This window comes from Chanodichthys erythropterus, chromosome 9, assembly GCF_024489055.1.
Source record: "Chanodichthys erythropterus isolate Z2021 chromosome 9, ASM2448905v1, whole genome shotgun sequence".
Lineage (NCBI taxonomy): Eukaryota > Metazoa > Chordata > Actinopteri > Cypriniformes > Xenocyprididae > Chanodichthys > Chanodichthys erythropterus.
In genome coordinates, this window is record NC_090229.1 from 31,780,970 (window position 1) to 32,007,010 (window position 226,041).

General features: G+C 39.3%; 2 protein-coding genes across 13 annotated transcripts; both read right to left on the bottom strand.

The window, feature by feature from the left end:
• Positions 1-33,053: 33,053 nt before the first annotated feature.
• acot7 (acyl-CoA thioesterase 7) lies at positions 33,054-198,307 on the bottom strand. Of its 12 annotated transcripts, XM_067395329.1 has the most exons (11): positions 196,987-197,223; positions 196,801-196,899; positions 188,825-188,942; positions 187,947-188,103; positions 169,082-169,173; positions 160,897-161,011; positions 160,430-160,444; positions 160,168-160,254; positions 94,526-94,642; positions 75,620-75,804; positions 72,555-73,103 (listed from the first exon to the last, which is right to left on the bottom strand). In XM_067395329.1, exons 2-11 carry the CDS (start codon positions 196,806-196,808, stop codon positions 72,843-72,845), a joined length of 1,155 nt encoding a protein of 384 aa, XP_067251430.1. In that variant the 5' UTR covers positions 196,809-196,899; positions 196,987-197,223; the 3' UTR covers positions 72,555-72,842. The 12 variants fall into 12 exon arrangements, with proteins under 12 accessions (XP_067251434.1, XP_067251432.1, XP_067251433.1 ...); XM_067395333.1 differs by lacking the exons at positions 72,555-73,103; positions 196,801-196,899; positions 196,987-197,223 and adding exons at positions 33,054-34,020; positions 197,854-198,289; XM_067395331.1 differs by lacking the exons at positions 72,555-73,103; positions 196,801-196,899 and adding an exon at positions 33,056-34,020.
• A 795-nt stretch (positions 198,308-199,102) lies between these two features.
• hes2.2 (hes family bHLH transcription factor 2, tandem duplicate 2) lies at positions 199,103-199,995 on the bottom strand. Its single transcript, XM_067394010.1, has 3 exons — positions 199,813-199,995; positions 199,614-199,701; positions 199,103-199,510 (listed from the first exon to the last, which is right to left on the bottom strand). Exons 1-3 carry the CDS (start codon positions 199,993-199,995, stop codon positions 199,191-199,193), a joined length of 591 nt encoding a protein of 196 aa, XP_067250111.1. The 3' UTR covers positions 199,103-199,190.
• Positions 199,996-226,041: the final 26,046 nt, after the last annotated feature.

Here is a 226,041-nt window from a genome sequence, read left to right on the forward strand (position 1 = left end):
TGTATTTCTCTATTAGTGTTATTAGATCTCAGTGCTGCTTTTGACACTATCGATCATAACATTCTTTTAAAAAGACTTGAAAACTATATTGGCATTAGTGGAATTGCTTTGGCATGGTTCAAATCATACTTATCTGACCGTTATCAGTCTGTGGTAGTTAATGAAGAGATGTCGTATCGATCACAGGTTAAATATGGGGTACCACAAGGCTCAGTATTAGGACCGTTGCTTTTCACTCTGTACATGCTGCCCTTAGGAGAGATAATTAGGAAGCATGGTGTTAGTTTTCACTGCTACGCTGACGATACTCAGCTCTATATTTCCTCGCGCCCTGACGAAACCTACAAATTCACAAAACTAACAGAATGCATAGCTGACATTAAAAACTGGATGACAAGAAATTTCTTATTATTAAATTCAGAAAAAACTGATTTCCTAATCTTTGGACCAAAAACTTCCTCACGAAAAAACCTTGAATACTCTCTAACACTTGACGGGTGCTCCATTAAACCTTCGTCCTCAGTTAGGAACCTGGGTGTGCTCTTTGATACCAATCTTTCATTTGAAAGTCATGTTTCTAGTATCTGTAAAACCGCCTTCTTCCATCTAAAAAATATATCTAAATTACGACATATGCTCTCAATGACAAATGCGGAACAGTTGGTTCATGCATTCATGACCTCAAGACTAGATTATTGTAACGCTCTACTGGGTGGTTGTTCTGCTCGGCTTTTAAACAAACTACAGTTGGTTCAAAATGCGGCAGCTAGAGTTCTTACTAGAACCAGAAAGTATGACCATATTAGCCCAGTTCTGTCAACATTATATTGGCTCCCTATTAAACATTGTATAGATTTTAAAATCTTGCTACTTACTTATAAAGCTCTAAATGGTTTAGCTCCCCAGTACCTAAGTGAGCTCTTAATGCATTATAGTCCTTCACGTTTATTGCGATCTCAGAATTTAGGCCAGTTGATAATACCCAGAATATCAAAATCAACTGAAGGCGGCAGATCATTTTCCTATTTAGCACCTAAACTCTGGAACAATCTTCCTAGCATTGTTCGGGAAGCAGACACACTCTGTCAGTTTAAATCTAGACTAAAAACACATCTCTTTGCTCTTGCATACACATAACACATTATCAATACATTAACATTTTTCAAATCCGTTAAAGGATTGTTACGCTGCAATAATTAGGTCAGCCGGAACCGAGAACATTTCCTATAACACTAGATATACCTGTACATCAGAACAAGAATGGCATCTACGCTAATATCTGTCTCTCTGCTTATCCGGAGGTTTGCCGGGTGCTGGATCCAGGCCGTATCCAGGTCAGATGGAGAACCTGCGTCTGGACCTGACTACAACGTAGCCCAGGATCCCTGTATCCGCTTACATATATTTATATATAATCGATTTTTAATCTCTATAATAAAAATGTACAATTCAGATTTTGATCTCCATATACATTTACATATATATATATATCTTCCAAGGGGTTTTTTCCCTCCTAGGACTTTTTTCCCAGTGCTAGCACGCTGGGTTTTTCTCCTAGGGGGTTTTTTCCACCCCTGGAAGTCAGCCGACATTGGCTTAATGTAGCACCATCTTGTATATGTTACATATTACCACGCTTGTTTGTACAGTTTTAACCACTTCCCTTTTTTTCTGTGCTTCTAATATGTAAAGCTGCTTTGAAACAATTACCAATTGTAAAAGCGCTATATAAATAAATTTGACTTGACTTGACTTGACTTGACTTGACACTCTGACGAAACTTACCAATTCGCTAAATTAACAGAATGTATAGCTGATATAAAAAACTGGATGACCAGTAATTTCCTACTACTAAATTCAGAAAAAACAGAGATTCTAATTTTTGGACCAAAAACTACTTCACACATAACCTAGAATACTGTCTAACACTTGATGGCTGCTCTGTTAAGTCTTCGTCGTCAGTTAGGAACCTGGATGCGCTCTTTGATACCAATCTTTCATTTGAAGGCCATGTTACTAGCATCTGCAAAACCGCATTCTTCCATCTTAAAAATATATCTAAACTACGACATATGCTCTCAATGAAAAATGCAGAACAGTTAGTTCATGCGTTCATGACCTCAAGGCTAGATTACTGTAATGCTCTACTGGGTGGTTGTTCCTCCCGCTTGATAAATAAACTACAGCTCATACAAAATGCAGCAGCTAGAGTTCTTCGTATAGATTTTCTAATCTTGCTAATTACTTACAAAGCACTAAATGGTTTAGCTCCCCAGTACCTGAGCGAGCTCTTAAATCATTATAATCCTTCACGTTTATTGCGATCTCAGAATTCAGGCCAGCTGATAATACCTAGAATATCAAAATCAACCGCAGGCGGTAGATCCTTCTCCTATTTGGCACCCAAACTCTGGAACAATCTTCCTAGCATTGTTCGGGATGCAGACACACTCTGTCAGTTTAAATCTAGACTAAAAACACATCTCTTTAACCTGGCATACACATAACACATTATCAATTTATATTTTCAAATCCGTTAAAGGATTATTAGGCTGCATAAATTAGGTCAGCCGGAACCGGGAACACTTCACCAGATGTACTCGTTACATCAGAGAATGGCATCTACGCTAATACTAGTCTTTCTGTTTATCCCGAGGTTTACCGTAGACAACCGGATCCAGGCCGTATCCAGCTGAGACCAAGGACCTGCGCCTTGACATGACCACAACACAGCCCTGAAGTATCAGCAGAGATCAAGTCGACTAGATTATCCATTGTGAAGACATCATCAACACGACAGCCAGTGCCACAGTTCCTCAACAAACCGACCATACCGGCGTGATGAATACGATCCTCAATTGGACACGACCACAACGCAGCCCTGAAGTATCAGCAGAGATCGAGTTGTCTAGATCATCCTTTGTGAAGACATCATCAACACGACAGCCAGTAGCACAGTTCCTCAACAAACCGTCCATACCGGTGTGATGAATACGATCCTCAACTTGATGGAACTGAAATAAATACTTTGATTGTTGCGGTCCTATCAGACTTATGATAGCAACCTGATTCGTAACAAAGCACTGTTCGCCAGAGGAGAACTGGCCCCCCGACTAAGCCTGGTTTCTCCCAAGGTTTTTTTTCTCCATTTTAACACCTATTTGCCACTTGTTTGCCACCTGATGTCACCTGTTGGAGGTTGGGTTACTTGCCGCTGTCGCCTTTGGCTTGCTTAGTTGGGGACACTTGACATTTGACTTGACATTTGATATTCAACAGTATTCTTGACATTTATTCAACAGTGCTTTGATCTGCCTGCATTGACACTATTCTTGAAGAGCTGCTGTGCAGCAAAAATTATGTACCAGTTATCAATGTAAAGCTGCTTTGACACAATCTGCATTGTAAAAAGCGCTATATAAATAAAGGTGACTTGACTTGACTTGACTATGGTGGCAGTGCGGATGTTGTATATTTGTTGGTGCTCTGTGTTCAACTGTGGTAGGTGTCTTTAGTGATCATCAGATCACTTAATTTCTCAGTCATACTAAGCTCAGCCATGCCTCCATCCTTCAGTTCTTCTAATTCTTTTTTAAATAGATAATTACTAGGGAAGATTACAAAAGACAGGCGTGTTGTGTTTCTCAAATCCTCTTAAGAAATTCTTAAGAATTCTTAAGAGTTAAGGGGTTAAAATAAAGAACATTTCAAACCACTGGCAATCTATCCAGGCTCACCAAATTCTGCCCAGGAGCACAGACATAAAGATGTTGTAACACAACTCTAAGAAGCCAGGATATAAACAAGACTTTCATGCACATATTGCCTCAGTCAATGTCAAAGTACATGAATTAAATATCCAAAAGAGACCATACATCTTTGCCCTACATGTTGGATTATTATGGAAGAATCCATTGCTGTCAAAGCAGAATAAAATACAGATGCAAAGATGGAGACTACTAGAAAAATGTTCTATGTAGTGACTGGATAAAAGTAAAGCACTACAGGAAAGAAAAATCACAAATGAGTTGAAATAAATTTATTGTTTTGTTTTATTTCTCTGCACTCTTACTGTACATCATTTATTTTTTATTGAAAAGAAATTGTTGTAATTGTTTAAACTAAAAGCAAGTTTTCCTGGAATGCTGAACTCTATAATTAAATAATGCCGATAGTATATCAAGGGTGTGATCTAGTGGCTCCAAAATTGCACTTTGTGCTCAAGTGGGTGGCATGACTTTGAAAATCATTTGTTTATACTGCATTCCCACCTTCTCCCATACTTTCATGTCTTTTACTATTCCTATAAGTTAATGTGGATGCAAATAATACAGAAGAAAAATATAATTTATAATTTAGAAAAATATAATTTATAAAAAATATTTATAAAAAATATAATTTCCTAAAAGCATCTTTAGCCAACTACGGTCACAAGTTTCGCTGAACTCTGTTGGTAACGACGGAACTTGCGACCATAGTTGCTTTTGGGAAATGCACCCAGACCGACTTGGCTACAAATTATTTCTTAAATTATTTATCAAAGGTCAATGCACCTTGAACTGAGAACAGGAGCTTGACCAATATTAGCATTTGCAGTTATTGTCAATACTTCATGCTAGCATTTGACAGTGTATTTAGGGAAAACATATTACAGCTCTTTACTGATTAATGCTGGATACACAACAACCTAAGGCTAAAAGATTTTTAAAATCTTATAAGATTTTCAAAATGTGAGAGACCACAAACATGAAGACAAAAAATCCTAGATTTAACCGTTTTGCTCCTATAGTGTGTGGTGTGCCATGATGTGATAAACACAGCACACCACACACGAACAGATTTTCAACCAGAGTCCTGACTGCGAACACAGGAAATCTCACAAAATCTCCCGAGACTACAGAATAAACATGCCGGACGATAGGCAGGAAGAAATTGTGATGATAGTGTTTGGAATGATTTTGGTATGTTTTACAGGACACGTTGTATAAACACTTGTGCTTTTGCCACAATTCGACAAGCTGATCCTCCATCTCTGCTGTCCAAATCCATTTAACTTTGTGCTGCACCATGTCTGCATTTGTTATGCTTCCGTCTTCTGTCAGCTTGCTTTCTGATTGGATATTGTTTCGTTTCACGTGATAATCTCCAGAGTGCGCGCACGTTTGTCCTCGGGGTTTTGGTCCAACCTCAAGCTCCGTTATTAGCTCCAGGAATTCACTCTCTGTTCGGACCCACCCAGTGGCTCCACCATATGAAGGATACCAATGCGTGGATCGCCCGGCTGGTATCTAGTTATACAGCCTTTTAAGTTCAAGGTGGTCCAAAGGCTTGGGCGCAGATGGCTGTAGCTGACTTCCTCTCTAGAAATGGGGGTGGGGGTTGGGCTGCAGGCCGGATGGTTCTCCAGCCATTGTGCTAGGGCGCATTATCCTGCTGAAAGAGGCCTGCAACAATGCTAGGTGGTAGGTGGTATGTGTCAAAGTAACATCCACATGGATGGCAGGACCCAAGGTTTAGTCACCGCGCCTTCAAATTAGTCCAAGCCTAATGCCTTTGGCTTGTTCACTGTGGAATTTCAGACATTAAAGCTGTAGGATTTGAGGGTGAACCAGACAAAAGAATCTTCCAGATGATTCCAGATAATTTCACGCAAAAACTCAAAACTTCAGATCCCAAATCAACAATCTAGGACCATAAATGAAGTGGGCTCCAGCCCGTCTGAGCTAACTAATGAACCCTCCCAGCTAAGTACTTTATGGCCTTGCAAGCTTGTAAAAGATAAGCCTAGCTAAGGAAGAAGATATCAAACTTAAGCAGTTTGTAAAAGACAGATTGGTTTGAAGAGGGCAGAGCTCGAGCCCCACCAAGATAATGCCAGAGGTTGTTTGATCCCCGAAACATAGATACAAAACAGATCTTCTTCTTCTGAGTGACCTCTGAGTGACACGGAGTTGAAATCCACAGGAAAACCAACAGAGATTGTTTTTTACATATAAACTGCATAAAATCTTCCCAAAAAAATTCTAAATGGAAATCAAACATTGTTCAACTGCATGATTCTATAACATGTCTACAACATATGTTACCATTATTCTTAGATCACTCACATTTCATGTAATTGTTATAACTATGGAATGGTTGATTGAAAGTGTGCCTTGTTTGGTATGAGTTTAAATCTCTGTTCATAACTCAAATTTTGGCTTGAATGAAATCTGTGTAAAACGTATCATATTATTTTTTAGAGAAATCATGTCTAAACTGTGTCATGTCTAAACTCTCTGTACCCTCTGCTAAGAGCAGGAAAGTTAAGAGACCAGGTGATAACATGTAATTTATGGTGAGAGGAGGAGAAAACCACCTCTGAAACAAAGACGATACCTAATTGGTCAGAACTCCTTGGACAGAGATTGGACATATACCTCGGTTTAAAAATTAAGGACATGAACAAAGAATCAGACGAAGACCAGACGATGAAGAGCAGATGACCTGATCAAGGCAGATCAAGATCAGATGAAAATAAAAACAAACAACTTCATTCAAGCCATCTAGTTTGAATCAGTATATGAAATGACAGACATCCAGTGTTAACAATTGTAACTGAAATGTCATTTAGAAAACAAATCCTGTCTGAGTAGTGCCGTAATCTTGATCCTTACAGTGACATTTATTGGCACTTCTGAGATTTTTTACTGAAAATTTTAACATGCTGCCCACATTTACCAGTTTAGATCAAGAATCAATAGCATTAGAGTCATATTCTAACATTTGACTTAAATAGCAGTTTCAGTGTGTTTAGCAAGCAAAATTAACTGAGGTACTCTTGTCAGACAACATGAAAGCATTAATCCTGACAGAACAACTGAAATGAAGACTGTATGGGTGTTGTGTAAGAGGGTGGAATTAGATTAGATGTCCTCCCACTCCCTATGCATGAGTAATGCACTGTGTTGCAGATCTACATTCAAAACATAATTCTTTGGCTGAACCTAATTCAATTGTGGACAGTGGTTGCACACATTGGATGCATAAAATATAAAGAAATGACCTTGTGAAGTGTATGGTATTGGCTGGAAGACTGGTTGGCTCTTTAACTAAAGCAAAATATAGAACAATCTTCACTTACATCAGCCTTGAAGACAGTCCTAATCACAAAACACAAGATTGACTCTACAACACAATGATAACCAATAAAACTCCAACAGAACAAGTCACCCCCTTTCCCATTTTGCATAAAAGCATTAAAAAACAAAACAAAACAAAACAAAAACATTAAATTCAGTTTAAACTCCCCATCTAGTCCCTAACAATGCATGATAGAAAATGGACATTCTCCGCTAAATAACAAAAAACAAAAACAAAAAAAAAAAAAAAAACAGATCAACATATAACTAAACATCTGTTTTACAATGTTAAATTATTTGCATGCAATGAAAATATGCTGATAAAAATTCAATGATTGTATTGCATAAGGTTATTAAATTGAGCAAGCAGCCAAAATTATTATTGAGTATATTATCAAGTAAAACACACCTGCACCTCTAGGAACTCCAAACAACAGCATTTGGTTACTTCCCAGGAAGCATTTGTATATTCTAATTTTGCTGTTCTAATACTTTTTTCAGAATATATATAAAAAAAATAATAACCCATATAAATTAATATTTAACAGTAACTGTAATTTTTTTATTTTTTACTACTTTTTTTTAGAATAATGTGTTTATATGTTTTTGTGAATAGAGATGTGATGCTGAACAACATCTACACTGAGCTAAGTAATATTACTGATAAGCAGGATGTTTATATTTTTCCAGAAAGCACAGCTCCCTAAGATCATGACACATTTGTGCACATGTTAGTACTTGTGTCTATTACTATTCCAGTTCCAATGAATACTTTAAAAGGAATACTAAATACTAAATGTAAAACTGACACTCATCACTGAAACACAAAATGAGATGTTAAACAGAAAGTTTTTTTTCCATACAAGTAAAGTGAATGGTTATTCAAACTGCCAAGCTCCAAAATGGACTAAAAAGGACCAAACCAGCATAATGACTTGTAAACTAAATTCTAAGTCTCCTGAAACCTAATGATGTCAGGAAGAAATCTGTTTTTCATTTACTGTACTGTAACCCACAACTCTCATTTTCCAGCTGCATATATACACACAAGAATGCCATTTGCCATTAACATTAAACCCGACACATCAAATGCATTTTTGATGTGGTGGCATACTTAAACTAAACACAAGCATGAATGAGATTGTAGAGCTGCAATGGAAAGGAAGATTATCAGTCAATAACATCATATGGAAAAGAGTAGCATCTCCTTTTGTGTAAAAATATGGGATTTGAATGACATACAGTAAGAAGTCCAAGTGAGGTGAGAAATTTTTTTATATTGGGGTGAACCATTACTTGAAATTGTGTCTGACTGTTCAAAGCTCTATGTTTGTATAGTAGCTCTAACTTTATTATGAGCTCAGTAAATTAGGAGACAATATGCCGACATTGGCATGTCATACTGGTCTTATTGTAAAGGAGCAACAGAACATGTCTGCTGGAGTGTAAAAGATCTACAGTGGAAACACTTCACACATAATTGCTGTGTTGAGTAAGTTTCCAAAACATAATTAAAGAGAGAATGTCTGACAATGAGCAGGCCTGCGAGCAGAGCTAAGGGTACACCAGGCATCACCTGATTCGCTGTATAACAGAAATTTTGAGATTTTTGTAAATTAATTAGCAAAATTCTAGCAAGATACTATTTAGCACAGCCTTAAGTGTTTATACTATTGTTTGAACACTCTTACAGTGACCTTTCTATTTCATGTTTTGCTGTAGGCATTAATTTAGAGGAACACAGCACTGCTTATAATGTTATGGCAGTTTAATGTTGAATTACTGGCAAGTAAGGGAGTTCAGTGAAATGCTTCTTGCTAAACTGCAAAGACACATAAAGTGGCAAGAATAAGTTTAGGAACCCATAGAAAATATCAGAATTTTTGCATTTCTTACTTATAAAATGTGGTCTGATCTTCTTTAAAGTCACAATTATAGAAAACACAATCAACTAATAACACAAACAATTGCACTTTTCACATTTTTTTTTGCCATTCTTTAGTTAATTTACTTGCATTTGGTCATTGTTGTCACCCAACCTCTCTAAAGCTTAAAGTCATGAACTGCCGTCCTGACATTCTTCTGTAAAAAGTCTTGATACACTTTTGAATGGTTCCTTCAATGAATGCAAAGTATCCAGGCCATGATGCTTCTTTCACTTCCACAGCTGAGTTGGTGTGCAGTGCCCTTTTTCCTTTAAACTTGTGGTTGCCAACCCGTTAATCACGATCTACAGGTAGAACTTTGAGACTGTTCCTGTAGCTCCCAAAATAATATAAAAATTAATACACAAATAGCTTACATTATGCTTGGCTGTATTTGTTTCAGCGTCTCAGAGTGGCTTGGTTCATTTACAAGGCATCTAGCTTCTCTAAGATGCTGAAACACTGTATCATGACTTGCACACATGTAAATACCTTGCTTCACTCTGAAACCGTTAGGGCACATATTTATTTGCCAGCAAACCACCAAAATAAAAGCTGGATTGTTTAATGTATGAAAATGAAGAAATTAAGGTGTAAATATTAGTTCTGCATAAGGAGAATAAATGTTGAAATTAAGTGTTATTTTGTGTGTTTTTCCACAAGATTAATTTACACTGTAAAAAAAAATCCCAGTAAAATTTACGGTAAAAAAACGGCAGCTGTGGTTGCCAGAACTTTACCGTAAGAAATACAGTAGCAACGTAAAAAAAATCTGTTACATTTACGGTAAAATAACCTATTTCATTAACTGATATAATGTTAATGTAATACCAACCTAATGAAGTACTAATATCTGTTTTGTACCTTTATAATACACTGACAGTCACCAAACACAGTGGTGATAAGAGTCACATGATGAATCAAAGTTCATCATAAGCAGATATTCCACAAGCTGAGAAGGACAACACTAACATATAGAAGGTGCACACAGTGTCATTCACACACACACTAAACACCATCATGGTAACATGCATGAAATTTTAAAAATGCAATAAACATTAATTTAACAACATTAGATTAGATTTAACATTAGATTTAACATAAAACCCTAATGTACATAACCGATTAGAAAAAAAAAATGAGAAAAACTAAGAAACAGAGTTATTTCAACGAAAATATATCAAATGTGAAGTGTCACGCAGGGAATTGTGGGAATGTCAATTTACGGTTTTTCACTGTAAATTTTACAATGAATTGTTATTTTTCACTTCCAAAAACTGTGAATTTAACGGTATTTTACTGTAAAATTACATTAAATGTACCATTAGACCTATTACAGTTGTTCACCGTATATAGTACGGAAACTTTCTGTAAACCAATTGACAGTTTTTCACCGCAGCATTTTTACAGTCTTTTACTGTTAAAATCACGGTCATTTTTTACAGTGTAGAGTGAGATGTGCTGGTGGCGAAGGGGGCGTGGAAAAGTGAAGTTTGCAGTGGGAGAACGGGTATGGATACAAGTGGTGATAAGTAGGTCAAGTGATTGATGATTAACACCTGTCTCTAATTCCCGTAATTGGCAGAGAGATGGGATATAAGCAGCCCGCAGACATGGGACAGAGAGAGAGACTTTTCCATCAGGAGAAGTATTTGTGTGTGTGCGCGCTGTTTGTGCATGGCAGAGAGCCCCACAGGATTTATTTTCTGTTTATTTTTGGTCATTAATAAAAGCCTTGAACTTTTCACCACCCTGACTTCTTCCTTTTATTGGAACTGTTCACAGTGCTATTGTTTAATCTTCCATTATGTTAGGATTTTTTAGGGGTTTCTGTAATGTTGGTTTTGCAGGGGTTACCATTGTTGTGAATAGTAGAGCCTGTGGTTAGGTCGTGGATGGACTGCAAAATTCAAAAAGTAATGCTGAATACAGAATGGCATAGTATGAGTTTCTACTCTTGATTATTTCTGACATAGAAAGATATGTTAAAAATAATAAGATTAATACATGCAAATGTATGGTAACAGTGTCTTTACTAGATTTATTAGCATATGCAAGTGTGCTACTGCTAAATTTCAATTAAATTGCAATTAACAGGTGATGGAGAAACCCAAGGTGGAGCAGGAGGGAGTCAGCTGTGGGTGGAGCCGAGGAGCTGAGTGGCACCGGCAGGGCAGGCGAGTCCAGAGACATGAGCAGAGCTAGCAGAGAGAAAGGGTCCAGGAAGTTACCAGGGACTGGTTGAGGCAAAGAGAGTTCGGGAGTGGAGTACTGGGTGCATGGGGACTGGCTCCGTGGTCCCCAAGTGAATGAGCCATTCTGGCTCTGGGTTGGATTGCTTTGATGGTGCTGATTCCTGGGTCGACCTGGTGGTAAGCTCTGGCCTTGGAATGGATGTGGTGTCTGCAGTGGTGCAAAGTATTTGAGTAAGTGTAATTAGTTACAATGCTTAAATGTCTTGTTGGCAACTTTGTAGTTTTACTGAGTATCATTGTATCAAAGATATTAGCAACTTTTATTTTCTACTTGACTACATTTTTGAAAAAGAAAATATACTTTTTCTCCAATACATTTGTGATGCGTAATGCAGTTACACATTAAATTTAGCATGGCACCTAACTGTTTCTGCAGCAGTTATCACAGCAAATTTTGCCATCTTAAAGCATTGAAGGTACTATATCTTGTGCATTTACTCACCCAATGTGCATGTGCCTTTACTCACCCAAACTTGTCAACAAGGCAACTTTACGTGAATGTGACTGCATTAGCAGGTAGTTGCTTATTTGCAGGTGTTTGACATAGAAGATGAGGTCATGACTGCAGCGGGTGCTGAGGCCAAAACCAGCAAGTCCAGTGCAAGTACACTTTAACTATTTAATTTTACTTAACATTATTTTATGTATTCGCTATATTGACAAGACCCTTTTGAAGGATATTGGTTTACTTATGGCCTTTTTGTGCACTTGAGTTTAACTGAGATTTGAGAGTTTGTAGATGTTTAAAAGGCTGTTGTGTCAACCTTGATTTATTGCAATTTTGAAGTGTTCAGTTTTATTTTGATTTTAGAAAATAAACATGATTTCTCATCTTAGAAATCAACTGTTTCTTATTTTCACTGGCATGTCTCTCAGGTGTCGAGGACTAGTGCATCTCTGAGCCTACATTAAGTATGAGTAAAATGCTTACAGTAAGTACTGTTAAAATCAGATACTCTAAGAATTTTACTCAAGTCGTATTTGAATTGGTGACTTGTCACTTGTAATGGAGTAATTTTCACTGTAAGGTATCTGTACTTTTTCTCAAGTATGATTTTCAGGTACTCTTTACACCTCTGAGTGTCCGGCTATGGCTCTGGGATGAACGCGATAGCTGTCTCCATGGTTGGAGGGGGCACTAGCTCATGATCAGTGGCAGGTGGATGCTCGGGGTCTGGTTCCGTGGCGGGCGTGTGCATCATTACTGGGTCCATGGCGGAAGATCTTTCCGCCGTTCTGAGACACTCAGGGCTGAATAAAGATTCCTGTCTGGAGGGGGCACAGAGATGGCAGCTGGAGATAGTACTGGTTCTGGGGAGTCAGAGCTGATGGTGTCTTCCTTGAGGACCCCCACGGTAAAGGACTACCCACATACCCACAAGGCATAATCGATGAACTCAACGAGGGGACGGTGATCCTTCCTCAACAGCAGCATTTGGCCTTGGACGTCACCCATCCCGCTCTAGTACGATGTACGACGTGTCTCATCATCCCAGCACACCTGGTATATTTAGAGAAATTCCTCCTCGTATTCCTTCAATGTGCGTTCATCTTGTCGCAAGCAGTCAATGTCCTTTTTTTGTTTTAAGGTTGGTTCTTCTGTCACAATGGTATGTGGTAAGCAACATGCACAAACAGAAGATCCTTTAAACAGTCTTTAAACCACAACTCAAGATTCATATGAGATCACTATATATACATAGGACCATGACACTTTGCGCAAATTATTGGAATAACTTCTGTTAAACTGTAAACAGTCAGCGAAAGGTTAGCTCTATGAATGCAATAATAAGCATTTTCAAAAACGGGGTACAATAAGATGACATTATTCTACTTGCCTTTCAACAAAGGACATTTAAAAGCATGAACAAATTACTACCACAGACCCTTGAATAACCCCTGATTATTTCCGCAGCAATATTACGGACATATGTTAAAGCATAACTAAGTAACTTTTTTTACCTTCATAAATAGTTTTCTAAGTCCTTACGATGGTTAATTTACTTGTAGTGGTGTGTTAGAAGCGTGCACTAACCCCCTCTGGCACGTCTACGCCAGAATACAGCACTTGCAAGTTGAGCTGCATCGACCCGAAACAATCTCGCCTCATGTTCATGTTCACGCAAGAGTGACAAAATGCTTTACGGTAATTCGAAAACAATGTATATATTATGACTTTATAAGATAATTTCGAAAATTACCCACCTCCATCGAGTGTACTGTATTTGCAAATTACCCACCTCCTCTTTCTTGTACTGTATTTGCAAAACTACTGCGCTGGTGAGCATTGTAGTCATTGTAGTCCAGAGCTGCGCTTGAAGTATTTACGACGTGATTCACTGAAGGAAACTGTAGGGGGAGCTTCGCAAATCTTACTGAGTTCCGCTTTAAATATTACTGTAGTAATATATGTCTTTTATATGTATATATATATATATATATATATATATATATATATATATATATATATATATAAATGAAAGTGATGGATTTGGGTAGAAAACGAGAGATTCTTAGTGCAGTCCAGTGTATTCATGGGAAATATAGTAAATATTAAATTGGGCGAGCAGATCACAAATGCGAAGTATATGTTGTCCTTTTGTATACTGTTACAGCAGAATCAGAATTAGGAGAAAAATAATACAGTGAATGAAAAGAGCACTTGCCATAAATATTCTTGTCATAGCAAGCCACATTAAAATACCAAGTGTTACATTATTCTCTGGAAGTCTGAACATGAGAACATGAAAGAAATTTTACAGCTCATTTAGTAAAATCATCCGATAAGGATTATTTGTAGCGCAACCTCATGATTTGAAGTGATTTGTTTCAGCCTTTTTGTGTGGAACTTCCCCAAACCCAAAGGGAAACACAGGAAACAGGAAAGCACAAAATGAAAAGTAACAAATGCAAAACCAAACTGAACATAATCCTGACACCAAATCAGTTCCGTATCATTATTGCTGTAAACTTTATTACATTGCCCTTAACGGAGAGTCTATTTACACTAAATGCAAATAGCGTCCCTTTTTGGGGGGATCTTGCAGACCTGGCTTTTAACGTGATTGACGTGGGTTCGAATACGCCTTTTGCCAAGCTCACATTTTTTTTAATAAAAATGAAATAATGTTCTAAAAGTGGAAATAAACTGTGAACGAGTTTTTAATAATATTAAAAGTGTTTATTGGGTATGGAGGGTTTTTATTCTCCTAATAAGGCAGCAGCCATTTAATAATTTTAATAAATGTAATCATTTACACTCTATGATGTTATTGCATCCTGTTAATGCACAAAAACACTGAGATGTGAATAGTATCTGCCAATATAAAGTATAGATAGCATCTAATTGCTATTTACTCTTATTGCAAAGAACTGATACTTTTACATGGTGTAAACAGAATCTATCGCTATTTTCACCTAATGTAAATAGCATATCACTAAGAAAATGCTGCTATTGTCACTTAGTGTAAATAGATATTGCGATTTTCACTTAGTGTAAATAGCAGCTACAGCTATTTGCACTCAGTGTAAATAGCATCCATTGTAAGTGCAAATAGCCGCTGCCCATTATTAAACACTCGTTCGCAGTTTATTTCCACTTTTAGAACATTATTATCATTTTTATTGAAAATAAATGCGAGCTTGGCAAAAGGTGGATTTGAACTTGTGTCGATCACGTTAAAAGCCAGGTCTGCGAGCTTTACTTGCTACTGCTATGCCACTGAAAACGCTGAATGGTCTTTTGTAGAAGATTTCAAGTCAAGATGAAATCGAAATTGAACCTGTTTACATTTCTTTCATAATAATATGATTCAGAATAAGCAACTGGATATTTACTCACTGTTTTAGATTGCATATCTAGTCACTGTTTTAGGCTGCTGTTGTGTAGTTCTAAAACGTTGCCATTTGTTAACAAAATGATGACTTGAAATCTTCTACAAAAGACTAAGACTATACTTTTGTATCATTCAAAATAACATAATTCCATCAGAAACAGAATTCCTTCTTTGCTCTGCTTAATCAAGCCTTTTCTTGGAACAATTTTACAAAAATGGCCAAAAATGAATGACAAACAAGTTTAAAGGTCCAGATTTGAATTAAACCCCCAAGATGGGGGTAAAAATATTTTAGCCACATGCCCTCTGTACAAAATTCTGCTCTCCAAAGAAATGTCAGTCAGCCAGTTGTCAGCCAATATGATGCAGACACTGAACTGCTCAACAACATGTATTAATTAAAGCAGTCCTACACCTGTATAACTACAGTAGTAATTACATTTTCAAAAAGTAGTTACTTTAATTAAGCCTTTTGCATTCATCATGGCAACATCTTCAATAGTCATCAATATAAAATTAACAGAACTACATTTACTTGGTAGTAATAAAGCTATATTAGTACACATTCTTACCTTTAGCTGTCAATGAAAGGTATTGAAAGCTAAACACATTACTCTGTCTGTTAAAATGAAGTACCTGGGAACATTGGCTGAGAACATTGTTTCCTCATTGATCACTTTGATAACTGTTACACGCATTGTGTCAGTAAACTGAGTTGAATGTTCTACTTCCACTACTTCCTAAATTCATCTGAGCTTGCATCCATGACATTACATGACAGTTTCTGGACTAGCTTGTCTCATTGTCAGAAATCCTGTGCCCTGTTGCCTTATGGGAAAAGTACAAATAACAGTATCATCTTAAATTCAGTAGCCTACCCTTGTAACAAAAGAAGTACCACTTTAGCATAGCCTACTTATTATCGAAATAATAATACTTAATGAATATTTGAATGAATACTTAAGTTACACTGAATGTAGTGTTAACTGCGACTAAATGAAAATGTATTATAGTTTAAATTTATTTTAAATGCAAGTAGCTGAAATTTAGAATGCTTTTTTGACCAACTTAAGTATGACATAAGTACATTTTCATATGTACATTCATTATTGCTTCTGTTGTCTTTGAAATATGATTAGAGTGCACTTCAAAATGTACTGATAAGCATTTGGTAAACTAAAATATACTTTGTCATTACTATTTAAACTTGTATGTCATATTTAAATATATTTGTAATTACATATTTGATTACATGTGAAGTTGCAATTTAGTATGATTAAAAAATATTAACTTTAAATGTAATATTGAATAACACTAGAATTATAATCAAGTATTTCACATTTGCTTCACATCAAATTAAGTGTACTTTAAAGCAAGACAAACATTATGATTAAAACTGTGCTTTCTTTTATTTTAATTTGACATTATTCCTTTTATTTTTGTTTCAATTATATTATCTGCAGTTTTTTTTTAGTATACCACAAGTGCACATTCAATAAAATTCAACAATTCTTTTTCACAAAGGTAGGTAGCACTTAATGGTCACCATGCTGTACTGTTGCTTATAAATAAATCCTTATTTTACACAACATATACTGCTAATTGTTAGTTCATGTTAGCAAATGCATTAGCTAAATTTAAAGCATGAGACCTTATTGTAAAGTGTTACTGTTAATGTTTACATTCTTTTATTAGCAAGTCACTTTAGCAAACATGCTTTAAGATCAGAATAATAATGTTAATCTCCTTAAAGCTTCACAAATTCAGCTGTATGTCCAGCAGAGAAAAGATGTTTATAGTGCCTCTTTTACATAAATTAGTTCCTCTTTGGTAAAGTTGTATTTTAACATCTCTTATCTTTGCTGAAAATGCTGAAAATGACACTTTGGATCATGGTCTTGTCATCTTATGTGGATAAATACAATATTTAGGCCTACTCAAATAACATTATTAATGACCACAATGCCAAATAAATTAAGTAAATAGATAAGACTGCATACGATTTACATTGCTTGTAATACTACTGACAATGTAAAGCATTTTGTGTTGAAATGCTGAAATGTGCAAAAACTCCCCTTGCCTATACTGATTGTCAGGCAGATGATGGCAGATGATGGCAAAACGCATCCATTTAGAATCAGCTGAAGGAAGGAGCTGATGACGATATGTTTACTTATAATCTTAGTGCTATTTTGAGACATATTAATTGTGAACTGTTAATTATTATGGTGACACATCATTTGTGTTTTTGTACACTGTAGTAGAAATAAGAGACTGTCACCGATCGTTAAAATGCAAATGAAGCAGTTCAATAAACGACATTTGCAGTAATGAATAGTTGACTGCAGTCGTGTAGGTGTTCAGTATAGCCTATGATGTTGTTCTGTAATGTGAGCTCTGTGGGCGATATGTCACATGTGATAATGTTGAACTGTGTTAAATCAAGCCACAATATTTTCTCTTCAACTCACATCTGAACCTATCCACTTCCTGTATCGAAAGAACAATTAAATGTTAAATCCCATGAAATGCTTTTTGTTAAACCCATCCTTTAAAAAAAACCTTGTGCATTTAATTAAATGTGCAAACATTGTTCCACTAAAATATGTTCAACAATAAAATCACTGACATTTCTACAAGACTGTAGTATTAGCCTATAAGTGGTTTGGGAAAGGAAACGTAACCCACCTTTTGTAGATATCCGTCAAAATCTCCAGATTTTAATGTATCGTTGCTTCAGTGTTAACCTTTATTTCCTCAGTTTCGATGTGTGCTCTATTTTATTCCAAACACGCGAACAGTATGAACTGCACTTCAGAAACGGAAACAATATGGCTAAATGTGGCGGTAACCGTGGAAGAAACACCACCATTTACACATCCAAAGGGGAACAACAGAAGATGAATTAATGGAGGAGAGCGATGAAACAACAATGGTTGTCCGTTATCGCGGCGTTTTCATTGAGGTCTTGCTGGAGGAGGAGGATGAATGAGCTTCAGATGATGGGAGGTTGGGATCAGATTCCCCCCCTCCTCCCTCCTCCCTCCCTCCCTCTCTCTCTCTCTCTCTCTCTCTCTCTCTCTCTCTCTCTCTGTTTATAACCAGATGATATTCGAACACAGCGGATTTCTGAACGATCAGTGTCAACCTTTTATTCTTTTTTATTTAAGAAGTTAGTTGGGTGAAATGTATCACATTTTATCACCTTTTATCACATTTTTAGGCATAAAACATAATGGTAATACTGTCTTTATATTTCATTTAAAATAAAATAGCAAAAATAAAATAGGAGCGAGCCCATCTAATCTTCCAATCAACAGCCAGAGTATATAAGCAGCTGCTTACCTCTCTTCAGTCTCAGCTGTTCCAGCATTCTCCACCTCCCCAAACTTCAACTTCCTCTCAGGTACCTCGCCCCATGTAATCATCCTATATTTATTCACTGTGTGGGTATATCAGAGCTTGAGTTGAAGCTGCTTCATCAAGCCCCTCCTCAGTGGACAGCAAGCCAAATAAGTTAATCTAATACCTAAAACCTAATAAGACTATATGGGCAAACTAACTTGTTAAATGTAAATATATTTTGTGGACTGCTGTTTTTCACTGGCCATTGATTTGTGTGTGTGACTGAAAAATAAGCTAAATGCCAACATAATCACACATGCCAGGTACTCAATTGAATGACTACTTAGCAAACAAAAAATAGACATTAATTTGTGCAGAACTTATTTTATTATGTGAAAAGAATTGTCTGGTACTAGCTTACAGTTATAGCTTAATTATGCAAAAATATCTGACACTGCTTCTTGGAATCCTGCTGCCAATCACAAAAACAAGTAGAGCTGTAAAATTATGAACTTTAAGCTATAATTCATGTCTAATGTGAGAACAGCGAACAGTGACCATCCTGTTGTTTTTCGTATTTCATTGACATTATCACACCATTACATAACATGCTTGGGGAAGATTTCCTTCTTCATGATTTGCTTAATGTATGAATAGACCTTCCCTTGAGGATACTTTAGCGCCCAGTAAAAATAAGAAATCCAATTCAATGAACCAACCAGGGACAAATAATAAATAAATATTTTCTTTTCCTGTTTCACAATTTATGGAAATAAATCCAAATACATTATCTTATAATCATCAGAAAGAACATTCTTGTCCAATGATCGGGGGATGCTAGAGCCAACAGGGAAACACCATGGACAGATCCCCAGTCCATCACATAGTCAAAAATACTCCACGTGTCTCTTATGTTCTGAAAAATGTCAACAGTCTTTATGGATATGTGGATTTTACTATCGCAAAAATCACATTGAGATAAAGGGCCCTATTTTAACGATCTGAAACGCAAGTGTCAAAGCGCGAAGCGCAAGTAACTTTGTGGGCGGGTCTCGGCGCTGTTGCTATTTTCCCGGCGGGATAAATGGCTCTTGCGCCCGGCGCATATCTAAAATGGGTTGGTCTGAAGTAGCTTCATTATTTATAGGTGTGGTTTGGGCGTAACGTGAAATAAACCAATCAGAGCGTCATCCAACATTCCCTTTAAAAGCAGGTGCGCAAGTTCCATTATGGATTGCTATTATTATGGCGTATTTGGCGCACGCCAGGAGCGGTTCACAGCCGAGGAGACTGATGTTCTTGTAAGAGCAGTGAAAGACAGAGAAGTTGTGTTGTATGGGGATGGGAGAAACCCACCCAAAATAGCGTCGGTTAAACAGGTTTTTTCACATCTTCGTGGCACACCACAATGATTTCCGTCATCTCATGTGTTAATATTTTTTTAGTGTAACAATTTATGATTTGCAAAAATAACTGTTGCATCTGTGTAGATTACATGAGCAAAGTGTATGCGCGTTGTGCACGCTATACATTATGGTCAAGCATGCGCCCTTAAAATAGCATAATGAACAACGCGCAACGCGCCACTGACTTTAGACTACGTTTTTTCTGGTCAGTGGCGCAATTGTTTAATGGAACAGCAAAATAGCACCAGGGATTGTTTGCGCCGGAACACGCCTCCTTTTTTGCGCTGAACCGCCCAGGGAGCGCAAGTTCATTCACTAGTTTAGCGACGTGCTTCTGTGGAGGGAAAAGCGCGCTTTGCGCGGGTGCAAAATAGGAATGACACATGCGTCGGTGTACAAAGTCAATTGCGCTGGGTGCAAGATAGGGCCCAAAGTCCACCTTGCCTTAAGGTGCTTTGTCCATCTGTGGCAATTCTTGTGACACTCTTTCTTTCATCTATCATATTGCTTTTATTAAGGATTTGATTAAAAATGAGTTTGATTCCAACCTATTGTAAATATCTTTAGTTATAATGTTCATATTATATTTAATTTAATATATATTTATATTTAATATACAATATTTAAACAGCAATAATGAAGATTAAGAAGTATATTGGGATGAGGGTTTAGATGACTTTGTCTGACTGTTGACCTATGTGTAAGAATGGAATGCTATACTATGGAATAAAACATCTCTTGAAGCCTGAATGCACATTCATTACATAATAATGTTCTCCCCCAGGAATCACATGGAGGAAATAATTTTATGAAGATACGTTTCTATAAACACACTGTAGTATGAGTGCTGAGTGCTTATACATATCAGTGCCAGTCTCTACCTGCTTTCCTTATAATGGTTCTGCAGGGCATATATCAGCTGATAAATCAGCACTGGATTGCATAAACATTACATGTAATTGCAATGCACATTTACATACATAGATATTACATTGTATAAATTTGAATTTAGTATTGCTCTTTTGGACATTTTAATGCATTTTTAAGTTACTTGTATAACTATGCAGTCTATTCCATTAATGAGTGAACTAACCTGTTTTTGCTATCAAGAATAATTTGCAGTTTACTTAAGCTGTGTTAGACTGGCTTCTGTTTGAGCACATTAGTATTTTCTACACAGCTAGCCCATGCTGCAAGGCTTTTATATAAAGAGGTTGTTTCTTACCACACATGAAATATTCATTTGATTCCAGTGAAATAAAAGGCAGGAGCCTGACATTCCACTGAATATCAATAACGAGAGAAGCAGAGATATGAGATAGAAACAGGAAATTATTACAGTGCCTCCCCTTTTTCTGCATGGAGCCAGATGACCTGGAAGTAAAATATGACAGCAAACATCCCAGCCTACTCATTCACCCTGGCCTTAGGCACAGCCGCTCCTCTTCTGCTCTGCTTCATGGAGCTCTGGGGACAACTCCAGAACTTCAACATCAGAGCAGATAGCAGTGCTCCTACCTGCTTATCTACATACAGAGAAATTAAGCTTGATTCCTTGCCCTCACTAATGTTGGCACAGACTACTATCACAAGAAGAACAGATAGAAATGATCCCTAGACTGAATAGATGTAGAACAAATAGATGTGGCCTCTTTTTGCTAAACTAAAATGTTGTCTGTGATCAAAAAGTGTTAAATGTCTTTTTCAGACATGACATTTCATTTATCCCAGTAACCACCTAGCAAGATGCTAAAGTAGTAACATACACTAGCAAAATATAAAGTAGGCTACTACATAGCAACACCCTGGCATATTGCTGGAAATGTTTGCAATAGAAAGTATCACTCACATGTTATTCAGAATATATAAGCATTATTGATTTTAGTTAACTACAATCATTTTTATTTTGTGTATAAAAGAGGTTTACATTTGTAACAACAGCAAAACTGCACACTAACAAGAACAGAGGGATTCTTTAATCAAACAAATAATTGAATAACATTAAGAATCTATTAAACTATACATTAGTAGTACCCCCATGCTATTGTCTTAAAATAATACACATGGTATAATATCATATTTAGAGCTATTTTATATCACAAACTAAGATAACACAATTGGTTTTGCTATAGAATCAACCAACTTAAATGATGTCACTCACTACAATGTCACATGGTGCATTTTCCCAGCTAAAATAAATTCCTTGTTCATCCCTATGTCTTTCCATCTACTCCCATGAGAACAGAGTTCATCCCGGAATAAATACAGCCACTTTCCCTACTTTAGACTAAATTTGGCATGACTAGTAAGAATTATGATAACAAGCTTAAATAATTTTTTATATGAATATGTCCTAGCTGTTTACTTTGGGTTCCTTGGAAAACAATGAAGTATATTCCATTAATGACTGAAGAAACCCACTCCACATTTTGTAAAACTGTAAATCATTGGCTTAATCTAGATAAAAATAATGACAACAAGCATAAATTCAGATCACTCCCATACGGAAATGCAGTATTTGACATATATTTGTTACAATCTGCTGGTCAGCAATCACGATGGAGAAGTAAATATTCAGTCTTTAATATCAAATACAAAATAACACACATGAGAATACAGGAACAAGAATGATAAAGCATGAAACATACAACGTTAACGCAAGACAAAACACTGAGTTGAACTAAGGGCTTAAATACACAAGTAGAGGTAATGAGGAATCTAAATGTACCACAGATGAATGCAATCAGCATCCAAGGGAACAAACTGGCACACACTAGGAAACTAGTGGTAACTATTTGGTAATGTATGTTAAAAGATTTCCAGGTAAAAAAAAAAAGTATACTTGAATGCATTAAAAAAATATTTAGATACAAGCAAGTATTTGTAGTACATTATTATTTTTTTGTGCTAAATAAAATTGTAAAAGGTATACACTATAAATACACTAATTAAAAGTATATTTCTACTTTAGTGGACTTAAAAAAGTATACTAAATACTGTTAATATGAACTGCTTTAAAAATGAGTTCTATCTTAATAGACATTTATATAGTAATCCTAAATTTAAATTAAATAGATTTTATTAAAAATATATTACTAATGTACTAGTTATAAGTACATATTCCCAGCTGTGGTACTTATACTTAATATAAATGCACTAATTAGCACTAACACTTAAATGGATTTTAAGTATAGTGAGATAAAGTAAACAAAAATATAGATAAGTGTTTTATAAGTGCATTACTTAAAAGTGTGCTATGAATGCCTTTGTAGTGGACTGTTATACATATATATATTGCCACTTAGTTCTATTTTAATGGATTTTCATGAAAAATAAAACATGCAGGTTAAATGTGTTCTAGAATTAACAATACATATAAGTATACTTTTAGCATAAAGTACTAAAAGTTCTATATTTTATATATTTTAATGTGGGAAAAAAGTGCAACTAATGACTCACTAATAGTGTACTTGATTGTACTTGATTGTACTTGTCACGGTTCGCAGGTTCACTGGTTTACTCAAGCTGCGTCTCATTTCGGAGGCTGCATTTGAAGGCTACATACAAACCCGATTCCAAAAAAGTTGGGACACTGTACAAATTGTGAATAAAAACAGAATGCAATGATGTGGAAGTTTCAAATTTCAATATTTTATTCAGAATACAACATAGATGACATATCAAATGTTTAAACTGAGAAAATGTATAATTTTAAGGGAAAAATAAGTTGATTTTAAATTTCATGGCATCAACACATCTCAAAAAAGTTGGGACAAGGCCATGTTTACCACTGTGTGACATCCCCTCTTCTTTTTATAACAGTCTGTAAACATCTGGGGACTGAGGAGACAAGTTGCTCAAGTTTAGGAATAGGAATGTTGTCCCATTCTTGTCTAATACAGGCTTCTAGTTGCTCAACTGTCTTAGGTCTTCTTTGTCGCATCTTCCTCTTTATGATGCGCCAAATGTTTTCTATGGGTGAAAGATCTGGACTGCAGGCTGGCCATTTCAGTACCCGGATCCTTCTTCTATGCAGCCATGATGTTGTAATTGATGCAGTATGTGGTCTAGCATTGTCATATTGGAAAATGCAAGGTCTTCCCTGAAAGAGACGACATCTGGATGGGAGCATATGTTGTTCTAGAACTTGGATATACTTTTCAGCATTGATGGTGCCTTTCCAGATGTGTAAGCTGCCCATGCCACACGCACTCATGCAACACCATACCATCAGAGATGCAGGCTTCTGAACTGAGCACTGATAACAACTTGGGTTGTCCTTGTCCTCTTTAGTCCGGATGACATGGCGTCCCAGTTTTCCAAAAAGAACTTCAAATTTTGATTTGTCTGACCACAGAACAGTTTTCCACTTTGCCACAGTCCATTTTAAATGAGCCTTGGCCCAGAGAAAACGCCTGCGTTTCTGGATCATGTTTAGATATGGCTTCTTTTTTGACCTATAGAGTTTTAGCCGGCAACGGTGAATGGCACGGTGGATTGTGTTCACCGACAATGTTTTCTGGAAGTATTCCTGAGCCCATGTTGTGATTTCCATTACAGTAGCATTCCTGTATGTGATGCAGTGCCGTCTAAGGGCCCGAAGATCACGGGCATCCAGTATGGTTTTCTGGCCTTGACCCTTACGCACAGAGATTGTTCCAGATTCTCTGAATCTTTGGATGATATTATGCACTGTAGATGATGATAACTTCAAAACCTTTGCAATTTTTCTCTGAGAAACTCCTTTCTGATATCGCTCCACTATTTTTCGCCGCAGCATTGGGGGAATTGGTGATCCTCTGCCCATCTTGACTTCTGAGAGACAATGCCACTCTGAGAGGCTCTTTTTATACCCAATCATGTTGCCAATTGACCTAATAATTTGCAAACTGTTCCTTATATGTACATTTAACTTTTCCGGCCTCTTATTGCTACCTGTCCCAACTTTTTTGGAATGTGTAGCACTCATGAAATCCAAAATGAGCCAATATTTGGCATGACATTTCAAAATGTCTCACTTTCAACATTTGATGTGTTATCTATATGCTATTGTGAATAAAATATAAGTTTATGAGATTTGTAAATTAGTGCATTCCTTTTTTATTCAAAATTTGTACAGTGTCCCAACTTTTTTGGAATCGGGTTTGTACATCATTAAAGGATGTCTTATTTAAGAAAAGTAACCTTAATTAATTTACTGCTATTCCTTACTGTTTTCATACTTTGCAATCTGACAGTTACTTTTCTTAATTGAGACCGCATTGATGACGTATGCAGCCTTCAAATGCAACCTCCGGAGGACGCAAACTTCGAAATGAGACACAGCTTCTGTCTCTCTGTGAGTGTGTGTTGCTGCTGATGAGCTGATCAGCATCAGCTGTTTAATGTCTATTTAATGTCTGTGTATTTTGCCCTGTGTTGTCAGATTGTTGGTGTGTTCATGCAGTGTTAGTCCTGACTGATTTTGAGTCTCTCATTCCTCGTTCCTGTTCTGGATATTCCCCGTCGAGACAGTTTTGGATTACCTGTTGGACTCTTGTCGGAGGACTGGTTTGCCGATTGCAGTCTCTGCGCTACCAAGAAATACTTTGCCATCTGCACCCACGACATCTGACCCTTGCTATCTTTCCTGCTGCTATTTTTCTTAATAAACTGATATTTGCTGCATTCACTATTGAATACTCCTTATTTCATGTGACAATACTATTTAAAGACACCATTTACATGTAGTAAAGTATATCATATAAAGGGAATAATAACATAGTTACAATACATTTGTTATTTAATGTATAAAATATGTGGGCAAAACATTATAAATACATTTTATATATGTTTATCATATATTATTCTTATATTTTAAATAATTTATAAGTGTATTTTCTATGTCTGATAAGTATATTTAAAAGTGTATAAAATATGGGTTCAAGTGTACTACAAGTGGTAACTTAATACATATTTTAAATACAGTGATAGTATGTTAAAAGCACATTTTATTTCAAATTTATGGTGTCTCAAAATAGCACAGTTGAGTACACTTAGATGTTCTTAAGATTATTTTAAGAAGTACTAAAGAAGAATTTTTAGTGCATTAAGTACAATATTAGTGCACGAAAATAGAGCACTTTAAGTACATTATGGAAGTGTACTAAGTGTACTGAAATAAAGTGTATTTTAGTGCATTTTTTTTTCACCTGGGTTAGTTCACTCAAAAATGAAATTTCTGTCATTAATTACTCACCCTCATGTCGTTCCAAACCAGTAAGACCTTTGTTCATCTTCGGAACACAAATTAAGATATTTTTGATGAATTCCAAAAGGTTTTTTATCCCCCATAGAAAGCAACACAAGTACCACATTCAAGGTCCAGAAAGTGTCACGGTTCACAGATGCATTGTTTCCTTCCTGTCGCGTGTTCTGTGTTGTGACAGCAGTGTGTGTGTGTGTGTGTGTGTGTGTCCAGGCCACGTGGCTCATCAGTGGAACCAGCTGCAAGTCATCACCTCACCAGCTGCTGCTCATTCTCTCACCCTTTATAAGCTCACCTCATTCTCTTCTTCCCCGTCAGATCGTTGTTTGGTGTACTGTGCTGTGTTGTTCCGTCCTGTTCCTGCCCGGAGTTCTAGTCGTGTCTTCACCTGTTCCAGTTCGGTGTTCTTCGTGTTCTCGTTCTATGTCTGGACCTTGGATTACTTCACACCAGCACTTCTCATCACAGCCACGCATCACCAGCCAACCATCTCAATCCCTGCGTCACCAGAGGCCCGCCTATTCAGTGACTGTGTGCTATTCTGTCCTCTTTATAAATAAACCAGTTAACTTGCATTTGCTTCCTGTGATCAATCATGACAGAACGATCTGACCAAGGGATGGAAGCAGCGAGTAACCCGCAGACAGCGTTGGAGGAGTTTATCAACCGCAGTATTCGCAGAATGGATTCCCAAGAGCAGAATTTGAACGAGACCGGGCGGGCGGTTCAAGCTTTGGTGACGCAGGTGTCCGAGCTCACCCAGCAGTTCCAGCTTCTTCGGAGTCCCGCTGCGCCGCCTACACCGGCCGTCCTCCCCCCGACATCTGAGAACGCCGCCAGTCCCGAACCTCGTCTTCCGGTGCCAGAATCCTACTCAGGTGAACCGAACTTTTGCAGAGCTTTTCTAACTCGATGTGCTATGCATTTTGCATTACAGCCTCGAACTTTCAATTCGGAGCAAAGCAAGGTGGCGTTCGTGCTCACCCTACTCACCGGGAAGGCTTCTCTTTGGGGGACGGCGGTGTGGGAGAACCAAGATCCATGCTGCGCCTCGTTCCAGGCACTCTCCGCAGAGATGAAGCGTGTTTTCGACCGGTCGGTCGCTGGGAGAGAAGCCGCCAGGTTACTGGCGGAACTACGTCAAGGAGAGAAGTCGGTGTCTGATTTTTCCATCGAATTTCGCACGTTAGCGGCTGAGTGTCACTGGAACGAGGAGGACATGTTCAGGGACATGTTCCTGAATGGGCTGACCGCGCTGGATCTTCCGACTACACTCAATGGACTCATTGATTTAGCGCTAAGAGTTGATGCTCGACTGACCAGGGTCGAGAGGAGGATTCCGATCCACAGATCGCTTGGCGGAATGGAAGGTCCGCGATCCAGCGGCGGGGACACGGTCAGCCCGATTCAAGATCACGAGCCCATGCAGGTGGGTCGAGCTCGGCTTTCCCGGGAGGAGAGGGAGAGGCGGAGGTCCCAGGGACTTTGTTTATATTGTGGCGGAGCTGGCCATTTCGCGTACAACTGCCCGTTAAAAGGGCAAGCCCGACAGTAAATATGGGGCTACTGTCGGGTGGGATCTCCGCCGAGAAGACCTCATCTACATCTACGCTCCTCCCGGTGAGATTGAGATGGTCGAATCACACGCACGACTGCAAAGCACTGTTGGATTCTGGGGCCGAAGGTAACTTTCTGGACAGATCTTTTGCCATTAAACCATTCAACCCTCTTACCAACAGAATTGCGGTGCACGCCCTCAACGGACAGAGTCTTCCCACCATCTCATACAGCACCGAGAACATCACACTCATCACCTCCGGAAACCACACTGAACTCACATCTTTCCTGATTTTTGATTCCCCCCTCACACCCATCGTCCTAGGTCACCCCTGGCTCACCAAACACAACCACCGAGTAGACTGGACCCAGAATTCCATTGTGGCCTGGAGCAAGGAGTGTCATGAGTCTTGTCTTGTCTCTGCATGTTCGTCTGTCTCTGGTTCTGTTTTGCAGGAGGAAGCAGTGGATCTGTCTACCGTGCCCGCTGAGTACCATGACCTGAAGGAGGTGTTCAGTAAGTCTAGGGCTGCTTCTCTCCCTCCGCATCGTCCCTATGACTGTGCCATAGATTTACTGCCAGGTAAATCTCCGCCTAAAGGCAAGTTATATTCACTTTCTGTTCCAGAAAGGGAGGCTATGGAGAAATATATTTCTGATTCACTGGCAACGGGGTTCATCCGCCCTTCCTCTTCTCCAACGGGGGCGGGATTCTTTTTTGTGGGTAAGAAGGATGGATCTCTGCGACCTTGTATTGATTACCGGGGGCTGAACAACATAACGGTAAAGAATACCTATCCTTTGCCGTTAATGTCTTCAGCCTTCGAGAGGTTGCAGGGAGCATCTATTTTCACAAAATTGGATTTAAGGAATGCTTATCATTTGGTCCGCATCAGGGAGGGGGATGAATGGAAGACCGCTTTTAACACCCCTAGGGGGCACTTTGAATATTTGGTTATGCCGTTCGGGCTTTCCAACTCCCCCGCGGTCTTCCAGGCACTCGTCAACGACGTGCTGCGAGATATGGTCGATCAATTCATATATGTCTACCTGGACGACATATTGATCTTTTCCTCATCTCTCCAGGAGCACGTGCAGCATGTTCGACGAGTGCTTCACAGGTTGCTAGTGAATGGGCTTTTTGTCAAGGCGGAGAAATGCGTTTTTCATGCACAGTCTGTTCCTTTCCTAGGGTACATCGTGTCGACTGAGGGAGTACGCATGGATCCTGAGAAGGTTAAGGCTGTGGTGGATTGGCCAAGTCCAGATTCCCGTAAGGCCCTACAGAGGTTTCTGGGGTTCGCCAATTTCTACCGGCGTTTTATTCGCAATTTCAGCCAACTAGCCTCACCTCTGATTGCCTTGACCTCCCCCAGAACTACGTTCAGGTGGTCAGACACAGCTGAGGCTGTGTTTGCCAAACTGAAGGATTGCTTCATTTCAGCCCCCATTCTCGTTGCCCCTGATCCATCACGGCAGTTTGTGGTGGAGGTCGACGCGTCGGAGGTGGGGGTAGGTGCAGTGTTATCCCAGCGTTCTCCCGCAGATGATAAGATGCACCCGTGCGCGTTTTTTTCCCATCGTTTATCTCCTGCCGAACGTAACTACGACATTGGTAACCGGGAGTTGCTGTCAGTCAAGTTGGCTTTGGAAGAATGGCGCGATTGAACTCCAGGCAGGCTCGGTGGGCACTTTTTTTCGGACGTTTTGACTTTACTCTCTCGTATCGCCCGGGTTCTAAAAACATCAAACCTGATTCTTTATCACGCATTTTTGATTGTTCCGAACGCCCGTCTACTCCCGAGTGCATTTTACCGGAGACAGTAGTGGTCTCCACACTCACATGGGAGGTCGAATCGAGGGTCAAGACGGCCTTAGAAGGGGTAACGCCTCCGCCCGGGTGTCCACCGAACCGCTTATTTGTGCCGGAGGGATTACGGTCCATGGTCATCCAGTGGGGTCATTGTTCCAATGTAGCGTGTCATCCAGGGGTTAAACGCACTAAATTTCTAGTCCAGCAACGATTCTGGTGGCCTCCTATGGCTCGGGACGCCCGCGATTTTGTGTTGGCTTGCTCAGTTTGTGCCATTGGTAAGACTTCCAATCGTTCCCCGGATGGGTTGCTCCAACCGCTGCCAGTCCCTTCGAGACCCTGGTCCCACATCTCGCTAGATTTTATCACCTCCCTCCCACCCTCCCAGGGGTACACGGTTGTTTTGACCGTAGTGGACCGGTTCTCGAAGGCGGCTCATTTTATCCCCTTGCCCAAATTACCATCAGCCAAGGAGACAGCGGTTATTGTCGTGGACCACGTCTTTCGGCTTCATGGCCTCCCGATGGACGTGGTTTCCGACAGGGGTCCCCAATTTGTGTCAAAATTTTGGCAAGAGTTTTGTAGATTGCTGGGGGCGACTGTCAGTTTATCCTCAGGGTTTCATCCCCAGAGCAATGGTCAAACTGAGAGAGCCAATCAAGATTTGGAGCGAACGTTGCGATGTTTAGTCTCCAAGAATCCTTCCTCCTGGAGCCAGCAACTTTCAATGGTGGAGTACGCCCACAATACGTTACCAGTGTCGTCCACGGGCCTGTCACCGTTTGAGTGTAGTGTAGGTTACCAGCCATCTATTTTTCCTAGTCTGGAATCCGAGGTCGCGGTCCCCTCTGCCCACGCCTTTGTCCAGAGGTGTCACCGCACTTGGACGAGAGCCCGTGAGACTCTTCTCCAAGTGAGGGAGCGCACCAAGGCCAAGGCCGATCGCCACCGGTCAAAGCCTCCCGTATACGTTGTGGGTCAAAAAGTGTGGCTTTCTACCAAGAATATTCCTCTCCGATCCGTCTCTAACAAGCTTGCTCCCAAATTTATTGGTCCATTTACTGTCACCAAAATCATTAGTCCGGTGGCAGTCCGCCTTAAACTTCCTCCGGCGTACAGGAGGATTCATCCCGCCTTCCATGTCTCTAAAATTAAGCCCGTGTTTCATTCCAACATTAATCCGCCAGCCCCGGTTCCCCCACCGCCGCGACTCGTAGACGGGGAACCATCCTATTCGGTCAACCGTATTCTGGACTCTAGGCGGAGGGGACGCGGATTTCAGTACTTGGTGGACTGGGAAGGTTACGGTCCGGAGGAGAGGAGTTGGGTACCTGCCAGAGACATTCTGGATCACACCCTTATCGATGATTACAATCGACAGGTAAGGGAGTCGGGGAACGCCAGGAGGCGTTCCTAGGAGGAGGGGTACTGTCACGGTTCACAGATGCATTGTTTCCTTCCTGTCGCGTGTTCTGTGTTGTGACAGCAGTGGGCGTGTATGTGTGTGTGTGTGTGTGTGTGTGTGTCCAGGCCACGTGGCTCATCAGTGGAACCAGCTGCAAGTCATCACCTCACCAGCTGCTGCTCATTCTCTCACCCTTTATAAGCTCACCTCATTCTCTTCTTCCCCGTCAGATCGTTGTTTGGTGTACTGTGCTGTGTTGTTCCGTCCTGTTCCTGCCCGGAGTTCTAGTCGTGTCTTCACCTGTTCCAGTTCGGTGTTCTTCGTGTTCTCGTTCTATGTCTGGACCTTGGATTACTTCACACCAGCACTTCTCATCACAGCCACGCATCACCAGCCGACCATCTCAATCCCTGCGTCACCAGAGGCCCGCCTATTCAGTGACTGTGTGCTATTCTGTCCTCTTTATAAATAAACCAGTTAACTCGCATTTGCTTCCTGTGATCAATCATGACAGAAAGGTAGTAGCCTTATAGTAAAATAGTCAATTTGACAATGGTTCAACCTTAATGTTATGAAGCGACGAGAATACTTTTTGTGCGCAAAAACAAAACAAAAATAATGACTTTATTCAACAATTTCTTGTCTCCCCTTACGTTCAGCGCTTCCAGGTTCTACGTCAGAACGGTGGCTCGTTATTGGCTGGCTCCTGCGTCAGCAGCACACGCATACATCGTGCTGCTCACGTGAACAGCGTCAGACAATACTGAGTTGCCGTTTTGTCGTAGAACCTGGAAGCAATGAACATTCCTTTTTACTGCAAAGCAAAATTTTAGCATAATGAACATCTTTAAAGGGATAAGTTCACCCAAAAATGAAAATTATTCCATGATTTACTCACCCTCAAACTATCCTAGGTGTATATGACTATCTTCTTTCAGACTAACACAATCTGAGACATATTTAAAAAAAATTATAGTGATGTTTGGCGTTCGCCATTGCGTCATAGCGTTGGGTCAAAGGTTGCTCTTCCGCCCAAATCTACTTGTGCAGTATGCATATGGTCATTCACCATAAGCTAGTTATTTGAATTTATGAAGTTTAAAAATACATATATATATATAGCATTATATAGCATTTCTGAGTTATAGCCACCATGCCATCAAATTTGTTGACACTTTATTCAAGAACAGTTTGGTCAATCAAAAAGCTTTTAATAACTTTTTGCCGGCATGGTCTGAAGAAGATCTGAGCCAATTTTGCCAATTCAACATGGTTAACACACAAAATAGCCAATATGGGAAATTGGGTATCATTCAACTCGGCATGCTGCACTGAATCAAAAGATACCAGTTTTATGATTTTGGGAAAAACTGTTCAGAAGTTTTAAGAAAAAATAGAATACCATTATCGTCTCTGTGTAAACTACAAATAGATAAATAAATAAATAAAATTTGTGAAAACGTGCACATGGGTATTATGTGTTCAGCCTGTAGGCACCTAGTGTTTCTAAAAAAAAATGAATTTGCCAACTATTTGCTTGGGGTGTATTCCAGAAAGGAGGTTCAACAAACTATGAGTTAAAATTTTACTCTGAGTTTTCGGTTTTAGAACAGCTAAATTGAGTCAGTTCAGTCAACTCTAAGCAGGTTGACTCTGAGTTAAGCGCATACACCACGACTATGAAAAGCCATGATCAATGGAGCTCCGATATTACGATTCACCATGGCAACAGCACCCTACAAAAAGATGTCTGCATACTTCAATACAAGTTAAATTCTAAACTTGCAGAACGGTAGGTTATTGAACTAATATTCATTTTCATGGTATTCCATGGGCAAAAAAAAAACAAAAAAAAAAACAAAAAAAACAAAAAAAAACAAAAACAGGATGCAATAATAACAGTGTGTAAATTATTATTACAATTATAAAGACTTTTATCATTATTAAACACTCGTTAGGTGCTTTACTTCCACTTTTAGAACATTTTCTTAAGTTTTATTGAAAATAAATTCCTTTCTGATGTGATATGTGATGGGAAGAGTGAGCTCTGCAAAGGTTGGATTCAAACCAGGGTCAATGGCGTCACAAGTCAGTTCTATGCACCTTACGCACTACTGCCAACACTACTGAAACCTTGTGTAACATTGCACTTAGTAATAGGCACTCCGAATAATCTTGTTTTCCATTTGCATTAAGATTATTTTTATTACTACACTGGTAAATAATTTTACTTAATTAAAATTCACTTAAAATGCACCATTTCTTGGGATTAACAAACTCTGAGTTTCCAGTGGATTCGCAGATCCATGTGAATGGAATAGCTTTGACAACATTCGTCTGTATGCAAAAAAACACAAAGGAAAACTTTTCCAATTTTTAGAACACTGTCATCGTGTAAATGGCCTCTTAAATGCATTCCTTTTGTTTTACCATGTTTCCTGTCACCCTTGTTTCCCTGTGTCTTTGTGAGTCTGACTGATCTCCTGTAAACAAACTATTACACTCAATTTAAGTTCCGATCATTGCATTCAATTCATTGTTTATTGTTTTCACCTGTTCAATTCTCTAAAACTGCAATAAAACTCCCGCTCCTGGGTTTATCTGCATATTTGTGACTGTGTGCTCTTGACATCCAGAGAAATTAAAAGAAAAAAAAAACCTAAAAGCAGTTTGATCATATAAATCTGTCTATCTAGCATTATGGTACAATTAACAGATATTTAACAGCAAATCAGTTGCTACATTAGTAGGCTTTTATTTGTGCATAATACAGTTCTGCAGATTTCACAAATAACTTGTTACAATAAAACATTTAAATTTTTTGTTTCTTGAGATAAATATACACACAAAGTGCTTTGGTAAATGCAGACAATAGTCAATTAAACCTATATTTTTCTTTCTATTGGGTGAGCTACATTTAGAATAAAAGAGGTTCTTAATATAGTATGTTGTACGTTGATGCTCTATTATTCCAGAACTTTCTTCTACAACACAATATGGTGTTGTTAAAGTCATTGTTGACGCTCCTTATCTGCGAGTCTCTTTGCTTTGTTCTGCAGGTAGCGTGCTTTCCCTTCTTCAAACCGCTTCTGCTCCTCTTCACCTTCCAACTGCAAGAAAATAAATGACATATTTTACACACATACACAGTGAAGTTGAATACTGTGATCTGCTGGAAATGCTTCAATTTTGAAGGTCATACACAAATCGTGGAAAACCACTAAAATGTGCAGAACATTATCATAATATTTTTACACAAACACACACACTTCCTCAATTTCTGCTTCCTCACTTGAGCATGGAATATCTGTCAACTGCAGTGAATGTTTGTAGATGTGAGTTATTGTTAAGTACATAAGCTACACACAATTACACAATGGATTATGCAAATTAAAGCACAAGAGAACTTTACTAGTGGAAACATGTCAAAGATCGTCTTCACAGCACTGATAGCCTGCTGGAATGTAGCATTGCCTAACTGTGACTGAGTTTAAGGAAACTGTTAAAACATCACTATAAAATGTCTTTTACATGCTTACCCTCAATGCGGGCTCTAAATCACTCGCATATGCGACCAAATTTCAGGAGGCAACCAAAACATTTATTTAATTAGCCAATGGCTAGTAAACTGTACAATTACAGTCTCCTGTAATTGAGTTAGAGGCTAAAAATACTTTTAGCGCAGATATAATTTCATTGCCTTCTCAGCTTTACACACTGTCGCTTGGCTGAGAGCGCCCTCTGTCACTTTTTCTTACACACGCGCACTCACCGTGAGAGAAAGAGAGAGCACATGCTAGGCTCGTTGACAGAACTGTTACTGTCCTGATCGGACCAGTCCAGCGTCGACATGAAAGTTTATCATTTGCATGTATTTTTAAGCATCTGACGGCATGTGAATACTGAATTGAGCTCTCCTTCACAACTTCTTGAACTTCTTGAACATTGATAGTTTCACACAAAATTAAGCCAGGTGCACACTGTACGATTTTGGCCATGATTTGGTCGTATGAGACAAATTTTGAAAATCCTAAAAGATTCCTCTGATCCTAGGCTAAAATCTGTAGTTTGACATTCACTGACAGCCAATTAACGACCGTTGCGATAAAATTTTACCTCTGACAAAATTCTGGCAGTGTGACGACGACGACCGTCAAATTGACTTGTTTTTCCAAGACATGATGAAAATTAATGCTAGAGATTTCTTTGTTAGCCAGCATTTCAGTCCCGTGTGTAATGCAGTTCACAATCACCGAACGTGTATGGGTTGATGATGTAAATCTGCAGACAATTTATGCCGCGTCCGTTTTTAACGCATCTTGCCTGTCGTATAGTTTGACATAAATGACTGCTGAAATCCCACAGTGTGACATGAGGATCAATGGGTAATAGTATCAATGTGTAATATTATCAGTATATTGGATCAGTGCATTAGCTCTTAAAGTGACAGCAGCCTAATACTCCTGCTACTGTCTTTGTTTTTAATGTTAATAAAAAAAAAAAAAAAAAATTAAAAAAAAAAATCACTCAATGCTCTTGACTGAATAACTTTTGTAATTTTATATTTCATATATATATATATATATATATATATATATATATATATATATATATATATATATATATATATATAATATTTATATTTCATGTTTATATTCGCTATTGCTTGTAGTTTGATTATTCATTCTTATTTTATTACAGACTGTTCACTTGACATTAATGTTAATTAATAATTAAATGTTTGAAATTTATGATTTATATTTTATATTTATCTAGATTTTTTCATTTGCATTGTTCTTGCATTCCATGTAAAAAGTACAGTTATATTTGTAATTATAAAGTAGTTATATTTGCTCCATCAAATAGCTTGCATAATTGTTCTTAATGTGATGAAAGTGGACTGAAATGTAATCAGAATATAACTAACTGTTGGCAATTATTGTCAATTGCTTTTAAAAATGAATATTATGATGAATCAAATTTCTACTGTGCATTAGTTAACATGAACTACTAGCAATGAGCAATACTACAGAATTTGTTAATCTTACTGTTAATTTAAACATTTATTACATTTTTAAATTAAAAAAATTATTAGTTAACGCACTGTGAACTAACATAAACAATGAACAATTGTATTTATATTAATACTGCAGTAAAAACATGCTTATTTTGAGTTTCTTTTGAGTGCTAGCTACATTATCTAATGTTAACAAATAAGGCCTATCTTTTTTTAAGATAAAAGAGTGCAAAGAGGCTTTTATTATTTACAATCTGCAGCAATGTATTGGTCCTGTTTCTCATTTCACAAGAGAAGAGGGTGTTTACATAGAATTCCTGAAAGCAAAAAAGCCAGTTTAAAGGGTCTGTGAGAGGGTGTAAATAGTCATGGAGAAACAAAATCACCACAGTTTTTGGCACAAAAAAACAAAACAAAAAACAAACTCACTAGCATTATAGGTGGCTCTAAAAAATATTGTAACCCTTTAAGACCACTGTGCTGAAATACTCTGTGGTCACACTAGACTTTGGCCCCTATTTTAACGATCTAAGTGCACGGTCTAAAGCGCACGGCGCAAGTGCACTTAGGGCGTGTCTGAATCCACTTTTGCTCAGTAGTGACTACAGAGTGAATACAACTCATGAGACTGCAAATGCAAAACTTTCACATTCTTATGTCTATGAAGGGTAAAGTTTGGCGAATTCTTACCTGCGAATTAACATACGAAAAGATGTTTGACTAATAGAGGGTTTAAGCACCACAGACTGAATTGAAAGAACATAGATGTAAAATCTTCAGAATTGCAGTGTATATTATTACAAATATATTTTCACATTCTAATTCTTTTGTTGATACTTTTTAACCTTAACCATTTTGTGGAAAAATGTGTCCATTCAAGCCCCATGTATGGGTCATGAGCAAATTCGTCAGTTGTATAAAATTTCTTGTAGATCTAAAATGAGACAAAAGATGTTTGTTTTTGGACCACAGCTTCATCACGGACAAACAACAATACTGTGAGAGAGAGCAGGATGTCAGTTGATGTTAGGCTTCATCTTGCAGCTGCACACTACACCATGGCTATTCTTATCATTGGCTATAGGTCACCAGCTAGTCATGCGCGGCAGTGGCAGATGGCGGCCAACCTTAGGGAACAAACTGTGCAGTGACAACTGAAGCAGTCTGGCTGATGAGGGCATGTGCACAAATGAGGATCACAGATATAGAGTGAATATCCACAGCAATGTTATATAAGCACAAGCACATACACAATATTTCGCAGGGGTGCTGATGTTGAGGCTCAGAAACGTTCATTTTATGGTGACCCAGTTTAATCGAGAACATGTAAATTATTGCTTTATTTTTATGTGGCATGCAATTGATCAATTAAAGCAGTAAGACACTTGAGGCTGTGCCTTACAGTGATTTTACCATGACTAAAGGGTGTTATGCCAGACAAAGAACAGGGTAAAAAGGATTAATTATTATTAACGGTAATTGTAATAGTGAGGATGTTTTCAGTTGCCAAGCCACATGCCACTCACTGCATTCATACAGAATGCGTGATCATAAAAGTGTATTTATCACCATTTTACAACAGCTTTAAACAAGGCTCATACAAATAGAAAACTTAAATTCATCAGTGAAGATGTAAAAAACAAAAAAATTGGAAATCATGGGTTAAATGGGTAAAGATCAATGGTTAAATGGGTAAATAAATGTGACTACATTTGTTTTGTTTGCCAAATTGCTTCTCAGCCAATAAGGCTCTCTATATGCATAATATGTAGTTAATGTAGAGTCAGAAGATGCTAAATAATCCCCAACAGGTTGATCAGGACCCCAATGCAAAGCTACTTAACAAAACGATTTTGTTAGTTTACTTGTACATTATGTAGACAAATGATGTTCCAAAGATTAGATGCCTGGGACAGTGGTCAATTATTCAGTTTTAGCAGTCATTACAGAAATATACTGTTATTTGACTGTTGATTGGCTGACAAGAATCAAATATTTCATAAAGTTGTGTATATATGTAATGAAATGGTATAATTTTATATCAAATGGTATAATTAATGAAACTTGCCTCTTGCAACGAAAGCAAAACAAAAAAGCTCTCCCTCTTATTTCTGTCTGAAAACAACATCATGTGACCTTGAAGGAAGTCCTGGCTGGGTCAGTGACTGTCCTGTTGCTCAGGGCTTGTGATGAGGCCAGGAAGAGACACTGGGCCATGGCAGCAGTGCTTGTCTTGAACAAATTAAATTAAGCTGGAGGGAAGCTCAGTGCTGAAGTCACAAAGAGAGAGAGAGAGTGACTGGCAGAAGACCAGAGTGATTGCTTCAGCAGAAACCAATAGAGTGTGAAACATTTTACAATTTAGTGTTAAAGAAAAAAACACTAGTAGTTAAATGGAAACTGCAAATGGAAATAGCCCTATATGTGTAAGAGACTGGAACTGTCATCAAGTATAGGCCTCTACACAAATAGATGAATGCAGTTTCTAGATATAAAAGCTTGAGTTCACATACCACTGCCTTCTATGTGTCAGAGAATATACAGCAACGCAGGTCATGTAATGTCATGGTGTTTGTTTGTTTTTTTACCCCTAAGGATGTTAATTAAGCCTTTGAAATGATTACAGCTAGCTACCTAACAGAAGGTATCACTATTGACCTCCTTAAAGGTGCCATCGAATTGAAAATTTAATTTACCTCGGCATAGTTGAATAACAAGAGTTCAGTACATGGAAATGACATACAGTGAGTCTCAAACTCCATTGTTTCCTCCTTCTTATATAAATCTCAAAGACCTCAGAAGAACAGGCGAATCTCAACATAACACCGACTGTTACGTAACAGTTGGGATCATTAATATGTACGCCCCCAATATTTGCATATGCCAGCCCATGATCGAGGCATTACCCAAGGGCAGCCAGTATTAACGTCTGGATGTGCACAGCTGAATCATCAGAATAGGTAAGCAAGCAAGGACAACAGTGAAAAATGGCAGATGGAGCGATAATAACTGACATGATCCATGATAACATGATATTTTTAGTGATATTTGTAAATTGTCTTTATAAATATGTTTCGTTAGCTTGTTGCTAATGTACTGTTAAATGTGGTTAAAGTTACCATCGTTTCTTACTGTATTCACGGAGACAAGAGAGCCGTCGCTATTTTCATTTTTAAACACTTGCAGTCTGTATAATTCATAAACACAACTTCATTCTTTATAAATCTCTCCAACAGTGTAGCATTAGCCGTTAGCCACGGAGCACTATCAAACTCATTCAGAATCAAATGTAAACATCCAAATAAATACCATGCTTACGCGATTAGACATGCTGCATGACGAACACTTTGTAAAGATCCATTTTGAGGTTTATATTAGCTGTGTGAACTTTGTTTAAGCAGTGATAGAGTCGAGCGCTCGGGAGGGGGCCGCAGCATGAATCGGCGCATTTCTAACTATTCCTCAAAATAGGCAGTTAAAAAAATTAATTAAAAAAAAAAAAATCTATAGGGTATTTTGAGCTGCAACTTCACAGACACATTCAGGGGACACCTTAGACTTATATTATATCTTGTAAAAAAACGTTCGATGGCACCTTTAAGAACTGGGCTTTCTTCTGCCACAGTGTCAGAAGAAAACAATATTATATATGTAGAACGGGACCACATTTGCAATGGTATTAGAAAGTTAGTAATATTCGTCTGGTCATGTGATCTCAACATGTCTGCTTCCACGAGGCAAATGACTTCCTTGCCATTGTCGCCTTTAGCTTGCTTAGTTGCGGACAATTGATATTTAGTACTATTATTGATCTGACTCCACTGTCACTATTGGAAGCAAAACTTGAACTGAATAGTGCTGGACAATGACCCCAGTTTTCTGCAGAGCTGATTTATAGTTGATTCAACTTTGTTTCATAATTGACTATTTTTGCAACTTCGACACTGTCACTGAAATGAACTGAATCAACATTGAACTGACTCAAAGTGAACAATGCCAAATGCCAACAATGACTCAAAGTGAACAACATATTATCTTCAGTAGAGCAAATTATAGGTGAATTTAACTCATTTCTAAGTAAAATTTAGTTATTAAAAGGTACAATATGTAATAATTTTGTCCACTAGAGGTCACTAGAAGCCTATTGAAAACAAAGGCGTAGTTTGATGACGCCAAGTTTTAGAGCGGAATCTTGGGACATGTGGTCTCCATCGCAACGGACAGTGCTAAAGAATAGGGATTGGAGTCGGGAAGAACTCATGTTCATGGATGAGATTATTAACGTTACTGTAGTATGAAGCAGAGCAGGGCCGAGTGTTGTGGGAGCTGAACGAGGAGCTGAAGCGATTGCATAACACACGCCTCACGAGCAGCGGAACTTTTATTATGTCACAGTCGCCGGCACCGCTTCCGCTTTTCCGGTCATGAGTATGAGGTAACGCAGCTGTTACTCATATTAGATACATTTGAGTGTGTTGAAAATGTTATAACATTACTCTGTGTGTTTGCTCGGTGGCTGCTGTGAGACACTTGTTTGAGAGACACTGCAGTAAGATAGATCGATTTTAGAATATCGTATTAAATACTGGATGGCTTGTGTTGATAAATGGCATGCAATTAATTTTAAAACATTGTATGATTGTCACAGACACGTCAGGTTCCAACGTCACCCAATCACAGCGCGCACCTTCTCCAGAGTACTGATCACCGCCACCTGCACCTCATCACTCTCCTCATCAACAGCACTATAAAGCACTCACGCACACAGCACTCCACGTCCGGTCTCGATTGCATACCCTTCATGTTTATGCTTACCTCAAGGATTCCTCTTCGCATACCTACCTGTCTCCATCGTGTCTTTACCCATTGTGTGCTTCGTCTGCTCCGTGAGTGTGTTCCCGTCAGCTCCCAAGTGCTCCAACGATCTCCAGTCTCCAGCGTCTATCTCCCTGCAAGGAAAAGGACAGTAACTATCCCACGTATTATCTGCTCAAGTCAAACTACTTCCAGTTCTCTTACCTGTTTCATTCTCCCTGCTCTCCTGTGGTCAAATAAAACTACTGTGTTACGTTACATCTGTGTCTGTCCTCAGTCTACTGTAACAGAAGACCGGACCAACACCGCTGACCCAGGATGAGCCAACCCGACCCCTTTCAGGATTTGGTGGATGCGCTCCGGCGCACACTGACCATCCATCCATCGGCACCATCTCCAGTTCCTCAACCTTCACCTGCACCAGCACCAGCTAACCCCACAGAGCACGTCAACACTCCTCCTTCACTGCCGCCGTACGCCAGTCCCATGGCCAAACCGGCGCCCTACTCAGGATCGGCGGAGGATTGCAGCGGGTTCCTGCTGCAATGCACACTGGTCCTTGAGATGCAGTCGCACCTGTACCCGAGTGACACCTCCAAAATAGCGTTCATCATCTCTCAGCTCAGCGGCAAAGCATTGAAGTGGGCCGATTCCATCTGGTCCCAGCAGGGCGCTGTAACCCAATCCTACTCGTCGTTTATTTCCCACTTCCGGGAGGTGTTCGGGAAACCCATCATAGACTCTTCAGCTGGTGAGAAACTGTATAATTTGAGACAAGGATCCATGTCCATTTATGATTATGCTTTGCAATACAGAACGCTTGCAGCACTCAGCGGATGGAACGAACAAGCCCTGATAACGAACTACCGGCAAGGATTGGAACCTCAGGTGCGGCTGCAACTCGCTGCATGCGAGGACACCAACGGCCTAGAAAAGTTCATCCAGCTCTCCATCCGCTGCACCACTCGCATGCAGGCGTGCCTCCAAGAGCACCAGGACCAGTTCTTCTCCACCGTGCCACTCTGCCGATCCAAACCCGTCAGCACTCCAGAACCAGCTCAAGAACCCATGGATGTGGAAAACTCTTGTCTATCCTATGAAGAACGCCGCCGCCGTCTTACCCTTCGTCTCTGTCTCTACTGTGGTGAACCGGGGCATGTGATTGCAGCATGCCCCACACGACCGCCACGACCCCTGCTACTCGCAAAATGAAACCACTCACTACTGCCGTCAATCTTACTGCCGCCAATGTCTCCCTTACAGTGGTCGCGCTCATCGACTCGGGGTCCGCCGGCAACTTCATCTCTGGTGCCCTCTGTCACCAACTACGTATCAAGACCTCTCCGACTCCGACCATCTACAAGATCTGCTCCATAACCGGCCGACCCCTGAGCCGTAAGCGCGTCCGCACCATGGCAGGTCCAGTTAACATCCAAGTTGGACTTCTACATCAAGAAGAGGCGCATCTGCTGGTTCTGGAGGACTCCACTGCTGACGTGGTTCTGGGGCGCCCCTGGTTGGAGCAGCACAATCCCACCATCTCCTGGAAGACGGGCGAAGTCCTGAAGTGGGGCGACACTTGCTTCAAGCACTGTTTGACAGATCTGCCAGTTCCACCAACCTCCTCACCTGATCTCTCTCTTTGCGCCACGTCCATCGAAAGTCCTGTTGAACAACGTTCTGTTGCGATCCCCGAGTGTTACGCCCCCTTCAGCGACGTATTTTGCCCTCAGCGGGCTTCCAAGCTGCCTCCACACCGGCCATGGGATTGTGCCATCGACCTGCTGCCGGGTGAACCAGTGCCTAAGGGAAAGATCTACCCTCTTTCCATCCCGGAGGAGAAGGCCATGGAGGATTACATCAAGGAAGCCCTCGCCCAAGGTTACATCAGGCCGTCTACTTCCCCTGCTGCTTCCAGTTTCTTCTTTGTGGCTAAAAAGGACGGAGGCTTGCGGCCCTGTATTGACTACCATGCACTCAACAAGATAACTGTTAAATTCCGTTATCCCCTTCCTCTCGTCCCAGCGGCCCTAGAACATCTCCGTGGTGCCACTGTGTTCACGAAGTTGGACCTCCGCAGCGTGTACAACCTCATCCGGATACGTGAGGGGGACGAGTGGAAGACCGCCTTCATCACCCCTACTGGCCACTACGAGTACTTGGTCATGCCGTATGGACTAGTCAACGCCCCCTCCGTATTCCAGGACTTCATTCATGAGGTGCTCTGGGGTTTCTCCACCGGTTTGTCCTGGTCTACATTGACGACATTCTCATCTACTCCCGGAGCCAGGCCGAACATCGCCAACACGTTGCGGAGGTCCTCACCCGCCTTCGACAATACCATCTGTTCCTCAAGGCCGAAAAGTGCACTTTCCATCAACCTTCCGTTTCATTCCTGGGATATAACATCGACCACAGTGGCATCCGGATGGACGAGAGGAAGGTGGAATCCATAACCAACTGGCCAGAACCCACCACCATAAAAGAACTCCAGCGTTTCCTCGTTTTCTCAAATTTCTATAGACGTTTCATCAAAGGTTACAGCTCTATCGCCCATCCACTCACCAGTTTACTCCGCAACCAGCCCAAGTCTCTGTCCTGGACCCCGGCAGCCACCAACGCCTTCAACCAGCTCAAAGAAGCCTTTACCACCGCTCCCTTACTCATACATCCTGACCCAGAGAAGCAATTCATCGTCGAAGTGGACGCGTCTACCACTGGAGTGGGAGTGGTGTTATCGCAGCAGCAGGGGACCCCAAGTAGACTCCATCCATGCGCCTTCTTCTCCCGCAAGCTCAGCCCGGCGGAAGTCAACTATTCCATCGGAGACAGGGAACTTCTAGCGGTCAAGCTTGCCTTGGAAGAGAGGAGGCATTGGCCGGAGGGAGCCAAACATGCTTTTCTAGTACTAACGGACCACAAAAACTTGGAGTACCTTCGCTCTGCAAAAAGATTGAACCCTAGACAAGCTCGCTGGGCCATGTTTTTCTCCCGCTTTAACTACACGATCTCCTTCCGCCCTGGTACGAAGAATGTAAAAGTGGATGCTCTCTCCCGTCTACATGCCCCTGAGGAAAAGACAGAGGAACCAGAACCCATCATTCCTAGCTCCCTTATCGTGAGTCCCATAACATGGTCAGAAGAGACCATTCCCTCCTCCAATGCCTCCACTAACCCTCCGCCGGGCTGTACACCAGGCTTGCTCTATCTTCCACGGACACTACGCACTCCCACCATTCACTCAGCCCACACGTCACTTGGCACTGGTCACCCGGGGGCCAATGAGACCCTCTCGTTGCTGAAAGAACGCTTCTGGTGGCCAGGGATGGCTGCCGATGTCAGAAGGTACGTGCAGGGCTGTAGGGAGCGTGCCATCTCCAAGTCTCCTCGTCATCTGCCAGCTGGGAAACTCCTTCCGCTGCCCGTTCCAGATCGCCCCTGGTCACACCTAGGAGTGGACTTCATATCTGATCTCCCTGTCTCAGACGGATACACCACCATCCTAGTTGTTGTGGACCGGTTCTCAAAGTCATGTCGTTTAATTCCACTTCCTGGATTACCTACTGCAATGGAGACCGCCGAAATACTCTTCAACCAAGTCTTCAGATACTTCGGAATCCCAGAGGATATCGTCTCCGACCGAGGGCCTCAATTCATATCCCGAGTATGGAAGTCCTTCTACTCACTCCTAGGTGTGGCCGTCAGCCTGACATCTGGATACCACCCCCAGTCGAACGGGCAGACGCCTGGTCAGATGGTCTGGCTATCCACCCGTGACATCAGACTGCGTCTGCCCTGCAGAAAGCTGAGTCCCAGGTTACTGTCACAGACACGTCAGGTTCCAACGTCACCCAATCACAGCGCGCACCTTCTCCAGAGTACTGATCACCGCCACCTGCACCTCATCACTCTCCTCATCAACAGCACTATAAAGCACTCACGCACACAGCACTCCACGTCCGGTCTCGTTTGCATACCCTTCATGTTTATGCTTACCTCAAGGATTCCTCTTCGCATACCTACCTGTCTCCATCGTGTCTTTACCCATTGTGTGATTCGTCTGCTCCGTGAGTGTGTTCCCGTCAGCTCCCAAGTGCTCCAACGATCTCCAGTCTCCAGCGTCTATCTCCCTGCAAGGAAAAGGACAGTAACTATCCCACGTATTATCTGCTCAAGTCAAACTACTTCCAGTTCTCTTACCTGTTTCATTCTCCCTGCTCTCCTGTGGTCAAATAAAACTACTGTGTTACGTTACATCTGTGTCTGTCCTCAGTCTACTGTAACAATGATGGAGAAAATTATGTATTACTGTTAATAAAAATAAAGCTGCATCTGATTATGCTATGTTAGCTATTTGACAAAATAGTGTTTTTCTCTGAGGCATGGTAAAGCATGGTACTCTCAAAAAATCAAGAAAATTGATTTAAACAATAAGACTAAACGTGTTGAGCTATATAACAACAATTTTTTTTCTTTCTATAAGTATATCAAAACAGTTGTTCCCTTGTCTATTAAAAAATTTCATATTTTAAAGCGTCTTTGGTGTTTCCATGGTTTCTACAAAATAAAACCGGAAACTGGGGGTAACGCGGGTATGACGCAACTGACAGGCGACTCCTCACATGTCCCGGAGCCTTGGTTAAAATTGCAATTTTCTCATGATTTACAAATAGTTGGAAACATTTGGGATATTGTAAGTACTCAAGTGAACAAAATATATAACACTGGCCTAGTGGTTTTTAGATATTTTACTTCAAAAACATTACATATTGCACCTTTAAACTGAACTGAATCAACACTGACCTGACTTCAGCTGAATAATGACACTATTGTCTTTTTTAGAGCAGCTTTACATCATAAATTTTGTTTGCATCACTGATCATTAAATTCCTGTTCATTACTGTAAAGCTGCTTTAAAACAATCTGTCTTGTATAAAGCACTGAAATAAAGGTGACTTAAATTAAGCTTTTTGGAAATATTTGATTTGCAGTGGCCCCACAAATTCAGACTATTACATCAGATCTGCCTTTCTATGTTAAAAATGTTAAAAAAAAAAAATAATAAAATGAATACATTATGAACATTACACTAGATAATGAGCTCATTTCAAAACCCAAAGCTTCTTCAGCGATGCACATAAGAGCTTATTCCTTAATGTTTTAGACAAGCAAGAATTGCCTGACCTTAACTGTTGAAATTGAAAATGTTACTACCTGACAGTTATTTCTTACTGGTCTGACCCGAAATATTCTTCACTTGATGCAACTTAATGTGTTCATGGTGAACCAGTCATAAAAATAATATTATGACGTGAATAAATCCAGTTAATTGAGATATTACTGTACCACATCAATCACATTTTGTATAGCTCAAAAATGCCAAATCTTTCCCTCCACTAAACCTTTGACATGTCATTTGCATTTGAATTCAGGTTAAAAAAAATGTGTGTTGTATGGAAAAGAGCTAATTTTTCCATGAAACATAAGTGGAGTTTAAAAGATCCCTTTAAGACCCTTAAAAGGATAGTTCACCCAAAAATGAAAATTCTGTCATTAATTACTTACACTCATGTCATTCAAAACCCTTAAGACTTTTGTTCATCTTCAGAACAAAAAAGATCTTTTTGATGAAATCTGAGAGCTTTCTGTCCCTCCATTGACAGCTACGCAACTACCACTTTGATGCTTCAAAAAGTTCATAAAGAGATTAACTAATCCAGATGAATTAAACGGTTTAGTCCAAATTTTATGAAGAGACTCAATCGCTTTATATGATGATAAGATTTAATTTATTCACAAATAAGTGAACTAGTAAACATAAACAGAAGCTCAACCGAACCTGCTTAATGCTTGAGAAAAAACCTCAGTGGTTCTTGCCGAAGCTCAAACATGCTGCGTAAAACACAAGAACGTCATTGGTTCTTGCATGTCAAGTGAACATGCTTGAGCTTCCGTTTACCACTGATGTGAGTTGATGAATGTTTATATGTGAATAAAAGCCTAAATTCAATCTGTTCATCATATAAAGCGAGCATATAAAGGTCTCTTCAGAAAATTTGAACTAAAGTGCTCAATTTTGTGGGGCAGTCATGGCCTAATAGTTAGGAGTCAGACTTGTAACCCAAAGGTTGCGGGTTCGAGTCTCAGTACCAGCAGGAATTGTCGGTGGGGGGAGTGAATGTACAGCTCTCTCTTCCACCCTCAATACCACGACTGAGGTGAGACCCTTGAGCAAGGCACCTGCTCCGGGTGTGTGTTCATGGTGTGTGTATGTTTGTTCACTGCGCACTGCTGTGTGCATGCACTTGGATGGGATAAATGCAGAGCACAAATTCAGAGTATGGGACACCATACTTGGCTACGCCACATCACTTCACTCGACTCATACGGATTAGTTTTACAATCTCTTTAAGAACTTTATGAAGCTTCAAAGTGGTAGTGCCAACGGAGGGACAGAAAGCTCGCAGATTTCATCAAAAACAAATCTTACGGGTTTGGAAGGACATGAGGGTGAGTAATTAATGACAGATTTTTTTTGGGGTGAACTAAGCCTTAAATGGTTCCACTTGTATTTCATGGAAAAATAACAGCATTATGGGTTTGGAAAGATATGGGGGTTAATTAATGATAGAAATTTTTGTTTTGGGGAGTTTTCCTTTAACAATGTCTACCAAAAACACACAAGCTGTAGAAGACTGTGAAGGCTAGCTATTAATTAGGGAAATGAATGTGGTCTGGCACAGGGACTCTTTTGAAGCAGTCCCTGAGCCCTTTTCACTTCTTAATTACACAAATTTAAAGCATATTGGCTAAAACAACTGAAGCAAAGTGGCATCTTCATGCAATTAAGAAGGCAATTAACTGCCTGGTAATGTAGTGGCTTTATATGCAGATGATATTGTATCATATTTGAGCTATTTTGTCAGCAAGCAACTGTGACATTTAAAAGTACATTATTGGCCATTAAGATAAGTGATAAAAAGTGATCAAATGACTCCATCATATGTGTTTTATTTAAAATTGTAATTTAATTTGTAATTTGCTAAGTAATTTAATGTAGATTATGAGACAGAATCTTGGGAAATCACAGAATAAAATTAACTTTTTGTGAAGCCTACTGTTTTAGTTTCCCTACAAAAAAATCTTCCTTCTAAAGTTTAAATCCATGCATAGAACCTCTGAGGTATCCTAAGGGGCCATTCACACAAAATGTGTGAATTTTGCAAGCAGTAGAATGTGAGCCAGTCTAGAGACATGTTTTCTAAAAGTTTAGCATATTTTACCTTGAGAGCCGCTTTTTTAGAACACTGTGTCATGTGCAAGACAATGGTCAAAAACATATGTATAGTGCATGTTGTAATGACTGAGACAAATCAGACACAATTATTTGTTAGTTCACCAATAGTTTTAAGCTCACTCTGGGATTTGACTGTCCCCATTCCCCCGAGAAGTTATCAGTTAAAAGTTTATTGCACCGAGGAATGTGCTGCCGCATGATGAGCAGAGAAGAGACACACAAAACGTGCATCTCTCCTGCATTATCCAAACATAACACAGACTCTCTTGCATTAATGTACAGACAGACTGTTTTATAAATAAACATTAACAATCCCAGGAGATTAAATATTATCCATTATTACCATTGCTGCATTACAATCATTGTATTCACGTATGTATGTGGTTTTATGATACATTTAAAGTAACTTCAATTATGACATGTTTAGTGTCTATGGGTTCCCAGCGGGAAGATTTGAATGCTCGCATGTGCGGTATGTCCATACCTGCACAACACATAAGTATTACAAGAATCTTTAATAGTCCTTCTTCAAAGCTCAGCCAGTTTAATCTTGCTCAGTCATAAAAGCCCCAACAAGGGGGAGTGTTGTCAACCGGAAACACAACACCTTCATTGGCTGCATCAATTTTAAGAGGTTGGACTTTGACCAGAGGTTAAAAGCTAGAGAACAAGGCCACTCCCTCTCTTCTTCCTTGCTTCTGGACTACCGAACCGGTCTCCTTGCGGCCGGCCTCTCTAGGCCCGGCCCGCAAGGCTTGTAGGCCCCCAGCCTACAACACCCAGCCATGTGCTCATCACCCAACAGACTGGCAACAACTTCAGACGATAACCTCAAGATTTATCCTCAACCTGCAGATCCGACGCTCCTCAGCCTAAGGGCACATTGCAAGTATCGTACATTTTAATGCTAAACAGCGATTTAGTATTGATTTGTAAAACTTACCTTTGCTATTGCTAAAAGAAACTGATGAGTCCTTTCCAGAGTGTCTTCGACTTTCCTATAGCTCTAGTAACAGTACCTCTTCCGGTTCAACTCTATCATTACTCATTCTGACCTACATTTGTGTATGTTATGTTATGTTATGTGTTTGTTAGTTTAGTTATGTGTTTGGGAGTTAGTTATTAAAGATTGTGCACAATACATGTTTGGTTCTGACTCCATCTGCTAATGAATTGCCTCTTAAGTGATATAGACCCGAACCTATGCTCTAAGTAGCACGGTGCGATAAGAATGTTATTTTTCCATAACCTGGAAATGAACATTTCTTAGAATTATTAAACAACACTAAGTGTTCCCTGGACAACATGTTATTTGATGGTAATATTAAGATTAATGTAGCTATATCCAGTAAATCTGATTAACCGATTTACATATTCATAATTAATCATAATTAATAAATCATATTGAGTTATTAATAATTATTAATATTTCCCCTTTGAGTTAATTCGCTACAATGTTTACTTGGAAAAACTATTGAAAAGTAGTGCAGTGGAATGCAAAAATGCCCCTAATTCATCAGAAGTCACACTAATATGATAAAATTCTAAACATTTTTAAAAAATACATAGCATGCATTTCTAATGCATACATTAATGGGACTTTACAGAAAAGTACCAAGTACCAGTACCAGTACCAGATTTTTTTTTTTCTCAGACATTCATAAAAACACACATTTAACTACCCACCTAATACCAAATACCAATACCAAAAAAACCCACAGAAACTTAATTTGGAATATATTTCAATTATATTATGCAATTCATAATGCATATTATTCCAAAGCCAATTTACAAAGACTAGGAAGAAAAATAGGAAGGAACAAAAACTCAACTGGAGACATCAACTGGTCCGTGAATGGTCCGTTGAGGCTTGTGAATGCTGTGAGATCTTGTGTGTAGGATTTTTATCCACAAGCAAGCTACAGCTAGCTTCTTTTCATGAAGAGGACATTTCTCCTCACAGTACACCAATTGCAAAGACAGCAGCCTGGGGCTAAGGGGACAATAGTGGCAGGTGCTCTCAGTAATTCTTCATTTGACAGGTTGCTGATACCTTGAATTGAACCTGTGACATTTTCAGTGCACATTTACTGTTGGTCTATTTACATAAGTACTACCCAGGAAGCTCCAATAGACCGGGAGAACACTATCAGTTAGCATTCATCTCAATGGCAGTTGCTTGGCTGGCTCCAAGTACCACCTGAAGACTGCTGTGTTTGCTTTTGAGCCAATCAGCCATTAGCGCCACCAACATAACATTTTGGAACCATGGGAAATTCTGTTTAACGGGAACTAAGGGGCATCATTTTTCTTAAAAGTCTCATAAATTGACATATAAAATTATCCTTGATCTTTTCACATATAAGAGGTCATTGTGCTAAAAAAACATACTGTACATTTCAGAACTCAAATCTCCAAAGCCCAAAAACAGCTTTTATTGAAAGCAAGCTGCAAAACAACTTTGTACTTCTGGGTTTTATTATGTAATAAAGTTAGTTCATGTTAATTTCAACATTTAGTAATATATCATTAAAATGAAAAGTTTTATCTGTTAATATCATTTAATGGAACTGAGCTAACATGGACTAACAATTAACCGTTGTATTTTTATTAACTAACATAAACAAAGATTAATAAATACTGTAACAAATGCATTGTTCAGTATTAGTTAATACTAGTTAATGCATTAAAGGTATAGTTCACCCAAAAATTGTTAACTCTCTGAACTGATTGTTAACTCTCTTTTCAAGATGGCTGCCTGACTCTGAGTGTGTGTTGCAGATCCAGGATTTTCTGATATAAACTGGCTACTAACCATTGATATTCTGCATATCTGATCGGTCTGTGAAATAACTAAACAACAAAGCTCCTTAATGAAGTAATTTTGAGACAACCATATTGAGAATACTCCACACCACGCCAGCAAACAATGGAGCAAGCCGCGGATATCACACTCAAGCATATTTGGGATGCAATTCTTCAGACTCTGTGTCAACAATAAGTGACCAGATAAATATGCTGGAACAAAGAGTGAGCTCCAACGAGGACAATGTGGAGGATCTCACCAAACGCGTGAAGCTACTTGAAAAGGAAAACATTTACCTCAGAGCCAAAGTTGACGATGCTGAAAACAGGAGCCGTGCTTGTAATCTATGGTTCATAAATATTCCTGAAAAGTCTGAAGGCAGGGACACCATTGCATTTATGAACCAGTTAATTCCACAGCTCCTGGGCAATGAAAGTTTTTCGACTTCGGCTCCTATTGAGAAGGAGCATCGCACTCCAACTTTCCTGCCTGGGAACAAAACCGACAGACCACGGCCGATTCTGGTGAAGTTTCTCAGCTTCCAGGATAAGGTTCACATCCTACGTCTGGCTAAAGAAAAAAAGGAACTGCTTTTCCAGGGATCGCGAGTCCATATTTTCCCGGATTTTAGCGCTGATCTGACGAAAAGACGCCGCGAGTTCGATGCTGTTAAAAAGAAATTCCGGGAAATGGATATCAAGTATTCAATGATATTGTTACGTGTGGCTGTAGTTGAAGAGACACGGCAAACACAGACTTCCACAGGAACGAGATTTTAATCAATAACGCAGGAGATAGCTTACACACATGTAGACAACAACGAGAACGGACAAGGAGTGAAGGAGAACACAGGGTATATATACACGAGACTGACAAAGGAACTAAACAAGGTGATGGGATGATTAACGAGACACAGGTGGATCAAATGAACTAATCAACAGTACGGGGAAACTAGGTCACTGGGGAAGACGGAAACATGAGGTTCTGTAACAGTTCGCCCCCTCCCGGATAGGCGCGTCCTCGCGCCGTAAGAGTCCAACAGAGGAGGGAGGGAGGGGGTTCAGGAGGAGGGCGGAGAAAAAACAAACGAACAAAAGAAAAGAGTCCATGGAAAATAATGACAGTCCAAGGGGGAGTGGAGGGTGGGAGGAGCCAAGGGAAAGCCAGGAGCAGGAGGAGCCAGATGTTACCCCAGAAGCCAGCCAGGACGAGGCCCCAGGGTAGAGTCGCAGGTGGGAGGAGCCATGGTGTAGTCAGCTTGGGGGCAGACGACACCCTGGGGATGACCAACGGAGATTCAGCTGGAGACCCAGATGGAACTGAAGAGCCGACGAGCCCACGCGCAGTCGATGGTCCTGGAGACTGAGGAGGAGCCATGGTGACGAGCGTCTGAGGAGGAGGCGGACGTCCAGAGGGCAGAGGCTGAGCCGGAGGGACCGAGGATGTAGGCGGAGCTGGAGGGAAGGAGGAGCCAGACGGAGCCGTAGGTGCAGGCAGGTGGACGACTGACCAAGGCAGAGCCGGAAAGAAGAGGGAGCCCGGAGAAGCCGTATGGCCGATGGTGTCCGGTGGAGCCGAGGGAGGGAGGAGCCAGGGTGACACCGAAGTGTCAACGGGCCGAGGTGGAGCAGAGGGCATGGAGGCTGGAAGTGGAGGCAGGGGATCTTCTTGAATGGATGGAGTGGAGGGCCTGAAGATGCTTGACATCCCCACCTGGCATGTGGGAGATGTCAAGCGGCTGAAAGGCAGAAATGATGGTGGGGCTGAGGAACTGGCTGTGAGACTGGGTGACGGAGGAGGCGGGAGAGGGAGGCTGGGTGGGCAGACAGGGAACTCAGAAGACGGAGAACTGGAGAACACTGGAGATTGGTCCTCTGGAGGCTCAGGAGATTCGTTAAAAACAGGAGAATCAGGGGAATGGGAAGTCACCTCTCCGAAAAAATCTATTAAATCATCCATAAAAATGTCTTTCAGTTCCTCAAAATATTTACCAGTGTCAGTCATTTTTCCCATCGTGGTGGCGTTGTGGGCGGAGCTTTCCTTCCAGCCCTCGAGCTCCACAAGCACTCCCTTGACGTCAGATGATGTAACCGGCTCGCGCACCTGGTCAGACCCTTGATGTGAGGTTGGCTCCGGGGCGATGGTACCGTCCGATCCCTTCCTCGGTCCAGGCTCATCCATCGTGGCAGGCTGGCCTCCTCGGTCTGCAGTGGGCACGTGAAACATCTCCGTTGTGACGTTCGTCGATGGTGGCTGACTGGCTTCTGGCAGTGGAGTGGGACCGGTGGCGAAGTCATCCTCCGCGGGGCCGATGGTGAAGGGTGAGTCGTTACTCACCAGCACCCACTCCACGAGTGCGGCAAAGTCCTTCCGAGGACCGCTCCCTGGGAGGCGTGCCCGGGACCGCTCGCTAAGGCTGGAGATGTAGAACACGCAGAGCCAGCGGTCAGGATAGTGTGTGAGGCACGCCAACTCCAAAAAATCCAAGGTGTGCGATTCCAGGGAGTGGTCCCTCTGCACCAGGCATAAAAGGGCAACAGCAGGGTCCATGGTGACGGAAAAAGGGGAAAAAAGTAACAAAAAGAAAATCGCCGCAAAAAACTGTTTCGGTCCGTTCTTCTGTTACGTGTGGCTGTAGTTTAAGAGACACGGTAAACACAGACTTCCACAGGAATGGGATTTTAATCAATAACGCAGGAGATAGCATACACACATGTAGACAACAACGAGAACGGACAAGGAGTGAAGGAGAACACAGGGTATATATACACGAGACTGACAAAGGAACTAAACAAGGTGATGGGATGATTAACGAGACACAGGTGGATCAAATGAACTAATCAACAGAACGGGGAAACTAGGTCACTGGGGAAGATGGAAACATGAGGTTCTGTAACGGATATATCCATGTACTTTGCGGAAACTTGAGGACGGAAAAACCAGAAGCTTCCGCTGTCCAGCCGACGCAGAGAACTATATTCGCCGGGACGAGTCTCTTTCATCTATGGAGTAGTGAGTACTAAGTGGCCTTATCAATTAAAATGTGACACTAAACTTGTTTGGATATAGACTGAGAACACTGGAAATATTTGCTTCCATTAGAAAACAGTTATGATGACTTCTACTTGAAGACTTGGCAAAGCTTTTGATAAACTGCATAACTGAGCAGGAGACATTGCTATCTACTGTAAAGTGCATACACGCTATAACGTGATGATGTAATAATTGTTGTAAAATTGGAATGCAGACTTCTCATAGGCCCTTGCTTTTGGTTATGGCTGATATTGGCAAAATAGAAAGATGAAATAGTAATTTAATTTTATATGTTGTGCCTACCATTTATTCAAACTAGGGTTTTCTTTGTTTTTTTGTCTTCTTTATAAGCCATTATTTCCATTTTTCCTTCATTGATACCTGGATCTGCTGAAACATGCAAGAATACAAAATATGTCTCACGCAAGTCTTTGTTTGTCTTCATCTCTAGATGTCTATGTTTGTGACAGAATGTATGTCTATGTATATGTCTGGTATGTGTGTGTATGTTTGTCTAGGTTGCCCTGCTCACCATCGCCTAACTCCTATCTCAGTGAAATCCCACTTTTAAGAATATATTAAATTAGATAATATAATAGAACTAGTAAAAGGCTTAAAATAATTCATTTAAATATAAGGAGTTTACCCTCGAAAATTAACCTTCTACGGGCCTGGGTCACTCTCTACAAAGCAAATATCATAACAATTTCTGAAACTTGGCTACATTCTAATATTGCAGATACTGAAATTATAAATGAAGGATTTACAATGTATAGAGCTGACAGAGGTATGAGAGGAGGTGGGGTAGTGATCTATGTGGACATGAGTTTCAATTCCAAATGTATTGTATCTTCAATTGAGCTAATTAATTTTGAAAGTATTTTTGTTAAAATAACATTTCATGCCAATAAGTCACTAATTGTGGGTAGTATTTATAGGCCCCCCTCTGCTCCAACTGACTCATTGTTAAATATCCTAAATACAATTGGCTCATTAGACAAAAGCAACACAAAAGAATTAATAATTATAGGTGACTTCAATAGAAATTGGCTTGACCATTCTTCTACTAAGGACAAGAACTTAATTAAAAGTGTAAATTTAACTCAGCTAATTAATGAGCCTACCAGGGTTAACGGCCAATCATCATCACTTCTGAATTGGATTTTGGTCACCAACCCAGAATGAATAATTACTTTGGGGGTAATGTCGGATTGTATGAGTGACCATTCCATTGTATACTGTGTATGGAAAATTAAAGTACCAAAATTACTACCTAAATTTATAAAATTTAGGCAATGTAAAAAATTTAATCTAGACCACTTTAGAAATGACTTACTCAATATACAATGAGATCGTATGTCATTAATCCCTTCAATTGATGATGCCTGGGAATTTTTTTATTCTGAAGTAATGAATGTGATTGATAAACATGCCCCATATAAAATTCAAAAGGTTAAGGGAAGGACTCTGCCATGGTTGAGCTCTGATTTACTGAGCCTTTATAAACTAAGAGATAAAGCATGGGATAAATATCATAACAGTAAACACTCTGATGACTGGGAGGTTTACAGGCGCCTACGCAATGACTGCAAAACTAGGACTAGAAATGCTCAATCCAATTATTATAAAAATAGCCTGTCCCAAGAAACCAATAACCCAAGGCAATTTTGGAAAAAGCTAAATGCAGTTCTTAATCGCAACAACAAAAATCTGATTAAACAGATCTGTGTAAATGATGGTTTTATCTCTAAGCTAGAAGAAATATCCCATTTTTTTAATGAACATTTCTCAAATATTAGCCAGTCATGACCAACACGTATTGGAATACAGCTTACCAAAATGAAACTCCCTCACATCTTTTTTGTTTTAAAATGACTTCACCACAGGAAGTGCTTAAAGTTATACGTAAAATGAAAACCAATACGAGTGCTGGGCCTGACGGCATTGAAGCAAAATTTATAAAATATGCTGACTATATTCTTATGTATCCCTTGGCAGAGCTTTTTAACTTGTCTTTTATAACCAATTCACTGCCATCTATCTGGAAATGTGCCAGAGTAACACCAGTGTTCAAAGGGGGGGGATTCTACAGATATCAACAATTACAGACCTATCTCAATTATATGTGCTGTCCAAAAGATATTTGAAAAACTAATCTTTAATCAACTATCATCATATGTCAACAACAATAATATTTTATCTCCCTGTCAATCAGGGTTTAGATATAACTACTCAACAACAACAGCTTTACTTAATCTCATATAGGTTTTGATACGCAAGTGTCTACCGGTGCAATTTTTATAGATTTCACCAAAGCTTTTGACACTGTTGACCACTATCTTTTGCTGGACAAGCTTTATTCAATTGGTGCCTCCAGAGAGGTACTGCTCTGGTTCAATTCGTATCTACATTGTCGAAAACAATTTGTCATGGTACAGGGTAAATCTTCAGAGACTAACATAATTACTAAAGGTGTTCCACAAGGCTCATCTCTGGGGCCCCTACTATTTTCAATCTACATAAATGATATATCTAAAATAATTGAAAAATGTAAAATCCATCTATATGCTGACGACACCGTTATCTATAGCTCAAACAAAAATGTACATAATATACAAGAGTCACTTCAGTTTGATTTTAATCACATACAATCTTGGCTCACTCAGCATAATCTCATTTTAAATAATACAAAATCTTGTATGCTTTTTTCAAAGTGCCCGGGTCTAAATCTGCAGAGCATGACCATATATTTATCAGATGGAAAACAACTCGAAAGTACAAACTCTTTTAAATATCTGGGGGTGTGGGTTGACCCAGAACTTACCTTTAAACCACACATTGATTATATAACTAAAAAAGTCCATGCATGTCTTGGTCAGCTCTACAGATCAATCAATAGCTTTACACAAACGATTAGGAAAAGAATAGTACAGCAACTTATTCTGCCAATAATTGATTATGGGGATGTAATCTATCAAAATGCAACAGAACATTCCATTGGTTAATCTTAATCTTTAAGTGCATTTATTATGATTTTCCTTATTATCTGAAACAATACCTGGTACCATTTAGGTCCTCACATGCTCTTAGAAATTTAACATCTCCTTTCTTTCGAGTTCCTTCAGTTAAAAGAGAAACTGGAAAGAAGGCCTTTTGCTTTAAAGCTCCGTCAGATTGGAATAACTTGCCAGCTGCTCTTCATTGTATAACGACACTACAACTGTATAAATCTTCATTATACTTCTATTTAAATACGCCTTGCACTTGCTATTGATGTGCCATATTATAAATGTTATTAATATCATTATTCCCATGTTTGGTATTCCTACTACAGATGAATGTCTATCTTGTATATGTATCAGAAGTATTTATATGTTATATTAATTTATACCAAATAACTTGTATGAATTATGTGAAATCTTACAAAGGACAGTGACTTAATGTTTATCTAATGTAAAAGAGATTATGTCACCATTAAAAGGTGAGGATTCTGAGGGAACAGGGTTGGGGACATGTTAAGCAGGACAATTGTTAATCATTTATTGGGTATGTGTTTTTGTTATGTGTTTGTTGTATAATGTGGGATGTATTGTGATGTTGTACATGTAACAGCTATCCTTGTGCTTTAGAACCCCCTCGAAAAAGAGATGGATCATCTCAAGGGGCTATCCATAAATAAATAAATAAATAAAATAAATGAAAATTCTATAATCATTTACTCACCCTCAAGTTGTTCCAACTGTTTGGTTACCAACATTCTTTAAAATATAATCTTTTGTGATCAGCAGAAGAAAGAAACTCATACAGGTTTGAAACAAGTTGAGGGTGAGTAAATGATGACAGAATTTTAATTTTTGTGAGAACTATCCTTTTAATTAATGTTAACTTATTGTAAAGTGGATTTTGTTACATGTATATTTTGTGTCATTTGTATTGTATTACATGACCTTAGCTAGTTTATGAGTGGTATGTATGTGTAACGAAGCGGGAGTCATGGTAAGATCCAAATGCAAGCTTTATTAAGAATGTCGTACAGGCAGGGTCAATCAGGAGCAGACGAGAACAGCAAGGGACAGGCAGGATCGTAATCAGGGTGCAGGCAATGGTCAGGACAGGCAGATATCATTCACAGAACAGTATAACAGGCAAGGGTCAGGGCAGGCAGCTCAGAATTGTCACAAGGAATCAAGACTTCGCAAACTGGTGGTGTGAGTGTGAGTCCTTTATAGTCCTGTTAATGTACTGCAGCTGGGTGTGGTGATTAGTGAGGAGTGTGTGCATGGCTGTATGTGGCGACAGGTGATTGGTGTGGAGTGACCATGTGACTGGCAGGGAGGATTGTGGGTAATGTAGTCCGGGAACTGACAGGAACAGACGGTGATCGTGACATAATGTCCCCCTCCCGGAAGGCGCGTCCTTGTGCCGTAGATGGCACAACTGGGGAGGGGGGGTGGGTGCCCTGGAGACCTACAGGCAGGAGATACTGGATGTGCAGGCGGGTATGGAGGTCTCCAGGGCAGGTCCAGGAACTCAAGCAGCCACGGCGGGCCAGGATCCTCGGGCGGCCACGGTGGGTCAGGAGCCTCGGGCGGCCACGGCGGGTCAGGAAGCCATGGCGGGTCAGATGGCCTGGGCAGCCACGGTAGGTCGGGTGGTTCAGGCAACCACAGCAGGTCAGGTGGCTTGGGCGGCCACGGTAGATCAGGTGGCTCGGGCGGCCACGGCAGGTCAGGTGACCTGGGTAACCACGGCAGGTCAGGTGGCTTGGGCAACCACGGCAGGTCAGGTGGCTTGAGCAACCGCAGCAATGAGTCCATAAATGGCCCTGACAGCAGTGGCTGGGCAGGGTCCCCACCCACCAGCTCCCCACCCCTAGGTATACTGCCCCCCCACAAAAAGTTCTTGGGGATTTCAGCGGAGCCCGTCGCAGGTTCGTGTGCAAGGAGTTCGGGTGGCGCTGGCAGGGCCAGGCGTGTGGGTGAAGCCGGCAGGGCAAGACGCCTGAATGGCGCTGGCAGCGCAAGGAGTTTGAGCGGTGCCGGCAGGGCTGGAAGCTCGGGTGGCGCCGGCAGGGCTGGAAGCTCGGGTGGCGCCGGCAGGGCTGGAAGCTCGGGTGGCGCCGGCAGGGCTGGAAGCTCGGGTGGCGCCGGCAGGGCTGGAAGCTCGGGTGGCGCCGGCAGGGCTGGAAGCTCGGGTGGCGCCGGCAGGGCGAGGAGCACAGGTGGCGCCGGCAGGGCGAGGAGCTCAGTAGGCGCCGGCAGGGCGAGGAGCTCAGTAGGCGCCGGCAGGGCAAGACGCTTAGGCGGTGCTGGTAGAGCATGACGCTTGGGCAGAGCAGGAGAGACCTCTGGAGTGGTCTCCAGGCCCACAGCGACCTCTTGAATGGCGTCAGCGTCTTGAGGAGAGGAGGACGCCTTCCTCCTCCTCCTCCTCCTCCGAGAGTGAGGCGATGGTTCACCGACTGGAGCGGTCTCTGGAGCAAACTCACTGGCTGAAGGGGGTTCTGGAGCGGACTCAATGGCTGGAACGCCCCCTACTTCCGTGAGCACCGAAGGGGCGGCCATCTTGCCCGTAGGCACTGGCAAAGCAGCCATCTTGTCCATCGCGTCCAGGGCGCTTGAGTGCGTTGCAACAGGCGAGTTTGGGAGCGTTGCAACAGGCGAGCTTGAGAGCGTTGCAACAGGCAGGCTTGAGAGCGAAGCGTCCGGCTGGCTTGAGAGCGAAGCGTCCGGCTGGCTTGAGAGCGAAGCGTCCGTCTGGCTTGAGAGCGAAGCGTCCGTCTGGCTTGAGAGCGAAGCGTCCGGCTGGCTTGAGAGCGAAGCGTCCGGCTGGCTTGAGAGCGAAGCGTCCGGCTGGCTTGAGAGCGAAGCGTCCGGCTGGCTTGAGAGCGAAGCGTCCGGCTGGCTTGAGAGCGAAGCGTCCGGCTGGCTTGAGAGCGAAGCGTCCGGCGAGGACTTGGGGATGCCAGCTGCTCGGACCGTAGTCAGTGGAGGATCAGCCACACTGGAACGCAACCCTCTCCGCTCCCGGACTGATCTACAGACGTGATGTTGCTCTGGGCGTTCAGCGAAGGCGTGGCGTAGCTCTGGGCGTTCAGCGAAGGCGTGGCGTTGCTCTGGGCGTTCAGCGAAGGCGTGGCGTTGCTCTGGGCGATCAGCGGAGACGTGACGTTGCTCTGGGCGATCAGCGGAGACGTGACGTGACTCTGGGCGATCAGCGGAGACGTGACGTGACTCTGGGCGATCAGCGGAGACGTGACGTGACTCTGGGCGATCAGCGGAGACGTGACGTGACTCTGGGCGATCAGCGGAGACGTGACGTGACTCTGGGCGATCAGCGGAGACGTGACGTGACTCTGGGCGATCAGCGGAGACGTGACGTGACTCTGGGCGATCAGCGGAGACGTGACGTGACTCTGGGCGATCAGCGGAGACGTGACGTGACTCTGGGCGATCAGCGGAGACGTGACGTGACTCTGGGCGATCAGCGGAGACGTGACGTGACTCTGGGCGATCAGCGGAGACGTGACGTGACTCTGGGCGATCAGCGGAGACGTGACGTGACTCTGGGCGATCAGCGGAGACGTGACGTGACTCTGGGCGATCAGCGGAGACGTGACGTGACTCTGGGCGATCAGCGGAGACGTGACGTGACTCTGGGCGATCAGTGGAGACGTGACGTGACTCTGGGCGATCAGCGGAGACGTGAACTGTTGCTGTTGTGATGGTAGCCGCCATCTTGTGCGTGTTACCTGGCGCGGCGGCCATTACGGGACTCACCATGGTGTCGCATTCCTCCGCGACACCCACAGTAAATGGAGAGCCAACAGTCAACAATGCATAGTCCATAAAGCTGCTAAGTGATGAACGCGGTCCCTCTCGACTTAATTTATTCTGGAGAGGTTGGTTGACGCCATCACAAAAAAAGTCAATCAGTGCACAGTCCGGAAGATCAGAGAGGTAAGCAATGTTTAGATACTCCTGCACATATTCCTCCAACGATCGTGTGCCTTGCGAACTCCGCAATAGCAATAGATTAATGTCCATACCGTAATGAGATCCTCCGGGAAAGCTGCTGGATCTTGGTGGCGGCGAAGTCTTCTGTAACGAAGCGGGAGTCATGGTAAGATCCAAATGCAAGCTTTATTAAGAATGTCATACAGGCAGGGTCAATCAGGAGCAGACGAGAACAGCAAGGGACAGGCAGGATCGTAATCAGGGTGCAGGCAATGGTCAGGACAGGAAGATATCATTCACAGAACAGTATAACAGGCAAGGGTCAGGGCAGGCAGCTCAGAATTGTCACAAGGAATCAAGACTTCGCAAACTGGTGGTGTGAGTGTGAGTCCTTTATAGTCCTGTTAATGTACTGCAGCTGGGTGTGGTGATTAGTGAGGAGTGTGTGCATGGCTGTATGTGGCGACAGGTGATTGGTGTGGAGTGACCATGTGACTGGCAGGGAGGATTGTGGGTAATGTAGTCCGGGAACTGACAGGAACAGACGGTGATCGTGACAGTATGCATAAAGAATTTGAAGAATAAGGAAGAAGGAACAAGTTTTCTCTAGACAGACTTTTGACTGTGGAAAAAGCTAAAAATTGTGTTTTTGGAGCATGATTAAGTGTAAATAGTTTTTGAGTTTGACTTCTTTGGTTTTGTAACTTGACGAAGACAAAGTAAACTTTTACACTACTAAGTTATGCTATTACGGTTTCACGTTATGCTTTCAAGCGTTGCCTTTGTGCAAGACCCCTGTGGAAATGGCGAAGAACAGAAAATAGTTTTGATCGGCAATAGATATATAAGAATGCTCCCTTTATTACTGGCGCTGTCAATCAGTTCTGTGCAAGTTCTCTTTTGCCAAAAATCTTGTTTTAGTCAGTGAAACCATCTACACTGCCTAATGAATCTCTTATTTACATTTTGTCTACACTTTGTTGGTTATAATGAGAGCATTCACATGAGTCTGTGAACTCGTGCTGAACAAAAGACTGGCTATTGTACTACAGTAGACATAACACTTTTCATGATTAGTTAATTGCAGCAACTGTAACCATTTGGCTTTTTAACAGCTTCACATGTTAAATGCAAATAAGCAAAGATACCCAATCATAGAAGTGATCATTTACATTGAAGCCTTAAAGGAGGGTCAAAAACTCATGGCCATTTATTTCTAAATTATGACCATAAGGAACATTATGTTTAAAAAACAAATGCAGTTCACAATCCCTTTAAAATCAATATATCATTGCCATTAGGTATTTGGGAACAAGAATGAGACTTCTATTAGAAACAAATGCATTTTGTATTTGTACTCAAACTCAACAGACAATCACATCTTTTTTAAAGTGCTTGCAAATTCCTATAAAATGTGTTGACATTCCTAACAAATTTATTTTTATTGTTCTTTTCTCCACAAATTTATGCTGTTAATCTAGTTACATCCAGACTACATTTAATCCTTTCAGCCAAATTGCAGTGTGCTTCTTATTTTATATCAATTTTAAATATTCCAGATTAAAGTCTGAAATATTGCCATTCAATATCTAAATCCCCTATACCTATAACCAACTTTACAGTAATTTTAATCCACAACCAGCAGAAAACAATACATCTGTTGTGTTCCAAAAAAAAAAAAAAAAAAAAAAAGGCAAAGTGGCTCTGATGCAGCCAAGAACCAACATTTCCCTTAAACTTTAACACTATTCTACTGCTGCCTAATCTAGTCTCATACTGCTATTCTTATTTTGCAAGTAACATTTCACTATACTGTGCTGATAATTCAGCTGTAAAGGAGAGAAGTGCTTGCTATAACTAGCTCTATGATCCACAATGTCTCAATTAACCTTTCATTCAGTGACCTTTGAAGCTACTCCCAGAATGCATCTCTATGTTAATGCAGAATGCACACTATAAGGGTATCTTCTTTGGAAATATTTCTTTGGAAATCTACGTTCTATCAGGGGTGAGACAGTTTTAAAATATCACATGTTGTAAATGTACTATGTGTGAAATATTCATTGACTTTAAAATGGTAGGGATCAGGATATATGCCAGAACACCCAGGAAATCTTGGCCTCACCAGCTGCCAGAATATTTCAAGGAATATGTTAGTTTATCTAAAAATTAAATGATTCTGTCGCCACTGACACATTTATGTCTTTCAACAATGTTATGCAAAATGTTTGCATTGCTCTTTTCCATATACAACAGAATATGATGATCTGAGGCTGTCAAGCTTAAAAAAGAACATAAATTCACTATGGTCTTACTTTATGTTAAGTGTCTTTAACTACTATGTATTAAAATTTAAATTAATCATTTGATTTGTACTTTATCTATAGAATAAATACATAAATAATTACATTGTTGACCCTTCCCTTACACCTTAACCCACCCTTAAATCTAACCATACCACCAAACCTGTCCCTAACCTTACCTGTATTCTACCCCAACAAAATAAGTGTCATGATGCATCAAGTTTAAATAAATGGAAATAAAGTATATATGTCACACAAGGATGTGTAGCTAAATTCAAAGAAAAGTCATACGCAGGATGAACAGGGTACAATAGACTTTATGTAAACATGGAGTGTCACCAAACAACTACACATTAAACATGGACGACGCCGAACAAAGAACTGAGAGAACAGAAGGTTTATATACACAGAGAAGGTAATCAACAAAACATGGAACAGGTATGTAACTAAATTAGCAACAAGAAATGCACGAGACCTAAGGCAACAGAGACAGGTAAAAACAAAACTCAACAAGATTGTAACAATATATGAGAGCTCCGGTGAAGGGGAAGTTTTTAGCAAATAAATTCAATTTCGGTCTGTCCGCTACAAAAGGCTATGACTTAAAGACTTGGAATAAACTGCACAATATGTATCAAGTCAAGTCAAGTTTATTTTTAAAGCATATTTAAAAACAACAAATGTTGAACCGAAGTGCTGTAATGTATGAATGTATGAAGTGAAATATATTTACTTTTTTTGTTCTTTTGGGGGCTTGCAGTCCCAGACAATATATGCTTATTTGTATGAAAATGGATATTGTAAACATATTTCAAAACATTCCCTTCTGTGTTTCACAGAAGAAAGAATGTCATAAAGGTTTGGAACATGTGTGCGTCAGAATGCTATGAAAGCTATTTCTTTGCTCCTTAATGCAAATTCAATCTATATTCAATCCAAGTGCTATGAGTCTATCTGAGAGATGCATTTTCACTGGCTCCTTTCCTAGGTCTATTGCCACATACACAATATGCAATGCTTATGTAGACAATCTGTATTTCAGGAAATTTTATCAGTACATTTTCACCCCAATTATTAAGAAACGATAAAAGATAGCACTGGAAATGTCATTACTGAGTAATAAGTGATCTTGTATTTCTGTTTGCATTCACGTCTGATGTGTGATATCACGCTTTTAACCTCTTATTGCACAGACATCACAAGCTGTTTCTAAAAATAAACAGTTATCACGCTGCAAACCCAGTGGTTGCTAGGGTAACTCAACTTGTATTGTGTGGCATGGACCAGCTGAGTGTTTGTCAAGAGCATTAATCAGTCCAGAAAATCTGTGTAACTATACACTGCAAAAACAATTTTGTAATCAGTATTTTTTGTCATGTTTATGAGTAAAAAATCTTGTATATAATTGTATTTCTCTTACCATATCAGCATTTGTTTTGTTATTGTAAACATAAATAAAAAATAAAAAAACCTTTAGTGAAGTTTATGCTCATTTCTTGATATATTCTCTTAAAACATGTCTTATTATTTTACATATTTTGCTTCTTAGGTAAATTTACTTTATTTTAAGATTATTTTAGATATCGTGGAAGAAATACTTCTTAAAAGAACATGATGTTTTCATTTATCTGGTCTTTCTCTGCAATGTTTCCTGAGAAGACCCTGTCATACTGGTGGCTCTAAAAAGGCAAACCTCTGAATGGGTGATCCTTGCAGCTATCATTGTGTGCAGCATGGCATTCAGTAGTCCCACCCATCCCATGATCCCCCACTTTTTTGTGCTTTCACTCCCAGTGCAGTTCACCCCTCCCCCAGCCCATAACTCCCCTCCACCAAGAGCTAAAACTGGAATCCTAAAAATAGACATGAAAGATCTTTCACTGAAGGAAGAAAAAAACCCCACCTGAAGTCTGAAATAGCAGAAATAGTCTGCTTATATACTATTTATATTCTGAAACACAAGAACGAGGAGCCACAATATGATTGATGCTCATGCAGTTTTCATTTGCGTTTCTATTTATGGAATGGAGACCTAATCTAAAATGAGAACTATTTACGGTTAACAAGTTGTTAAGTTGTTAATAAAGCATTAAAAATATTATCTTTACATATGAGCTAATTAAACAGTAGTAATTTTGTTAATTAAAGTGACAATGAATGAAGAACACACTATTTGTATATAGCCACTGAAAAAAAATATTTTCATGATTTGTTATTAGAACAGTTTTTCTTTTGTCAAGTCAACTTAGATAATTAATGTGGTTCAGATAACATAATATTTTAAGTTTTTGTTGATTAAACCAGTGGTTCCCAAAGTGGGGGTCAGGACCCCCCGGGGCGTCACGAGATGATTTCCAGAAATAAAAAATAAATAAATAAATAAATAAATAAATAAAATAATTAATGATTAGAAATAGCATATTATATGAATAACTGTAACAAAGTACTAAAAATATTAGTTAAAAACAAAAACCATGCAAATAAAAAAAGCCATCAACCTTTCGATTTTCCTTCCCTCGACCATGACTCCTGAGGTGATTACGACAGATTAACAACATATTAGCAATAGCATCAGTTGCATCAGGTCAATTTACAGCACCATGTTAAACATTCAGACATGTGCGCATGCTGCATATGTACTGCAAAGGCATGTTCTCCTAAATGCCAGGTAAGGTCCCATTTTCCTTGCTTTACCCAAGGCAAAAAGCCATATGTTGACTGTGTAACAGAGACTTTAATTTATATGCATCTATGGTGAAATTACTAGTTTTTCGCATCAATACATATTTATTTTAATGCGAACAGTGCACTATCACTTTAATTCAGCGCGGTGCAGCACAGAAAAAATAGACTGTGCGTAAATGATCGCTGCACTGCTGCAGACGTACCGCTCCTGGAACGCACTGCCGGACTGCATCCGTGTGCAGTGTGAATGCTCTTATCTGTTAATATGGGCACGGGAAAAAATATGCACTGCATACGCACTGCAAACAGAGTAAGTGTGAAAAAGGTGTTAGTGCGTATGCGCCGTTGCGCACAACGTTTGTATACTTTAACCACCTCAGAGGATAGTGGGGGTCGCGAGTCACTGGCATCGTTATTTTGGGGGTCGTGGTCTGAAAAGTTTGAGAACTCCTGGATTAAACCAATTGCCTTCATTGTATTAACTCAAATTTTTTATTTCAATGAACTCAAAGTTTTAAGGCAACCAGGTAACTTACTTTAATACTACGGGGCTGTTGAATGCTCAAATCTGATTGGTTGACCAACGTCCTAAGGTGTGCAATTATTTTCAGGGAAACGCACGGCTAAAGTATAGCCTAGAAGGTCTTGACTGCATTGCAGTTCCATATCACCTCGTCAAATGTTTTCAGTTATTTCAATAGGTCCTTACACCCTACAACCACAAAAAAAAAAAAAAAACAAGGACACAGACCAAGCAAATAAATATAGTAAACAATAGGATGAAAACAACAAATTATTGTCATGGTTTTTGCCACAAAATACGTTTGTGTCCTGAAAGCTCTTGCTCTCTCTCTCTCTCTCTCTCTCTCTCTCTCTCAAATGTACACAAGTACTGTATCATACAGTACAATAGTTTAGCAACTTAAGATACATTACTCACCAGCGGGGTAATAACTGTGCGGTTCTTAAGATAAACCTATAGTTTCGCTATTAGTAGAGACACTGCTGCTGCTACAGACACACAGATCAGGTAGACTAATTCATATGCTGCTTATTCTCTCTCTCTCTCTCTCTCTCTCTCTTTCTCTCTCAACTGTGTTAACTGTATCAACGGTATTATTCTGCTATCAAGGCTCAAGCCTTCTTTACTAGTTCTAAAATGATGTTTTGGAATTAGCAATGGAGGCTTGGGATGAGATGCATAAGAAATTATTCCCACACACGAGTGTTTTAAGGACAAAAACCTGAAAATGTCTTGAAATACAACATCGGGACAGTGTCTTGAGGTGTGGTAACCGTGGTATAAGCGGAATAATTGACTCCGGGCCGTTGAATTTCTCAGCTTCGCGTTGTGGCCGCATTACCACCTCGGGTATGCATTATTTTCTAAGAATTCAACAGCCCATCGTCAGTTATTCCTTACTTATACCAACAATTAATTTTTACAGTGTATATTCATATATTAATAATGTAGAGACTACAATTTATAAACTAAGTATTAACTAAAAAATGAATAGCTCGCAAATAATTTGTAAATACTTAATTACTGTATACTTAGTGTTCCTCAAGCATTTGAAATTCTATATATTACAAAATGTTAAACACAGTTGACCATAACACAGGAGTAATATAGCTAACCAAATACATTACATACCTAAGAGCACTAATTGTTTTAGTAAAGTTAATTTCATTTTTTTTTTTTTTTTTTTTTTAAAGTTGATGCCAGATCCATATGGAAGCTTGTTTGTTTTGTTTTAAAAAAAGGTAATTGCGAATTTGTTTTTCACAATTCTGACTTTTTTTCTCGTAGTTGCGAGTTTATATCTCACAATTCTGACTTTTTTTCTCAGAATCGTGAAATATAAACTCACAATTGCGAGTTATAAAGTAAGAATTCCATGATGTCAGAATTTTGAGTTATGAAGTCAGAATTGGATGATATAAAGTCAGAATTGTGAAACATGAACTCGACATATTATAATGTCCAATTACTTTTTATCCCCTTGTGAGTTTATATCTCTCAATTCTAACTTTATAAGACTCGATTGCGAGTTTATATCACGTAATTCTGACTTTATAAGTGTCATGTCTTGTTTTGGTGTTATGGTTCATGTTCATGTTTCATGTCTTTTATTTTGAAATTTAGTCACGTTCCCTGTTTGCGTGTGCTTGGCTTGCTCCTTTTGTATCTTGCAATCGTGATCATGTCTTGTTCTGACTGATTCCCTTGTCTATGTGTCATGTTCTCATTGGTTCATTGTAGATCATTCACAGGTGTGTCTTGTTTAGTCATCAGTCTATGTGTATGTATAAGCCTCATGTTACCATTGTCCCTTGTCTAGCTTTGATGTTGTAACCCAGTGGTTCCCAACCACATTCCTGGAGTACCCCCAACACTGCACATTTTGCATGTCTCCTTGATCAAGCACACCTGAATCAAGTCATCAATTCATTAGCAGAGACTCCAAGACTAGAAATGGGTGTGTCAGACAAAGGAGACATGGAAAATGTGCAGTGTTGGGGGTACTCCAGGAATGTGGTTGGGAACCACTGTTGTAACCCATTGGTTGAGTTCATGTTCGAGTTCAAGTTCAAGTTCAAGTTCATGTTCATGTTCATGTTCATGTTCATGTTCAAGTTCATGTTCAAGTTCAAGTTCATGTTCAAGTTCAAGCCATGTCAAGTCAAGCCAAGTTTGTCTAGTTTGTATTTAGTTTGTTAAATAAAACTGTGTTTGGGTTCACTACAACTCGCTTCAGTGGGACTCCATTACAATAAGATGCAATTGCGAATTTATATCATGCAATTCTGACTTTATGGCCTGGTTTCACAGATGGGGCTTAGCCTAAGCCAGGATTAGGCCTAAGTTCAATTAGGATATTTAAGTATCTTTTATGAATGTACATTAGAAAAAACATTACTGTTGTACATCTTGAGACAAAACAATGGCACAGACATATTAATATTATGTCAGTATAAGTTTCTTTCAGTTAAAATAGAATCATTAATCACGCAATTCTGACTATATCTCATAATTCTGACATGTTTCTCGGAATTAAAGTCAGAATTGCATGATATAAACTCGCAATTGTGAGTTTATATCATGCAATTCTGACTTTATAACTTGCAATTGTGAGTTTATATCTCAATTCTGAGAAAAAAAGTAAATCTTTTTCCCCTCACAATTGAATATAACACGTAATTGTGATTTTATCTCACAATTCTGACTTTATATCATGCAATTCTGACTATATTACGCAATTCTGACTACATAACTCGAAATTCTGACTTTATATCATGAAATTCTCACTTTATAACTTGCAATTGTGAGTTTATATCTTGTAATTCTGAGAAAAAAGTGAGAATTCTGAGATAAAAACAATTGTGAGGAAAAAAAGTTAGAATTTCAACTTCATATCTCACAATTCTGATTTTATCACACAATTCTGTCTTTATAACTCACAACTGCAAGTTTAAATTTCGCAATTGTGAGAAAAGTCAGAATTGTGAGATAAAAAGATTTTTTTTTTTTTTTTTTTAATTTAGTGGCAGAAACAAGCTTCCATATATCCCCAAATATAGAATCAGTCTTTATTGTATATTATTGTATGTATATTATTGTATAGTTATACTTTAAATGTTACAGTTAAGTTATAAATTGAAGTAAGATTTTGTAAAAGTTTGTGTGATCTGTGACTATGACCAATACTGTTTAGCTGGCACTTGACAGGTAATGCTGTTGAAATTTGTATTTTTGTCATGTAATGTCAGTATTAGGCATTGTATGGTCCGCCATGGCATTTTTAACAATTTACATCATACAGTTCGATCTAAAATTAAAACTTTTCTTATTAAACTGATTTTATTTGATTAAAATTGTGTATAACACAAAACCTATAATAATTTACTATACTGTACTTTTACTGTATTTGTGTAATATATGCTATCTTTGAATGTCTATGTGCTAATATCTATTATTTATCTTGAGATAAATTGGAATGGTTGATATTTTACTCATTCTTTCTTGGTTGATATTTTATTAGTCAATCTGAAAGTGTAGCAAAATAATAAATAAATAAACTGGTGTCTTTGTTATTTAGAAATGAATAAACAAATAATGCAGGCATTAAGCTAATTAACATTTTAAGAGCTTTTTTTAAATTCTACATTTTGAATAATTTTCAAACATTTTGAATGATCATTTGAAGCAAATTAATAGAATACAATCAAAAAACACAAAGATGAACTGATGATAATTTTTGGTAATAGACATCAAATGTACCCCAAATTATAGAATCACAGAGATGGTTCTGGGCTCAATGTGCACAAGCAATTGAGCATGTGTTGAGAGTTGTGTATTGATGGTGCACAGTGTGGCTATTATGAGTTGTCTGTAGGGAGCTGAGAATGCCAGCACCTATGGAGCTTACCTTCTGTTGCTACCATATCGGAGACGTCTCGGCATGCCTGCTTACAGCCAAAATGATGATTGATTGGCCTTCTGTTCAAGAATGAATATCTGTCTGAGGCCAATCTTATGTAAATGCCTTATTTGTTGTATAAGCCATGTGCTCAGTAGGGACTTGGGGCACATGATTTTGCATATCATTTGCAGTTAATTACATGACCCAAAATATTTATTAGATAATGACTGATTATTGTCACAATCATATAACACAAGGAAAATTCCACCTTATTGTTTATTTAAACTTAAGCTTCAGCAATCTTTTTGGACAGTGTGGGTGCACTGTGTGATCAGACTTACAGTTTTCACCTGGTGAATAATAAAATAAGAGCAAAAACTCCCATAGATTTGTACTGAAGGAGGTTTGAGATTTAGTGACCTCAAAAAAAAAATTGTACGACCTAGGCAAAGTCAGGACAGCATCAGCATAAATTGTTGGCATAATTTCTTGGAATAAATGCATTCAAGTAACTTGCAATTATCTCTGAGGACCAGGATTTCATTATGACTCCTTAACACAGCCAAATACAGAATGTAGTTGTTAGAAAAAATATATATTAAATTTTGTCCAAAAAAGGCTTGTAATTAAAATGTTATTTAGAATGCTGCCAGCAAATGTCTTTTAATCTAGTGAGACAGATTCACTGCTTAACTGCCAAGATAGAAACATCAGAGAGAATACACAGCATGATGGTAAAGAAGAACTGACCTGAAAGCTCCCATCAAAATGTTTAGATATTTTTTTCACTACGGAAATCACTATTTTCACTATTTGTTATATACAAATTGCATGTTTTTTCTACTTTTTAGTTGACACTGTTTTCTGCACTACACAAGAATGTCAGTTTTGTCTAGCTGAATGCTCTAGTGTCTCATGCTGAGCTTTTTAGATACAGATTTCAGCAGCAGGTAAAAAAAATTACTAGGAAAAGTCAATACTGTAGTACACAAAAAGAAAATTGACATTTGGTCACACTTTATATTAGGTGTCTTTATCTACTCTATACTTGCATCAAAAAATAAGTACAGTGTACTTATTGTATTCCTATTGGATTGCAAAACACGTATGCTGCTATTGAGGTAGATGTGGGTAAGGTTAGGGACAGGTTTAGTGGTATGGGTATGTTTAAAGGTTAACAGAAGTCTCAGTGTAATTCAAGTGGTTTTTTGTTTGTTTGTTTTGTTTGTTTGTTTTTTTTTTGGGGGGGGGGTGTTTTTTAAAAAAAAATACAATGTAAAAACATGTAAAAACAAGCAACTGTGTTTTGTCAGTTTATATGTTACACATTTCTACAAAAATAAAGTGCTCTTGATGTTTAGGGATTTAGACATTCCTCCATGTTCAAAAATGGTAGTGATTGTGCTGGGGAAACTCCATATAACCTATACTGTATGCTTCCAAACTTGCTTGACTGCTTGATTGGTAAGATTGTGATTCCTATTTTATTACAATGGCGGGCCATTTGCCAATTCAGCAAACATTACAAATATTGAATGTCAAAAGTATTTATGGAATATACATGCATGTCTGACAGATTTTGATAACTGAATGGGTTGTTTTGCATGTGGAGGCTCACACGATGAGAGAATGTTTAAAAGTTGTGAAGAGTTTGACAGTTTCACTGAGAATCAACAATTCATTTTGGGTTCCCTCTACAGCATTCCCTTAACAATTTATGCACATGCGCATACAATATATACATATATTTAAGTGGGAATAAGATATAGAATGTACTGAATGTTAGCTTGCTTATTGTGCCCAAGAGCATGATCTATGTAGCTCCGTGTCATACTAACAAGAAACTGTTTCTAATCAGAGGACGAGTGCTGTTAGTTACAACCACACAAGTTTGTGATGCTGTCTGCATTTGTTCGTTGGAAAAACACAAAACCAAATTGTTGAACTAAGTTGGCAATCGCTTGAGCTTCGGTAGCTGATTGTGGATATGATTTATTTCTTTCAGAAAGACTGACTCAGACAATGTTCAGAATATACTACATTACAATTGCAATGAAAACTAGGCTCAACTACTATATTTGGAAAAATGTGCACTTTATAGTAGAGAACAATGTGCCATATTCCATTCTGCACTGCAATCAACTTAACCTTGAATTTCCACTGCAATGAATAAGAAAAATCTGCAGCAAACTTTTTCTTGCTTAAACAACATTTTAAATATAAATTTGTATTAATAATGTCTGTCCCACTTTAGATTAGGGCCCAATTCTCACTATTAACTAACTATTAACTAGGGCTTTTGTCTCAAACTCCTAATTACTGCTTATTAATAGTTAGTAAGGTAGATGTTAAATTTAGGAATTTGGTAGGATTAAGGGATGTAGAATATGGTCGTGCAGAATAATTAATTAATATGTGCTTTATAAGTATTAATAAAAAGCCAATATCCTAGTAATATGCACACTTATAAGCAATTTATTAAATTAAAGTGTTACCATAATGTCAAATAATCGTAGCTGACACCACTTGCAAAATGTTTATTGTTGTATAGCATCCTGTTTCACATACTATTTTTAGTAGGCAATATACAATTATACTATGAAACATGCAGTGAATAGTAGGGGTTCAGTTCATAACATAGACAATGTTTGAGGCCAGAAGTCACAAAAGTTTTAATGGAGCTACAGACAAGAGGCAACATTTTCCATTTAAACTGGATAACAGATTTTTTTGGGTGCCCTACTACCAGCACAGAGTTCTGTGTGTGTGTTTTTTTTTTTTTAGTTGTTGTTGTTGTTGTTTTTTTGCGGCCTTCAGTCTGCCCTGTTCTGCCATGATGAATGGGGAATACGATTGACTGAAAAGACAGTTTCAAATAATCATCCAAAGTCTTTTGTGCTGCCTCATGTTATGAAAGCAAATCTTGAAATGTAGATTACATCCCATACAGGACTTCTTAGAGTAAAAAATTATACAAGGTTTGTTTTGTTTGTGTGTGTATGTGTGTGTGTGTGTGTGTGTGTGTGTGTGTGTGTGTGTGTGTGTGTGCGCGCTTGTGTTTGTGATTTATGAGGACAGAAATTTGTATAATGACATGGGTATTACACTGGTATTACGACTCATTTCATGAGTCCTCATATTTAAAATAGCTTTAAAAACATACTTTTTATTAATGTTTTATTAATGTTTTATTAAAAATGTAAAAATGCAGAATGTTTTCAGTGATGGGTAGGTTTAGGGGTAGGGTAGTGTAGGGGGATAAAATGTACAGTTTGTACATAATAAAAACCATTACACCTATGGAATGTCCTCACTAAGATAGCAAAACAAAATTATGTGTGTGTGTGTGTGTGTGTGTGTGTGTTTTGTCCCAAATGCGTTGTTTATATAAACATTATCAGTATTCCTACATCATTGCCTACTGAAAAATAAACTATAATGAATTTGAAATTAATTTATTTCATGTTAAGTATACTACAAATACATTTACATAATATTATGTAATTAATAAAAATACCTTGCAAATGTACAAACCCGATTCAAAAAAAGTTGGGACACTGTACAAATTGTGAATAAAAACAGAATGCAATGATGTATTTCAATATTTTATTCAGAATACAACATAGATGACATCAAATGTTTAAACTGAGAAAATGTATCATTTAAAGGGAAAAATAAGTTTTAAATTTCATGGCATCAACACATCTCAAAAAAGTTGGGACAAGGCCATCTTTACCACTGTGTGGCATCCCCTCTTCTTTTTATAACAGTCTGCAAACGTCTGGGAACTGAGGAGACAAGTTGCTTAAGTTTAGGAATAGGAATGTTGTCCCATTCTTGTCTAATACAGGCTTCTAGTTGCTCAACTGTCTTAGGTCTGCTTTGTCGCATCTTCCTCTTTATGATGCGCCATGATTTATGATTTTTTTATGGGTGAAAGATCTGGACTGCAGGCTGGCCATTTCAGTACCCGGATCCTCCTTCTATACAGCCATGATGTTGTAATTGATGCAGTATGTGGTCTAGCATTGTCATGTTGGAAAATGCAAGGTCTTCCCTGAAAGAGACGACATCCGGATGGGAGCATATGTTGTTCTAGAACTTGGATATACCTTTCAGCATTGATGGTGCCTTTCCAGATGTGTAAGCTGCCCATGCATTACGCACTCATGCAACCCCATACCATCAGAGATGCAGGCTTCTGAACGGAGCGCTGATAACAACTTGGGTTGTCCTTGTCCTCTTTAGTGCGGAAGACATGGCGTCCCAGTTTTCCAAAAAGAACTTCAAAATTTGATTCGTCTGACCAAAGAACAGTTTTCCACTTTGCCACAGTCCATTTTAAATGAGCCTTGGCCCAGAGAAAACACCTGCGCTTCTGGATCATGTTTAGATATGGCTTCTTTTTTGACCTATAGAGTTTTAGCCGGCAACGGCGAATGGCTGACGCACAGAGATTGTTCCAGATTCTCTGAATCTTTGGATGATATTATGCACTGTAGATGATGATTACTTCAAACTCTTTGCAATTTTTCTCTGAGAAACTCCTTTCTGATATTGCTCCACTATTTTTCGCCGCAGCATTGGGGGAATTGGTGATCCTCTGCCCATCTTGACTTCTGAGAGACACTGCCACTCTGAGAGGCTCTTTTTACACCCAATCATGTTGGCCTAATAAGTTGCAAATTGGTCCTCTAGCTGTTCCTTATATGTACATTTAACTTTTCCGGCCTCTTATTGCTATCTGTCCCAACTTTTTTGGAATGTGTAGCTCTCATGAAATCCAAAATGAGCCAATATTTGGCATGACATTTCAAAATGTCTCACTTTCAACATTTGATATGTTATCTATATTCCATTGTGAATAAAATTTATGAGATTTGTAAATTATTGCATTCCTTTTTTTAGTCACAATTTGTACAGTGTCCCAACTTCTTTGGAATCAGGTTTGTACTTTTTGTATACTAAACTGGTATATTTAAGGTCTGCTAAATTGGAATTGGAACTAATTTTGTACTTAATGCACTTTAATTGTGCGGAAGTAGTGCTGAGGTCCAACTAAAGATATACTTAAGTATATTTGATTGTGCTAAAGTGGAACTACTGCAAGTATACTTTAGGTAAACTTTGAATATTTTTGCATTTAAAGACAATCATTATCAAAAGTGACATTAAAACACATTTTAGGCTTAATATTAAGAAATGTTCATTGTGCACAAGTAGTACTCGAAATAAAGTTTAATTATAATTTTTATATCATTAAGTCTCAAGCGATATGTCAGTAAATATTTTAATAGTTTTAAGCTATACTTAGTATGTATCTTAGAATGTAAATACTTTTACTAGGGTGTACATGAGCTCTGCATTACTCACCTTCAGTGGTGGCACAGGAAGGGGCTTGTTGTCTTTGTCCAGTGAGATATAGGTGAAAAAGGCTGTGACAGCCCTATATTTTCCCTTCTCAGCCTCCGCCAGTGATTCAGCATCAACAAAAACCTCAATCTCCATTGACTTGTTACTGGTGAAGGTCATTCGCCCGGAAACAGTAATGACACAGCCTGCAGGGGGCACATAATGTCAGGTATTAAATCTATTCATCATTATGTGATACTATAATCATTCTAAGATATAAGTATATATGTGTCTACAGAATTAAACAGTCTGCTGATGTTGACATTTTCAGGGGGAATACTAAGTGTTACAGTATGTGGGAAAGTATATTTACTGTACTAAAGTATGTAAACACTAATCTAATAACTATATAATAACTGTATATTTATGTAGTTTATTGATTCAATGTAAAAAATATCTTCTTATGATAAATTAAGGAGTACATAAACAGTGGGGTCTAACCACACTGAAAATCAGTGTGTGTAATTGAGTCAACTAAAAATAAGCCATTTGTGAGCTGAGGTCTTGAAGAGGGCAAACACTGACATCACCAAAGGAATCAACCAATGGCATAAGCTCTTTGGTATCATCAAATCCTAGGGTACTAGAAGGCTTTCCATTTATGAAAAGACAACACAATAAAAAAAAAAAATTGTGGTCAATTTCTTGATCTTTTTTGGGATTTTTGCCAAATCTGATAGCTGTAGATTTTAATTTTCATCACCTGTAGATGTACATTTTCATTTATTTGGTGTATATATGAAAAGCGACTCAGAGAGTACTCAAGTTACAGTATCCAGATATCAGTACTCTGTGTGTTCTGTATTAGTTGAGCTACATGAACCATGGTAGAACTAGCTTTGTCACTAACTTTGTCACAAATTTTGGCATTAGAGGTATTATCATTATCACATATTAATATTGTGATTAAACAGAATAGACGGCAAGTCTGTTTGGGAAACCTGTTTGAAAATAGTCATTATTTTTGTAAATCTATTTTGTGCTGCTAATGGCATAGACATTACACAATTCCTTGGTACAAGCTGTTGCATTTTAACCAATGTTGGATGTAGAAATTGTGCATAATGTCTCTTCTCACTTTCAACCATATACATGCAGCTTTGACACCTGGCTCTGTTAAACATAGCCCAAGAATGGACAGACCTCATTATGCCTTATACACCACATACCCTTAATGGATTCTGGGAAAAATAAGCTTAAATGTACTTTTACGCATTTAATGGAGCCCTAAGGTAGGTGCAGAATGGCTTAATAAGAACTCAGAACTCTGAATCGCTAGGTACGGTGTAGAAAAGTGGATCTTGCACATTTTAAAAGCATTCATGGCAATTTGTCATTTAGAGCAAAGCTGAGCAAGATAGGATGGTTAAAATTGTTAGGTCCATTTCCTGCCCTCTTTGATGTATATGTCTAATCTTTATTTCCATGGAAACAGAGCCTGAGGGCAGATATATTATTTTGTTCTGTCGTTCCTTCACTGTCTTTCCATTCAATTCATCTAGTCTCTTAAGACAAACGAACAGCAGGCCTACATAATTTTTTTTAAATATTTTAAAGTTTTAATTTGTTTCATGGCTACAATTATTTAACTTCACAATGATCTAAACATTAAGATGTACTAGTAAGTGAAACAGTATATTATTCTCATTGTTGAGCTAGTTCTTATTGACATTATTGTAAGGGAACTTTGATTCATCATTTGGTTTTCTCTTTGCCACCAGTGTTATAGTGGATGTCAGAATGTTAAAAGTACTAAATAAATTTTAGCAATATGGCCTGCTAATTCAGAAAGGGGCCTTGCTAAAGCAGAAAAGGGCTGTTGGATTTACCGGCTTGAAAATGTTTTCTTTCTTTTTTTCTGTAAATGTGTTTACATTTTTATTGTAATTTCACTAAATTATTCTGGCAACCACAGAGGCCATTGTGTTTTTTTAGTAAAAATTACAATTTTTAGATGAGATTTGTTTTGAGTAAAGTTAATCAATACTTTGTATTTAATTAGAGATAAAACAAAAGGAGAAATAAAATAAAAAAACAAAAAACAACGAATATTGTTGTAATGTTTGTTATGGGTAAACCACACAAGTTTGAATTATGCTACAAAAAATGCAAACCAATAACTGATCAGATTTACACAATAAGCCTGAGCGGTCAAAGTAAATCCTAAGGGCCCTGACTTGACATACGAAATTAAGCCTTTCTTGCTCCGGCAAGTTAAATGGCGGAGGAGAAAAGGCTTAAAGGACGACAGGATGGCCAGCCAAAGATGGCACCTTTGGAATGTAACCCGGCCTCGGGTGCAGTTTCACTTTAACCAGTCCAGGGGCGAAGTCTAGACAGAAGGAGGCAGCTGATAAGGCCTGCAAATCTCCTACTCTCTTAAGCAAGGTAAATCCCAATAACAGCCATTTTGAGGGTCAGACACTTCTCTGAGGCTGACTTCAAAGGCTCAAATGAAGGCCCTGATAACCCATCGTATCTATGCACCAGCCTGAGTAACCACCTCAAGTGGCTCTTAAAAGGTACAGGACTGCTGCATTAATTTATGAGGGGTACCCGGGGCATCCATAAGGTACCCAGAGGCGGCCAACAGTAGGTCCTCGCCTGGAATGGAAGAAATCGCCAGGCAAGTTCTGAATCCAGGATGAGGTCCTCAGAGTCTGGTGATGGAACAAGAGAAATGGCAGTGCCCATCTCAAGCTCATCAGCCAGCTCCATCTGTGACCTCCATGAGTTGGTGCGCTGCCTCGGCAGATGTGGGACCCTAATCATGGGGTGCAGATCCTTGACTCACATAGTTCGGGAAAAGTGCCAGGCGTGAATGGAGCTTCTTTAAAGCACTCACAATAAGAGCAATCCACTCCCTTGATAGTCGATCTTGCATGCTCATACTACCAAGCAGAAGACACATATGTCATATTTGTCATCCCTTGTAAGGAAGCGAGGGGGCATGGTGGAACACACTGCTTGTTATTTTTTTCCAGATCCCATTTCTGAAACTGAGCACAAACTAAAATGGTAGACAAACTTTTTTTAACTCCTAACTAGTATTAATTTCGTTAACGAAATCTATGACAAAACATTTTCGACAACAAAGTTTTTTCCCCTGACTAAAATGAGACGATAATGATAATAAGGCCATTAAATGATAACTGTGACTATTTCAACATGCAATATTGTTGACGGAAAAAGACGAGACTAAAATGTAGTTAAAAGAACAAAAGCTTTACCAAAAACTTTATTTTTGTTGAAAAAAAGAGGAGCCAAAACATTTCAGACTGCTGTACAAGACTATTAGGCGAGCGTTCATGTTTGTGGTTGCCAGATATCAAGAGCTCAAATCCCCAATCAGAGCTTTTCTGTTAAATGGATACGTGCCCAGCTTTTTGCTTTATGCAATCTGGCAACCATTCACACGCGCTCTCTGCGGAGGCACCACAATCTGAAAACACCAACTGTACTGTACAAGTTCAGCGATCTCCATTTGAGGTATCCTGCTTAAATGAAAGTGTCATTCAGTCAGTGTTCTGTCATGGATCTCGACTGTATTGTTTGCGATTGTGGTTGCTGATTGTATTTACGCAACCTCTGTGTGGCAATATGTAGAGTCTTTTTTTTGCTGTTGTTTTAATAGAGAAACATTAATGCAACTTGGAATTATTGGAATTACTATTAGGAATTTCTGTTGTAATATTTGAGAGTAGGTTTTTGTTTTACCAGTTTTCATAATGTAGACAGGACGAGTGTATATCTAAAGTCTTTGGTGTTTATTTATCTTATAATTGATAGCCTTTAATAAATCTGTACACTCGATGAGGTAAAATAAACCATGCATATGAATCGATATTCTGTTGATTTGTGCTTACTGGTAAAAGAGCAATTTCTGATGAAATGTAAAAATAAATTTCCCAAACGACAACAATCGTTGTAATTAAAATTGAGCAAAATAATATTTATAATTTTAACCATTATACAGTATGATGAAAATATGACGAAAATGTTTAAGTTTCCATTGACTAAAACTAGACTAAAATGCTCAGACTCTAAAACGTGACTAAACAAAAACAGGACAAGGTTGACTAAAAATGATAAAAAGTAAAAGTTTCATATGAAACAGGACTAACACCGTGTCCTAACTAGACGCGATGCGATTAAGATTCCAGCGACGAGCAATTTGACTGTCCACACTAAACGCGACGTGACAATGAGAAGCGATAAAATCAATAAAAAAACCACAGCCAATCAGAAGAGAGCGTCGGCGGGCTCTCTAGGCAAGAGCACAGCAGACAATGAAATGGTGATTGTAAAATTCTTAAATATTACACCATTTAAACATTATTTAAAGTACATACGGAGTGACTGAACCAATCTTTGTCATAGAATTCACTTGTTTGTTCGCAATGAGTTGACAGTTTGAACATTCTTGTGCCCATTTATTTACAGGTGCTGGTCATATAATTAGAATGTCATCAAAAAGTTGATTTATTTCACTAATTCCATTCAAAAAGTGAAACTTTTATATTCATTCATTACACACAGACTGATATATTTGAGATGTTTATTTCTTTTAATTTTGATTATTATAACTGACAACTAAGGAAAATCCCAAATTCTGTATCTCAGAAAATTAGAATATTACTTAAGACCAATACAATTAAAGGATTTTTAGAAATCTTGGCCAACTGAAAACTATGAACATGAAAAGCATGAGCATGTACAGCACTCAATACTTAGTTGGGGCTATTTTTGCCTGAATTACTGCAACAATGCGGCGTGGCATGGAGTGGATCAGTCTGTGGCACTGCTCAGGTGTTATGAAAGCCCAGGTTGCTCTGATAGTGGCCTTCAGTTCTTCTGCATTGTTGGGTCTGGCATATCGCATCTTCCTCTTCACAATACCCCATAGATTTTCTATGGGGTTAAGGTAAGGCGAGTTTGCTGGCCAATTAAGAACAGGGATACCATGGTCCTTAAACCAGGTACTGGTAGCTTTGGCACTGTGTGCAGGTGCCAAGTCCTGTTGGAAAATGAAATCTGCATCTCCATAAAGTTGGTCAGCAGAAGGAAGCATGAAGTGCTCTAAAACTTCCTGGTATACAGCTGCGTTGACCTTGGACCTCAGAAAACACAGTGGCCAAACACCAGCAGATGACATGGCACCCCAAACCATCACTGACTGTGGAAACTTTACACTGGACCTCAAGCAACATGTATTGTGTGCCTCTCCTCTCTTCCTCCAGACTCTGGGACCCTGATTTCCAAAGGAAATGCAAAATTTACTTTCATCAGAGAACATAACTTTGGACCACTCAGCAGCAGTCCAGTCCTTTTTGTCTTTAGCCCAGGCGAGACGCTTCTGACGCTGTCTGTTGTTCAAGCGGCTTGACACAAGGAATGCGACAGCTGAAACCCATGTCTTGCATATGTCTGTGTGTAGTGGTTCTTGAAGCACTGACTCCAGCTGCAGTCCACTCTTTGTGAATCTCCCCCACATTTTTGAATGGGTTTTGTTTCACAATCCTCTCCAGGGTGCGGATATCCCTATTGCTTGTACACTTTTTTCTACCACATCTTTTCCTTCCCTTCGCCTCTCTATTAATGTGCTTGGACACAGAGCTCTGTGAACAGCCAGCCTCTTTTGCAATGACCTTTTGTGTCTTGCCCTCCTTGTGCAAGGTGTCAATGGTCGTCTTTTGGACAACCGTCAAGTCAGCAGTCTTCCCCATGATTGTGTAGCCTACAGAACTAGACTGAGAGACCATTTAAAGGCCTTTGCAGGTGTTTTGAGTTAATTAGCTGATTAGAGTGTGGCACCAGGTGTCTTCAATATTGAACTTTTTCACAATATTCTAATTTTCTGAGATACTGAATTTGGGATTTTCCTTAGTTGTCAGTTATAATCATCAAAATTAAAAGAAATAAACATTTGAAATATATCAGTCTGTGTGTAATGAATGGATATAATATACAAGTTTCACTTTTTGAATGGAATTAGTGAAATAAACTTTTTGATGATATTCTAATTATATGACCAGCACCTGTATTTTCGAGATTTGAGGTTGTGAGATTCTAGAAACATCCTTGTGCCGTCTCTTTTCATCATGTGATCTTTCTCTGTAAGAGATGCAGGCCTCACGAGTGACCTTATATTCCTTTTATGTACTTCAGTCACTGAACTGCTAGTTTCACTTCTTATTTTCTAATTATATAATGTACCCCTGGACAATAAACTGTGTGCCATGATTGAACTGCACTTTATGTGTCTGTCTAGTCATTGGTACCCAGGTATACCTGCTTTTCTGTGCTACATCGCTCAACCTGAAAGATCTTCTTAAAATACTTGATCTCCAAATTATTTTATCTGACAGTTTGGGGGCTCGTCCGCGAAACGGGAGGGATTCTCCCTGTGAACTGGGAAAAGAGAAAAGCGCGCCGGGGATCGGAGGACCTACGGAAAAGGGGGTAAGTGTTTTTGGATATTTCTTAAATGAAGTATGCACTTACCCCTGTAGGATCCTATTATAACATCTCGTGGAAATACGAGAGGGTTTTTTTTGTAATCACTAGTAGCTAGTGGAATATATCCATTGTTGTTACACTACGGCTGGCAACAGTAGTTTTATTTAACTATTAGCATAAGAGTGATTGGGTTGAATCACCAATTGTTAGTGGAATTTATTTTCCATTGTTGTTACACTTCGGCTGGCAACAGTAGTTTTAATAAACTATTAACGTGAGGATTGGGTTTAATCACCAGATGTTAGTGGACTATCAGTTCCATTGTTGTGACACTACGGCTGGCAACAGTAGCTTTGATTAAGCTATTAACTGGGGTGGTTGGAAGTGCAGTACTGATCACACTGTACTTCGGATCACGGCAGCGTATACTAATTTGCGGAGAAAAAAAAAGAAAAAAGTTGTAATATTTGATATTGATGAAAATAATTTCAATTGTTATTGCATGTTGATATATTGTGACATAAAAAAAGGTGTTCTAGGGGCGACCCGAATTCAGTTTGGCGAGAGCTGGACTAATTTGGCGAGAGCCCAAATTTAGCTGAAAACACCCAAAAAAAAGAAGGTGACATAGAGGCGATCAGGACGAAAAGTCTTGTGTGAGCCTAACATAGGACCATCACCCACGTCACAATACGATGCATGTACGGCAATTGAGGTTGGGCAATTGAGTACAGAAAAATTTGCGTACGCTACTAACACTGAAATCAATTACTAACACTGAAGTGGAAGATGGGGGGTTCGGTCTCTAGACCACTACTTAATGAAACGCCAGTTGAATTCATGTTTAGAAACAATCAGGGATTTTACACTGAACCCTATGTCAGTAATATGGCAGGGTGGTCAGAACAAATGAAACCACAAATTGAAGTATCATACCCCCGAGAGGGTTCGTTTACAGAAGAAAATATGCAATTGGCTAAACGTTTAGTGAAGATAGCTGCTTATGTAGCCCAGAAAAAAGCACTCATAGCAGAAAAAACCCCACCCTATTGTATGGGTATTGAACCATCTGCACCTTCTGTGATAAAACCAAAAAAGTTGCAGAATGATTCGAAAGTTGTAAAAAGGGGAAGCGAAACTGAGGCACCCAGTCAGAATGCAATGGTGTGGCTTAGAGCTGGAAATGCAATATCTATGAAACCATTAAAAATGTCTGATATGGAGTCAATATGCAAAAGCCTGCCTTCTCCTCAGAACCCTGGTAAATTCGTGACTGTTCTGCAAACACATACAAAATATGCTCACCTTACAGGGGCAGATTACAGAGCAGTTCTGTTAAGAACGTTGGAAGGAGATGTCGCTGAGACATTGTTAATCAATGAATGTCCAGCACAGCTGCCTCGCCCCATGTTTATTACTGGGAAGAGCCTGAAAACCGTAATACCTTTTTTAAGGAACTGAGAGCTTTCTTAGTCAAACGCATCGGTGCAAAACAGACACCTCAAGGGATAGTGCATGACCAAAAAGCAGAAGTAAAACCACCCTTGACCCAGCAAAGAAACTCAGCAGTAGTCTGCTATTACTGTAGGTGAGAAGGTCATATACGCCGTGATTGTAGGAAATTAAAAGGTCACCAAAGGAGGAAGCAATGGGTGAAGCCACATCAACAGAGAAATAAACCACCATTAGCCACGTATCCCACTACAGAGCATAATAACCAACAACAGGGGAGCCAGAGTTCCCCAGTCTGTGTCAGTTCCGACTTATCAATGATGACCTTAACGTTTTCAAATCATAGTGAAGATTTAGCTTATATTACATTGATGGTGCATGGTCAGCCACAAACGTTCCTTTTGGATTCGGGAGCAGATGTGACATCAGTGACCTCTGCACATTATGAGGGTCCAATCTCTAATCAAGTAGTTAACTCTGTGGGTATATCAGGAACTGACATTGCATGTCCCGTAACACCTCTTGTAGAAGTAAGAGCTCCTGGATTTAAACCATTTTTTCATAAATTTACAATTATAACAGGAACTCTAATTAATTTATTGGGGTATGATATGCATAAATTGAACATGGATATTAAATTTACTGATAAACAAGTTGTGTTTTCCTTCCAGTCCAGTTTGCAGGTCTCAGTGAATCCTTTGCCTACATGGGAGAAGCCCAGTGAACCACAGCCTGTCTCACCACAGCCTGACACACCTCAGATGGTACATCACATGATTAACCCATCATTGTGGTCACAATACAATGACAACATAGGTTTCATAGACATATATATAAAGCTTATAAAGCTAAATTGAAGACTAACAAACCAGTCTATATTAAACAATATCCTTTGTCTACAGATACGGAACATGGTATCAAACCATTAATTGATAATTTCATCCAGCAGGGTGTCCTCGTACCAATACATTCGCCGTACAACACGCCTGTGAATCCAGTGGTCAAGGCTGATGAAAAAACATGGCCCTTGACCCACGACTTAAGGGCTATAAATCAGTTGATAACACCGTTGGCACCGATCGTCCCTGACGTTCCAACTGTTGTTAACTCTATCCTGTGTACGCACAAATATTTCACGGTTATTGATTTTTGCGCAGCATTCTTCTCTGTACCTGTACATCCAGATACTCAGCCCATTTTAGCTTTTACGTTTCAGGGTAAACAGATGTCGTGGACATGCCTTGCTCAGGGCTCCATTGATTCACCCGCCGTTTTCTCGGCAGCAGTGCAAAGAACATTGGCTAAAATGACTGATTTGCCTTCTACAGTTTGTGTGCTTCAATACGCAGATGACATCCTGGTTTCCGGGGAGACAAAAGAGGACTGTGAAAAGGCCTCCATCATCGTCTGCAATGTGCTCGCCCATCTGGATTGAAGGCCTCGAGAGACAAGCTTCAGTGGGTCCAGTCTAAAGTGACATACTTGGGACACATAATAATGCCAGGTTTGAGAGCGATCTCATATGATAGGGTCCAGATGATCAGAAAAATGAAGTCCCCTCGAACTGTACAGCAGCTTCAAAGTTTTCTGGGGTTAGTGAACTATTATAGATCATGGATACCTGATTGTGCCATACATGATAGGCATTTGCGAAACCTGATTGACCACAAAGCTCCCCCAAGTACTTTTTGAAATGGACTGATGAGGCAGAGCTACATTTCACTGCCTTGAAACAAGCCATCACTAAGGCACCCGCATTGGGCCTTCCAGACTATTCTCGAGATTTTCATTTGCATGTCCGAGAGGCGAAAGGGGTGGCTCTTGGCGTCCTGTTGCAACAGCATGGCTCCACGTATAGACCATTAGCATACCTATCTAAGAAATGCTAAGCTTCATGCTGTAGCTGCGGCTGCTCTGGTTGTACAGATGGCAGAAAGAATGGTTTTATCGCATCCACTGATCCTTTATACCTCTCATCAGGTAGGAGCTATCCTACACAATATGCAAAACACAGCATATGACAATGCAACGACGCTCAGGCTATGAGGCAATCCTGCTGGCTACCAAAAACCTCACTATTAAGCAAACAGCATCCATCAACCCTGCGCTATTAGGTGTTCTAGGTATGGCTGGCATGGTAGATAATGCGACAGATCGTGACCGTATCATTGAATTGCCTTCCTCATGTTCTTCCAGGGCCGTTCTTTTGGATACGCCCCTGGATGAGGGAGAGGATATTTATATTGATGGGTCATGTTCAAAACCTTCTGATGGCGTCTACCTTTGTGGCTATGCTGTGGTGTCAGACACTGGAGAGGTAATAGAGGCTTTTGCCTTGGATTATAATTCAGTCCAAGCTGCTGAATTAGTAGCGTTAACTCGAGCATCTGAACTGATGGCAGGAAAACATGTAACTATTCACACTGATTCAAAGTATGCATGGGGGGTGGTGCATAATTTTGCTAAAACATGGGAAGCTAGAGACTTTAAAACAGCAGATGGCAAACCCATAGCACACTCTAACCTAATAGGACAATTGACTAAGGCAGTACAGTTACCCTCCGAAGTGGCCATAGTAAAGGTTAAAAGGTCAAGCACCAGGGGATGATGAATAAGATGCAGAAACAGAAACGCAGATGAAGCCGCTAAGGAAGCAGCAAAGGCCCAAATCAAATCGACATTTGTTGTGGGTAACCAGAGTCAGGTAACTATGACTACTCATATAACTAATATACCTAACATTGACATTAAGATCCTGCAGAGTCAACCAACATAGGCTGACTTGGAGCATTGGGGAAAACATGGATCCTCCTCAGATAAAGATGGGATCTTGAGAGATGAAAAGGGAAGAATAGCACTTCTGAAGTTAGGATTAATAATCCTTATCAGGCACTACCAAGGCTTGTCACACATAAGCTGTGCAAAAGTAGTACAGGTAATCAATCAATTATATTGTATCGCAGATGTACACAAAATGGCGAAGCTCGTTTTAGATGCATGTCTTACATGTGCAAAAGTAAAACCGCACAGACCAGATAAACATGACACACTGCCGCATCCGCAAGCACTGTTTCAGAATCTGCAGATTGATTTTGCGCACATGCCGCCAATAGTACTTTGAAATACCTTTTGGTAATTGTGGATAGATTTTCAAAGTGGCCAGAAGCATTCCTATGCCAGAAAGAGGATGCTAAGTCTGTGGTAAAGATTCTAACCAAAGAAATTATTCCTCGATTTGGTATACCTACCACTATTGAAAGTGATAATGGGACGACATTCGCGTCTAGGGTAACACAGCTCTTGGCCAAAGCATTGTCGATTGATTGGCATTTCAACACACCCTTCCACATTGTCAGTCATTGTCTGATGTGGAACAACTTAACCAAAACCCTCAAGAGAAGGCTCACAAAAGCCTCCATAGATACCAGAAAGAAATGGCAAGATTTGCTACCCAGAAAATGTATTTCCTGTTGACAGAAATAAGAATGACTCCATCTTCCACTACTAAATTATCGCTGTTTGAAATACTAATGGGTAGGCCTTTCCTGACCCCATGGGTCAAAGGCCATGCAGGCATTACTTCCCTAGGTGATCTGGAGCTGATACAGGAGGACTACGTAACTTCCCTCATCAAGAAACTGAATTCTGTATATGCTGATGTTTTTCCTGTGTCTTCCTCTCCCCTTAGAAAAGCCTACTTACCCCTTTGTTCCAGGACAGAGTATGCTGATCAAAAGCCTGAAACTGACAAAGGTGGGAGAACCGAAGTATCTTGGACCAGCTACAGTGATCGCCGAAACGAGGACAGGAGTTTTGACAGATTACTAACCACAGTGGATACACACTTCGAGAATAAAGCACTGTCCTACAGGAGAGCAGGCAAGCTCCAATTCAGAATAGAATCTCAAATGGGGATTCACCTTACTGCATAACAGGGAGGAGCAAAATACTGATTAAGCTGAGGAAGGAACTACCTCTAATAGTGAGGTGGGGGTTATCCAAAGCCAGAAGATAGATGGCCCATTGAGCCAAACAGTGTTAACTCCTTACACACCTTTGTATGCACTAAGGGCCAAATTTTATTAATGGATATACCACCTCTAGAGTTTTACAGTGTTTAGTTGCAGAAGCTGTTGCAGCATTCAGCGAAAATATTGTTCAATTAGCTAAGCGCTCCCTAGAGGAAGAACCAAGATTGGAAGAGATCATTTTTGAGAGACCATATTCAAACAGAATCATGTTTTCCTGTTCACAACAAAGTATGGAAACTTCAAAGTGTTTAAAAAAGGATATATGTGTATGTGTGTGTATGTCTACAATAATCAGATCTTATGTGCACAATGATGTTCCATAGGTAAGACATTCTGTCTTAAAGTGGCCATTGTGAGATTCTAGAAACATCCTTGTGCCGTCTCTTTTCATCATGTGATCTTTCTCTGTAAGAGATGCAGGCCTCACGAGTGACCTTATATTCCTTTTATGTACTTCAGTCACTGAACTGCTAGTTTCACTTCTTATTTTCTAATTATATAATGTACCCCTGGACAATAAACTGTGTGCCATGATTGAACTGCACTTTATGTGTCTGTCTAGTCATTGGTACCCAGGTATACCTGCTTTTCTGTGCTACATCGCTCAACCTGAAAGATCTTCTTAAAATACTTGATCTCCAAATTATTTTATCTGACAGAGGTGAATTAGCCAGTGTTGTTTTCATTACAGCTAAAAAGTTGGAAACACAGAATGATATTCAAACTCACATTAGATGCTTTTAACATTAAATAAAACACATAAACAGTACCTGATATTATCATTGCCATACTTTGTGTTGCTGTTCCAGCTGCGACACCGCAAAGTAATAGAAACCATTTCTAAAATAGAATTGTCACGTGTTGCGGCTTGGTTAGGACAAAAACTCAGATTAAAATGGAAAAGATAACTTATCGCATGTCGCAGTATCACGTCGCGACTGGTTAGGACAGGGTGTAAGACTAAGACTAAATTAAAAAAAAATAGCTGACAAAATTAACACTACTCCTAACAAACACAAAGACTTTCCACACAAATGCAAACAAACAGTTTTCTGAAGACAAAGAATATGGTGACGTGCATTTCAGTGACGTACATCTATTTATGACCTTGGTGATGAGCTTACGCTACGTAACCTCACCATGCTGTCAGCCAATAGAATGGGTGTGCTTCCATACGTGCTTCAAACACTGGCTCAGTGGAAGTGTTACCATAGTGTCAGAGTAATGACACAGCGTTGAGTTCCACTCGAAAAGGGAACTGCAACATGCTGATAAACAGAAGTGTGTTCTTATCAGTGGATAAAATAGAAATATTTGGGGTTTTAAAAATTTAATATGAATTAAATATTTTGGGTAAATATTGTGCAAAATAAATGTTCATATGATTTCAGTACTTTTGTGAATATCTTTATATTTAACATTAAATTATATTTATAATCCCTGTGAACATCATTGTGAACATTAGCACAATTAAAACGTTATAAACCTTTAATGTAATACACTTGTTTGCATCTCCCATAGTGAATTATACTGTAAACAGTGAGGTTTGTAATGTCAGAGACCACAGTGGAAATCTGGGATTTTTTTACTATATGTTTTGTCTTTAGCAGAGAATTTAAAATGCTTGCATGTCGTCTCAGTATACAGAGAGACAAAGTAGTCCTATTTATGACGTTTGTATAAGGGTGCCGAGAACATTATAAAACAAGTTTAAAGCATGCCACAAAGCTGACCTAACCATTACAGCCATTAAAGCCATTAAACCATTAAAGTTTGACCTAACTTGAGTTCACTGATTCCAGGAAGAGATGCTAATGTTTAAAATACAGCAACGAGGACATCTGGAAAGAATCAACCTTGTGCATCACCAAAGACAGTCAACATGCATTCCCTTACAAAGCATAAACAGAAAGGCTTATCCCAGTCACACAAACCACCTTCCTCATCCAGCCAGCAAACAATAAGAGAAAGGGTAAATTCTAAAAAAAAAAAAATTAAAAAAATAATTATATACTTCAAAATTTCTCATTTTGTGTTCCACAGAAAAAAAATGTTCAGAATACCATTTTGGAAAGACATGAGGGGAATAAATGCCAGAATTGTGATCCATAAACAGGTAAGACTGCTGTTACTGCCACCAGACTACACTCACTGTTCACTGTCTTCTGAGAGAATTATCACTTACTCTACCATTTTCTTTTCCAGAGTAATATGCAGACTCAGATCTTTCAGACTGTGGCATCAAATCATTGCTCTGTCTGCTTAAACATCTGACCAGCTATGCAGGGTTTAGGGTTGGACTATCTGTCTGCCCTGCCAACGGCAGACATGTTTATTATTGTTGCAATTCAGTTTAGAGACACTGAAATTATAGAAATGAATGCTGATGAGTTAAGACACAGCCAAATTAGCTGCCACTAAAATAAGACTGAGAAAACTGAATAATTCAAAATCCTGAAAGCTTTACCAAGTTCATGTGAGAAAGACACACGTGGCTTTTAATTTTTTTCTAAACTGAAAAGATGACTACAAGCTAAAGTTCCCTTTCAGTCGGTCACGTTCGACGTACGTCAGTAGTGACAGACGAATTGGGATATCGCTAGAGAGCCCCTATCAGCTTCGAGAGAACTAAAACAAGCCAATGAACATTGGCGTGCGATATTTGCATAATGCGCACCGCCCACATCTGGGGGACATAAATAGGAAGCAGATGCAATCGCACTCTGTCTTTCGCTTCGGAACCAACACTTTGGTGTCCTACAGCCTGACTTAACTTCAAACAAGTCTGAAGAACGAAAAGAAGCAGCCTTACCGTGTTGGTGTTACGACTCTGCAGCGAGTCCGCGAGCTTCAGGAGCCAGGCAGAAACTACTGCTGTGAAACAGTGTTCCGCTGTAAATCCATAAAAGTTGGTGTGCGATTTGGGCCGGTCTCCTGTGTGTGCGTGTTCACACTCTCGTGACACTTCCTGTGTGTCTCGACACAGAAAGAGCTGTATTTCCCCTTCTAAAATCAGACTTCACAGACAGACACTGTGTCTTTTTCAAGACGTCATTCAGTCTGTGCGTTTCGGGAGGCGGTCGTTTCCTATCCTCGCTGACGGCCACAATCACTTTCTCTCATGTCTGCTTAGCGTGCTGAGACTGTGTTTGTGGGTAGTTCATGTTTTCGTGAAAATCGGTCTGTAAATCCGCCGCTGGCTCTCCGGAGTCCAGCGGTACCCACTAAGAGCTGTTTTCTGATCTTCCAGGTCCCAAGTGGGTGTGGCTGGCAGTGTGTAAGGCTCCACCTTGCCACTCCCAGCCCCCTCTCACTTCGCCAGCAGGTGTCAGTGTGTTGGTGCAGGCCGCGCCCCGTGTGCCGTCTCCCGTACGCACTGCTACCTTGCAGAGTCTGATCACAATCCCCGTACTCTGGTTTGCTGCCCCACCCCCGGTACGTCTGTGGTGCGTTTGGATCTGCTGGTGTCTGGAAGCCTCAGGTGTCGCTGGACATTGCACCTGTTCTCCGGGCGGACATTGCTGCCCTCCTGGCGAGGGATGCAATCGAGCCGGTCCCTCCAGCCGATTTGAAGTCAGGGATACAGCCTCTACTTCATTGTACCCAAAAGGGCGGTGGGCTTCGGCCAATCCTGGATCTGCGCATCTTGAACCGGTACCTTCAGGCTGCCGTTTAAGATGCTCATGCAGAAGCGCATTTTCGAATGCGTCCGTCCTGAGGATTGGTTTGCAGCGTTCGACCTGTAGGATGCGTACTTCATGTCTCGATTCTGCCTCACCAGAGGTCGAGCATATCAGTACAAAATCCTACCCTTCGGGCTGGCCCTGTCGCACCGCATCTTTACGAAGGTTGCGGACGCAGCCGTTGTTCCCCTCAGGGAACAGGGCGTTCGCAACTACCTTGACGACTGGTTGATCCTGGCCAGCTCGCAAGAGCAGTTGTGCGAACACAGGGACATGGTTTTAGCTCACCTCAGCTGGTTGGGTCTTCGGGTCAACTGGGACAAGAGCAAACTCGCCCCCGGGCTGAGGATCAGTGTTGAACTGCCTGAGTACGCTCAAGCGCAGGACAGCGGCCCCACTGAAAGACTTTCAGAGGCTCCTGGGGCATATGGCATCTGCAGCCGCGGTCACTCTGCTCGGATTGCTCCATATGTGGCCGCTTCAACACTGGCTCCGCGGCCGGGTCCCGAGATGGGCGTGGCAGCGTGGTACGCTCCGTGTCCTCGTGACACCGAGCTGCCGTCGCACCCTCATCCGGTGGTCGGACTCCTTGTTCCTGGGGGCGGGAGTGCCCCTCGAACAGGTGTCCAGGCATGCTGTGGTCTCCTCAGACGCCTCTGCCACCGGATGGAGGCCACGCACAACGGACCTGGTTTTCGGACCTACGCTCCTTGCGACAGCCTCTCCCTGGCAAATTCCTCTGAGGAAGGACCTCCTGACTCAGAGACGGGGCACCCTGGGGCACCCTGTGGCACCCGCGTCCTGACCTGTGGAACCTCCTCGCATGGTCCCTGGACGGGATGCAGAGGTTCTGAGTGATCTCCCGTAAGCGGTCGTAGACACCATCACTTCCGCTAGAGCTCCTTCCTCGAGGAGCCTCTATGCGTTGAAGTGGAACCTGTTCGTCGAATGGTGCTCCTCTCGCGAGAGGACCCCCGATTATGTTCGGTCAGATCTATGCTTCCCTTCCTGCAAGAGGGCCTGGAGCGAAGGCTGTCTCCCTCCACCCTCAAGGTGTTTGTTGCCGCTTAGCCGCACATCACCATGCAGTTGATGCAGACTAAATCCACCTCGCCCTTCCTCCTTACCCTCTTGGGATCTGACCCTGGTACTTACATCTCTCCAGGGTCATCCCTTCGAACCTTTGCAATCGGTCCAGTTAAAAGTACTGTCCCTTAAGACCGTCCTCCTGGTTGCATTGGCTTCGCTTAGAGGGTAGGGGACCTGCACGCATTTTCGGTCAACGAATCGTGCCTGGAATTCAGGCCTGGGGATTCTCACGTTATCCTGAGACCCCGACCTGGATATGTGCCCAAGGTTCCTACCACTCCGTTCAGAGATCAGGTAGTGAACCTGCAAGCGCTGCCCTCGGAGGAGGCAGACCCAGCCCTGGCTTCGCTCTGTCCAGTTCGCGCTCTGCGCGTTTATGTGGATAGAACTCGAAGCTTCAGGACCTCAGATTAGCTCTTTGTCTGTTATGGAGGCCAGCAGAAGGGAAAGGCTGTCTCCAAGCAGAGGATGGCCCACTGGATAGTGGATGCCATTGCCCTGGCGTACGATTCCCAGGGCATGCCGTGCCCATTCAGGATGAGAGCTCACTCCTCTAGAGCAGTGGCTTCTTCCCCATCAATCGTATAAAATGCACAACACCGCTGTATTCTGCGTCAAAAGAACACGCGCTCAGATGTAAACAATCCCAACGTGCACGAGAAGCACATAGCGGAACCAGTGAAGGAGACGAGCTGAATGAAAGTGCGCATTCACTCTCTGACAGCAGAGGGCGCTGATGGAACAGCAGCGTGCAGCGGTTACCACAGAAACCGTGCAAACAAAGTAACTGTGCTAGTGAAGTTTTTAAAATGCTTCAAACAACCATTCATTTTTTTGTAATCTCAGTGTTGTTCATCACAGCACCAAATACTGAATACTTAAAAAAGACTTAAAAGGATATTTATTTTCAAACCTAAACATTTTTATATTTTAATCTGGACTACAACATGCCCTAATGATTAGAAATGTTCTGATTATTTGTTATTGTTCAGTAAAACTTTGAAAACATACAGCTTCATTAGTTAACATGTTAATTCATTATCACTAAACTGACAATAAAAATACTTTTTATTAATTATAAAAAAGTATTAATTATTATTAATTAACATTAATTTCTTAGTTACTATTTAATAACATTACTAAAATCAAAATAACTTATTTAATGGACCTGAGATAAAACTAACAATGATCAGTTGTGTTTCTAAACTAACATTAACAAAAAATAACACAAAAATAGTTCTTAAACCTGTTAAACTATGACAAAAATGGTTTTGCAACTTATTTTAATATCGTGGTAATACCGTATACCGTGATAAAAGCTTCATCTATTAATCGCAACATGAAAATCTGATACCGTCACATGCCTAATTGGAACTTCTTAATTATTGCCCTGATAGTGGAAATGGGGATTTTCAGTGCTTTAGCTATTTTCTTACAGCCACTTTCTATTTTGTGAAGCTCAACAATCTTTTGCTGCACATCAGAACTATATTCTTTGGTTTTACTCATTGTGATGAATGATTAAGGGAATTTGGCCTTTGTGTATCCTCATGTTTATACTCCTGTTATACAGGAAGTCATGGCTGGACAATTTCATGTTCATGATCACCCTGGTGTGCTAAAGAATATAAATATGAATGGGAATACACTTCAGAGATATTTTACTCATAAAAAATTCCAGGGGTGCCAATAATTGTGGCCAACGTGTTTTGGAGAAAAACATTTATTTCATAACGTGATTTCTCCCCCACTTTCAATTCTTTTCCTTCAATGAAAGGTTCAAGTTCAAGTGTAGGTATGTTCAAGTTGCATCTGAAAACTCACTTGTTTTCTATAGCTTATACAGCAGAATAGTAGTATATGTGGCTAGTTTATATTTGTGTCTTCTATTGTCTTTTACCATATATTATTTTTTCTGAGTTTATCAGAAGTCAGCATACATAAAAACATTCATACAAATAAAGTGCTAGAAACATGTTCTTCACTGCTTAAAAAATACAAACATGCAAGATTGATACTGAGTCTGCTTTACCTTAACGTTATATGTAGCAATTTGACTTTCTTACTTTTTTGAGAATCTGAACCATGTACCATTATTATTCTCTTTGTTACAATGAAAAAAACGCATTGAATGTATTTATTTTTTTAATTACCTTTCTTGATCTTACGATGGAAGTTAATGGCATCCACAGATGCCGTCACAATGTTGGTCTTGCAATGACGGGCAGCAACAATCCCTGCGACCTCATCCATGAGCTTCATTGTCACACCTGAGGATGGCAGATATGAGGATGATTTACAATCAGTTCTCTACAAAATAAATAAATAAAAATTACACAGCTGGAATGCCTGACTGATATCCACTGGAATTACAGTGTTGCAGTGAGATTTAAATGTGTGAAATACTATAATTTAAAGACCAAAGAGAACTAACAGCTTAATATCTGCATATTATAGCAACAGGGACATAAAAGCTAATGTAAGCTAATAGTCAAAAGTCCATTTTATTATCCTCCATTATTTTGCTGATATGGCATTGCATGGCAGATCTTTTATCCGAACATACTCATTTTGTGGTGAAATGTAAATCTTGAGAATTCTATTTCATAAAGCACAAACGATACAGCACACTACTGCTTAGTAATCACTGTAATAATAATCATATAAATTGCACAGCACACAGCTGAGACAAAGTTCAGTGCTTTATAAATTAAACATCTCTCTAGGCAGAATAGGTCACCATCAGTCTCAGGAGAATCAGTCCACTGAATCATAATACCTGTCCAACTTGAAAAATTCACTATTTCAGTGTCCAAAACAATTCTGACAGCTTTGTTTGAGGAACATATAGATAAGTTGTTATTCTCTCAATATTTCGATTAGCCTGAACTCTCATTTGGGTTGCATTCAGATTCAATGACGATACACCATGGCCCATTTGACATCACTGATGCCACTGATGCCATTGAGACCAAACACCACTGGTTCTTACAAGTGTTATAGCTGAACATCACACACAAGTCTGAATGTACAGAATGAGGGATAAGATTTGAGAGCTGCAGTAGCAAAGGAGGATTATCAGTGAATGATGAAACTCACGTCTTTTCCTCACACTAAGGTAATGTTTACATGAATGCTAAATAAAGTGATTGGGTTGATCTGCATGTTTGTATGTCACAAGCTTCAAATCGCAAAGTACAGTGTAGACAATGTGTAATAACAAAACCTGAACTGGTAAGGTATTAACTGGCAAGGAATAAGGTAATAATCCAACATTCAAATAAGCAAAAATGAGCACACAGCACACACAAATATTGGGTGGAGCACTCCATTCTATATAAGACTGAACTATTTTACATAAGTTTCACTACTAAATGAAATATCAACATTCACAATTCCAAACATTTCTTCTGCCACAAAAAATGTGCAGTCTTAAAATTTGGCTAAATCTTATAATGTATCACTTAACATGCTTAATTTTCCAAAAGCATTTTTGTGTCAGGCATGTGTCAATAATGCCTAAATAATGCTTAGGTAGGCAGTTTTCTAGGTTTGGGAACAGAGCTAATATGTCCTTTACTAACTGCTGGGGAGTATGAACAGTGAGTCATTGAAGCCACTAGGTGTGAAGATTGCTAATTACGACCACTAACTCAGGAAATATAATATGGAAGATGCTGCTGCTGCCCAGCTTTGAAAAATCTGGCCTGAAGTAATTCAACTGAACAGAGATGAATGGAAGCAGACTGCATGTAATATAGGGTCTTTAACGGCCATCCCATATGGAAAAGTTTTGTTAAAAACATATGTGATTCTTATATGTTCTAACAGAATATTATAAGGGACATATATGCTGCAAAAAACGCATATACAAATTGCATAATATTTATGTACTTTCAATCCTATATGTCATATATGTCCAACATATAACTAAAGTCTTACAGATTTTCATGATGTAAAAACAGGTAAATAATACAAATTTAATAGGCCTATGAATGTCCACCATATCTCTTAAGATGTGTATAAAACATAGTGCATCAGAATAAGGCTGTACTTTACTCATGTCCTCGCTCTTATCTTGGAGTCCTACGCCTGTCAATCACAGTCATATAATGTATAATCATAGACTTTCAATCTCAGATGAAACACATATAAACTACACGCAAGCACATATATTAATTACTAAATTAACATTTTAATTACAAATCTAATTAATTAAATTAACCACTGTGCAGAAAAAAGTGCACAGCAATGAAGGGGTCACGCTCTAAAATATCAAGAGTGCAAAACAGACACATTACACTAGTGTGACTATAAAACAGAGCAAGTTTTTGCAAATGTGAAATATCAAGAAAATCAAGAATTCAGCCACTATGCAGGAAAAAACAGCAAGGAAGAAGTTTACAAGCACAAATGAACTACACTCTAAAAAATGCTGGGTTAAAAACAACCCAAGTTGGGTTGAAAATGGACAAACCCAGCAATTGGGTTGTTTTAACCCAGCGGTAGGGTTAAATGTTTGCCCAACCTGCTGGGTAGTTTTATTTAACTCAACTATGGTTTAAAAATTACTGTATTGCTTAATTAAAATTAACCCAAAGTATGTTGGAAATGAACATTTATTAATGTTCAATGAATAATTATTAAACAATAAACATTTATTAAATTGCTTATTAATAAATTTATATTAATAAACTATTAAACTATTAAATTTATATAAATAAAATATTAAAGCTTATTAATAAACATTCACCTTTTGTCTATTATTGTTGTCTCTAATTGCATCTGGTTTTTAATTTCCCAACTATTTTGGGTTCATTTTAAGCTAGCCATATAGCAATTTTTAAATAATAGTTGGTTAATTGATGTATCCCGGGTAACCTATGCTACCAGCAAAGAGAAAAAAGTTAAGAAAAGGAAAAATCTAGAAGAAAAAGAGATTCATCCAATCACTGATCGTGCTGCAGTGAGAGACACCCCTAAGAGCCAATAGTAGCGGCGCATTCATAAGTCCCGCCCACTGGTCGCGCCGGCGCTGCTTTCAGCGTGAGCAGATGAGAGCGAGTCAGAGCAGATCAGCACAGACCAGACAGTTTCTCCTGAAAATCCACTGATCTAACTGGAAATGTGATTGAGTGCACTAAAAGTGGAGCTTTTGAAGTCGACGCGTCAGCCTGAAGTGTTGTCGCCGGAGACAGAGAAGAGAGAGACGGTGCGGATCCCAGCGTGTTGAAGCACTGTGAGTAATCTTCCTTGTGTGAATAAAGATATGATTCTATTTTGCTTTAGTGAGCGAAATTTCAGATATTAATCCGAATATAATGTAAATAACATGTCGAAGTTTCTAAAATGATTGATTCTGAGCCGTTTTGAGTACGGCAGGCCGCGTGCGCACAGCGCGAGCTGAACTGATTAGCACATGGGCTAAAGCTAACACGAGTAAACGTGATAATTGTGTCATGAAATGAGATAAAAAGTGATATATGAGTGTCAGTGTGTTTAATAACTGCCTATTAATGTTTAATTTGATTGTGTCAATTTGAGATATTCATATGATTTATGGTAATGTCTGAATCAAAAATAATATATGGTTTGCTAAATAATGACTAAAGGGCGTTTACTGTACATTCAGTTAATCATTAATTACTAGCTTATTTTTGTTTGTTTGTGCATGAATGTGGATCCTTCAAATGTTTAATAAATCTTAAATAATGGCTAATATGCCCTTACTAGCCCGTATGTTAAGTTAATCATTAATTACTAGTGTGTATGTGCATAACACATGCATAATTGTGGAAGCTTAAAAAACGTATTAACATCTGCCTCCCTCCCCTTCAGGTACAGTCATTTTATATATTCATCTGTTTACATTTATTGAGGTAAGAAGACAAAATATCTAAGAAGATGAATGCGTATCATTTCCATCTCTTGTTTCTTGTTCCTTGACAGACCCAAAGGAAAAGGACATGAAGGACAAGACAAATGAATGACTGTTGATGAGTATCAAGCACAACCTCGACAGAGACTCAGAAGAGGCTGAAATAATGGAGGAAAACGGAAAAATTGAGAAATGACAACAAAAAAGTAAGAAAAAATGCACGTATTAGTTATTTTACTGTTTGGTGAATCCGCAGCCAGCTATCAAACTGTTTGGTGGTTTATTTTAGTGTTTTTTTTTTTTCTGTCTTTACACTTAAAACTTTTAAATTATTGTAGAACTGCTATTGTTTCAATATTATTATTCAACTTGCTATGTAAAGTTAAGACAAAGAACTTAATAATTATTGATAATTAATTACATTATCAAGTATATGACAAGAAACCTGAAAGTTATCCAACCTCTAACGTCTGGCATGATGGCTTTCCAAAATGCATCATTAACATTAAATTCATGAGCTTAGATGACCATATGTACACATAGGAGGCAGTCGAGTTGGTAAATAGGTTTAAGAGATTGCTTTATCATTTATTTTGCTATATTTTTGTTGCTAGAGCTACCAAATCTGTTAAATGAAGTGAAGATGGCCCTGAAGTCTCAGTGTTCGACAGCATCAGTCACGTAACTTGGATGATAGGACAGGATTTGCCACAGAGTAATTACAGAGCCCTTCCAAAAGAACAGGTAGTGTACTAGTTTATCTAGTCAATGAAGTGCTGAAACCCTGTTGTTGTTGTTGTTAATATTATATTCAAAGTGATCCAGTTGGAGTAAGTTTAGGTTAAAGGATTAGTTGTTTGAAATGAAAATTAGCCCAAGCTTTACTCAACCTCAAGCCATCCAAGGTGTATATGACTTTCTTCTTTCTGATGAACACAATCTGAGAAATATTAATAAATATCCTGATGCATCCAAGCTTTATTATGGCAGTGAACAGGATCAATGAGTATAAGGCTGAAGAAAGTGCCTCCATCCATCATAAACATACTCCACACGGCTCCGGTGGTTAATAAAGGCCTTCTGAAGCGAAGCGATGCATTTGTGTAAGAAAAATATATTTAACAAGTTATGAAGTAAAATATTTAGCTTCCGCCAGACCACAATCCATATTCAAGTTACGAAAAAAGTGTAAATTGTGATCATGTCAGTTACACTTTTTCCGTAAGTTTAATAGGGAAGGTGTAGGACGTAGCGTAAGCTTTGTGAGCTGCAAGAGTTTTACACTTTCTTTGTACGTTGAATAAAGAAGGCAGAAGCTAGATATTTTACTTCATAACTTGTTTAAATATGGATATTTTACACAAACGTATCGCTTCGATTCAGAAGGCCTTTATTAACCCCCTGGAGTCATGTGGAGTATGTTTATGATGAATGTGGATGGAGGCACTTTCTTCAGCCTTATACTCATTGATCAATATTACTGCCATTATAAAGCTCGGATGCATCAGGATATTTATTAATATTTCTCAGATTGTGTTCATCAGAAAGAAGAAAGTCATATACACCTAGGATGGCTTGAGGGTGAGTAAAGCTTGGGATAACTTTCATTTCAAAGTGAAATAATCCTTCTAAGTGTCTTGCTCAGTGCCACAATAGTGGCAATTCCTGTCAAACTCACAACTTTTTGGTTCCATTGGGAAGTCCAGAACCCCAAATATGCTCCTGTTGATTTGTCTAACTTGATATGTAGTCATGGACTGTGGGCCACTTTGCTTCCTAACATCATCAATGTTTTGCCTTTTATTTGTTTGTCTCACAGGAGCAACGTTGCAGAAAGTGTCCTCATGTGGTGACTACCAGCATTGGTACAGCAAATAATGCCAAACTTACTGAAATCAGAGGGAAGAATACACAAAAAATAATCTGAAAACCTTAAAGGTGATAAAGAGGATCTTTTCGTCGACTGAGAAACCAAAGACTGTTACTGAGTTTTTGAAATGAGCGCATGTGTAAGAACAACCCCCCTCCTTTCGAGGGAACGCCTCCCAAAACTCGTGCACGAGTATTGGAACACGAGTGTTTACTAGGGATGGGCGATATTATCGTTTGCGATAAATACCGTTGAAAATTCTCCTCACGATAAAAATTTGTCTCCTCGCGATAATTACGATAAGTCTAGTTGTTGACGTATTTCGTGCGCGACCGATTCACTGTTCACGTGTGGAGTTAAAACAAGCATGACGAAAGACGTGAGGCTGAGGAGCAGCTTGTTGTTAAGCGAAGAGTTCCCTTCACAATTTGGAACTGGTTTGGTTATAGAAAATCAGATGTGGAGCAAACTACGGTAATCACTATAAACAAATGTTCAATGAATGAGCCGTATGTCATTCACGCCATCATCACCCGGGTTTTGATAGCGCGCGAGTGCAGGTGAGACCTGAACATCTCACGTTGCTACTGTTTAAACTAAATTCATTTAAACCTTGCCAGTTGCCACTTTAAACATTCAACTGTAAGACGCAAAAGAGAACTTGGAGGAGATTTGTGTGTACTCATCCGAAGCGCGTACACGGAGAGCTGCGTCAGATATATTTTGTAAACTATCTGAAGACATAGTTGGGATTGTTACTTTTTGATACAGTTAGGGCTGTTACGGTCGGCATGACAATCGCGCCACCGCGGTCGTTTGACATTATATATAATATATATATATATATATATATGAGGTCGCGTTAACTGTTTTTGTTTTTTAGCAATGACGGAAAAAATATGAAGGCCGTCCGTCATTTTGAAAGATTACTGAGGCTGATGTAGCTTGTAAATGTAATTCCCACCCCTGCCCAGTAGGTGGTGAGCACGCTCCAGTGTGGCAGCAGAGCGCGAGTTCAGTCTCCAGAATAAAATGATGCGTTTGATTCGATTACAAGCACTCAGTTTAGGTATATTTTATAATAATAAAGTTATGATACTTATACTTAAATAATTCAGTTTCTAATCCAGTTCGTTTTGTTTTAAATGGTTTGTTTTCTTATTTTTCTTGCTGACTAATGACTATCAAGTTTATGGTATATATATATATATATATATATATATATATATATATATATATATATATATATATATATATATAATTATTGTCATTGGTATCGTTATCGCAATAAATACCTGAAATTATCGTGATAATTTTTTTAGGCCATATCGCCCATCCCTAGTGTATACCACCGGCATTCGCTGTGTCGTGTTAGTGGATTCATTATGTCGGACTCACCGCAGGTAACTCATAATCTGCAGTTGTTACTCCTGTCTCCTGACAAAAACATTGCATGCAGCGCCTGTGGAGTGTGGAAAGTTACTGGAGCGCGCAGCTCGTCTCTCACAAGGAACGTCACGGCAGTGATTGTCAAGCCAGAGGGCCAATTGTTTACTGGATGATCGCGTAAACGATTGGCTGATGTTTTTAAGGCCCTACCTCGTGCACAGATGATGTATATTAATATTATTCCTTTCAGTGCACCTAATAAATAGTCTTTTATCAGTTAGTAAAGACAGTTTCAAGTAACATTGCAAAAATGTATAAAACAAAACATCCTCTTTAGCACCTTTAATGGTCTTTGATGATTTATAGCCGTGACAGTGTGTTCACGGTATTTTGTTGTTGTTGTTGGGGTGTGTTTGTGTGTGTGTGTGTGTTTTGCTTATGCAAAGTTCAGTTTGATATCAAGTTGTAATTTTAAATTACTCTTGTGGAGTATAATTTGATTGTCTCTTTGATTGTGTTGAAATAAAAGTATTTCTAATGTAAATTTGTGCAAGTAATTGTCTGAAATCATATATGATTTGTATATGCAGAGATATTGTAATATTTATAGAAATAATGTAAGATAATTGTATGTAGAGATATGAGGAATTGGGTGGAAACGTATAAAGTTTGAAGAACAGACACACAATTTACCTATTAAAAACATATATAATCTGTATAAAATTCATATGAGCAAATAATGCAAAATTTAAATGAATCCTATATGACTTTCATATGATTCAATCAAGAATTTTAAATGATTTGTATAGGAAATTTATTGATATTCATACACATTTTCTACTAAAATCATATAATATTACATACTGTTGTCATGTAAAACTCATATAAGAAATTTGCAGTATTCATGACCTAAAAATCCCATATAAGTTTTATGTGTGCTTTTTAGTATGAAAGTGGCCATAATCGGTCTGATTTTGTATATGACATGTATTGGACTTATATGAAACACATAAGGAAATTCTGGCTGATTTGAGTAAGGAAGATATATGGTTGCTGTATATGAAACATACAGGTTTTTTTCATATGGGATTTTCATTGTTCCAGGACCTGATATAAAGAGGTCACATCATGGAAAACATGATTTTGCTTGCTCTTTTGAAATAAGGAGTTCAGTGTACTATGTAGAGATGAAGGATGTAACATCACAACTGCAACCAATAGATGACTCAGATAGCAAGGTGACACTGATACAATGTTGAGTTTTCACTCGAACCATTTTGGTTGAGGTTGACATTTCATTGTTGGATCAGCATTAACATTTAGTTGAAAGCTGACAGCACACATGGGTGGTGACAGCAGAGATGTATAAAGTACTAGAGACTTGAGTAAAAGTACAAGTGCTCTATCAAAAAAGTGACTTGAGTAGAAGTTGAAGTGCTCTTTAAGCACCACACTTAAGTAGAAGTAGTAAAGTATTCAACATTTTTTGTACTTAAGTATTGCAAGTAGTTTATTTTAAAATTTACTACTCAAGTACTGAAAGTAAAAGTACAAGTATTGTGTTATGTAGTTATTAAAGAAAGTAGTCAAAAGTTTGAACATCATATTGTTTTTATTATTTCAAATGATAAACCTAAAGGACAATCACAATTCCTTTGGCTGTAACTTTTTGTAAACAAACAGATTAAGTGTGATTAAGTACCACTTGAGATGCAGACAAGTTGAGATGCTTTGTTTGTTGTCAGCACTTTGATTTCATTACCAAAACGTTTATTTTGACTAATAGTGTAATTTTCTACCATATACAATTGAATAAAATTAACAGCTAGCTAACAACAACTTGCTTTGCACTTTTTTTCTGTTTTCACCTCACTCCAGTCTAAACTAGGCTAAATTATTTTTTTAGTTAATTTTTCTACACATTGTCATATAAATAAACTGAAAATACTGTAGTTCATTAAGATTAAATCTTACTAACCACTCTTACTAAAAAAATGGGGTAAGCACACTTATATTCTCATTTCAAGAGGTGTTCTGAGTAAATGATTTGTTTGTAACACTTTATAATATGGTTTGATTTGTTAACATTACATTAGTTAATGTATTAGACTAATAACCAACATGAACTAACCATGGTCAATACATTCGTTACTGTAGCTATTTATTAATCTTTGTTAATAAAAATACAGCTGTTCATTGTTTGTATATGTTACTTCACAGTGCACATTAACTATGTAAACAAATAGAGAGCAATTTGAGAGCAAGACAGCGCTCGTGTTGTTTTAAGACGGTGAATGCGCGCGCGCGGCAGGGGCGCTCTCTCTCTCTCTCTCGCTGCTCGTTCTTATATGCGCCCTGACAAGTGCATTCTATTCTACATCACTCACCAAACAAGGCTTTGGCAGCCGCAGGTGCAGGAAAACTCCTGCATTAGTTATGTCAGTGTAAATCTATACTACCATTAACCTATAAAACACTACTACACTATAAAAACGGGCGTGTGATTAAGCAGCACCAAAGGAGACATGCTCTACGATTTATTTTTGGCAACAGTAGGCTGTCATAAAATAAGAGAAAGTTGACATTAGTGATGGGTCAAAAATACCATTCAACGCGCTGCGTGACAGCCTTTATGATAGCCAGCTAGTTGACGTTAAGTGAACACCGCAGCATGTCGCTAGTTAGCAAAAGGGCTTAACTTACTGATGGGATGAAGGTGGTGTTTTTGGTTCGTCCATCTTTTCCGCTGATCAAAAGGCAGAACGGGAGCACGCGCAGTCTTCTTAATCGCTTGATTCGCTCGATGTGCCAGCTTCATCAAACCTGCCATCCACCGTTCTGGCAGTGGTAATGTGGGTTTGGAATGGAATGATTCGTAACATTTTTATAATTGTAACGAGTAACGTTGCTGCACATAAAAAAATATCGGAGTAAAAGTATTAAACTCTTTGAAAATATGTACTGTAGTAAAAGTGGAAGTAGGAGAAAAAAATAATACTCTAGTAAAATACAGATACCGCCTTGCAGTAGTTCTACTTCGTTACTATACATCTCTGGGTGACAGTGATATTGAACTAACATTGATTTGTTAAAGACCATAAGATCATGAAAGCATAGGCGCCGATTTATGTTTCTGCCGGTGGGTGCCCAAGTGCCCCACATCACCCCCCTCCCCTCCCCTGCCCCCAATTACAGCCATATTATACTATAGACAAATCCGCGATCGAGTTTCTTATTCCATGATAGTTTCATGGTAGAATTTTTGTTAATAGAGTCAGAGGTCCAGCCGTGCTCTAATAATCAGTGGTTCGAATCTGCCCTCATATAGTTTTTTTCCCTCACAAAGTTCAAAGAAGTTCATTAATGTTTGTATATCGAGAGCAGGGATATGTTTGTGTGCTTTTTGTTAGTGATTTCCCTGGAAAGAAGAGTCAAGCGATAGATTATAGACTAACTTACACGACACGAGCCACAACGTTCCTCTGCATGATTTCAAAAACAACACGTTTTAGCACTAGTTAGCTTATTTAACTCAAATTAACATCAACTGGATGTTTCATTTGCATTATATCCGTGCAGCGAGATGGCAATTTCGACCCAAAAACACATTCTTTTCACGAGTGTTGTCGCGAGTCGTGCTCTCGCTGATATCTGATGCAAGGAGAGTTTGAGTTTGAGCGCGCGCATGTATCTGATCCATGATCTGATTGAGAACAGCCATTTGTGCTCACGCATCACTTGGATGCGCTCTCGACGTTTGCCATTAAAATATCGCCGTAGAAACAGCCTTAAATAAACTATAAAAAAGGGTGAAGATCGTGTCTGAAAGCTCCAATCGATTTTTTTATTGGTTAAATCAATGGAGAATATGTCGTATTTTTCCGTGGGTGCTCGACCATTTCCGTGGGTGCTCCAGCCTCCGAGCACCCACGGGATCGGCGCCTATGCATGAAAGTATATCTCTGTGGAATGCTAGTGGGTGTTACCCAATCAATGGGGACTTTTCAAGCCATGATGGGCATTTTTAACCTCTTTACCCAATTTGTCTAATACACTGGATGCTTGGTTTAGGGGTGGGCCTTTGGGTAAAGTGGTTGAAAAACATCCATTGCAGTAACAGATGCATCCTATACATCTTTTATCTAATTACTGACTGTAATTAGATACATTAATTAAAAAAAGTTATTGAAGTGGCTCTCCAAGACCGACGTTAGCCACACCTGGTTTACATCAATGATAGCTGGTCCCCCTCAGTAAAAATCGTGTTCCGGGGGGCACCACGACAGAAAAAGGCACTTTCAACTGTACACAACGTACTGCCATGGGAGACAATAAATTGTACTTTGACCTTGATTATGCAATTACAAAAAGGGAGCCATTGTTTAGACATTTTTCCAAAAAAAAAAAAAAATACATATACATAAAATTATCTCACCTAATGTTTGATCATGCAGTGCATTTTTGTTTTAGCAAAGGGGCAATTGTTGCACAATAGCTTACAGCATAAGCCTGATTTTAAACTCTGAATTGAATTCACAAAAAAGACAAGTAAACAGTCAGTAATAAAATAAGAACAAATAAACAATTGAGTATCATTAATGTTAATCAAACAACAAAAGACAAAGAAAAAAAATCAGAGACAGCAGCCGGATTATTAGGCAGCTATCACTTTAAGAGCTGCACGGATCCAATATAGGCTACTGTTACACAACTTTCTCAACTGTTCACTTAAGACAAAACTGACTGTGTTTATGTGCATACTTGTCAAGACAGTAATTTTGTACATACATTAGTGTGTTTGACCATTTAAGCGAATTTTGGTACTTGCAAGTACTTACATATTCGAGTTTGTGAGCCTTATGTGTGTGCGCTTTGAGTATGCATGAGCGCTCCGTCTCTAGGAAAGCGTGCAAGTGCTGAGTGGTTTAAACACTGGCAAGACTTAAAAAGAAAAATGCAAATGATAAACTTTATTGATGATACGACACTGCCTCGATTATGCAAGTGACAATTCCTGTGTCAACTGTGCAGCTCGCTTATAGTGCAGACTGCCAGTGTAGTGATGTGAAGCAATTTGCGCATTTTAGCCAATCAATCGTAGCACCCCTACTTGAACCCAAGTCACTTGAATGCTATGTAGTTTCATGGAAAATGAGCTGAGATATAGTTTATACTAATGTTCTCCTCCCATACTTAAGTACTGTGAGTAATCGACAGATCTGAGGTGGCCAACTTCACGCAGCTCCAGCTTCAAGTTTAGCTCCAATACACCTGCCTGGAAGTTTTCAGTGATCCTAATGACCTTGATTAGCTGGTTCAGGTGTTTAATTAGGGCTGGAAATAAACTAGGCTGACAAGATTGGACACCCCTGCCATAGCACTTCAATTTACAAATGTTAATTGTAGAAACCATGTTGATATTGAAGCATTAATAGATTTTAGATAAATAGATAAACAGAATTTAGGGGGCATTTACACGACGCCGCTTTTAACTAAAAACTTATGCATTTTGGCCATTCATTTACATGAAAATGAGTTTTAGGGGCCTGAAAAAGCAAACTTTTAAAATCAAGTTTCAAAGTGCAAGTTTTTGACAACCATATCCTTATTGTCTCTGTGTAAACTACAAAAATGTGCATGCATATGACTTTGTTGTGTAAACGTACCCTCAATGTTACTAAATCGTGTTTTTGTGTTGAGCAATTTAGTCATTGTATAATGTTGACATTACCTTTCAGTTCTATTTTACATATTTCAACAAAAGTGATTTATATATAACATCACATTGTAACATTGATCAAACAATATTATCAATGCTTCTTTTTGTTAATTTCAATGTCTATTCAACAGTAGTGACGTAGAATGAAAACCACAATGTAACAATGATTCAATAATATTACCAATGATTAGGGATGCGTTCGTGTACTCGTACTCATTAAATTGCTCCGATACCAAAAACCAGGATTGCAGCAGCATGTTGATTCAACAATATTACCAATGATTAGAGATACGTTTGTGTACTCGTACTCATTAAATTGCTCCGATAACAAAAACCAGGATTGCAGCAGCACAGATGTGTGAGCTTGTAAATTGCATCCCTTTTTCATAGACATCACTGTAAATTTTGTAGTTCGGTCAGATATGGCAATAGCAAAGAGAGTAAAACGAGGAGCATATTACTAACCTTAATTGACAGTAAAGAGAGAGAGTATGCACACTTTTGTTGCATGCTCTTGATTGCTGATAGCTTACTCAGCACACATAAGTCATTTGGATTAAAACTAAACTGTATGTGCAAGTAAAAACATGAACTGTTACGTGATTTATGTATAACGAGTGGTTGTGGTTTCCTACCTTACAGGAAGGCGGTAAAGTAATCACATGATGTTTTTAAGAAGTTTTCCGAAGCACACCCAGAAAGCTGCCTCTCAGACAGTGCATGAATAGCCTATTAAATTGAGTTCTCTTTCATGTCTTCTTGTGCCTGAATAGACAAATTCACACTAAACTGTCAAAATGCACGCATATGCAAGTATGTGAAACATAGTCTGTTATGTCTTAAGTGAACTTAAACAGTTGAGAAAGAAAACGCGTGTGTAACAGTATGTTGGATACTTGCAGCTCCTAAAGTGACAGCAGCCTAATAAACGTACAGCTGTCTTTGTCCTCAATGTTAATCTAACAACAAAAGACAAAGAGAAAATCACTCATTGCTCTTGACTGAATAACTTTTGTAACTTTAATAATGATTAATATATATTAAAATTATACAAAAGACCATGCAGTGTTATTTTACATTTAATTACTTTTTTCAATTTGTGTAACTTGTGATGTTTCACTGGTATCTAAAAACCACCAGGCCAGTAGAAAAAATCCTTATCGTTAAGCCTTGCTGGAGCAGCTCTAAATATTCACTGTGCTATTAAATGAAAGATAAAATACAATAGAGCAATAATGTGAACAGTGAAAGTAACAGCTCCTACAATACATTTTAACAGGCAAAATTAGGAGTGAAAATAACAGAAGGAAATATCAATTTGCTAAGACAACTAATTTGATTCATATACTTTTGGTTTCTCTTCCCAATATCAGCAAATACTAAAAAAGAAAGTATCATATTCTGGAAAAAGTGGTATCAGTGCATCCCTACCAATGGTTATTTTGGTCAATTTTGATTGATTCAACAACAGTGATGTAGAATCAACATCATAGTAGGCATGTGACGGTAACAAAATTTCATGTTGCGATAATTGCCGAAGCTTTTATCACGGTATACGGTATTATCACGATGTTGAAATAAGTTGCAAAAAAGTTTGTAATGTAACAGGTTTAATAACTTTTTTTCCTGTAACAAAAAGAACTCTGAACATATAAATACAATAAGAAATACACAAAAAAATTATAAAATCAACAAATGTTTCAAACTGATTACAGTGGAAAAGAATTATAAAGAACAATAGGTATCACTTTACAATAGGTCTCATTAGTTAACATTAGTTAATGCATTAACTAACATTAACAATAGCTAAATTTGTTACAGAAGTTATTTTATTTTTAAAGTTAGTTTAAGATAAAAAAAAAAATGAAAGATTAACCATTTAAATATTTTTATTTTTTTTTTATCTTGGAGTTTTCTCTTTGGATCTATGCACCACCAGAAACTGTATGTATAAGTATTTGTTTGTACTGTGATCTGGCGCTACACTTTTCCATTTTCTTCTATTTAAAGTTAGTTTAAAAATACAACTTTAGCTCGGGTCCATTAAATAATAGTTTTGATTTTAATAAAGTGTTATTAAATGTTGAAATTAAGATTAATAAATGCTTTAAAATACTTTTTTGTCAGAAATTGTCAGTTTATGTTAACTGGATTAACTACTGTTAAATAATGGAGCTTTATTGTAAAGTATGACTGAACAATAAAGAATCAGAACATACTAAAACAATATCTAGGGCATGTTGTAGTCCAGTAGCTGTAGGCATCTGCTTTGTTTACAGGGGTTACTGGGGTAACCACTGCATTTCTGCTGTTCCATCAGCGCCACCTGCTGTCAGAGAGTGAAAGTGCATTTTCATTCTCCTTCACTAGTCCCGCCATGCGCTGCTCATGCGTGTTGGGCTTGTTTACATCAGTGCGCGTGCCTCTTTGACAAAGCATGCAGCTGTATTGTGCATTTTAAACGGTTGATGGGTAAAGTATTCTTAAAATGCATTCTAAAAATTGTGATAATTCATAATAAATTAAAGCTGCAAGCAGCATTTACCGGGGTTCAAGCATTTAAGGCCTTTAAGCACTTATGCGTAAAAAGATATTACACTGTATTAAACAAATATGTAACAAATTATGATATATGCTAAAACATACAGAGAAAGAAATGGCCTAAACGATAATACTAAGCATTCTAACTAAGATAAACACTAAGCATTCTTATAAACACACACACACACACACACACACACACACACACACACATATACAGACATACACACCATAAACACATATTTTCTTGTAGATTCAGTATTTGAAATTCATGATGGGTAAAGATGTTTTCTGCAAATCTCAGTAAAACATCCTTTTACTCATTTTACTCATAATGTGGCACTACCGTTACAACTAATACTTGATAATACTAATGGAAATGTAGTGATGAATTTTGACAAAAAAGTGATAGTATATGTTAAAATAGTGATTTTATTAAGTCTAAATATGAATTATAGAACAATATTAGTGAGTAGTATGACAAAATTACTATTTTAAACAGCAGGTGGCAGCAGAGGACATCTTATTGGCTTACTTCCATTAACTTTCATTTTAAAGTTGTCTGTTTTGTGTTAAGTTTATTTTCCATGTTAACTCTAATTAATTAAATTTTGGTGCAGATATGGATATTTGAAATCAATAATAAGGCAAGAAAATGCTTATTCCAGGTTTCCCCTTTAAAAATCATAATTTTCAGGTCTCAACCTGGTAAGGTAATTGTAATGTTATATTATTGCAAAAACATACATCAAATAAACAAATGAAGTGGTAAACCTTGACAAAATGTGAATTGTAATGTTAATTTGAAGCATTTATATAGTTTAAAGGTGCCATAGAACATGTTTTCACAAGATGTAATATAAGTCTAAGGTGTCCCCTGAATGTGTCTGTGAAGTTTCAGCTCAAAATACCCCATAGATTTTTTTTGGGGGGGGGCATAATTAAAAATGCGCCGATTCAGGCTGCTGCCCCTTTAAATCCCTGCGCTCCCCGTCCCCGAGCTCGCGACTGCCTTAAACAGCATAAACAAAGTTCACACAGCTAATATAACCCTCAAAATGGATCTTTACAAAATGTTCGTCATGCATGCTGCATGCATGCATCGGATCATGTGAGTATAGTATTTATTTGGATGTTTACATTTGATTCTGAATGAGTTTGAGGCTGTCCTCCGTGGCTAAAGCTAACATTACAGACTGTTGGAGAGATTTATAAAGAATGAAGTTGTGTTTATGAATTAAACAGACTGCAAATGTTTAAAAATGAAAATAGCGACGGCTCGTCTCTGTGAATACAGTAAGAAACAATGGTAACTTTAACCACATTTAACAGTACATTAGCAACATGCTAACGAAACATTTAGAAAGACAATTTACAAATATCACTAAAAATATTATGTTATCATGGATCATGTCAGTTATTATTGCTCCATCTGCCATTTTTCGCTATTGTCCTTGCTTGCTTACCTGCACAACGTCTGATGATTCAGCTGTGCACAGATCCAGACGTTAATTCTGGCTTGTGTAATGCCAAGAACATGGGCTGGCATATGCAAATATTGGGGGCGTACATATTAATGATCCCGACTGTTACGTAACAGTCGGTGTTATGTTGAGATTTGCCTGTTCTTCGGAGGTCTTTTAAACAAACGAGATTTACATAAGGAGGAAACAATGGTGTTTGAGACTCACTGTATGTCATTTCCATGTACTGAACTCTTGTTATTCAACTATGCCAAGGTAAATTAAATTTTCCATTCTATGGCACCTTTAACCCATTTAATCCCAAATTTTTCCCAGAGATGACTTATACGAATTTGTATGGTATTTGTAAGGATATTAAACAATCAATGTCAATTATGTAAAAAAAAAATATTGAAAAGTCCATGAAAAATTGGGTTTTATGTCCGGTCACAAAAGTGACCGGTGGTAGAACACAGGGAGTCTAGGTCTATGGTGTCAATGCATTTACAAAATGACAAACCTCCAGCAATTAGTTTAAAGATTGGGTTAAATAGATGAAATTAGTGTTTTATTCCATTAACAAAGAAGTAAACATTGTCTGGCTCAGTTTCAAAAAGGACAAAATAGCATTCCTATGCAGCAGTACAGCACAGATAATCCATAAAATTATGACAAAATTACATAAATTGTAGGAAATTGGAATATAATTATTAAAAACTTATTTATAAACTGAAATAAATAAGTACAGATAGACAGACAGATAGCCAGACAGGCAGATAGTCAGACAGACAGATAGTCAGACAGGCAGATAGATAGATAGATAGATAGATAGATAGATAGATAGATAGATAGATAGATAGATAGATAGATAGATAGATAGATAGATAGATAGATAGATAGATAGATAGATAGATAGATAGATAGATAGATAGATAGATAGATAGATAGATAGATAGATAGTCACCAAGGATCAAGTAAATCTAAAACATGACTTACGGTCAGTATGAAATAGAGTTTATGAGAATAACATATAGGGGACATTGACTCCCTGTGTTATACCACCGGTCACAATTGTGACCATCTTCATTTATCTGCAGTCTGACAACAGAATAAACCATGTATTAATATAATTTCAATATGTATGTATAGATAAGATAACCCTTTCATGATGATGTGTGCAAAAAATGTATGAGCTATTCAAAAATTTACTTAGAAAACTTAGCTGTCATTTCTGAGATTTAACGTCATCTTTGTGTTAAGATGGCAGTACCAGGAAATAAATGTGTGTGGTCACATGACCAAACTACACAATAATGTTAGACCTGCCCAGAACTCATGCAGACTTCTTAAATTTGCATTATAAATGAACATATGCTTCATAATAAGAATTGCTTTTTAATACTACACCAAAATAGGTGAGAAAAATTTGTGGTCACAATAGTGACCTGTGGGATTAAATGGGTTAAAGGGGATTTTAAATGACAAAACCTTGAAAGCTTGAAACTTTAAACTATATTAGTGGCCTTCTACTGCCATCTGGTTTCAGGTAATTTAGTAAGGAAAAATATGTTTTTAAAGGTTTTTTGACAGTTATAGCGTCACCTATTGCCCAATCCCCCACTTTTTTTGGGGTGTCCTCAGAGTGTGTCCATACATATGTGTGCCAATTTTGGTGAAAATATCTCATTTCATGTTAAAGTTATAGACACTTATAGATTGGATTTTTTTGCCACTTCCTATCAAAATTTTGACATTTGGGCATAAACATCTGGTAAACCAACTTAAGTTCCGTGTTTCCTACACTGGTTTTGTGTCGATCGGACTAATTGTTTCGAAGATATTCTCAAAAGTTTTTTAAGCGCTAAATCACAACGTAGCACAAACCATAAGGCGAAACCAAGCATGTCTGGTATCATTGGACCTGGCAAGGATTCAGGAGTCTAAGGATGTGACTCCCGTAAAAATATGTCGACCACACCCAAAGTTATATACATTTTCAGCTAAAACCATTAAAAACAAATGTTTTTTTAAGGTTTTTAACAGTTATAGCGCCACCTATGGTCCGATCTACACAAAAATTGGTGTGCTTCTTTAGAGTCATATGCTGCATGTGCTCACCTTTTTTTGTGAAGTTCTGAGTTTTCTTTTCGGCTTTATAGGCTTTTGGGTATATTTAGCCATGCCCACTTTCTAAATGACCATGTTATAGCAATCCAAAGGGTAAAGTACAATATAAAGTTCACTTGATTCTAGGACAAAAGGTCTAGAAGTTATAAGCAATTTTTTATCGCTGTAGCGCCACCTATTGGCCTATTGTATCTGAGTAACGAGCAAGACTACTATCATCTGACCAAGTTTCAAGTCTCTCTGCCTTATGGTTTGGGCTGCCTGATCAGTTTTAGGGAAGAAGAAAAATAATAAAAATCTGAGCAATTACAATAGGGTTTCAGCATTTCATGCTTGAACCCCTAATAAGTATTCATGGTATTTTGAAGTGCCCACGATAATAATATCGTGCATATTCATTATCGTGACATATCGTATTACCGTATACCGGCACATGTCTACATCATAGGGTAGTGTTGATTCAATGACACTGAAAAAATTCAACATTGCTTTAACATTAATTGTGGGTGCAAAAGTGATGTTGAACCAACATGACAATTCAGTGATGATTCAATGACATTTTCATAGATTTTTTGTTGAAATCTCACCATTGTTACTTTCAACATTAATTGCGGATGCAAAAGTGATATTGAACCAAATCACTTTATAACATTAATTTAATGCAAATAGCATTGATGGATCAACATTAACAGTTTCAATTGTTTCTTGTTATCTGGGGAGTAAATTAGATAACTGAAAATTAGTAAATTCTAGTATTTCACTTCATATCTACTGTAGTGTCTTTTTTTATTATTATTATTCTATAACCCATTACAATGCAATACTGATTAATGGGGACATGCAAATTCATGTTTCATTCATGTTTGTTTGTTTTTGCATGCTAAACAGGTAAAATGTTTTAAATAATGTGAGTTTCTTAAGTATGTCAGTATCTTAAGTATGTCAGGACTTTTGTTACTTTAGAATGTTAAATGTTAGAATGACACTTTTTCCAGGGAGTTAGCATAACTAATAAGGTTGTAAAATATCTTTTTATCAAAACATCATAAACATATACAGTAGAAAGCTGTGGGAGAGTTAAGTATTGGAAACTCAGTGTTAAGCAAGAAAAAAACTCAAAATTGATGATTAGTTTAATAAGAGGGTCAGCAGATAGCACAGATATAGAATAGAATGGCACTCCTATATTTCTATGCTATATTTCTCTGTGAGATTACTCACAGAGTCATGCGTGTTTTGTAAGCTCCCTTGACACTATACAGGCAGAGACTTGACTACTCGAGATCACTGTATATGAGCTGGTTTTAGCAATGGACCCTGGGGACTCTCATCTCCGAGTGAGATTCCCTCAATTTACACATGGCACTGAAAGGACACCCCACCCCCCAAAACTCTCTCTTGACAATTTGTGGCAAAGCTACTTCACAACTCTCAGCTAGTGAGAAAGCGCCATCTCTAGATATGGTGTAATAATATGGGAGAAGCATGAAATGGCTGCTGAGGTGTCATAAAAGGGGCCTTGTCTACCCTGACTTGCAAACCATAGCCAACAAGATGGTTTTCTAGTGAACAAGATGGTTTTTCTAGTGAACCTGGTTGACCAGTGTTGTGGAAAAATGGCTGGTTAGAGTCAGCTACAGATGAAGTGCAAAAGTTTGTAGAGTTTAGACATGTACACGAAAATTTCATAGAATTACATATACTTTCAATATATACAAAATTTTCCATCACACTAGCAAAGTAATTAAAAAGACCACTGGGGGTACCAGCCCACCAGCACCAGTCCCTGCTCGTGAGGTAGTACATTTTCAAAGTTCAGAAACTTTTGGGGGTTGGACTTGGGCGCTGAACATGCTGATTTGTTGAGTTCACGCAGCATTTTATTTCAACCACCATTTTTAAAAGTCTGTTGTGGTGTGTGCAGTAAGAATTGTTTGCTATTAGAATCAACAATGGAGTTTAAAAATACGGCCGATGGACCGACAACGATGTTCAGGCTTTATTAAGCTTATATGCGGAGGACGAAATCCAGCAGGAACTAGAAAGTTGCGCACAGTCTTACGTCACTGGGCTATTTGCCTAATCTTCACGGTACTTTAGACTGTGATGGAAATGCAGACAGCAACAGGTCTGGGGGAAAAAAGTTCCTGGGACAAATTGTTTTGGGTAATTTCGGTGGAAACAAGGCTTTAGGCTCTGTTTCCACCTGTATTAAGATGCATTTTCGGTGGTTTGCTTATAAGTGGTCAGCCAGGAGCCATTGCTGTTTCCACACACATTTCAAATGCATCTCCAGCTTGTGATTTGGATGTAGCTGAGAACCTCACTTCATACTATGTTACACCCTATTACACTACTACAAGTGTTGCGTGCAAATGAACACTGGAGAATCAAAAGGATAAGAAGGGCAAAGAACAACCTCACTGTTTGTTTGTTTCATGCATCTATGGCTTTGCTCTATTCTGTTGTTTTCATGGTCAAGTACATCAGGTAAAACAACTAACCCAAATAAAACCAAAATTATAAAATAATTACCACTAATACCATTTTTCCCCCCAGTATCATAAGAATAATAACTCAATACTATAAACAGTGAGACTATGCATTACACTTATTTAAATTCATGAAAGCTCCCTCTATCTGTCTCCATCTGCCTTTGGTAAGGTGAAATGAAAGTCAAGCTGACTCACTCTCATGATGGGCAGAGAGTTTTTGCCATTGCAGTTGAATTATGAAAGCGACATTTGAAACCTGCTTTTCTTTTTCCTGGAGTTATTTATAAGCCTCCATTATTGTCAGTCAGAATGATTTCTATTGGCTGATTTGCACTGACAAATGCATCTAAACCTGGTGGCACAGTAAATATGGCCAAGTGTACATTTGAGTAATTCAGAATATCTCAACTACTGGTTTTGCATCAGGACCCAGATATTACATTGTGTGACGACCCAACACACACCTATTGTACAAAAATAAATAAAAATTAAATAAATAAAAAATATAATCAAATAAAAAGAAACACTTAAATTTAGTAATATTATCATTGATTACATAGATTCAACAACCTGCTAAACTGTCAACATAATATAGGATAATTGACTTGCTCACTGCATAAGAAACAGCGTGAGTTATTTTTAAACCTCAATTAATATAGCCTTGCTATATTATGTTGGCATGTTATCTAATATGAAAAAAAAAAAAAAAAAAAAAAACATTTCTCCCTCTTATTCTCCCTCATTTCTCCCTCCCTCAGTGAACTTATTTATGGTAACACTTTACAATAAGGTTCATTAGTTAAACATTAGTTAATGTATTTACTAATCTTTGTTAACGTTAGTTCATTGTTGTTCATTGTTTGTTCATGTTAGTTCATAGTGCATTAACTAATGTTAACAAGATTTTAATAATGTATTAGTAAATGTTGAAATTAACATTAACAAAGATTAATAAATGCTGTAGAAGTGCAGTTCATTATTTGTTCATGTTAACTAATTAACTAATGTTAACTAATGAACCTTATTGTAAAGTGTTACCCTATTTATTTTGATATTCTAATTACACACAGTTATATGATTTGTTGCCTTCTGTTATTTGCATTTAGAATTTTTTCATGACCTACCAGTTAAGAACCACGGCTTTATAGCACATTTAGTAGTCTGTCAAAAAAGCAACTTTTCAATGGTACACTTTTACACTCGCTAAAGCCAGGATTGGTCTGTTTGGAAATGGCCATAGTGGCAAGCAAACCAGGGCAGCAAACCTAAAGGTGCTTTAGATGCACAGTCAAAGAATGATGTAAGGTTCTTGGGCTCCAGCAATGAGAAGGAGAACTGGGCACTCAATGGAAAAAAAGCAATTAGAAAGCAAATCCCAGAGGAGCCCAGTTTGCTTCTAGCAAGTGGTTTAATTATTAGATTTCTTGTGACGATTACCCAAAATTTATCCCCTTTACAGGCTGAGCCAAGAGCTACAGTGATAGATGATTAAATATTCCTCTTCAACTTAGCACTCTTGATGTTCTGTTTTTTCTCTTTCTCTCCACTAAATTCTCTCCACTCTGTACCAACAGCAAATAAACAAAATCCACAAGCTCTTTATTTCAAAGTACTACACCCCCTCTCTCTTTCTTTTAATCACAATGGTACAATAATAAGAATAAAAAAAAAAAACAGTTTTGTAATGAAGTGTTACCATAGAAACAGGTTCTGGGATATTTTCGCACATCCTCAAAAGTCTGAGAAGAAAAAAAATCCTGTATAATCGTACATTGTATGAGTACTTCCAGCTGCTCTAGAGTTAGCAAGGCAGCTTGCGTGAACAGCTTTACTTAATTTAATGCCTTTTGTGAGTCAGAGTTAATTTACTTGTGGATGTTGAATACATCCTGTAATAGCTAACTTGACCTACAAATAATTACTTTAGATAGGAGACTACAAACTCTAGTCCAAAAAAAAAAAAAAGTCTTTATGAGGCATAGAAAGTCAACAACTGACAACTGACAATTGAAAAAATCTATTTCTCACTCATGTCTTTTCAAATCCATATGCTCTGATTTATTTTCTATAAAAAACAAAAGCAGAACTTGAAGAATCTTTACGTAACTTCAGTACAATGAGTGGGAAAAGAGCTGTGAGAACATTCTTCAATTTTTTTTCCTTTTGTGTTCCACAGAAAACATTGGTATGAGGGTGACCAAATGATGTCTGAATAATAAGCTTATATTTTTGCAAATAGGTACATTGTACATTGTCCTGTTGACTGGATGGATGAACTTCTACCTATGTAATTTTTTTCAGTAATTTATTTGCATCAGTCTTGTAATGTTTATGGATTGCAAAATTTGCAATGCTGCATGCTTGCCCGCTAGGCTTTCATTGTAAGTGCATCACTACACAAACATTTTCCATTCAGATAACGGCTGCTGACCAGAGTTGTATTTACTGTAACCCATAATATTCCTTTAACATATTTAGTAATTTAATATAAGGTAAAGACTCAGCTGGGTTTACTCACACAAAACTCCCACTATCTTACTACAGATACAACAGTGCCATATTGGCACACAGCCTTTCTTTGTGAGTAACACACACAGATATAAACACACGCACACTTGATCTGTGATGGATGTAACCTGTCTGCACTCTATAATCATTCCTGCTGGAGCTTGGTTGGAGGAAATCCAGATGCATTCATGCACCCATCTGTTAGTTTTATCGATGCCTTCTCTCCTCAAATGCACACACTCCATCTCTGTCCATTAACACACAAACTCTCGTCCCCAAACACACTCTCTCAGAAGACACATTGCTTAGGCCCCCGCAATTCAGCTTGCAGCTCTTTTAGTCTGTGTTATTCTATGATCTCATATGTGATCTCACAGGCCTAAACAGCCACTAGACCAAAACTTCAACTCGTTTGCATGGATCTGAAGATCTGGCTTGCTTTATACGACATGAAACATTTATACTGCATGTAGCTACATCACCTCAAAATAAAAATAAATAAGTAAATAAAAAGTTGCACAAAGAACATTAAGCCTGTTTACAATGTAATATTATTTTTTAAGATAATTAAGACACCCAATATATTTTATCCGGATTTGGATTGTGATTTGGAAAGTTGAACATTTGAGACAATGATATTATTGTTGAATTTTACTTTAATCACATTTTAAATATACTATACTATCATTCCACTATACTATACTATATAATCATTCCAATCTTTTTTGTCATCTGAATCCCTTTACTTTTAACTTGGGCAGACTCTGATGTGTCTTAGTGAGACCTGTGTACAGTGGCCACGTAGGATGACAGACTCAGATTCTACCAAACCTTTAAAGATAAGAAAACATGATCCCACGCATAATGCCTACACAGGATAGCTATTCATAGCAACCTGTCACATAGCTAAGTCATATGAGCTCTGAATTTTTAAAGTCTACTCTCAGCCTCCACATATTTTACTCTCAAGAACTCAAGTGCATCTCACCGTATTGACTTTTAATTCAAAAGTTTTGTTTAAAGCAACATCCACTCTCTTTGTGTACTTGAGCTAAAAATGACAAGTGTTCTTATAGGAACAGGTCACCATAAATGAAAAATCTGTCATCATTTACTCAATATGTTTTTCCAAACCAAGCGGCAACCTCCCCCCGTTTCTCTTGAAGCCAATATGGAAGTGACTTAAACTGCAACTCATCCACTGGCCGCTATGGACAGGCTCTAAAAGTGAGCAGAATCTCATTGAGCCCCATGTTAATATGCCCAACTTTACAGCAGAAAAAAAAAAAAAAAAAAACATGTTTACAGTTGGTACAAATTGTGGTTTTGGTCTATATAACTAATTTTGCCCTTCATGACAACTGTGAGGGGGGTGATTTTTTTTTTATAACTCATCCGTTTCAATTATATTAAGCCTGCATAATTAAGGGCACGGCCACTTGAGTGATAGGTGGATTGCCGCTGCTGTCACCACTAGCCGTTTGTCTGCTGCCGTCACGTCACCTCAGCTCCACCCAACTCTTTGCCCATTTTCTGTTATACGGGAGTGGCGTGCGGTGACAGGCTGTCAAGATGGCAACGGCCGGCTATAGGTTTCAAAAATGCTCTCGCAAATACAATGTTAGGCAGAATGATGAAGCTGCTTTTTTCCATACAATGAAAGTAAATGCTCAAAAATGACCAACAAAGCATCATAAAAGTGGTCTCCCTGTAACTTTATGTGAGGAATACATAAGTTGATATTTATTGAATACTTTGCACTCCGCACCAGGGTTGTACGCCAATCAGAACTGAATGGAGAATGCCCTTTTGTGTTCTGATTCAGTTCCTAATTATGAGATGAATATTAATTGAGGTAGCAACAGGAAGCAGAATTGCAATGAAGAAAGTAAATTTACAATGAAAAAAGAAAATTCATTTTTAATTAGAAAAAGGTCTTTGACTTGACAGCCTTGTTTGAAAGTTTGAAAAGTCTTGAAGTTTGAAGGTTTTATAGTCTTGCTGGAATATAGACTGTATTAATGGACAAGGGTTTCTCAAGAGATTCTTCATGCAAATACTGGCTGAATTTCTTTGAATTATAATTCAGTAAATTCCACTGATCCTTATTTCACATTCCAATTCAACTTTCTGTGTGTTGTGGTCAATTCAATTGAAATTTGACTTCATAGATTGGAAGGGAGCTAATTCATAGATTTTTAGATTTGTATATTTGGAAGTGTTATAAAGACATTTGTGAGTTATGATGTAAAGGATAACCTTTTTAGTCATTTCAGTTTGTTCCTCCCACAAATCTATCATGACTTCTTCAAAAGAATTGGAATATAGTGCACAAGTCGTATGGATACATTTTTGCCCAGTTATAATGTTTTTGTAATTTTGGAGCATTACAGCTGTGCCTACTAAGAACAGTTTTGGTATGGAAAAAAGCAGCCTGAAAAAAAACAACAACAACAGCATACGGGTTTGGAAAAACATGTGGATGGGATGACAGATGGATTTTTCATTTCTGAACGAACTGTTCATTTAAAAGCACAGGAAAGGTGAGAGGGAAAGAAATCAAATACATTATCACAAAATAAAAAGATTAATTTGAATGCCAGAAAAGTTATGAATGAGAAAAATACTATGAGAAGGAAATGAGATGAAGGGGAAAGGACAGTTCCATTTCAAAGAGGGAAATCACAGCTGTCATATTGCTTTGTGTCATGTAACAGAGGTTGCCAAGGGTCAGGCGTAAACCTAAGGACCTCCCCCTTCTCTCTGACAAACAGGCTGCCTCTGATCCTTTAGAAATCCATTCAGGATATTCAGTAGCTTTGGTCTTGCTTTCATCATGCACGACGGGGAAAAGCAGACGTGGAAACAAACGGTGAAGGCAGAGAGCAAGTGTGTGCGCATGTGTAAGCCAAATGTCCTTGCATGGAGACACAGCTGTGAGAGAGAGCTTGGGGGGAAATATGTTATTTTATTTTCTGTTGCACTGGTCTGCTCATAGGACTGATTGAACTGTCTTTCAATCTAAAAAAAAAAAAAAAAAAAAACATACCTAAAACAAACAAAAAAAGTCTATACATCAACAATATCACCTTATATGCTAAAGAACTACATTAAAAATTATTACTGTGATTGTGTCTTACCATTAATTTTTTAACATGTTTTTTTATTATATTTTTGTTGATGGAGTTTTATAAACGCAATAGTACTTTTTCCTGAAAATAAAAATGTATTTTACTTAAAGAAAATTAAGCCTGTTTTTGTACCATTAGGATATTTTGAATAGTGCAATTGACATGACAGTTCAGCACATTTTCTCTCCAAATCAAATTACTGTTGTGCATTTTACTTTTACATTTGTTTGTAATAGAGCACTGCAGTGACAGGACAAGACAGAAATTAGCATCACCCTGGTTCCCTCAACAAAATCCCAATCTTTTTCCATGGGCTTTTGGATTATTTAGTTTATAGGTAAATAGTATAGATAGCACAGACAGACAGATTAGATAGATAGATAGATAGATAGATAGATAGATAGATAGATAGATAGATAGATAGATAGATAGATAGATAGATAGATAGATAGATAGATAGATAGATAGATAGATAGATAGATAGATAGATAGATAGATAGATAGATAGATAGATAGATAGATAGATAGATAGATAGATAGATAGACGGACAGATAGAGCTTTTGCAGTGTAGGATTTTTTTTTTTCATATTGTACAGCATTTTGGATCAATTTATATTGTTCAAATGTGCTTTATTAACAAATGTTGTCCCGTTTTAGTAAAAAGCTTTAAAAAAAAAAAAAAAAAAAATCACAAGGGTTAATACTGATGTCATTGAATAAAAGGAAATATCGGCTTGTTTTAACCACATACATGTACATATTTCAGGTATTTAACCAAAAACCCATTTAAAAACTCACTTACAAGTGCTAAAACTCATTTTCAGGTTTTGGCATTCAGAAATTTGTCATCATTGCAGCTCTCTAGTCACATGATTGTATTAAAGTAATGAAAATCATCTTGTCCAGACACTTTTTTTTATGATCAGCATCAGCATAAATGAAAGTTTATTCATTCATTCATTTATTTATTTATTTATTTATTTATTTATTTATTTATTTATTTATCTATCTATTTCAGGTAGGGGGTGAGGTAAATAATTAAAGTCTTAAAAGGGATTTAAGGGAATAAAGAAAAAAATAAGAACGTAGTTAAGTAATCAATTTAAACTATTTTGCAAATAATATTTTATTTTACAATATGAATATATTCACTTATTCGTATGTCTAATATGTAAAAAAATGCAAAACATTTCTTGTCTCTTCACATTCATTTATTAATTAAGCCTACATTATTCATGTAAATAATAGAATAGGCCTATGTTCAATTCAAACCTGTGAAATTTATTTTAAAAAAGTTGTGTTGTTTGCATCACTGGTGGATATTACTGTCAGTCACTGAACATTTCTATTGTAAAACAGTCAGATATTAAATGTTTAGCTACTTACATCTTACCTAACACTCTTTCACTTCTAAGAGCGTTGCATTGGAAATCGCACTCATCTTCTGTGAACAGTAGCCTAAGGCCAACATTCTTTGATTTGATTGGCCATCTCGATTATTTTGACATTGATGAGCGCTATTACAGTATATCACTGAGGCAGAGCAACCTAAAACTTTTTGTCATCCATAAAACAAACAGAGCAGTGAGTAGTGGAGTGCAGCAGTTTGCATCAAGAATATCAAATATTGGGGGGGTCAATTTGGCAATTTCTAATTTTTAGGGAGGACTTGTCCATGGTGCGCTTTTGTTCTTCCCTAAAAGCCTAAACTAAATGTCCAAATCAGCTAGATCAGTGATACAGTCTACTGTTTATTAAAACTGCTTTAAGACACAAAAGTGATACTGTTCTCTAAGCGGCTTTCTAGAACGGAGTGGAACACGGACAAGCAAAGTGAACTTTGTGTCCGTGCCTAAATGACTAAAAACACAAAAATATGTAAAAATGCCGGTGAGTATTTGCTTAAATTTGCCTGGCAAGGCCAGACTGATATATCTTCTACAAGATATATCAGTCTGGTCAGTCTGCCCTCCGTCGCGATTTGAGTCAACTCCAAACCGTACCGTGCAATCAGATTTGTTTATTTCAGTGACGCAAACAGCGTCACTCTAGTGTGGAGAAAGTCCCTTCAATATCAACAAAGATGGCACGGAAGACCTGAGATTTTGTTCTATTTAGCCGTCAATTCAGTTTTAAATGACCAAAAACACATTAATTATTTAATTTTCGCTGTTGACTCTCGTCGCTTTGCTAACGTCATATCCGCCCTTCTCTTCTCTTAAATACCGTTGGGTATGTCTTAAGTGAACAAACAGTTGGGAAATAAGTCACATGTGTATCAGTATATTGGATCCATGCAATCGGTCTTAAAGTGACAGCAGCCTAATATTCCTGATGCCATCTGTGTCATTAATGTTAATCAAACAAGAATAGAAAAGGGAATATCACTTATTGGTCTTTAGTAGATTTAGTAGGATTTATCTATATTCAATTTATACAGAGAAGACTATGCACTGTTGTTTTATATTTGATTACTTTTTGTTAATGAAGACTTTTCTATTTTTTTTTATTTTTATTATTTATTTCAGAGGAATGCTATATTTGTTAAGCTCTAAGCTGATAATCACCTCTAAGAAAGGGTATGGAATATGTTGCACATGTTGCTTGCCAATAAATAAAGACTTGTCAATTCATGAAACTTTCTCTTAATTTTGTTATACTTAAAATACACTGTTGTTAAGAATAGTATTATTTAATTTGGTGATTGGTAACTGTGATCAAAAAATCCTGATTGGAGTACCCTTATTACTTTTACAAGTAATGCATTACAATATTGCGTTACTCCCTAAAAAAGTAACTAACTTACACTGTAAATTCAAATAGTATTCCTTGCTATAAAAACACTAGTATGTTTACTTGATTTTAACCAAAAAGTTGACTTTACTACAAATTTGTAATTGTTGCTGAAATTTTAGAACAGATAGTTCCCATAACTAATGTAATTTGAATAAAATTACAAAAATTTTTCAAGACATGACAAGACATCCCTCCACACAGTGCAGAATCACACGGACTGAGGATTCAATGTTATGTTTGCAGAGTGGATCTACTTCGGTGAAATAAAAGTAAAAGCTATTCTTGCTGTCTATTAATGGCTTGTTTACTCAGAAAACCCAAGTTAAAATCAATTAGTTTGATGTTGATTTTCCTAAAAATTTATTTATTTATTTTTTTTCTTACCATGATTCATGTTCCCTTTGGTTGGGCACTTGGAACTTTGTTAAAGATTTTATAATTCTCTCAATTTTGGTGCAGCCATGCATCAAGAAATCATTTTTTTTGTTTTCAAAAGAACAGAAGTATTAAAATGATAATTTTTAAGAGATGATGTGATTTCTAACTGAATGTTGTTTAGTTAGATGTTTAATTTTCGTATTCAGTATTAATGTTTTAATATGTTTGTGCTAACACTATGTTATCAACATCTTGTTAAACTTTTAATTGAGTATCTGTAACAGTGGTTTACAGCTGACCACTTGAGCCACACACAGATCTCAATATTCAGCATGCAAACCACAACAATGGTGACAATAAAATTTTATTTAAAGTAAATTAAGTACTCTCTACAGTTCTTCTTTTAGTTAGTAGTACTCTTGTGTAAGTTAACTATACTAACAAAGCTTTTGTCAGTACAACATACTATTCTTCTTTCACTTTACTTGAAGAAAATGTGGAAACCGATTGCACATAGTTTTTTTAAGTCTATGTAGCATAAAATGGCAGATTAAAGCCATGTTGAGAATAATAGTATTTAAGATGTTTGCAGAACACAATATAACACTGTTAGTTAAATGGAATTTCTCGTGTAATCTTACTATTAAATCTTAAGTAAGATTAGTAAATATTCTAGAGTATGTTAACTAGAATTGACATTAAACTAACTTGATATTTATTACTTAATTTACTTGGGAAGAGTTAGATTTCTTTACTTTTAATAGATTATTAACTTAACTTCAGTTTTCCCTTTAAGTTTAAGTTGCAAAAATAAGGCAATCGGTTTCCAAACTTTTTTTAAGTAAACTGAACTTGTTAGAATTTACAGTGTACTTTTGCGTTACTTTTTCTCACTTGGGCTGGGCTTGCTTGTTTGGTTTTTAATAATACAAAAAATATAAATACATTTATACACCAAAAGTGAAATGATCCTTATCCTGAGCACGTAACGCCTCTGCACCTTACTCCTAATTTCTCTCAACATGGGGACAAGAGAAGTATCAGTCAATAAATGGAAAAACAATCCATGCGTTACTTATTTGAAAAATTAACTCAAATATTTTGTTATGAATTTTAAAAAAATGTGTTACTTTACTAGTTACTTGGAAAAAGTAATCTGGGCCCGTGTGTATAAAGCTGCTCAGAGTAAAATTTTAGTCTTAAGTGTGTCAAAATTCTAAGAATGATGTAATTTTACTCTTATTCTTAGAATTAAGAATAATTGTGATTCATAAAGGTTCTTAAGTGTCAAGACTAGGTCTTAGCTCCTAAATTATTTAAGAGAGCTGGAGAGGTGTCTTAACTTAGTTAAGAGTAACAAGATAGCAGCAAAGAAGAGACACACGCTTTCCAATGAAGATATGATGTATTGGAGTTATATGATGACATGGAGTTGATAAAATGATATAAACTTAATTGTCAATTCTTTTTGTAACTGACCTAATAAGAAATGTAATAACTTCAAATAAATATTACTTAAACAATAATTAATATGTTTAATGCATTTTAACACATTTAAAGGTGCTATATGCGATTTCTCAAATTCATTGTTGAACACTGTTGATATTTTAAATAAAAAAAACACACCCATCTCTTCATTGCTCCGCCTCAAACTCACACTCCAATCCTAACCCACTCTGCTCTGAGTTGGTCTTGAACCTCTTGAACCAATCACTGCTGGCATGCAAGGCATATGCACTATCAATGACGATAAACATCTCATTCTCTAGCAACCGTCAGTGTGCAGTGGTTTACCTGCAAAAGTCTCACTATCTGGCCTCTGTTACACAGGTAATGCGAGTGGATGTCTGTTTATCACAGCTGACGCGAAACAAAATGCTTAATGAAAAATAAAGCTCTGTAGGGACTCGTTCGACAGACGTTACCAAATGGCTTTATCAGCCAGAGGCATGATTGAACAAAGCTTCGTTTGGTCCAAAAGATCCATTTCCTGACAGGAAACACCTAGCCTTAACAGAAGTGATGACGTGACTTCTTTTAACAAAGGACTCTGTCTAAAGGACTTCTTAGCTCATCAGCAATAAACTAATCAGAACCCATCACGTGGATCTGATCACATTAAATCTATTGATTCTCTCACAAAACCCTCTTGTATTATCGGACGGAACAGGAAAACACCCATCAACGGATTTAAAGACGAATCTGTCCTATCAATACCTCCCTTGTGTGAGCAATCCATCCTGACCCGGTCACTCGTGACTCCGGTCAAAGTTTAAACTATGCTTAAGGACTCAATCTTGAATCTCAAAAGGGACAATTGTCGATTACTTAAAGTATTAACTATATCCAGAATAACATTTGCTATGATGTGATTACTAACATGTTGGATTCAATGCATTATATGTTTGTATTCCCGTATGCATTTTCTTTCTCTTGTAATCACTGTTTTTAATTAGGTCAGTCTAGTAATATGTGTGGAAAAAGTGTGTCATGTTTGAGCTCTAAATACAGAGTTTATCAGTATCAGGAAAATATTAAGAAACTTTATAAAGTTGTTAATCAAACAGGAGAATGTTCTGCAGATATCACGCGATGTGATCAATAGACAATAGACGAGGCGTGTCTAATCTCCGTAGCAACGTCTCATTGGAGGATCGCATCTGAAGGATGGAGCCAAAATTGCTCCCTTAAAACTATGCTGTCAGAAGCTGGAAGTCAGAAGCTGGAAGTCAGAAATCGGTCAGAAATACTTTGACCACGGCTGAAAAGTTGCTTGGGTCATGCCGAAAAGAAGAAGTTGAGAAGATCCTTTATCGGGGCTGATTTTCCATCTAACAGCCGCCGATTTCAACCACGAGTTGCGCCGCTGATCATTCAACAGCCGTCACATTCAGACTCCAAAACCCTCTGTGAAATATCTGACCAAAGTCTCCCAAGAAGAGAGCCGCTCAAGCCAGACGCTCAGATCAGTGCGCTGCACCGCAACATCCTTCAAAGCTTCCGCGCAACCCACAGGGCTTTCCCGAGAAGACGTCACCTGAAAGACAGCCAATCCAGAACGGGATTCCGCTGTACACGAGTCACGGAACAACCCGACTACCTCAGCTGTCAGAGCAAACGCAGGTACAAGCAAACTTCTCTCTCTTGCTGGAAACTGGTGAAACTCCTTTAAACCTAAAGAATCAAGCCAAAGCTCTGCTTTTGTGGTTTTCCTCAGGGTATGAGTTAATTTAGCACTGAACTTGGGACTTTTCATAACTCATCAACTCCGCGAATGTGTGTGCATGTATGTATGTGTGTTTAGCCTTAGTTTCCTGTAATCATTAGAAGTAGTCAATAAATCTTGTTTTGATTTTCACATATACGAGTTTCTTGTGCTGTGTGTCAAATTACTGCCTTAAACTTGAAAGATCAAGTTACCTCTTGCTTATAATAATATAATAATTACAATAATAAGAATAATAATCATAATAAAATATTGTTACTGTTGGCCACAGAATAATATTTTATCCAGAATTGGTAAAATACTCTAACCTCAATTTTCGCTGGACGAATAATTGATGAAGTGTTAAATATTAATTCTGAATCATTTACAGTGAATCATTTACAGTTGATTCAATTCTTATTCCCTGTAACAATTAAATTGAGCTAATAAACAGGCTAAGTCCTTGCATAATGGATTAGATTAGAAACAGAAACGAGGCTTTTGATTGTCATACAATGATTGCACATAAGGCGCTGTGGATGAATGAAATCTGAACTCGAGTTGTTTGTCTGTACGTTTTGTTGTTGTTGTTAAAACTGCAGTAAATGAATCTAAGATTGTCTGACCAAGACAAAAGGAAAGTCGCCTGAGAGCGCACCAGGACAGAGTAAGCGTGTTCCTTGCTTTTGTTCTTTAGGCCTTGTAGCTAGTGGATAATATTGCGTGTTCCAATGTTATTTCAACTAAGCTAAAATCCCTGCATGGTTACATTAGAGAGTAGCTACCTAATGTGCCGCCTATATCCGCTCATTTGTGAGATGAGATATTAATACTCTAAACACTATGCGTGTCTGAGTTTGATTTGAATGGGATTATTTTGAAAATTCTTGATCAAATATTTGTTGCAGTAAATCCTGCATGTTGTTGCGTGTCCAGAAACTGACATGAATGATTCAGATCGCCTAGATCTCAGTAACGTTACTATTATTAATTGCAGAAAAATCTGTGGATTAATGTGCCTCACTCTAACGTGTGGGGGTCGTTCAGCTCTGAAACACGAGAAGCTGAATGGTTCATTGTGAATGAACTACGCTGTCAGTTCAATAATTATTGTGCTTTTGTTGTTTGTTATCTGTGTGCAAAGAGTATAGAACAAGTGTATTCTTTGTTGTGCGTTAGTCACCACGACAGTGACAGCAGTAACCCGGAAGCCCTAAGAAACCTTTTCCGGGTCAACCTATAAGTGCGCATGCGCAGACTGCCAGCGCCATATTCAACTGTGTGTAAACAAAGCCTAGCATAAGCTGAGCTAGCTAAAACTAGCGCGGTTGCATTACAGTCTATGTAAAGCTAGTAGCATTGCTAAAGGGCTAGTGGCTAGCATAGCATTTTGTGGTCTGAATGCAATGTTGCAATGTTGGAATGACTTTTTTCTTACTGAACTTTAATTCACTCTAGTGCTTTCACCTCTCTCTCCCTCTAACTTACACATCTTATCTTTTCTCATCTCCTCCCATTTGAGAGAACGTGACAAATGTTAAATTAATAAACCCGTTTTGTTAATCTCATTTGTTGAAGAGTTGTCTCTCTCCTAAATTTGATCTTTTGGGTTTTAGCAATTAGCAATCATCCTGATTACATTTAAGGACATTTCCTGTTATTTGTAACTGCTCTTACTGATTTTAATGACATCTGGGAATATTAATTTTTGATTGGAAACTTTAATTCGATTTCAATTTAAATTGAAAATCAATTTCATAATCAGTTGCAGTTTAGCTTTCATATGGTAAGGATATTTGTGGATTAATTTAATGGTAGTAGCTCACAAACCTCTGCCAATTTTAATCATTAACTAATCATTATTGCTTTGAAATTTTAATTTCATTAGTCATTAATTAGGATTTGGGCTTCCCTAATTCAGATGATACTTAATTAATTAATTTGATTATAATTGCTCTCAATGTTTAATGCTGAACCCATTACAATTTTAATTCACAACTTCCAAATTTAAATTCAAAATTCATTTAAAATAAAGTTTAATCTCAGACTTTCACTCCCTCAGTCTTTGATTTAATTCATTTATTTAAAGAAAATTTTGGGGTCTTCCTCAATACTTGGGTCAGTTAACTTGTCCTGCTAGAGCAGCAAGCTAACCCCCTAGGTGTAGCGACTCCCTAGCGCCACCACTCTGTCAACCCTGTAATTTTCCAAACTTTGAAAAAAAAAACTTCACTCTCTTCCTCTCTTGCTCCCTCTATCTCTCTCTCCCTCTCAGCTGTCCTCTTTTGGTTTGACTACTGCTGCTGGTTTTGGATTCGTACCTGTGAAAGTCATAAAAGCAGAGTGTTTGAGAAATATTTAACAAATATTTGGGAAACGGAACACTTCTTTCAAAATGGTATGACACTGACTTTACCTTCCCTCCTCATCCTGTTATCCTACCCAGCCTAGGCTCAAGCAGGTCGACAAGGAGACTGGTAGGCGTCCATAAACCCCAATCACGCATCTAGAAACGCTTTGTGGTGCATGGTTGTCAATCCTACTAGCTGAGAAACCAATACTGTCACTGTTATTGTTTTTCTTTCGCCCCGAAGGGAATTTTAATAACAATCACAGTCCTGGTATTTTGAAATCCTTTTCAAAACCCCTGTCTAGAACCATCCTTCTAAATTAAATTTTATAAAACTCATTCTGCAAACAAACTCAGAGTTAGAAGCACATCCACGAGAGGACCACAGTCGAGAACCAGTCTTACCTGCACATTTACACACTCATTAGTCATTCCCATTAGCCCACACTTGACATTGCACCCTTACACCTTTGATTTGCCCTGCTTGTTAGTTTTGTTTCGTTGTGTTTTGTTTTGTTCTTTTCTTCAAGGTCTGTGTCAGTTTAGATCTCCCTCGCAGTGCCAAAAACATGTCTCGCACAACAGACCCTGCTGGACATTGGAAGGATCTGGAGACCTGGCTAAGTGTTGTAACAGACAGCATCCTACCTAAGGCCGCTGAAACACTAAAGCATCAGACACAGGACCAGCTGGATGACAACATAACAAGCCTCATGAAACAAGACCCAAGCCAGAGCTACAGTCACAAAGAACTAGCCAAGATCACCGGCTCCTTAAGCCACACACTCATCGCCACCCTCAAACTGAGCGACAGGCAAGCTGCCCATCGCCAGCAGGAGCTGACACGCGCACAACGACGCATCGAACAGCTGGAGCTGGAGGCTCAGGAATGACAAGAAGGGCCTGATGAAGTGGAACAAAGCGCAAAAGAGGAGATCAACAGGCTAAAAGAGACCCTAACAGCTACTACGCAAGAAATGGAACGAGGCAGAGCAGACTACGCTGATCTCTACGACAAGCTACTGTATGCAGAACAGCTACTGGAAAAAGCAAAGGCTGACTTCAGAGACAAGAACAGCCAAATTAAAGCTCTCGAAACTCACCTGAACGAGTCAAGAAATGAGGTCAGCCGCCTAACATGCCAGCTTGACTACATCAAAGAAGAGTCCGACAGTATTAAAGAGGAACTCAAGCATGCATATGAATTGCGCTGTGAGCCGTCAAGAACACGTCGGACACCAACTTCACCTTTGCCAAGCAGGACCGGCTCCCCTGTTCCTGGACTGGCACATGATCAGAAGGGGGCAGTGCCAAAACAGTCACCAGCTCCTTCTGAAGAATCCAACCTCCCCACTAAGCTAAAAGAACTTGCTCCAGCCAGACACAGATCATCTCATGGCTTGGACCTCAGAGACCTTGACAAGCTTGCTAGAAACATTGGCAAATTCACTCTAAATGTACCAGGTAGTCCAAACGTTCAGAGTTATCTGCAAGACATTGACTTCCATCTGGAGATGAGACCCAATGTCACTGACAAAGATAGACTTTATTTGATCAGAGCCACATCCAGCTCTGAAGTGCGCAGCTTCCTGGACCGGCAGCCTGCCCACACAAAGACTGATTACCACCTGCTCCGAGAAGCTCTCATTAAAGAGTTCGCCGACCCTGAGTCAGAACAAGGACTAGTGGCTGCCCTGGAAACAAAACAAGGTTGTCATGAATCTCCTCAAGCCTTCTATAGCCGACTCAGGCTAGCGGACTTCGGGTCTCGCAGCGAACAGAATATGGAGGAGGAATTGAACTTCAAAACTCTCTTCCTGAGAAACCTCCATCCTGGGGTGAGCCACCATCTTGGCGTCCTTGCCTGTCCACGCACAATGAGTGCTCAACAGTTAAGAGACTTGGCGCACAAAGCCTACTGCAAACAGAAGATGGCCTTAGAAAAGAGCACCAAAACCACCGCAGTTCTTGACTTCAACACTCAGAGTCAGGGGCTGGCCCTAGAGGGCACCCAGCGTCAAGACCTTGCCAAGCCGACACCCAAAGAGTGGAATGCATCCTCGTCCAACAGAGAGTGGGACTCCCACACTGGTACTCGACCTAAACAGAGAGACAACCGCTGGGATGGACCACGTGGACGACAACGCTCACCTGGACGTCACTGGGAAAATTCATGGAACCAATCAAGACCTCATGAGAGTCATTGGGAGAAAACCTGGAATCAGCCAAGCTCATTTGGAAACCCCAGAGGAAAAGGCTCATGGGAATCCAAGGGAAAACGACAAACACACCCTGGAGCAACCAGCCCAAGGAATCGACGAAAAAACTCACAAAGATTCCAAGCTGACCGAGCTCAAAATGATTCCATACCAGAACAAAAGACTTCACCTTGCTTCGACCCTCAAGAGCTGATGAAAATGATGATGAAAGAGTTCTTCCAATGAAAGGAGGACGACCGGAAGTGGGAAAAGAAAGAGAAACCAGATTCCTCCTCGACACTGGAGCTGACATCACCCTAATGTCAACAGAACTCCTTGAAGAAGTCCAAAGCAGAACAAAGAGGTCTCATGGAACCTTTAAACTTCAAAGGTGTGAGCTGAATCTCCAAGCATATTCCCACGCAGGCCTACAACTAAAACATGTGGCCCCAATTCACCTAACAGTGGGACCAATGAACCTTGTTCACCCAGTATACGTCTCACCACTCAACACATATCCTCTCCATATTGGGAAGGACCTGCTTAACCGCTTTGAACCCTTAATAGACTTCAAGCACCTGAAGATATGGACGCAAGTCCGTGAGCCTCTGCCTCTCCAGTCAGTAAACTCCAACGAATCGCAGTGTCAAGTCACAGACACCGCCCCCCATCTACTGACTGACGATTCAAGTTCAAAACCAAGAGCAAGTTCCACTTCAAGCAACAGGAACCAAGACCCATTCCTCTGCTCATTGCAAGCGTCTGACTCAGACTCAGGTTCCCTCCGAATCATGACTGCCATAAATGTCCAAGACAAAGATCTCAATGACCAAACCGATGCCCTTGCCAAAGCAGGTGCATCACATGGAGAGCCTTGGAAATTCCCATCCCTCCCACCCAACCCTTCAGTTGCAGCCATAACCCGCCACCAGCACGCCGCTGGCGCGCAAACCCCCGCCTCCTCCCATGTTGAACTCCCACCTCAGTTCACTGCTGATGATCTCCTCACCCTCCAAGCATCGGATCCCATGCTGCAAACCATTGCCGCTCACATTTCCGACCCAATAACTCCCCATTTCCACCTCCGACCTATCCAAGTCCTCTGATCTCCGCCACCTTCACTCAATCAAGCACATGCTGCATCTCAAGGACGGCGTTCTCACATATGTCCCTGAGCCCCTAACTGCGCCAAAGCTTGTAGTTCCTCAGAGCCAAAGGGGGATGATGCTGACACACGCCCACGATGCACCATGCGCTGGACACCATGGTGCCAAGGCCACCTATGAAACGCTCAAACAAGTAGCATATTGGCCTGGCATGAAGCAAGATGTGACGGAATACGTAAAAGGATGCCTGGTGTGTTGCCAGTTCCAACCGGCAAACCCAAAACCACAGAGCACCACTACAACGGAAAGGAATGACCTTCCCATGGTCAGACCTCCAAATAGATTGGGTAGGACCCCTGCCACGGTCAACACGGGGTAACAAATACTTCCTCACCGTGGTTTGCGAATTCACAAAGTGGGTAGAGTGTCTCCCAGCTCCCAACAATACAGCAGAAACAACAGCCTGCCTGCTAATGAACCACATCTTCTCAAGATATGGACTGCCTCTCAGAGTCAACTCTGACCGAGGAACCCATTTCACCGCTGAGGTTATTCAGGATGTATGGAAACTCCTGGGCATACAGGCCAAGCTTCACATAAGCCATCATCCAATGTCCTCAGGGCAGGTCGAACAGGCCAACAAGACAGTGGCAAGCATGTTGAAGAAGTATGTGTCCGCCAACCAAAAGGATTGGGATATCAAGCTCCCTCTGGTACTGATGGCCATCAGGGCCACCCCTCACCGGTCTACCGGAGTAGCCCCATTCGAAATGATGACAGGGCGACAAATGACACTACCGCTACACCTGCTGTACCAACCTGGTGACATGAACCTTGTCACCGCCTACACCACTCACCAGTATCTGGAAGAGTTGCATCAGCACCTGAGAGCGACTTTCGCCTTCGCACAACAAAACCTCCAGAGAAGCGCGGAAGGTCGTAAAGCCTACTACGACAAAAAGGCCTCTTACCAAGAACTCAATGTCGGAGACAAAGTGTGGTACTACAGCTTTGCCCAGCCAAGGCAGAAAGCTCCCCATTACCTGTCAAAGAAATTCCTACCTCACTGGACAGGACCACATGAGATTGTGGACAAGCTCTCACCTGTCGCCTACCGAATCAAAATCAGACAAGGCCGCAACGAGCCTGTCTTTCGATGGATCCATCGAAACCAGATAAAGAGGCACCAAGGTTCCAACCGACAGGAAAAGGGGGAGGTTCAAACCCACTGACACAGACCGACAATCCCCTACTCTACACCACACTAATGACTTTGTCATTCTAGGGAAAGTTTTTTTTTTTGTCTGGTTTTGTTTTACACAACACTTACACATGCTCCTCCACAGCACTGCTAGGAACAACCTCTAGTAGAAAGGAGTCGCTTCACATGGGACACTCACTTTGCTCTAGTAAACTCAGTGTCCTTGTGCCTCTTTGTGTTTTCTTTTCTCTCTCTCCTCATGCTTTCCCTTTTTCCTCCTTCACTATCATTAGTCTTCCTCCTCAGTTGCCCATTATCGATTTGAATAATGTTTACCGGCTCAAAGACGTTGTGAATGTTTGATTTTGGCAAGGGAACACCTATGTCAAAGTACACACTCCTGAGGTCGTGGCGTACCACAACAACAACAAACAGTTGTACCTGGCCCCAAACCTAAACTGCGTACACTCATTAAAGACATTCATTACCTTTGCCCGAGTAAACCATTCGTATTTGATAATACCGAGGGCTTCTGCGGCCTAGAATCAATTAGACCCGACACTAGCTGCCACACGCATTATCCGGCCTAACCAAACCCTCTGGATCAGTGTCCCTAAGGGCTCGATCCTCCACATAGACGATCTGGCATTGTATCACCTTGGCGACGATGAGTACCAGGCGGAACTTGAGATCTCACCGTTCTTCAAACAGCATTCCTTCGTCCTCGATCCGGAATTGGAAGAGAGGATCAGGGAGGAAGGAACGCAACTTATTGATCTGACTCCTGTCGACACAGCCTTAGAAGCTATAGCTCGCCTTCCGCCCGCTGGCGTGTCATTCATTCGGTCTTGGTCTGCTGCTGACACAGCACTTTGCATCTCTACTATTGTAGGATATATTGTGACCTTGACACTGGCCTTCATCCTGCACAAGCGAGTGAACGCCGTACAAGAGTCTTTTGATAGATGCACGTCGGGCGTCCCGCGCATCTTCCGACGTGATAAAACCGACCAAGAACCTGAACCTGAATTCGAGAACTCAACCAACCTGATTGAGATCATGCCTCTACCCTCTCGTCGAACCACTGACAATTAGATCAATCGAAACCACCCAATTACAACTGGTCTTAAACAACACACCCCTATGTTAGTTGAAGTGTTCCTAACCCGTTTAGTCCAAGATACCCAAGTCCTTCACCAGGCCTCAGTCAAGTGAGGGAAGCGTTGTTTGTGTCTTGTGTTGGTCTGTTCTCTCTCTGCCTCTATTTCCAGTGCCTGCCGACGTTCGCACCAGGAACCTCGCCAAGCAAAAGGGGGACTCTGTAGAGACTCGTTCGACAGACGTTACCAAATGGCTTTATCAGCCAGAGGCATGATTGAACAAAGCTTCGTTTGGTCCAAAAGATCCATTTCCTGACAGGAAACACCTAGCCTTAACAGAAGTGATGACGTGACTTCTTTTAACAAAGGACTCTGTCTAAAGGACTTCTTAGCTCATCAGCAATAAACTAATCAGAACCCATCACGTGGATCTGATCACATTAAATCTATTGATTCTCTCACAAAACCCTCTTGTATTATCGGACAGAACAGGAAAACACCCATCAACGGATTTAAAGACGAATCTGTCCTATCAATACCTCCCTTGTGTGAGCAATCCATCCTGACCCGGTCACTCGTGACTCCGGTCAAAGTTTAAACTATGCTTAAGGACTCAATCTTGAATCTCAAAAGGGACAATTGTCGATTACTTAAAGTATTAACTATATCCAGAATAACATTTGCTATGATGTGATTACTAACATGTTGGATTCAATGCATTATATGTTTGTATTCCCGTATGCATTTTCTTTCTCTTGTAATCACTGTTTTTAATTAGGTCAGTCTAGTAATATGTGTGGAAAAAGTGTGTCATGTTTGAGCTCTAAATACAGAGTTTATCAGTATCAGGAAAATATTAAGAAACTTTATAAAGTTGTTAATCAAACAGGAGAATGTTCTGCAGATATCACGCGATGTGATCAATAGACAATAGACGAGGCGTGTCTAATCTCCGTAGCAACGTCTCATTGGAGGATCGCATCTGAAGGATGGAGCCAAAATTGCTCCCTTAAAACTATGCTGTCAGAAGCTGGAAGTCAGAAGCTGGAAGTCAGAAATCGGTCAGAAATACTTTGACCATGGCTGAAAAGTTGCTTGGGTCATGCCGAAAAGAAGAAGTTGAGAAGATCCTTTATCGGGGCTGATTTTCCTTCTAACAGCCGCCGACTTCAACCACAAGCTGCGCCGCTGATCATTCAACAGCCGTCACATTCAGACTCCAAAACCCTCTGTGAAATATCTGACCAAAGTCTCCCAAGAAGAGAGCCGCTCAAGCCAGACGCTCAGATCAGTGCGCTGCACCGCAACATCCTTCAAAGCTTCCGCGCAACCCACAGGGCTTTCCCGAGAAGACGTCACCTGAAAGACAGCCAATCCAGAACGGGATTCCGCTGTACACGAGTCACGGAACAACCCGACTACCTCAGCTGTCAGAGCAAACGCAGGTACAAGCAAACTTCTCTCTCTTGCTGGAAACTGGTGAAACTCCTTTAAACCTAAAGAATCAAGCCAAAGCTCTGCTTTTGTGGTTTTCCTCAGGGTATGAGTTAAGTTAGCACTGAACTTGGGACTTTTCATAACTCATCAACTCCGCGAATGTGTGTGCATGTATGTATGTGTGTGTGTGTGTGTGTGTGTGTGTTTAGCCTTAGTTTCCTGTAATCATTAGAATCAATTCTTATTCCCTGTAACAATTAAATTGAGCTAATAAACAGGCTAAGTCCTTGCAGCGCAGATGATGAACGAATGACAAGGAAGCACAAAAGATGAACATACAGTACACAAGAGGAAATACAAACAAGAGTTTCTTGTTAATCGCCAACAATTTTGCTTAAACCATGACGTTAAATATGACATTGACTACAACATAATCAGTTTTTAATATTTAATTGGTTCTTTCTTGTTTTTGCATGTGTTCATAATTTTTTTGCATGACAGACTGGCCAAAAATAATTTGAAATTTAATTTTATTATCACACATGAAACAATTGACTCCAAGCACAGCTACAAGATATGCTTACATCTTTTAACATATTTTTTAAAAATATTTAAATTAAGGTTGAAGATGTCAGTTTTCATATGGCCGGACATCACAATTGGCCACTACTCTATGGCAGTTCATTGACTTTCCAACTGACCATCAAACCATGTGGCAAAAGAAAGCTACTTTTATGTTGACTGTGGGTTTTCCTGCAGTTGTTGGAGCCGTTGATGAACTCATGACACATCATTGCACTAACTGTAAATGAGGAGACATATATCAATAGAAAAAGATTCCACACCATCAATATTAATTTGTGATAATTTTGCACAATGCAAAGCTATTGCTTTTAAATAAATGTAAATATTAAAACATTTGTGTTTTTTCTTTTTATTGTTTTATATAATAACATTAAATTATTGGTATTGTGCTGCTGTGACTTCACCCTTCCAGGCTCACTATTGGCTGATTCAGAGGTTGAGGGCGGCCATTTTGAGTTGACATCATTGTAGTCCTTAGTTCACAACACTTAAGTCAGCACTTAAGAATCTGTCTTACACTTTACTAAAAGTTGCTTTTAGCTTCTTTATAAAAGTCTCCTACTCTTAGAAAACTCCTACTCTTTACTAAGAATTTTTTGACACTTAAGTCAAAACTTAAGACTATTCTTAAGAGCATTTCTGAGAAGTTTTATACATACGGGCCCTGATTATGTAAATCATACTTGTTTCTTGTAATGTATTACCCCTAACATTGTTTGAGTACACTACCATATAGATACAGTGAAGAAAGATGGAACAACAATATACAACTGGAGGCAGCAACAACAATTGATGCTCACATTGACAAGACCTTGTGTGAGGAGGTTAGGAGCAACTCTAGTTTTAGTACTAGTTTTAGTACTGGACAGCAACAGACACCGGACAAAGAAAAAACATTCTAGTGTGCATGCATCAACCGCAAGCAATCAAATGGAGCATACTTTGAAATGGTATGTTTGATGCAAAACTGCACACACTTCCTTTAAGAAGATGTTACAGCCGAGTGTGTGGAATCACATATAAGCCCATCCAACACTAAATCATAAACGTTTTAATGGCACTGTTAACAAGCAATAAACTTTTGAACACATTTACAGCCTGCGATAGGTTTCACTTTCTTATTCCCTGACCTTCATTGAACTCTCACTTTATGACTCAAATCACTTTATTATCTCACTTTATCATCTTACATAAAAATTAAATTGCCACCCCTGGAGTCACCTCTTCTGTCCTTTTCAACTAACCATTAACAGAATTACATAGTATGGCTCAATTTGTCTCAAACCTATCTCTATTCAGCAAGGGCAAATGAATTAGATCAATTTTAGCCGCCATCATTCCATCCTCAAGAACATCATTAGCCAGAAACAGCAGGGAAAAGATGAGTGCAGGAGACGATAAGAACAAACATTTGCTGTTGATGGATCCAGCTCAGCCAGGAGGCATTTCAATGTTTTCTATCCTGGACGTTCCTTGTTAGCAGAATAATAAGTTATGTAATTGAACCATTCATTATCCCTGATGTTTTTACTGCTGCTTGCACACTTGCACAGCCACTTTGTAAATGTTTGGAAGTTTGAGAAGCTACAGCGTCACCATAGAGCTCACCATACAAAATGCTCAAAGAAGTCTTCTGAAAAAGCTGGATAAAGACTATTTAATTCATATTTTGACCTTTAATGCCTAAAATTAAGCATTCTCTCCAAATGAGTGCTCTAATCTACATATTTTGCCTTTAAAGTTATGAAATAATTTTTTTATTCTGATTTATTTACCACACTATTATGAATGATTCGCCAGTGCCCGTTATTTAGAAAATGCATTGGTGAATCATGAAGAAACGTCATTATTGACAACAACTTGCTTGCTCCACCTCTGAAACAACTTTCCTTTAAAGCTAACATCATCTAGGTCACCTAGCTATAAGGACAGAGAATGATGTTGCTAAATAGTTATTTATCCATTTTTGAGTACCTGTTGAAGGTAAAGCCATTTTTCTAAAAACTTAAAACCTAACGATAATTTATTGGCAGATAATGTTAAGGTAATAGAGGTTACAGCAATATCTTCACGTACCAATTGTGAAAAAGAACCATTTGGATACATGTTGAAGCTATGAAGAGTGAAATTGACCGCTAACCATGTGCCAATCTGTTGACTTGACTTTTTTTTTCATGGCCTAGTGGTTAATACATATTGTGGTTATGGGAATTTTAGTCTTATTTGTCTAATTTCCCAATTCCATTCCCATTTTCTTGCCATAATTTTTTGTCCTCTCCACCAGTCCCACTTTAGGTGTCTTTAACTACTATGTACTTGCATAAAAAATATAATTATTGTGTACATGCATAGTTAAATTGCACTCACATTTAAATTACCTTGATGTAATTAAATGTGTAATTGATGTACTCAAGTCAAGTCACTTTTATTTATATAGTGCTTTATACAATACAGATTGTTCCAAAGCAGCTTTACAGTGATAAACAAGAAAATAATGATTAATGATGCAAACAGAATAAATTCTGCTTTAAAGCGGCTCTAAAAAAGACAATATTGTTGTTCAACTGAGGTCAGTTCTGTGTTGATTCAATTCAGTTCAATTATGAAATGAGTTAATTTCAGCTATAAAGCAGCTGATACATAAAATTCAGATGTCATCATTCAGCTCAGTTCAGCTCTCATCCAGTAGTGTCAGTGCAGTCAAGTCAATAATATTGCTGAGTATTTATGCCAAACTCCTGACAAAATCTGAGAACAACATGAATGTTGTGACAATCCAATATTGGAAAGAGGAGCCCAGGACCAAAATATCAGATGAAGGAAACAGATGTTAGGAACAATGCCACCATGGATACCCCAGGCCACAAAGAACCTACATTCCAGTTAAAATTCCTATATTCTTGGCCAAATAATGCTTATTTCTGTTAACCCTGCTCCCACCTCTTTTGTGGTTGTGTTTTGTGGCAGCTTAAACCTCTCTGAGCCTTGGGGCCTGTGTCACACAGATGGTGGAGAATGTGGGCATGTGCAGTCAGTGCTCGAGTTTCCACAAAACTAGACCCAGACATAGACAAAATGGAAGATGCAATTAATGCCTTGTTGACCACTCATGTAAAACAGAGGGAGGAGCAAAGTGCCCTTAGGGAGTCAGTTAAGGCCATGTGTCAAGTTATGTCCAAAACCAGAGGCACCCTAGACTCAGGGCAGGTCCTCACGAATGAGTAAAGATGGTTTGGAATCCTACCTGGAGTTATTAGAGAGGATCCCAACCAGAGAGAAATGGCCTTGAAGACGATTGGGGTGCCCTGCTGACACTTTTTTTTTTTTTTTGATGGGGAAGCCCAGAGGACCTGTCAAGATCTGGTCTCTAGAGATGTAGCTGATAAGTTAAAGAAGACCATCTTGGCCCACTATGGGCATAGCATCCACACTCATGCCCAACGTTTCCATGCATGGACTTTTGATCCAACCCAGCCAGTAAGACTTCAGATAGCCACATTAACCAGAATGACAAAGGCCTGGCTCATTATAGGGGACTGCCCCCCTTTGGTGGAAAGAATACTGTAGTGCTAGACTGTTGCCTCCATTCCCTGCCAGCTGAGGCAAAGTGCTATGCTGCTGTAGCGTCTGGATAGATCCGGCGTAGTCAATCAACTTTGGAATTTTCAGAACGCTTTTAGCCTGCTGAACTGTGTTTGTAAATCACGGATCGGCACTGGCCGGTCCAGAAAAACAGACACTTTGACACTTTTGTTACTCTGTCAGAAATTAAACAGAGAATCCCACTTCCTAGCTCTGGAGACTTCAAAGGATCACCCCTCCCTTTGTGGGCCCAAAGAGGCCAGCCAAATTCCAACACACACCACAAAGACACATACACGCACACTAAGGACACACACAGACACACAAACATGCATTGAAGACTGTATGTGTAAAATATAATTATGCTTAAATGTAACTGCCGTTGTATGTCAAATTACATATAGTTATTCCCACTGTATAAGCTTAGCTTGGATTGTAGTTGTGCTAGTGTAATTTTTAATGATGGAATTTGTCTGTAAACCATAACTTCTTTTACATGCTTTTCTTATCTGTCAAGTTTTAAAGCTCTTTCCATGTCTCATTCACCTATGTATGTCACATAACTGCAAAATGCACTGTTCTATGTGTAATGGTACTTTGAAGAAAATACACTCCTATCTGATACCTCCATAAATTATGCAAATCAAGCCACAAGACAAGACAAAGGAAAGTTTGCCCGCCAACTTTGCACCTATGTTATTGGTTATTCCAACCAAGGAGGTGTGTTAGCGTGGTTTTCCATAAAAGCACCAATGCACAACTTTTCTGTGTGTTCTCCCGATTGCCCTGAATCATCCCTCGCCCACTCACGCACTTCTCTCCTGGACGTCACGGTGACGCGCTTCCATCACGCTCATCTTTCGGGACCACCATCTCTCCGGCGAAACTAACTTTCACATCCTCAGTTCAAACCTTCCCGCAGAAACGGAAGAAGCCAATGAACTGCAGCAGCACTGAACCGAAACTCAGCAAGCAAACTGATGCAAGTACCGTTTCTGAATCTTAGATAATGAAACTGATTTCTGTGCTGGCTCTCAAGGACTGTTAGCAAAGGACTGTTAGTAAGTTTGCCACCTCTCTTCTCTCTTTCCCTTTCTTTACTTTCACTTCTGTACATATGTATCTGCCGTGTATATAGCCGTATAACCTCTGTAGTAGTAGTTTTCATATATTAACCCTCAGGGGTCTGAGGATTTTTGGGGCCCTGGATAAGTTTTGACATGCCCTGACATTTGTGCTTTTTTCAGTTGTTCATAAACATATTAATGGAAAAAGTGTCATTACACTGTATTCAGCACAAACTAGGCTACAATAATATGTGAGGAACATGTATATACATGTTTGTATTTTTAAAGGAATAACGTTTATGCGTGGTTATTGAAAAAACAAAAAAACTTAAGTCACTGAAATAAAGCCAAAAAATATATATTAAATCTGTGTTCACAAGACTTTTGGGTATTGGAGGTTGTAGACTAGAGTTTTTGCTTCAGAATTATGTAAAAATTATGCTGCCTACTCCTTCATATAAAACAATAGAGAGATTTAAATTTTCTAAAAACATCTTTGGTCAAGAAACAAAGTATGCGTGGAGGCGTGAATAATCATGAATAATGGGTGATTCTCACCTGAGAAGACAAAAGAATTGCATAAAGAGCTCTAATGAGCTGCATAAATAATGAGGCCTTTCAGTCAGGTAGGCTGTGAAAAAACCCTCTGTTGATCATGTCTCAAGATCATCATAATGTAAATCAAACATACAGAAAAAACAGCAATACTGTGAAATATTATTACAATTTAAAATAATGGTATTCTATTATTAAAATATAATGCATTTCTATGATACAAAGTGTCTGAACAGTTATGTTACCTCTATGGCATTTCATATAGGCTTTTAGCTTAAAAGCATGTACATTTGGAGAAATATTGATGGATTCTCATGTTTATGTCAATTTTCTATACAGAGGAGTAATATTTATTCAGGATTTATTGTCATTACTATGAGCGCTGGATACTGTATTTTCATTCATAGGCTAATTGCAGCCGGAGGGCGCTCTGTGCACTTTTAGTCCACAAATGCCAATGCTAAAGAAGAATAGGCAATCCAGGAAATAACTGAACTAACAGAGGCCAGAGATCGCTAACTATGGCTATTCAAAACACTTTTCAAGACAATAAATACACGATTGAGACGATGAATGCATGTATTGACTGAATTTGCGTCTGAATAGCGCTCGCTCCGTGGGCGTGGCCGCATTAGCGGATAATGAGCTGAATCACAGACTTCTGACATGGCTCTCTTTTCATACACATTACATAAACACAGAAGGTTTGTTTTCGATTTGACTTACATGATTTAAAACCTGACATTTCAACGTTTGTTTAGACACAAGTCTAATTTTTTTGTGATTAGTATTCACTAAGTTACAGTTCATTTTCTGAGAACTATCAGATTGGACTTCGTTCAGAGGGAGAGACGAGATCACGCATCATGTTAATTTTCTTTATTTTACAAAAAGCACAACATTTTGTTTTTACTCTGAGTGTACACAAATAAAAGAAGATATTCTACAGATTAAAATGGTGTATAGCTCTTAATTGTATGTGCAACATTGACGGAGTATTTTGAGTCTCTTTCACACTGGTTAGAAAAAAAAACATGGTGATCACGCCGGCGTGACCGCCGACCCGAGGGAGTTAAACACATTGTATCCATGCTCGATTGTTCTTTTGCTCATTCAACAAAAACCAGGTCACTTTAACGTTTCGATCCTATCTATGCTTTACGTTTGGATGCTAGAGTAGGAAGTCTTTCTCGTGGCCAGAGAAAAACCTTCCTTTTTATAATATTCTGTGAGGAGCTAACGGTTTGCTGGACAAACTAATAGTTTCTCTAAATAATTATTAAATCAGAACTAATCATATATGTAATTGATTATAATTCGTTGTAATTCACAATATATGTTTAATTCCCCCTTGGGTCGGTATATGCATCATAATTAATCATAAAGCTTTATGATTTATTATATTCATATATGTCACCCATAAATTGGTTATTAACTGTACAAAATCGCTACACTGCGCAAACCAGTCCTACCGACGTTGAGACTCTGGCAGTGCTATTGGAAAACCATCAAGTGACAATTAATGAAAGGTAATGAAAGTAAATCATGATCTTCCCAGAATAGGCCATCAGAGTGCCAGAGGAGAAAGACGGGGGCCACTAAAGTACTAAGCTGACTCACAGTTGACAAGATCAGTCACACAGGTCCAGCCTCCGAATCCACCGCCCTGGCAGCCCCTCAGCAACAAGAACCCATGAAGGCGTTACTCATGTGGACAGGAAGGTCACCTCTCCTAAAGATGCCTGGGAAAAAAAGAATCTATGCCCTCAACGGACTCAAGTAGTAAGGCTTGTCACTATGGGACAACCTATTGGGCACGCCAGGGTACAACGGCTCCCTGTATCCCAGTAAGACTGGCCAACCAACATAGAGAAGCCCTACTAGACTCAGGAAGTATGGTTACCCTAGTAAGATGGGAATTTGCACTGGGCCAGAAAGGACCCCCACTGCTAAAAAAAAAAAAGCTAACCCACTGTACAGATAAAGATGGTCACCCCGAGAGGAGTTTGTACTTTTAAAGCGAGGGTGAACGAAAACCTCTCGGTACCAGTCCTGGTAGGTACGGACTGCCCAGTGTATGAGTGTTATTGGCCTCTAGTCAACTGAAAACCCCACTGAAGTCCTAAAAGTCAAGTTAAGCAAAGCTCCTAAAAACCCCAGTCTCTCCAGTCTTTTGCAGCACCATCAGGCCAGGAATCAGGGAGTGAGTCTGTGATCCCAGAAAAAGGAGTAGTAAATGGCCACTCTGAAAATGAAGCAGAGAATCCCTTCACCAGTGAAACCTTCTGAGTTCCCCCAAGCAGAAATGATGGAAAGTGACCGGCCAGGGCAGTTTGGCACAGCTCAGCTACAAGACCCCAACTCTGAACAGGCTTGGAGAAGCATCAAGAATGTTGACAACCAGTTACTGGAGAAAGTAAGTGAATTAACCTATCCACATTTTGTTGTTAAAAATACCTTACTGTAGCAGGTCATTGATTGAAGACAATGTTATTGAACAGCTGCTGGTACCTAAACCCTATATCTTCAGAGTATTATACTTGGCTCATTTCCACCTCCTGGGTGCTCACCTGGGGACAGAGAAGACATATGAACACATACTGAGGAGGTTTTACTGGCCAGGGGTGAAGCGAGCAGTTGAAGATTACTGCAGACAGTGTGCAACCTGCCAGAAGACCAACCCAAGAACAATCTATCACAAACCATTGATTATTTTACCTATTATCGAGATTCCCTTCCAAAGAATTGCTATGGACATCCTGGGGCCATTGCCCAAATCCAGCAGGGGCCATTGTTACATTTTGCTAATCCTGGATTATGCCACCCAGTATTCAGAGACAATACCCCTCGGGTAGCAACTGCTAAAGTGGTGGCCAGAGAGATGTTCCAGCTTTTAGCCGAGTGGGCATTGCAGAGGAGATTCCAACAGACTAGGATACCTATTTCATGTCCAATGTTCTGAAAGGGATGTGTAAACTGTTAAAGGTGAGCCAGATTCATACCTCGATTTATCATCCACAAACAGATGGGTTGATTGAGAGGTTTAATCAGACGTTAAAGCAAATGTTCAAGAAACTGATTGAGGTGGATGGGGAAAATTGGGATCAGTTGCTGCCCTGTTTTATTCTACATCAGGGAAGTATCACAGAGCTTCACGTGATTTTCCCCATTCAAACATCTCTATGGACAGAGGACCAGAGATGTGATGGATATTGATAAAGAGGTCTGGGAGACCCAATCGTCACCACATTGCTCTGTGGTGGAACATGTGGAGCAGATGCACCAATGGATGACTCAGATGTGGCCAATTGTTTGAGAGCACATGAAACAGGCTCAAGAGGCCCAGGCATGAATCTACAACAGAGGCTGGAGAAAAAGGTTATGGTGTTGGTCCCCACCCATGAATGCAAGTTTCTCGCCAAGTGGCATGGGCCGTATGAAGTGGTTAAAAGAGTGGGTACAGTGAACTATAAGGTAAGGCAACCCGGCCAGCATCGGATCCATCAGACTCATCATGTGAATTTAATCAAGAAGTGTTATGACCCAGAATGATGTCTGCTCTTCACCCTGTCATCCCAAGTCCTTTCTCAATTGCCTTTGGAAGTGGAGATGGGAGCCCAACTGACCCCAAACCAAAAGCAAGAACTCCTGAAGTTGATAAGCCAACATTCATATGAATTCTCCCTACTGTCAGGACGGACCACAGTGGTGTACCATGACATAATCATAGAAAGTGAGACTGAAGCCCTATAAAGCCCAACAAAAAGCCATCCGTGAAGATGATGTTGGACCTAAACATCAATGAAGTGTCCAACAGTACATGGTCAAGCCCAGTTGTTCTAGTCTCCAAGCCCAATGGCAGTGTAAGATTTTTTTAATGATTTAGAAACTCTTATTAGTTGATGAGCTCATTACGCACCTGGGGCTGAATGGTATTCCCACCTGAGTAAACTGAATGCTGTGTTGAATGTCCTCTGGATGGCAGGCTTAACAGCCAATCCAACAAAATGTAAGATGGGATTAGAAGAGACAGAATACCTTGGTTTCACCATAGGAAAGATAGACACAATAACATGAATACATGAATAACCCCCATCTCACAATATGATACAGTTTTAATTAATGCATGATCCCGTATTTTTGCTTTTTTTTTTTGCATTTTTTAAAATTTGAGCATTTACATATAAATATAACAACAGCACATCATAAACATGGTCGGTTATGTCCTAAGTGAACATAAACTGTTGAGAAATAAAATGTATGCGAAAGGGCCAGTTCACACAGAACACGTTTTTGCTGTTAAAGGCACTAGATGCAGGTCAGTGGAATGAATAAAACCGCGAGGTCTAGACACAAGTTTTTTTAAAAGATGAACTTCCTTTAACTTGAGCGTCACAATTTTAGAATGCTGTGTCATGCATGAGACGCTGCAAAAGACATGAGACGCAAGCACAACTGTTAAAGAGGTCCGTGTAGCATGCCTTTAGCTTTTGTAACTTTAATAAGGATTAAAGGTGCTAAAGAGGATGTTTTGTTTTATACTTTTGCAATATTACTTGAAACTGTCTTTACTAACTGATAAAAGACTATTTATTAGGTGCACTGAAAGGAATAATATTAATATACATCATCTGTGCACGAGGTAGGGCCTTAAAAACATCAGCCAATCGTTTACGCGATCATCGCGTAAACGATTGGCCCTCCGGCTTGTCAATCACTGCTGTGACGTTCCTTGTGAGAGACGCGCGCGGATTGGCCCTCTGGATTGTGAATCACTGCCATGACGTTCCTTGTGAGAGACGAGCGCGGCTGCACACTCCAGTAACTTTCCACACTCCACAGGCGCCGCATGCAATGTTTTTGTCAGGAGATGGGATTAACAACTGCAGATTATGAGTTACCTGCGGTGAGTCCGACAAAATGAATCCACTAACATGACAGAGCGAATGCCGGTGGTAAACACTCGTGTTCCAATACTCGTGCATGAGTTTTGGGAGGCGTTCCCTCTAAATGAGCTGTGAAGGAGGGGGGCTGTTCTTACGCATGCGCTCATTTCAAAAACTCAGTAACAGTCTTTGGTTTCTCAGTCGACGAAAAGATCCTCTTTATCACCTTTAATCTACCTTTAACTTATACAGTGGACTATGCAGTGTAATTTTACATTTGACTGCTTTATTCAACTTATGTATCTGAAAACTACTGTTAGACTAACCTGAAAAACTAGAAAAGGCCTGTTTGTTTTATTTATGTGTTTGTTCTATTGTATTTATTTGTGCTATTGCTCATTATTTGATTTTTTGTTTTTGTTTTGTTTTTTATTACTGACTGTTTACTTGTCTTTAACCCTCTGGTGCTCCTCATTTGGGAGTCACACTTGTGCTCTTCGCCGTCAAAAGTGACCGGAACCCTAAAATTAACTTTTTTTCCCCCAGTAAAATCAATGAAATATATATTTATATTTTTTATTTTGTGTTTTGAGAGAATTTCATGATACTAATTAATATTTATGCAATAATTATGATAAATTTTTCCCATTAAAAAAATAAAAATATTTTTTTTTTCTAATTTTTTTCACTTTCAATTAATGCAATATTTCAGGTTAAAATAGAGTCTAGGCCTTTAAAATAAATTTTTCTGAAGGCAGATTAACGGCATCTGGTGACAGTATAGAAAGAAAAATGTGTAATACCTAGTGTAGCCACTAGATCACTGGTCTCAAACTGCCGGCCCGCCCTCCCCCTCCACCGGGCCCGCAACTGATCTCAAAAATAAAACATAATCTGGCCCGCTAAATTATTATTATTATTCTCTAGTTGTCTCATACCATATTCCATATCCAAAAGAATTACATGATTCTATAAAAGAAAAAGCATGCAGGCAGATTTGATGAGAGCTGGTTCAGGGCTTTCATAGTTTTTGTTGTTTGGCTGTGCGAATTAAATATTTTTTTTCCAAACCGAAAAGGAATGTGGATAAGGAACACAGACAATTTCAAGAAAGATGGACATTGCAGTATTTTTTCGTGGAGTTTAATGGAAATGCTACCTGTCTGATATGCGAAGAAAAAGTCCCCGTTCACATATCACGTCACATAAATGGCCGCACTGCTTTCTCGTTCTTTCCAAAGCGCTTTCACTCCCGTGGCGTCTGTAGTTGCTATGCAACCATGAACTGCCCTCTCCACAATGAGGAAGTTTCAGCAAAAATTGATTTCTAGTCCTTACATTAGCTCTACTTGGCTACTAGATATATTTATGGAGAGGAGAAATAAAAACCCGCCCTGTACAGCTATGATCAGCTGAGCTTTCGATGTCGGTAAGGAAAGGCCGAAGCTCATCGGTTGGTTCTTGTCACATGACCTGCGGTGCGCTTGCGACATTTTGAAAAGTTGAGATGTTTTCATCTTGCCGCGGCATATGCGCGCCTGGAAAAACGATCTTCTATTATGAGCGTGCTTGCCTAAATTTCGATTTAAATCACGGAAATGATTTACCAATAAACGATGCTACCAATAAACGTTACTGATGCTCAAACTGCATCTTTGGCAAATGTGGTTCAGCTGTGTGAGCAGAAGCGCTGCCAGGTGTCTGGAAAGAAATAGAATAGTGTACAAATGTATTCAGGGATTGTATTTGTTTAGTACAGTGTTGTCCAGTGCAAGATTTTGATGATATTTAAGATAAAATAAAGTAAGGAAAAATATTTGCACTAACTGTTAAAAACTAATACTGAAACAATAATAGAGACACTTCTGTTTATATATATATATATTTTTAAGTATGGCAAAAATATTTTTAGTAATGAACCTTGAAGTAAATGAGAAATGATGCAAAGGAAAGCGCTTTCTTGTGTTTGAAAGTTAAAATGGCCCTCCTATGATGTGTCAATCACAGCAAGGGCCCCCAGCCAATTTGAGTTTAAGACCCCTGCACTAGATACTTGTACAGCTCTCTATGGAGAGGCTTGTGAATTCCCTAGTTGTTTTTGGACATATTTACTTATTTTTTTTAGGTTGAAGATATGAATATATATATTTAGACATTCTCAAAGACTATTTTCTTATCAAGCAGTAGATATATTTTTGTTAGAAATAGTGATTTGAAGTGTTTGCATTATGATTACAGTCAAACCTAAACATTGTGTTATATAGAGAACGCAAGGAAGCATTTTGTTAACCATTTTTTGATTCAGAATTTGCAAAAAATGCCATGTGACTTTTTTTTATTACTTTTTATGCTCTTGACGCAGAGCTCCTGCAAAAAAAAAAAAAGAAAAAAAAAGAAACTTAGAACGATGCGAAGGAACAAGCCTGTACTTCCAAGTGCACAGTTCATAAGTGTGTGTGTATAGTGTGTGTGTGTGTGCTTTTGTGTGTGAGTGGGTGTGTCTAAATCTTGATGTTTTAGAGTGTCACCCCATTACTGCTGTGTACTTTTTTTCAGCATTGTGGCTGATTTGTAGATTGTACACACAAAAATTATTTTTTCTCTCAAGAATTTTTGTGTTTTTGTCAATTTCCCATTCATTATATGGTCGGTCACTTTTGACCAAAGACAACAAAGTGTGACTATTTTTTTTTTTTTTACGACCACTTAGCATGCTCAAATCATGCCCTCAATTGTTTTTTTGTTTTGTTTTTTTTTGTTCACATTCCAAATGCCATAAGAGTCACCAAGTTTCATACCATTCTGATGAAGCTGTGATTTTTAACAATTTAAAACAGAAATTTTTTCTGTCAAAAGTGACCGAAGAGCACCAGAGGGTTAAAGGGTACATAACACACACAGTTTCCGCCAAATATGTTAATCTTGAGTACCTATAGAGTAGTATTGCATCCTTCATATCTCCAAAAAGTCTTTAGTTTTATCATATTTATAAAAGATAGATACGCTGTACGGACTCTTTCCGAAAAAAGCCGAGCTCCTGGAGGCGTGCTGTGGGCAGAGCTAAAGAGTCACGAGCATGCACAACAAAAACGTTTGTATTGTTTACATTATATGCACCGATTGCCAACAAAACACAGACATTTGATGCAGTTTTACTCACCGCCTGCGATCTGCAAATCCAGCATCGAACTGGGACTTGCTTACAAAACATTCATCAGCGAAATTCCGGGAACAAACAAACATATGTGCACAACTACGTTGCTGCCCCAGAAAAACAAACTGCATCCATTGTTCCCTTAATGCTGGGTTCTTTGGGAAGCTGAAAAAGGTTATCTTTCCCTCACAACCAAAAACACACTTCTTTGGTGACATTGTTGAAAAATCTTTCGGCTTCCGTAAGCCAAACAAAGCACGTTGATGGGGGTGCTCTTGCTCTCGCTCTGGGTGATGTGTGCGCACACTTATCAGGGAGAAGTGCCCATACAAGGAATTCCGCCCTTTATGACGTGATGCTAGTTTATTAAGGTTACATGGGTCAAAAACAGAAAACAATAACTAGGCTTATTTTATTTTATTTTATTTTATTTTATTTTATTTTATTTTAATTAATTAATTAATTAATTAATTAATTAATTAATTAATTAATTTATTTATTTATTTATTAATTTATTAATTGATTGATTGATTGATTGATTGATTGATTGATTGATTGATTGATTGTGGTGGGGGCAGTAAAAAATGTAATGGACAAGTAAAAAAATTGAATCACTGGCCTAACCAGGCCAGTAAAAAAGATCCTTAGTGCTGAGCCCTGCTAATTCTTCTTAAGAGACACGATCACTTTGTATGATGAAGAGATTTAATTCAGGCTGTCAATCATTGATCAGCGAACGTACATAGAGCACTCAAATTTGATAAATGGAAGTTCAAGCACGCTTGATGAGCGAGAACCAATGAGGTTATTTTTTGTGTGTCACAACGACATGTTTAAGCTTCTGCAAGAACCTATGAGGTTCTTGCTTTGTAATTGATGACAGAGTTTTCATTTTTGGATGAACTATCCTTGTAAGTAGTGTGACAGCACCAACCAATGCATAATAAATAACACATAACATCACAAACAAATGTAATAACCTACTAAATTATTTACATTATTTTCATATTTTATTTTTTTTATTTTTACCACATGTATGTATATAAATGAGTATGTATATTTTAAGTGCATATTTTATGCTTTGTCAAAAAAAGATTCTTTTTAATATGCCGATAAAATGTACTGCAGGCTTTCTCTAGGTCTTTATCACTTCATTATTTATTTATTATAATATTTATTAGAATTCTGGGATTTCTAACACTTCTCTCCAGTCTGCATTCGACACATCATCAATATCAAAACACATCCAGGTACTTTCATGCACCAATAATAAATAAACCTAGGAGCTTGTTCATGCAAAACTTGCAGCTGCAATGCTAGAATTGTAAATGGTTTTCAGGGTGTTGCAGTGAAGTTGCTAATGTGTTTCTGAGTGGTTGTTGGTGCATTGCTGTGCAGATGCTAGTGTGTTCTGGATAATCTTATGGTCCACCCCCACTTTTTTTTATTTTTATTTTTTGCATAAAACATATCTAAAATATCACAGTCTAACAGCTACACTAGCAAATAAAGTATCAGAGGAAGATAATGTCTTTTTTGCTTCCCTGGAGATCATTGTGTTCTCAATAAGCTCTTATAAAGCAAGGCATAAATTTCAAAGAGAACTGCTAGATACAGACAATAGTCAGTCTCTGTTGCACTACAACTGGCTGATTATCCTGACAATGCAATAATGCCTGCCTATCATGCTCAGAGTCCGTCCACAAATCAACCTCAATGGGTCAAATTGGCAGAAAATAACTAATTACAAAGTAAACACTTCACCCACTCACTTTCGGCCCCATCTGAATCAAATAAACTTGAATTACTGATCTGTGATTGATGTAGCTTTTAGTGAGCAGACAGTTACATTAAATTAAAGTTGTGACACCTCTGTGATCATCATTACACCAACAGTATTTACTGAGGATCTGACTAGTCCAAATAAAACATCATTATTAATAATAGTATCCAAAAAACATTCAGTAGTTAAAAAAAAAGAAAAAAAGATAGGCCTACAAAAATATTAATTTTGATGTATTACTGTTGTTGTTAGAAATGTTAAAATGCTTTGGTATGACTAAGGTTTCATTTCATTTGTTAACATTAGTTAACAACAAAAGAACGATGAACAATACTTCTACAGCATTTGTTAATGTTAGTTAATGTTAATATTCAACATATACTAATACAAAATCAATAGTTGTATCAGTTAACATTAACATATTGCGTTTTTATTAACTAACATTAGCAAGGATTAATAAATACTGTAAAAAATAAATTGCCCATTGTTAGTTAATATTAGCTAAAGCATTAACCGACGTTGACAAATTGGACCTTATTGCAAAGTGTTACCTATGCTTTAAAATCATAAACTTGAAAAGAGATGCGACTTTGTTTAAATAAATGCTAAATTCTGTTACTATAAATAATATACAAAAAATATATTGTAATAGTTTTAATATTTTTAATTAACCCAGAAACTGTGTAAACATCAAATGGAAATGTGACAAGAATTTGACTAATCACTAGACATGCTTTGACTTGAATGCATGCAACATTCTTGCAAGTTATTATATCAATAATTGTGACAAGATATGAAATGATTTTCTCATTTACTGACATACTCCCATTTCTTGTTCTGCTTTCCCTTTCTCAAATTATTGATGCACCACTACTCCTTTTACTTTTATCCTCTCTTCCTTCTTGCAAACATGTAATAACTACAATGTGTGTGTGTTTCTGTGTGTATGTCACAGACACGTCAGGCTCCACCTCCCTGCAATACCCACGCACTCAATCACCGGAGTTCTAATCACCGCCACCTGCACGTCATCATCCCCGCAATCACCAGCACTATATAGTCCACACTCACACACACAGTCTTTGTCCGGTCTCGTTTGATATACAGACTCATGTATACTTACCTCAAGGACTCCAACCTGCTACTTACCTGCTACCAGTGATCCCAGTCTCTCCAGTGTCTCCAGTCTTCCTCCTGTGTTCCTCCCTCTGTGTGTGTGAGTGTTCCTCGTCTGCCATTCTCCACCTCATCAACCACGAATTCCATCTACAAGCAACAAAGGACAGTATCAATTCCCTATCATCACATTGAACTCTCTATCCACCATTTACTCACCTGCTCATTGCTGAATTTCAATAAACAACCTTACTTGCTTTTACTTCTGCCTCCGTGCCGTCTGTACCGTAACAGAAGACCGGACCCGCAAAGTACGACAGGATATCAGCATGAGCCAACCAGACCCTTTCCAGGAGCTTGTGAGCGCACTGCGCCGAGCACTCACTCCACCACAACAACCGTCACCGTCACCGTCACCAGCACCTGTCGCCGCTTCCTCGTTCACTTCTTCGTTTCACACTCCAACCCTGCATGCCAGTCCCATGGCCAGGCCGGCGCCCTACTCAGGATCGGCGGAGGATTGCAGCGGATTCCTCCTGCAATGTGAGCTGGTCCTGGAGATGCAATCGCAACTTTACCCCACAGACACCTCTAAGATCGCCTTCATAATCTCACAGCTACAAGGAAAAGCTCTCCATTGGGCAGACGCACTCTGGATTCAGAAAGGCCCCGTGGTAAAATCATATTCTGCCTTCGTCTCTCATTTCCGCGAAGTCTTTGGAAAACCCCTTTCGGATTCATCAGTCGGTGAGAAACTCTATAATTTGAAACAAGGATCTAACACTGTGAGTGATTATGCATTGCAGTTCCGTACTCTGGCCTCCAGCAGCGGATGGAATGAACAAGCCCTCATCACTTCCTTCCGCCAGGGGTTGGAACCGAAGTTGCGATTGCATCTCGCTGCATACGAGGACAACATCGGCCTTGAATGCTTCATCCAACTCGCCATCCGTGTAGGCACTCGTATGCAGTCGTGTCTCGAAGAGCACCAGGGCCAGCCACTTCCTCAACATCTCCTCCGTCGGTCCGAACCAGTCAGCTCCCCAGAACCAGCCAACGAACCCATGCAAATAGAAAATTCTCTGCAACTCCGCGTTGGCATCCTTCATGTCGAGGACATCCACCTGCTGGTTCTGGAGGAATCCACCGCTGACGTGGTTCTAGGGCGCCCGTGGCTCGAACAACACAGCCCAACCATCTCCTGGCGCACGGGCGAGATCCTGAAGTGGGGCGAACACTGTTTCTCAAGCTGCTTCTCCGGGTTTCCTGTTCCTCCATCTCCACGTCGTAAAGAAATCACTGTCTGTGCTACCTCCATCGAGAGCACTATTGAGAAACGATCCATCGACATTCCATCCTGTTACGCACCCTTCAGCGACGTCTTCTGCCCGCAACGAGCCTCCAAATTACCTCCACACCGGCCATGGGACTGCGCCATAGATCTGCTACCGGGTGAGCCAGTGCCACGGGGAAGGATCTACCCCCTATCTGTGCCAGAGGAGAAGGCCATGGAGGACTACATTGAAGAGGCCCTAAAGCAAGGATACATCCGTCCGTCTACTTCCCCTGCTGCTTCCAGCTTCTTCTTCGTGGCCAAAAAGGACGGAGGCTTGCGGCCCTGTATTGATTAGCGTTCACTCAACAAGATAACCATCAAATTCCGTTACCCACTTACCCTCGTCCCAGCGGCCCTGGAACATCTCCGTGGTGCCACTGTGTTCACCAAGCTGGACCTCCGCAGCACGTACAACCTCATCCGGATACGCGAGGGGGACTAGTGAAAGACCGCCTTTGTCACGCCCACCGGCCATTACGAATATCTGGTCATGCCCTATTGACTAGTCAACGCCCCCTCCGTATTCCAGGATTTCTTTCATGAGGTGCTCCGGGAGTTTCTCCATAAATTCGTGTTGGTGTATATCGATGACATCCTCATCTACTCCCGGAGCCTGGCCGAACATCGCCACCACGTTGCGGAGGTCCTCAAGCGCTTACGGCAGTTCCAACTGTTCCTCAAGGCGGAAAAATGCTCGTTCCACCAGTCATCCGTCCACTTCCTCGGATACTACATTGATCACAGTGGCATCCGGATGGACGAGGGGAAGGTGGATGCCATCCGGTCCTGGCCCACTCCTACAACCGTAAAAGAACTCCAACGCTTCCTAGGCTTCTCCAATTTCTACCGTCGTTTCATCAAAGGCTACAGTTCCATCGTCTACCCACTTACCAACCTCCTTCACCATCAGCCCAAGTCTCTGTCCTGGTCCGAAGATGCCACAAGAGCCTTTGAAGCCCTCAAGAATGCCTTCACCACTGCTCCCCTCCTCGTCCACCCTGATCCCAACCGGCCTTTCGTCGTGGAAGTGGACACATCCACCACAGGAGTGGGAGTGGTTCTCTCACAGCAGCAGGGGCAACCAAGTAGACTCCATCCATGCGCCGCCTTCTCCCGCAAGCTCAACCCGGCGGAGGTCAACTATGACATCGGTGACCGTGAGCTCCTGGCCGTCAAGCTTCGTGTTGGAGGAATGGAGGCATTGGCTGGAGGGAGCCAAACACCCCTTTCAAGTTCTGACCGACCATAAAAACTTGGAGTATCTCAAAGCTGCAAAAAGATTAAACCCCCGTCAAGCTCGCTGGGCCATGTTCTTTTCAAGATTCGACTTCACTATCTCCTATCGTCCTGGCTCCAAGAATATCAAGGCTGATGCCTTATCCCGTCTCCATGCTCCCGATGAGAAAATTGAAACTCCAGAAACCGTCCTTCCAGAATCCATCTTCGTGAATCCCATCCAGTGGTCTGAAGAAACTCTGCCCTCCTCCAATGCCTCCACCCACACTCCGCCGGGTTGCCCGCAGGGTCCTCAGTACATCATTCATCACTTGGCACTGGTCACCCGGGGGTCAATGAGACCCTCTCGCTGCTTAAAGCGCGCTTCTGGTGGCCCAACTTGGCCAGGAATGTCAGAAGGTACTTGCAGGGCTGCAGGGAGTGCGCCATCTCCAAGAGCTCTCGTCATCTGCCGGCCGGCAAGCTCAATCCTCTGCCCGTTCCTGAGCGACCATGGTCACACCTGGGAGTTGACTTCATAACGGATCTCCCACCTTCTGACGGTCACACCTGCATCCTCGTGGTAGTGGATAGATTCTCCAAGGCCTGCCGGCTGATTCCTCTCCAAGGTCTACCTACCGCTCTCACCACTGCAGAACTAATGTTCAACCACATCTTCCGTTACTATGGAATCCCCGAGGACATTGTATCTGACAGGGGCCCCCAGTTCATGTCCCGGGTCTGGAAGGCCTTCTTGTCGCTCCTAGGTGTGACCGTAAGTCTATCGTCCGGATACCACCCTCAGACGAACGGGCAGACGGAACGGAAGATCCAAGAGATCGGCCGCTTCCTGCGTACCTTCTGTCACGGCCACCAGGACTCCTGGAACCAGTACCTGGGTTGGGCCGAGTACGCCCAGAACTCCCTCCATCAGCCTTCCACCGGATTAACACCTTTTCAATGCGTCCTCGGCTACTAACCCCTACTGTTCCCCTGGGACGGGGAACCCTCCAACGTTCCTGCTGTCGACTACTGGTTCCGGGAGAGCGAGAGGGTGTGGGACTCAGCCCACCATCAGCTGCAGAGGGCCCTGCGCAGACGCAGGATGACAGCCGACCTTCGTCGCTCCAACGCTCCCAACTACAAACCTGGGCAGAAGGTCTGGCTGTCGACCAGGGACATCAGACTGCGTCTGCCATGCAAGAAGCTGAGTCCCCGCTTCATTGGCCCGTTCACCATCATTCAGCAGATCAACCCCGTCACGTATCGTCTTCAGCTCCCTCCACAATACAAGATTCATCCCACTTTCCATGTGTCTCTATTGAAACCTCACCACCCTTCTCTCTCTCCTTCCACAGAGCCTGACGTGGCAGCCGCCGAGCCCCCCCTTCCACTTCTTCTGGAGGATAGAGCTGCATACGAGGTTCGTGAAATTCTGGACTCCCGGCGCCGTGGTGGTCTCCTGGAATACCTCGTAGAATGGGAGGGCTACGGGCCAGAGGAGCGGTCGTGGGTCCCGCGGAACGACATCCTTGATCCCAACCTGCTACAAGCCTTCCACACCAGCCACCCGGACAGACCTGCCCCACGCCCTCGAGGTCAGCCACCACGATGTCGGGGTCCTCGGCCCTCAGGAGCGGGCCGTGGGAGGGGGAGTACTGTCACAGACACGTCAGGCTCCACCTCCCTGCAATACCCACGCACTCAATCACCGGAGTTCTAATCACCGCCACCTGCACGTCATCATCCCCGCAATCACCAGCACTATATAGTCCACACTCACACACACAGTCTTTGTCCGGTCTCGTTTGATATACAGACTCATGTATACTTACCTCAAGGACTCCAACCTGCTACTTACCTGCTACCAGCGATCCCAGTCTCTCCAGTGTCTCCAGTCTTCCTCCTGTGTTCCTCCCTCCGTGTGTGTGAGTGTTCCTCGTCTGCCATTCTCCACCTCATCAACCACGAATTCCATCTACAAGCAACAAAGGACAGTATCAATTCCCTATCATCACATTGAACTCTCTATCCACCATTTACTCACCTGCTCATTGCTGAATTTCAATAAACAACCTTACTTGCTTTTACTTCTGCCTCCGTGCCGTCTGTACCGTAACAGTGTACAGGTTTGGCTATAATTTTGAGGGCCAAATATCCTCACTTATATAGTGAAATACTATGACAACCGACTTGTGAGGACATTTTACTAGTCTTTACTAGTTAAAAAGGCTTATAAATCAGTCAAAACAATGTCCTCACTAATATTCTGTGTGTGCGTGAGTGTGTGTGTGTGTGTGTGTGTGTGTGTGTGTGTGTGTGTGTGTGTGTGTGTGTGTGTGTGTGTGTGTGTGTGTGTGTGTGTGTGTGTGTACATATGGCATACCAATTTTAAAACCTCAATTTTCAGGCTTGAGCAAAGCATAAAATAAATAAATAATAAAATACAAATGTGTGGTAGGAGACATTTTAAAAGTATAAAATTAAGGTTAAGATTCAACTGTGTGTGTCAAATGTTCCCTGTTACGGCTTTTACATGGATTGTGCTGCTGATGTTCTTGTGTTTATGTAACTCATTCAGGTCAATGAGTTGACTTCTTGTCATGCATGTATAAATGAGGTGGTGGTGGTTACAGCCAACCCTCTACATTGCAAGTAAATATGACTAAATTTTGTTCTGGGCTTCTAAATAATGTCTGTCATTAGCCACTGGCTAAAAAAATTGTTCGATTTCACTCGCAAATGATTGTATTAGAGGATAAGAACACGTTTGGAACATATTTTCACTGCATATTGTATCCTATGACCACCTACACTAGCTGATTGAGCGTTAGTGATGGGTCATTAAAAAAAAAAAAAGATTATTTTTTTTCCTCAAATGCAAAGAGAGAGAGAGAGAGTCACGCGTAGCTAAATTCCTTTTTTTTTTTTTTTTTTTGGCAAAATGACAATTATTTTAGCCTTCAGCATAAAACAAAGTTTTTAAGACCAAGCAGAAGCCAATGCTGGCTATGCTTTTCAGAAGTTGGCGTAATTAATGCACAAGCAGCAATCACATTGGCCAGTGCTCACCTGTCACCATCCATGTTTTGATTTCAGCCAGTCAGTTCAAATGAATGCAGATAATATGATTAATATTCATAAACACAACAGATCTGACAGATCTTAGCATGTTGTATATTAACATTAGTAGCATTAGTAGCAGTAGAATTTTGTTAGTATTATTAGTCTTTTTTACAGAAACACTGAATTACCAATAGTTTCTCAAGCATTACAACTAGTCAACTAGTCAATAAGTTCTGTTCAATATGACCCATATGCATTCGTAAATTTTCGTTCATACATGGTTGCCACATTTTAGTTCTAATTACTACCAGACAAATCTGGGATTGAAAAACAAGATGCCAGCTTTCTAACTAAAATAGAACCTCACAAGTGACCAGTTTGAAATTCTTGTCATGGGAAGCAACTTCATTAAGGGTCACCCATACATGGCAAGCAGAGTCTAATGTTAGCATGTTTTTAAGACAGCACTAAACAGTTTTGTCAGAACTATTTAAAACCATTTGAATAGAATTCATAAAGTGTAGTAATAATCATAAAAGATTAATTAAATTTATTACCTCCATGTACAAAGCCATGCATCATGCAGTCAGATGGGCCAATGAGGTGGATCAGACTTGACTGACTAAATGCAACAGTGTAAGGCTCTAAGGAAGAAGAGAAAAAGGAGAAAATAATATTATATGAGTATAATTTAATAGAATGATCTGCAAATAAAAGAAAAAATTATTTACCCGAGACATTAAATACATACATACATACTCCTGGTTGTATTATTTGACAATTAACTTCATAGTTCTTTGGGGAAAAAATTATACATACCTTTTGTCTGTCTATCTGTGCAGCATCAGAACAAAATAACATAAAATGATGTCAAGATGAGACTCTATTCATAGAACTCTTAGTGATAGATAAAATGTCCAACAAGCAGAACAATCACTATATAACCAACAAAAATATTAATCACGGTTAAGGAATTATGATGATTGTTGGACATATAGTAATAACATGTTTTTGAATATACAGACCATGGTACTATGGTACCATTTAAGATACCATAGTAAATGCGTGTTCCAATCATTCAATATTATGGTATCAAAATACCATGGTATTACCACCTGTTATGGTATTACTGTATCATGTTATTGCCAGTGGTTTTTGCAAGGTACATGTTTCACATCTGCTATATACTGACCCGGATGGGGTCAATCCATGTGATCACTAATACATCAAACACATGAGTTCAATGAGGATAAGGATGTGCAATGACATGAAGGAGGAAGTGTTACCTGGAAGAGAGACAGACATGAGGATCTCACCATTCCTCTCTTTGGTCTCTAATCGCTCTAATTTCTGAGCCTCATATCTCTTTTTTCCTGCTTCTTCCTGCTCTGAGCTGGAGTACTGCAATGGACAAAAACAATAATTATTTGGCAAAACCTTTCACATTTGAGTAATGTCTGATTTGTACTTGTACTTGTAAATATGTGAACAGTGACAATGATAAAAAATATCGATAAATATTGAAATTTGAATTGGTACAAAATGCATGTTCTAATGTCACTCCTTGGAGAAGACACAATGGGTCTCATTTACTAATAATTGTGTGGATTATTTGGTATTTGTATGCACAGAATTTCTCACGAAAAAAATCTCTGCCTAATTCACAACACATGCGTATGCACATGAATTTTCTTAAACTCATTCTAGTGAATTTGGAGTATTCTAAATGAGTGGCCGCATACACAAGGTTAGACATTTGCATAAAACATGCCCAGACCATTTCCATTTAAGGGCTTTCAACACCACCTTTCCTTTACAGCCTTTTGTCCCTCTCTGCAGACGGATGAAATTAAATTGTAGGCCTATAATTTATTCATTTATTTAATAATTTTATAATACTCTGCCTGGCCAAAAAAATAACTACTATGTACTTACATTTAAATTAATCATTTGATATAATGCGCTTATTGTGTACATACCTGTTTTTACATTGTACTTATATTTTAAAAACACCTGCATGTAATTACATCTGTAATTAATTTCTGTAATTACATTTATAATTACACTGTTGACCCATCCCTTACACCTTACCCCTACCCATACCCCTACCCTTAAACCTACCCATACCACCAAAGCTTTCCCTAACCTTACCCGTATCCCACCTCGTTAGCAGTTGCAATTCAATATGAACCCAATAAGTACAATGTACTTATTTTTTGATGTAAGTACATAGTAATTAAGGCCACCTAATATAAAGTGGGACCAAAATTGCTGTTTGGATTTAAATAGGCAAATGCTTAAGAGTCTATGACCTGATCATTATTGCAGTGATTATGTTTCTGGCATGTTATATGGCAAGATCTTGACCAAAAATTGATGCACCTCTTGATGGAAATAACATCACAAAATTTATTTCCATCAAGAGCTGCATCAATTTTTGGTCAAGACCGTGTAAGATGCAAGAGTTGAGCACTCTGTAAAGTCTACTCCAGCACATCCCAAAGACTTTCAATGAATTTAAGGTCTGGACTCTGGAGGAGCCAATTCATGTGTGAAAATGATGCTCCCTCCCAACCATTCTTTCACAATTTGAGTCTGATGAATCTTGTCATCCTGGAATATGGCCATGATGTCTTCCCACATGGTTGTTTAAAAAAATGATAAGATACACACACCATCAATTAGGGTTAGAAGCACTGTTGTCAATCATATAACATGCTAGAAACATAATAATCACTGCAATAATGATCTAATCATAGTCACTTAGTTCACTTTAAAATGAAAATTACCCCAAGCTTTACTCACCCTCAAGCCATCCTAGGTGCATATGACTGACTTCTTTCAGATGAACACAACCAAAGTTATATTAATAAATACCCTGACGCATCTAAGCTTTATAATTGTCACAGACACGCCAGGCTCCAGCACCCTCCAATCACAGCGCACACCATCCCCGGAATACTAATCACCGTCATCTGCACCTCATCAGCACACTCATCACCAGCACTACTTAAGACACACTCACACACAGTCACATTGTCCGGTCTCGTTTGCATCAAAGGACTTACCTGAATGCTTACCTCAAGGACTCCTCTTGCTACTTACCTGTACTCCGTGTACCCAAGCTCTACTCCTCGTCTTCGATCTGGTGTGAAATGTTGTCTGAAGTCATCTACTCCATTCAGCAAGTATCATTCTCCATTGTCACTCTGCAACCACAAAAGGACTGTGTCATTCTCCATACCATTCATCAGTCACGAACTTGCATCTGTTTACTCACCTGTTGTCATCCAGATACTCTGCTTGTGTTCAATAAACAACCTGTTAACCTATCTTCTGTCTCCTGACTGGTCCTATTGTAACAGAAGACCGGACCAAAACAGCAGAACACAAGCATGAGTCAACCGGATCCCTTCCAGGAATTGGTGGATGCTTTTCGTCGCACTTTCAATGTGCAACCACCTTCACAAGCGCCACCGCCAGCTCCAGCTCCCGCCATCACTTCCGCATCCACCGTCACCTCTCCCTCACTGCCAGCGTACACCAGTCCCATGGCCAAACCGACGCCCTACTCTGGTTCGGCGGAAGACTACAATGGTTTCCTCCTGCAAGTCTCTCTGACCCTGGAGATGCAACCGCACCTGTTCCCCACTGACTACTCCAAGGTAGCGTTCATCATTTCACAACTTTCCGGCAAAGCTCTACAGTGGGCCGATTCCATCTGGTCGCAAAACAATCCTGTAACGCAGACATATTCCGACTTCGTTGAACACTTCCGGGAAGTGTTTGGAAAACCATCCTGGGATTCATCTATCGGTGAGAAACTGTACAATTTGAAACAAGGAAAGTTGTCTGTTAATGAATATGCTCTGCAGTTCAGAACGCTCGCTGCCCGGAGCAGATGGAACGAACAAGCGCTGCTGACGTCATACCGTCAAGGACTGGATCCTCGAGTGCGGTTGCATCTCGCTGCATACGAGGATACCATCGGGCTCTAACACTTCATCCAGCAGTCAATACGCTTCGCCACTCGTATGCAGTCGTGTCTCGAAGAGCACCAGGGTCAGAGCCTCCACAACACCGTCCTCTGCCGGCCAGAATCTGTCAGCACCCCAGAACCAGCCCAAGAACCCATGCAAGTTGAATCATCACGGCTGACTCCTACTGAAAGACAGAGAAGGCTGACCCAGAATTTATGTCTCTATTGCGGATTACCAGGACATGTACTCTCCTCATGTCCTACACATCCTCCACGCCCCATGGTGAGTGCCATTATCTCTACTCTCCAGACGCTAAAGCCACTCACAACGACTATAACTCTTACTGCTGCCGATGTTTCTCTTCCAGTATCCGCCCTCATCGATTCTGGGTCAGCGGGAAATTTCATCTCCGGCGCCCTCTGTCATCAGCTCAACATCAAGATCAAGAACACGCCGACTACTTATCAGATCCACTCAATAACAGGCAGACCTGTGAGTAATAGACGAGTCAGCCGTATCACGAAACCTGTACATCTTCAAGTCGGAGTGCTGCATCACGAGTACATTCAACTGCTGGTTCTGGAGGGTTCCACCGCTGACGTGATACTAGGGCGCCCGTGGTTGCAGCAACATAACCCCATCCTCTCTTGGAACACTGGAGAAGTCCTGAAGTGGGGCGAAACCTGCTTTCCCGAGTGTTTCTCCGACCTGCCTGTTCCCAAGTCTCCTCGCTCCAACGTCCTTCCAGTCTGTGCCACATCCATTGAGAGTCCCCTCGAGAAACGATCTGTGGACATCCCGTCCTGTTACGCCCCCTTCAGCGACGTATTCTGCCCCAAGAGAGCCTCCAAGCTGCCTCCACACCGGCCATGGGACTGCGCCATCGACCTGCTTCCGGGTGAGTCAGTGCCAAGGGGTAAGATTTACCCCTTATCCATCCCGGAGGAGAAGGCCATGGTGGATTACATCGAGGAGGCATTGGCTCAGGGATATATCCGACCATCAACTTCCCCTGCTGCATCCAGCTTCTTCTTTGTGGCGAAAAAGGACGGAGGCTTGTGGCCATGCATCGATTACAGAGCACTCAACTCCATCACAGTAAAATTCTGGTACCCCCTTCCACTCGTCCCAGCAGCCCTGGAACACCTCCGCGGAGCCACTGTGTTCACCAAGTTGGACCTCCGCAGCGCCTACAATCTGATCCGGATACGTGAGGGGGACGAGTGGAAGACCGCCTTCGTCACACCTACTGGCCATTATGAATACTTGGTCATTCCGTATGGCCTGGTCAACGCCCCCTCCGTATTCCAGGACTTCATTCACGAGGTGCTCCGGGAGTTCCTCCATAAGTTCGTGCTGGTGTACATTGACGACATCCTGATATACTCCCGAAATATGGCCGACCACCAACGCCACGTTGCGGAGGTCCTGCAACGCCTGAGGGACTTCCAGCTCTACCTCAAGGCTGAGAAATGCTCGTTCCACCAGCCCTCAGTGCAGTTCCTTGGGTACAACATCGACCACAGTGGCATCCGGATGGACGAGGGGAAGGTGGCAGCTATAAAGAACTGACCAACACCCACTACAGTCAAAGAGCTCCAACGTTTCCTCGGATTTGCCAACTTTTACAGAAGATTCATCCATAACTACAGTTCCATTACCAGTCCACTCACAAGCCTCCTTCGCAATAAGCCCAAGTCTCTGTCCTGGACCCCATCTGCCACAGAAGCTTTCAACACCCTGAAACAAGCCTTCACGACCGCTCCGCTCCTGGTGCATCCTGACCCTGACAAGTCTTTCGTCGTGGAAGTCAACGCCTCCACCACCAGAGTTGGAGCGGTTTTGTCGCAGCAGCAGGGGACCCGAGCCGACTCCATCCATGTGCCTTCTCCCGCAAGCTCAACCCGGCGGAGGTAAACTACGACATCAGCAACCGGGAACTCCTAGCCGTCAAGCTGGCTCTCGAGGATTGGAGGCATTGGTTAGAGGGAGCACGGCACCCATTCCTAGTTCTAACGGATCATAAAAACCTGGAGTACCTCCGAGCCGCCAAGAGGCTCAACCCCAGACAAGCCCGGTGGGCTCTCTTCTTCACACGATTTAACTTCACCATTTCCTACTGTCCTGGCTAGGGATGTCCCGATCACATTTTTTTGCCCTCGAGTCCGAGTCCGAGTCATTTGATTTTGAGTATCTGCCGATACCGAGTCCCGATCCGATACTTCTATAATACATAAAAAAGAATAAAGAAGAGCGAAAAAACAGATCCAGGAACGGTGCTTTTTAGGTATCTAACAGTAATCATAAATTGTAATCAAATATAAAATATCACTACATATTATCTTTACTGTATAAAATAAATAAAGGTTAATCATTATTGAAGTTACAAAAACTATTCAGTCAAGAGCAGTGAGTGATTTCTTTGTTATTTGTTGTTTGATTTAACATTAAAAACAGGCAGCAGGAATAGTTGTTTTCCCTTTAAGACATGCACGATCTAGTACATATACTGTTCCACACGCGCTGTCTTTCTCGACTAATATACGTTCACTTAAGACATAACCGACTATGTTTGCTAGGACGGGCATGTTGACATAATTTTTTGTATGAATGTGGCCGCCGAAGCGCAAGACTTGAAAGAGAACTCAGTATTTGCACGCTGACTGAAATAAGCCTGTGCGTGCTTCGGATGAGCGCACACAAATCTTCTCACAGCGCGTGCGAGTTCTCTTTCGCGTCTTGTTCTTGAAGGTTTAAATCAGCAAGGCTTAAATGAGTTAGTTTAAACAGCAACGTGTGCTGTTCAGGTCTCACCTGCGCTCGCGCGCTATCAACACCTGTGTGATGACGGCGTAAATGACTGGGCATTAGAGCAGACGGCACTCGCAGTTAACAGTTTACAAAGAGTGACTGTTTTGTCCACGCTTTCTGATTATCGTTGTTGTAACGTTTTGTGCATCTATCGACTGAAACATACATTATTTGAACTCTGTCTGTTTTCCACGTTGCTATTTTAAACAAACCATATTAACCAATAGATGCGTCGTCATTCGAGATGGACCGCGGTGCAACCGCGGTTCGATTTTTTACCGAGAACCGTTGCACCCCTAATACGTATATATCCGAGTCCTGATCGGGAGGTAACATCCGATTCAGATCGAGTCTGAAACCACGTGATCGGGCCCGATTTCCGATCACGTGATCGGATCTGGACATCCCTAGTCCTGGCTCCAGAAATATCAAAGCTGACACTCTGTCACGTATCCACGCTCCAGAGGAAGTTACCGAAGAACCTGAGTCTATTCTGCCAGAACAAATGATCGTCAGTCCCATCACCTGGTCTCAAGAAACACTCCCTCCTTCCAATGCCTCCACCAACACTCCGCCGGGTTGTCCACAGGGCTTGCAATTCATCACCCGAGCACGGCGCACCCCACTGATCCACTCTGCACATTCCTCACTAGGCACTGGCCACCCGGGGGTCAATGAAACCCTCTCGCTGCTGAAAGAGCGCTTCTGGTGGCCCAACATGGCCAACGACGTCAGGAGGTACGTGCAGGGATGCAAGGAATGCGCCATGTTCAAGAGCCCACGCCATTTACCATCCGGCAAACTTCTTCCTCTGCCCGTTCCCAACCGACCCTGGTCACACCTAGGAGTGGACTTCGTGACGGATCTCCCAGCCTCCAACGGGTTCACCTGCATCTTCGTGGTCGTAGACAGGTTTTCCAAATCCTGCCGACTCATTCCTCTAAGAGGCCTGCCCACAGCCATGGAAACGGCTGAAATTATGTTCAACACAATCTTTCGATACTACGGAATCCCCGAAGACATCGTATCCGACAGAGGTCCTCAATTCATCTCACGGGTCTGGAAAGCCTTCTTCTCCCTCCTAGGTGTGACTGTGAGCCTCTCCTCGGGATACCATCCGCAGTCGAACGGGCAGACGGAACGCAAGATACAAGAAGTTGGGCGCTTCCTCCGTACCTTCTGCCACGGCCACCAGGACTGTCACAGACACGCCAGGCTCCAGCACTAATCGGACTAACGGAATACTAATCACGTCACCTACACCTCATCAGCACACCCATCACCAGCACTACTTAAGACACACTCACACACAGTCACATTGTCCGGTCTCATTTGCATCAAAGGACTTACCTGAATGCTTACCTCAAGGACTCCTCTTGCTACTTACCTGTACTCCGTGTACCCAAGCTCTACTCCTCGTCTTCGATCTGGTGTGAAGTGTTGTCTGAAGTCATCTACTCCATTCAGCAAGTATCATTCTCCATTGTCACTCTGCAACCACAAAAGGACTGTGTCATTCTCCATACCATTCATCAGTCACGAACTTGCATCTGTTTACTCACCTGTTGTCATCCAGATACTCTGCTTGTGTTCAATAAACAACCTGTTAACCTATCTTCTGTCTCCTGACTGGTCCTATTGTAACAATAATGGCAGTGAATGGGTCCAACGAGTATAAAGCTCAAGAAAGTGCATCCATCCAAAGCAAAACGTATTTCACACGGCTCCGGGGGGTCGTGTGAATAAAGGCCTTCTGAAGTGAAGTGAAGCGATGTGTTTGTGTAAGTAAAATATCCATATTTAACAAGTTATAAAGTAAAATATCTAGCTTCTACCAGACCGCCTTCCGTATTCAACTTAAGAAGAAAGTGCAATGCCTCTCGCAGTTCAAAAAGCTTATGCTAAGTCTTACAACTTCCGTATTTCAACTTACGAAAAAAGCTTAACTAACGCAATGTCCGTTACGCTTTCTTCCTAAGTTGAATATGGAAGGTGGTCAGGCGGAAGCTAGATATTTTACTTTATAACTTTTTAAATTGCTATATTTTTTGCTTACAAAAATGCATCTCTTCGCTTCAGAAGGCCTTTATTAACCCCCGGAGCTGTTTGGAGTATGTTTTTTTTTTGATAGATGCACTTTCTTGAGCTTTATACTCGTTGAACCCGTTCACTGCCATTATACTGCCAGCATATTTATTAATATAATTCAGATTGTGTTCATCAGAATGAAGAAAGTCATATACACCTAGGATGGCTTGAGTATGATTAAAGCTTGGGGTAATTTTAATTTTAAAGTGAACTAATCTTTTAAGCATTTGCCTATTTAAATCCAAACAGCAAATTTTAAGTATAAAGTGTATATAATATAATATAATATAATATAATATAATATAATATAATATAATATAATATAATATAATATAATATAATATAATATAATATAATATAATATAATATTATAGTCGTGTTGATATGAAATAACAGGATTTAATGCGATTTTAAGGCTGCACAAAGTAAATGCTTTTTGCGTTCAGTGGTTTCAGTTTTTCATCTTTTTTTTAAAATTTAGAATACATTTTAGTACAAAAGTTTTTGGTGAATCATAATTTGTTCATGAAAATGTTTGTACACAGATTGACCCAATGAGACCCACTGTGTTCACTAATGTACAGACTCTTACCTCAATAGGAGGAACTTCGATGATTTTGTCCACATTTTGAAGGGAGAGTGGGACATACCACAGTGTTGCCTTGTTGGTTACTTTTTTGGTACCTACAAAAAGCAAAAAAAAATAATATCTGCTTAATCAGAAGTGAATATGAACTCAAAAATCTCTTCATATTCAGTGCATTTATCACATAAAGAGTAATGTAAAATAAAACAAAGTAATAGTAATGGCAAGCAGGGCTGTCACTAGAGGGACGAAAGATGGTGACAATTCTAGTGGCCCCCGGCTTTCAGGAGGTCCCCACAATAGTAATTGTAACAAGTTTGTTACATCTGAGGTTCTCCAAAAAGCACAGGACCTGCTGAGAATTTTTTCTAAAAGGTCATAAAAAGATACAGCTACAAAATATACTGGAAAATATTTTCAATCATCGGAAAAGACCATGTCTTCCAACAAATTCTTAGGTAACTGATATGTTGCGACTAAGTTTATGGTGTTGTCATGGAGACTTTAGCATCACATAGTGAAGCAAGTGAGGCTATTTTGGGTAGGCTGTGTTTATTAGACAAGAGAGTTATTTGCAAGAAGAAAACCATGCGCTTGAGCAGATAAGTACACAGTTAAGGTCGTCACACAGAATGGCAAACCTTGAATTAATGAAACTATCAATGAGTGTGATAATGACACACCAAACATAAGGAAATTCTGGATTTAATTTGCATTCCAAGATTTTGAGATTTTGAAAGTTTTGTTTCCTTCAAAGCATGCTGTATAGAAAAAGTAATCCTCACATGTATGAAACAAATACTTTCAGTTGTAAGAAAACAGAATATGTTCTGTATGTATGTGTTCAGTGTGTAAACATGTATAAAAATGTATTACACCAGTATTAGGATAGATTATAAGTAATTTTGTATATTAAGTAGAAAACCTGGAATCAATGCTCCTATACATTTTCACCATTAAATTTCCAATCATATGTTTACAATTGATAAGGATTTTTAAAAAATAATTTTACAGAGACAGCACACACAAAGAGCAATTTCAAGTGTTTCAAGTGTCAACTTTTTTACTGTTTTACATAGGGGTGTCCTCGACTACGGATTTACATAGTCGAATCCGATTCGAATCAGATTGCCTATATTCGACTGATAGTCGAATCATATATGTTTGGGGGGGTGGGGGTGATTTGAGCTTGAAAAACAGCAGTCCACTAAAGAGTGCGCACGGACTTTGAAAGGGCCGCGCGCTGAACTGTGCACGAGCTGGAGCGGGACACGGAAAATGAAGTAGGCCTAAGGCCTATAGCCTACCCGCGGGCGTGGCTTAAGACAACTTTTATTTTCTTTCACACACAGCACAGAAAAACGTCTTTCTAATAAACCGACCAAACTGCCTGTCAAGTGATAGACGAAACTGACAATGATTTTAAGCAAGCAAGCTTTAACTCTACAGCGCAACATTGATGCACCAAAAAATTAAATTCATTTAATAAAAAAAAAAAATTATAATTTTTTTTTTATCAAACATTAATTTACAGAATTGAATTAGAACAGAAATATGATCGAGTCAAACTGCAAAATGCCTGAAGTGCAGGGGAACATCAAAACACAAGCCACAAATAATTATATAACCCGGAGTGATCAATAAATAAATTCAAATTAAAGAAATTATTAAAATAACGAAAGTATAGTCAGAATTGTCAACTTTGTCTTTTTAACTGCAGAGACAATAAACGCTGAACTGGAGTGGCAGTCTTTTTAGCTAAACATTCAAAAATCAAATTACATACGTCTAAAATAGTTTGAAATCATTTGTAGCTACCCTGCCTGATTGAGAGAGAAAAATCCAGTCTTTCACGCCATCTGCATGTGTCCGTTTGAGTCTTTTTAAATAGCGCGCTATAGTCAGCTCGTTGGCCGGCAGAAGCGCGGCGCAGTGTTTGTCGTTGTTAAGTTCTAGGACATGAGCTGTTGGCACAACTTGCATCATACGTTTTTTGGATCATCTTTTACCATGTCAAAGTGCATCCAATTGTACACTTTATCCAAGACATTGTTAAAGATTTAATCCCTGCCGCAAAGATGCTCCTCTGCCGGTCACGGATGATGGAAGTGAAACTTAAATCGGTCACAGGGATGGATTTATTCACGCACATTAAAAATATTTATTAAAAGCTTCTTTCTTTTCACATTTTTATTTATGGTATTAACATAATAGGCTGTATATTAACCTATTGAGAAAGAACCAGTATGTCTATGTAAAATCAATCAGATATTGAGCACCCCCATATCTCTTCTCATAACACCTCTGCGAAGATTCGACTGTGAGATTGGTAGTCGAATCAGGCTCCTCCTATCGAAGATTCGAATCATCGACTATTTAGGGTCACCCCTAGTTTTACATTTCTTCTACTACCATTATTTTTTGTCCACCCAATCAGGCTTTGGCAGGGAATCCTCTCAAGTTAGTAAATTTCAAAATGATAGTAATACTAAGATTCATAATCATTTTGTTTTCTCAGTAATGCCTGGATGCTATAAAAACAATTCATATTCTTAGACTGTTAGTGGCATTGGGCCGTAGACACTGTCAATTTTGATATCCAATTTTGAAAAAAGTTGCAAGGTTGCAATACATAGACTAATAAATTAAATCTGTTTCTTCTACATTTTATGAAAACAAAACAAATAATTTAAGACTGAACTGTACCAATTCAGCAGAAAGAGGAGGATTAATTCTGACAGACTGCTTTTGGGAATAGCATTTGCATTTTACACTCTGTTGAAGTCATCCAGACAAGCCGGTTGCTATGACAACCATGCAGGGATTCTGCTGCTACCATGGCGAGAGAATGGCTTCTCTAATTGGTTTCCACAGCAGCTTGTCTAATGGTTCTACACAGCAGGATATTTACATGTTCTCCACAAGCAAAGAATCATGGGCAAAAAATAGCTCCCTCAATGGACAGATGAAGTCAGATACCATAGTACAAGTATATCATTTTCAATTTTGAATAATATTTTCTTACAGTAAAAGTGTAAAATGTAGATTTCCTATCAGCAACTCAACTGCTTTATACTCAGAAACATAAAAAATAATATAAAAATATCAATCCTCAGCTTCAGAGTAATGACTGTAGTAAATAGTGTAGCTACCTACTGTAAAGTAGCTTATAGCTTAACATACTTCAAAGTAGCTTCCCCAACATGGATTAGGTTACACCATGAAAGTAATTTTTAAGGTATAGCTTTTTTAAGAACTGCATGCTTTTAGCTTTTACAGTGTACTGTAGATAGAACTAGTCAAACTCTGATCCTATATTTATCTGACAATTTTTTCTCTTAGCAACAAACATTATTACATCTAACAATTATTTGAAGAGTTGTGGTTTATATGTCGTTTTACACTGCTACTTCAACTTTATTTCATCTAATCACTAAACGTGCATTTCCTTTGTATGATAAATTCAAAGACTGTGCTGACTTTAGATATCAGAAAAGTCTGCTGAGAGTAATCTAAATGTTTTTTTAGTGACTTACGTCTACCAGAGTAGATTGGTCTTGATTACTATCTTAGATTTTCCATTACTGCCGGCCAACACTTTAATCACTGGTTTCAGTAAGGACCCAGTGGTCAGATACAAGAGAAAAGACATTGTGCATTACAACTGTGTACAGAACCCTGAGTGATTGCAGGTGTGCTGTACAATTTGTTTAGAGATGGGGTAGCTTTTAGAGATTTTGCCAACCCGCATCCACCCACCTTTTGCAGTATACCCACCCACCTACTGAACTTTTCTCAAGTTTAATTTTGGATTTTAATCTACATTAAATATTGTGTTATTATCTGAGGACAGGGGGTTTATGTCTATTATAAATTTGATTAAATTAGTTACACTTTATTTTACAGTGCCATAGAAACATTGTAATTACTTAAATAAAGTACTGAGTAATATTAATTAACTACATGTACTTACTATAGAGTTACAGTTAGGGTTAGTTAGTATATATATATATATATATATATATATATATATATATATATATATATATATATATATATATATATATAAATAAATATATAAGACTGGGATATTATCACACTTTTTATTTTAATGAATAATTCCTTTGGGTTGGTTTATTAAGTAAATTTCTGCATTGGTACTTTGGCACAAGTGCTGCTGACAATAAAAAGCTATATCATATTTGATTATATGATTGCATTTAATATAAATGTAAACTATAATACATTTTCATTTAATTGCACATAACATGCAATTAAGTGTCTGAAAAAAATACATTGTTTAACTTAAGTATATATTATATCTATGATAAGTATTCTTTTTAAAAGTATGCTGAAGTGTACTTTTTTAAAGGGATATGTAGTTTTACTATGTTAAAAAATGTCAATTTAAATGTACATTAGTCTAATTACTGTTTGATTGCTCATTAGACAAATTTGTAGTTAAAAATACATATCTGCAAGAGTCATCTAATAAAACACAAAATAAGTAATGGTTATTGTTTAGCATGTTGCTAATCCAAAGTGTATGTTTGAAAGTGTATGTGTGAGGTTTATATAGATATACACAGGGGACATAATTGTCTCCAGAAGTAAGCTAAATCTGGCAAAACCTTCCACATCCAGGAACATTGTCATTTGGAAATCCAATTCATAACTGCATAATTTATTTTTTAAGTATAAAGGGGTATGGTTTGTGTTGGAATTAAAAGCATTTATAATTAGCTTCATTTATAATTAAAAGTGGGAGAATATAAAACATCCAGTTTATAATCAAAGTCCATGGTATGTCCTTACTTAGATAAGTAGCTAAGTAAATGTGTGTTTGTTTAATAGAGAGAGTGCTAGACTGAGAGCAAATGTGTTCATTTTAATGTGATTTTGCATTTGTATAAACACGTGTGTAGATGGCAGTGTAGATGGCTGCCCTGCCGAGGCAATCATCACGGCCCCTGCGTTCAGAGTCAGGAGACCCCTAAGGAGTGTGAGCAAGACGAGGCTGACAAGATTGGCCCTGACTGTCTGTGTGTGTGTTTAACCCGAGAGAAGAATCACGTGATGGCCTGGCCTGAGATCACACATGTATGTAAACAGACACAAACACATACCCAGCCTTTAAATGTGTGTCAGACCAGGAAACAAAGGTTTATGGAAAGATTTTTTGCCATAACCTTGCCTCTTTGCTGATTGTTGATGCTATGTAAAGGATGTGTAATGATCACGACAATGTATGATACATGTATAGAAAAAACATTGTCTATTTTGCAAAAAGAGAACAAGATGTTACACTGAGGGCTAGAATTAAACTGTTGACACTAGCTATGATGATAGTTACTGTTGCTATTATGCACTTAGGTGGGAGCAGTTTATTATTAACCATGTTAATGAAGCCAGCCAATAATAGCGCAAAGAGTATATGAATGAGGGCATAAAGGAGCAGTGATTTCCAGGCCACGGTTCATTTACATTCTTGGATGCATGCATGCATATTTATTGAAAAGCAATACAACTTCCATATGTTTTTGTCTGACTATACATGCAGGTACTGCTTTCGGTGGGAAAAGGGCAAAGGTTTTGCTCTATGTTCTGTTTAAATTCTAGAGGAAGACACTGCATTTGCAGAGTAGACCGCTTTCCAACGCAGGTATCGCTCTGCAACTGCCGCCTGTGTTGGTGACGCGTGACATTAACTTAACATGACAGAAGCACATAAAGTATGCCCCCATTCCACTCGGTTCCCTGCGGCTCAGCACGAGCCTTTAAAGGGGCAGCGCCGAGACAGTCCGAGACCACTCGACAGAGCCGCCTTAACACAAAACGCCAAGGACAATGACTGGTTAACATGTACAGTGGTTGAAAATTAAACACTGATTGTGTGGACTGGATAAATTCTGGAATAATTACATTGGATAAATTAATTAGAATAAAAGGCATTGTTTGTCAAGGAATTAAAAAGCTTTAATGTAACAGTCATTTAAAGGCACAATATGTCATTTTCGCCACTAGAGGTCACTTATTCAAAACAAAGGAGTAGCTTGATGATGCTGTGAATGAGTGTGGGTTCATGGGATGTGTCATCTTCACCTCCATAGCCATTGGAAAGGAATCTGACAGACTCAGGCAGTAATCATGTTCATGGATGAGCTAATGTATTAAAATTTTATTAACATTACTGTGGTACGAAGCAGGGCAGACTGAGAGCCGTGGGAGCGGAACAAGTCCATCTGAGTGTTTAATATGCTATGCTGCAGTCAGCCGCTTCCACACTTTTCATTGCATATGTGGGGTAACACAGTGCTTAAAACAATCATAATAAATACATTTGAGTGTTTTGAAAGTTATGTTAACATTACTCTGTGCGTTCGCTCGGTGGCTGGTATGAGAGACTTGTTGCACACTGCAGTAATCTAGATCGATATTAGAATATCATATTAATAAAAACTGGATGACTTATGTTGCTAAATGACATGCAATTAATTTTAAAATATACTGTATGATGGAGAAAGCTCTCTCTGATTATGCTATGTTAGCCACCTGACAAAATAGCGTTGTCACTGAGGCATAGTAAAATATGGTACTAACGGTAAATCAAGAAAACAAGTGATTCAAACAATAAGACTAACCGTGCTGCGCTATATAACAATTAGTTATCTGTCGATAAAAGTTGCTCACCTGTCTAATAAAACACATAATATATTAAAGCATCTTTAGTGTGTTCATGGTTTCCATGGTTTCTAAGAAAGTAAAACTGAAAATCGAGGGTAAAGCGGATATGAAGTCATTGACAAGCGACGAAATGACATGGTCCGTGTCCTGGTTAGAATTGCTGATTTCTCTGGATTTAAAGGGTTAGTTCACCCAGAAATGAAAATTCTGTCATTAATTACTCACCCTCATGTCGTTCCACACCCGTAAGACCTTCATTCATCTTCAGAACATAAATTTAGATATTTTTTATACAATCCGATGGTTCAGTGAGGCCTGCATTGACAGCAAGTTAATTTACACTTTCAAATGCCCAGAAAAGTACTAAAGATATATTTAAAACAGTTCATGTGACTACAGTGGTTCAACCTTAATGTCATGAAGTGACAAGAATACTTTTTGTGCGCCAAAAAAACTAAATAACGACTTTATTTAACAATATCTAGTGGTGGGCAATTTCAAAACTCTGCTTCGTGAAGCTTCAAAGCTTTACAAATCTTTTGTTTCAAATCAGTGGTTCAGAGCGCCAAAGATACGTGATTTCAGTAAAGGAGGCTTCGTTACGTCATAAGTGTTTCGAAATTTCAATGGTTGACATGACTATGGCAGTTTGATACACACTCCGAACCACTGACTCGAAACAAAAGATTCATAAAGCTTCAAAGCTTCATGAAGAAGTGTTTTGAAACCCATGTTGAATAAAGTCGTTATTTTGTTTTTTTGGAGCACAAAAAGTATTCTCGTTGCTTATGGTTGAACCACTGTACTCACGTGAACTGTTTAAAAGGAGTAATGAACTGAGAAATCAAATTTTCCTTGAGCTTTTGACATATCAGAGGTCATCATACTATAAGAATATCCTTTAAGTTTCAGAACTGAAAACTTCCTTGTTTGTCCAATAAAAGCTTTTATTGACACCAGACCCAGCAAACGACAAGTTTTTAAAAGTGGGGATTTATGACATCAAAGGGCAGCAAGCACCGCCTCTGCAGAAGATCAACACCTACGTCATCACTGCCTGTTTTGCCCCGCCCACCGATTCGCGCATGACATGCAATAGAATAGGTAGCCTAAGTAACATAGGCCTACGTGGTGCTAAACCAAATCGAGCTACCAAGCAATAAACATGCCATTGAGGATTACAAAATATTGTGCAGTGCCTGGACTCGACAGTAATGCACCAACATTTAAGTAACTGTGTTAATTCTAATGCCTGATCTAATATGTAATGATTCATGTAGTGTCAGATGTTCTTTGTCTATGTGTCAGTAAATCAAACCCGTGACTAAACGTCAACTTGTGTTGTTTCTCTTAGTAGGATAAAAATAATCTGTTATTTAACGGTGATTAAATTATATAAAGAAAGCAATCAAAGAAAGCTCACTTTGCAATCATTGGAGCAGCGCGCACTGAAGCTGTCAATCAAACATCACGAGTTTATCAGTGATTGACACATGCAAAACTACCGTTTTATTCAACGAATCTCTTAGTTGTATCATGTTTGCACTGTTAGTGAAGATGAAAGCATTCGTTAGTGTTCAGAAATTGAGTTGCAATGATGAGATCATGTGCTCAACAACATGTCTTTGATCGGTTACAATGTTCATCTCTGCAACCTTTCATGCCACAATCTAAATATAATGCTATAGATCTAAATGTAATGCAACACTTTTCACGATTAGTTATCCTTGAGAGCTGTAAAAACATGCTAAAAGAGAGGGTAATTTCAAATAGAAAGATCTTAGCCAATCACCGCAGTGGGCATTTACACTGAAGTCTCACAGCAGACACGCCCCTTAAAACAGAGCGTTCAAACCAGAGGGCTAAGATCAGGGTAGGAAAAATGCCTTTTATTTCTAAATTATGACAATTTTTGATGTAAAAAGCACACTAACATTATAAGTGCACCCCAGGAAACATTATAAAACAATAAAACAATGCAGTTCATGACCCCTTTAAAAATAACTTTAAATGTAGCTTTCTGGGCATTTGAAAGTGTATATTAACTTGCTGTCAATGCAGGCCTCACTGAGCCATCAGATTTTATCAAAAATTTCTTAATTTGTTTTCCGAAGATGAACGATGGTCTTACGGGTGTGGAACGACATGAGGGCGAGTAATTAATGACAGAATTTTCATTTTTGAGTGAACTAACCCTTTAAACATTGTTAGAAACGTTTGGGATAATGTAAGTACACAAGTCAACAAAATATATAACATTGTTCTAGTGGTTTTTGGATATTTTAATCTAAAAATCTTACATATTGTGCCTTCAAAAGTAACTTTAACAGCATCACTTCACTTCAGAAGCCTCTCTATACACACTGTGTTATATGTAAGTCTTAATGCAATATAATGCTTCATAATGCTTATAATGCACTTAATAATCAGTTCTTCCATAAAAGTGCTTGTCTATTAATAGTTACACTTTTTAATAGTATAATGCATCAAGATACACAATCTCATGTGTTAAAATACATTATAAAGTTGTAAGCATTAATAGGTAAGTATTAAGTATTATAAAGTATTATAACTGTTGTTACAATTATTTTTTTGCATTACAATGTGTAAAGGCATAATGAATTAAGGAGCTATGAATATTCAGTGAAGTGTTACTACTTTATCCAACCTTACCCAGATATGCTCACGTTAAGTGGCATGTACAGTATTAAATGGCAAACCTGAACTGCTTGATTGTAATATCGTTGAAAAATGTAAACTATATTATTGCCCAGCTATATATTAAAAGTTGGATGTATAGTACATTCTACTTGCATATATACAGTATACTGACATAAAGCAATATATACTATATAGCAAATCTCAACTAGGTGGGCAAATTCTCATTACCATAATGGTGTTTTATTTTAAATAGTAAATAGTTTTAATGCTATTTTTCCTATTAGATTTTTTTATTGTTGTATTACAGTTACATCCACTTACATCAAGAGGCAGTGCAACAGTTGTGAAATTGATTGAAGTATTTATTTATTATTATTATTTATTTTTATTTTTTTTGCATTTGTAATGAAAGGTGTTTTTGTTGTTGTTGTTTTGGTAATAAGAATTTTTGGGGGAATTCAAATAAATCCTCATTTTTGTCACAGTAATGGGGAAACAATTATTGTTCATAAAATTAGGTTTCATTGAAATTCTTCAATGTAATAGTTTCTTGTTTCTTTCTTTTGATTTCAGAGTAAAATATGACCCAGACATTTTCTTTCACTGGTTTTGTTCAATTCATTGCAAGTGATCAAATGTGGTCACTCCTAAGCGGAGGGAGCCCAGAGGTGTCTTTATTTGCAGCAGCTTCTGCAGTCACTTCCTCCACTACTACTAACTGGGTACTTCGCCCACGCCAAGCTGGATCGCTTTTTGCCACATGACAACCCTGTTGCTGTGGTAACAACATGTGCCTTGGGGATAGCGCCTTTGTTTTAGCCTTACATTTCTTCTTCTCTTATAATTTTTTTGTTTGTCATTCCATCACTATCCATCAAATAAACAAATTTCAAGGAGATCATGTCAGTTTTCTATGATAAATCACCATATTACTCTGTGTCTAAAGTTAGCATCACATTATTGTCATGACATCACATATATCTGTCCCTGTCACGCCCCGGACTACATCTCCCACGATCCTCTCTGCCAGTCACATGTTCTCTCCTTGTTAATCACCACACCCAGCTGCAGCTCATTGCACGGACTATAAAAGACTCTTACACACATCACCTCACGGCTAGGTCTTGATTTCCCGAGTGTAACATTTCCAAGCGTTTCTCCTGTCTCCCTGTCTGTTCCGGTTCCCGTTACTGATCCCTGTCTGGTTCTACTGTTCTGTGATTGATAGCTGCCTGCCTTTTGACTACTGCCTGTTCTCTGACTACGATCCTGCCTGTCTCTGATGTTCCTGTTCGCCCCGTTTGACCATGCCTGTACGACCACGCTCAACATTTAATAAAGCTTTGCATGTGGATTTTACTCTGAGTCCTGCCTTCATTGCAATTATATTCAGATTAGTTAAAGCATTTATTGAGCTATAGCCCCCTCTTGAGATGAAGTCAGAGAAAGAGGAATAATCTAGCATCAGCTTTTGCAATATTTGTTTAAATAAATACTGATAAACATTGTTACTCATATGATTATGGCTAGGTACCCAGTATTTAGGATTATAATTTAGTTATAAATTGCTACTTTTGAAGACAAAATGAAATCACATGTGCAGCTGATTTTACTTATATAATGACATAGGCTGGGCTGACAGGTGTTTGGCAGTGTCTCAAAACACACTGAACTTTGACACAGAACTCTTGAATAATAAAACCTAACCTTTAACCCAGAAAAATGAATGTACACAATGACAGAACACATATTTTTAACAGCTTCAATGGAATCTCAATTATTTATGCAAGCTGATGCCATCTTTAGAGGAATTTAGTCCATGTACAATGTTATCATACAGTTATCATTATAAACAAAATTCCTTGCATTCTGTCAGTATCTTTTAAGGTTTTAAGGTTTTTAGTCTTGTGTACTTGTTTAGTTTAATATACTGTAATTTATGTTACATTAACGTCTCGGTTACGTATGTAACCCTCGTTCCCTGAAGGAGGGAACGGAGACGTACGTCAGTAGTGACCGATGAATTGGATATCGCTAGAGAGCTCTATCAGCTTTGAGTGAACTAAAACAAGCCAATGGAATTGCCGTGCGATATTTGCATAATGCGTACCGCCTACGACAGGTGTATATAAATAGGAAGCAGATGCAATCGCACTGTTTTTCGCTGAGGAGACAACTGGTGTCCGCACAACAGCGAGGGTACAGAAACTATGGCGACGGGACGTACATCTCCGTTCCCTCCTTCAGGGAACGAGGGTTACATACGTAACCGAGACGTTCCCTTTCAGTCGGTCACGTTCGACGTACGTCAGTAGTGACCGAACGAATTGGGATCCCAAATAAAGCGCCACAGTTACGAAACCCCTTCCAGTGCCCAGCGCAAGCTCTAGCCACCCGTCGCACCAATTGAGACGGTGAAGGGGGCGAGCTTTACGCCGAGAGAGTTTACTGCTGTTTTACCGAATACCCACTAAGTAAACTAAACTACACTGGGGAAGCGAACCCATAGGGGATGCTGCGGAGGCCACAACCTACCCAATTTACGTGGAGTACACATATGGACTGGCCCGGGGGGCAGTACGCATATGGAGTCCCTGGGATGGCTCCACCTGGGTAGGGGGAGACTCATCTGACAGGTGACAGCAGAGCTGACTCTGCTAAGGGAAAGACACGGACTCGCCGTAGGGAGTTTTAAACCGTGGAAAATTACACATATGGGACCGCTCACGTAGAGGAGTCACGACATATGGAACCCAGCCAACAGACAACATCAGAGACGGATGTTGGCCTGGCATCAGACACTCCGCAATGTCCGAGCCGAAGGGGGGTGGGCGGAGGAACTCGACAGGGTTCGCCAAGCGGGGAACACGACTGGAGTCAATAGATGCACGTATCCGGCCCAGGGGGCGGGAATGGCATTGCAAGCCGACACTTAGAGCGGGTTCAACGTGTCTACCGGCTAGTGGAAGCGAGTACACGGAAAGATACCGGCTCTACACGTAGGCTATAGAATCTAGCGAACGTGTTAGGTGTCGCCCAGCCCGCAGCTCTACAGATATCTGTCAGCGAGGCACCATGAGCCAACGCCCAGGAAGAGGCCACTCCTCTGGTGGAGTGGGCTCTCAACCCAAGCGGACAAGGCACGCCTTGGGATTCGTACGCCAAGGTGATGGCATCCACTATTCCAGTGGGCCATCCTCTGCTTGGAGACAGCCTTTCCCTTCTGCTGGCCTCCGTAACAGATGAAGAGCTGGTCTGAGGTCCTGAAGCTTCGCGTTCTGTCCACGTACACACGCAGAGCGCGGACGGGACAGAGCAAAGCTAGGGCTGGGTCTGCCTCCTCCGAGGGCAGCGCTTGCAGGTTCACTACCTGATCTCTGAAGGGAGTGGTAGGAACCTTGGGCACATATCCAGGTCGGGGTCTCAGGATGACGTGAGAGTCACTGGGCCCGAACTCTAGGCACGATTCGTCAACCGAAAATGCATGCAGATCCCCTACCTTCTTAAGCGAAGCCAATGCAACCAGGAGGACGGTCTTGAGAGACCGTACTTTTAACTCGACTGACTGCAGAGGCTCGAAGGGATGACCCCGGAGAGATGTAAGAACCAGGGTCAGATCCCAAGAGGGTATGGAGGAAGGGCGAGAAGGATTCAGTCTCCTCGCCCCCCTCAGGAACCTGACGATCAGATCGTGTTTCCCCAGGGACTTACCCTCAATTGCATGGTGATGTACAGCGATAGCGGCAACATACACCTTGAGGTTGGAGGGAGACAGCCTTCGCTCCAAGCCCTCTTGCAGGAAGGAAAGCACGGATCTGACCGAGCATGATCGGGGGTCCTCTCGGCGAGAGGAGCACCATTCAACGAATAGGTTCCACTTCAGCGCGTAGAGGCTCCTCGTGGAAGGAGCTCTAGCGGAAGTGATGGTGTCTACGACCGCTTGCGGGAGATCACTCAGAACCTCCACATCCCGTCCAGGGACCACACGTGTCGGGACGTGGGTGCCCCGTCTCTGAGTCAGGAGGTCCTTCCTCAGAGGACTCGGCCAAGGAGGGGCTGTCGTGAGGAGCATCAGGTCCGAAAACCAGGTCAGAGTGGGCCAATACGGAGCCACTAACAAGACCTGCTCCTCGTCCTCCCTGACCTTGCACAGGAGCTGTGCGAGAAGGCTCACTGGGGGAAACGCATATTTGCGCAGACCCCAGGGCCAGCTATGTGCCAGGGCATCCGTGCCGAGCGTGCCGCCGGTCAGGGAATAGAACCACTGGCAGTGGGCAGTTTCTGGGGAGGCAAACAGGTCTACCTGGGCCTCGCCGAAGTGCTGCCAGATCAGGTGGACCACCTGGGGATGGAGCCGCCACTCGCCCGCAAGTGGAGGCTGCCGTGAGAGCTCGTCGGCTGTACGGTTGAGCACACCTGGGACATGAATGGCACGAAGCGACCTCAGATGCTTCTGACTCCATAACAAGAGATGGCGGGCAAGTTGCGACATGCGACGGGAGCGTAGACCACCTTGATGGTTGATGTACGCAACGGCCGCAGTGCTGTCCGAGCGAACCAGTACGTGCTTGTCTGACAGCAGCTCCTTGAAGCGGCCCAGTGCAAGACGTACTGCTAGCAACTCCAGGCAATTGATATGCCAATGCAGTTGAGGCCCCGTCCATAGACCCGACACTGCATGCCCGTTGTACGTGGCCCCCCATCCGGTGGCAGAGGCATCTGTGGAGACCACAGCGTGCCTGGACACCTGTTCCAGGGGCACTCCTGCCCGCAGGAAAGACGGGTCCGACCACCGGATGAGGGTGCGATGGCAGCTCGGTGTCACAGGGACACGGAGCGTACCGCGCTGCCACGCCCATCTCGGGACCCAGCCGCGGAGCCAGTGTTGAAGCGGCCTCATATGGAGCAATCCGAGTGGCGTGACCGCGGCTGTAGATGCCATATGCCCCAGGAGCCTCTGAAAAAGTTTCAGTGGGGCCGCTGTCCTGCGCTTGAGCGTACTCAGGCAGGTCAACACCGACTGGACGCGCTCCTCGGTGAGGCGCGCAGTCCGGGTGACCGAGTCTAGCTCGAGACCGAGATAAGAGATCCTCTGCCCGGGGGTGAGTTTGCTCTTGTCCCAGTTGACCCGAAGACCCAACCGGCTGAGGCGAGCTAGAACCATGTCCCTGTGTTCGCACAACTGATCTCACGAGCTGGCCAGGATCAACCAGTCATCGAGATAGTTGAGAATACGAATGCCTTGTTCCTTGAGGGGAACAATGGCCGCCTCCGCAACCTTCGTGAAGACGCGGGGTGACAGGGCCAGCCCGAAGGGTAGGACTTTGTACTGATATGCTCGACCCTTGAACGCAAACCGCAGGAAGGGTCTGTGGCGAGGCAAAATCGAGACGTGAAAGTATGCGTCCTTCAGGTCGATCGCTGCAAACCAATCCTGGGGACGGACGCATTCGAAAATGCGCTTCTGCGTGAGCATCTTGAACGGCAACTTGTGAAGGTACCGGTTCAAGACGCGCAGATCCAGGATCGGCCATAGCCCACCGCCCTTTTTCAGTACAATGAAGTAGGGGCTGTAAAAACCCGACTTCATATCGGCTGGAGGGACCGGCTCGATTGCATCCTTCGCCAGGAGGACAGCAATCTCCGCCCGAACAGGTGCATTGTCCAACAACACCTGAGTGAAGTGGACACCCCTGAAAACCGGGGGACGCCGGGCGAACTGAATCGCATAGCCGAGTCTGATGGTGCGAATGAGCCAGCGGGACGGGCTGGGAAGCGCTGTCTGCACGGCGGAGAGGCTAGGGGATACGATCGGATTCCCCCAGTCGAGCGGCCTGTTGCGATGCAGCTGTGTCCAACGGCCACCGGCTGGCGCGGTGAACCGCGTCTCCCGTCCCGGGCCTGTAAATTATCGTCAGGACTGACAGATAAAGCTTACAGAGCCTGTGGACAAGCTGCCTCCGCTCTGCATGCCATGGTCCTTTTGCAGGTTTACCAGTCAAAAGCGCTATCGGAAATGCCACAGGGTGGGCTTGACCAACAGTTGTTTGGGGAGCTGCGCGCTGCCACCGCCCTCGCCCTCCGTGCGTCGAAGGTGACGGCGCGTTCTGTTGGTCATGCGATGTCTACCCTGGTCCCCCGTGTCCCCGGTCAGCCTTTTCGGCGACGCGGTTAAGAGCTACGCCCAACAGTTCTCCGCCGCACAGAAGCAGGCTGAGGCCATCAAACATGTCATGCCCCGGCGGTCCGCTGCTGCCTCCACCCTGCCGCCGGCGGCTCAGCCTCAGCCCGCTCGTCGGCGAGGGCGCCCGCCCGCGTCGTCCTCTGCCTCTGCTAAGTCGGCAAAGCAGCAGCCAACACCAGCCAAACAGCAGAGTGCCGGTCGCGGACGTGGTGCCCAGCCCGTCTCAACCAAGCCAGGTGGTAAGCGGTCGAGGAAGTCTCGATCCTGAGACGGGCGACCTGGAGGGGAAGGGTCCTGCTCTTCGGGAGAGTTTTCCATCATCTCTCCCACCCCCGGGGGAGGGCCGGGGGGAATTTGTGTGTATGTCTGTCCAGCTACCGCCGCTGGCTCTCCGGAGACCAGCGGTACCCACTTCCTCACAAAAAGAGCAGTTTCCCCAACCTCCAGGTCACAAGAGGGCGCGTCTGTCAGCGTGCGAGGCCCCGCCTTGCCGCTCGCAGCCCCCTCTCACTTCGCCAGCGGGACGGGCTGGGAAGCGCTGTCCACGCTTCCAGACACCGAGCCAGCGGGACCAAAGGCACCACAGATGCACCGGGGGTGGGGCAGCGAGGCAGAGTACGGGGACCCGACTCGGACGGCATGGGAGTGGCCCGGAGTATGGGAGACGGTGCACGGGGCGTAGCCTGCACCATCACACTGCCACCTGCTGGCGAAGTGAGAGGGGGCTGCGAGCGGCAAGGCGGGGCCTCGCACGCTGACAGACGCGCCCTCTTGTGACCTGGAGGTTGGGGAAACTGCTCTTTTTGTGAGGAAGTGGGTACCGCTGGTCTCCGGAGAGCCAGCGGCGGTAGCTGGACAGACATACACACAAATTCCCCCCGGCCCTCCCCCGGGGGTGGGAGAGATGATGGAAAACTCTCCCGAAGAGCAGGACCCTTCCCCTCCAGGTCGCCCGTCTCAGGATCGAGACTTCCTCGACCGCTTACCACCTGGCTTGGTTGAGACGGGCTGGGCACCACGTCCGCGACCGGCACTCTGCTGTTTGGCTGGTGTTGGCTGCTGCTTTGCCGACTTAGCAGAGGCAGAGGACGACGCGGGCGGGCGCCCTCGCCGACGAGCGGGCTGAGGCTGAGCCGCCGGCGGCAGGGTGGAGGCAGCAGCGGACCGCCGGGGCATGACATGTTTGATGGCCTCAGCCTGCTTCTGTGCGGCGGAGAACTGTTGGGCGAAGCTCTTAACCGCGTCGCCGAAAAGGCTGACCGGGGACACGGGGGAGTCTAGAAACCGATGTTTGTCGGTTTCCCTCATGTCCGCCAGGGTAGACATCGCATGACCAACAGAACGCGCCGTCACCTTCGACGCACGGAGGGCGAGGTCGGTGGCAGCGCGCAGCTCCCCAAACAGCTGTTGGTCAAGCCCACCCTGTGGCATTTCCGATAGCGCTTTTGACCTGCAAAAGGGCCATGGCATGCAGGGCGGAGGCAGCTTGTCCACAGGCTCTGTAAGCTTTATCTGTCAGTCCTGACGATAATTTACAGGCCCGGGACGGGAGACGCGGTTCACCGCGCCAGCCGGTGGCCGTTGGACACAGCTGCATCGCAACAGGCCGCTCGACTGGGGGAATCCGATCGTATCCCCTAGCCTCTCCGCCGTCCAGGGAGGTGAAGGCGGACGAGGGTCCAAACCTGGCACGAGCGCTATACGCCGTTTGCCAAAATCTGGTCACCTCATCGTGGACCTCCGGGAAGAAAGGCAATCAAAGGAAGAAAAGAACCAATCATCAAGCCGAGAAGGGCCGGGACAGGGTGGAGGGTTCCACACGAGCCCGACACTCTCGACCGCCCGGGAAAGCACAGCCGTCAACTCGGGATCAGACTCAGGTGGCGCTACAGTCCCAGAGGGAGGCAGCGGAGCCGAATCCTCATCTCCCGAGAACTCCTGCTCACCTTCCGATGCTGAGATCGACATCTGATCCGCAGCAGATGCACCAAAGGAAACGGCTGGACAGTCCGTAGAGGGCCCAGCGGAAACCGATGGCAGCACAACGGGTTGCAGTGCTGATGACCCTCGAACGCAAGATTTCAGGAAGGAGAGTCTCGATCTCAGCACTGTGATAGTCATATTCCCGCAGTGGGAACATGAACTATCCACAAAAGCTGCTTCAGCGTGCTGAACGTCCAAACACGTGATGCAACGATTGTGCCCGTCAGCTGGGACCAGGGAACGACCACACCCAGTAACACACAGACGAAATGACATACTGTCAGGGTTCGTCTGTGAAGCTCTTTTAGAAAGGGAAGAGTCAGCTCTCTCGTGCTGAAGCACACAGGGAGTGACGCGATGTGTTCGGGTACACCACTCCCCGAACACACCACGAGGAACCGGCCCAAATCGCAACAACCAACTGTGTTTTAGATGGGAAATTCACTTGCTGTAAAAACAGCAGTTGAGAGCTTTAAGCTCAGGCTCCTCGGGAAGCTCGCGACCTCGCTGTTGTGCCTTCACGCCAACACAAAAAATATGCTGAATCTTCAGGCTCTTTTTAGTTTCACTTTAGTTTCACTTTGTGAAGTCTTGAAGCAGGACACCAAACGTTTGGCTCCGAAGCGAAAGACAGAGTGCGATTGCATCTGCTTCCTATCTATATACACCTGTCGGAGGCGGTGCGCATTATGCAAATATCGCACGCCAATTCCATTGGCTTGTTTTAGTTCACTCGAAGCTGATAGGGCTCTCTAGCGATATCCCAATTCGTCGGTCACTACTGACGTACGTCGAACGTGACCGACTGAAAGGGAACTGTAATTTTAAGGACTACATACTTATTATGTAAAATAAATAAATAAAAAAATAAAGTACATAAATATATAAAAATATCCAGAGGTTGACATTATAGGCTGCTTAAACAGAACAATATTTTCAAAATGCCTCAGAGATACAGTGTTTACACTTTTCTTAATGATTAAATTAGTAGATGTGAAGATGCATCATGTCAGGTTTTATGTAAATCATATGCCAATTTTGATAATGCAAAAACTAAGTGAACTAAGAGAGCTGTGGTGCAGGGGAATATTTTTAATGAATAACTTTGTGTGGTCCACACATAAATCAATAACATGATTTCTAAAGACTTGAAATATAGTGCATATACTATATAGAATACTATTATGAGATTTTTTTATCTTTTTGTTATTGTTAGAGCTTGACAGCCTCTGTCCACTATATGCTTTCAATGTATGGAACTTACATTTTGTTTCACAACAGGTGCTTTAGTAAAATGACAGAACTTTCATCTTTGTGTGAACCTTGCCATTAAGCAATCCTTTACGACCTTTCACTGACCTGTGACTATGTTCTCTGAGAGAACATTGATCTGCACCTCAACTGAGTGTTTGGAGGTGTAGGTAATCTCAGCACTGACATGGGCTACTTCACCGATGAACATTGGGTACAGGAAGTCTGTGCGCTCCACCCGGGCCAAGGCAGCTACACAGCGATCCTATTTGCCAAGAGAAACTGTTATTCATTTGCACTTTACTAGTATACCAGGATTCTACAACTCAATGTCTGCATCAAAAGATACACTTGAACTGTGTGTACATTGTGCTACATATTTGTAGTGCCCTCTACTGGCTACAACAGACAATGGCCATTTTCAAGCAGAAGGCTTGAATCAGGGCCAAAGAAAAAAATATTTATCACATTTTATAGATTTTTTAAAGGTTTAAGTATATATATATATATATATATATATATATATATATATATATATATATATATATATATATATATATATATATATATATATACACTTTTTATTCATTTTAGAATAAATTCTTATATATATATATATATATATATAAGAATTTATTCTAAAATGATGTATATTACTTTACAATGTAAATAATATAAATTTTTTCAAATTACAGTAATGAGAAAGATATTGTTTTGCATTAATCTAATGAGAATCTGTGGTAAAAGGCAAAGAAATAATCTAAATGATCCTAAAATGGAACTCATTTCTTGACAGGCTTTGTGCATTTCACTTATCACTTATCAAAACAATCAGAATGTTCATCAGTTACATCTTTACTATGCTCATCACAAAATACACCACACTTTATATATAAAAAAGATGATGGTTGCAATGTTGAAAGCCTTGCATTGAACACTGTTCATATAACTGAAAGACCTAAAGAGTTTTAGGAAGAGGAACTCACCCCGGTTTGAGTATTGCAGTGGCGTGTGCCAATGATGCAACCTGCTTCCTCAATCATCTTCAGGATAGTGCCACCATGAACATTACCAACAATGTTGGCATCATCAGGACGCATGATCCTGAAAGATTAAAAAAAAAAACTTTATACCCCCAGTTTCACAGACAAGGCTTAAGCCTAGTCCCAGACTAAAATGATGCATGTTTGAGCTGTTCAAACTGAAGGCACTTTGCAGTGACATATCTTAAAATATGTCAGTGCCATTGTTTTGTTTTTTTTTCTAGGGCACATTTATAAAAAGCTATTTAAATGTCCTAATTGGACTAAGGCCTACTACTGGCTTAATCTAAGCCCTGTCTGTGAAACCAGGCCATAATTTCTAGGTTTTAAAGATGCAAAATTTATTGATTACCATATTTAGTATTGGTCACATAAATATGCATACTTTTAGGTATATTTTTTTGACTTAGCTTTCTCTCGGATATTAAATTACTGTAACAATTCAAGTGCTCACAAATTGTATTCATTAAATACATATGACAATATTATTAAATTACATTATCGTGTTATATCTTCTGCTGCACAGATGTAAACAGTAGGGAAGTTTGATATACAAAGATCACACTGACTCAATTTCCAGGCTTCAAGACTCTAATGATTCATTCATAGACTACAAGCATTACTAGTCAATAATTATGTTTATATTAGTTCCCGTACCAACAGTGCTGATATTATCTACCGTTTACATCACTCTGCATTTCTGTGTTTGTGCATTCCAAACTGTCCAAACAGATGCAACATTCATATATATTTTATACATTCTTAGAGTGATTATATATTTATAACCACTCTAAAAATGGATTGTCACACAGGAGTGTATTGGTTGCATCATAAAAGACAGAAGGAAAAAAAACAGTGAAGTACAAATGACACAACAAATGACAACATATGGTGAAACAAAAACAAACGTAATTACATCCACAACCAGTTTGGGGAGAAATTCTGCTAAGTCATCTTATGCCAAAACATTTCCTGTCGTATTAAACTACTTTTAAACCTCCATGAAACAACAAACAAGTAATGACAAGTTCACTGAATTGTTTTGTTGAAAAAAAAAAATCCACGTCAAACACAACATTACAAACACACAAACCTTAATGTCTGGAAGAATATGAGGGTGTGTCTATGTCTGGAAAAATATAAATTAGTGTGTGTGTCTGTTTAGAAGAGTATGATGATGTGTGTCTGTTAGTCAACTCTACCTGCTGAGCTCATATAGAGAAGCCATGACTTCTTAAAAGTTAGACGAGAGAGACTTGAGAAGTTCCCAACACTACAGTGACGTTCAGCGACAGTAGAATACTTTCATTCATTTCCTCCATCACATCAAATCATTCATGACATCATATTCTTCTTCACCACAAGTGTCATGTGTTTCACTGACTCAGACTCCACCCACCACCTTCATTCAAATTCTGTGGGTCTTCAGTCAATTCACTAGCAAATGACACATTCACAGTTTTGTTCTGAATATTTAAGGCTCTAGAACACACTAGATGTTAACTGAAATGAAAAGAAAAAAACATTCTAAACTTGTTACTTAAATTTGTTCAACTGCTAGTTACAATTCTAAATTTCAATACTGTTGAAAAATAAAGACATTCCTGTGATGACACATTCTATATATATGTGCAAAGCAGCTACATTGTTTAGCAACTGCAGACAGTCTACATTTTCAATAATAAAACATATTACTTGGTGCAAGAATTATTTATTCTGATTATTATTCATAATAATTACTAATAACTGTTTATTAAACATCTGTCTTGTATCAGATTGTTAATCCCATTGTTGTATAAAAGTAATGTCATATTTTTTTATATATATAATTATTAAATCATTTTATGTTGAGCTCTATAAAATCTACTATGTTTTTATTTTAGATGTATTGAGGGTCATTTTGTGTAGATATATTCATACCTGCATTAACGTTAGGCCTAGAGTCTTTAAAATCGTTTAGTTTACCATGGTGAATAAGCCGAGGTACCGGTTGAAAACACAAAACATTTTTTGTCACATACAGCAAACATCTCCTCACTATCCGCTAGCTGCCTGTCCCCTGAACACACTGTAAAAAAACTCTGTCACTGTAGTCGCCACAAGCTCCTAAAACGGCAATAAAAACAAACTGGTGCAGCCTGGACCACAAAACATAATAAACATGCTCCAGCCAATAACCGACAAGAATGATTTTAAATGTGCGTTCATGACTGTTTCAAGAAGCACGGAGGGGAGGGGGAGGAGGAGCATAGACATATAATAGTGTTTATTATAATGTCTATGAGAAGGAGGAGGAGGGAGGGTCTAGCTAGCCTCTGTTTTGTTTGACAACACTTCAAATGTCAACAGAAAGTTACTCCACCCAGGATTACTTAGAGCACCTTTAAGAGAACAGACATGGAAATTGTAGCGAAAGAGACCAACTTTGATTCAAAGCACACTTCCAACCAGTGAAGCGTTCATGACCTCAAGGCTAGATTATTGTAACGCTCTACTGGGTGGTTGCCCTGCTCGCTTGATAAACAAACTACAGCTGGTCCAAAACGCAGCAGTTAGAGTTCTTACTAACCAGGAAGTATGACCATATTAGCCCTGTTCTGTCAACACTGCATTGGCTCCCTATTAAACATTGTATTGATTTTAAAATCTTGCTAATTACTTACAAAGCACTAAATGGTTTAGCTCCCCAGTACCTGAGCGAGCTCTTAATGCATTATAGTCCTTCACGTCTATTGCGATCTCAGAATTTAGGCCAGTTGATTATACCTGGAATATCAAATTCAAGCATTCTTCCTAGCATTGTTCGAGAAGCAGACACACTCTGTCAGTTAAAATCTAGACTAAAAACATCGCTTTAACCTTGCATACACATAACACATTATCTACAAGTAAATTGTTAGGCTGCTAAATTAGTTCAGCCGAAACTGGGAACACTTTCCATAACACCTGATGTACTCGCTACATCATAAGAAGAATGACGTCTATGCTAATATTAGTCTCTCTCTGTTTATCCCGAGGTTTGCCGTAGTCTGCAAGATCCAAGCCGTATCCAGTTGAGATGAAGGACCTGCGCCTAGACACGATGAAAACACAGCCCTGAAGTGTCAACTTAACTATCCCCTGCGAAGGCCTCCCTCTCTTTCCTTTCTCTTTGTATAGATAAAACGTTATCCATATTATTCCAGTTCGCATAGATCCATGGACACAACTATTTTTTTCTGTATTTTCTGTAAATCCATGAGTTTACATTAACAGGAAAAACGAGATCTCTTGTTCCTTTACCCATTCATTACAGTCAACTTAACTTGAAAAATAAATAAATAAATAAAATTTATATATATATATATACACACACACACACACACACACACACACACACACACATACATATACACATATATATGATTTGTAGGGCTGCACGATTAATCGAATGAGATTGTCATGCGTGTCTCGTCAGTAAAGCCGGTTCTGTGATTGGCGGTAAATGTTCATCACCTGCTTTCAAATGGAGCGGCACTTAATATACAGAGCCGTAGTTCGCGGACAAGCTACGCAATATCGCGTTCATAATCGAAGGCGATTCATATCGATATTGAACGCGATATTGCGTAGCTTGTCCGCGAACTACGGCTCTGTATATTAAGTGCCGCTCCATTTGAAAGCAGGTGATGGACATTTACCGCTAATCACAGAACCGGCTTTACTGAGGAGACACGCATGACAATCTCATGCGATTAATCGTGCAGCCCTAATGAAAACTCTTAACTACATTAGTTATAGTAAAAAACTTGTTTGCATTCAGTTTGCAATGCTTTGGTTCACTAAAATAGCTAAACAGAGACAGTATATAACATGTAATTTGGTTCAAAGTGTTTTACCCCATCACTGATCCTTTTAATTGCATCTTGTGAAACAAAAAGCACAACAGCAAAGATCCTACCTGGGAATATGAGGATAATGATGAAAGCGTCTGATCTCTCTCAGAAACAAAATGCCATTCTCAATAAAATGTAGCATATTTTCTTTTTTGCAACTACACAGTAACAAAATGACCCAACTTGTTAAGCACAAAATGGATCTAACAACACTAAGTGATTCACCCTGGCTGCTAAGTAAATTTGGTTACCTCTGAGTAAATGTGGTATCTGCGCAACATTTTCATGTGAATATAATGTGTGTGGTTACTATGTGATCTAGCAAAATGCAATGTGAAGAGAAATGCAATTCATTATAATTATATAAACCATTATAAATGTCACACATAATTATGATGATTTATTCTGTAAGATTATTAATAAGGAAATATAAATTAAAATACATATTAGGAACACAATACAAAGGGGGGGAGGGCATGTGTTAAAGGGTTAGTTCACACAAAAATGAAAATTATGTTATCATTTACTCATCCTCATGTCGTTCCAAACCCGTAAGACTTTTGTTCATCTTCAAAACACAAATGAAGAGATTTTATATGATAAACATATTGAATTTAGGCCTTTATTCACATATAAACATGCATAAATGCACACATCAGTTACACGAAAAGCTCAAGATTAAAGAAAGCTCAAGCATGCTTGCTTGACGTGTGAGAACCAATGAGGTTCATTGTCATGTTTTAAGCAGCACGTTTGAGCTTCCATAGGAACCAATGAGGTTTGTTCTTACACATCAAGCAAGTACAGTTGAGCTTCTGTTGATGTTCACTGGCTGATCAATTTTTATATGTGAATAAAGGCCTATATTGAACCTGTTCATCATATAAAGCGATTGTGTATCTCTCTTCAGAAAATTTGGACTAAACTTTTCAATCCATATGGATTAGTTTTACAATCTCTTTGTGAAGCAACCAGTGTTAATTTCCTTGACAAATAATTTGTCATAATTTGTCAACATTTTTTCACGGATGAAAATGAGACAAAGACTAAAGACTACAGGCTCTTCAGACTGCTTTGCAATCAATGAATAGCACACATTTATGCCAAACGATTGCATATAAGCTAATGTTGATAAATTATGACAATATTTATTACACAATGTTTATATGGTAGTATGTTTTAGACGGTTGTAAGAATGCATATTTTATCTCCCTCATCTGAATTTAAATGAGCAGCCTGCTACAGTGCAGACTGCAAACATTTCAAAATAAGAGTCACAGTGTATTTCGGGATGGTTTATAATTATTATTTGTTTCCTGGTCATTATTGTTATTTTGTTAACACAATAAACTGTATTTAATTTAATTTCTATTTAAATCATAGTAAACTAGGGCTGCACGATTAATCGCATGAGATTGTCATGCGTGTCTCGTCAGTAAAGCCGGTTCTGTGATTAGCGGTAAATGTCCATCACCTGCTTTCAAATGGAGCGGCACTTAATATACAGAGCCGTAGTTCGCGGACAAGCTACGCAATATCGCGTTCAATATCGATATGAATCGCCTTCGATTATGAACACGATATTGCGTGTATCTTCTGTCACAGGAAGGAAAGACTAAGAACATTATTTGACACATTATTCAATATATTTTACAAGTATAAGGGTTTTTACAGTTAACTAAACCTAAACCATAAAAAAATCTTCATTACTTGATATAAACGTTAACTGAAATAAAAAAAATAAAAATATTTTATTTTATTTTAACTTATTTTATTTAATCTAGTTCCTAAGCTTTAACTTAACCTGATGCACTAAAATAACTAAAACAGAAATAAAAATCAATATAGACATTTAAAAGCAAAAACTAAAAGACATAAACACTCAAAAAATTACTAAAACTTTTAACTAAAATTACAATGAAAGCAGAAAAACAAAAACATCTAATCTAATCAAAATTTTAAACAAAAACTATAATAGTACCTTAATGATAAATGTGTCAATCCCTGACAAGAACTGAATTGAGCTTTCTTTCTTGTCTTTTTGCACTTGAACAGTTTATTCGCTTTGGCAAAGTACAGTTGGTTGTCTTGCATAAACAGTTTGGAGAATATCAGATGTAAAACAGTGTATTGGATCTGTGTTTTGTTAGAGAAATGCTTACTTAATGCATTACAATTTAACTAAATTAGATTTTAGTTGACTAAATCTACTGTAGATTTAGTCGACTAAAAGCTTGTGATATTTAGTCGACTAAAAGCTTGTGATATTTAGTCGACTAAAAGCTTGTGATATTTAGTCGACTAAAAGCTTGTGATATTTAGTCGACTAAAAGCTTGTGATATTTAGTCGACTAAAAGCTTGTGATATTTAGTCGACTAAAAGCTTGTGATATTTAGTCGACTAAAAGCTTGTGATATTTAGTCGACTAAAAGCTTGTGATATTTAGTCGACTAAAATCTTGTGATATTTAGTCGACTAAAATCTTGTGATATTTAGTCGACTAAAATCTTGTGATATTTAGTCGACTAAAATCTTGTGATATTTAGTCGACTAAAATCTTGTGATATTTAGTCGACTAAAATCTTGTGATATTTAGTCGACTAAAATCTTGTGATATTTAGTCGACTAAAATCTTGTGATATTTAGTCGACTAAAATCTTGTGATATTTAGTCGACTAAAATCTTGTGATATTTAGATGACTAAAACTAGACTAAAACTAAAACAATTTCCGATGACTAAAATATGACTAAAACTAAATGGCATTTTAGTCAAAAGACTATGATTACAACTAAATCAAAATTTGCTGTCAAAATTAACACTGGAAGCGACAAAGTGGTTTCATGGACTGTCAATTGATGTGTTGTGTCTAAGTCTGTTCGTTCCCCCTATGTTTCCTTTCTAATCCTAAACCTACCTGTAACCCTAAGAGAAACAGACTTTGATATAAGAGAGGGACAGATGAAATAAAGTCCTACGGGTTTGGAATGACATGAAGGTGTCATTGATTTTTTTTTTTTTTTTTTTCATTTTTGGGTGAACTAACTGACCCTTTAATGCACCAGCATACTGAAACATCCAGCAATTGAGGTCTATAACAGGTTCTCGTCGTGAAATGCATCCACTTGCAAAGCAAAAACTATTTACAGTGACTTATAGAGGGAGGACAAAACTTGCTAATGCACTCTGAAACTACAAAATTATCCTGGACTCTAAAAGCTTTTTTTCACCAAATACTACATTACAATAGTATAACGACAATAATACAAAAATACAAAACTATAGTAATTTATAGTAAATACTATAGTGTTTTTGAACCATACTATAGTAAATTGTAGTATAGGCCTACTGTATATATTACAGTATTTACAAAACACTTACTGTATTACAGCATACTGTAGTATTCTAACTATAGTGAACTGAAACTGTAGTAAATACTGTAGTATAATTTAGTTTTTACTACAGTAAACTGATGTGTATTGTAGTATAATTACCCTGTAAGTTAGTTGTAGAAAACTTAAAGTGGGTAAAGTAATTTAAATTAGGGCTGGGCGATATATGTTTTTTCATGTGGGTAAGTATAAACATTGGTAGTTCAAATGATTAATCAAACTGAAGCCGGACAACTATTTGAGTCAGATGTGACGACGTGGAAACGATAACAATTCAATGCCTATAAAAGTATCAGTGTCATCGTTACTGTCCAGAAGTGCAGCACTACACTTCGGTAAAGTTGGTTTTATATTCGCACATTCGGACTTCTGATAAATTCAGACTTTCCAATAAATGTGCAATAAATTAATGTTTGCGAATTTTAAGCAGCGACATGATATGGAAAACCAACGATTATCAACTTACAACATTTTTCACAGTCGATCAAAATAGGCAAGTATTGTTTTAATGGCATATTTACTTGTGAATGTCCACTGAATGTCCAATGTAGTGTGATTAACAAGGCTATTGAATACTGATGTCCGAATGTGCGAATATAAAACCAACTTGACCGAAGTCAGCACTACTTGGTGTTGTTGTTGTCACATGATACCTGTTCATTTTCTCAGCGTAGATCAAAATTAACCAATCACAGTCGTTTGGATTAGACTTATGCTTTAGCGATTACCAACGCGGAATTTCATCTGTAAATCTGGTTTGGAATAAACAGAATTATACGATTATACGTTTTAGCATTAGAATGTTTCCAGTAAGAAAACAAAACTATCGGAGAACAAACCTCGATGTAGAATTCGGCTTTCTGGCCCCCCAGTTTTGTTTCCACAGATAGTGGAAGAGTTGATTCTGTCTCAACACCATTAGCTATTGACATGTAGATTGGCAAATTCACACAAACACATCAGCAAAATATGTGAGCGTGACAACAAATACCGACACACCGTCCAAATCTCATAAAATTTGCACGTGGTTGATTCGATGTGCATTGGCGGGTAACCCAAGCTGTACCACTTACAAGCACGAGAGGGCAGTAGCTACGCTTCAGCATCGAATGACAAGAGAAGTATTCTGTGACACCGCGCTAGTCGGCTATCAATGGACAGGCTTTTTAAACATTTAATCCTGATTACTGAAACAAAGGGATAAACACATGAGCGCCAAAATTTATGCTAAGAAAATATCACGCATAACAGTAATTTTGATTTCATTTCTACTTTATGCACCAGTTTATTTCACGATCCGCTTCTAGAGCAATCATCATAGCTGAATGAAATACACCACGCTATTGAAGTCCCGTACATCTCTTGAATATAATATTTCTTCCTTGAAGACTAATAAGATAACCTTGTGTTTCTGTCAGGGCTCTACATCAGCATTGAGGTCATCACATACGACATACGATGTGCCCGGCATGAACTGTGTGGGAAAAAAAATGCACCAGCATCCGAACGTTGTTCTCATCATATGAAATGAACAAAAGTAACGTCCTCGTGTATTTCATTCTCATTAAAACGTATTAGTGATCTCCGAAAAGGATCTTAATTCTATTTGTGGAGCAGGCTTCGGATTAAAGGGCCGCTTCATCGGACGTAAATTGAGATCCATCCATTGAGTCATTGAAGGTTAGAGCTACATAAAAGCGCCTTACCTGCATATCTGGATGGATGGTGTCGCTTGTGCATTTGAAATAGACATCATGAGCTTGCCTTGAGTCGAGGCTCGTCTTTAACCCCTATTCCGTGTGTCGTAATGAAATAGACTGAGTCAGGCGGAGCGAGAGCTGCGGGTTTGAACGGTAAATCGATTGACAAGGCTTCTTCCACTACTGCGGTGTAAGACGTGATAAAAATCAAACTGCTGTTGATCATTTAACATAAGTACGGGGCGTGAATGGTTTATCCGTTCATATAAACTGTTTTAGAAAATTTTACTTCCGTTTATTAACAGAAGTAGGTTACACACGTGGCGATATAGTACAAGCTGTCCCTTGTTCTCTATAAACCAAAGAAACGTTTTATATAAAATATTAACCGTTCATACATTCTAGACTTTAGGTTTAACAACATGTTCATCGATTGTTGAAATGAGTAACAACTGTAAATCTTTTACACGCTTGCTTGTTTAATTTATTTCACCCTTAATTGAACCACCGAAAGGTGGCAGCAGAGACCAGGCTTTCCTGCAAGCGTTCATAGAGAGGCACGCTTGTCAAGCAGCTGTCACTGATTGTTTGCATTTATTTATTTAGCAGACTATCTTTTTTTCGTACCTCACAGTACATTCAACGTATAAGCCTGATGTTTTTGTCAGTAGGCCTTCCCTGTGATTAGGCTGAATATCTGCCGCATTACCACTGTTGCACCAAATTGTCCTCATTTGCGCGCCCAAATCATGTCATTGTTATTTTTCATATGCTTCTCCTTTGTGCATTAGCTCTGTTTGTGCTCTTAAACTCATATTTTATTTTACTTCAGAAAGAATGATGCAAGGAAAACCAGCTGTGTAGCCCAAACTTTTTATTATAAAATGTAGCACAATACATAAATGTATAAACAAGTAAATACATAGCACATCCCCAAAAAAGAGATTTCAGTGAACAACACAGAGTGTTTACAATTAAATAATCTGCACCAACCCAGGATACTGAAGTGTGAGGTGCAAATGTTTTACATTTAATAACCCTTAGGGTTTTACTAGGCGTTTTCAAGAGCCACCGACGATTTAACCCGCAATGGGTAATAAATCTAACCACGTTATGTACAGGTCACGCGCAGGATCTTTATGAAAACAAAAAAATATATATATTTGAACGGGTCTGTTCCATTACTATACACTGGACTGGAAAAAGCAAGTATACAATACTTATATGTTATTTGATGACTCGTAGGCTATTCATCAAGTACATTTTAAAAGAGACTACATATGTTGCAGATTCTGAAAGGCTTGCATTAGAAGATTAGAACAATAGTCATTTGTATGGTAGATCTACCAAGGTCTCCAGACTTTGGCATCGTTGATCAGTGGCACAGGCTGAGGTTGACTGAGAATCGCAGCGTTGCTTTTTTCTGGGTTTACGATTCTTGAGCTGCTAGATTTCAAATTCAGAAGTTTTTGCTGGATTTGTGACATCATTCTGGAGCTCTGTGCACAGCAGTTCTGGCAGCCTGGTGTCTTGGGCATCATCGAACGCTGGATGAACTCGTTGACGCGATGGCGGGTTTCTGTGTCGAGGTTGGTTTGCGGTAGGCGAGCTGAAACGCGCTGTAGGCAGGTTGTGTACCCCTCTTTAAAACTAACGGCGCCATCTGTAAGCAAAGAAATATACAGTTTAGTTTGCTTTGAAAACTAGTTTATATCAGACGACCATAATATGAATTGAAATTGAAAGTGTATCTAAAGAAAACTGACCTTTAGACGGAGTGGATTGAATATCAGTCAGGAATCGAACGGTCATCTCCAAAATGTCAGCTTTCTCCAGTTTAGAATAACGGCAATTCTGAAATAGAGAACAGGCAACGGTAAGAAAAAGCGTAACACACGTCAGCACTTCACGTTGAAGACAGACTATCTAAACCTATAATGTGTTTAGCCTATGAAAAAAACTTACATCTTTGCCTGTGAGCGGGAGAATGAGCGCTTTTAATCGGTTGAGGCTCTCGTTGATGCGCGCTCGTCGTTTCTTTTCCAGTAAGGGTTTCAAGGTTTTTCTCAGTTCGTTTGCCTCCTTTCTCATGGCCACGGTACGGGGCGCATAAGACAGAGCAGATACAGCAGTGGCGTTAGGAGTCATGTTGAGGTTTTCAGTGGGAAGGTCGTCTGTGCTGGATCGAGGATCCGCGCGGGGTTTATATTCCTGACCAGCGCGTCATGGGAACGCCCCCACGCCTCAGACAACTCCTCTAGCCAAATAACTTTAGACTGTCGAATAAAAGGACGCGTCTGTAGCGTGTATAAATTATATTTAACTCTTAATCTCATTTTGAAAATCAATATGAATCATTTTATAAACCAATATAACACATATTTGTTTATTTCCAATATGCTGTAATTTAATTTTTGCTCTTTCCCCCATAATGTCATATTTAGACTGAGAATTTTTGACAATGACCGCTTGTATTTAAACTACTATTTATATTTATTATTTGACTCATTTAACCAAACTTTTAACATATATTAATGCATCTTTTATAGCCTCCTACTCTACTATTTCACCGTTGAACATATAAAAGCCTGAAAACTGTTTTGGAACAATTTACATCTATTATTTAACGTTACAATACGTTTTCTATTGTTCTTTCATATAGATGCTTGCGAAGAAAACATGTTAATGAGAAGAAGAGGGATGCTGGCGACGCGTAAGGACATGGGATTTGGATCCAGTTTAGGGCGGAATAAGCATTCATAATTTAAATAAAACAGACAGATTCCCAAGCCACGCCGTTTTAACGTAACATCTGTCTATAAATTTTGATGAACAATAGTCCCCCCCCCCCCCCCCCTATGATGACGTGGGTCTTACACCTGTACCTCTGGCATTCATTGGGAGGGGTTGAGCACGCGTCCCCCAGCACACTGCTAGTTGCAATGCAAACCAATGTGATTACCACATACAACAAACATTGGTTGAACGTATAGTGCTCGTCTTCACACATAGAATCCACATTAATTTGTTTGTTTTACATTAGGACGTGGACTATGCAAAAATCAGTGTACGTTTGCGTACGCACGTCTGTTGTATGTTATATTTTCTGTTAGACTTTTGTAACTGCATGAAAACAAAAAAAGACGTTTGACCCATGATAGTTTGTCAAATATTTTCAGCTAGGGGTCCTTGAAGCCCCATGGGATCCACGCGTCCAGCACGCGTCATGGAGAGGTTTCCAGATGGCCTCCCTTCAACCAACCCCCCTTTTAATGATGCTGTAACTTGTGCCCCTCATCTTTCCTTAAGTTCCTAGTCTTTCGTTGTTTTCTAAAAGCTTTTTTGGCGTCGTTGACCGATCTGCATGCGCCACGTCAATGGTTTTGAATTTCAAAAAGAGAAGCGTTATTCGTTTGTTTTGCGCGCAGACATGTCGCTGTTTTTCCATACATTATTGAATATCCAGTTCGGTGAATATAAAAGCCCCATTTATATGCTATATTCCTTCTGTTCGAGACGCGTCTTCTAGCAGAAGTTACACCAGATATAGCAATTGTATTATATGCAAATTGATACAGAATGTGTTAAAAATACGACCACATAAAGGGAAAAGAAGTGGGGAATGCAAAACGTACTTATGTCAACAGATTTAAAAATGTATCGTATTTAAGCTAGTTCTATGCAAGTAGTGTGACTTTTGTTTTATTTTAGTTATTGTTTTATTTTGCTGTACGCGAGTACCTATAGCTATGTTTGCAATAATAAAATGAACACAAGGGAGCGTCAGTGTGGCGATGTCAGTACGTGCCCTGCACGCGCCCCGTTCCCCCGTGGGTCCTTTATTTAGGGAGCGTGTCAGCCAAGGTTTCACTTAAGATGCGTTCAGTTACAACTCTTTTTGTTCCTTTTTTGCATTTTAGCGTGGGTGCCCCATCTGTGGCATCATTATAGCGTACACTCACACAGAGACCTTTTGTTTAAACTCATTCCAGTACGTGGGAAGAAGGTAGTTTTAAGGAGCAAAATCCAGTAAGATGAGCTGCACAAGCTGCACAAAACCCTAGTCGAAAACCCTTTTAATATACGAGTGGGGGAGGTTACTAATGACAGTTAACGGTATTTAGCATGTTTGTTAGTTGGTCTGTTTGTGTCAGATCGTCTGCCATAAAGATGCGCACTTAAGTATTGTAGTATGTTGCCTTATGCAGAAGAATGTACCTATACCGTTAACATTTGAAAGCTGATTTTTATATTGAAATGTATGTTACTTATTAGAATTTGGTTGTTTTCTGTGGTGGTGCTCTATTTCAATTCTAGCCTTTTTACACTGTCAAACTAATATACTCATTCTGAGGCATACATGTGGACATCCTCTTCCTACAAATAGTTTTCAGTATTCTAGTTCTTCTTTGAGGACAAATCTTAATGTTATAAACACGTTCTCACTCCCAACAAGCGTCCATATGTGATGAGTTGTGAGTGAGAACTTATTGTTGCAATACCATAGAATGACATTCTAGAAAATTTCAATTTTCAGTCTGGTTCAAACTGTTGAAAAAAGTTTCAGAGAGTGCACAAGTCTATTTTATGTATAGCATTACAAGATTAAGATGTTTTCACCGCGATTACTGGAATAGCCAAATCTTTTAATTAGAAGGGGGTGTCAATATATCACTGCTAAAATATGCTGTTAAATTTGTAAATACTAGGAGCTGTGGTAAACATTGGTTAAAATGTTTGAATTATGTTATGGCATATTAATGCCTGTATAATTTACAACCATATATTTCATTAAGTGATATATTATTAATAAATATACTTCATATATTTAAATTAAATTAATATAGTTATTAAATATACACAAATTGAACTACTTAAATCTGCTTTTTACCTTAAAATGTACTGTTAACCACCAAAAAAGGCAGGTGGTACAACAGAAAGTCACATCAAAGTTCATAGAGTTCAGAGTAACATAACACAATGAATAACACATAACATGTACATTACTGATTACATAAAGGAGAAGAAACAACATTATATAAAATATCATATGTGATGTGTCACGCAGAAACTTCTGGAAATGTCCTTTTCCTTTTTTCCACTGTAAATTATATCATTTATAGTTTTACTTGCAAAAACTATAAATTTGACAGTATTTTACAGTAAAAAAAACTGCAAATATCTTACCATGGTAAGGTAACTCACAATCAACCAAATGGGTTACTGTTAGTAAAACAATTATCACAGTGATCTGATCACTTTGTAATGGTAGTTGTAAGTTTTCATTAATTTCATATAAATTACAAATCGTATGTATAATTTTCTTAAAACACTTCTTCTAAATTCTTAAACATTTTCACATTCTCATTTAAACATATTCACAGCCAACTAAGACTTTAATATAATAATATAATACACATCAACAAAAACAAAACTCTGTTGCACGTGGATTGATGAGAGGGAGAGAACAAGTGGAATAGGAAAGAGAAAGAAAAGGAGGAGAGGGCATGGGAAGAATAGAAGTTGTGGGAGAAGAGATTGTAGGATGGAAGGCATTGTGGAAAGAGCATGAGGAGAATCTATGAGAAGACATGGGCAGCGAGGAAAGAGACAGCAGGATGGAAGAGGAAAACCGAAGATACAGACAAATTTAGAATAAAATGAGTCATCCTAAATGACCATATGATAAATTATGGCATTTTCTTGAGAGAAGCTGGGAAACAGATCCAATACTATGGTTTCCCACTACAATATGTATGAGTATCGTGTGGAAGGATCACTGAGAACCAAGAAGCCCACAGCTTCCACATTAGCCCGGTTCTTTCAAGATTGCATTGACTGTCTCTTAAGCATTGTATACATTTTAAAGTATTGCTCATTACATATAAAGCCCTTGAAGGGGTGGATTCTGGAATCCACTGCCGCTTCAATATATATATATTTTAAGTTATTAATCAACATTTATATTTCTGTTAAATTATTTGAATGTCTTCTTCAATGTATGTTAAAGCATCTATTTTCCTCTGTACCTCTGACTGAGAGAAAAGAACATGTTATCAGTATGTTTTGGGGAAAGTTTCCTGCTCAGAGCAGATCTCAGATCAACTTCAGCCTTGAAGAAGCTGTGAGTCGTGTATGTGTGCTAAGTGTTTTGTGCAGGTCCCTTTGTACTGGACACCTGGCATTCTGCTTGAGACCAGCAGACGCCACATCATGACCCCAAAAGGACATCCGGTACCTAAATCTAGGGTCCCCCTCGTCATCACCGTGACGAAGGGAGATATGCTTCTTACTATCTGTCCACGTGTGGAAAATTTATAATCTTGTCTATTTTTCTTAGCCAATCAGAATCATCCAACCTGAAGTAATGACGTAGTTAGTTGACTCTGTTAGAGTATAATTGTTGTGGAAATGTGAATGTACGCAGAGCGGCCTATGAACTCCTTGTGAGACTTGAAGCTGGCTTCTGCTGATGAAACTGCAAACTATTCTTCATTAAATTTTTCTTCAATTTATTATTTTTTTAAACTTTGACTCCGGGTCTTTATTCAACATATCTGGTCTCAAGGGTCCTAAACTGTTTATCCCCAACAGTTTATGGTGGAGGAATTGCGAGCATTCATTCTTTGGTGACATCCCTGACTAACCAACAAACAAGGTAGGAAGATTTATTTATTTATTGGTTAGGGCTGTCTGGTTGAAAGAGTTGAGAGGATTGGGAAGTGAGACGGTGGGTTTACGCACTCAGACGTGAGTGTAGGACACCAGGTCCTTGAATACAGGCTGGTGTATTACCGAAAGCCATCAGAGGCAGACGGTTGGTGATAACTACACTCCCTTAAGGAGTTGGAAAGCACTGAAAGCCATCAGAGGCAGACAGTGTGGTGGATACCCCACCCCATTGAGGGGTAGGAAAGACACTAGTAAGCTGGGATACTATACTCTATTAAAGGGTTGATAAAGACACTGGAAGCCATAAGAGGCAGACAGTGTGGGGATACTACACTCCATTAAGGGGTTGTAAAGAAGTTACTACTAGTGTGTCTCACGAACCAAAGCTCTCTGACTCCAATTCCAGACAGGGGCGCCCCGAGCTTAGTGATTCAGGTAGTCAGGAATATAAGCTTTTAGTTAAATACGACAAAATAAAGATAGGGATAGGGTTGGTTGGTCACGGATGCATCAGGAACGATCCCGACAACAATAAAATTGTGACACTAATTGGATTGGACCAGTATATGTAACTGTGATTTTGGAGTATACTTTGCAGTTTCATCAAGCAGAAGCCAAAGCTTTGTTGTTTAAAGATCGCCGCCTCCATCTATTTCAGGTGAGTATTAACTTTGACTAAAATATGGCCGACAAATTGAGTAACTTGATCAGTAACTTGATCAGTCCCAATACAGATAATGAGGTAGAAGAGAGTAAACGCTGTAAACAGCTCTGCTCTGAAGCCCTCACTTCAAAGACATTGGCAGAGATTATTGAGAAAATGATTAGTCAGGGTTTTGATTCTGACTGGAAAGTTAAACAACAACTTGACTGGCTACAAACAAAGGAAGAACCAGAAAAATTCACATTTTTAGCTGTTTGTGCTTATTCATGGATTTGTAAAATGGGTGGGGTGCCATTAACCCCTGATGGAAAAATCCCAGAAGTAACTGAGGGATGGTTCAATTTGATTACCCAATGTGATAAAGATGACAAGGAGTGTTTTAATTGTGGTGTGAAGGGCCATCTCGCCCGTAATTGTAAAAACCCACCTAAAAAGTGTAGACAGTGTGGTAAACTTGGCCATATTGTAAAATATTGTAAACAAAAGAAAGAAAAGAAAGAAACAAAAAAAAAAGAGAGAGACTTTCACTCTGTCTGAGAATGAGCTTGTGAAATTGAGAAAGAACAAGACATAACAATAAGGTCAAAAGATTGTAGTCTTAAGGAATTCCTTTTGAGGGGAAATCTATAATAATAAGTTTTATATTGAATATACAAATGGTTAATGTAAAATTACCAAAAAAAGAAAATAGGGATGATTGGATGTTCTGAAAGATTCAATTTATGGAAAAATATTTGAACAGTCTTGAGTATGTTTTCTTGTGATGAGCACATCACTACTGTGAATGTGAATAACTAAATGATATAGGACCTCTAAGTTCTAAATATTTGATTTTTGATGGTCAAAGTGACAGAAGGTTTAAATGGCAAAAATGAGACTGCCAGTGTCACAGAGACTCAACCTGATCAGAAGTTTATAATGTCTAAGTTTCCTAATATATGGGTGAAAGACAAATATAAAAATTATGATTATTTGAAAATGAATGTCAATTCTGGCAAAGTCTTAAGCTGGTCCAGAGTTAAAAGACAGTAAGTAAAGTTTGATGTTAAAAGTTATAAAAAGGCTGTGTATCAGCCCTGAAATCCTCAAAGTCTCTCTCTCTCATTCAATGTCAGCTAAAAGCTGCTATCTGAGCTTGTGTCATAAGTGATAACAAGCTATTTATAGTGAAGCACAGTGTCTCAGCTGAAGATCATGGACACAGATGTTCAAAGAAATTATTGCCATAAAGAGGTTGTTGTTAAATTAGTTAAATTTGTTGTAAAATCTGTCAAAGGAAAACTCAATGAGTATAAAGAGGTCTCTAAAAAGGTAATACAGACCTTGAATGATTGAAGTGACTATTTTGATTAATTTTTCCTATGACCAGTAACTTTTTGTCTGATCTTTGTCACCACCATGTGCAGGGCCGATGGCTCCAGTTACAGATGTAGCAGAACATTACACTGAATGGACAGTGAGAATTAAATTCACTGAGAATAATCTCAGCACTGATATGTTGCTGCTCAGAGAATGCACAGTCAAATGATTTCAGTGATTAAATACTGCTGTTATTAACCTGTCTCCATGTTTTAACACTATTAGGCAGTCCAATGGCTCTGGTGGCTCTTGAATGCAACTTCCCTAAGCTCCAGAAAACACCTGATTCTGGTGAAGAAAACTGTCAAAGATCTGGAATGGGAAAGAGCGGTAACCAGTGTGCACGAGGTGATTTCTCAAAGACGGGTAAGATCCTCTTTGGCCAGATGAGGACAACCTAAGGCAGGGGGTTGCCGCCGCCACTGGGCATCTACCCAGGAGGGAGGTGTTTATGTGAGATGGGTATGAGAGTTGAGCGGATGTCTGTGAGGCCAGCAGCATCATTAAGGGGGGAGCTGTCAGAGGTACAGCAGTCCGCCCCAAAAATGTTCCTCTATACCACTCACCAGAAACCGCATTCCCGAGAGGGCTTGTTTTTCATTGTGACAAGCCCACAACTTGATGCAACTATGCCAGGGGACAAGACCCTGAGGAGAAGATTATTGATAAAGAGCTGATGGGAATGAGCTTTCAAGAGCCGACTGAGAGCATGAGGTGATTGTCCGTAATTTCTGGGGAGACCAGAGTAAAGTTTAGTAACATAATGTTGGTTGCCCTGTTGGCAAGAACTGTATAGAAGTTTTAGATTCAACAGTACTGTGAATCCCTGAATTCATGAGGCTGTGTTGATTTTGAACTAATGTGTCTGTATTATAGTTTTTACTCCTGCAGGTCATTGGACATGGCAGAGAATAATTCGTAGACATGGTGGTGGTTAAAGATAAAGACTGATTTTGAAGAGTCAAGAGACAGATAATTGCATTTAAACTAAAGATAACCTCAAAAATGGCTACTAGCATAACATTTCAGATGGTGGTAATGGCTTTTATTTGGAAGTTAAAAAAAAAAAAAAGTACATTTTAACCTTTGTGAATGACCAAGGTTTCCATATAATAATTTAATATTAAATTCTGTCTAAGTTACAGACTTTTGATTCTGTTGAAAAGATTATTAGTGCAGTAAGAGAGAGAGACTGCTTGAGTGGAGAAAAGGATACTCTGTCTGTCTGTTATCAGTTTGCTAAAGCTTAAACAAAGCAATGAGATTAGAACCAAAACAACCCAGCTGACTTTTCTGAAAACAAATTATAGTGAAGAGACATACTTTGAGACTGCATAAGAGTAAAACCTACAGGAAAATGGGAAATTTAAATGTGTTTTTAGAATTAAAACAAAAAGCAAACATTGACAATGAGCAGGTTCATATTCATGTGTCTAGTGTGTGTGAGGCTGACTGAACTTTATGTTTTGTATGTGTTAGTTTGGGGAAATAATCTTCAGTGTGTGTATGTCATTAACCTCTGGAATGAGTATTTTATCATTACAGATGGGTTAAGTGAAACGTCAAATTATGACAAGCCGATATTTCGGATTGAATCTTATGAACAAACGATGCAGAACATGGGACGAGCTTTAAGTGGATTGGATATCCAGCTCTGTCTGCTAAATGGTAATTATGACTTTTGTCATTCATGATGTTGATTTTAATTATTCTCTGGATTAGTATTTTTAAGAACATTTATATAAATTGGAATTATGGAATTAAAGATTGCCGTTCATGGGTTAAAAACCCTTGTCTAAATTCAACGGAGGGTCTAAATTTAAACACTGTTTTCTTTGTTTGATCAGAATGATAAACGTAAATGTTATAAGATTTGACGGCAGAGACAAAGTGACACATTGACTAAGTCACTAGTAAATTATCCAGAGAAACCCCTCAAATTTATGGAAGGCTGGTGGGCAAACAAAGGAGGAGTGAATATAATTGATAAAAGTTTTATTCATTATTTTTTTTTTTTTTTTTTTTTTTTTTTTTACCCATTAAATGGATGCATGACATTAGATGTCTAGAGAAATACAATTTATGTAATAAGGGTTGAAGGTGAAAGAAGCTATTAGGCTGTTTGTGCAACCTAGGGATTTGAGAAAAACAATAATTTGGTTTATGCAAAACGATAGAGATAAGTGGGACTGAGACAGTAACGATAATATATTTTTAGATCTGCAGACTAACAATTTGATGGGATAGAGTGACAAAATTATAAGCAGTTAAAAATTATTATGATAAAAAAAAAAATGAACCTGTTTCAAAAACAGCTTTAAAGAAATTGATAATGTCTTATAGTACAAAACTTGTATAATTTATAAGTGTTATGGAAGAAAATCTGTCCGTTTGTGTTTTTGTTTGACAATTTTGGTACAGTGAGTAATAATGAAAAAGATCCCTGCCAAAGAAGAGGGTTAAGATTTTGGTCATTAAGATTTTGGTCAGCCTATGCAGTTATAATTGACAAGAAACTTGAGTTTAAAACTGACTTTAAAGGAAGTCTTAATTATTTGATTTCAAATGCTGTACTGCTGACATGGACTGAGTACTGTAAAATGTTGTGAAAATGGAGTCAAGAAAAACAAATTGTTAGTATGATTGAATTTATATGTTTTGATGCTTATTTCATTTTTGATGAAATGTTTTTAACTAAGTGTTTTAAGATTATTCATATTGTTTATTTTTTTGTGGGCTATAATGGAAAAATCTTAACAAAAGGATTATTAAGTAAAAGTTATGGTCATGTAAATTTGTTTTCTTTTATTTCTATTAAGGTGTTTAAAAAAGAGATTTAAAAGATGTTCTACAATTAAGGTGGTACATGCTATGTCTATAGACTTGAAACTGAACAATGATTTAAGAAACTTAAAATACTTGGATTATGATGGGTCTTAGTTATTTATTTATTTATTTTTGTTGTTGTTTATTTTGAATTAGACCACAATTTTGTTTTTAATATTAAAAATTATCTATAAAGGTATAGTGAAAGGAGTGGATTTATGATCCATCACCTTGTAATATCTAATGAATTGGAAATTATATTTTTCTAAAAACCAGTGTATATATCCTGGTGTTTATGATTACAGGCAATGTCTGTATTTAGTATCTGAGGAGTGACTGAGGGTCTGGCCCATGCCAGGAATGCAGTAACAGTGCTTGCTCATTTAGCCCAGCTTCCAGAGAATAAATATGTATTTGTTTTGTAGTCAAGGAATTTGATGATAAACCAAATCACAAAGATTGATGTAAAGACGACTATGTGTAAGAACTGAAGGTCAATAATGCACTATGTGCTCTGTAGAATATTCTGTTCTAGTTAAGCCCTTCGAGGGAAAACCTATTGTATACTTAATACTATTGTAACATGCCAGGGGAGCATGGGTGAGCAATGTTAAATTTTGAAGCGGCCTAAATTGTTAAGACCAGATGTGATGTTTAAGACTTCACATTGGCCTTTTAAGGGGGGACTGAAGGGGTGGATTCTGGAATCCACTGCCGCTTCAATATATATATATATTTTAAGTTATTAATCAACATTTATATTTCTGTTAAATTATTTGAATGTCTTCTTCAATGTATGTTAAAGCATCTATTTTCCTCTGTACCTCTGACTGAGAGAAAAGAACATGTTATCAGTATGTTTTGGGGAAAGTTTCCTGCTCAGAGCAGATCTCAGATCAACTTCAGCCTTGAAGAAGCTGTGAGTCGTGTATGTGTGCTAAGTGTTTTGTGCAGGTCCCTTTGTACTGGACAACTGGCATTCTGCTTGAGACCAGCAGATGCCACATCATGACCCCAAAAGGACATCCGGTACCTAAATCTAGGGTCCCCCTCGTCATCACCGTGACGAAGGGAGATATGCTTCTTACTATCTGTCCACGTGTGGAAAATTTATAATCTTGTCTATTTTTCTTAGCCAATCAGAATCATCCAACCTGAAGTAATGACGTAGTTAGTTGACTCCGTTAGAGTATAATTGTTGTGGAAATGTGAATGTACGCAGAGCGGCCTATGAACTCCTTGTGAGACTTGAAGCTGGCTTCTGCTGATGAAACTGCAAACTATTCTTCATTAAATTTTTCTTCAATTTATTATTTTTTTAAACTTTGACTCCAGGTCTTTATTCAACATATCTGGTCTCAAGGGTCCTAAACTGTTTATCCCCAACAGCCTGAATGTTTTAGCTCCTCAGTACCTGAGCAAGCTCTTATCCCATTATAGTCTTTCAGGTTCATTGCGGCCTCAAGAGTCTGGCCAGTTGAGAATACAAAATTAAAAATCAACTGCAGGTGGGAGACGTTTTACCATTTAGCGCCCAAACTTTGGAATAGAATTCCTAGTGTTGTCCAGGAAGCAGACACACTCTGTAAGTTTAAATCTAGATTAAAGACCTGTTAAAAGATCTGTTAACGTAGCATACAAATAACACAGTATCACATTTCTATAATTCAAACCCAGTAAGAGTTTGTTAGGCTGCATGAATTAGGTCAACTGGAAACGGGAACACTTCCCATAACACCCAAAGTACCTGCTACATCTAAAGAGGAATGGCATCTACGCTTATATTGGTCTGTGTCTCATCCTTATCTCAAAGTTACCATAATGAGCTAGATCCGTATCCAGATGGTGGACCTGCATCCAGGAATGTCACAACTCTTAAACATCACCAAAGACCATGACAATTAAACAAGCCATTGGGACAGATCTTCAGTGAAGACTTTGTTGACTGTAACAAAGTCCACTGTAGGCTAGTAGTCCAAACCCATGTGCAGTTTATTAACGAACAAATACAAAAACTAAAACATGACTTAAACCAGAGTAGGCTTGAACTTGAATATACTGAACTAGAACATGACTTGACAAAACTCACCAAACAACAAACAAATATAGACAAAAGGCAATGGTAACATGAGGCCTAGCTATATACACACAAGGACTAATGACTAACAAGAAACACATGAACAATCAAAAAAATAAACAAATCAGAACCTGACACAAACAGGTGAAGCACATAGCAAGGAACACATGACAAACAGGAACCATGACTTATGAAAACTACAAAATAAAATACATAAAAACATAAATTTGAAACAAAACCACAAAACTAAACATGACATTGACTAGACAAGCCCTCAGTAAGATCCTCAGTAAAAACCCTGACAACTAGGCAAGTCCTTGGCACAGTTCCCTATGGCCAGCTGTAAGCGTGGTCATGCCAGGACCAGCTAGGACTTCAACACAATTTTTGACAAGAAGCCCGGTCATTATGCTTACAGCCATTGATAAGCCAGTTGTCAACTACTGGCTAAATGGCAGCTCCACTTTCATGTTTCAATCTGCTGGACAGACTACAACTCTTCCATTCCATCTAATGCCGGAGTGTCGAATCCTAATCTTCAAGCAGAAGGAGCTGAATGCAAAATGTTTTAAAATATCGTTCCACAAATCTGACTTGTGATGAAGCCAGGAATCATAAATCACACCATGTTTAACCCCCAACTGAGCCTGTTTTTTTCCCCCATGTTTTTTTTTTTTTCTCCATTTTTGTCACCTGATGGAGTTTGGGTTCCTTGCCACTCTCTCCTTTGGCTTGCTTAGTTGGGGTTTAAAAGACACTGAATATTCAGTAATGTTACCAAATTGACTACACTGACACTATCAGATGAGAACTCAGTATTCTGTATAGATACTTAATAGCTAAATCAAAGTCGTTTCATAATTGACTAAATTTTACAAAATCGAAACTGAACTGAATCAACATTGAACTGACTCAAGCTGAATAACAACACTATTGTCTTCTGAAGAGCTGCTTCTTATAGCTCTGTTTCCTGATAGATGACCTTTACAAAGTCATTGAACTGAACAAACACTGAACTGACTTCAGCTGAATAATCACACTGTTGTCTTTTAGATCTGCTTTACAGCAGAATTTGCAACACGATCACACGAAAATGCGTATAAATAGTACGAGTGTGTAATCTCGTAGAATATATACGCCAAAATGAGTTTTGGCGTGCTTATGGTACGCAGTTTTTCGCGTGCATATGATACGCACTTTATGGCGTGTATATGATACGATCTTGGGTAGGATGGGGAAGGGGATGGGGGGTTTCGTACATATAATACGCCATAAAGTGCGTATCATATGCACGCGAAAAACTGCGTACCATAAACACGCCAAAACTCATTTTGGCGTATATATTCTACGAGATTACACACTCATACTATTTATACGCATTTTCGTGTGATCGGGCTCGAATTTGAATGTCTCTGTAACACAGTTCGTATATAGGAGAAGAAGGAGGCGGGAACCGGCGAACATTCAACAAAACTTTAATTCAAAATAAACAAAGAACAAAACGAAAGTAATGCCGACAGACCCTCGCGGACGTCTGCTGGCCACACAAACATAATAAAACAAAATAAAGTCCAGGCCTGGTCCTCTCTCGTCCTTCACGGTTGTCGCGCCTCCTTTTATGCTCACGGAGCTCCTCCGTGAGAGACTCAAGGCCGGTGCGCCTCCCAGGTGTTGCTCGTTATCACTTGCGTCACCGGCCTCGCGCCGTTCCCTCACGGCTCTCGCCCGCCCTGGTCGCCACAGTCTCATATTTGTTTCATCATTGATTCTGTTTTTTTCCTGTTTATTACTGTGAACATGCTTTGATACAATACAGTACATAATCTGTATTGTATAATAAAGTGCTATGTAAATAAAGGTGACATGACTTGACTATTGTACTGTACTATAATAGTTGATAGTACATTTGTAGTTCTGGAAAAGCCTTAGAGTGGCAAGTTCTGTAAATGTCCAAACATTTTTCAGAATTAAAATCACAATGGAAGAGGCCTGTGGAGATATTGAGGCAGAAGCTTGTCAACCATAGATTCAACATTAAATTTGCCGTTTTATGGACAGTGTTGTCACTCTGCTCCTCCATTTACTTTTCCCATCAATTCTCCAAACCGCTTTATCCTCTGCAGGGTCACAGGGATGCTGGAACCTATTCCAGCATTAGGGCCACAGGCGGGGGACAACCTGGACAGATGGCCAGTCTATCACAGGGCTCACATAAACATACACATTCACACCTACAGGTCAATGCTGCATATGTTATGCATTGTGGGGGAAACCGGAGTACCCAGAGCACACAGAAATGCCTCCTGGCTTAGCTGGGATTCGAACTGAGGACCTTCTGGCTGTGAAGCAACAGTGCAACCGTGTGCTCCAAATTCCTTTTTGTAAAAAACAATTAAACTTGATTGTTCCTTATTGTTAGACATGAGAAGAAAAGGATGATTGGTTTGCTTACACTGGTAATTATAGATACTATAATAAATGTAATACTATATATAATATATACATGTAGTATATAAGTATCTGTAATTATACTGTAGATATTATGTATTTAATTTCAAGCCTGTTATTTTTCTCAAGCTTTATAAGTCAATTCACCTTTATTTATATAGCGCTTTATACAGATCATTTCAAAGCAGCTTTACAGTGATAAACAGGAAAGTAATGATTCAATGATGCAAACAGAATTCAATTCTACTGTAAATCAGTTCTAAAAAGACAACAGTAAACAGACATTATTCAGTTGAAATCAGTTTAGTGTTGATTCAGTTTCAAAAATTGTGTAAAGTTCATTAATTATGTAATGAGTTAACCAGTTATGCAATTCATCTATAAAGCAGCTCTGGAGAAAACAGAGATGTCATCATCCAGCTCAGCTCAGTTCCCAATAGTGTCAGAGCATTCAAGTCAATAAAATTGCCAGATAACAAGGGTACATTTACTCAATGACAACAATGTACTAAAACAGAAAAAAAAAATTTCCTTTGCGTATTTAAAATTTTTTGTGTACAGATGACAACGTTGTCAAAACAATCCCCGTTCACACAGATCCCCGAAAATGACTAAAAACTTTCGATTACGCAAGCCAGGCCAGTAATTGGCGATGAATTCTCTAAACTTGTTAAATCATCAAAATCAGGGGTGTCCAATCCTGCTCCTGGAGGGCTACTGTCCTGGGGTGCATTTCCTGAAAGCATCGTTAGCCAACTATGGTCCTAAGTCACATTGAAATCTATTGGTAACGACGGAACTTGCGACCATTTGCTTTGGGAAATGCACCCCTGCAGAGTTCAGCTCAAACCCCAATTGAACACACCTGAAACAGCTAATCAAGGTCTTACTGGGAATACTAGAAAGTTATGCATTAAGAATACTGATGCATTAATTTTGCCACTGTATCAAATAAATGCCTAGGATTGTGTTTGTTTTCTCCTAAAAGATTTGAAAAGTAAACAGATCTAGCAGTTTTTAAAGTCTTTCTGCAGGAAGAACACATGGCAAGCAGTGCAAGCAAAAAATTATTCCATGACTCACCGTGTTTATTGATTGATTCTGACTTACCTTTTGTTTGATGGACTCAATATCGAGCACAAGAGAGAAAAGAGACAGTAAGCACACATGACAAGTTAACAGGCTAGCAAAATGCAAACAAGTTTTGCTAGCAATAACAATTTACATTAAAAGCTAGCTGTGTCAGATTAACATGTTAGATAATATCAGATATATGGTAATGATGAAGTTATATTTAGAAGTTTGAGTGACAAAGAGTGATAAGATAGAGATTTAAAAAAAAAGTTACACAGACCTACAATAGCAAAACACTCAGCAGCAAGGCAGACAAGAACCACAGGAATACAAAGCTGAAGTTAATTTCACCCATATTTCAACAGTGAGTTTAATGTCTTTTGCTTTGATTTAGCTTCTTTCTCCTCCTCTTCACAAAGATAATCAGAAGTGGGTTACAGCCTGAACATGAAATGGTTGGCATACACAGCATTTCTTTAAATGTTCTTGCCGTGCATATTGTGCTCCAGCGTGAATTGTTTTGAATATGTGTTTCTCATAACAACGAGTTTTGAGAGAAAATAGCATCAGTTCTTCAGAACTCATACAAATATTATAATTGAAACAAAATCAAGTCCAAAATATGAAAAGTTCTCTATGTTCACTCACACTGAATGCCAGATGGCTTGTAGGCCCCTATATGTTTTTTGAACAACCCTGTATCCCATGAAATACGTTCTGAGGAAACTATTTTGCAAATCGCAATTACGTTACATGCCAACATATAAGCAGTACTTTTACGTTGGCCCTTAACCTAATATAAGCAGTGCTATTACGTTGGTCCTTAACCTAATATAAGCAGTGCTATTACGTTTGTCCTGAACATAATACATCCAAAGCAGGTTTCTTTTCACACGTAGCAGCTAATGCTGTTCATTTTGTTTTAATTATTTACTCCCTTTTTTCTGATCGGGCTACAAAATATTATTTATGCCAGGGGGAGTCAAATGGCGGCACCCAGATAATTTTTATCTGGCCCTCCAACTGGTTTTTGATGTTTAAAACAATCTGATATCAAAGTCCAAGCAAAAGTTTTCATAAGGTTTTCATAATATTCACTCAGTGAATGTCAACCCGTTCTCACTCCTGACCGTTCTCACGCTGAAGAAGTCTCCTTCAGAACACATCGCGATATTTGGCATCAGTTCGCGTGTGCTGGATGTTGGTAAGTAGTCGTAAATACGCTGTTCTAATGTTTGATATCATGTCTTTTCTGTTTGCAGATATTAATCAGATTAACGTTAGCTCCCTCATGTTCAGTCACTGCATTATATCTGTCACCTCCGCTGAGGTTTTGCTTTTCATTGCTTTCTAGATTAAATACTAAACTAGGGTGATTAAACACTGTCACGTGACGTGCAATATATTGCACAATATATATAACATATTCATATCAGGTTCAAAGTAGTACAAGTGTAGTTTCAAAATGGTATTTGTTGTAGAAGCACGGTAAAAAACAACACCATGCTTTTTACCACAGTATTGGTCGTTTTAATGTGATTTTTGTTGTAAATACAGAGTAACCACAACACTTACCATGTTTTTAATGCCTAATAATGTTAAATCCAAAAACTGTAAGGTCAATAAGAACTTCTTTCCTATATATATTTATATATAAACCTATATATTATAAATAATGATATTTTCTTTTCTCTTGTTTTAGCTGAAAAGACAAAAAGGGCCTTTTGGAAATGGATGAAGGAGACAGAAAGCTGCAAAGGCAAATAATTGCAATGGTATGTATGTGTTGCTTTTAACCCTTTATCAAACATTTTATCAAGCATTTGTTAAATAGTCTCACAGTAAATTAAAATTAAAGTCAAATCCTGTACATATTTATCACCTTATTTGTAAATCAGTTGTGCCCCTTCTTGGATAGTTGGACGTCCCACACATAAAAGTTTATATTAATTCCATTGAATTCTTTAAAATGATTACAGATTGGGCCCAAAATGTTCCAATGATACATGATGTCTCTCCGCACCTCATAACTACCTCTGTTTGCAAGAGTGGAAATTATCATTTGACATGTCACATGACATCAGATATTCAATTATTTTGTCATGATCATTTACACTGCTGATAATGTCCTGCTTGCATGTGAAACATGTTATTTATTTATTTTTATTTTTTATTTTTTTAAATATGAATATAGCTTGCTATACTTTTAATCATGGAAATGCCCACACATCAGTGAACTTATTACATAAATGCATTTAACATTTAATTGTGCAACACTCTTTACAGAAGGAAATCCTACGGTTATGTATGAACTCACAACATCATCATCAAGTGCTGTGCTGGGCACATTGGGTAACAAGTGTCCTCCAACGTATCCAATCTGTGACCACATTCTCCACATCTTCCCATGGGACACCGACATTCTTCAGGCCTTCGTTTCCATGTCTTCCCCTGCATTCTCCTGGTGGTGTCCACTTCATATCTGTCTTTGGGTGTTGTTGTTTGGTCATGCTTAGGGTGTGTCCGGGGAGGTGCACCCTTCACTCTGTCACAGTTTTTAAAAGTCTTCACGTGGACTCCTCCTTATGATCTCCTTGAAACGTGCAGAACCAATATTGAAAATAGTAATTTATCTTTTTCCATATTCTTGCCTTTATCAAAGAAGCACCAGTGCTCATCCGGAGTTTTTGGTAAAAGTTCTAGTAATGCTCCGACTATAGTCAAATATGTATTTCTGCATGTGTGTATAGCAGGTGTTTGTCCGAACAATTGAAGTTAGTGAGAGTGTTCAGGAAAACCCTCTGAGAACAATCAATATTTATTTAATTCTGTTTGGTGCTGATATAGAGTATTACAGAAATGACACATTGACATTCTGGACATTATTCTGTGAGTTTGTTACCTCTTCATTTAGATGGACTTGAAAATGTCTTGCATTTTGTTTCATTAAACCTTTTATTACAGTGTCACTATAGTAAATGTCCACCTTAACTACATCTATGGTATCATTATATCAGTACCTGGATAATGTAAATGTAACATACCCATGAATGTATTTTATAGAAGCATTTTATTGCTGAAAATATTTAACATTTATAAAATGCATTAACTATTTGAATTTGCCTTTCATTTAGTTACAGTAAAAGTGAACAATAAACACAATATTGTATTGTATTAAAGTTGAGAATGTAAAATGTTATTTTTTCCCCCCTATTCTTTAAAGAAACATATTTTCACATGGAATTTTATCTCATCTCTTGGTTTGTAAAAATAATACTTCATCATATCGATTTGTGTAGTTATATTTCACTATAATAGATTGTCTCTGTAACTGGATATATTTTTTTCTCACAATTAACTGATTTTTATACTGTTGTGCAGTAGTTTGGGGACTACATTTGTCTTTGACACTAAATATTGGAATATGATTACAAAATCGAGTACATTCATTATGCTTTTATTTATATTTATTTTAATTCCAAGAGTTCAAATGGTGAAGAATGGTATAAATAAGTGATTAAATGTATACCTTTAATATACTACATATCTACTGTAAATGTTAGAAGCACTTTAGTAGATGCAATTATATCTCTTTCAAATATATTTATGCATCAGTTTAAAACACAAAGGAGTCTTTCGTTGTAAAATGTGATTTTTTATTATATTTAATTAGATTAAATATATATTTAAGGAATCTTTCTCGTCAGCCGGAACCTAAGGAGATCTGTCGTCACTTACCATAAATGGACAAGTAAGCGTGACGCATCTGTTCAGCTGTGTTGTGATTGGCTGTGACTCTATCGCAGAACTCGCTGTGATTGGACTACCTTTCAACCCATATAAAACGGCGCTTTATCTTACAAAGTTCGTTTTAGTGTGAATATTACGTTACTCATACATTAAGTTAACTATAAAGTGTTTCCATGTTGTGAGAAATTACTCCTTTACCGAGATCCAAACCCTAACCCTAGCTTCTCAATGAACTACAGCGCCATGTTTCCCGTTCATTGATAGAATGACAGAGACATATGGGTAATGTAGTTTAAAACGTTTAGTAAAGAAATGATAAATGTTAAAATAATAAGATCTTTAATGGACAACTCGATATCTAAATATGTTTATTGTGCAAACATTTATTACATATATGAGGGACAGGCTGAAATTTAATATTTTACTGTAATCACTATTAAAAAACCTTTATGCCAGCTTTCCATGTATGTCTGAAAACTGTGCCCAACATTATTTAGTAATCATAGCATAAGCAGTTGTCCTGTTGATTTTCTCTTTGATACGCTAACCGGACTTTGAGTTACAGCCATTTGAAATGTGCATTTTTTTTGCTCTTCCAGGGGCCGGTACTGGCCCTTTGGGGGTGGAAGGGCATTAAAATCTACACAGGTGTGTACTCCTCATCATGGATAACAAACTTTGTTGAATCACATTTAAATATTGCAGTATTTTATCATTTCCTCATTTTCCATTCTAACATCATGCTTGTATAGGTTTTTGATGGGTATTGTGAGACCATCTTATGAAATATGAAAATATTATAACAAAATGTTGTAATAGAATAATAATAATAATAATAATTGATTAATTGAATAGTTGTTGATTATTTCTTTGCTTTTTTTTTTGTATGAACACCAATAAATATAACGGATGAACCCACAACAACTTGCCATTATCCAGCTGCCAGTGTTGGCAGTAAACTAAAAACTATTTATATTTACACTTCACTATTACTGTTACACAAGGATAATGCACTATTCAGTAAAATAAGAAACTGTGCCAAAATGTCATTATCACCCCCTCTTCTTGCTCCTCACATGCCTGACATCAGTAATGTCCAGCTGTCATTTTGAATGCAGTAGTAGATGTACCAGAATGATCAACATCCATCTTCTTCAGCTCTGCTTGAAGTGTTTGTATCAGTATAACCCACTGCAGCCTCTCTTTATTCACATTCCTTCCCTTTATTTATCTGGAAACTGCCATCCTTGTCACAACATGAAAGTATATGCAACTTTTGGTGCATTGTTGTCCCAAATATCATGAATTAGATCAAAAATATTTATGTAATATATATTTATGTATTAATAAGTAAAACAATCATGGAAATTATATGTCATTTTTTTAAATTATGAAATAAACTCAGCTTAGTTAAATTGTATTTACTCTACCAAACACCACGTTCACCATAATTTATTACACAACACTTTATTGGAGGATACAGCATAAGGTTGAAATTTGCATAAAGACAAATGAGATTCAAGATAAATAAAAACGTGTCTTCAAAAATACGTTAACGTCATAATAATCCATTCACAGACTTTACTCCTATTGCACAAATGAGCGCCACAGAATCCCATCCAGTCAACTATGATCCAGAGCTGTTAATAAATAAAAGAGCTGTTGAGTTTGATGTTGTAGAGATCCTAAAAAGAAGGACTAAGTAATCTGCAAGTAATCCTGCAAGACAGAAAGGAAGGTAAATTTATTACATCACATTCAAGTTGTCAATTTACACATAACTGTAGTATTTCCTTCTGTAAAGAGTGTTGCATAATTAAATGTTAAATGCATTTATGTAATAAGTTCACTGATATGTGGGCATTTCCATGATTAAACATATGTCTTTAATAGCAAGCTATATTTATATTTAAAAGAATAAATAAAAAAATAACATGTTTCACATGCAAGCAGGACATTATCAGCAGTGTAACTGATTAGATATTGAATAGACATCAGATATTCAATTATTTTGATTATGACAAAATAATTGAATATCTGATGTCATGTGACAAGTCAAATGATAATTTCCACTCTTGCAAACAGAGGTAGTTATGAGGTGCGGAGAGACATCATGTATCATTGGAACATTTTGGGCCCAATCTGTAATCATTTTAAAGAATTCAATGGAATTAATATAAACTTTTATGTGTGGGACGTCCAACTGTCCAAGAAGGGGCACAACTGATTTACAAATAAGGTGATAAATATGTACAGGATTTGACTTTAATTTTTATTTACTGTGAGACTATTTAACAAATGCTTGATAAAATGTTTGATAAAGGGTTAAAAGCAACACATACATACCATTGCAATTATTTGCCTTTGCAGCTTTCTGTCTCCTTCATCCATTTCCAAAAGGCCCTTTTTGTCTTTTCAGCTAAAACAAGAGAAAAGAAAATATCATTATTTATAATATATAGGTTTATATATAAATATATATAGGAAAGAAGTTCTTATTGACCTTACAGTTTTTGGATTTAACATTATTAGGCATTAAAAGCATGATAAGTGTTGTGGTTACTCTGTATTTACAACAAAAATCACATTAAAACGACCAATACTGTGGAAAAAAGCATGGTAAGTGTTGTTTTTTACCGTGCTTCTACAACAAATACCATTTTGAAACTACACTTGTACTACTTTGAACCTGATATGAATATGTTATATATATTGTGCAATATATTGCACGTCACGTGACAGTGTTTAATCACCCTAGTTTAGTATTTAATCTAGAAAGCAATGAAAAGCAAAACCTCAGCGGAGGTGACAGATATAATGCAGTGACTGAACATGAGGGAGCTAACGTTAATCTGATTAATATCTGCAAACAGAAAAGACATGATATCAAACATTAGAACAGCGTATTTACGACTACTTACCAACATCCAGCACACGCGAACTGATGCCAAATATCGCGATGTGTTCTGAAGGAGACTTCTTCAGCGTGAGAACGGTCAGGAGTGAGAACGGGTTGACATTCACTGAGTGAATATTATGAAAACCTTATGAAAACCTTTGCGGGGACTTTGATATCAGATTGTTTTAAACATCAAAAACCAGTTGGAGGGCCAGATAAAAATTATCTGGGTGCCGCCATTTGACTCCCCCTGGCATAAATAATATTTTGTAGCCCGATCAGAAAAAAGGGAGTAAATAATTAAAACAAAATGAACAGCATTAGCTGCAACGTGTGAAAAGAAACCTGCTTTGGATGTATTATGTTCAGGACAAACGTAATAGCACTGCAATAAATTGGCTTTATTAGGTTAAGGACCAATGTAATAGCACTGCTTATATGTTGGCATGTAACGTAATTGCGATTTGCAAAATAGTTTCCTCAGAACGTATTTCATGTGATACAGGGTTGTTTTTGAAAGGACTGACCATGTGTTGAAGATTTGTTTCTGTTTTTCCAAGCCTAAAACTGCGATCTCCAATTTCAGGCGCAATTTCAATTTAAGAGGATACAGAGTATTTTCATATTAAATATATAATGTAATGATGATTTATATTTCTTTTAGTTCCTCATATTAATGCAGTTATTTCTTCATGTAGGGATGGTGAACATTTGTCTAAATGATTAATTTATGCTTTCATTCTTTTTACAGAGTGTTTAAAACAATTAGCTGTTACACATTGGTTGGTATCAGAAGGTTCTCAATATAAGTACTTGCCAGTCCTACATGCTTAAGATAAACATTCTGTGTTTTTGAGTATTGGGAGGTTGTGTGATGTAGTCTGAATTAAATTCAACCCTCCTCCATGCTTGTGACATGATGCTGTGTACTGGGACTAGATACCCTTACCAAAATTGTCCAAACTATGAACTCATTGTTTTCTTTCATTCAACCCAAGCATTTCAGTAAGACAACCCCCTCTCTCAAGAGGATTAGCAGCTTCTTGCCATATGCAAACAATAAAAACATTTCCCCCACAGCTAGGTCATTCCTTCATTTTGAACATAAAAAAAACTATTTATTGAAATATATGCACTGTAAAAAGTGATAACCTTAGCATGTTTTTTACTTGATTTAACCAATAAAAACAAATTTAAGTTAATTTATTTAGTTTGACTCAGTAAAATTAAATTAAAAATTAATATTTTGACTTTAATAAAACCACTATTTTAGATGTTATCATTTTTAGGTAACCGTTTTTTTTCAGTGTGGATAGAATTCTGAGTGAAGCTCTTTTGCTGTCACAGTGTGTTAAGCAGGAAGATGAAGATGAAGATGAAGAGATCAATATATATACAACCCAAGTTTAATGAAGATAATCCAAACGGGCAGGAACAACACAACCAAACATAACAGCAATTGGACAAATACTGAGTGAATGGGAGGAACTTAAGTAGCAAAAATAGATGAGGATAATTAATAGAACACAGCTGATAATGAACTAATAATGAGGAGCAGGAAAAGGAACACATGATGAGAATGACAACAAACTAAAAGTCCATGATAATGAAACTAAACAGAACATAACTGTGACATTTGCATTGGGTGGCCAGTTCTTTTTTTACTTGTAAGAAAAAAGTCTCTTAAACAATGTCACTTTTATAAAAAGAAAAGATCACAAAAAGCAATATGTGGCTTTTTCATCATTTTTTTCACCTTTATATTGTATTTTCTTGTCAGCAAATGTATAAATAAGAAGCTTAATCTGTATTGTATCTGTATTTGATTTGTATTAAACTACAAAATTTTTTTAAGGAGTGCAGAAGTCACTGAATAGTGCCTTTTTGGTGGTTACCTGCATTGATCTGTTTGCTTGGATGTTCTACTAGTGTTACTGTTGTTGTTTAAGTGGTTTGCTATAGGTGAAGCCAAAAGAGTCCACTCCTCTATTATTCTCTGGTCTGTAGATATGTCTTGGGTCCCTCCATCAATGGATTGCTCAGTTTTGTTGTCCAACACATGACTTTAATAAGTCTTTAATCAACTTAATAAATCAGCCAGACTATTGTCCTAAGTTATAACACAACTCTCCTTAATAAGCTGCATTATTTGATGTATCAAATAAATTGTATTTTGTAAATATAAACACATTTTGATTGCTGCAACACACTCAAAAAAAAAGTCAGGACAAATCCAAAATAAAGGTGAAAAGATTACAGAAAATCCAAGTTAAATTGTTTTGAAACAGTCCAGAATTAGCAAAAAGGGAAATGGTAATAGGTGAGGGTATCGTGATTGGGTATAAAAGGATCATCCACCAAAGGCTCAGTCTTCGCAAAGATGGCAAGCAAAGATGGGTCATGGCTCACCACTTAGTGCCAAATTTCATGAGAGAATTATCAAGCAATTAAAAAATGTCTCAATGCAAGATTGCAAAGTATTTAGGTCTTTCCCCATCCACTATACATAATATTATGAAAAGATTCAGGGAATCCAGAGGAACCTCAGTCCATGGAGGGCAAGGCAGGAGATTTCCTTAAATATGTGTGACCTCCAAGCACTCAGATGGCATTTCATGAGAAACCATCATGCTACTGTGTTAAATATTACCACATGGGCTTGGGAGTACTTTGGAAAACTGTTGTCACTCATCACAGTCTGCCGCTGCATCAAGAAATGCAACTTAAATCTGTGTTACACAAAGAGAAATCTATGCATAAATTTTATGCAGAGATTTCATGAGTTCTATGGGCCTAAGCTCATCTCAGATGGTCAAAAAAAACAACAAAAAAAAAACAGTCAAAATGTCGAAATGTGTGCTGTGGTCAGATGGGTCCATGTTTCAGCATGTTTTTGGGAAAATAGACATTAAGTTCCCAGTTCCAAAGTTGAAAGGGACCATCCAGACTTTCATTAGTGACAGGTGCAAAAGCAAACATCTGTCATGGTATGAAGGTGCATCAGTGGGTGACTTGCATATGTGTGAAGGTACATTGTTGTGGAGGCATATAATGGGATTGTACAGAGACTGCCATCAAGATGATATTTTTCATGGGAAGCAAGACAATGACAGGCCTCATTCTGCACATACTACAACAGAGTGATTTCTTAGGCACTCTACACCATAAAGTGGATGTGCTTGACTGGACTGCCTGGGGTTCAGATCTGTCTCTATTGAAAATATATGGCCCATCATTAAAAGAAGAATCAGGCAATGATGACCATGACCTGTTGAGATTTGTCAAACATTAACGCATGTGATTAATTCGAAATTAAATCTCTGAATCACATGTAATTGCGCCATTAATATAATATGTCACGAAGATGATATTAGAAGTCTGGAGTTTATCACACTGGGCATCTACAATGGCTATTCTAATCTCTTCTAACCTTTTAACCCGATTTTGCTTCTCTGATTGCGATCAGATAATTTTAAGCCAGTAAACTCCGGGAACTTGAGTCCAATGATCCAGTAAGTGAATTCATTCAACCAATCAGTCCAAATAGCTCCAATGAAAGAACCCCAAGCTTTCAACAGAGATGGCAAAGAGACTAGCGACTCACATTGCATTTTCAGTAAATTATTCATTCCAGTGTGTGTTTTGCCTTAAAACATGAGCTCTGTCTTATTCTGTAATTGTTTCTGAAGAGCGCGAGCCCTCACGCATCGTGCTATGTTAAATACAGACTGAACGGAACATCATCCCGCTGCTGCTACGCAAACTAAATTTCTTGGCTGGAAAAAGCAAACCAGCATCTAGCTAGTAATGTTTTGATGAATGAGGATTAAAATCAAGGTAAAGATAATTGCGTTGACATACAGGAATCGTACAGGAAGCACGCAAAGTCTGTTATACTGATGTGAAAACAAACCTTTTATGTGTGCTTTCGAAGCACTGATTGCACATTGTATATGCACAGACGCAAAATGTAATGACAATTGCCTCTGCATGAGTCAGGCATTTCATTATAAAGAGGCAAACATCCAACCGAACTTGAATGACGCACAAGAACAAACCTCTTCCGGAAGCTCAAACGTGATGTATAACCAATGAGGTTCATTCTTGTGTGTTAAGCAGTATGTTTGAGCTTCCAGATGAGGTTTGTTCTCGTGCGTCATTCATGTTCTGTTGAGCAACTGTTTATGTTCGCTGATCAAGGTTTATATGTGAGTAAAAGCCTAAATTAAGTCTGTTCCTTATAAAAAGTGACCGAGTCCCTTCAGAAAATTTGGACTGAACCACTGGATTCATATAGATTTGTCTTCCGATCTCTTTATGAAGTTTTTGAAGCTTTGCTAAGGCAGTTTATGGAGGGACAGACATCTCTCAGATTTCATCAAAATGATCTTCATTTGTGTTCTGAAGATGAACGAAAGTCTTAAG

What these genes read in the sequence shown, in the direction of transcription:
- acot7 (XM_067395324.1), bottom strand. Translation starts at nt 197,066, where the DNA reads ATGGTGTTGAGACAGAATCAACTCTTCCACTATCTGTGGAAACAAAAC. An exon ending in CTCAGAGAACATAGTCACAG is followed by an intron (nt 169,174 to 187,946) that starts GTCAGTGAAAGG and finishes TGCTTTTTGTAG; the next exon opens with GTACCAAAAAAGTAACCAAC. An exon ending in CCATCGTAAGATCAAGAAAG is followed by an intron (nt 75,805 to 94,525) that starts GTAATTAAAAAA and finishes TGCCCCCTGCAG; the next exon opens with GCTGTGTCATTACTGTTTCC.
- hes2.2 (XM_067394010.1), bottom strand. Translation starts at nt 199,995, where the DNA reads ATGACTCCTAACGCCACTGCTGTATCTGCTCTGTCTTATGCGCCCCGT. An exon ending in TCCCGCTCACAGGCAAAGAT is followed by an intron (nt 199,702 to 199,812) that starts GTAAGTTTTTTT and finishes TCTCTATTTCAG; the next exon opens with AATTGCCGTTATTCTAAACT. An exon ending in TCAATCCACTCCGTCTAAAG is followed by an intron (nt 199,511 to 199,613) that starts GTCAGTTTTCTT and finishes CTTTGCTTACAG; the next exon opens with ATGGCGCCGTTAGTTTTAAA.